General features: G+C 52.4%; 3 protein-coding genes across 5 annotated transcripts; all 3 read left to right on the top strand.

Moving 5' to 3' along the window:
- Nucleotides 1-13,025: 13,025 nt before the first annotated feature.
- KIAA1671 (KIAA1671 ortholog) lies at nt 13,026-212,726 on the top strand. 3 transcript variants are annotated; one of them, XM_042909520.1, is made up of 13 exons: nt 13,026-13,056; nt 67,607-67,758; nt 69,514-71,124; nt 73,112-73,199; nt 75,784-78,633; nt 85,500-85,634; nt 195,174-195,292; nt 199,067-199,322; nt 202,025-202,199; nt 204,317-204,441; nt 205,873-206,006; nt 209,593-209,675; nt 210,873-212,726. In XM_042909520.1, exons 3-12 carry the CDS (start codon nt 69,569-69,571, stop codon nt 209,669-209,671), a joined length of 5,517 nt encoding a protein of 1,838 aa, XP_042765454.1. In that variant the 5' UTR covers nt 13,026-13,056; nt 67,607-67,758; nt 69,514-69,568; the 3' UTR covers nt 209,672-209,675; nt 210,873-212,726. The 3 variants fall into 3 exon arrangements, with proteins under 3 accessions (XP_042765454.1, XP_042765455.1, XP_042765456.1); XM_042909521.1 differs by lacking the exon at nt 13,026-13,056 and having other exon boundaries at nt 67,365-67,758; XM_042909522.1 differs by lacking the exons at nt 13,026-13,056; nt 67,607-67,758; nt 69,514-71,124; ... (1 more) ...; nt 75,784-78,633; nt 85,500-85,634 and adding an exon at nt 107,617-107,880.
- A 6,973-nt stretch (nt 212,727-219,699) lies between these two features.
- On the top strand, nt 219,700-224,524 carry CRYBB3 (crystallin beta B3). Its single transcript, XM_042910836.1, has 5 exons — nt 219,700-219,774; nt 221,359-221,477; nt 222,009-222,141; nt 223,050-223,192; nt 224,307-224,524. The coding sequence occupies exons 1-5, from the start codon at nt 219,700-219,702 to the stop codon at nt 224,470-224,472; spliced, it is 636 nt and encodes a 211-aa protein (XP_042766770.1). The 3' UTR covers nt 224,473-224,524.
- Nucleotides 224,525-234,360: 9,836 nt separating this feature from the next.
- On the top strand, nt 234,361-241,814 carry CRYBB2 (crystallin beta B2). Its single transcript, XM_042911043.1, has 5 exons — nt 234,361-234,414; nt 237,345-237,463; nt 238,677-238,809; nt 239,973-240,115; nt 241,646-241,814. The coding sequence occupies exons 1-5, from the start codon at nt 234,361-234,363 to the stop codon at nt 241,812-241,814; spliced, it is 618 nt and encodes a 205-aa protein (XP_042766977.1).
- Nucleotides 241,815-252,840: the final 11,026 nt, after the last annotated feature.

The following is a 252,840-nucleotide window of genomic DNA, read 5'->3' as shown; positions in this document are numbered from 1 at the left end:
TCTTTTTGTTTGGAGGTATTTTTGCAAAATTGGTATCGCTCAGCATGTGTGTATTTTTCGCTTATGTAAATGACATTATTTTGTATGTTGCATTTTGTTTCCTACCTTGGGCACTAAGCATAACGTTTTTAGGGTTGATCCGTGTAACTGTGTATCCCTATTCCATTCAACTCGGTGTGAGTTTCCCAGGGGCAGATCCTGAAACAAGGGTTTGGGTGCAAGTAGTGTACTTTGGAGCCGGCCCCGTGGAGGAAGAAGTGGGATGAGAAGAGAACACAGCCAGTTAAGAGTGTGTTATGAAGCCGGCTGCCCCAGTGTGACTCCGGGAGATGGCAACCGGCACCCCAGAGTTACCCTTCCCGGGGGCTGAGGGAGGCGTGGTTTTTACACAACCAATTCTCGCCGGCCAAGGGTTGAGGGCTGCCCCCAGCAGTGGGTGGCGGCAACGTGCGGGTGACCAAATAGGCTGCAACGGACCGACACTGTACGGGCAATGAAATGCAGTACAGGTGGAAACCCACTGCCGTGCGGAGACCCCGCGATGCAGAGGGAGAGTGAGCCGAGCCCGGCCGGACCTGCCACCCCATCGCCTCCACCTGTGGCGTGGTATTATTCCCTTTGCATTTCACCAGCGCTAGCCCTCTGCCCCCGGCAGCTGTGCCGGGAACACCCGTGTGCACGGTCTTACGTGAGAATTTTGTGGGTGCACACTTTGGAACACCTCGCTGCCTGCGATGGCATGTCTCTGTTTCCTCTGAGTGAAAAATCCCACCTCCTTTCTACATTCTCTCCCTCTGTGCCGGAAGGTGCCCAGGGGCCCGCATGCCCAAACATTAGACTTTGTTCTGTCTCCTCCCACTTTACAGATGGGAAAGTAGAGGCCCAGAGAGGGTAACAGACTCCCCCAGACTGACCCAGGAAGTCAGTTTGGGTGACTGAGCTGGAGGAGTGTCTAATAATGACAGCCACTGCTGTCCACATACTCTCATGGGCCAGGCAATTCACACGCATCGCATAACTCATACGCTACGTGACGCCCCAGCCACAAGACTAGAGGGCCAGAGTGGGCTCATCTTTGTTGACTGGAGGAGAGTCCATTTGTGGCCCAGGGGTCTGCTGGGCTGCACAGCAGCAGAGGAGGGTGGGTGCTATGACCTCCTGTTTTATAAGGGAGGACCCTGAGGCTCAGAGAGGTGTGGGCGACTCAGCTCAAGGACACAGTTGGAAAGGGTGGCCGGGGATTCATACGCAGACCTGGTGACTTCAAGCTGTCCTTGAAAGCCCAGGGTAATGACCCTAACAGTCACCGTGCATTGTCCACCTGCTGTGGGCCAGGCACAGGTTCGGGTGGCTCCCTGGGGGAAGGGAAGGGACATGCCCAGGGTCTTACGGCTGAGATGTGGGACAGCAGGACTTGAACCTGGGTCTGTCTAATACTTGAACCAGTATTAAGTTGAATACTTAACCATGGCATTTCCCATCTCCTTGCTCGGCTTCATTCACCCCCCCCCCCCCCCCCACCTCTACTCTTCCTGCTATCTTCCTCTCCCCAGCTCTGAGCTTTCTTCTGAGGCAGGGCTGTGTATCTGTCCCTCTCTGCTCAGGGGCATCTGTTCCCCACACAAGGCCAGGAGAGCTCCTCTAGCCTGGTGATGGCATCTCCCTATATCTTATTCCAGAGAATTTCATTTCTCTTGCCCTGAGACGACTACCCCCGCTGTGTCTGTGAAAGTCCCAGGTACAAACTGACATTCCAACCATTGATAGCCCAAGCAAATGCTTTCTCTTTGGGGAGGCATACAGGCTTTGAGGCCCCAGAAGTTCAATTGTGGCTATCATATTTATTGTCTGTGTGACCTTGGGCAAGTCAGTTACCCCTTGTGAGCCTTAGTTCTTTTATCGGTAAAACAAGCCTTCTACTAGTACCTATCTCATGGGTTGTTGGGAGGACTAAATGAGAAAACGTACAGAAGGTGCTTTGTAGAGTGTCCTGCACCTGGTACATCTTCAATAAATGGTCATAATGATCATGATGGTGATGGTGATGGTGCTGATGGTGGAGGCGATGATGGTGATGGTGATGGTGGTGATGATGTTGACGGTGATGATGTTGATGGTGATGGTGGTGATGGTGGTGATGATGTGGTGGTGGAGGTGATGTTGGTACTGGTGGTGATGCTGATGGTGGTGATAATGATGGAGATGATGATAATGCTGATGGTGGTGATGATGGTGATGATGGTGATGATGGTGATGATGCTGATGGTGGTGATGATGGTGATGATGCTGATGGTGGTGATGATGGTGATGATGATGATGATGCTGATGGTGGTGATAATGATGGAGATGATGATGATGATGCTGATGGTGGTGATGATGGTGATGATGTGGTGGTGGTGATGCTGATGGTGGTGATGATGTATGATGGTGAGGATGTGGTGGGGGGGTGATGCTGCTGGTGGCGATGGTGGTAATGGTGGCGGCAGAGGTGGTGGTGATGGTGGTGATAATGAGAAGGAGGTGATGATGATGGTGGCAATGATGTGGTGGTGGTGACGATGGTGACAGTGGTGGCGGTGGTGACTGTTGCCAGTAGTATCGGTATTATTCACAGTTGTCTGATGGCTCATAACTAGGATTAGAAGCTACTTCAAACCGATGAAAACCAAATGGAGACCCAGATTGCTCATGCAACTTGCCCAAGATCCCCTGGCAAATCAGGGGAAAACTGGAATCTAAGCCAAGACTCCAGCTCCCAGACTGATAGGCAGAAACACCTTCTCCTCCCCTCAGAACATCCCTACAACTCCCGCTCCCCAATGCCTGTGCCCTTGGCTTGCTCTCAGAGAGGAAGGGGAACAGACGGGTGGGAAAGACAAGGAAGGAAGGGAAGGGTGCCAGCAGCGGAGGGAGAACCGGTAATTACCCCAGCAGATAGGGAGAGCGAGGTTGGTGGGGCGCAAACCACTCCAAAGGGAAGTCAAGACCCTGCTTCAACCACTGACCAGCAAACGCCCACCGCTACCCCCTTGGTGACCTCTCTACCCCTCCTGGAAGGGTTGGGCAAGACGCCCTTCCCTCCGTCTCCACCAACTCCTCCAACATATGCATCAGCACAAAGAGATTTTATGACCTAGCCTAGTGGTACAAGGGCCTCCCTAGAGTAACCACGCTGCAGTTTTCCAGAGGAATAATGCCAGGTGCTGTGGTGCCTCACATGGTCCCTGGAGACTATCTGGGGTGGCACCTGGACCCAGCCTTAAATGTCACGTAATCATGGAGTGCTGAAGTTAGTCAATTTTCCTTCAAACATCAAGCAGAAAGTCTCTGTTGGAGTAAAGCAGCTCTTTTAAAGCTTATTTATTTTGAGAGAGAGCAAGTGAGCATGAGCCAGGGAGGGGGGCAGAGAGGCGGGGGGGGAAGAGAGGGAATCTGAGCTAACAGCAAAGAGCCTGATGAGGGCCTCGAACCCACAAACTGGGAGATCATGACCCGAGCCGATGTCAGATGTGTAACCAACTGAGCCACCCAGGTGCCCCAAGTTAAAAAAAAAATTATTAAAAAAATGATGGGGAGCCTTGAACAGGCAACAGAGTCCAGTGAGAATTTAGGAATGTGGTTGGGGTTTCCTTGTATTGGCGGTTTTCTTCTATGTTTTGCTGTGATACTTGTTGTCCATTAGGAACTCACATGTATTTTAATGACCAACTGAATTAAAGTCCAGTCTTATTTAAGTAATAAGAGAGGCGGCTGGATGAGGAGGCTGAGGGGAGAAGGTGGTTTGCTAATAGGAACACTACTTAGACGACTGGAAGTGAGGCCCAGCAGGGCTGAGCCGGCTCAAGGGCACCATGGTCAAAGCAGAGCTGTCCACCAAGCCAAGGGCACCTACACAGACTCCCCAGGGCTGGTGCTTTTCAACCTTGGGTCTCACTTTGGGCTCTAAGCCCGGCCAGCACTTTAAATGCGGCACGACTCTTGGGCTTGGAGGCTGGCCAGCCACTCTATCACTTCCCAACTCTATGACCTGGGGTAAGTCACTCCATTGCTCCGGGCCTCAGTTTCTCCATCTATAAAAGCAGATTGGACATCCCAGAGGGTAGGTAGCATTGGGTTCAATCACCGAGCAGGGTGATGTTCTAGAAAGAAGCGGACAGACCATCTTCCCCTTCCCAACACTATGACCTTGGGGAGGCCATCCCACCTCTCTGGATAAGGGGGTAGGAGTTATCATGAAAGTTCAAGGGGATAAAATGCATGTGTGTGCCTTTCAGGGGAGGGAGAGAGAAGCTGGGGCAGGTAGGTCAGGGTCACAATGCATAGACTTTTTATTCCTAGGATTAGAAAAACCTCGTGGCCGTCCGCCAGCAAGTGAGATGCAGCCCCTTGAGTGAGGGAGAGTGGATTTTTTTAATCCTGCACCAAAATCAGCCTCTCCTGTGGGGTTGGCAGGATCCTGAGGGGTGTAATTCCAGCCAGGAAGCTGGGGAGCCCAGAACTGCCCAAGGCCCATGATTTTGCCTCTCTCTGGCTGCCCCAGTGGCTCTCTGGGCGTTTCTGACCTTGAAAAGCGTTTTGTTCTCCGGATAATGTGCTCAGTGTCACCTGGGAAAATCACGCCGACCGTCCAGGTGCCCAGAAACCTAAATGAGGCATTATAACCTGAAACCACATCCGGGCAGGCTCCAATTAGCTGGAATCCACCTAAGGGAAGCTTGAAAGGGGCTGAACATTTTCTCCTCCAGCTCAGCATCTAACTGTTGATGACGGTGGAGGATTCTCGAGCGCTCACTATCACAAAGCCCCATTTGAAACACTTTCGGTGCCTTAGGTCATTTAAGCCTCCCGGCCACTCTATGGCAGGTGCTGTTCCGGGAACTCGCGTTTTTACAGAAGACAAAACGAAGGCTCAGGAAGTAAGTGGCAAGCCCTGCACTCGGGCTCAGGCAATTGGACTTCTGACTCTGGGCCCTAAGCCCAAAGTGATGCTAAAAGGTTAGTTTAAAAGTCAGATACATACCCAGCAGCTTCCTGGGCTGTCCAGGGTTAGGGCTTGGTCAACCCTCCCACCTGATCTGGCCAGAGAGCATGCATGTTCCCAGAGGAGCCACAGCCAGCCATAGCAGGCGGGGCTCTGGGACTCGGGAGGTTAGAGGTGGCTGCTAGTTCCTTGGTATGTCCCCACCGCCAAGTCCCTTTCTTTTCCCTGGCTTTTGTGTCCTTATCTGTTAACCAAAGGGGTTGGTCATTTGTTCACTCAACCTATATGTGCCCAGCCCTGTCTGACCCTCATGGATAGAGCAGTGGACAGAACAGAGTGCCTGCCCTCTAGGAGCTTTGGGTTTTGTGGGCAAGACAGAGAAACAGGAAAGAACAATGTGGTCCAGCCATCCATCCATCCATCCATCCATCCATCTAACAAATATTTATTGGGTGTCTATTATGTTCCAGGAAGCATTTTAGGTGTTGTAGATTTAGTCATGAGGAAAATAGACAAATCTGCTGTCCTCACGGAGCTTACAGTCTAGAAGGAGAACAAGACAGTAAGGATATAAACAAGTCAGCATATAAGATGTCAGTTGTTAATAAATGCACAGAGAAAAGTGGAGCAGGGAAAGGAGATGCCATGTGATTGGAGAGGTCATGGAAAGCCATGAGAAGGTGACCTTTGGGCAAGAACTGAAGGGGGAAGCCAGGTGGGTTTGTGGGAGAGGAATATTCCATGCAGAGGAAGGTGCGGGTGCAAAGGCCCTGTGGTAAGCAGGTGCTTGGCAAGTTTCAGGAAGTCAAGAGGTGGAGGGATGGGGGAGAGTGGAGAGCTTTGTTGGCAATGAAGATCTTTGTCTTTTAATTTCTGAGTGAGATGCAGAGTCTGTGGATAGGCCTGAGCAGGAGGGTGAGGACCTATCTTGTGTTTTACAGAGATCACTGCAGCTGCTGGGGGGAGAACCAGGGCGTAGGGAGAAGAAGGGAGAAGCAGTGAGCACCTTTAGTCAGTCAAGTGAGAGACGATGGTGGATCGGATAGGCAGGCAGAGAGGGAGGGAAGGAGAAAGGAGTGGTGAGATGCTGGATCTATATTAAACGTCAAAGGTCAAGCCAACCGGATTTGCTTACAGATTTGACACAAAGTGTGACGATAACTCCAGGGCATCCTCGATACCTGGGGTGGGGAGCCACAGGAGGAGCAGGTTTGCTAGGGGAGGAAGAGGTATCTAAATGTGATGTAGCCTAGGTCAGGTTTGGGATGTGTATTTTATGAACCCATCAATCAACAGATGCATACAGACACGGCTTCAGACCAAGAGAAAGCCCAGGGCAATGCTGGGCTCAAGCACAGAGGAGGGGCGCCTGATCCAGCCTGGGGAGCGGAGAGGGGGGCAGGTGATGTCCAGGCTGAGATCTGATGCACCGGTTGGGACTGGGGAGGACCTCGACTCCCACTCCTGTCTCTTCCTCCCAGCTGCCCAGCCGGCTGAGCCAGATTTCTGCTTCTAGTCTAGGCTGCGTTCCAGGTTGGCTGTGTGAGCTTTGGAAAATCCTGCAGTGTAATGGCTCTAAGCCCCAGTTTCCCATTGCAATGGATTGAATGGGTGTGTGCCCTCAAAATTCTTCTGTGGAAATCCTGCCCCTCAGGGTCATTGGACTAGGAGGTGGGCCTTTGGGAGGTGATGAGGTCATGAAGGTAGAACTCTCGTGAATGGCATCAGTACCCTTATAAAAGAGGCCCCAGGGAACTCCCTCACCCCTTCGGCCACATGAGGACACAGAGAAAAGATGGCCTTCTACGTAGTAGGAAGTGGGCTCTCACCAGACGCCAAATGTGCCTGCATCTAGATCTTGGACTTCCCAGCCTCCAGCACTGAAAAATTTATTTATAAGCCTCTCAGTCTGTGACACTTTGTTCTAGCGACCTGAGAAGACCAAGATACCCACCCTCAGAAGGATGGCCATGTCCTAGACCAATGGGACTTACCTTTGGGAGGTGACAGAGTCCTTTGAAAATGTGATTTAAAACTATGGATGCAAGGGTGCCTGGGTGGCTGTGTCGGTTAAGCATCCGACTTCAGCTCAGGTCACGATCCCATGGTTCCTGGGTTTGAGCCCCACTTGGGCTCTCCACTCTTGGAACAGAGCCTGCTTTGGCTCCTCTGTCTCCCTCTCTCTCTGCCCAGCTCGTGCTCTCTCTCTCCCCAAAATAAACATTTAAAAAATATATTTAAAAATAATATAAAAAAACTATGGGATGCGTTCCCCGTGCAGCCTTGTGTACACACACACACACACACACACACACACACACACGTTATTTCAGGGGCTCATGGACCCCTGAAGCCCATTATGGCCTCTGGACAAGACTTTCCCCTCTCTCCCCTCCAGATTCTTCCCTCCAGACTCACCACACTTCAGGTCAAAACTCTCCAATGTGGCCTCTTCTGCTCAGGCTCCAGCTTTGAACAGAAGTCTATGACCCTGTAAAATGTTCCCTTTGAAGGAAACATTCAGGTTGGTGAATAAAGCCCAGGTGGGTGATAAGCTGGTGTGGGGTGTGTGTGTGTGTGTGTGTGCTCCTTAAATCAACAGGCTTTCACTCCGGGCTGCTGGAGGGGATGGACAAGGAGGGAAAAGCCAACCACAAATCGGAATGGGGTATGGGTATGGTGTTTCCTGGGTAGGAGAAGGCATGAATAGGGATTAACTGATCTACAATTAAACAGCAGTTGTTGAAATTCGTGGCACTGTGCTTTCCCTTCTGCTTTGGTAATTCTAGTCCATGGAACAGACTTACATATTTCCCTGGGACTTGAGGATCTTCACTATAGCCTGTGAACTTCCAGAAAGTGGGCACTGGATCTGAAAATCTTTATCTTCAGCATCTACCTTAAGATTTCGCACAGAGTAGGTGCTGGTCTTGTCTTTTGCTGTGAGAGAATCATAATTCAAACTGGCTCAAGTAGAAATGAGAAATGTATTGGCTTCCATAACTGACATTTTAATGTTACAGCTTTAGGCACAGCTGGATCCAGGTGAATAAGCAATATCTTCTGGACTTCTCTCTCCCCCATCTCTCAGCTCTGTTTTCTGCTGAGTTGGCTTCACTCACAGGCAGATTCTCTCTGGCTTCTGGCTTCTGGCTTCTGGCTTCTGGCTGGCCTTCTGAGGCCAAAGGAAAGCAATTCCAGAGAAAAGAAAGCTTCTCTTTATACAGAGTGGCAGCAAGTGTTGTGATGAACTCTTGTGGGGCAAGCTTAGGTTACATGCCCACCCATGAACCATTCATTGTGGCCAGGAAGGTGGGTTGTTCTGGTTGGCCAGACTTAAGTCCTGTGCCCTAGGATTGGGGGTAGGGGGTTGGGGACTGGTGATATGGTAGGCATGTCACAAGGTTCAACCCCCTGGGATGACATGGACTAAAGGTGGAGGATGGGGTGGTTTCTAGGAGGAAAACTAAGGTTAGCAGAGGATGTGGGATGGATGCTGGGCAGGTGAGAAAAAGAGATATCGCTCTAATGCTGTAAATGCTACCATGACAAACAGGGACACACTGGCTTGTGCTAGAGGAAGCATAAGGGTCCAGAAAATTAAGTGCAGAAAATGTGAGTGAGGCCTGAGGCCGAGGTTAAGTCCCAGCTCTGCCACCTGCACTTAGTGTGACATTGGTCAGGGCATCTCTGCCTCTCTTGACCTCAGTTTCTTTATCTGTAAGATGGGCACATCTGGAGTTGATTATTGCTAGGCATTTCCCACTCATTCACTCAGTTCTTCATTTGTTTCTTTCTCTTTTTTAATATTTATTTATTTTTGAGAGAGAGAGAGAGAGAGCGAGAGCGAGAGAGAGAGAGAGTACAAGCAAGGGAAAGACAGAGAGAGAAAGGGAGACACAGAATCCGAAGCAGGCTCCAGGCTCTGAGCTGTCAGCACAGAGCCTGACGTGGGGCTCGAACTCACAAACTGTGAGATCGTGACCTGAGCCAAAGTCAGACGCTCAAGCAACTAAGCCACCCAGGCGCCCCTTCATTTTTTTCTTTCAATCAATATTTGTTGAAAGGCTTTGGAGTTAGGGAAAACTGGATCTGAATCCCAGTTCTGATGCTTATTGGCTGTATCAGGCTTGACAGATACACCTTTTCAGGCGTGCTCAGCTGTGTCCTTCAGAGCCCCCCAGCCACACTAGCCGCAATCCGGCCTCTGCTCGCCTCTCCCTGCAAGCAGCCGGGGTCCCTTGCTGCAGCCACTTGACCAGCTCAGCCTGCAGTGCCTGCAGTGGCCTGAGGACTGGGCCAGCCTCCCCAAATCCCCAGCTGTCGTCCAAGCTGATGTGACCAGACCGTCGGCAGTGGGGGCTCGGGTGCCTCCCCTTGCAGACTCAGGTACAGCTCTGGGTGGGAAACTGGCTTCCCTCATGGCTGCCCAGAGGCACAGGTGACACAACCCAGAAGTGAGAAGCAACTGGACCCAACCATGACCGACAGCAGATAGGAGATGGGATGTGTCAGTGCGTGCATGTCTTGCCTTTGGTCCCTGCAGTAGTTCACGTGGCCTCTCTGGAGATGCCCTGAGTGCTGGAACTCCCGGCTGGCTGTGTTTTCATGAGAGGCTCTAGTCAACTTCTTGTATGCTGTATGTGCTCACGCTCTTTCGTCGCCTCAGAGTCCCTTTCCTTCACTTTCGTTGGGCTGGGATTACGCTCCCAGCTAAAGCATTAGCAAGAAACTTTTGTCTCGGGCTCTGTTTTCCAGGGAACCCAGACTGAGATACCATAGCTGGGTGACCTTGAGCAATTTACTTAACCTCTCTGAGCTTCAGATCCCCGAATCTATAAAAGAGAGGGAACAATAAAGCATCTCTCACAGGATTGTTGAGACAGCCGCAGGCAAAGTGCTCGGCTCAGGAAGTGACAGCTTCCATTTGTATCCTTGCTGGGAACCAGGCGCTGGGTCATGTCATGTGAAAACAGTTATTCAACATTCAACTCCGTGGATATTTCTTGTGTGTCAACTTTGTGCTAGTCTCTGTTCCCAAGGAGCTCACGGTCTAGAAAGGCAGGGATGTGATTGGGCAATTATACTACAGTGTTATTAGCGCTTTAGTGGTGGGTGGAAAACTGGGGGGCTGCAGTATGGTAGTCAGGGATGGTAATAAGAGGTGGCTCCTTGGAGGAGGTGATATTAAAGCTAAGATCTGAAGAATATTTAGTGGTTTCTGACGATGGGCAGGTGAAGGGCCAAGTGTTCCAGACAGAGGACATAGCATGGGCACAGGCCTGGCGTTAAGGGACAACATTTCAAGGAATATACTGGCTCCCACCCTCAAGAAGCAGGCAAACTACAAGGGAAACAAAATGGTTAAGTGTGAACCAATGAAAATGCATGAATATGGTCTTTGCCAAGGAATATGTGAGTCCTAGAACTATATGGTTCAATATGGTAGCCAGAGCCACATGTGGCTATTTAGATTAAAATTAAAATTAAATAAAATTTAAAATTCAGTTCCTCAGTCGCACTGGCCACATTTTGAGTGCTCATCACTGCAGAAAGTTCCATTGGACAGAGCCGCCAGAAAGTCTGAGAACAGAGCTGCCACATCAGGGCAGACTTCCCGGAGGAGGGGACAGAGGAGGAGTACCGGGAGAGTCGCTGGGTGGCACTGTCCTCTATCCCCAGGAACAGAAAAGCCGGGGGTAAAGCCAGCTAGGAGTTGGCTCTGGAAACAGTGCACAACCTGACACCTCTTTGGTCAGGGTATAATCTCTGGGTCTGTGCTGGCTGGCAGCCTCTCACCTGGATTGGAGGACCCAGGAATGCAGGGGGAATCAGCAGAGGAGGGGCTCAACCAGGAAGTCCTCCCGCTCTCAAGGCCAGGAGCATTCTGGGAGTTGTAGTTTGGCATCTCTGGGATGCCCTCAAAGCTTGACGGAGGCAGAAGCGCTGGTGCTGGACCTGGGCTGGGCATCTCTCGGGGGAAAGAGCTGGTCAGGCTGGGAATGGATAACCCCGGGTTGGGGGTTCCTGCAGGTGCTGGCAGGAGGAGGACTGTGTTCTCCCCGCTGGTGCTTACATTGTGGGATAGAGAGGTGATGCCAAGATGGAGCACTAAGCTGGCTGGGAGCCAAGAGACATTCAGTTTAATTTTTTTTTTAATGTTTATTTATTTTTGACAGAGAGAGGGAGAGAGAGCACGAGAGAGCATGAGCAGGGGAGGGGCAGAGAGCGAGGGAGACACAGAATCCCAAGCAGGCTCCAGGCTCCGAGCTGTCAACACAGAGCCCGACGCGGGGCTCGAACTCACGAGCTGTGACATCATGACCTGAGCCCAAGTCGGATGCTCACCTGACTGAGCCACCCAGGCGCCCCTGAGAGACATTCACCTTAAACAGAACCCTCAGTCCACACATTCTGGTTAATCAAGATTTGCCCGGGAGAGACAGGAAGTTCCTATAAGGTTGGAGAGGAGAGGTGGCATATGATATGCTATCAGCTGTTGGTCATTTGTGCGTTTAACCCAGTATTTACTGTGCTCAACATTTATTGAAAGCTTACTGTGTGCCAAGCCCTGCTCTAGGCACTGGGAATCAGGAGTGAACAAGAGACAAAAGTCTGTGCCTCCAGGAGGTTTCCAGAAGGGAGCAGACAATAAACAATGAATTGCCTTTGCTTCTAGAACATACACCTGTCCTGTAAAAGCCCTGGATTAAATGTGCATTTTGACAGATTTTAACTTTCAATTCAACCATCCTCCCGTCTCCTACCCCCAGGGGTGGCAGTCATATTTAAAAACCACTGACTTGGGGCCTAACGATGATGGTGTTCAAGACATCCAGATGATAGAGGAGAGTGTCTTAAGGTATTAGATCCTATGGGGCCTCTACCTCAGCATTTTGAGTCAATTAGAGAGTGTTAGGCTGCTCCTTGGTAAAATGGGGGGGGGGGGTGGTCCTAACCTCAAAAGGACTGTTGTGCAAATGGAAAGAGTTAACAGATACGGTGTGTGTCTCCTGCAACAGAGATGTATTTCCTTACACACACACACATATCAAGATGAGGCAAGTGAGCCTCCCGTCAGTTCTCCCAAAGCCACGCAGTGTGTGATGTCCTTTTTCTCTCTCCTCACCTTTATCGAGGTCTAACTCCTCTTCAATAAATGCACATGATTTTAGATCCTCCAGTTATTCATGCCGGTGCATTTCCTTAGGAGACCTTGTCACCAATGCAGTTCAATTTACTTGTGCAATGTCCCACAAGAGCCTGGAGCTTGCCAGCTGCTTAGCCACTGGGTGCCCAGCACCTAGCACGCTGTAGGTGCTTAATAAAGATGTATGGAATGGAAGATAGCGACACAGGCGTTTTCTTGTTTAGGGGCGGCTTCCTACGATTCTCTCAAGTTGTCCAAAAGTCTTCACGGGTCTGGCTTCCCACTGCAACACAATGGCAGCGGCCGTCGCACGCAGTAGGCACCCCCACCCCCCTAATGTGCTGAACGGCTTCCCACACGCCCGAAAAAGGGGTGCAGTTCCCCTGCCCGCCGCGAGGGGGCGCTGGCGCCTCGCGCAGATCCTTCTTGCTCTGGGGCTGGCACCAGCCGCCGGGATGATTCAAAGGGCGAGCCTTTACCCAGCGCCTCCAGAGTTCCCGGGCTGCCTTAGGCTCTCGGGAGGGCAGGCCCGCGGCGAGCCGGTACCCGTTGCGGGGGATCCCGGCCGGGATCTGGGGGTCGTCCCGAACGCGGGCCGGGACCCCGAGCACGTTCCAAGCTGCGCGCCGCGGGGTCGCACAGGCAGGCGCGGAGCGCTTCCGGGAGGAGTGTTGCCGCTGCACTCGCGACCTCTGACCCTAGCCTAGGGGCCTGCAGGCGCTCGCGGGTCTGGCCGGCCGCGCTCCGCCCCAGGCCCCTCCGCGCAGGCGCTGCCAGCCTCGGTTCCCATGGCGACGGGGGCGCTTCCCCGCGCGAGGCCCCGCCCCCAGCAGGCTAGGCTGCGCGGGGCCGCGGCGGCGCGGGCAGGTGCCGCGGGCTGCGGGCAGGTGGCGGCGCGGCGCGGGCAGGCGGCGGCGGCTGCAGGGTAGGTTGTGCGGCGGCCGCCGGCGGTGGGGGCGGGCTGTCTGCCCCCAGTCCCCCGCCCGCGGAGGGGCTGGGGAGGCGGCGGTGGGCGATGGCCGCCAAGTTTCTGCTCGGCTGAGGCCCCGGGAGAAAAGTTGGCAAAGTTGGCCCGGGAAGAGGTGGGGACCCGGTGGATCTCCCCTGGCTCCGGGTCTGCGTGGAGGGAGGATCCCGATTTGGGAGCGGGGGGATCCGTCTCCCGAGACTTGGGAGTGGATCCCGCGGGAAGATCCCGCACTGGGCAGCCAATGGATCCCGCGCCACCAGGCTGAAGACTTGGGAGTCGATCCCAGGAGTGGATCGGGCACCGGCGGCCTGGGGTCCCTCCCATTCGATCTCCAGCCTGAGGATGGCGGGGGTCAGTGATTGGAGACTGGGAGCTAGTTGATCCCTCTCCCTCTCCCTCTCCACGCTTGTCCGAGCCGTGGCAGTGGATCCTGAGAGGAAATCTTGTAGCCGGGACCTGGGGGATCGCCGGAGATCCGGGGCACCCAGTCTGGAGCGGCTAGGATCTGGACGTCCGTGCGGGTTGGAGGCCCGGAGGTGGGCACTGGGGAACGGGGGTGTCCGCGAGGCCGAGCCCGGGGCGAGAGGAGTCTGCGGGCAGCGGGGGCGTTGAAGACAGCCGTGCGCGGGGCCCCTCGGGCGCCGGGGCTCCGGACGCACCCTCCCCGCGGGGCCTGCGCTCCCCTCCGCGCGCCTTCCCAGGGCTGAGGCGCCCTGATGGGATTAAGGCTCAGCCCCCCTGCTCCTAGGCTGGCTCGGAAGGCCCTCATCTTGCTGGTGGCGCCGCCCGGAGCCACAGGCGGGGCTCTTGGGAAGGGAAGTAGCCCGTTGACCCCCACCCGAGCCCGACCTCTCCACACCCTTCTGGCACACACTCGCTTCGGAGCCGGGGCGCCGCGCCCTGAAACCCGCTCGCGTCCTGTAGCGGGGTGCGTGACCTCCGCGCTCCGCCTAGGTGGCCTGGGCTTCCTGCCGGCCGGCACTGAACTTTCTCTACCCAGGAGCAGCCATTACCTTTTGGAAGGGAAAGGGCTGTACCTGTTGCACAAAGGAAGAGCGTTTTCTTTGCAGCTTCTTTGTGACCTTGGGAAAAACACTTAACCTCTCTGAGCCCCGTCTCTCCTTGGAGCAAAATGGGGTAGGATTGGGAGGGAGATCAAAATCTTCTGAGTGGCTGGCGGGATTAATAGGTGTGATCGGTATGAAACAGGGACTCTGTGATTAATAAGTGGGCTCTTATTCTGTGGCCATTTCTTTTCCCTGCCCCATCCCCTGTACTTCCCATACAGTATCCCAGGGGAAGCTCCAGAAAGGCAGCTTGCTGTCTTTTTAAACTGCAGGATTAGAGAGATGGTTAACTTGGTCTTTGCTCCAAAGGGGTTTATTGCCCCTCTGATCCCCCTCGCAGAGAGAGAAGCTCTGGAGTTTGGCTAATCAGTAACCAGGGCATTTGGACGAGGCTTCTCCCTTAGCTCAGCTTTCCCCTTTCCCAATCCATGGAGGCTCCTGGACAAACACGCATTCACCTCTAGACACTGGCTTCTCATCCCTGGGACGGTTCCCAAGGGAGTTGTGTAGACACCAGTGCCCTCTTGGTGGTTCTAAGGGGAATCCTTTTTAAAGGATTTGCGTGCTTGACGAGGGCGCAGTTACCCAAGAGAAGTGCCAGGTTCCTGTGCTGGACACATGAGGCCGCTGATTCAGTCAACTAGTGTGTGTATTTGAGTACCTACTATGTGGCAGACACAGGGCAAATTAGGATCTGCCCTCCTGGCATTACATTCTAGCTGTGGCCCTGAGGCAGCCGTGCTGATCTGCCCTCCTGGCATTACATTCTAGCTGTGGCCCTGAGGCAGCCGTGCTGATTCTTGATGTTGGGGTTGCAACCACACCCCAGATTCTGAAGGTGGAGGACCCCCACCTTGGAGGTACCGGGAGGTACTCAAGGCTGACCTTGGCAGGAAAATGGAACAGGCCACTGTCTGATCCTGAACATATATTCCCTCGCACCATCTCCAGAATACATCTCTTGACCAATTCAGAAAAAGAACCCCAGAGGAGTATTTTAAATATACTTCATTCATTCATTCATTCGCACGTGCATGCATACATGCAATAAATATTTCAAGACATTGTGTCAAAGAGGAGGCTAGCAGTCATAACCTTGAGGGGTAAAGCCTGGTGAAAAGAGGCAGTTGTCTAGAGGGGAGAGCTCTGATAATAAGCAGAGGGGGTGATGCCTGCCTTCTGGCATGCAGCGGAACGGGGGTCGGGGGGGTTAGTTTCTTGGAGAACTTGCCAGCAGGACGAGGATGGTGTTATGGGCCAGAAAAAGGGAACAGAACGGCCTGAAAACACAGGAGGAAGCATGGGGTGTTGGCAGGAGATGCTGGCCGAGGCCAGGTTCACCATTCCCAGGGGTTTGGACTTTATTCCAGGGCTGCGGGGTGCTGTGGATGTTTCTCTGTAGGAGGGGCATGGAGTCAGATGTGTGTTTTGGGAAGCTTGCTCTGCTTTTCTGAGGAGGCTGAGAGACCAGTGAGAGTGCTAGAAAAATCCAGATGAGAGGTGGTCGTTGTCTGAACTTGCATAGAGACATTGGTCAGGATTCTATTTAGGGAGCCACTCGGTTGCAGACCCCTTCCTGGAGGCGTAGCAGCTGGGTAGGCTTTCTGAGTGCCCCTTGTCTGCCTGCCCAGGGATGGACATAAACATCCAGGTGCTTGGGACTTCACACTTGAACTCACCACCTTCCTGTGTGAGGGAACGGGGCTCGTTATTCCCATTTCATAGAGCGGGAATCAATAATGTGGCAAGGTCTTTGCCAGTCACTGTGGCAGAGTAGGGATTTGAACTTGCTTCCAAATTGCAACTTGTGGATGTTCGGAGTCTGTGAGGTTGAGTACAGAAGCCTCAGGGTGGTGAGGTTGAGTCAGGGTGCAGCAGGGGTAAACCCAGGGAGGCTTCCAGGAGGAGACAGGGATAGAAAGGAGGGAGGGGGGGGGTGCCTGGGTGGCTCAGTCGGTTGAGCGTCTGACTTCGGCTCAGGTCATGATCTCGCGGTCCGTGGGTTCAAGCCCCGCGTCCGGCTCTGTGCTGACAGCTCAGAGCCTGGAGCCTGTTTCAGATTCTGTGTCTCCCTCTTTCTCTGACCCTCCCCTGTTCATGCTCTCTCGCTGTCTCAAAAATAAATAAATAAATGTTAAAAAAAAAAATTAAAAAAAAAAATGAAAAAGAAAGGAGGGAGAAGGGAGGATTACTGGGGGCAAACCCTGGTCGCGCCTTTCCCGGCTGTGGTCTGGGACATCGTTCTTGTTTCGAGACCCAACTTCCTCATCTGTAAAATGGGCTCATGATAAGCTACTCCCCTCACTCCAAAGGGTTGTTCTGTGAGTTCAACGAGGCACTACATGGAAGTGCCAGGCACAGTGTCTGCACCAGTCCGTGCTCACTAAGTCATGGGTATGATTATTATCTTTATAGCTTGTCATCGGGATGTGTTTCAGGCAGGCAGCGCCTCTCCCAACCTGGTGGGGAGGGGGGGGGGAGGTGGGGGGCTGGGCAGCCACAGGTGACACTTGAGCTGAGTCTTGAAGGATGAGTAGGAGGCAAAGAGAGGACATTCCAAGCAGGAGGAGCAGCAGGCAAAGGCATAGCTTAAGCGGAGAATTGCATGCTAATTGCTATGCCCAGAACACAGGGTGTGCTGAATGAATGAATGAAAGACCATCAGCAACAAAAAATTCTCTTTACACCCCCGGCCACTCCCTAAGTATTCAAGCAGGAAGGCTTTGCCAGCTTTGGGATATAAAAGAGGGCAGGAAGATCACTGTCTAGGAGTTCAATATTCCTTGCCCCACTCACCTATCCGTATAGAAGTGTGACCCCAGACAAGCCACTTCCCTCTTAAAACCTCAGTTGTTCCTCTGTGAAATGGGATGATTGGAGAGAATGTAAGTAAAGCACAGAACACATCAGAATACTTGCTGTTCACTGAACCCTTCCTGTGTGCCAGGCTCTGGGCTAAACTCTTTGTTCTTTTATTTTTCACGACAAACCTGGGCGATGCCTGTTTTGGGGACCCTTGATTTTGCAGTTTTTGAAAGTGAGCCTTGGGGGAGTCCTATCCACTCCCGCTACTCAAACTCTTTTATTTATTTATTTACCAAAAATATTTTAATGTTTGTTTACTCTTGGGAGAGAGAGTGAGAGTGCGCGCGTGCAGGCTCATGCAAGTGGGGGAGGGGCAGAGAGAGGGAGACAGAATCCAAAGCAGGATCCAGGCTCTCAGCTGTCAGCACAGAGACTGACGTGGGGCTGGAACTCACGAACCACAAGATCAAGACCTGAGCCGCAGTCGGATGCTTAACCGACTGAGTCACCCAGGTGCCCCTCGAACTCTTATCATTTAAAAGGATGCTGATACACTGTTTCAATTGGGGACACACACACACACACACACACACACACACACACGCACATGCACACACATTTTTTTCCTTTGTGTGATGAATATTTTATTAAGCATTGTATGTGGCAGTTCAAAAGAACTTCTGCCCTCAGGAATCCACTCCTCAGGAATCTGGTCGATCACATGGGAGGAAAAGTGGCAGAGAGGCAAAGGGAGACAGGTATGCAGATGATTATGGATTGACTTCTACAGGGTAGTTATCACTGCTCCCTTTGTAAATTGCTCAGTTAATGGACCTTTGAAATGTACTGTAGCCTTGTCTCTATTATAAATATGTCCTCAAAGCGTGATCTTTGGATTTTTGCGTCACTGAGTCAGAAGTGATACACACATGTACATTTGCTGCATATATACATTTTTTTGTATTGTGAAAATAACATGTAACACACCAGAAACTTCAAAGATGGCCAAATGCTACTGTTTTAAGAGGCAAGAGAGTCCCCCCTGCCAGCCTTTATCACCCTCTGCTGATTATCTTGGGTTACTTTTATGTTCACTCTGGAGCCACATGGAAGGAATTGAATCTGAGTTCTGCCACATATCGGCTGGGTGACCCTGGGCAGGTGACTTAACCTTTCTGAGCCCCAATGTCCTCGGTAGTAACCAGGGGTAAATTGTGGGTGGTGAGGGTTGCTGAGCTGAGTAAATGAGAAGGGCCTGGCACATGGTCAGTGCTCCATATGTGTTGATTGCTACTCTTCCTTCTCTTGTTACTTGTTGTGGTAGAGGGGTGTTGCCCCCTCCCCCTAGACTTTATGCTCCAAAAAGGCAGGAACCCTGTCTTTGCTTGTTTCTTCAGCCCACAGTTGTGGAATAAACAAATGAATCAATATGTGTAGACATATTCTTTTAACAATAGCAATTATAAAACAAAATTTCATCCATAAATCAAAAATAGATTTGGATATGTTCCCATTTCAGAATGTTTGGACTTACCCTACTCTTAAAAAGCTGAACAACACCCCCAAAGCCTGAAGGTGCTATTAGTTGTTGAACAGATCCCCTGTGGATGGGCATTGAGTTGTTTGGGTTCTTGCTGTGGCACATAGTGGTGTAATCAACATCCCTGTTCCTGTGTCTTTGCACACTTTTTGCATTCCATTGCATTGCAGTCTTGCAGGACAGATTCCAGGATGTGGAACTGATGGAATAAAGGGTGTTTGGGATGTTGATTTGGCCTGCCCAGTTTTCCTCCTGAGCTGTTGATCTTTTCACATTCCTCCTAAGGCTGTGGGAGAGAGAACCTGTTGGCATATGTCGGAGGGAGGGAACAGTGGATGACTCTGATTGGTGGCCATGGGAATAACATCTGGCGTGACAGTAGGGAAGGTGATAGTCCCTGCAGGCAGCATACTTTGCAGCCCTTGGGTTTTCATCCAACCTGCGGGGCACCGTGTCCTGGAAGATACGTGCCTATTATACATAAAAGTCCACCTGCTTCTCTCTAGAAACATGTGATTTTGCATTGGTCAGGTTTTCCTATGGTAATACTGTGTAACAAGCGTTTCTCCCATTGCAGTGGCCTTTAACGGCACACCGTGTGTTCCATGTTCCCGGGTCAGTGGATGGCTGAACTGAACTTGACTGGGCTTGGGCGGCCAGGCCGGACATCAGGCTTTGAGTTGGGTGCGTGTCTGCCCTATGTGTCTTCATCTTGATGCCCAGGCTGACGGTGGCAGCCACTTTTTGGTGCTGGACAGTAGACACTCAGGAGCTCAGTGGACCCCAGCGGGCCCTCCGAAAGCCTCTGCTAGGAACCTGGGGGTGTCCCTTCTGTCCTCCTTCTTCTGTTGGTCAAAGCAAGTCACATGGCCAAGCCCAACGTCGGGCGGAGAGATGCATACTCCCCCAGTGGAGGCTGAGAGGGAGTGAGTATATATTTTCTGAGCAGTAATAACCTGTCACAGTCAGGTTTCTGACGGGGCAGGATGGAATCTGGGTGAAGGGTCTGTTCAGAAGCGGGGCGGTGAGAACCGTGGCACATGATTTGTGTGGGATGCATCAGAGCCTAAGGAAACCTGATTAGACTTAATAACCCAGAACAGGAAGTTCACCTCTCTGAGCCTCAGTTTGCTCATCTGGAAAGTGGGAATAATATGCCCTCTCCGGCAGAGCTGCTGTGAGGCTCACACGTGGTATTGGATAAGGAGATGTTTCGTGTCTGTGACATGAGGTGCAAACTTGGGGCATGACTGTCCCGAAGGTGAGTTTTGCTGTGGATTTGGTTTACCATTCCTCAAGCTGTGGTACTTACTGGTGAGGCCCGTGGAGTGGGGGAGCACACTGAGGCCAGGGGGAGCCTCGGAGGGGTCAGGTTCACATTCACATCCCAGCTCTGCCCCCTGTGGGCCATGTGACCTTCGGCCAGTCTCATTACCTCTCCGAGCCTCAGTCTTCCAGTCTGTCAAGTGGATGTGGGGTCCGTGCTTGTGACCGTTGGGATGAAGTAGAGGAGAAGCACCTGGTGCCTGTGAGCGTGTTGCTGAGGTGGTCCTGCCAGGGGCGGAATGAGGAATTCTGCAGAAATGGCTCTTCCCAATACCCCTTGGGACTATCGCAGGGGATCTGCATTCAGACTGCCTGGGTTCAAATCCCAGCGCCACCACTCTGCAGCTGAGCGAGCGGCTTTGGGCCAGGCAGTTGGCCCCTTTAGGTCTTAGTTTCCTCATGTGTGAAATGGGCATGACACGAGCTCCTGCCTCATTAAAGGGGCTGATACACAGCGCGCGCCATGAATGTACAGGCATCAGCTGTTACCGTCAGTATTATCTCGTATTATCGTTAGTCTGCAAAGGCCCAGGGAGGTTGCTTCTGGTCCTGGGGACCCCCAGGGCCTTGGGGGAAGGGAGTGAGGAGAGAGATACTTTTAGGACCTCTGCTTCTGAGCAGGTGCCCTGGCCCTTCTGCTTCAGCCAAAGGAGGGCTGTGAATGGGTCCCTGTTCACATGACTTTCTTTCCCCAGGGCAGGCATTACTTGGTGGGGAGGGGCAAGGTGCCTTGCCAACCATGCTGTGCTCCCAAACCTGGGGCAGCCGCAGTCCGGCCAGGAAAGAGGCCTGGAAACTCTTCGTTTAAGGGATATCCACACTGCTGGCGGTGGAGGCACTCGGCAGGCTTCAGGAGCCCATGGCTATGAGTATTCGTGGAGGCCACCCAAGCTAGGCGCAGGGTGACAGGTTACTCGCTCACTCTTTCAGTCATTCACGCGATAAACATTGGTCCTATGTGGATCGTGTGCAGGGTCCTGGCTGTGGGGAAACTGGGAGTCTGCTGGGTGTCAGGGGTTGGGTTTCTGCAGAAAACTGGGTGGGGGAGGTAGAGATTCTGGGGTGCCCCACACATGGGATTCTTGTGTGGCCCCGGGCAGGTCACTTCACCTCTCTGAGCGTTTCCTCATCCATGAGGTTAGTCTCAGACAGACCAGGATGTCACCGGAGGTGGGAAAGGACAGCTTTTGACCTGTGTGAGCCAAGTGGCTTCTGCCTGGGCCTCTGTGCCTTCAGAAATTTGGGGTTGATGACTGAGGCTGCCTTTCCTCTACTTGCTGAGACTTGGCCTTTGGGCACACTGATGCTAGTTGTAGTAAAATAAAACCAGTAAGTAGAGAGCATTCATTCCGCCCTAGGCACCGTGCTCATCAGTGTTTCATTTCATTCTCATGCCCCCATTTTACAGGAGAGACAACTGAGGCTCAGAGAGGGAGTCGCATGCCCAAGGGTCACTACTGGGAAGGGAGGATGCAGCTCTTGTGTCCTGACCCCCACCCGCTGCTGCCCACCTGGCGATACAGCAGGACAGAGCGGGGCAGTTTGAGAATTCTGTCGCCTCTCCATCATGTCATTGCTGCGTGACTTTGGGCAAATGACTTGGCCCGTCTGAGCCTCATCTGCAGGAAGAAGATGCTAAGATTTTCCGTGTGGGGGTCCTTGTGGGATTGGGTAAGATGACTGTATACGCAGCCTCCTGCATATAGTAGGCACTTGAAACACAGGAGCCCTTCCCCATACAAGATCAGCTTGGGGTTTTTAAAACAAAGGTGTGTGAGTTGCAAAGCCCAGGAATTGCTTTATAAATCACAACGTAAGTCTCTCTTGCTTGGAGTAGCAGCAGAAATAGCGATGGTAGCAATAATGGTAACAACAGCTTGGATGGACTCCTTGTATTCCAGGACACGTGGGACACGTGGGTTTGTACATCACTTTATCTGATCCTTTCCTGTATCCTCTCTTCAGCCTATGGAGAAAGGTGCTGGTGTTGGTCCCATTTTACAGATGAGGAAACTGAGAGGTGAAGCTCCTTGCCCACAGCTACCAGCTAGTGGCAGGCAGGGAGCACTGGAGCCCCTTTGCGCGTGAATGTCATTGGCGGTGTCCCTCCCCCCCCCCCCCCACCCCCCTACCACTGGGGACCCAGCTGTATTTTCAAAGGCTCCAGGTCAGGCCGCAGCACCCAGCCGACTCTGTTTATATTTATTTTCTTTGTGTGTTGCGGCCTCAGTGACAAAAGGCCTTTCTGGAGCTGGCCTGTTTACCTGTGGGGTGGTGCGGCACTCGCTGCTGGGGGAAGGAAACCCGGGGGGTGCGGGGCCTCCCAGCAGAAGGGGACGCCAGCGGGCATGTTGGGTACACCGAGGTCACCGTGTGAGCTCGCACCTGCTGACCTGCCCGGATGTGAAGCCTGGGCCTTGGTAGGCACTGTGCCCGTTGAGCCCTGCCCTGTGCCCGGGGCCGGGCCGGGGCGTGACTGGTCGGGGAACTCCCAGGGCCCTTTGGCCTGGAAAGCTGCCCAAGATCATTTTAGGCCCCAGCCCTAGAAACTCTTGTCTTTGTTTCTGGAACTGATTGCCTGCATGCTGGGGACTGTGCTTGGCACGTGAGGGCATCCTAGGTCATGGGAGAGAACACAGAGTGTAGGAGCATGGGTTCTGGGCTGGACATTGGGACTCGGCGTTCCGGGACCAGCTTCTCTGCTGTGTGTCCTCGAGGAGGCCCCTGTCCCTCTCTGGGCCTCTTTCACCAGGAGAGGGGGACCTGGGTGGGTATCTCTCAGAGCCCCTTGCTCACTCAGCGTAAGGTAAAAGTGGCAGAGTCTGGATTTGACTTCAGGCCTGCCTCCTGCAAACCCAGACTCCCCCTAATAACACTCAAGACAGCCAGTTGCCTTCTCCCCACCTCCGGCTGACCCCGTGGGAAATCGCCTCTCTCCCCTTGGAATGTCCAGCGCCATTCTTTCCTTCTCCTGGGATGGTCGATCGTTTCCATCTTTGCCCTTTGCTAAGTGCCCACTGTGCACCCGGACCCGTGCTGGGCCCTGGGTCTCAGGGCTGCCTGGGACGCGGCCCCTGCCCTCTCCAGGGAGAGAGAAGAGGAGGCAGAGGGTGGTGTGATGGTGCGTGCAGGCAGGGGCCCAAGGGGTGCTGGTCTCCTGGCACCCCCCTTCTGTCAGCTTTGAAGCCAGACTTTCCCGTGACGCACCCAGGAGTTGGATGCGAGAGGAAGTTTTGGGACCAGCAGACGCCACGTTCTTCTTGGAGAGGCGACAGGTGCCCGGTCGCAGTCGGCACTAACTCGGGAAAAGCAGTGACGGTGCCTCCTGGCATCGCCTTTGTCCAGATGCCTCAGTCACAGCCCCTCTGCTTTTCCTTCTTTCGGTTCATTCAAAAGGGGGTTTTGTTGGAAGTGGGGGGCAGTTTTGAAAAGCTTCGGAGGCATTTTTGGAGTGCCCAGAAGGCCAGCTGAGCCAGCGGAACAAGTGTGAGCCCTCTGTCCCGGCTTCCGTTGGGGTCAGCCGGACTCCCAGGGGGCTCTCCGGGTGTCCCCCAGTTCCTGTTCCGAGGCCTGAGTCATCCCCAAAGGTGGCTCTCCCGTGGACCTTAGCAGCCCCCTGAAGACACTGCCCAGGTTTGTCACCAGCCACAGGAGTGGCTTCCCTTCTCTGCCTCAGTGTCTACACCTGTGAAACGGGGATGCCGACACCTTCCTCGGTGTCGGCAGATGCCGACATCTGCCAGAGGTGCCTGGCAGAGAGCAAATGCGTAATTCCTCCCAGCTTGGCCGGGAGCTCTGAACGAGGTCACTCGTGTGAACGTGGGGTGAACGTGGGGTGGAAGGCGAGTCGGTGTCCATCCTGTTGGGTGAATGGTGATGTTAGGTAAAGCCCCCACTGTGTGCATGTGTCTCTCTGGAGTGCTTCTGGTTTATGGCTGGTGGGTCCCTCTGCCTTACAGGGCGCTCACCTCCACACCTGGCCTGTGGTGGCTTGAGATCACTGCTTGTCAAGTGGCTCTGGTTTCATTTTCCAGATGAATAATTTTTATTCTCTTTTTGTCCTCATTACAATACATTTACACTGTATACATTTACGTTATAATACGTTTTTCCATTGTTGAACGTGTATTTATTGTTAATGTTTATTTATTTATTTTTGAAGAGGGGGTGGGGAGGGACTAAGAGAGGGAAACAGAATCCCAAGCAGACTCCGGGCTGTCGGCGCGGAGCCCGATGCGGGGCTTGTACTCATGAACCGTGAGATCATCACCTTAGCTGAAATCAAGAGTTGGACGCGTAACCGACTGAGCCACCCCGGCGCCCCTCACTGTTGAACATTTAAAATACAGATAAACCAAAAGGAAGGTAGAACTCATGATCTGACTTCTAAGGTAGCCGGTGGTAATAGTTTGAGGAGTGATTAAAAAAAATTTTTTTTTATGTTTTATTTTATACTTGAGAGACGGAGAGAGAGAGAGCATGAGCAGGGGAGGGGCATAGAGAGGGAGACACAGAATCTCAAGCAGGCTCCAGGCTCCGAGCCGTCAGCACAGAGCCCGATGTGGGGCTCGAACCCACGAGCAGTGAGATCATGACCTGAGCCGAAGTCGGACGCCCAACCGACTGAGCCACCCAGCGGCCCCTGAGGAATGATTTTTAGATTTGTCAGACACACGATGCATATGTACATGTGATTGAAAGATGTCAGCACCGTAATCTGGGGGTTCAGAACGTTGGCTTTATCCTCAGGTGGATTGGTTCAAATCCGGGCTCTGCGATGTCCTAGCTGTGGGGCCTTAGGCAGGTCACATCCCCTCCCTGAGCCTCAGTTTCTCCTCTGTAAAGTACGGCTGTGTGAGGATTCAGTGAGTTAATGTATGTGAGGGGATTAGAGGTGCCTGGCAGAGAGCAAATGCGTAATTTCTACTAGCTATCATTTTATACGTATGCGTATTTTTTTTCTTGTGAGCGGTGAGCGCCTTTCCGGGAAGGTCGCAGTCTACAGTTGGTGGATTGGGACATCAGGCTGGGGGGACCCTCAGGCCACCTCCTCCGGGGAGTGCCCAGCGATGCTCAATTTCATTTCAGACGTGGGGGCTGCTCAGAACGGGGGTTGGGCCGGGTGTTTGGGCCCACACAAAGCGCCCTGGATGCTTTTCCGAGCCAGTCCTGATCTTTATCTTTATCTTTATCGCTCAGGGATGTTTCCTGTCCCCACCAGGGCCTGGGCGTTGTCCAAGTTAAAGCGGGCAGATGGTCCCAGTGGGCTGGAAGAGGCCCCTGTAAGATGAGCTCAGCAGGAACCCTTCCTCCTCCTCCTCTTCCTCCTCCTCCTCCTCCTCCTCCTCCTCCTCCTCCTCTTCTGGCTGCAGCTGTGGCTTCAGGATGGGCTCAGCCACACCTGGAACAAGAGGCAGGGTCAGGTGGATACCTCTAAGAAGGTCTGAAAACTAGGGAGTCACCTGGACACCAGTGGGACCCGGAGAGCCAGAGAGCGGGTTGATGGTATTCAGAGGTGAGTTTAGGGTTGGTGATACCCATGGAGGGAAGTGATGTCGCCCCTTACTTGCTCTGTGACCAAGGGGAAGTTAGACAACTGGATCTGCCCTCAGTTGCCTGGTCTGTAAAACGGGGCTAATAGGTCTCGCCTTATAAAGTTGTTGGGACACAGTGTGTAAAGTCCCCTGGCACAACCAGGCACACAGTTCGTGCTTCCTCCTCCGAATCGTCTTCATTTAGTTATGTTTATAACAAAAACGCTGACTGAGCACATCTGGTGCTGAGATCTTGCTGCGGTCATCACACTGAATCCTTGTAATTAATTGTAGTCGCGGGGCCCATGGGTGGCCCAGTCGGTTGAGCCTCCAACTTCGGCTCAGGTCAGGATCTCACGGTTCGTGGGTTCGAGCCCCGCGTCAGGCTCTGTGCTGACAGCTCGGAGCCTGGAGCCTGCTTCAGATCCTGTGTCCCCCTCTCTCTGTGCCCCTTCCCTGCTTGTGCTCTGTCTCTCTCTCAAAAATAAATAACCATTACAAGTTTCTTTAAAGAAATGACATAATACATTGTAGTCGCTATTGCCAATACTACTACTGTCTTGCTGTCTGATCCCGCGTTGCTTGGGACTACGTTTAACCAGAGCTCCACACCTTTATTGTGTGAGAAAACACTCAACACCCAGTACGTGATCAATAAAAATGGTGCCATAGTGGTGACTATTATTTTCGCCGGTGCTCTCGGGAGCTGTTTGTATGAGAAGCAGACAACTCACCCCAACCCAGCGTTTGTACTTTGAAGCACCTGCCTGGGTGGGTCTTCTTCTGGGGCTGATCCTAAAACCACCACTTGATGTCATTGTTGCCCCCCCCCCAGTAGTGGTCCCCCCAGGCCCTGTTCCCTCACCTCCACTGCTCTGAATGGCCCTTGAATCTTAGGAGTGCCCTTCGGATTCTCCAGATTGAATATTGTACCCATAAAATGCACATCCCAAATCTCTCCCAAATTTGGAAGACTGTCATCTGGCGGTTGTTGTAGGATGTGGTACTGAATTTGCACCCAGAAACTGTGTTTTGGAGGGGTGTACCACGGAGGAAGGAGGCTGGCTTGTAGACGGTGTTGGGAGGTCACCTGGCCTTGTGCGCTCCTGGCTTGGGCCATGGCCTGGGTGTCTCCTTGACCAGGCTGTCATCTTCACGTGCCACTGTTTCCAGAAAGGTTTCTTTGACAAGCTTCCAGGGGGAGAACGATCCTGGGGAATTTCGGCTTCTGGGGTGTCTAGTGTGAGGGGGCAGAGGAAGGGTAGGCGGCTGAACCAGGCCGGGATCCCAGCTGGTCCCTGGGTTTCCCTTCTACTGAAAGCCAAGGTGATGCTAGAGAGAGGTGCTAAGCTCTAAGTGTAACTCTGTGGGTGGAACTTATTACAAAAACAATATAGAATTTATTGTAGAGAGTGGTTCTTATTACAAAAAACAATACAGATTTGTGGTAGGACACAAGCAAAACATACGTGCGCAAAACACTCTACAAAAATCAGTCAAAATGTTAACCACCTAGACAGAGACTCCAGTGCTTATAACTAAAAGGGTAAGATTAATGTTTATTGAGCACTTGCTACGTGCTTTATGTGCTCTATCTCATTTCACCCATTCAGAAAACCATATTCATGAGGGATTTGGACTCAGGACGCTGTACTCGTGAACACATGGTCAGAACCACGCAAAGGATCTTGCCATCCATTGATTCTTCCACCTGCCCTCCATCTGCTTTTCCAACCCTTCTTCTATCCATCTTTATATCTACCCATCCATGTTATTCTGTCCACCCACCCATGTACCCACCCCCCCATTAATTTACCCATCCAATCTGCTATCAGTGCATACATAGAGCATCCAAATATCCACCCTTTCCATCCATATATCCACCCATCCCTGTATCTACCCATTCATCCTTTCTTCCACCCATCCATCCAATCATCCATCTATCCATCCATCCACCCACCCATTAATTTATCCACCCATCCATCAGTGCATATGTTGTGTATTCATTTATCCACCCATGTACACATTCTCCCTTTCTTCTGCCCATCCATCCATCCATCCATCCATCCATCCATCCATCCCATGCAATTATCGAGCACCCGTTTGCTTTAGACACCCCTTTACTGAAGACACAACAGGATTCCGTGCCTTTATGGGCCAGACATTCTAGTGGGGAGAAGGAGGTACATGGGCTCATTAAAAGGCAGTTTTAGTTAGTGGTTAAGAGCCATAGTGAAAATAGAAGGTGATGAGAAAAACCAGTATCTGGTTTAGATAGGAATAAGGGAATGGTTCTTTGAGGAGATTTACTCTGAGCTGAGACCTAAAGGTGACAAAGGGGCTATCTGAAGAGCCTAGAGGGAAGTGTTCTGGGCAGAGGGGCTGACAGGTGCAAAGGCCCTGAGGCAGGAGCAAGCTGGAAGTGCTGGAAGAACCAAAGGAGTAGAGGAAGCAAGCGGGGAGGTTCAGTGCAGGGCGATGTGGGGTTTGTGGTAAGTGTGGAAGCCCATCATGGTGGGATGTGGGTTTGGGTTTTAAAGAGATTCTTCAGGCTGCAGAGCAGAGGACTGACTTGGGGTTGAGGCAGAGTGGAAGCCTGGAGGACAGTGAGGAGGCTGCAGTCTTGCTGGTGGGAGAGGATGGTGGCAGGGGAGTAGAGGGCAGCCCTCCCCGACCCTCCCCTGTCCACTCTTGCCCCTCTCAGCACATAACCCAACTTGCAGTCTGAGGATTCTGTGTGCATTTCTCTAGTGTCTGTCTCCTCTCTGGGCCTATGGCCCTCTGGAGGGCAGGAACTTTGTCTCGTTCACCGTCATGTTCCCAGGACGCTCCCTGGCATACAGGAGGTGCGCTCAATAAATATTTGTCCAGTGAGTGACCGGCGTGTCTCAAAGAAAATCTGGGTGAAAATAACAATGAGTAGAGTGAATGATCGTGATGCCCAGATAATAATGGCAGCGAGCCTGTGTTGAATGCGCCATGCTGGGCTCCTGCCTGCCCCCTTGCTGGGCTGTACTGTGGGGAATTTTGGCAGCTCCGGGAGGCCCTGTCACCTGGCGGGCCCTCAGCAAATCCCTGACTGCTTCACTTTCGGGAAAAGACTTAACCAGCCTGGGTGGGGCAGGCTTGGGCGAGGCCTCTCGATTGGGTAGGAAGTAGGACTTGTGTGCCTTGAAGAGGGAGGTTCAGACTGTGAGCTCTGCTTTTCCCAGCCTGTGACCTTGGGCAGGCCCCACACTCTCCGTGAGCCTCAGTGGTGGTGACAGGTAACCATGCTGCCGTGTGTGGATCCCCTAGGAGACGCCAGACGCTGTGGTAACTCACTTCGTCCCCATGGTGGCTCCAGGAAGTAGTAATTCTAGTTGTTCCCATTTTCCAGATGAGAACACTGAGGTCCAGAGAAGCAAAGTCATTAATTAGCCCCTATGGCCACTCGGGAGGTGGCATTTGAATCCACATACAGCTGGTGCTTTGAAGCTCTAACGTTACCAATTCGGTGCTTCCCAAGTTCCAGTCACTCTTGTATCATCTCGAAAATTGTTCCTATCTGTGTACCAGCTGCACTGTCTCTCAGTCAACCCTCTTCTTGAACTTGACTCACCTTTTAAAATATCACTTTTATTGAGACATAATTCACATACGATACAATTCATCCATTTGGAGTATACAATTCAAATTACAATTAAAAATAGAAATACCTGGGGCGCCTGGGTGGCTCAGTCGGTTAAGCATCCGACTTCAGCCCGGGTCACGATCTCGCGGTCCGTGAGTTCGAGCCCTGCGTCGGGCTCTGGGCTGACGGCTCAGAGCCTGGAGCCTGTTTCGGATTCTGTGTCTCCCTCTCTCTGCCCCTCCCCCGTTCATGCTCTGTCTCTCTCTGTCTCAAAAATAAATAAACGTTAAAAAAAATTAAAAAAAAATAGAAATACCTTACAAACTTCCAGTTATAGAATACATAAATCATGGAGGTGAAAAGTACAGCCTAGGGAACATAGTCAATAATATTGTAATAATGGCATTTTGTGACAGGTGGTGACTATACTATGTTGATGAGCACTGAGTGATGTATAGAAGTGTCGAATCATTATGTTGTACACCTGAAGCTAAAAATACTGTGTGTTAATTATAAAAAAAAAAAAAAAAAAGAAATACCGTTTGACCCAGCAATTCCACTTCTGGGTATTTATCTGAGGAAAACAAAACCCTTAACTCAAAAAGATATCTGCACCCCATGTTCATTGCAGCATTGTTTGCAATAGGTAAGGTATGAAAGCCACTTACTCAGCCATAAAAGAGAAAGCCATTTGTGACATATTTTGATCTTGACGGCATTATGCTAAGTGAAATAAGTCAGAGAAAGACAAATACCATAGGATTTCACTTCCATGTGGAATCTGAAAAAATCTTCCACTTCTAAACAAACAAAAAAACACCCAAACTAAGTGCATGGATACAGAGAACAGATTGGTAGTGGCTAGAGGCAGAGGCTTGTCGGGGGTGGGGGGGTGGGGGGCAGTTAGTCACTAAGAGGGGTGCTTGGGTGGCTCAGTCGGTTAAGCATCTGACTCTTGATTTCAGCTCAGGTCATGACCTCCTGGTTCATGGGTTTGAGGCTCTGTGCTGATGGTGCAGAGCCTGCTTGGGATTCTCTCTGTCTCTTCTTCTTCTGTCTCTGCCCCTGCCCCACTCACATGCTTTGTCTCTCTCAAATAAACCTTTAAAAAGTTGCTAAGAGAATAGATCCTAAAATTTCTCATCACAAGAAAAAATTGTTTTGTAGCTATGTATGGTGATGGATGTTAACTAGAGTTCTCATGGTGATCATTTTGCAGTATATCGAATCATTATGTTGAACACCTGACTATGTTGAACACGCAATTATGATGTTATATGCCAGTTAGACTTCAGTAAAATAAAGTAAATGCAAAGAAAAAATTTTTTTACAAAGTGTACAATTCAGTGGTTTTTAGTGTATCACGGAGTTCTGCAGCCTTCACCGTGATCAATTTCAGAACAGTGTTCCAACCATAAAAAGAAATCCTGTACCTATTTTTTAAGATTTTATTTTATTTTATTTTTTTCATTTAAAAATTTTTTTTTAATGTTTGTTTATTTTTGAGAGAGAGACAGAGCATGAGCAGGGGAGAGGCAAAGAGAGAGGGAGACAGAATCCGAAGCAGGCTCCAGCTCTGAGCTGTCAGTACAGAGCCTGATGCAGGGCTTGAACCCACGAACCGTGAGATTATGACCTGAGCTGAAGTTGGACGCCTGACCGACTGAGCCACCCAGGAGCCCCTTCAGATTTTATTTTTAAGTAATCTCCACGTCGAACGTGGGGCTTGAACCCACAACCCCAAGACCAAGAGTCACATAGTCCCTTGACTGAGCCACCCCAGGTACCCCAAAATTCTGTACCTATTAGCCATCATTCCCTGCTTCCCTCCAATTACCCCAGCCCTGGGTAACCACTAATCTACTTTCTGTTTCTGAGGATTCGCCTGTTTTGGATATTTCACGTAAACGGGGTCATACAATGTGTCATCTTCGCGAGTGGCTTTTTTCACACAGCGTAAGGTTTTCAGGATTCATCCTTGTCATAATGTGTACTAGGACTTCATTTCTTTTTTATGGTTGAATAATATTCCCTTGTATGGACGTACCGCATTTTGACTTAAACAATTTTTTTTAATGTTTATTTATTTTTGAGAGACAGAGACGGGGCACGAACAGGGGAGGGGCAGAGAGAGAGGGAGACACAGAATGTGAAGCAGGCTCCAAGCTGTCAGCACAGAGCCCGACACGAGGCTTGAGCCCACAAACCCTGAGATCGTGACCTGAGCCGAAGTCAGATGCTTAACTGACTGAGCCACCCAGGTGCCCCTGACTCTTTTTTTTTTTTTTTAACTTAAATAAACATTGTAAAGATGTCTGATGGGCTAGTTATAGTTGATGTAATACATGTGGAAATAGATCATAAAAGAAAGCATATTTAGTAGCGTATCATGTCCCTGCTCCGGTGTACCTGGGACCATGCCTTCTAAACTGAGGTGAGCGGTGTGCTTGTGTCATTGTTGTATTTGGGAGTGGGTACAACGGGAAGTGGCACTTTTCCCATGAATGAGGAAAGCACGTTCCGTTGGGCTCAGTTGTGCCAGCATTGACTGCTCTCGGGCTGCACACCGTCCCCGTCCACATATTGGGTCGAAACACGAGAGGACTGGTTTTGCAGGTCAAACGGCGTTGCAGTATCGCAGTTTCATATGCTACGGCCTCCGGATGACCCCACCTGGTGGGCGATGTCGATCCCATTCTCCAGATGAGAAAACTGAGGCTCAGAGAGGAGGTGAGCCAAGAAACACAGCCGGGATGGAAAGAACTGGGACCCATAGTCTCTGCTCATTTCATTTGGCCTCTCTGGCCTCCCTTGGCACTCGGCAGCGACATTGCTGACTCACTGGCAGAGGAGGTGCACTTTGGTTTATTTACTCAGCAGTTGGGGATGGGTTCCCCTGCACCATCCACGCTCCCCTCGCTGCCGTGTGGCACCGGTGTGCCCAGCAGCCTGTACTGGTGAGGCAGCTGGCCGGGGACTGGACAGGTTTACCAGTCTGTGGTCCTGGGGTCCTCCGGCAGCCGGGCCCTCTCTCTCCCCGCCCTGAGCCAGGGGCTTGGCCCTGCCGCAGCCGGGAATGCTGAGCCGGTGCGTCCCCCAGGGGAGGGTTGGTCCCCATTTGGCAACGCCCCATTTGTGGGGCAAGACGGCAGAATCCCCAGGGGCGGGCATTGGATCCGGGCCCTAACAAGGCTGTCTGGATTTTCGTGCCTTTCCTTTGGAAGTTTTCCTTTCTAGGGGAAGGAACAAAAGGCTTGAGGTAGATGAGTGTTTCGCTCAAGGTCACACGGCCAGCTAGGAGCCCAGCCGAACAGAGACAAGACCTCAGGATTCCTGCTTCTTAATTCATACTTCTTGCCATGTGACACCCTCCCTGCGTCCCCTCGCCATCCCCCCTCCCCCCCACCGTTGTTGGAGAGACCTGTCCATGCTGCCCCCCTCTAGCAGGTGTGAGCTGGCTTGGGGGGCACAGTTTGCTAAAGCTCCCGAGGTGTCTGGGCGGAGGCCGAACGCCCACCTGCTGCCCGCAAGCCTCAGGCATCCCATGGGTGATGCGGAGAGCCCATCAGGCAGGTTGAAACATGAAGATGCTCTCAACACCCGGCACCGCTGTGGGTAGGGGAATGGCTTTGGGCCCCTTCCCCATCTGTTCCCCTCATGCCAGGATCCACCCCCACCCTGGTCCGTGGCCATCTGCCTCTGGGTGGGCCTGAGCCTTCTGGGTTGTGCAGGGAAAATGCCACTCACTGCCTTCCTGCCTGCCTTGCTCTGGGTGGACAAAGCCTTGGGGGGACCCTGCCAGTCAGAGGTGGGGTGACAGAAATGGGATGAGACCCACTGGAGTCACAGCCCAGTGAGGATGACCACCGCTCCACAGAGAGACCGAGTTCTGGTCTCGCCTCTGGACAAGTCACGTGTGATAGCGATGCCTCCTTCAAAGGGCCGTTGAGGGATCGAGCACATAGTATGGGAGCTCGATAAATGGCCGTGCCACTGGGGAAGAGGATAGAGTGGAGCAGGTGGGGTCTTGTAGCAGACAAGTCTGGGTTCAAGGTCTTGTCTTCACCGCTTGCTTCTTGTGTGACTCCGGGGAAGTTGAATCCTCAGCCTCAGTTTCCGTGTTCGTACAATGGGAACGATTGTAGACTCGCCTTGTGCCAGGCCGTTGTGAGGGCGAACGGACACACTGCCTGTGGAGTTGTTCTTACGCTGGCGCTGGGCATGTCTTTGGCAGCTGGTGTAAGGACTGTTATTAATGTAATGACAATAATAATGTTTCCACAGTATCAGCATCAAACATATCTGTGTGCATTTATTGGACGATCGTGCAATATTGGGGGTGTGTTTCAGCGGGGCTCCTCCTGCAGGGATTTGGGATGAGACGTTTGGTCTAAGGCCAGGGATTCTGTGTCGAGGCCAGTGGCCCGAGTGAGGCTGGTTGGTGGATGGTGGGGGGGGGCAGGGGGGGTTCCACCCCAACTCAATCCCAGAGAACGGTTCCCAGGTCTGGCCTTGGAGCCTGTGGGGCAGGAACAGAAAAGGCCTGAATGTTTCAGAGATACTCTAACCCTGTGGCTCCCTGGGGGCATCCGTCGTCCCTCACCCCACCTCCGGGGTTCCGGTGGGGCCCAGGGGTCTGATGCGCTGATTGTTGGGACCAAGGGCTTGGCTTCTCATCCTTAGATTCCCAGGAGGCTGGGGCTGGAGGAGCAGGGGTCGCTGAAGCCCAGAGAGGGCAGAGAGTTGGCCTGCGTCACCCAGCAAACCAAGGGCGGAGGGCTCTGGGCGGGGACGTCTTACTTTGCACCACGTTAACCTCTGTCCTCACCGAGTTTGATTTCCGCACTTCCCCGCATGCGGCACATAGTCTGTTCCTTACTCATAAGCAGCACCTGATACGAAACGAACCACAAGGCCAAAGATTGATGCCCCTGGACCCACATGGTCACGGGGGTGTTCTCCAAGACCTCAGAGCTCCAGCAGGGTACTGAGGGGAATGGTAACACCGCCAACCACTGCCGTAACGAGGCTGTTAACACATGGAGCACACGCTGTGAACTGGGCCGTCTGCTGAGCACTTTACATCGATTCACTTCATCATCCCGACGGCCCCGTGGGGCAGGTATGATTTTTATACCCGTTTTACAGATGAGGCAACTGAGGCACAGACGTTAACCCACGTTAGGCCCCCTAGCCAGCATGTGGTTGATCTGGGATGTGAACCCAGGTAGCTGCGTGCCAAGACCAGGTCCTGGCACCAGGTTTTTTTTAAAAGAATGTATTTATTTTTAAATTGTGGTGAGAAACATAGTGACAGGAATCTGCCATCTCCATTTTTTTGTGGCATTGAATACATTCACGTGGTCTGGCCACCATCCCACCCTGTGTCTCCAGAACTCTTCATCTTCCAAAATGGAAACGCGGTACCCTTTCAACCCTAACTCCCCATCCCCCCATCCCCCGCCCCTGGCTACCGCCATTCTGCCTGTGGTCTCCAGCGATCTGAGTACTTATTCTAGGTGCGTCTGAATCATATAGTATTTGGATTTTGTGGTGGACTTCTTTCACTTGGCATCTTGTCCTCAATGTTCAGCCATGTTGCGGCAGGTGTCAGACTCTGCCTGCTTTTTAAGGCCGAATGATATCCCCCCGTGGGCACTGACCACATTTCGTTCATCCATTCGTGCGTCCATAGACCCCGGAGTTGCTCCCACACTTGAGCGACTAGACGATGCCACAGTGACCATGGATATACACGTATCTCTCTGGGGCCCTGCTAGCAATTCCTTTGGGTGATGCTCACATGTGGGATTGCTGGATCCTGGGACGATTCTATTTTTAATTCTTGGGGGAACCGACATACCGTCCTCCACACAGCTGCGCCGTTTTGTGTTCCCAGCCAGGGGCAGGCAAAGGGTGCCAGGGTCTCCACAGCCACACCAGATCTTGTTCTTTTCTGCTTTGTTGTTGTTGTTGGTTTTTGTTTTTGTTTTTGTTTCTGGAAATATTTTGCACATACCCCCCCCCCCACCTGATTGTGACCTTTCGCGGGACATACCCAGGGCCCCACAAAGGGCTGACCTGGTGACCCAGGGCATGCTCCAGCATGTGTCATTTGAGGAAGAAGTGCATCAGGCCTGGGTCTTAATTCTTCCAGGATTCTCTCCAGGCACGACGGACCCAGCTCCTGGCTCACTGGGGAAGAAGTAGCCACTGAGTACCCAGGACGTGGCTGTTGGGAAGAAACCTTCCAGGGAGCTTTAAATAATATAGGTGCTGGCTCTCTGGTCTAGAGGCTCCACACTCTGGGTCTGGGTGGGGCCCGAGCATCTGTATTAAAATAGAAATCCATCCCCCCAGGTGATTCTCATAGGCACCTGGCCCAAGAGGCCCGGCCATGTAACATATTCCTTGACCGCCTAGAGCTCAGGGATTTATCACAGATGTGTGTGTGTCTACATCTTTGCTTGAGCGAGCGAGTGAATGAATGTATGAGTCAGTGAGTGAATGAATGAATGATGCCGAGGCCCTCAAGCTCTGTCATCCACACACCATCCTGATTTTTGCTGTGTGCCTCCCGTGTTATTATTTGCCTGATGTTTTAATAGCATAAAATATTAATACTTTGTGTCGTTATTGTATATCGGAAAAAGCAGCATCTCTGGACATCAGTAGAAGTTTACTTTGAGAATACAAAGGCGGGTGCCTGGGAGGCTCAGTTGGTTGAGGTCCGACTCTGGATTTCAGCTCAGGTTGATTCCAAGGTTGTGGGATCGAACCTCGCGTCGGGCTTCGTGATGAGTGTGGAGCCTGCTTGGGATTCTCTCTCTCTCTCTCTCTCTCTCTCTCTCTCTCTCTCTTTCACTCTCCCCCTCCCTCCCTCCACCCCTGTTTCCCGTTCATGCTGGCTTTCTCTCTCTAAAATAAAAAATAAATTAAAACATTAAAAAAAAAGAATACAGACAAAGGAAAGCAGACAGTGTCTTCAGGTTCCAACTACATAAATGCTGCCATCCCTTATGGATTTTGAGCTGGAAGCCTTGCTCTCTGTTAAAAAGGGCGATGAGCAAGTGTTGCAGAAGGTGTTAAGTACAGTGTAGACCCAGTAGAGACTTTCTCCTGGCTGGACCGATTTTTCTTCTGTGAGTCAGTGCTATTTAACGTCCAGCCCTGGGACTGCATGCCTGCCGTGCTTTGTAAATGCAGAGTCAGGCAGTGAGGGTGTGAGGTAGGGAGCCTGGTGGGTGACAGGGAGTGTGGGTCCTGGCGGGCAAGGCCACTTTCTTGCATGGTCATCGCTGGAACTTCCCCGTAGCCCAAGTCTGGGGCATCCCTCATCCCACAGTGGCCCCAGAAACTCAGAGGACCAAAGCATTTATCTACAGGTTCATTGAGCTGAGACAGGTCCCTGCCAAAGAGGTCAAGCTCTTGGTCAGGTGCAGAGCCCAGAGGGTATAGGCCTGGCCCTTGGGGGAGTCAGGGGAGGAGAGGGAGCCTCTTCTGCAGGGCCCAAGCCCTTGTGGGGTGGGGATCAGCATCCTGGCTCCTCGGATCTCCAGTGGGGAGGCCAGCAGTCTGCCTGCCAGTCCCTGCCTCTCCTTGGAGCATGACCTTGAGTGAGTCCCTTGACCTCTGAGCCTCCCTTGGTGCATCTGTCAAATGAATTCATTTGGAAAATACCACTGGATGGCTGCTGTGGGCCAGTTTCTGAGCTGTTTGCTGCAGGGAACCTGGCAGCCAAGATTCCTTCTCTCTGGGAGTTTATGAGCTGAAAGAGGGGTCAGAACCTTGCAAGGCAGGGTGGGGGTCGGGGAGAGGAGCAGGATACTTGGAAGAAAGTCTGGGGGATGTAGTTTCTCTGAGGGGTCATCTCAGGCTTTTCTGAGTATACAAATAATCACAATCTGGGTGACTTAAAACAGCAGAAATTTATTCTGTCCTGCTCTGGAGGCTGGCAGTCCAAAATCAAGGTTTCCAAGGGGCTGCACTCCCCCAAAGGTTCTAGGGGAGGACCCTTCCTTCTCGCAGCTTCTGGTGACATCTGGCAATCCTTGGTGTTTCTTGACTTGTATCTGTATATCTGCATCTTCTTTTCTTTCTTTAGTTTATTTGTTTTTGAGAGAGAGAGAGAATCTCAAGCAGGCTCCACACTGCCAGTGCAGAGCCCGAGGTGGGGCTTGAACCCACGAACTGTGAGATCATGACCTGAGCTGAAATCAAGAGTCAGTTGCTCGACGAGCTGAGACACCCAGGCGCCCCTGCATCTTCTTTTCTTTAAAAGATACCAGTCATTGGATTAGGACCCACCCGAATCCAGTGTGACCTCATTAAGACCTGTTTACATCTACAAAGACCAAATAAGGTCATATTCTAAGATTCCAGGTGAACATAAATTCGGGGGGGGGGGAGGGGACACTGTTCAACCCACCACATTGAGGAAGGGCCATTAATACTAAGACCTAAGGGGCGCCTGGGTGGCTCAGTCGGTTGGGCGTCTGACTTCGGCTCAGGTCATGATCTTGCAGTCTGTGAGTTCAAGCCCCACATCGGGCTCTGCGCTGACAGCTCAGAGCCTGGAGCCTGCTTCGGATTCTGTCTCTATCTCTCTCTGCCCCTCCCCTGCTCTCACTATGTGTCTCTCTCTCAAAAATAAAATAAAAACATAAAAAAAAAATTAAAATACTAAGACCTAAAGGCTGTGTGTTTGGCCAGGGGTGAGGGGGTGGGGAGAGAGTGTCCTTCCAGGCTGAGGGAACAGCATGTGCAAAGGCTTTCCCATTCAACTACAGCAGAGGCCACTGTGAATGGAGCAGAGTCGCAAGGGGGCAGTGAGGGCTGAGGGCAGAGAGACTAAGGGACCAGGCACAGAGCCATGGAAAGGGAATGGATTTAATTCTGAGCACCTGTGAAGATTCAGGCAGGGGCACGATGTGATCGGAATTCCTTTTACAAAAAGGCCATTAACTACAGCCTGGGAAGGTGCCTGGGGGTGACTGACAGTGTGCATGCTTTAAGGTTTACTCCTGAGCACATTCACCTCCTTTGAGCTTTTTAATCTTCAGACCCCTGGGAGGTAGCTAGGGCAGTACTAATATTCCCTGAGGAAATGGAGGCACAGAGAGGGCAAGCAGGTGTTCCAGGGTCACACAGCTGGGATGAAGAATGCCTGGGGTTCTGTCTTGTGAATGGTCAGTTGTGAGCATTGCTCCTTGTGAAGGTCCTTGGTCCTTGAAAGACAGCTGGGCTTCTGGGGTGGAGGAAATGCCCCAGAACAAGGAGCATTGATTTTACACATGTTCCCGCCTGTGCTGAGTTATCTGCCCAGCCAAGGGAAGGTTTAGCTACAGGATGGAGATAAGGTGGCCTCAGCAACTTGTGAGTGTGGAATTCATTCCCTCGGTATCTGTAAGCTGCTATGATCCTCCCCACTCAGAACTGACCTCCGGAGGAGAAAAAAGGAGGCAAAGAACAGTAAACACTGATGTGTCCACTAAAGAACATTTTGGAGGGTTGTGATAAAATCTGGGGCCAAGGCCTGAAGTGCCTTGGCAGGGTATAATTGAGACCATTCCAGAACCTTTCAGCCGATGTCTCTCTGACTTTGGGATGTATATTGGCATGGAAACGAAACTTTCTTTTTCTTGGGAAGTAAAAATATGTATCTGTTCAGATATAACATTCCAAAGAGTGAACATATCAATTTTCCCCCACTGGGATGTAAAACAAAGATCAGGTGCTGTCTCCCAGGCACTTGAGGATGCGTCCTAACAGACCAGTTTATTTGCTGGATCTGAGATTCCCAGTGTAGCAGCACAAGGCCCCTATTTCCTGCTTTAGTCTCTGGTTTTTTTTGTTTTTCTTTTTAGTTCCCCCTTTGTCTCTGTGCTGAGAGCGGGGAGGAAGAAGGAATTACTCTGGAGTACTCTCTTACGGTTGAGGATTTTTCTCCAACTGTGTTTTGAGAAACTGTGGTGTCCTTTTGGACTGTGGCGGGGGGTTGGGGGGAGGAGAAGCTGAGCCAGTCATTGCTGATACCCTCTGCCACCCTGGGTGCAAGATGGTCCCCTTCCCCAGCAAGGTGGAGAGATGCTGTGTGTGTGTGTGTGTGTGTGTGTGTGTGTGTGTGTGTGTGTGTTTGGGGGTGGGGGGTGTGGAGCAGAGAAGTTAAATTTGGTTCCGGATCTGAGGGCTGGTTTCCTTCCTCTCCTGGTGAAAGGCTCTGTGGAATGAATCACGTCCTCCCTTTAGAGTTCTGGGCCCACAGAATGTCAAGGCCAGGCTGGTGCTGTTGGAGGGACGCCCGCCCAGGGGATGTCAGATGCTGGTTTGCAACTCCATGGAGGGCTTTGGGCTACCCTAAGGGATGACGCCTGTGACTTCCCTTGAAGTGTAGATTTTCATTTCATTCATTCGTTCATTCGTTCATTCACCCACCCATTGCAATCCTAACTGATGCTCAACTCCCTCCTGGGGGCGGGGCCTTGTGTTAATCACCCGCTCCTTTATTCTTTGTGCCCCTTCATTCTTTGTGCACCTTCGTGTGCCTATAACCCTATTCAGGCCCCAGGGACCCATCCATGGGGATGACAGACAAAGGCCCACACCCTAGGGTAGTGGTGGACCAACTTCACCTGTAAAGGACCAGATAGGAAGTATTTTTGGCTTTTGGACCATAAGACAGAAGACCCCATCACTACTGCTGACTGCACTTTACTACCCTAAGCAGCCAGGGACGATACGTAACGGAGTGCGTCCTCCAATCATGTTTTATTTATGGACACTGAAATTTGATTTTCATATAATTTTTATGTGCTGTGAAGTATTCTTCTTTCCATTTTTTTTTTCAATGATTTAAAAATCACTGAGTTTTTAAGCAGAGAACTGAAGGTGGAGTAGGAGGCAACCCCTTGCTGCAGGCAGTGGGAACAGCAAGGGCAAAGGTCCTGAGGTAGGAAGTTTCCGGGGGGAGGCAGGCGGTGGCATGTACAACAAACAGGACAGTTCGTGTGGCTGAAGCATAATGAGTGAAGGGGAGAGTGGTGAGGCCATTTTATTTTTTATTTATTTTGTTATTTTATTTTTTTATTAAAAATTTTTTTAACAATTTATTGAGTTTTGCGAGACAGAGCATGAGCGGGGGAGGGGCAGAGAGGGGGGGTACCCAGAATCTGAAGCAGGCTCCAGGCTCTGAACTGACAGCACAGAGCCCAATGTGGGGCTCGAACTCACGGACTGTGAGATCATGACCTGAGCCGAAATTGGACATTCAACCAACTGAGCCACCCAGGAGCCCCTTTTATTTTATTTGTTTTTAAAGATTATTTCAAAGTTTATTTACTTACTTATTTAGGGAGAGGGAGCGTGAGCAGGGACGGGGCCGGAGAGCATCCCATGCAGGCTCTGCACGTCGGCACAGAGCCCGACGGAAGGCTCAAACCCCGGAAACGTGAGATCATGACCTGAGCCGAAATAGTCAGATGCTTAACGGACTGAGCCACCCAGGCGCTCCTATGGCCATTTTAGATTTTTGATGAAGATTCCCCCTCTCTGCGCCTCACTTTTCCCATGACGATAATGGCACCTTTGTTAATGAGAGGGAGGCGTAGTACACAAGAGGTGTTTAGGGGACGGTGGCAGCCCGTGACGGCCGCAGTGGTGTGGATGATCACGTTGGCATCTTTCTCTCGTGCCCTGGGCCTCGCCTCACGTTTTGCCTTCTATGTGGAATGCATCACCTGCTTGGGTGGGGGCTCCCCCACATCAGACCCAGACACGGGGATTCCAGTGCGGATCGTTTGTGTGGGAGGTGGTCGCAGGAGAGTCTGCTCAGGGCAAGCCGCACGGGGCAGGGCAAGAGGCCACTTGTGGGTGTGTTCGTCAACAGGTCACCTCAGTGGGCGACAGGGGCTCAGCCCCACTGGAGACCTCCAGGGGCTGTTCAGAACGTGCATCTCAGTTATCACCCCGGGGGTGGGGGAGTCTCCATCGCTGGCCGAAGGCTGCTTTGGGATGTTACCTCCTGGCCGCTTCTGGCCTGTCTTGCACCCAGGCCCCCAGGGTAGAGGAAAACCCTTGGGCAGAGTAGGGCTTTTGGAAACTGTTGGGAGTATACAGGGTTGCGAAGGATATGCATCACTGCCCTGGGATTTTGTGTCTCTTTCAAGATGTCTCCCCTGCAGACACTTGCCTCTGGCAGCTTCTGGTCCTCCCTCCTCTGGTCTCCTATATCCTCTAGCCCCCAGGTAGACCCCCTGGGGGTCTTAGTGCTTCAGGGCTCAATGCCGTCCTTCCTTCTTGGTGTGTGCCTTGTTCACTTCTGTACCCACAGGTCTCTGCGAGTAGCAGGTGCTGTGACAGTTGCCTGGTGATGATGAGTTAAGGGTGATAAGCGGGACCCCTGCCCTCACGTGCTTGCAGTCCTGCAGGGAGGCGCATGAGTGACAGGTGGCCACAGTTCAGGGAATGAGAGCACCGGGAGCCTGTGTATGAAGTGGCTGGGCATCGGAGCCTTCCAGCTCCCAGACTGGTGCTTCTCAACCCTGGATGAACCCTGACATCCCTCTGGGATTTCTTGAAAAAAAAAAAAAAAAATACCCGCGTCTGGGCTCCACCTGAAATTCTAATTCAGTCCAGCATTGCAACTGGCTATAAATATTGATCCAGTCCTTCTGGCTTGGGGTGGTGAAGGCCTCTGCATTCGTTTCCTGTGCCCGTTTCAACAAATTGCCACAGACCGCCTGGCTTAAAACAACTGAAGTTTATCCTGTCATAGTTCTGGAGGTCAGACGTTTCACCGTGCAGAAACTGGCTACTTCCAGAGGCTCTGGGGGGAGAATCCGGTTCCTTGCCCGCTCCAGTCTCAGAGCCAACAGCTCGAGCACCTTCAGATGGCTCTCTGTGGAAGCTGTCACGTGGCCTTTTCTGCAGGCAAGTCTCCTGTGCTTGCCTCTTACAAGGACACGTATGATTGCATTTAGGGCCCATCCGGATAATCCAGGCTGTTCCTCCCCTCTCAAGATCTTTAAGTCTGTCTGCGAAGGCGCTTTTCCCACATTGTAGTGGGGATCGTTCTTTGAGGGATTAGCACATGAATACTTTCTGCAGCCGTTCTTTTTTTTTTTTTTTTTTTTTTTAATGTTTGTTTATTTTTGAGAGAGAGGGAAAGACTGAGCGTGAGCAAGGGAGGGGTGGACAGAGAGGGAGACACAGAATCCGAAACAGGATCCAGGTTCTGAGCTGTCAGCACAGAGCCCGACGCGGGGCTTGAACTCACAGACCGCGAAATTATGACCTCAGCCGAAGTCGGACGCTCAACCGACTGAGCCACCCAGGCGCCCCTCTGCAGTCATTCTTTAGGTCCTGGGAACGGCTCTCCTGAGCCCCCAGCCTGTACAGGCATTCCCCAACAGGCTGTCGTCCCGACTCCTGCAGGGCTGGGCTCCTCTGTGCTGTACAAGTGGGGAAACTGAGGCACAGAGCAGGAGAGTGATTTTTTTTTTTTCTCTGAAGCTGAGCCTGGATCTGAGCCTGACCTCATGGCCTCTGAACCCCAAGTTGTGTTAGTCTTTGCTCCACTTGCCTGGGGCAGGAGAGGGATGTGTCGCAGCCAGACGTGGACAGCCAGCCCTGCTCTGCCCAGCTCAGCGTCATCTGCTGGTCCCAGGACGGGTCAAGACTCCCCCCACCAGCTCCAGCCCGGGATATGGGAGCACGTTTGTTATTTTTTTTTTTAATTTTTTTTAACGTTTATTTATTTTTGAGACAGAGAGAGACAGAGCATGAATGGGGGAGGGGCAGAGAGAGAGGGAGACACAGAATCGGAAGCAGGTTCCAGGCTCTGAGCCATCAGCCCAGAGCCCGATGTGGGGCTCAAACTCATGGACCGTGAGATTGTGACCTGAGCTGAAGTCGGATGCTTAACCGACTGAGCCACCCAGGCGCCCCACGTTTGTTATTTTTCGGGTGTCTCTGTTCCAAACGCTCTTGATGGGGAGGATTCCCATTTCTCCTTCATGTGATCCTTTGGGAAGAAAGTCACTGTTTATGGCAGTCATTTAAAACTGGTCTTCGGGGCAGTTTAACTCACCTGAGAATTGCGGGCAGGCATCGGACCCGAAGAGGAAAGGGAGCTGCTTTGCACTGGGCACCGTACTGAGGCTTTCCAGGTCTGGTTGGACTTGGCACCATTATCCCCATTTCACAGGCAAGAAACTGAGGCCTGGGGAGAGGGAGTGACTCATAAGACCATACAACTAGTAAGTGGTGGAGTCAGGATTTGAACCCAGATCTCTCTGACTCCCGGTGCTTTGGGCTGGTGTTGCATTAGCAGGCCCAGTACACTCACTGCTTCCACGCTGTGGGGGGTTTGAATTGGTGTTTTCCGGGGTCCCTTCGGTTCTGACTCCCCTTGGCTTCATGTCGTGGGGGGTGGTTTCATGCTCTTCCTCCCTTCTGTGTGGATGGTCCCAAGTCACATTGTCTCTCCTCTTTATCCCCCACCCACTGTCACCTACTGGGTCCAGGCCACCCCATCTCCCACCGGGACGTGGCAGCCGGCTCCTCTTTGGTTCCCGGCCGCCACTCTTGCCCTCCACAGTTTATTCTCCACGGGATGCCCCGCGTGAGCTTCCAGAAAGGTCACGAAAGCCCTCCAGTGACTTCCAGTCCCACGTAGGAGCCGACCCACACTCCTCGGGGGAGGCTCTCTGCCTGACACAGCCCCCGCCGCTTTTCAAAATGACTTTTCCTCGCATGGCCCTGCCTCCCAGGCTTTCTTTCTGGAACACTCTTTCTTTCCCTGGCTGTTTGCATGGCGGGCTCTTTTAGGTCTCAGCTCCGATGTCACCTCCTCAGAGAGTCCTCCTCGTTTGCCCTGCTGCCACCCCAACCCCTGATTCTTACCACATAGTCCTGTGGCCATCTCCCCGATGGTCCAAGCAGCACCCGGCACATAGTAGGTGCATAATTAATGCATATTTGTTATTGACTGGTGCTGGTGAGGAAGTCCAGGTTCAAGTGTGGACCGGCTTCCTTGGATGTCAACTCACATCCGCTCCCGGAGCTCAGTCTCCTTGCTGGTGTAACAAGGGATCTTGGGCTGTGTGGTCTTTAAAATGGAAGATTCTGGGCCTCCAGGCCCCAGGAATTCAGGGCTGGTGAGGACTCATGGGGGACACACTGGCCCCAGGCAAGAGTGTGGGAGGAAGGCTGACCCTGCGCCACAGGAAAGGGAGGGTCCCTGGGTGGAGAAGAAACTATTTGGGATGCGTTCCCGGGGCTTAGCAAGAGTTCCAGAGCCCCCCTCCCCGTGGGCCCCCGTGAAAACACTTGCTGTTGTCTTAGCTGCAGTATTGGTGCTGGGAGGGTGCATGGGGTGAACGTCCACCCGCCAGGGGCCTCTGCCAAACAGGCTTTTGTTTATTTGAGATTTGAACAAAAAAAGGGCTGTCCTCGGGAAAACGCAGCTCCAGAAACCTCTTTGGGGTTTTGGGATCTGGGCGGGAGATGGCAGTGAGCTTTCCTCACGCCTTGTTAAACATTAAAAAAAAATTTTTTTTTGATAGAACGTTGTAAATGTCAAAGAGCAGGAAGAAGTATCATCCAGGGGCCCATCCCCACTGGACAAGCCCTGTGAAATCGTGGCAAGGGGGATTTGTGTACTTTTGAAGGTACATTTGTTTTTCATACAAATGGACTATGCTGATCATAATTGCTGTTATTATTATTATTATTACTTTGCAAAACCCCAGATCTATACAGCTCGGCAGCTTCTTATTTTTCACTCAACATCATGCCATGAACTGGTTTCTTCCATCACCAGTGTCTGTAAATTTCCTCTGGAACAAGTGCAGAAAATTGCCGAAGGGTGGAATTCGTGGTCTGTTTAGCCAGTCCCCAGTGGCTGGTCATTTACATTGTTCCACATTTCTTCGGTTCATGTCTAGAGCCTCATGCACCTGGTACCCTCTGGCCCTGGGGTGTTGTGAACGTTCAGTTTCCCCCAAGGGCCTCCTGCCTCAGGACCTTTGCACAAGCTGTTCCTGCTGTCGTGCTGCTATTGCACCTTCCTGCTGTGCTCCCTTCCCTCTCATCAGTTTGTATTGACATCTGTCTTGGGTTTTTTCTCTTCGAGTTCTGCCCGTATCCCCCCACCCCTGACTGTGAGCCGCCTGAGGATAGGAGTGCTACCTGCCTACCATTCCTTGCTGTCTCTGGAGGGGCCAGTGGTGGGGGGTGGGGAGGACACTGTTAGTGTCATACTTCCCAGACGGTCATTCTTGAGTTGTACAGATGGCACCTTGGCTTCTTTTGTGTTTCATTTGGTTGAACTGGGGGTGAATAAATGTTATGACAGGGGTGGGAAATAAATTTGTATTTTGGCCCCCAGAGCATGAGGGAAAGGTGGAGGTGACCCCCCCCCACAGACACATGACACCCCATTCAGTCCTCCCTTGACGTGCTGCACAGAAATGGACCCACATAATCAGGGCGGTTGCTATGGAGATCCACAGATGTCATTGTCGCCACAGTCGTAATAAGGTGCTATTACAGATGAGGCACCTAGGCTCAGAGAAGTGCCATAATTTGCTCAGGATCACCCAGGATACAAAGCCAGGCAGGATGGTTCCAGAGTCCATGCTCTTTTTCCTTCTCTTCTTTTTTTTTTTTAAGTTTATTCATTTTGAGAGAGAGAGAGAGAGAGAGAGAGAGAGAGAGCAGGGCAGAGAGAAAGAGAGAGAGGGTCCCAAGCAGGCTCCGCACTGACAGTACAGGGCTCAAACTCACGAACCGTGAGATCATGACCTGAGCCCAAATCAACAGTCGGACGCTTAACCAACTGAGCCACCCAGGTCCCCCCCCCCACACACACACACTGCCAAAAGTCCATGCTCTTAACTACAGCCCTGTCCCACCACACGACCACACGCACACACACATACACACACACACACACGCACACACGCATCCACCTCTGGGCACACAGACGGCTGCTCAGATCCGCAACTGTGTACCCAGCTGGCAAGCCCCCACGACTGCCCGCCACCCTCCCATCCGCTCCCTGTCCCTCAGCTACACGGCCATCTCACTCCCTTCCCTCCTTCGCAACTGTCAGGACACACAGGTGCCGTCACCGGCAGGGCTGACCCGTGAACCTTCATGCTGCTTGCTGTCGAAACGGCCTTGCCCCCAGCCCACGTATACACCTGCGTCTTGTGCCCGCCCAGCCACCTGGACCCGTGCCCACCCATGCTTACACACGCCATGGCCCTGGGCGCTGGCGTTGGGCTGAGCCCAGCCCCAGGGTGACGGGCCACCTCTGGGTGTCGACAGGCACGGCTCAGCAGGCCCCGGCTTGCACCCTGGCCGTGCCCTTCCTTGAGGGGCGGAGCCACGGTGGCCCTGTGGTGGCCTGGCCTGGCAGCGGGCAGCTTCCAGTGTGCTGGCTTCAGACTTCTGTGGCAGCCTGGATGCCGGATTCCCTCCTCACCTGTGGGAAGGGCCCGGGGCTCCTTGGCTGTGCTGGACCCTTTTTTTTTTTTGGCCCCAAATGTTTATTTTTGAGAGAGAGAGGGAGGGGAGGGGCAGAGAGAGAGAGGGGGACGAGGATCTGAAGCAGGCTCTGCTCTGACAGCAGCGAGCCCGACGTGAGGCTCGAACTCATGAAACTGTGAGATCATGACCTGAGCCAAAGTCCGGCGCTCAGCCAGCTGAGCCACCCAGGTGCCCCTCTGCTGGGCCCTTTTCTGCCTAGGTGGGGAAACTGAGGCCCAGGACACACAGCCAAAGTCACAAGCCAGGACCACTCTGCCACAGCACCTTGCTGCGGGGCCAGCCCAGGCAGTGCCCGTCACTCTGGCTCGCTTTGGGGACCCATTCCTCTGTGTTTTCAGGATTGTCCCCCCTCTGTTCCTGCCAGTGATTCAGCCTCTTGGCCTCTCGTATGTGGCAGGATGAGTGACCTTGGACGAGGCAGTTAATCTCTGTAAGCCTCAGTGTCCCCCTTCCTCAAGTGGGAGAACTAACAGTAACCAGTGTCGCAGGGCAATGGTGACGAGGACCAGGAGGTACTTCTGTCGAAGGTTTGAGAGCGGCCGGCACATGCGCAGTAAGCCTGGTGGGTGGGGGTCATTCTTTCCACCAGCAGGGGGAGGTGCGGACCTCCCTGGGGTCCTGCCTCCTCTTGGCCCCTCCCCTGCTTGGCACAGCCGCGTCAGATCAGCGTTTTCAGACATGGGTCTGGTGGACCCTCCCCCTCCAGAGCCGGCAGGACGTGATTCATGCTCGCACTGGCAGACGCCACCCTTGGCACTGACCACACCCGCTGCTAACCTCCCGAGAGGGTGTCTTTGGGGATTAGGGATGTTGCCAGTGGGTTGGGGGTTAGGGGCGGGGCCTGGGACCCTGACGCCACTGAGCCTGGCCCCTAGGGAGCTGGACTCGTGAAGCATGCCCTTGCTCAGGTCTCTGCTGGCAGACAGGAGTCTTAGCTTGCAGGGTTCATGTTGTGACTGTAGGCTCTGGGCTTTCAGTGGGGCATAGGGCCTCAGATTGAGGGATGCCCCTACCGTGTGCTCAGAGAGCCTTGACTTTGGAATTACTGACTTGGGTCAGCATCGTGTGTCTCCCCTGCTGCACCCAAGCCGGCCTCATCTTGTTCACAGCCGCCTCCTGTCTCCATGTAAGGTGCCGGGTGCATAGTAGGTGATCAGAAAAGTGGAATCAGTACAGAAATGGTGCCGAGTGCTTTTATGTTCTTAGCCGATCTCTCAGCTGCTTTTGGAAGTTGATAGGATTATCAACCCATTTGACAGGCGAGGAAACCGAGGCTGAGGAAGACCAGAAACTTGGCCCCGGGTCACAAAGGCAGGGCTGGAATTTGAGTGTGTGTGTTGTGAACGGCTACCAGAAGGTTTCCCTCCAGCTCAGGTGCCCACTTGCCAGAAGCCAACCTCGAAGTAGCTCTCCCTGCCTCTCCCTGCCTCTCCCTGCCTCTCCCTGCCTTTCCCGTCCCTGCCCTGAAGCCAGCAGTTCTCACCTAGAGGCACAGGATGGAGGAGGTGACATGTGAGACACTCTCCCCCTGGGACTGGGGACCCAGCGAGGCTCCTGGCAGGCAGGAGGTAACTCCACCCTCTCCCATTTGGGAAGACAGATCAGAATCCAGCGGAGGCAGGGAGAGGAAGGTGATTCTCCGAGAGCCCCGAACGCACTCTTGTCGGCAGCCTCAGAGCCTTACAAGATGTGCCCACACCCCCTTCTCTCCAGACTCAGGCTGTGCAGCTTTCCTCTACTTCGCTCTAGCCCTGCTAGCAGAAATTTCTCTTCCTTCGATGCCCTGAACTCTTTTCTGACCCTGGCCCTCATGGTCTTCCCTTGGCTGGCTCCCTCTGATCGTTTAGGTCATGCAGCTGAAATGTCACCTCCTCCAGGAAGCCTTCCTTGATCCCCTAGCCTCTGGGGCCCAACTGCGACTGGCATCAGAGACCTCAATCCCGTCTCCTCCCTTGCCGCATGCCGCCATCTTTGTCCTGGCGTGTTGGCTTCTCCATTCCCTGTCTTTTTCACTCCCCAACTCTAAACTCTGTGTAAACAGTGACTCTGACTTTTGAGTTCTTTCCTGTGGCCCCATCACCAAGCACTGGGTCTGGCACACAGTGGGTCAGTACATTTTCTTTTGAATAAATTGGTAAAAGAGCAACTTTTAAAAAGCTGGCCCGTGCAAACAGTAGAACCTCACATGGTCTCGGCAGTCTCTCGGGGGTTGTGGACCCATTTCACAATGGGTATGCCTCACCGCCGTGTCAGACACCCTAGAGGAGAATGGGTGTTCTGAGCAGATCCTTCTCTGATGAGTCAGATTCTGGGAATGAGGGGTGCCTTAAGTCGGGCTCCCCCAGAAGCAGAGCCTGAGTCAAGGACGCAAGAACAAGTGGCTTATTTGGGTGGAGGTACACCATGAGAATATGCTAATGAGCAGGTTACCCCATGGGCAGCTGGGCTGAAGTGCCCTGGGAGCCTTGGGGAGACTGTAGAAAACGCGTCTGAATTGTAACACGACCAGTAGAAAGTTGTTCACCTCTGCCCAGCAGATTCGGATGAGGCTCCAACAGCATCTGCTGTGATGGGGCGGGCGCTTCCCTTGGTGGCTGACGTGCAAGACGTGGCCAGAGGGCGACTGTGGCTCAGGGGTAGTATAGCATGTGCTCAGAGGCTGGGACAAGTGAGAGGTTACTGGTTCCTGCTTCTGCCATGGGTCTGGGGCTGTTGCACAAAGTTGCCCAAAGTATCCTTTTGGACATCAAAGGATCTCTGACCCAGCGGGGTCTTTTTCTTGGGTTCACCTTCTGCTTTATAATAAACAGAGCTCCTGTATGCTGAGCGCCTGCTGTATATACGTTCCAGGTGTCTTTGCTTCCTTGTATTGTTTGAGACGCCGCACAAAGCCTCTCGCTGCTCCCTGCTGCTTTCCTGCACCTGTGCAGAAGTCCAGTGGTCCAACTCCGCACGACCCCCCCCATGCCAGTCTAAATGACGAATAATAATACTGTCGATGAGGACAGTATTATGGCGACGACTTTGCACGTGTGATCTCATTTAATCCTCACAAAAGCATGTGAAGTACATACTCTCAGCTGTACTGTACAGACGAGGAAGCCGAAGCTCAGAGAGGTGGAGTGACTACCCAAGGCCACACAGCTAGTAGAGGCTGACAGCCGATTGGACACCCAGCGGGTTGACTCCAGAAACCCACGCTCTGAATGGTCATACAGAGGGCCACAGACAGGGCAAGGAGACCGGCGGCTCTTGGCCACCAGTCCTGCATGCTATCCCCCAAACACGGTGTCCTCTGAGCTCTTAATAACCGGTGATTACGCTGGGCAAAGTAGGGTCTACCGACAGCAGGTGGTGTTTATCCAAATTTAGGAGATTGTATAGTGTTTTCTGTAACCTGGCCTGGTAAGCTGCCTTCAGGGGAGGGGCTCACGATGACTCATGGGGAACCGACCCCCGCCTGCCCCGGGGGCTGTTCTAAGAGCTGAAGTTTGAGCAGGATATCTTGGTGGAGGGCACTCTGTAGGCTCAGAGGGACATTTTAGAGCTTTGCTGCTGGTGGCTGGAAAGCAAGGATGTTCAGATGGGGTCCTTCTGAGTGTCTTCTAGAGATAAAGAATAAAGGACTTTGGGAGCAGAGGGGAGACCTGCCCCCCCCCCCCCAAAGTGTGTGGATGTGGCCTCTCCTTATGGCCGGGCTTCTGGCACGTCCGGAGGTCATGCACTGTAGACTTACATTCAGGAGGCAGTGCCTCTGCTGTCCGTATCCCAGGCAGGTAGTGCAAAGCCTTGGGTTCTGTCTCAGGTCAGGGTCCCAAGAAACAGAACTTGAGATGCACATTGAGGAGGAAATTGACTGGGGCTGTGCTCTCAGGAGGAGGGGGCGTGAAGGAAGCAGGAGGGGGCAGAGCGGGGCTGTGATCTCTATCAGGTTGAGCCTTAGCCAGATTCCCTGGGGACCTCTGCAGCCACAGAACAGATCCTGCCTGGGGACAGGGGGAAGCAGCCTTGTGTAGCCCCATAGAAGTCTGTCACTTGCAATGGATCTCCTTGGTTTTTGGGGGGCTTACAGGAAGGGGTGGGGGTCTAGGGCCTGCCAGTCGGAGGATAGCTCTCCTGGAAAAGGGTGTACCTGTGAACTGGTAGCAGACAGCCTTCCCAGTAGGTGAGGGAAGGGTGCAGCACCGTGAGGGAGAGGGGATCCCGTAGGAGGAGGGTGCAACCAGGTCCCCTGGAGGTTCTGTGCTGAATTTGTCCCTAATTGGCTGTGTGACTTTTTGCAAACCACTTACCCTCTCTGGGCCCTATGTACACTGAGGTGTACATAGAACCATTATTTACTCCATCCCATTCTTATCCTCCCTCAGATCACTCATTTCCTCGTTCAGACATACATTTGTTTCAGCGAATGTTTATTGTGTACCTATGAGTGCCATGCGCCTTGCTAGGCTCTGGGGAGAGAACAGGGAGTGCCCCAGAGGGGTCTCAGCCCACAGGGGGCAAGGCAGACAAATAAGCTCAAAGCAGAGAGGTCAGTGTCCTAAAGATGCAGCGAGTTGTGGGAATCCTAAGTGGGGCTGGGGTCTGGGAAGGCTTCCTGGAGGAAAGAGGCGTCTAATCAGGGAGCCGTTGGCATTAGCATACGTGGGTAGTGACGTCACTCAGGAAGAAGGGAAGGTGATTGGCCAGTCCCTGCAGGTCTCTTTGCCTTCTGAGGGTGGATTTCTTTCTAGATCCGGACACCCTCCGTGTCAAAGCAAACTGTTCCCAGGACGAGTAAGTTTGGACCCAAGAGAGAAAAAGGTGGGGAGGATTTGGCACGAGACGAGTCCTGGGAGTGTACGGGGGTAGATGACGATCACACAGAGCTGTGGTGAGGGGTGTGGCTTTATTTGGTGAGCACCTGGAGGCTTCTGGAAGTTTTAGGCTTTGTTTCCTTAGCTATAACTTATTTAGGTAAAGTATACAAACCTTAAGTACAGACTGGATGCATGTTTATGTGTGTACATTACATGTAACCGCCCCTCCTATCAAGATATAGAACATTTCTAGGCCCCCAGAATGCTCCCTTGTACCTGTTGCAGTCCACAAGCCTCAAAGATCATTGCTGTTTTGCCTTTAATCATCATGGGGTAGTTTTACCTGTTTCCTGAACTTCATGTAAGTGCACTTGTGCACACACGCCCTTTCTGGGGTGTGCTCTGGTGGCTCACCGTAAAGTCTGGGGCATGTCGCAGTAGTTTGTCTTTTTCATTGCTGTATGATATTCCATCATCTGACTATGTCAGAATTGATTTATCCCGTCTACCGTTGATGGACACTTGGGTGGTTTCCAGGTTTGGGCTATTATGAACGAAGCAGCTAGGAACATCCGTGTCTGTGCCTTTTGTGGAGCGAGCACTCGTTTCTGTTGGGTGCCCAGCCATGGGGTGGGTGTAGATCGGCCTTAGGGGCCTCTACCAAATGGTTTTACGAGGTTTAAAACCAGTCCCACCTTCTGCATCCTTGAAAGCACTTCCTGCTGCCTGTCTTTGTAATTTTGGCCATAATGGTAGATGTGGGGATAGTATTTCTTTTTTTTTTTTTTTTTTTTAATTTTTTTTTTAATGTTTATTTATTTTTGAGACAGAGAGAGACAGAGCATGAACGAGGGAGGGTCAGAGAGAGAGGGAGACACAGAATCGGAAGCAGGCTCCAGGCTCTGAGCCATCAGCCCAGAGCCCGACGCGGGGCTTGAACTCACGGAAGCGAGATCGTGACCTGAGCTGAAGTCGGACGCTTAACCGACTGAGCCACCCAGGCGCCCCGGGGATAGTATTTCATTGTGATTTTAATTTTGCTTTCCCGATGACCAGTGAAGATGAGCGTTTTTTCATGTACTTATTGGCCATTTGGAGACTCTTTTTCTGTGTGTGTGTGTGTGTGTGTGTGTGTGTGTGTGTGTGTGTATTTGTATTTGTGTATTTTTGAGGTGTTCTCTCAAGCCTTCTGTCCTTAAAAATGAGCGAACCAACCAACCTGATTCCAGGTCCAAGTGGATGGTTTCCAGATCATGTCTGTTGTGTGGTCCTGTGCGCAGTTTCCCCAGGCTTCCTGTAGCTGGGAGAACCTGCATTTATAGACTCCTTGGGCCAAAGCAATTTCTGTGTCATACAAATAAGTATATATTTGTATATTACATAGATATGTATTATATAAACTATTTAGTACATATAAATGCATATAATATGTATGGTAATATATACCACTCTATTATATATAACATATATAAGCAACACATAGTTTTATATAGTTATATATATAAGTTTTTTATAGCTCTATAAAAATTACATCATAAATCAGGAACCCCAGATTCTAGTCGGAATTCTGACTGGCTTGTGTCCAACCTCTGGGTAAGGAAAATCATTCTTCTCTCTGGCTCAGACGTACCTGGGATCACCTCTTTGCCATTTTCCTGTGTAAAATGGGGGGGGGGGGGATACTCCCTGCCTCAGGTTGCAGGGAGAAATGAGTGCTTGTCGGTGGGGTGTTTCCCACAGAAACCAGCTACACATTTAATCCACAGAAGGTGCTCTGTTGTTACTAGAAACTGTTAGGAGGTAAAAAGAAGATTAAAATCCCCTGTGGTCTCATCCTCTTGCATTTAGGAGTTAACCTCTGTGAACGTTTGTCATACATTCTAATACTTAATGTATTCGTATATTTGTATTTATAGACCCATCCATGTGCACCTATATAAAACAAGAGTGGGATCTGAACGGTCCATATTGTACCTAAACATTTCAAGTTGTAACTTTTGCTTATTTATTTGGACGGGTAATACACTTACAAGATGTTACCAAAGTGGAGATGGTGAGAAATCTCCCTCCTTCCTCGTTCGCTCCATGTTCCCCCCCTCCCCCTCCCCCTTCCCCTCCGCAACAGAATGGATTTCAAGCTGATTTTTAATTGTTTTTTTTTTTTCTCTGAAACTCTTTGTAACTGCCTCTAGCTGAGAAAGTGTGAGTTGATTGTACTCCTTATAACTCACTGTGTATGTCACTCAGTGACTCCCCAGAGAATTCCTTGCAAGTGGTAGGGGTTACCTTAGACATTGAACTGTGTTGGGGCGCCTGGGTGGCTTGGTCGGTTAAGCGTCCGACTTTGGCTCAGGTCATGATCTCACAGTTTGTGAGGTCGAGCCCCGCGTCGGGCTCTGTGCTGACAGCTCAGAGCCTGGAGCCTGTTTCAGATTCTGTTGTCTCCCTCTCTCTCTGCTCCTCCCCTGTTCATGCTCTGTCTCTCTCTGTCTCAAAAATAAATAAACGTTAAAAAAAAATTAAAAAAAAAAGAAATTGAACTGTGTTACCCTAACGTCTTCATCTGGTAATTCCGGCCCCCGTTGATAGAGACTTTCTTAGTGCCCTGTATGCCAGGAAATAGATGATGGATCTGGGCGGTCGCGGGGCCCACGGTTGATCCCTGGAACATCCTCAGTCTCAACCACAAACGCTTCATTCCCTGGAACCTCTGTTAAGGCAGAACCTTTTATTAACCGAGGCTTCTCCTCCACCCTCCTCGGGGCGCACCCTGCGTTTAAGGAAGAGGCTTAAGGAGGTCAAAATAAACTGTTGTCAGCCCTGCTAAGGTTCATGACTCCTTACAATGGGTGGGTCGTTTGGGGTTCAGCTAAAAAAGGTTGAGCCTGGGGTGGCCACGGTCAGCTCAGGGATAGTGCCACGGAAGCATTGAGTTCAAAATGGTATTTAATTTTAATTAACGGAAATGTAAATGTCGGTAGCCCCATGGCAAGTATAGTGCTAAGAACAATGGAGGCCTGAGCTTTGAGGTTATTCAGGCAGCTACTCAGCTGCTTGCTGCCTCCTCCAGGAAGCCCCCCTCCCTTCCTTCACTCCCTTTCTCCTCAGCCGCCTTAAGCTCTGTATGAGTTTCCTGTGACTGTTGTAACAAAGGACCACAGTTCAGTGGCTGCAGCAAGTTTGTTACCTTACAGTTCTGGAGGTGAGAAGTGCAATATGGGTTGTCAGAGGTACATTCCTTCTGAAGGCTCTTTCCTTGCTTCTGTCAGAAGCTGCTGCGTCCTTGGCTTGTGGACTTGCATCACCTTGATCTGTTCTCTTCATCACGTTTTCTCTCTTTGACTCTGACCCTCTTGCCTCCCTCTCAGAAGGACGCTTGTGACGACCCGGGGCCCATCCAGATAATCCAGGGTAATCCTCCCCATCTCAAGAGCCCTCATTCAGACTGCAAAGTCCCTTCTGCTGGTAAAGGTAACAGATTCAAAGGTTTGGGGGGTTAGCGCCCTGATGTCTTTGAGGGGCATTGTTTTGTCTGTTTTGTCTACTCTAAGCTCTTTTTCCCGTGGGCCTCAGTCTCACCTCAACGTCTGTGTCCACATCTGCCTCCCCCGCTAGCCTGTGCTTCAAGAACCAGTGCACCGTGCCCCCCAGACTTGCCAGACATCTGCTCTGAGCTGGGCCAACCCAGTGCCAGGCGGTGGGAGTGCACGCCCAAATGGCAGAGCCCCTGTACCCCGGGGACAGACAGCCTGAGTACGGTCCCAGGTCTGGTAACTTGCAAAGCAGTTGATCTCAGCAAATCACCTTGCCTTTGCAACCTCAGTTTCCTTACCTGGAGAATGGGGATAATAACAGTGTCTGCTCCAGGAGGTCATTGAAGGGACTGACAGAAATTATGCACAGAGAGCCCCTGGGAGAGTGCCCAGCACACGGATGGCACCGCATAACACAGCAGCTCTGGACATTGCAAAGATGAACAGGGTGGGGTGGGGAGTGAGGCCGCCTGAGTTCAAATCCCGGCTCCACTCCTTGGGCAAACCGTTAAGCCTCCCCAGGACTCCTGGTCTTCATCCATCAAGTGGGGACTCGTCGTGCAGCCCACCTCAGAGGGTGGATTTTAAGGGGGGAAATGCATTCCCTGTGCCATCTGGCACGGAATCAGAGCTCAGTTAGTGTTAGTGATCGGATGTTGGTCGTTATTCATACCAGGCTTTCCCAGGGCTCAGCTCTTAAGAGGTTGGAGGGGCACACAACTGAATGAACTTGGAACGGCTCACTGGGGGTGTCTTCTTGGTAGTTGGGCCAGGTACCGTCGTGCGGCTACGCGGAGGCCCAGCTTCTGTGCCAGCAGTGGGGCCTGTCTGTTGTGCCCCGAGGCCGTCAGCGCCAGGCCCTGACAGGTTTACGGGGGTGCTGGGAAGCTGGTCCAGGAGGAAGAGGAGTCAGCTGGTTGCCTCAAGGGCATGGGAGGCACAGTTATCCTCCTGGGAAAACCAGGAGGGGACATGTCAGCTGTCCCTGCAGGTTTACTGCCGGGGACGGGGACGGCTCTCCTATGACGTGGGCGGAATGGCTGGTGGGCGTGGGGTGCGGTGGGGCCTGGACACCATTGACATCCCCAGGACCTGGGTTTAGTCTTGACCATCCTCTCAGACCTTTCTCTGGCACCCTGGTTTCGGATGATGCTCTTGGGTATTTACATTGTTGTGGCACTTCCTCTGTGGTTAAATATGGATTGTGTGGGGTTTTTTAAAGGTTTTATTTATTTCAGTGATCTCCCCACACCCAACGTGGGGCTCGAACTCACAACCCTGAGATCAAGAGTCGCAGGCTCCACTGACTGAGCCAGCCAGGCGCACCCGCTCCTCTGTTGTTAATAAGGCTTGTGTAGACGACAGTCCCCTGTCGGATGTTAGGCCGGCTTTGCGAACGGTTGCCCATCCTTCCTCTCGCCCCAGGCGTGACAGTGGGTAAGGGTAGACTGCCCCGAATCACTGTCTGTCTCAAATTCCTTCAGTAGAGAGCTATTCCTTTAGGTCTTAAAGACTTTAGATTTCTTCGCTCACAAAACAACAACAACAACAACAACAACAACAACAACAACAAAACACCAAAAAACCCCAACCCACCAACCCACAAATACCTCCGTTAGGGCTTCAAGTTCTGTTTGCCTGTTTGCTCCTTCATTGATCATGCGTTAACAGAAACCTACTATGTGCCGAGTCTCCTGATAGGTGTGCTATTCCTTTGATCATCAGAATCCTTCGAAGGGGGTATCACTGAACTTTACTTAACCCGTGAAGGAACTGAGCTTTAAGAGGTGAAGTGGCTTGGGGCGCCTGGGGGCTCATTCGGTTAAGCCTCTGACTTTGGCTCAGGTCATGATCTCTCGGTTCGTGGGTTCAAGCCCCGCATCGAGCTCTGTGCCGACAGCTCCGAGCCTGGAGCCTGCTTCGGATTCTCTGTCTCCCTCTCTTTCTGCCCCTCCCCTGCTCACACTCTGTCTCTCTCGCTCTCAAAAATAAACATAAAAAAAACTAAAAACAAGGAAAGCTACCTGAGAGCTTGTATCTTCATGCTTTGACTTTGATTCTATATTCTTTCCTTTTTACTAGTGATTTCCAGCCTCATGGGCTTTTGCCATATCTACATAACCCCTGTTACTATTATTTTATTTGTAAACATTTTGCTTTTCCTAAAACTAAATAAATTGGTAAATTTATGGAAACCTGAAATTTGAACCTTTATGGAAATCTTTCTTTCTTTTCTGAAAAAGGAAATTTGAACCTTTTTGGAAGTCTTTCTTATAAATAGTAAACAAGTGTCCCTTGTCTCAAATAGAAAATAACAGCAAAATTAAATACTATCAAAATAAAATAATGTTTAAAAATCTACTGCTGCAGCTGATGGTCTGAGTTTTTGTTTTGTTTGGTTTTGTTTTATTAAACTGGGATATTACCAGATCATGGAAATGTAAGCCTTCAAGTCATGGTGACACCAGGCAGAGACCATCTCAGGGACTTTGTGAGAAGACTCCCGTGAGAATCAGATGGGAACAGCTTTCACACATTGTCGTTCACAGCGGCTTAATGCTGTGCCTGGACATCAAAGCATCCTAAGTGTTACCTAAGACCATCTTGGGTCCTACATGGGCTCTCTCCCACCTCTGGGGAACCCAGAACTCTCATTGTCCTTTCTCTACGCCAGGTATCAGCTAGGTTTGGGGAAGGAGAACTCAGAGTGGAAGAGTCTATGCCCTGGGTGGGGTAGGGTGGGGGTTCTAAATCTTGAAGGAGGAAGAACCTCAGCCTTATCTCTGATACAAAGCATTAGGATTAGGTAAATTGCCAAAGGTGGGTGGAAATCACTTTGGCCTGGGAAGGCAGCCTGGGCTTCATGGAAGAGGTGTCCCTTAAACTGCTCTAAAAAGATGGCTGGGATTTGGGCAAATGGCAGTTGTGCTCTTTGTAAAAAGCTGTCTATGGAGAAGGAATAAGGGAAAAAGACACTCAAGTCATGGGACCCATTTGGGAATCTGGGAGCATCAGCAGGGCCTGTGGTATAGACCCAACTTAGTTTTTTTTTTTTTTTTTAATGTTTATTTATTTATTTACTTTTGAGAGGGAGAGAGAGAGAGCAGGGGAGGGGCAGAGAGAGAGAGAGACAGAATCCCAGGCAGGCTCCACACTGTCAGCACAGAGCCCGATGCGGGGCTCGAACCCTCGAACTGTGAGATCATGAGCTGTGCCAAAACCAAGAGTCGGTGCTTAACTGACTGAGCCACCCAGGCCCTCCCACCCCCAACTTAGTTATTTTTTTTTTTTTTTAATGTTTACTTACTTTTGAGAGGGAGAGATAGAGAGCAGGGGAGGGGCAGAGAGAGAGAGAGAGAGAGAGAGAGAGAGAGAGAGAATCCCAAGCAGGCTCCATCTGCACTGTCAGCATAGAGCCCGATGCGGGGCTCGAACCCTCGAACTGTGAGATCATGACCTGAGCCAAAACCAAGAGTCCAGTGCTTAACCGACTGAGTCACCCAGGCCCTCCCACCCCCAACTGGGTTATTTTTGGCAGGCTTTTGAATACCTTGCCCAAGGCAATGGATGGTGAGAGCCATTTATTTTAGAGCTGCAGAGAGACAGGATCACACCTTCCCAGGGTTTGAGCTTTGCACATAAGGCAGCTCTTGGGCCAAAGTAAGCTAATTCCTCCAGAAATCTATTTGTACTTGGAGGGAAAAAATTTTTTTTTTCTTTTTCTGAAATGCAATATGCACTTCTCAGCCTCCCTAAAGAGAGACAGTGTGTTGTGTGCACGTCTTTGTGAGTCCAGCCGGCATTGTGCTGTGTATTGTGTTGAATTGAGCTTTGGGGTTGAGTTTCCTCTGCTGTGAACATCCGTTCCGGGGCTGGGTCTTCCTTCCTGCTCCCTCTTCCACTGCCAGGCTAGACACGGCCTCTGGGCTGGGCCCGGATTCCCCTCCCTATGTGAGCTGTTCTAATTGCCCTTGCAAACCTTATAGTCAAGTCTGTGATAATCTGGCCATAAACGAGAGCCTGTAAAGCTTCGAGTGAGGGCATGGCCAGCCAGGGGCCCTGGTTTATTGCTCATTAGACGTCTTTATTGGGTTTGCCCCAGGGGAGAGGTTGAGAACCCTGACCTCCTAAGCTTTGAATTAAGTCAGCATGGGATGTGTTTCCCTTAGGTGTGAAAGTCCATTCTGCATATATCAAAAGCTCTAAAAAAGGTGTACATCTTTGAACCTGTCAGCCCACTTCTAGGCAAAATTTATCTTGGGAAAATAGTTGCATGTGGGTGTTCATTGCAGTGTTGGTTTTAATGGTCAACGTTTGGCAACAGCCTAAAGATCCTCTACTGGGGGATGGATTATCTAATGATGAGATACCCATATAATGGAAGGCTCCAGAAGCACTGGCAAGAACTGTGTAGGCTGTACAGTTATCAATGTGAAAGATGCTTATGACATGTTTCAAAATTAAAAAAAAAAAAAAGAGGCAAGTTCCTAAATTGCACGTCTGATTCCATTTTAGTTTTGACAGAAAGTTCCCATTTACAGTGGAAATGCCGCCCAGGTTGATGTACATCAGAGTGCTAACAGGGGCTGGTGGGTGGTAGGATTTAGGATTATTAAAAATATTTTTGCTCATCTGTATTTGTGAAGTTTTCTGTCATTATGTGGAGCACCTGACGAGATGTAATGGAAAGGCGGGTCTCAGCCAGAATAGTGTGAGTTTTGACTTTTTCAAAGAAGGGAATGTCACATTCTTGGGGAAGGTCCAGTCTCAGGGGACTGAGTGCTCCACAATCTAGGGCAGGGGTCCATAACCTCTCTCTGTAAAGGGCTGCATAGTAAATATTTTAGGCTTTCTGGGCCAGATGGCCTCTGTGGCAACCACCCAGCTGTGTCTTCCTACCTTGGGAGAAGCTGTACATAACACAGAAATAAAGGATCATGGCTGTGTTACAATAAAACTTTATTTACAAAAACATCGTGGGCCGGATGTGGCCTGCAGACTGTAGCTTGCCCATCCCTGATGTAGAGAAAAACAGAAGAAGCAGCTTGATTAATAGCTTCAGTGAGTGCTGCAGCCAGTCCAGAAATAGCACAAATAGTAGGAAGGAACAGGCTAATGAGGATTGAAAAGGCGGATGTTTAAATAGAGGCGTAAAGATAAGCTGTACTATTCTTTCTCCAGATCCGCATTTGCACCTGGACGAGGGGTGTTGTTGGGCTGAAGAAGTTTGGGTTATGCTTCGGGGGTGGATGTGTCCTGCCCACATCTGGTGCTGCAGGGCAAGTTTGGGAAAAGCCTCCTCGAAATGTTCCTGGGATCCTGGAGTCTGGAATGTCAGGTGTGCTGACCTGGAAGCCCTTGGAACTTGAAATTGACAGAAGTGGAGCCTGTGCTAATTAAGGCAGTTCTTAAAGAGATAGTGCACACTCACTAGGAAGCTTTACTGTCACTACTTTCGTCAGTAGGGGAGTAAAAATTTTATTTAGCCCTTTCACAGCCGTTTACTGAGCACCACCTGTTAGTAAGGAACCATGGGGGCCCAGGAGGTTTAGAATATGCATCTCAGGTTCCAGAAAGCTGGGCTCCGTGGTGGATGCAGGACCAAGCGCGGAGAGAAGTGGACAGTGCAGCCCTGAAGAGTCGGAATGGCAGAACCTGTAAAATCCCAGGGGATTTAGTGACCCCTCGTTCAACCTCTTGTTTCACCAGTGGGGAAACTGAGGCTCAGAGGGAGGCAGGGACTTGCTCAAGCTCTCATTTCAAGTTAGCAGAGGAACTGAGATCAACTTTAGGGCGAGGGGCATACTGTTGTGATTTCCATTTTTTTTTTTCTTTTTTTGTGATTTCCATTTTTATGAAATACCCGTAAAGGGCAAATCCATGGAGGCGGAAAGCAAAAACCGTGGTTGCCAGAGGCTGGGGGGGAGGGGGAGTGGGGAATGACTGCTTAAGGGGTTCGGGGACTCCTTTAGGGGTGATGAAAATGTTCTGCAACTAGACAGAGGTGATGGCTGCCCAATGTGGTGAGTTTACCAGATGCCTCTGCACTGTATGCTTTGAAATGGGCAAGATGATGAATTTTAGATTATGTGATTTCTACCACAATTAACAACAAAAAAGTAGGATGATGGAATAATTTATCCTCCAAACCTGGGCGCTTTTTTGTTTGAGAGAGAGAGAGAGAGAGAGAGAGAGAGAGAGAACCCTCGCAAGTGGAGGAGAGGGGCAGAGAGGGGAGAGAGAGAATCTTAAGCCAGCTCCACACTCAGCATGGAGGCCAACGCGGGGTTTGATCCTGAGACCCTGGGATCATGATCTGAGCTGAAATCAAGAGTCAGATGCTCAACCCACTGGGCCACCCAGGCGCCCCCAAACCCAGGCACTTTTAAGGGATCTGTTCCAGAATGTGTGGTTACCTTGATGAAAACCCCCCAGTTCTGACTCCCAGACCAGTGGACTCTCCAGTGGGATTCTGACTCAAGAAGATGCAGGAGTTTTAGGAAGCTGTGCCTCCCAGACTTTCCAGCAAGATAGCCCCACATTGTCCCAAGGAGGACCATAAAATAGGCTCATGCTGTGACCATTTCTCCTGTACCTTTGGATCTGCGCACATGCCGTTTCCTCGGCTGGCCCTGACTTCTTCCTCTGCTCGGCGGACTCCTACCAGGCCCAGTTGAGATGTCACCTCTTCCAGGATGGCATCCCTGACTTACTCCTCCTTTGGGCTTCTATATCCTCACTTTCTGCCCCCATCAGGGCACCCTGCAAATTTTATGGTGTATCATTCCTCCCTCCTCCACTAGACTGCATCACCCATTGTGATCAGGAGCGGGGTCTCCTTTGCTTCCTGCTACATTGCCAGTGTGAGGGGGCATGGCCCAGTGTGGGCCAGGAGGGCCTTTAATGGAGATTTGCCTGAAGGACACAGGTCCCCATGAGCTGAGTCCTATGGTAATTAGAGCTGAAGCATTAGGTTTTACTTTACATTTGTTTTTAGCTTCTTGTTTTTGTTTCTAAAGATCTTTACTTTAAGAGAGAGAGTGTGCGTGAGCGGGGGAGGGGAAGAGAGAGAGAGAGAGAGAGAGAGAGAGAGAGAGAGAATCCCAAGCAGGCGGTGCATTGTCAACGAGGAGCCTGACACAGGGCTCGAACTCCCGACCCATGAGATCATGACCTGAGCCCAAATCAAGGTCTCCCCAACTGAAACTCTGTCCCCATTAGATACTAGCTCTCCATTCCTCCCCGTCCCCCCAACCCCAGGCACTCACAATTCTACCTTCTGTCTCAACGAATTTGACTATTGTAGGTGCCTCCTAGATGGGAGATCATACGGTATTTGTGTTTTTGTGACTGGCTTATTGCACTTTTTATAATGTCCTCAAGGCGCATCCGTGTTGTCACGCATTATCAGAATTTCCTTCCTTTTTAAAAGAATTTTTTTTTTTACTAAAAAAAAAATTTTTAAACATTGATTTATTTTTGAGAGAGAGGGAGAGAGAGAGACAGAGTATGAGGAGGGGAGGGGCAGAGAGACAGAGAGGGAGACACAGAATCTGAAACAGGCTCCAGGCTCCGTGCAGTCAGCACAGAGCGCAATGCGGGGCCCAAACCCACAAACCGTGAGATCGTGACCTGAACTGAGGTCAGACGCCCAACCGACTGGGCCACCCAGGTGCCCCAGAATTTCCTTCCTTTTTAAGGCCGAATGATACTCCATTGTGTAGAGACACCATATTTTGTTTATTTCTAGACATTTGGGTTTTTTCTACCTTTTGGCTATTGTGAATAATGTTCCTCTGAACATTGGCGTGCTTTCAGGGGTGGGATTGCTAGGTCATATAGCAATATAGTGTCTTTCAGGGGTGGGATTGCTAGGTTCTGTGTTCAGTTTTTGAGGATCTGCCCTGCTGTTTTCCACAGCCTCTGCGCCATTTTATATTCCCACAGTGGTGCACAAGGGTTCCAATTTTACCACATCTTCGCCAATACTGCTTGTGTTCTGTTTTTTGCATTTTTTTTTTATCATAGCCATCCAAATGGTTGTGAACCGTCCTTTACTTCTGAACATCATCAAAGCAGTTATTCTAAAGCCCATGTGGACTCTGGAAGAAATCTGACAATGAGGTGGGTGGGGTCAGCGAGACTCCAGCTGCCCCGCCCCCCCTCCCCCCGCCAGGCAGGATGCTTTCTGCTCCGGCTTTATCTTCCTCATCTGTAAGGTGGGGGTCTTAGCAGGATCCGCTTCTGTGGTGAGACAGGATTCTTGTGCTGCTTGCTCATGATGACCTGGGCCGGCTGGACCCTGGAGGTCTGGTTTGCCTGCTGACGTTGCAACTTTTTTGATCTTTCAAATGGCCTAGGAGTCCCAGGGTTTTTTTCAAACAAGGGTTATGACCCTGAATCAAGAGTGGTTGTTGCTGTGCTTTTGCATAGATAACACTACAGTGGATACCTTTGCAGGGATGGCTTTCTCTTCCCTTAGGTTCCTTCCATAGGATACGTTTTTAGAAGCAAGGTTACAGAATCAAAGATTAAGTGCAGGGCAGCTGGGTGGCCAACTTCAGCTCAGGTCATGATCTTACGGTTTGTGGGTTCGAGCCCTGCGTGGGGCTCTGTGCTGACGGCTCAGAGCCTGGAGCCTGCTTCAGATTCTGTGTCTCCCTCTCTCTCTGCCCCTCCCCTACTTGCTCGTGCACATGCGTGCACATACTCTCCGTCTCTCTCAAAAATAAATAAACGTTAAAAAAATAAATGCATGCTTTGGGGGGGGGTGATTATATTGGGGAAAAGCACTTGATTTGTATTCAGAAGATTTCAACCCTAGCTCTGCCCTTCCCTAGCATATGATCTGCCTCGTTGTCAGGACTGTGTTTTCCTCATCTCTAGAATGGCGGTAATAATTCGAGAAACAGAGGGTTACTGAGAGTATTAAATGGGAGAAGGCAGAAGGTGCACAGAGTCACGTAGCGTGGTGCCTGACTCTTGATGGAGTCTCAAAAAATATTAGTTGAGAGTGAATATTGCCAAATTGCTTCTATCCGTTTCCTTGGTCCTGGGAGCAGATAAGCATATCAGTTTTCCCACAGCCATGCCTACACTGGATGCTGTTACTTTCTTCTCTCAGGGATGGTCTCCCTTCAAATGCTTTTTCTGCCCACTGGCTTGATATCCCCTCTGGCATCAGGCCCAGGGATATAGCTGTGAACCGGACCCAGGACTCAGGTCCAGCAGTTGAGGGGAAGAAACAGAGGCAGTCACCACATGTGTGATCAAGTGCCAGGCAAGGTGGAAACACCGAGACTTTGATAGACTTTGAGCCCCTGAACCGCCCTAGGGCATCAGGGAAGGCTTCCTGGAAGAGGTGGCATTTTGGAGCTCAGGACTGAGGGATGAACAGGGAATGGCCAGGCAGTAGGAAATGGCAGTGTAGAGATGTGGAGGCGAGGAAAAGCATAGCGTGTCTTGTGACCTGTCCGAGGGCTCATCATGCTGAAGTAAGGATGTGAGTGCGTGTGAGAGACAGACGGATGGACGGGGAGGAGGTGAAGGGGATCCGGCTCCTGCTGGGTCGCGGGGAGGGAGTTTGACACGCGTGTGCTCTGAGCAAGGCGGGGTGGCGTGATGGCACTCGCCTGTCATAGCCTCGTGCCACGGCTGCTGGACTAGATGGGAGGAGGCTCCAGCAGCCACGGGCGTGTCGGCCAGGAGGCGGATTTCAAATGTCCCTTCTTTTTGAATTTTCCCTGGCCATTAACCTCTTTATTGTCACTTGTCTAACTTTCTATGCACCTTGCTTATTTCCCATCTTCCTGATTGCCAGGGCTGTGGGGACAGGGCTTTCTCCACGTCTTATTCACCGCTGTGTCCCTTGCACCTGGCCCAGAGCTCGGTACCTGGTAGGTGCTCAGTAGTGGTGTATTGGACGAAAGGAATGGATGAATGAATGAACGGATGAGCTGGGGCCGTTGCCATGGGGACGGAGAAGGGAAGATACATACACTCTGGTGACATTGGAAGTTCTGGGCGGATGCGGGCATGCCCTTGGTGCCTGGTGCAGGGCACCACGCAGGGCAGGTTTGCAGATTTGGGAGGCCAGGTCACATCCCGGAAGCCACTGGAAGGTGTGTGGACTGGCTCACACCCCTCACCAGACGGTGGCATTCCCGGGAAACGGCACCCAGAGACGGCTGAGTGAATGACGGGTGAGCTCCCAGATCGGATTCAAGGGTGCAATTACGAAAGCTCTGCAGCAGCTGTTAGAATGAATCCACGCCTCTGAAGCTGAGAGAAAAGCTGCCAAACTCTTTGGTTTTGAATGGAGGTGTTTCTCTTGCCTTCTCCCTGTGTGGTTCTCTCGGGAGGGGGCTGTGAGCGCCGTGGCTGTGCCCCCGGCACCGAGCCCAGTGCCTGGTCTGCAGAAGGAAGGTCAGAAGGATGGGTGCACAGATGCTCTGAGTGACTCCCGCCTCATTTCAGCAACTAATGGTCCTGGTGACTCAGTTCCCAGGAGAATGGGCTCCTTTGCGTAAATTTGCAGGAAGTGGGCATTTCAACCTTTGCAGATCCATTCAGGGAGATCAAGCCCGTACACTGGGCAGGTTCAACGGCACGGACTTACCCGTTGCTACCCGCCCCCCCGCCCCCCACCAATGCTTGAGGTCAGACGGACATGCTCTGGCCCCTGATCCGCGGTGGCCTCCTGACCTCCCAGATCAGCCTGGATTCACAGAGATGCCCCCAGAGGTGGCTCGCACTCTGTGCCCCTTCTGGTTTCAGGGAGCCCTTGTTCACTTGGCTTTGGCCATGATGCTAATAAGTTTCAAAAGAACGAGCGGGGCCACACAACACACAGCAGCTGGCCTCTATGTGAGAGAGCTTCTGAAGTATGTTGGAAGAGACCACAGTGTCTTAAATTAAGCATGACATATGTGATGCATTTAAAGCGAGGTTTCAAAGCGTACGTTTCAATCGGTTTCCTGGCATTTTGTACAACAGGTTAAGTGAAACCCTGAGAGTCACGTGTTTCTAGGTTTGGGAGAGACTTCAAAATGTTAGTTATTAAGCTGTCCTTGGCGGTGCTTAAAAGACGTCTCCCCCCCACCCCGCCTTTGCTCACTGAGGTAGTAATTAATTCGTCGAATCGGTGGTGCAGCCATATTTACATACCAGGTATTTGCCAGGCATTTTAAATGGAAACTCGAGAGGAAGCCCAAGATGGGGAGATTGCAGATAACAGAGACACTGTTCCGGTTAAGAGGGTTACGGACCAAGAGTCTTTCTTCCCTTGTCTTCCCTGCTGTGTGGCCCGCGAGTTAGGTTCCAGGATCCCAGAGTAGGGCCACACGCGTGCGTCGCCGTTGATCCTAATTTAGCAGCGGTGGCTGTTGGTGACTTCCTTCCCAGGAAAAGCTGTGCAGAGAAGCGTTCATCCCACGCTTGGGCAGATGAGCCGGTGACACGACCCGTGACCGCGTGGGGTGGATGTGGTCACAGCAGGTGTCTGACAGGCGCCTGTCCTAGGCAGTCGAGCTCCTCCCTGTGGTCCGGTGACACTCGCGGGGCTCTTGGGGAGGCAGGCAGCCTGAGCTTCCAGCTGGGCTCTTCACGGCTCTTCGGTTCCGTCACCCGGCAGCAACTGACGTGTGGTAGGGTCAGACCTATGGTAGGTCTTGCCAGCGCTTGCCAGAGCCGGAGTAACTCCTCCTATGTCCTAGATTGCTTAGTGCCATGAAGCTCATGGTACCTGTACTTATTCAGAATTTTAGAGGAGTGGGAAGCAGAAGAATATTCCTCATTCATCGACTTATTCATTCAGCCATTATTTTTGTACGTACTCAGCAGTTATGTATTCAGTGCTACTATATGCCAAGCTGCTGTGCTAGCTACTGGGGATTCAGGGTGCTCTCTGGGGGCTTGCCATTGAACGGGAAAGACTGATAGGACATGAAGGCTCATGCAGTATTCAACATGCCCGTGTTACTCTGACGAGTCCTGCCGAGCACCTCTGGCACTCCATGGACGTGTAAGAGGACTGTGCCAGGCTGGGGAGGTGGGGCAGAGAGGTCTGAGCTATGTTCTGAGGGGTGGTCCTGTGTCTGTATGTGAGTGAGAAGGGTATCCCAGGAAGCAGGTACGGCAGGTGCAAACGTCCCGAGGTGCATTTCAGGACCTCCAACAGATGCAGTGTTCAAGTACTTCTGAGGCAGGAGAAACAGCTCCCAAATTAGCCAGCACCTTGGGTTCTCGGAGTCATCTCCCAGCCTGGGGACTCTTCCGGGATCACCATTCCCATTTCCAAGCAGTTAGTACTCTTCCTGTGCTCCCACATCCCCCTGTATACACCATGGTGTTTATTACTCAGAGTTGTAAGTGCTTCTGTGTGTGTGTGTGCGTGTGTGTGTGCGTGTGCGTGTGTGTGTGTGTGTGTGTGTGTGTGTGTTTTACACAAGACTGTGAGTTCCCTGAATGCAGGGGATTTTTCTTGTTGCTCCTTGTGCACATGGTAGGTGGTCAGTAAACACGTTAGCAGAGGAACAGGGCAGGGGAGCAGATTTTTATTGAGCTCCCGCTGTGGACTCAGCCCTCTTTATGCTACAGTATCGGGAAGCCGAAAGGAGCGTGTGTTTGACAAGCTGGAGATGCCAGAAGATCCAGTTGGGGCTCTGGAGCTCTGTGCCGTCTGTGCACATATTGCCGGAACTCCGGAACCGAGGCTGTGGTCCTGTGTCTCCCCAGACCTGCTGAAACCCAGCCCTGCGGGAAAGAGCCTCCCTGCCCCCGTCCGCCTCTGCCATGGGAGTGTGCGGCCAGCCCCGTTCGCGATGAGACGTGACGCCGTTGACTTTCTCAGGCAGTCACACATCCCCAGCCGGCGCCTGCCAGCTCGGGTAAGTGGGGCCGGGGTGTCCGGGAGGTGGAGGGCGCCTGTGGGTTCTGCCGGGGAATTTTCTCTCCGTCCTTTGTGTTCTGTTACTGCCCCTTGTCTCATGTCCGGCTCACGTGTGTGTCCCAGGGCAGGGTTTCCAAGAGGTCACGTGGACTGGCCCTAAGGGAGACCAGTCCTGATTTTGGTCAGGACCCGACATGCCTTAGAACTCTGCCCCGGGGCCTTGGCAGACTCTGCCATTCTCTGATTCTCTGGTTCTCCCTATCTGTCCCTCTTCTGCTGCCTCTAACCCTGTCTAGACAGCGTTCTCCGGTTTGGGGAGAAGAAATCTGTTAGCACCATCGAGCGTGTAAGGAAGAGAAAATATCAAAATCTGTCTGCCTTTCTTTCCTGCAGGCTGCTGAGTGAGTCAGAGCCGGGGGCAGCAGAGTGGGGCCCCAGGAAGGGAAGCAGGAGGCTTGCGTTGAACTGAAATACCTTCTGCTTTTATTCCATCTAGATGGGGGCAAGCTGGGGGCAGTTTTGCAGGGAGACAGAACTCGGACATGAAAGTGGTGGGGGAGGGCAGGGGGCGGGGATGAAGAACAGTCACTTCAGAAACCAGAAAGGAGTGAGATATAATGTTCAAGGAGGCCGAGGTGAATGGGGTGAGGACTTGAGGTCAGGTTTCAGCTGTGTGATGTAAGCAAGTCAGGAGACCTCTCTGGTGCCTTACTTTTCATCCCCATAATGGAGATGGTTATAATCCCTGCTTCTCAGGGTTGTGCCAGGATTAGTGAGAGAGGAGGGCTCCTGCCTTGAGAGAACTGCAAAGGCAAACCAGGAACGACAGCAGGTTGCGTGAAGAATGAAGCGACTTTTTGTTTTAAGGCATCTGGAAGGCTGTGGGGGGGGGAGGGAGGTGGAGGTAAGGGACAGTCTAGAGGGGTTGGGGGGCTGAGCCTGGGACCTCAGGGGCCACGAACGAACTTATGTGACCTCAGGGACTCCAGCTTTTGGTAGCTGTGTGAGCTGGGGCTGGTCACCTACCCTCTCTGAGCTTGGTGCTCAGCACAGAGTTGTGAGGAGGGTCATCTGGGAGGTGGGAGAAGGGCTTGGGGGTAACAGGAGTGAGGGGATGTGAGGATGCTCTCAGTGGGGCTCTGGCTGGGAGTGTGCGGTGTGCGTTTGGGGTCTGACCCGAGTTCGAATCCTGACTTCGCCCCTTACTCTCCCAGTGATCTCTGAGCTGGTTTCCTTATCTGTGTAGCAGAGATAATGACTTTTTACATAAGAGCCGACCTTGAGATTAACCGAGGGGGGGAACCTCCTAGGGAATGTTGCCACCCTTTCCCCACCCTTCTTGGGCCTGGAACAAACTTTAGAAATGGCCCTTTAGTCCACTGACCTTGCCAAGAGTTCAGAGAGGTGGAAAGGCTGGCCTGGACTTGCCCGGTGAGGTCAGTGGAGAGTGGTTGTCCAGTACCCGGGGCGCTGGGTTCCTGGGCCCGTTCCCCCGGCCCCCTCTGCTTCGACACAGACACCGCCTGAGATTTATTTTATTTTATTTGTTTAATGTTTACTTATAATCCGAAGCAGGCTCCAGGCTCCGAGCTGTCAGCACAGAGCCCGACCCGGGGCTCAAACCCACGAATAGTGAGCTCATGTTCCGAGCCGAAGTTGGACGCCCAACCACCTTGAGCCACCCAGGCGCCCCGACTCGGACCGAGATTTAAATTTACTTTTTTCCCCCCCTCCTTTTCTTTTTTACTTTCAGTGCTTGCTTCTCTGGTTCGGATGTTCTTAATCCCCATGGGCCCACAACCGTAGCCATGGCGACGCGGGTTGAGGTCGGCTCCATAGCTTCCCTGACAGGAGTGCCAGGCCTCGGGGAGATCGCCCAGGAGGAGACCCTGAAGCGGACCTACTTCCGCCAGGCCGGTGACACCCCCGGGCCACCCTCCCCGCTGCTCTTGGAAGGAAAAAGCCCCCTCAGGAGCCCGGCCCGCTTACTCCCGCTGCCCAGACTTGCCCCCAAACCCTTCTGCAGGGAGAAGGTCCTGGACGTGAACCCCCCCGTCCCATCCTTGGGGCCCGGCCCAACCAGCCCGTCTCCCTGTGGGCGCGCCCAGGACGTGGTGGCAAAAGACCTGGGCGAGAGGATGCCTGGCTTGGTGGGGCAGGAGGCGGGGAACGGGGAAGGCCTGAGGAGAAGCTCGTCTTCGTTCAGCAAGGCTGCCTTCCCGCGGCCCCGACCCAGCACCATGATTCTCTTTGAAACCACCAAAGCCGGCCCCATTCTGGGGAAGGGGGCCAATGAGGGGGCTCGGGAGGCCACCACGGGTGTGTCTCAGGAGCCCGTGTGGGGCTCCCGGCCCGAGGTGGCCACCAAGCCCGCCCTGCCCGCCCGAAAGCCTGCGACCCTTCCCCGACCGGCCTCCTTGTCACAGGACACCAGGCCAGCTGCCCCCCAAGAAGAGAAAGGCCCAAACGAGCCTGTCTCAAAGGCCAGCGGTGTGGAGGACACGGGTGACCTCGCTCTGGAGCCCAGGCCTCTCCAGAGGAGAAGGCCTGTGTCGGCCATTTTCATCGAATGCATTCAGCCTCAGAAGCCAGGCCCAGGCGGGGCGGCCGCGGTGGGGAAAGCACCCCCCACCCCGCCTGAGAAGACGTGGGTGAGGAGGCCCAGGCCCCTGTCCGTGGACCTCACGGCCCGGTTTGAGAGCAGAGAGGCCTTGCTGAAGAAGGCGGCCGATGAGGCCACTGCGGGTTCCACTGCCCAGTGTCGGGGGCCCGAGAGGTCCGACCCGGAGCCCAAAGTGGATGGGGAGTGTTTGGTCAAAGCAAACCTTCGCCTTTGTGACCCAGACTCAGACTTCCCAGAGGTAGCCAAGAAGCCCCGAGAACAGAAGGAGAGGGTGCTTTTTAAGCAGGCGGAGACGGGCAGCCTCAGAAGTGCTGGGGGCTCAGCCAGGGGCACCCCCACGGTTGACCAGCACCCCGGGGAGGAGAAAGTGAAGCTGCTCAGGGAGCCGGAGAAGGTGCCTCCGCCCCTCTCGCCCAGGCCAGGAAAAGACCAAGAATTTGCTGAGGTCAAGAGCAGAGCCGCCGACGGGGAAAGCCGGCTGGAGGGTGGATGGACCCTCAGGGGCAGCATCAAGAAGGGCATCAGCCTGTTTGGGGAGGAGAGCACTTTGGCTTTGGCCGCAGAATCGGAACACCCACCGGCCACCCCTGAGCCCCCGTTGGCTGCCCCAGAGCGTGGGAAAGCGGTTGTGAGCGTCCAGGAACGGATCAAAGGCTGGGCCGCTGAGAGCTCAGAGGCAAAGCCAGAGATCAGGAGAAAGCCCTTCCAGGCACGGCCATTGTCGGCGGATCTGACCAAACCGTAAGTGGGAATGTTCCACGGGCTTCGCTCAGCCCCCAGCTGCCTCCGACAGCCTACCAGAGAGGCCCCTCAGGAAAGAGAACCAGGCACCAGGCTCCGTGCTAGGCACCTTGCAGCTCCCCCGCCCTTCTTTCTCGGTTTACCCACAGCCCCCCAGAGGAGGTGGCGTTGGGTTCCGTTTCTCAGATAAGGAGCTGAGGGGCAGAGAGGTAACACGGCTCCCCTCCGGGTTCACTGTGTGCCAGCAGCTCCATTTCTTTGTCCTTTCCCCGCTTTACACTTCGCAGTGGGGAGATACCGTGCCCATTTCACAGATGCGGATAGGAGAGGGGAAGTGCCTCGAGGAAGTCTGGAGCCCTGTGTAATTCCAGTGCAGCCTGGGTCCGTCGCTAAGCTTGCCTTTCCAGAAGCCTGAGGATGTTTACTGTATAGCCTAAGCCTCCATGAGTGGCCCCCGAATAAAATCAGATGGGTCAAGATAGCTTGAGCAAGTCCCCTTCCCTCTTGAGCCTCGGTTTGTCTCTAAAACCGAAACCTTCCTTGAAGGATTAAGGCAAAGACTAATAGATAATGCTGTGAATCGCTCTGCCCATGGGAGGCCATCACTACATTGTAGCTGCAAATGATATTATTAATCCTGTTAGTTAACGATGATTTTCTAAGCTCAGCCAGGCCTCTGATATCTCTTGCTCTTTTGTTTTCCCACAAGTGGCTCCCCGGCTACAACAGGCGCGTTAAAGACATGCATGCCACTGGCATACTTTTGTGGGGAAGGAACTTCCAAGGGCCACCTCTGGGCAGACTGCCCTCCCAGCCCTGGGAACCAGGACAGCCGGCTGGGCTTGGGTTCGATCAGTGGCTCTCAGCATTTAAAATCATCTGGAAAAAAAAAAAAAAAATACCGGTGCCTGGCACTCCCCTGCCCCCATCCAGAGATTCTGATTCGGTTGATCTGGGGAGGGGCTCATAGCCTGGTCGTTTTTCAAAGCTTCCCAAGTGATTCTCACGTGCAGCCAGGCCCGAGCTGAGATACCAGAGCAAGAGGCACCCATGCAAGGGACCTCACACACCTTTTCCTGCGTCCTCCCGGTGCCTTGGATTATTCTCATCTGACAGATGGGGAAACTGAGGCTCTGAGTTTGGAAACGACTCACCCGTGGCCTCATGCCTCCTGGGTGGCAGACCCTGGATTGCAGAGTGGGGCGAGTTTAAGTGGCTTGTTTCTCTCCCCTCCCTGGTCTCTGTAGCCCTCAGCCCTGAATTCATCTTTAGGCATCCACCCCAGGGAGCTCTTCAGAGACGGGAAAACGCTAACACCAGGACACCCTTTCGTTCTCTTCCCCTTGGCAAATGGAGAAACTGAGGCCCAGAGAGGGACAATGACTTGGCCAAGGTTACCCAGAGAGGCAGAGACCTGCCCATGCCCCCACACATTCCACGCGGCCCCCCCACCCCCAGGTCCCGTGGCAGGTCTGTGGTGGGGCTGCTGTTGTGCCTGGGGTTGCTAACAACAACCATTAATTATCCCTCCTGGGGCATCTTTACTCTTCCTTAAACGCCCTCACATAGCTATTAGGGCCTTGGGTAGCCTCTTATCTGCCCTACAAAAGACGATGGGGAGGTGTTAATTATCCCCGTTTCATAGATGAAGAGACAGAGGCTCAGGTGAGGCCACAAGCACAACCCAAGCTCCTGCAGTGCGGAGGCAGTAGAGCTGGGACAGCACCTAGGTCTCTTCTTCCAAGCCTGGGGCTCCTGCTACCCCAGTGATGCTGTGTTTAAGGTAAACTCTCCCCACCGGGCCCTACTCGGTTTGGCGGCTAGAGCGGCCACAGACACATCTTTTCTCAAAGCAAACCAGGTCGTGTTGCCTTGTTGATCTCCGTGCCGATTTCACCCCTGGGTTCCTGAGCTAGTTACGGGGCGTGGGCTGGAGGGAGTCCCAGCTCCTGGCCCCGTGCAAATAACTTGGATCTTCTGGTGCCAGGTTTTCAAGCCCAGCTTCAAGCAACGAAGTCCGATATGAGAAGTGTTCTGAGCTAAGTGGCGAGCTTCCTCAGGAACCCGGAGAAAAGGTGAGAAGCCTCTGTGTTTGGCACGTCTTGTTTTCTAGTGGGTGGCTTTACTTACTGGAAAAAGAGGTTTCAGGATCCACAAGACCCAGGAAACAATCAGAAGCCTCTCGTGAAGAAGAAAACGTTTTTTTTTTTTTTCTTTCTTGAATGCTGGGACTTTTTAGGTCCCTTTTGGGTTTGTGATTCTGCCCTCCTTAGTGTTAAATATTGTTTACAAATGTAATTGCCAGGTTTTATTTCGTTTCCTGTGCAAAGAGGAAGCGGAGCCTGGCTTTCTTATGTACGAATGCTTGCTTTTTTAAGAATTTAAAATTTAGATTAAACACTGTTAATTGGAACTCCCTCAGTTTCCCTCATTATGTCCCTATTCCCTACCTCAGCTTGTCATCTAACAATAGCAGAAGGAGGGAAGCTAAATTGCGTAAAACTATTTTTATTTATTCTGTTTAATAACAAAAAGCTTATGAAATAACTACTAGGTTTAACTGTTTTGTGGCTGATGCATCGTGCAGAGTTTTCATCGTTTTTTAAATGCTTACTTATTTTTGAGAGAGAGAGAGAGACAGAGCATGGGCGGGGGAGGGGCAGAGAGAGAGAGAGAGAGAGAGACAGAATCTGAGGCGGGCTCCAGGCTCCGAGCTGTCAGTACAGAGCCCGATGTGGGGCTCAAACTCACAAGCTGTGAGATCCTGACCTGAGCCAAAGTTGGATGCTTAACCAGCTGAGCCACCCAGAAGCCCCTAGTCCAGAATTTTTTATTTTTATTTTTACTTTTATTTTTATTTAAGTCATCTCTACACCCAGCGTGGGGTTTGAACTCATGACCCCAAGATCGAGTTGCACGCTCCCCAGCCAGGGGCCCTCAGAATTTTCATCACTCCAAATGGAAACTCTTAGCCAGTCAGTCACTTCCCATCTCCCACCTGTGGCCTCTGGCAACCATGAATCTACTTTCTGTCCCTATAGACACTTGCCTATTCTGGACATTCCCTACAGATGGAATCACAAAACACATATCCTTTTGTCTGGCTTCTTTCATTTAGCATAACGTTTTCAAGGTTCCTCTGTGTTGGGGTGTGAATCAGTACCCTGTCCCTTTTTAATGGCTGAATAATACCCCGTTGTACAAGCGGACCCCAATTTGTTTATCCATTCTTCTTCTGGTGGACATTTCGGTGATTTCCACCTTCTGTGAATAGTGCTGCTATGGATATAGGTGTACAAGTTTTTATTGGAACATCTGTTTTCCCTTCTTTTGGGGATCTACCCAGGAATGGGATTGGCTAGTTTGATGGTTAAGTCGTTGTTTAACTTGTTTAAGTAGACTTATTTCTTATTTCTTATTTCATTTCATTTCATTTCATTTCATTTCATTTCATTTCATTGTATTTTAGAGAGACATAAAGTGCAAGCGAGGATAGGGGCAGAGGGAGAGAGAGAGAGAGAGAGAGAGAGAGAGAGAATCTTAAGCAGGCTCCATGCTTAGTGTGGAGCCCGACAAAGGGCTCCATCCCATGACCCTGAGATCATGACCTGAGCCAAAATCAAGAGTCAGACGCTCATCCGACTGAGCCACCCAGGAGCCCTGAAGTAGACTTACTTCTCACAACAAAAAAAGGTTAAGAAATGGCTAATTCACACACGCCTGTTATAAAATCGAACAGAACTGAGGTGTGTAAGAGGAAAAAACGATGTTCTCCTCATTCCTTTCTCCTGCTCTGATGCCCTTACTCACTGATGAACTTTCTTCTCCCTTGTTTATCTACCTGTATATACACATACACATGCAGTTGTTTAAAAAATGGAATCGTTTTAGAAATACACTGTCTGCAGTCTGCTTTTCTCCTGCCCACACAACAGTGTTTTGTGTGTTGTTAGAGATGACATCGGGACCCACCCCCTTCTGTGGAGTCAAGTGCCCTGTGGCATTTCATTGTCTGCATTAGGTCAAAGCTCGTGCCCTACAGATGGGTACCTAGGTTGTTTCTGTGTTGGTTTTGTTTCCTCAAGTGGTGCTCCCTGAGCCTTCTCATTGACGCCGACTTGGGCACCCGAGCCAAGAAAGAGTCTTGGCAGGAAATTGGCCAGATTAAAGGAAACGCGCATTTGAACATTTTTATGTTCTTGCCAACAGTTTCCAAGAGTGTCCATTTTCCCACATCCTCACCCTCACTGGGTGTGTTCAGTCTTTAACATTTTATGGCATCTCACTGTTGTGATTTTATGTATTTTTATTTTTTAAATAGTATTTTTTGTGTTTTTTTTTTTTTAAGCATTTATTTATCTTTGAGACAGAGACAGAAAGAGCACCAGTGGGGGAGGGGCAGAGAGAGAGAGGGAGACACAGAACCCGAGGCAGGCTCCAGGCTGCAAGCTGACAGGACAGAGCCCGACGTGGGGCTCGAACCTATGAACTATGAGATCATGACCTGAGCCGAAGTCGGACGCTTAACCTACTGAGCCACCCAGGTGCCCCTGTTGTGATTTTAAAAGCAGCTGTGTTAATCACCCACCTCTTCCTTTCCCTTTCAAAGTCCCTTAACGTCAGTTGCATTGTTTCTTTTATTTTCTTTTTTTTTTTCAGCAAAAGGAAGGGCATGTTGTGGATAGAGCATCTGTCCTGAGAAGCTCCTGGAAGCCTGGAACGCTCCGAGAGAAGTCGAGGCAGACAGAGTGGAAGGACAGTCCTAACCAAGTCCCTGGCAACCATCGGGGTGAGAGCTCGGTGGGGGCTCTGAGCCCTTCTGACAGCACTCCAGAAGATGATGGAAGCTTCCAGACCGTGTGGGCCACGGTGTTTGAGCATCACGTGGAGAGACACACAGTGGCTGACCAGTCAGGACACTGTCCCTCGGCCATGGCCCCCAGAGATGTGGCTGATGCCAGTGTCTCAGAGTTCAGACCCAGGCGCGAGAGAAGCTCATGGCTGGGGAAGGACCTGCCTGAAAAGACAGCCCTCAAGAAACAGAGCTCCAGAGGGTTCGAAAATCCTGATGCAGAGAAATGGGGACAGACTGTCGTTTCAAATGGTGAACCCAGACAGTGTCACGTGCCCTTCCCGGAAGAATACCCTTTGGACGAAAAACACAATAAGAACCCCTTCCTCCAACGTGCTGAAAACCCTCCCTCATCCCAGAGGGTCGAGCCCAAGTATGACATGATGCACACAGTGGGCAAGTGTGCGCACAGTGAGGCCGTCTCCGTGGCGTTGGAGGAAAGAGCCATGACCCTGAGAAGTGGCAGGTCTCGGCTGTCACCAAAGGGGAGGCAGCAGTCCCGTGAGGTCACCCCTGCAGAGCCAGAGTGCAGGCTGGAAGGTCAGGCGGGGTCCATCCACAGGGCCAGTTTGATTTGGGAAGCTCAAGGGACTCATGAGGTCAGTGAGCCAAGGCCTGACTTCCGGGAGCCAAAGGACACGTTTGGGGGCAATTGCCTGTCACCCAAATGGACAGGGGGGACGACCTTGAACTGGCATAAAGCTACCGTGGTGGCCAGTGAAGAGAAAGGCTCGGAACTGAGCCCCGGGGCCAACAGCGAGCGCTCAGCCAGGTCATGCGGCTCCGAAGTCCCCTCTGGGAGGGCCATCCAGGTGGCCGTCTGGGAGGCCCCGCACGAGGGGCCCGCTGGGCCCAGAAACAAGTCAGGAGGCTGCAGCTCAGCGGGAGAAAGGGGTCCTCCCCGGGGGTGCCCTCTGGATCCTCTCTGTCTGGCTAAGGACGAGCCCTCCAACTTCCGAGCCCGACCACATCCAGAAGCGCTTGTGCAGAGAGGGCCCCTCACTGTGGCTTCCGGTGAGGGTGAACCCAGGCCAGCCCAGGCACCAGAGCCTGAAGTCAAGATGCGGAAGGCAGGTCCCGCGGACCAGAGATTCGAGAGGTGGCGACGGCGGACGTTACCGCACGACGTGAAGTTTGAGGAGTTCAGCTTCCTGGCCCCAGAAAACACCTCGAAGATGGAGCAGAGGCGAACAGACCGTTTGAGCCCCACCGTCAGTGCCTTAAGAAAACCCCAGCTCTCCCACAACAGGGTGGAGGTCCAGGAGGAGAACCCAAGTGCTTCACAGGACCAGACTCGCCCAGCGGTGAAGCAACGGTCCTCTCTGGAACCCAAGGCGACATTTTTTGCAGTGACATATCAGATTCCTGATACTCAAAAAGCAAAAAGTACTGTTAAGTCAGGGCCCGAAAACTTGACGGAACATTCTAGAAAACCAGCACCGCCTCCATCTCCTCATCCTCGAACACCTACCTTGGCTTCTCTTCACCATGAAGGGCCACTGGAGAGCAAGGGCAGTAAAAACTGGACTAAGGGCAGAGAGCACGACCACACAAGCTTTTCAAAGCCTCTGAAGCCAACAGACCGTCTGTCACCTCTTGGAGACAGGATTCTGGATCCTTCTGGTGAAAGAATCACGGATGCCGACGCCTCATGGAGTCATCGGGGACCAGAAGATGGCACCGGTTTTCAGAACAGTTGGAAGGATTGTGGGACCAAGACGTCCCCCAGCGGCACTCCCAAAACGCCCCCGGCTTCCAAAAGTCACCCAGAAGCCAACGATCTCCTCGCCAGAAGGGGCACTGAGGTGGTCAGTGCAAGGGTCCCGGGTAAAATCAGAGATGGCTACAGATCCAGTGTTCTTGACATTGACGCCCTGATGGCAGAGTACAAGAAGCAGGAGGTGGAGGAACCCCTGGAGGGGGCACCCTCGGTGCCCAGTGGCTCGACTCAGGAGAGGCCAGGCCATCTAGGCAGGGTGGAACCAAGAAGGAGGAGCTGGAAGGAGAGGCCCGAAGCCGAGGGTCTCCAGAGACAAGCAGGTTTCACCGAAGCAAACCACAGTTCCGCTCCTGACCCTGGCAAGCCGCGGGCAGAGACCCTGGGGGCAACCACAAACACCAAATCCAGCTCTCCTCTGTGGGCTCTGCCAGTCTCAGCTCCTTCTGAAAAATATCCAGGGGTTTCTTCAGGCCCCACTGGTCCCAGGAGAAAAGTCTCAGGAATCCCCGAGGATGACAGAAGGGCCTTTGCTAGTAAACATCAAGGTGCAAAGTATTCAAATTACCCAGCCGAGTCAAAGCTCCCGACCTGGGAGGATCTGGGCAGTGGGGCCAGCGTGTTGCCCAAGTCGTCCCCTGCTCACCAGAAGAAAGGGACCCTGAGGAAATCCATCAGGACGGAAGAGGAGGCCAGTGTGTTCCAGTGGGGTGATCACCCTTACGACCGTGACAGGTCACAGCTGGATGTCAAGAGAGCCTATTCGGAGAAGGGTCCGCCTGCCAAAATCCGAGAGGGCCTGTCTGCCATGCAGGAAGCCAGAGAGAGGAGACGAGAGCGGCCCCAGGGGAGGTCCAGCCTCCCCGGAGACAGTTCTGAGGTCAAGGAGACCAAAATGGGGCTCTGTCGGCGAGAGTCGGGGACTCGAGACCCTCAGAAGGTGAGTGGTCAGTTTTGTAAGGCGTTGATTAAACACACAGGCCAGGGGGGGCTCAAAATCCCATGCGACATGGGCCAGGTGGGTATGTACATGAGTGGCGGGGATTGTGGCAAATAGAGAGCCCAGTTCCGGCCAGTTCTTGACACGCGATGCCTCCATTTAGTCCACGGGGCCACCAGTTTGAAACCTCTGGCCTAGAATGATGGTGACGATCGGTATCATTTATTGAGCACCCTCTGTCCGTTCCTGTGTGTTGTCATCAAGTTCATTGTCGTGTCCTGCATATTCAGCATCATGCATGACATTTTGTGAGCATTCAGGGAATACTGGCTGTTTCAATGTTTAATTATTTATTTTGAGAGAGAGAGGGTGAGCAGAGTGGGGGACGGGCAGAAAGAGAGGGAGAGAGAATCCCAAGCGGGCTCCCAGTCATCAGCACAGTGCCCTACACAGGGCTCGATCTCACAAACCTTGGGATCGTGGCCTGAGGCGAAATCCAGAGTCAGATGCCTCACCGACTGAGCCACCCAGGCGCCCCGAGTGAGTGAGCGATCTTAGGTGAGTCTCATGACAATCCCTCTTTTGTGGGACAGTTGGAGTTTCCACAGAGGCAGGCCTTTGCAAGTAGCTGTTTGAGGAGGTGATTCCCCGCTGGGATCCCCAGTGGAGAAGTGAGGCAGGTGTTAAAAGTGCCCCTGTGGGCATCTGAGGCTCATTCTCGTTGGAGCAGTAGCATAGATCACCCCTGAGTTGTCCTGTCCAAGAAGCAAGGAACCTGGCATATATATTTTCCATTTCCCTTCTGTCCTCACTGGGGGCTGTTTCTGGGACTCTCAGCATTCAGACTCTTCCATTCTGTCTGGTGCCATGCTCAGTGGGGGAGAGAAAACTCCCCACGCGGCAGGACCCCATTGCCATCGGCAGGTCCTTAAGCGCAGGGCTGGGCGCCCACAACGTCTGCTGCGGGTGCAATCGTCTTGTACCCTTGAAAAAGCCCAGGCTCAGAGAAGTTAAGTAACGTGTCTCAGGTCACACAGCACCAAGTGGCAAAGCTAGTATTTGAACCCAGGTCTGGCTCGATACCCAAGCTTTCACGTAGGCTACTCGGTGGTAAATGAGGAATCTTGAAGGTGGGGAAGAAATCTGAGGCATGGAGCCTGCCTTCGGGAAGCTTATGATCTCTGCGGGGAGATGGGACACGGTGACCCACGGCCAGGAAATGATCAGGCGCGGAGGTGAGGTGCTGGAGAAGAGGCCCGGGAAGGCATCCTGGAGGAGCTGTTGGCCGGAGCCCACGCTGGGGGGTGGTTATGAGTTTGGATGGGCTGGTTCGGGGGGTGAGCATTCGCGGCAGAAGCACAGCACGCGCAAAGGTTTGGAGGTGGGGACCAGACATGGCAAGCTCTGGGAGCAGTGCGGAACCTTGGTCCCTGCACTGCCACTCATATGCTGTGGCGTCAGCCAACTGGCACCCAAGTCCCACATCTGCCACCCGGACCGAGTGACGAAGGGCAAACCCTTTCCCTGAGGCGCCCGAGCCTCAGTTTCCTCATCTGTAGAAAAGAAAGCAGAGGGTCCCGCCTGGGAAGGGATGTTGTAGACACGAAAAGAGTGGGATAGTGTCACCATCCCCCCGACACACGGGGTCGGCCGGGGTTTTCCAGTTACCACGTTCAGACTCCTCTGTGCCGCTCACCAGCTGTGTGTAAAGCACACTCCTCCGCGGAGGTGACCGAAGTTTCTGCCCAGCAGCCCTGTTGGTAGAAATGGAGAGACCGCGCGGGCCGGGCCCCCGGTGGGCGTGGGCACAGGACCGGCCCGTGGGTTGTGCGGATGCGCTGCCCGAGGAGGGTTTCACGAGGCTGTTATTGTGGGAACAGCGGGAGAGGGGAGGGGGCAAAGAAAGGTGACACCTGGTCCTTTTGCCAGCACCTTGCTCGGAGCCTGGCGGCAGCGGGAGAGGCGGGGCGTTGTGGGGAGGGGGGCCCCGGCCCGGCCTTGGACGCCCGCCCGGGGTGCGCAGGCCCCACGAGTGCTCGTTGTCAGGGGATCTGTTTTCTCACTGAGGGATTGGGAGGCCTTGGACCAGCTCCCTGTTTCCCTTCCCTCCTGCCCGACCATCGCTGGTTCTTGATCTTGAAAAAATAAACGGAAGCAATACAGAAGGACAAGGTGTTGGTTGTTGAAAATTCAGACCTTACCTGAGCGAATAAAAAAGCATACCCCTTGAGCCCCCTTCCTGTCCCCGCCCCCCCCACGCCAAGATGCAACCACGGTCACCATGTTTGATATGTTGTGGCTTTTCCTAAACACCACAGAGCTGCTTGTCCATGGTATGTATCTTTATTTGTAGCTGTTGTATTTTTCCTTATTGCAAAAGGAGTGAACGCTTGTGTGAAACTGAACCGTGTGGTGGAAACATACAGTTCAGAAGGAAAAGCTCCCCTAGATGATGGGTCTGGGGCACAGCCTTCCAGACCTGTCAGTGGTTCTCAGCTACAGGCAGTTTTGCCCTTATGGCACGTTTGGCAAAGTGTAGGACATTTTCTTCCTTCCTTCCTTCCTTCCTTCCTTCCTTCCTTCCTCCCTCCCTCCCTTTCTAAACGTTTATTTATTTATTTTTGAGAGTGAGAGAGAGAGCAAGAGGAGGGCAAAGAGAGAGGGAGAGAGAATCCCAAGCAGGCTTTGCCCTGTCAGTGCAGAGCCTGATGTGGGGCTCGAGCCCGTAAACCATGAGATCACAAACTGAGCCAAAGTCAAGAGTCTAGGATGCTCAACTGACTGAACCACCCAGGCACCCCAAGTGTAAGACATTTTCTTTGTCACAACCAGGGAAGAGTTTTCTCCTGGCTTCAGTGCAGATTGTCCCCTGCCCGCACCCGAGGCTCATCCAGCCCCTTAGTGTGCGTCACTCCGTGGGTAAGGAAGCCCCCGTCAGATACAGACACAGGTATAGCATACTCTTTTACAGAAACATGGTAATATTCTACAGGAAATCTTACAACTTGCTTTTTTTTTTTAAGGAAAAAAAAAAAAAAAAAAAAAAGAAGCCTGATGCAGGGTTCAAACCCACAAACCGTGAGATCATGACCTGAGCTGAAATCAAGAGTCAGACGCTTAGCAGACTGAGCCACCCAGGCTCCTCAAGACTAAGCTTTTTTTTTTTTTTTTAATACACATACTTTTTTTTTTTTTAATTTTTTAAAATGTTTATTTATTTTTGAGAGACAGAGCATGAGTGGGGGAGGGCAGAGAGAGAGGGAGACACAGAATCCGAAGCAGGCTCCAGGCTCTGAGCTGTCAGCACAGAGCCCGATGGGGGGCTTGAACCCACCAACCCTGAGATCGTGACCTGAGCCAAAGTCAGATGCTTAAAAGACTGACCCACTCAGGCACCCCAATGTTTAATTTTTTTGAGAGGGAGAGACAGAGACAGAGGGAGAACAGGGGAGGGGCAGAGAGAGAGGGAGACACAGAATCGGAAACAGGCTCCAGGCCCTGAGCTGTCAGCACAGAGCCCGATGTAGGGCTCGAACTCGCCAGCTGTGAGATCCTGACCTGAGCTGAAATCGGACGCTTAACTGACTGAGCCACCCAGGCCCCCCTATCCACATACATAACTTTGTCCCAGGCCCGATTGCAGTGTTCCATTTAATTAAATGATTTATTTTCATTTCAAAAGAGAGAACCTTTTCCAGAGGCTCCAAAAATACTTGAAGGCATGGAGTATAAATCCTCTGCATTCCTCCCATCCCTTGACCACTTAGATTCTTTTTTGGTCCGAATTCATACAGCGTCTCTTTCTGAAAATACAAGCAAACATGAACACATATTCCTAATTTTGCCTCTGGTTTTTTTCTCCGTCAAAGAGCGCATTCTCTCCAGGTGGTTGGAACTTTGGGTGCACATGGGAGTAACCCAGGCAGCCCTAAAAGAGAGCGATGCAGGGGCCTCACCCCGGACCAGACTGGTTGGAATCTCTGTGGTGGGGCCCACCCTTGTTAGATTTGACTCTTCCTTTTTTGTTCCCCCTGTGTGAGTGTCCTTGGGAGCGTTTGGATTCAGCCCATAGAGGGTGTCCTCATTCTTTTCGATTGCCATATGGTAGACAGGGCGATATTTCTGATCTTTGGCTATTTACAAACCACGGGCAGACGTCACTTTTGCACACGTGCAGGTTTGCCCGTGGGTTGAGAATGGCGATAGTCTGAAGGTGAATGCAGTTGTAATCTTGCGGGATTGCGCCAAAGTGCCCTGTGTCGTCCGGGGCTATGCCCTTTTACAGATAGCCTCGCCAGCAGGGGCAGGGCCCCACGTCCCCTCAGCCTGACCAGCCGGGTGTGTTACCAGACTTCTGGATCTCCTGCCCCTGATGAGCGCCCCACCTGTTGTCACATGGATGAGGCTCCTTGTATTTCCTTCCTGTGACCTGCTTGCTCAAGTCCCGCCCACTTTTCTTTTGGAACATGGCCCTTTTCTCATCGAGTTATTGGAGTTCTCTATTAGCGAGGTGAACCATTTGTACGTCTATGATTTGATTTCCCCCTGGAGGCGGCCCTGGACTGCCTCTCGGGCAGACTCGAGATCAGGCCCTAGCGTCGTTATTTATTAGCTGTGTGACTCTGGGCATCTCGCCAGACCTCTCTGAGCCTAAATTTCCTCACCTGTGGAATGCGAATCCTGCCTGCTTCGTGGTTTGTTGGAGATTTATCATGAAATAATGTGTGGTCAAGACCGCAGCCCGGGGCCTGATGTGAAGGAGGGTTGACGGAATCTGGAAGAAGCGCCTCCAGACCTCCGCTCATTTACTACATTTAATAAATGCACTAGCCCTGAGCCAGGCCGTGATCTAGGCCCCACGGCTGCTGGAGGGACCAGCCCACTGTATCAGGCTGTGTCACACAATAAGGCAGCCACCAGTCACATGTGGCCATTTAAATGTAAATCAGTTTAAATAACTTTAAAAATTCAGCTTCTCAGTCCCACTTGAGCCATGTTCAAGTGCTCAAAAGCCACAGGTGGCTCAGGGCGACTGTTATCGTACAGCCCGAATAGAGAACATCTCCATAATCGCAGAATGTGCCCATGGATGGCTCAGGTCTGGGGGGCAAGCAGACCTCAAGTGAGTGAGAGTGCTAAGTCCTGGGGAGATAGAAAAAGAGGCGATGGGGAGGTGACTCTAAGAGGGTGGCCAGGAGAAGATCCCCAGGGAAGGGGACCTGAGTGATGGCCATCATGTGGATGAGCCGGTCCCGTGGATGCTGGAAGGGTGCCAGTGGGCACAGGGGGCAGGAGCCAGAGCATAAGGGAGCCACTGATTCCCAAGGTCATCTCACCATTGCACATTGTGTCAGCAGTGCATGAAGGCTGGTTTCTCTACATCCTCGCCAACACTTACCTATCTCTTTGGTTCAGCCATCCTACCGGGTATAAAGGTATCATCGTGGTTTGGATTTGCATTTTCAATGGCACATCGTTTCATGTGCCTGTTTGACCATGTGTATCCCTTCTTTGTCCATTTTTTAAGTTGGGTTATTGTTCTCTTTTATTATTGATTTGTAATTGCTCTTTATATATCCTGGACCCAACTGCCTTCACAGACCTGTGATTTGCAGAAATTTTTCTCCCATTGTGTGGGTTTTATTTTATTTTTCACTTTCTTGATGGTGCCTTTTGAAGCACAAAAGTTTTTCATTTTGGTGAGCTCCAATCTATTTTTCCTTGGTACACTTGTGCTTTTGATGCCATATCTGAGAAACCATTGCCTCATCTGAGGCCGTGAACATTTACGCCCCTATTTTCTTCTGAGAGTTTTCTAGGTTTTGCTCTGGCCTTGAGGTCTTTGATCTATTTTGAGTTGATTTTGGTTTATGATGTGCGGTTTGAAGCGTGTTTCGAAGGCAGAGTCTCTGCTTCGTTGATGAGGTGGACAGAAGCAAGAGACTGGAGGGCGACCTGAGGGTCTTAGCTGGCACGGCTGGGTGATGGACAGGGCAGGGGAGGAGCAGTTTTGGAGGGAAGGAAAGGGGAGGATCTGTTTGGGGCATGTGGAGTCAGAGATGAGTGTGACCGGTGCAGGGAGATGTTGTGGGGTCCCAACGTGGACAGACAAAATCTGGAGTTGTCTGTGCACGCTTGGGATTTATTTAAAGCCAGGGGGTGTTATGAGAGATCCCCGAGGGAATAATGAAACAGGGAAAGAGAAAGCTCTGGGGCTGGCCCTAGGTGAGTGGACATCCCTCTGAGATGCGGGGAGCCTGAGAAGGATCAGGAAGGGAGGTAGGAGGAAACACAGAGGGTTTCAAAAAGAGGCTGTGAGGCAAGGGATCCAAAATCCAGCCTTGTTCTTCACTCATGTTGTGTGTTCTTAAGCAGATGTCTTCCCTCTCTGCGCCTTCCTATCCTTGTCTGTGCAGAGAGAGTGTAGGGCTGGCTGACATTTATGGAGGGCTCCCCACTTGCCGGGCATGGGGGGAGATGAGCCTGAAGCCAGCCAGGTGCCCAGGACTCGTCGGGCACACTGCCGCCTGGTGGCAGCACTGTGTCACTGACTTTGCGTGCGCTGCTCTCACTTGGTTCTCCCCTGAGCCTAGAAGCCGAACACTCTTATTATGGGTCTTACCCCACATGGTCAAGGCTCAGAGAGGTGAAGGCACTGACCTGAGGTCACACAGTTATTAAGTGGCCGAGACTGGGCTGAACCCAGACCCCGTAGATTACCTCCCATCATCAAGGCAGACCGTTGTGGGGTGGGCTTTAGTTTTCGTTTTGCTCTTTTAGGTACAGAATGGAGTTTCTCACCATGACAGATTTGTTCTGTAAATGCGAAAGCCCCAGGAAAATCCTTTGCCTGTGTTCTGTCTCAGGTGCTGCCACAAGACCCAGAGAGGGAGGATGCCCCGCAGGACAGTGAGCAGCTACTCTGGCAGGTGTCCCCTGCAGCCTCGGGACCCCGGAGAAGTCACAGTTTCTGCAAAGACAGGAGGAGCGGGCCTTTTGTGGTGAGTGACGCTGGTGCGGCCAGACTGGAACTCGTGAGGGGGTGGGACACCGCTGGGACTGTGGTTGTATGGACAGTCATGGCTGGCCTGGGGGCCTGAGGGGGTCGCGGAGGGGCAGGTGGCTGTCCCGGAATCTGGTGTTGGCCACGGTTCTCGACGTGGAGGGTGTTTGGTGCCTCTGCCAGGAAGCCTTTGCTTGTCTTGGGTTTCCAGCCCAATGCAGAGAGGTATCTTGTGCCTGGCATGGAGCAGATAAGAGAACAGGCCACGGGGCCTTGAGGTTCTGGGTTCGAGTCCCAACACCGCCCCTCTCAGTCTCTTTCAGCAATTGGCTTCTTTCCCTGGAAAACAAGATCATGATTTCTGTTTCTTTTGCGCCGTTAATTTAACCAGGCTGGTCCTGGAGCCAGGTCACCAGGGCTCAAATCCTAGCTCTGCGTGCAGACGGGTGTTTGGCCTCAGTTTCTTCATCTGTGAAATGGGGATAATAACAGCATCTACTGCACAGGGCTGCCATGGGGGCTCAGAGAAGATGGTGCAGGGAGCGTTTGGCATGGTCATGGGGACACAGTCACACTTTAATGAGTGTTATGGTTACCATCGTTATTATTACTCTGGTTTTCGAGTCTCTCTTTGCCTGTCACTGAGTCTGTTTCTTTGGGCCAGCACTCGCCCTCTCTCTTAGCCTGTTTCCTCACTTGTTAAGATAGGTATTTCTTTTTTTTTTTTTTTTTAACGTTTTATTTATTTTTGAAACAGGGAGAGACAGAGCATGAACAGGGAAGGGTCAGAGAGAGGGAGACACAGAATCGGAAACAGGCTCTAGGCTCCGAGCTGTCAGCACAGAGCCCGACGCAGGGCTCGAACTCACGGACCGCGAGATCATGACCTGAGCCGAAGTCGGCCGCTCAACCGACTGAGCCACCCAGGCGCCCCAAGATAGGTATTTCTTTAATGAGGCAACCCCAGTTCTGCTCACGAGGTCATTTGGATCACAAGCTCTGTGTATTTCAAGGACACTTGTGCCTGGTCTCGGGTCTTGGAGATATGGGAAGCTCCAGGATTTAAATCCCAGGTTCCATCCCTTCTGGCTTTATGGTCATGGGCAAGAAGTCACTCTTCCCTGAACTTCGGGTTCGTCCTCTGCAGCTCGTGGTGAAGAAGGATGCCCCCCGCAGGGTTCTTGATGGGAGAATGTCTATACCAGAGTCAGGGGGGCTGACTATATGTCAGAGCGGGAGCTCACGCTCAGACCTCGGCTAACGTCTGCTGAGCAGCCCCAGAAAGCTTGGGTGTTCAGATCCCAGCCACAGACCTGTGTACATTTGAAACTGCCTGGTGTTTTTGTTAAATGTTCCCTTCCAATGATTTCTTCCTTACCCTTTTCTCATTGCCTCTCCGGTGGCACCGACTCAGCTTATCTGATTGTACTTGAACTTTCGTGTGTGTAAGCCAAACAGAGGTTATGGAGAGAAAAGCATTTAAGGCCTATCTTTTTATAGTCTCTGCTTGCTGGCATCTTCCCTGGTGGCCTGGCTTCCCCTCTTCCACTCTCTGTCATTGAGGAGCCTTTGTCCTTGGAGTCCTCAGGTGGCTTGCCTTGGCTCTCTCCTTGTGGCTCCCCGAGGCCTCTGCCCCGTTGCAGCCTGCTTGATTTCCTCTCCTCAGAGGCGGGTGGGCAGGGTGGGGGCCTCAGACCTCATGTCTCTGCTTTGAGGACTCACACCTGCAATTCCAGGGAGTGGCCACCAGGGGGTGGTGGTGTTCAGCTCACTTTCTGATGGCTCCAAAAGCCTCACTCCGAGGACCTCAGCATTGGGCACTGGAGGCTGAGAAGTGGGCTCCACTTCCGGCTCTGTCACTGTGTGACCTTGGGCAAGTGATCTGACGGACCTCAGTGTGCCTCAGTTTTTTCTTCTGTAAAACGAGGATGGTCCTATCTGACCTCAGGAGCATTTTTGTGAGCTGTAATGAGATCGCTCAGCACTCAGAGGAATTGATCCTCGATGAATACCAGGGCTGCAGTGACAGCTTTTCCTTCATTCTCCCCTTCCCCTCCCCTCCCCCCTTTTTTCAGCTCTCTCATTGTAAGAGGGGAAACTGAGGCCCAGAGAGCAGGCCGGACTTAGTCAGGGTGACCCTCCAGGTGAGGACTGGGGTCCTGAGCCCTCGGCCCTGCTGGCCGCCCTTACTTCTCTGCAAGTTGTCAGACCTGCATGTTGTATTTCCTGAGGTGCCTGAGGGGGTCCCCCCGTAAACGTTGTCTACAGTTCTGGTCACTCTTGATTACTGACGCCGGGCTGCGGGTTTCCAGTTTGGGTTCTCCATGTTTTGAGCCTGGTCTCGGGCCTTGTCCATCCCAATTCTACCCCCCATGGTGGGGAGTATGAATCCCATTTAGCAGAGGAGGGAGCTGAGGCCCAGAGAGGTCAAGTCGCTTGCCCAAGGCCACACAGTTAACATATGAGGGAGCCGGGATGGAGACTAGGCCTCTTCTGCTTCCAGCCTCTGACCTGGGCCCTGTCTGCCCCGGGACGGTGTCTTTGGCCTGCTACCAACCCCTGCCAGCCCCTCTCTGGGCCTGCAACACTTGGTGCCTTCACTCACAAGGGAGCAAAGACAACCTTGGCCCTGGGGGTGAGAATGTGATACTTGTTCAGCCCGGGGTTGGCCGCCAGCTGTTCTGCCGCGGCCGCCCTCTGGAGGGTGCCTGGAACTTGCCCGGCCTGATGCCCCGCTAATCTGCACAGCCCCGCCCCCACCTGGCTGACACACAGCCCTGAGCACTGATAGACCAGTGTGGCCCTGGCTCTTGATCGAGGCAGTGGGCAAGTGAGTTTACCACTCGGGGCCTCTCTTTTGGGAATCATGGTAATAATAATGCCTAATAAGTTACGGTGCTTAATGCGTGGTATAGTTACTAGTATTATCCCCATTTGACAGATGGGAAAACTGAGGCCCGGAGCCATTAAGTACGTCTCCCAGGTTGGAGCTGTGATGCCAAGATGTTCAAAAAGCACTGAGCACAGTGCCGGGTGGAGAGGAACTGCCTGATAAATGTCACCTGCTGTTACTCTATCGTTAATTATTATTTGCCGTCAGTTTCTTTTTCCTCTACCTTCTCTTGAAGGGCTACTCGATGGAACAGGAAGGCGTCCCCAATCTAGAAGTTTCTCTGCTGTTGAGGAAACTGAGGCCCAGCAAGGGGAGGTGTCTTGTTCAGGGAGGGCCCTGCTGCAGCCAGGACAGAGCTGGGACTATAGACCCTGTTTCTGGACTCCCTGGCCAGTGCTCCCCTGTTGCTTCCAGGGCTATACTTAGTAGGACGTTGGGTCCTTGTGGCAAACCGAGCCCTGTGCCGGGCCTCGTCCCTCACCCTTCCGTGGATGGTCATGCCCTCCTTTCCCCAGAAAGTGAGCCTTTGGTCTGCACTCAGGCAGGTGTCCTAAAGCACAGTGACTCGGTTGTGGACCATGGCCTTGGGTCACAGTTTGCCCCAGAGGCCTCTCCCGTGACTGAAGGTACACATCCACCAGCTGTGGGGGTTCCCTGTAATGGGGCAGGTGGCGGGCCTCTGTTGACCTTGAGAATGTTCTCCCAAATCTCCAAACCCTGGGCCAGCATTTGCGGGCTCCTTCTCTCACGGGCCCACTGTGTGCCAGGCCCTGGAGATTCTCCCAGCTTCCTGGGGCTACACTTCAGTGGGACCTGCAGGTAGCCTAGGAGGGTCTAGTTAGTTGGAGGAGGAGGAGAGGAAGGACACTAAGGAAGGAGGAATTGCATATGGAGGTACGGAGGTGGGGTGATGTAGGAGGCATGTTTGGGAAAGAGTGAATAGACCAGTTTGGCCGAGGCGGAATGTTGGGGGGTGGTCTCAGTCTTCCTTCTGACAATTTTGTAAAAAATTCTATTTACTTGTTTTGAGAGAGACAGAGACAGCACAAGTGGGGGAGGGGCAGAGAGAGAGGGAGACAGAATCGCAAGCAGGCTCCCCAGCGCAGAGCCCGATCGTGGGGCTCAAAGCCACAAAGTCGCGCGATCATGACCTGAGCCGACATTGAGAGTCGGACGCTCAACCGACTGAGCTCCCTGGGTGCCCCTTGACAAATATTTATCTACATGTCCTTGGTGCTGTGCTGGGCATTGGGCTACAGTTACAAACGAGACACAGATAAATAAGAAGGTAGATAAACACTTGCAGTGGGTTCTAAACGCTCCTGTTCATTGAGCACTTACTATGTGCCCGGCACCGTGCCATGGGCCTTCCCGGCATTCCTCCCTTTAATTTGTTCAAGGTTCAAAGGAGGGACACTTGTTTGAGGTCTTGAAAGATGAACAGGTGTTTGCCAGATGGGTGTGATCCGGGAAGAGGTGGTTTACCCGCCCCCCTCCCCCCCACCCCGTGGAGGGAACAGCTGGGGCAAAGGTTCAGGGGTGTGAAGCTGTTCTATGCACTGAATGTGATCTAGAGTCCAGGAGACGGTATGGAGGCTTTTACACTTTGATGCTTCATTCCCGGACACCCCCAGCGTGTTGCTTTAATGCCAAGTTCAGACTTTTTCCTGCATCTCTTGCTGAGCAAACTGTGGTGCTTGCTTCTGAGGGGTGGCGCCACCTCCTGGCAGCTTGGCCTCCATGCTGCCCTCTTTGAACCAGACCTGCCAGAACAACACTGAAAGCTTTGAAAGCACTTGAGTCTGATAACTTCATTAACATGACTGGAGAATGGAGGGAAAAACCATTTGGGATTCTAATGCAGAGAGTTGTGAAGGCCGTCAACTCGAGGTGAGGTAAGCGGAGATTTGTGAAGTGGCCCCTGGTGGGTACATTGTTGGTTTGGGCTGGGTATTCTCTTTGAATTTTAGTTGGTTGACTAGGCATTCGAGTGGGAAGGGAAAAAAAAAAATCAAAATGAAAGAGTATATGTGAACTGCTAGAAATAACTCATCAAAGATTGTGCTTGAAAAACAAGCTTTGAGTAAAGATTTTCTGTGTGCGTGTGTGTGTGTGTGTGTGTGTGTGTGTGTGTGTGTGTGTGTGTTGTTTCTCTTTTTAATCCAGGATGTGGATTCTTCTCCCAGTAACGTGTTGCTTGGCATTTCCATGTTTGATGTTGGGCCTGTGTTGATGCCATTCGAATGGAAAGCCTTAGGATTGTGGCTCACTGGCCTGATTGAAAGGGCTAATTTGTCATACACAACAAGATGTTCAGAGGTGGGCAGCTGTTGGCTTGGCTCAGCATCTCTGAGAGTCTCTTGGGGTTTCCCTCATGCTTTGAGCCTCATGGTCCCAAGATGGTGGCTGCCACTTTTCCAAGCATTAAGTTCACTCTCTGGTAGGAGGAAGTGGGAAGCCAAAAGGGCCATGCTGGCTGAGTCTGAAAGAAAGCAAAGGCTTTTCCCAAAGCAGCCTCCAGAAGATTTTAACTTACACGTCACAGGTCACATGGCCCCTGCTAGCAGCAAGAGAGTCTGGGACAGTCAGTGCTCAAGACTTCTGGCCTCCATCATGGAAGGTGGCCAAGTGGAATAGGGCTATTGGTTATTCGAGAAATAGCATTGTTTAATACACAGCCTGAAGGAAAAAAAATGGGGATTTTCAGGTCCTCGTCAAGGAAGCTTTGGTCTCCAAGTCAGGATTTGGGACAAGAGAGAAAATCTGCCCAGGGTCTGTACGTTGTGACGTGAGATGTGTGCTAGGCACTGGGCCTCTGGGATGGGAAGGCACAGTTCTGCCCTCCAAGGCCCCCATTCTGCTGGGGAGCAGGGCTCAGAGAAGGGAAGGAAGGCTGAGGTGGAAGAGACAGCTTGGGTGGTAACTGGTCCAGGGGCCAGAGTGCCGCTCCCTGCCCGGGTGAGTTCAGGGTCACATGCCAGCTTTAGGAGTGTGAGTGTGGAGCTGAGCGGTGAGAAACTCGTTGACGCCCTCTGCCCCTAGGGGGTTCAGGAATCCTGACTTGTGGCTAATTCCATTTGTTAATTGTTTCTTGTCTGTCACTGCTGGGTTGAAAGGACTGGAGAAGGCTGAGTAATTTATGTCTCAGCTGGTTAAAGTTCCTTTTCTGGATTAAAACCAGCCAGGCCAGAAGGCTTTTTTTTTTTTTTTTTTTAATTTTAATTTTTTATTTTCTTATTCCTAGGTCTTAAATGCAAATGACCATTTGTGCCTAAGATTTTGTATTGGGTATATTTTGTATTCATACACTTATCTAGCTTCCACCCACCCATTCATCTGCTTATCCATCCATCCATCCATCCATCCATCCTCTACCCAGTTATTTATATATACAAATCTCTAAGGATATAAAAATGAGTAAGTTAATTTCTGTCCTCAGATTGCTCACATTCATAGACTATAAACAAGTGATTATATAATCCAGGATGATAAATACTAGTCATTCATTTATTCACCCATTCATTCATTCAAGAGATATTTATTGAGCACCTACTACTATGTGTCATACACCGTTCTTCGTTCTTCAGGTAGAGCAGTGAACAAGACATAGGTGGCTCCTGCCCTCCCAGAGCCCATACTTTAATTCCTTTTTAAGTTTATTCGTTTTTGAGAGAGAGAAAGACAGAGCATGAGCAGGGGAGGGGCATAGAGAGGGAGACACAGAATCCAAGGCAGGCTTCAGGCTCTTAGCTGTCAGCATAGAGCCCGACGCGGGGCTCGAACTCATGAACTGTGAGATCATGACCTGAGCCGAAGTCAGACACTTAACCGACGAGCCACCCAGGCACCGCCCCCCCCCCCCCCCCCCCCGCCCGCCACACTCCCCCTGGAGCTCATACTTTAGTGTGAGAAGACAGACATTAAACAAGGAGCCAGACTCAAAAGAGAAAGACCAAGTACCAAGTGCTATGAAGAAAATAAAATAGGGTGTTGGGAGTCAAGACTGGTTGGGGGATTATTTCCTAATGGGGGTTAGGGAGGGCTTCTCTGAGGAGGTGACATGAGCTGAGACTTGAAGGGGGAGCACCTAGCCATGTGGAAGAATCAGGGCAAGTGTCAGGCAGAGGAAAGGGCAAGTGCAAAGATCCTGGGGCTTATCATGTTTAATAATACTAATCCTACTACTACTAATATTAACTAATAATACTAATTCTAATGATAATAATGATGCTGATGGCATTGGTACTGGAGCGGACAGTGAGGAATGAGGGAGCTGGCAGGAGTCAGGTCACACCACCTTGATGGCCACTGTAAAGAGACTGGTTTTGGGTGAGCACGGGCTGCTTTGGTGAGTGCAGAGGAGGGAGGTATCATACCGTCTGGAGGAATTCAGAAGAAAGTCCGAGCCAGACTCCATGGAGGAGGGAATTAGCTAAGAAGAAGGGAATCAGGTGAGGGGAATGGCACGTGCGTACATCAAGAGGCATAGGAGAACAGGGGGTTTTCCAGGAGCTGCGAGGGGGGGCGGTTACCTGGAGAGTGGTGGAGAGGAGGAAGAAGAAGGCTGCTGGAGACCCAGAGGAGTGGAAAGAGAGCGCCCCCTAGTGGACGTTTCAAAAGGGGTTGGAGAGGGTGAGCTGGAAGCTGGGATACCAGGTAGGAACCTGTTGCAACAATCCGGACAAGACCATTGAGAACAAAGCAAAACAAAACAAAAAACATTAACTTATTGTGGTTAAATGTATGGAAATAACATAAAGCTTACCCTTTTAGCCATTTTAAATGTATTACTCAGTTTCATTAAATACATTCACAGTGTCGTGCAGCCATAACCATTGTCTGTTTCCAGAATTTTTTCATCATCTCACCCAGAAACAATGTCCCCGGTGAACACTGACCCCCTGTTCCTCCTCCCGCAGCCCCTGCACCCTCTGTTCTACCTCCTGTCTCTGTGAATTTGCCTGTTCTAGATAAGGCAGATAAAGGGAGCCATGCAATACTTACCCTTTTGTGTCTGGCTTATTTCACTTAGCGTAATGTCTTCAAGCTTCATCCCTGTTGTAGCAGGCATCCTGATTTCCTTCCTTTTGAAGGCGGGATGATATTCCATTATATGTATAGAGCACATTTTGGGTATCCATTGGTCTGTTGGTGGACCCCTGAGTTGTTTCCACCTCTAGGCTGTTGTGAGTAGTGCTGTGAACGTGGGTGTGCAAATATCTGCTTGAGTCCTAGCTTTCAGTCCTTTTGGGTGTGTGTACCCAGGAGTGGGATTGCTAGGTCATAAAGCAAGTCTGTTTAGCTCTTTGAGGAAATGCCAAAACCGTTTTCCAGAGCGCTGCACCATTTCACGTTCCCACCAGCAAGGTACAAGGGTTCTAATTTCTCCCCACCCTCACCAACACTAGTTGTTTTCCATTCTGTGTTTTTGATAAAAGCCATCCTCGTGGATATGGAGTGGAATCTCATCGTGGTTTTGATTTGCTTTTCTGTAACAGCTAGTGATGTTGAGCATTTTTTCATGTGCGTGTATCTTCTTCTGCCCATTTTGGAGTTGGGTTGTTCATTTTTTGTTGCTGTTGAGTTTGTTGTAGGGGCTCTTTCTATATTCTAGATACCAGTCCCTTATCAGTGATATTGTTTACAAGTATTTTCTCCCATCTGTGAGCTGTTTTTTTTTTTTTTTCACTTTCTCGATAGTGTTCGTTGATGCACAAGGGCTTTTAATTTTGATGAAGACCAGTTTATCTAATTTGTTCGTTGGGGCCTGGAAAATAATTTTTAAAAGTGATGTATAATATGCATACAGAAAAGAGCACGTATCATAAGCCAGATGGCCTGGGTTTGAATCCCAACTCTGCAGTCTCCCAGCTATGTGACTGAGTGGGTTAACACCTCTGCCTCAGTTTTCCCATATGTAAAACAGGGGTAATAATGGAGCCTATTTATTAGAAATGCAGTGAGGTTAGATGAATTAATGTATTAATGTATGAATTAATGAATTAAGGCCCTCTGATCGATAATGGGTGTCACTTGTTAAGTTATCACTTTGCTGTTATTACTGTGACTATAGTTCATATATTGAGTATCTGCATGATAGACACTATGCTAAGATTATTCACTGTAGAAACATTAATCCATGGTCCCATTTACTCCCCACAAACCCCAAGAGATGGGTGTATTTATTCATTGTCCCATATTGTAGATGAGGAAACAAGCTCGAGCCCTTCTGAGGTTTGCCGAGTGCCATTTCCTGGCACTTTTTTCTAAAGTGACCTCACTATATCCTGAGGTGCTAGGAAGATGCCCATCTTAGAGATGCTAAATGCTTAACGAGGTGAGTGGACCAGGCACACACAGCAAGGAAACCACAACACCTAGATTGATCCCTGGCCTGTGGACTCCTCCCTTGCAAGTGAGGAGGGGGTAGGTCTCTCCATGTGGAAGAAGGGGCCACTAGGGCTCCCAGGGACTGAGACCTCAGAGGGACCCCAGCCAGGTGTCCACAGGAGGCTGATGAATGATGAAACACCTGTTCCCCTTGCAAAACCTGTCTGCCAGGGCCAGGGGGGTAACGTGGTGAACGCGCCCCCTGGTGGAACTGCGCGGGATTGCAGGCGCTGCGCCCCGCCCCCCAGTGGGATAAGCCAGAGCTTAACCATTTTTCTGTGTGTTAACCCATTGAGTGTCACTGCAGCCATCTCGTGGGTGAGGAAACGGAGGCCCAGGAGGGTGGGTGATGACGATCTTTCTAGTCCTTTTGTTTCTCCTCCTTGAGAAAGCGTGCCGACGTGTGACAAGAATGCTAATTCGTGGTGAGCTGATGCTGACTTGACCCTTAGTGTGTTTGAGAAAGTGAGTAACAAACGTATATGCACTTTCCCCTCCCACCCGGCTGAGACGCACCGCTCGCTGGCGAAGTTGCCGGGGTCCACACCTGTTTCCACCTCCCAGGGTACGCACACGTATACCAACACACTCGCACGGAGCAGGAACAAACCCCACGGGACCCAGATTCTCATCCGGGCTCTGTCCCCTGCCACTCGGTGGCTTTGCACAACTCCCTGAGGCTCGCTCTCCTCGTCTGTGAAATGGATGAGAGAAGCCAGCTCTGTGCCCCACGCAGGCTGTCACGAGTGGGTTAAGGCAGACGTCAGAAAGCTGTCTGTTGCCAAGGAGGAGTTAGTAGCCAAGGTCTTAGGCAGACTTTATAATTCATTCCAGCAACGTTTGCTGAGCACCTGCTGTATGCCAGAGCAAAGTCAAATTCGCACCTCTTCCCGGAGGATGAAATGCCATCTGCACTCAGGATCCAGTCCAGTGTCCATATGATGGCCCACAAGACAGGGTGTTTCTGTCCTAGCGCAGGTCCTGTGCTCACTCCACTCAAGCCACATCGGCCTTCAGAACGGTCCCTCATCACGTCAGGTGTGTTTCTGCCCCAGGGCCTTGGGACATACTGTTTGCTCTCCTCCAGATTCCCTCTTCATTTCCCTTGCTCTCTACTTACCTCTTCTCAGGTCATCTCTCAACTCAATGACACCCCTCGGCGGGGCCTTCCCTGGTGCCATGTCTATAGAAGGACCCCTGGCCCCCAGTCTCTCCCAGTGCGCCCCTAGTCATACGCAGTGTCTTCTCATTGCCCAGAGTAGAGTCTCTGAGAGGCAGAGAACACCAAGCACATTGTAGGCGCACAACACATATGTGTGGAATGAATGAATGAAGTATCACCCCCATGTTTTACAGATTTTATTTACTTAAAGCAGCTTCAGGGTCACCGCAAAATTAAGAGGAAAGTGCAGAGATTTCCCGTATACCCCCTGCCCCGACACACGCATAGCCTCCTCCATCATCAACGATCTCCACCAGAGTGGGACGTTGGACACAACGGATGAACCTACAGGGACACGTCGTCATCACCCAAGGTTCGTGATTTACGTGAGGGCTCACTCTTGGTGTGGTATGGCCTGTGGGTTTGGACAAATGCGTAATGATACATATCCATCATTATGGTACCCTACAGAGTAGTTCCGCTGCCTTGAAAATCCTCTGTGCTCTGCCTGTTCATCCCTCTCCCCCCACCAAACCCCTGGCAGCCTCTGCTCTTTTTTCTGTCTCCATAGCTTTGCCTTTTCCGGAATGTCCTAGAGTTGGAAGATGCGGTCAGCGTCCGTGGACAGGTTTTTGTGCGGCCCCAAGTTTTTAGCTCCTTTGGGGAAACAAATGCCAAGGCGCACAGTTGCTGGATAATATGCTAAGACTGTGTATCATTTAAAAAAAAATTTATTAAAAATTTTTTAATGTTTTTATTTAGCTTTGAGGGACAGAGAGAGACAGAGCATGAACAGGGGAGGGTCAGAGAGAGGGAGACACAGAATCTGAAACAGGCTCCAGGCTCTGAGCTGTCACCACAGAGCCCGACGTGGGCCTCGATCCCACGAACTGTGAGATCACGACCTGAGCTGAAGTCGGAGCTTAAACAACTGAGCCACCCAGGCGCCCCATCATTTTTTTAAGTGTACAATTTAGTGACTTTTCATATACTCCCAAAGTCATGCATCCACCAGTCAGTTGGAGAAGATTTTCATTACCCCCCCACCCCCCACCCCCCACCCCCCCGCAAAGAAACCAAGCTCCCGTGAGGAATCAATCCCCAGCCCCATCCTTGGCAATTCTGCCATTTATCGACCCCCTCGGCTGTGCCAGCCTCCGTGCTCAGTTCATTTTCAGGGTGACTCCACAGGTGGGCACGATTCTTGTTCCCATCTACTGGATGACAAAGCTGAGGCCCAGAGAGGTGAAGTCACTTGCCTGTATCACTCAGCTAGGAGGGGTGGTGCTGGGATTTGAACCCACAAGGAGCCTGTGCTTGGCCTCAATGAGATGTTTCCCAAACTCTGGTCATTCTGTCACCTTGAGTACTTGTCATATTTGTGAACCACCTGGACTAATATTTAGTTCATATTTTACTTGAGCTTGCTTTGCTTTTTTTTTTTTTTTTCATGTTTATTTATTTTTGAGAGAGCTAGAGAGAGACAGAGTGTGAGAGGGGGAGGGGCAGAGAGAGAGAGACACACACAGAATCTGAAACAGGCTCCAGACTCTGAGCTGGCAGCACAGAGCCCAACACGGGGCTCGAACTCACAAACCGTGAGATCGTGACCTGAGCGGAAGTCGGACACTCAACCGACTGAGCCGCCCAGGTGCCCCTTGATTTGCTTTTTTTAAACATAGCACCTTTATTGAAATATAATTCGCACGTCATGCAATTCGTTCTTTGAAAATGTACAAGTCAGTGGGTTTTCGTACATTCACGGGTTTGTGAGACCATCAGCACAGTCCCTTGAGAACATTGTCCTCGCTCTCAAAAGGAAGCTGCACCCATTCGCTGCCCCCCCTCCCCACCTCCCTCATCTCCCCTCCTCCCAGCCCTAGGCAAATGCCGTTCCGTTTTCTGTCTATGAATTTACCTGTTCTCGGAACCTCAGATAAATGGGACCATCCAGAATTTGTGCTTTTGTGTCTGGCTTCTTTCACCTGCAGCATGTTTTCCAGTCATTGCCCCCCTCAAAGAAACCAAGCTCCCTTAGGAATCAATCCCCAGCCACGCCGGAGCATGGGTCGGATTTCCATTCCTTTTTATGGCTGAATCAGGCCGCACTGTCTGGACAGACCACATTTCGGTGATCCGTGTGGCGGTTGGTGGCCGCTTGGTTTCTTTCCACTTCTTTTGGCTGCTGTGAACCCTCCCCGCCACTTGCGGCTTTGATGTCCTCAAAATTCTAACCTGTCTCTGCACTTTCTGACGAATTGCAGGATCGCAGAGCTGTTGATTCGTTTGTTCACTTCCGCGTTGACCGTGCAAACCTGATGCTCAGTTTGCTGAAGGAGTGAGTGGGTGGGTGGGAGAGTCAAGAGAGAGACCTACCCGGGGAGGAGTCCCCTGGCCTGGTTGTGAGAGAGGGCTCAAGGTATAAGCAAAACTGGGTCTCGAAGGGGAGAAGTCGGCCCGGTGGGGAGAGGCGGGAGGGGCCACCAGGCAGAGGGCCCAGGCTGAGCTGGGCTTGATGGCCTGTGTTGCAGCCCTGATTTGTTATGCTCGCCACATACTGTGGGGGGGGGGTACCCCCGTGCTCTCAGGGAGGACCCTCCATCACTGAGCAGAGAGAAGGGCTTAGAGGAAAAATGGAGAACTGAATAACGGGGCGGGGAGGAGGCAGGGGCCAGAGTTCCCCGGACCGAGTCCCTCTCCCCCCGCCTCAGAGGTCTGGTGATTGCTAAATGCCCAGCTCAGGGGCCACCTCAGGGCTTCTGAGTCCAGGTTTACAGGCGCTCTTGTCTACATTCTGCCTCAGGAGCTGCAGGCAGCAGGCAGGGACGGAGATTTAGTGACAAACGGGGAGATAGGAGTATGCACGGCTGCCTATTCCAGCCTGTCCCTGCCCTCTGTCCAGTGTTTCAGGCACAATGCGTGATCTTAATCTTCATGTGACATCTCACCATTGTTTTAGAAATCGAAACTTGTTTTTATTTCATTTTGTTTTCTTAAATGTTTGTTTATTTTTGAGAGAGAGAGAGAGAGAGCACGTGCACACGCATCGGGGAGGGGCAGAGAGAGGGGGGACAGAGGATCCAAAGCAGGCTGCACACTGTCAGCACAGAGCCCGATGCGGGGCCCGAACTCACGACCCATGAGATCATGATCTCAGCCAAAGTCGGACGCTCAACCAATTGAGCCACCCAGGCGTCCCTTATTTTATTTTTTTAAGATTTTATTTTTAAGTAATCCCCACACCCAGGGTGGGGCTCGAACTCACAACCCTGAGATCAAGAGTTGCATGCTCTGCCTACCATGCCAGCCAGGTGCCCAAAATCTCACCATTTTTATGTGTTGGAGCAGGAAAAAAAAAAAAAGAATCAACATTTTTTTCTTTTTTAATTTTGATAGAGGTACTGGTGAAGGTGGGTGGGTGGGTCAGGCCACACTCAGCTGCCTTCAGTTAACCCGCTGGGAATTGGCAATTTTGTTTCACACACATCACCTCAGTGAAGCTTAGGGAAGTGAGGTGGCTTGGCTCAGGCTCATACGGTGGGCGGGGTGACAGGTGGGACTCAGTCCAGGGCTGTTGGACTCTTCTGGAAACCTCCACATTCGGGGGGCATCAGAAGTGACCCGAGTGTCCTCCAGAGGGTTTTCCAGTGCAATTTCTCAGTTCCAGCCTCCTCCTCGCATCCCTGGCCCTGTCCCTTGTTCCTGGTCCCCCACCACTCCCCATCCTCCTAACATTAAAAAAGGCACCATTTAAGGCCAAACAACAACAACAAAACAACAACAACAACATAAAAAACAAAAAGTCACGGGGCGCCTGGGTGGCTCAGTCGGTTGAGCGGCCGACTTCAGCTGGCGTCATGATCTCACGGTCCGTGTGTTCGAGCCCCGCGTCGGGCTCTGTGCTGACAGCTCAGAGCCTGGAGACTGTTTCAGATTCTGTGTCTCCCTCTCTCTGTCCCTCCCCTGTTCATGCTCTGTCTCTCTCTGTCTCAAAAATAAATAAAAAAAAAATTTTTTAAACAAAACAAAAAGTCACCATTTTCTTTGTGCAGTACTCAAAGGCTACCACCAGAGGGCGAGACGGAGGTGATCTAGTTCCAACATTGTTTTATTATTCATTTTTACCCCGCCTTTTGCATTAGGGCCTTTGCTCTGAAGAAGCCAAGTCTTCTGTGACCATTTGGATTTTCTTTTCAACACATGCCACTGATTTTGGTACACGTGTCACTCAGCTCCTTTCCCCATTAGGTCCCCTTACAGTTTCTATTTTACAAGCCTTGTATGGAGTTCCTGGGCTGAGGTGGGGACATTCTCCTTCAGCCTGCACAGCCCCAGCTGCGCCGTTTGTCTTTACTTATGATGTTTCTCTTCTGAAGGAATTACTTGGTGGGGAAAAAATTCTGTTTTTATTTTATTTCTAAAAGGAGTGTGGCAAATGTGTGTGTCTGGGGGATGGGCAGCCCGTGATGACAGCCCTGTGAATATAGAAATGGCATTTCTGACTTGAGCAGACGTATTTCCAGAGATGCTAAATCTTCTAATTGAACACAGGGTCCCTTGAGAAGAGGAACATTTGGTCATATTTCAATTGACTTTGGTTCCATGCCACCTCTCCTGAGAAGCCCTCCTGGGTTGCATCCTTTGCGGTGAATTCCCGGCCCTCTAGCCCCCCCAGTGCTGTAGTGGTTTTCTCCCATAGACCATGCGCTCCCTGAAGGCAAGGATCCCGTTTCACTCAGGCTGACTCGGTGTCCCCTCTGCTCTACAATGAATCCTCAAGGCATCCAGTGGCTGCGCCCTTGCGGTCTGACACCACCTGGTCTCATCCTCACAAGAGCCCCACGAGGGAAGAAATTATTATCAGCCTCGCTTTACAGCTGAAGAAACTGAGGTGCCGAGAGGAGACACAGGTTGTCCAGGATGATGCTGCGGGCAGGATCGGGCTTAGGGTTGGCACGCAGGCTTGTCTGAGTTCAAGTCGCTGCTCGACACAGCTTCTTGACCCTTCTCCCTGCAGGTGCTCAAGCAAGGCTCCATGAATTAGCGGGGAGGGGGCTCTTCAGCTGGGGTCTAGGGGCCTCTGGGCTCACATGTGCCCACCTTGGGGATTTTTCTCTGGCTGTGACTTCTGTGTTTTATTTATTTATTTATTTATTTATTTATTTATTTATTTATTTAAGTTTATTTTACTTATTTTGAGAGACAGAGAGAGCACAGGAGGGGCCGAGAGAGGAGCAGAAGGAGAGAATCCCAAGCAGGCTCTGCACTGTCAGCAGTGAGCCCGATGCGGGGCTCGAACTCACAAACCGTGAGATCATGACCTGAGCCGAAATCAAGAGGCAGTCGCTTAACCGACTGAGCCAGCCGGGCGCCCTCTCTGCCTGTAACTTCTTCCCTCAGTCCTTTGTTGTTCTCCCTCCTCCTCCTCTCCATCCTCCCTCACCTCTTTTTTCTTATTTTTTCTCCTCCTTTTCCAAAAGCTTATTGGAATATAATTTGCATACCATGAAATTCACTCATTTTAACTCTGTAATTTAATAATTTTTAGCAAGTTTACAAAGGTGTACAGCCAGTGCCACGAATTCCAGAACCTTTTCATCACCCAGAAAGAAACCTCCTACCCATTAGCAGTCATCCTCCACTCTCCGCCCACCACCCCCCCTCACCAACCACTGACCTACCCTGTGTCTCTACAGTTTTGCCTTTTCTGGACATTTCCTATCAGTGGAATCGTGCACAGCGCGTGGTCTTTGCATCTGGTCTCTTTCCCTGGGCAACGCGTTCTTAGCCATCTTAGAACATGTATCAGTGCTTTTTTTTTTTTTTTTTAATGTTCATTTTTGAGAGAGAGAGAGAGAGAACGAGCAGGGGAGGGAGACACAGAATCTGAAGCAGGCTCCAGGCTCTGAGCTGTCAGCACAGAGCCTGACACGGGGCTCAAATTCATGGGACTGTGAGATCATGACCTGAGCCCAAGTCAGACGCTTAACCGACTGAGCCACCCAGACGCCCCAGCATGCATCAGTGCTTTGGTCCTTTGTGTTGGGCCGGCTCCTTCCCATCCATGGGTGTCTCCCCTGCCTTTCCCAACCCTGTGTGCCCCTCCATGTGGTGGACGGAACCCACTGGGGCATGAGGGGCCGTTGCCGGGTCAGGCTGGGTGGGAAGGGATGAAAACTTGTTCTGCCTTCTACCTCCTGCTCCCCAAGTGTGTGCTTTAAATGTTTTCGAAAGTCCTGCAGTTGATAATGGCCTGTGGGTTGGCTCTGCTCTGGCCAGAGGTTCTCTGAGGTGCTTTTTGTGGGGAGGGGGGAGATAAGCCCATAACCTGATGAGCCAACCCCAGCTTGGGCTCCTGCTGGCTTCCTGCCAGCCAGGGTGACTGAACCTAATATGCCGCTAGCCAATCGCAGCCAAGGTGCTTTGAGCCCCTGCTGAGAGCCCCTGAGCACTTTACACATAGTACCTCATTTCCTCCTCCCAGTGATGCTCAGGGGCAGCCACCGTCATCACCCCTATTTTATACTTGGGAGCCGGGGCTCGGCGAGATTAAATAACCAGCTCAGTATCACATAGCTAGCTACTACTGGGATGAGGATTTGAACACAGGCTTGTCTGCCTGCAGCACCTACGCCCTTCACTGGCACCCTGGGCTGCCTCTGTGAGACCTGCTACCTCCTTCCTGGCTCTCAGTTTCCCCCTTGGATAGCCTTCCGCCCTGTCTGTGCCCCGCTGCTTTCAGAGGTTGTCAACTTCAGGAGCACAGGGGCATGTGTATGGCTTCTGTGAGTCCCTTTTTTTTTTTTTTTTTAAGTTTATTTGTTTTGAGAGAGAGCGTGCGCGTGCATGCAGACGCATGAGCGGGGGAGGGGCAGAGAGAGGGAGAGAGCGAATCCCAGCAACACAGGGCTTGAAACCACAAACCGTGAGATCACGATCGGAGCCGGAACCAAGAGTCAGACACTTAACCCACTGAGCCCCCAGGCGCCTGTCTGTGGGTCCCTTTTTTGGTGGCTGACAGGGTGCCGGGCACGCAGTAGGTCCGCCCTCGGTGTGTTATGGGCACAGAGGCACGTGTGATTTCTTCGTCAGCAGGTCTAGTGCTGGGAGCAGTGGAAATTCCCAGCCCTTCGGGAAATGGTTACAGAGCACCTACTAAGCGCTGGGCTGTGGGCCAAGGCCCTGCCTGTGGGGAGCCCAGAGCCCTGTGGGGGAGATAGGCTCCCATCCCACCGAGCACCCTGACACACTCAGAGAGGGGACTCAGTGACTCCTGCTTGCTCGGAGGGCTTCCTGGAAACACGCTGTTTGCATTGGGCTCGACAGATGGTTGCACTTCCAAGGCTGGCATGGGCATTCCTGGCCGAGGACGCTGTCTGAGCAAAGGCCGGGAGGCTGAGGGTCCACACGTGCTTGAGGAACGGGTTTGGCTGGGGCAGTACGTGGAGGCCGTATGGGTAAGGGCATCGAAGGCCAAGCCCGTGGACCTGAGGGACGACAGGCTTGTGGGGCAAGCAGGCCCTTCTAGTGTCTCGGGTGGTGGCCACGTCGGCTTCGTCCGTGTCCGGCCCAGGGCCTGGACACCACAGGCGCACGGGGAGCGTGCGATGGGTGACTGGGCTGCCTGGGCTCCTACGGGATCACAGATCCGGATGCCTGTGAGGGCCGGGGCCTGGTCCAGGCCTGGGTTGCGGGGAGCAGGAGGCACGTGGCCGCTCTGGTCCCCGGGCAGCACCACGTGGTTCTGCCCCGTCCGCACAGGAATGCCGGCCCGGTGGGCCAGGCAGTCCCGTGTTCCTAGACAAGCCGCAGCTCAGCATGGCTGCACGTGGCTCCTCAGATGCACGGACGCTGGCAACTCGTCCAAGTAAGAGAGCGCGGAGCCCCTGCCTTCCCTCCCCCGCCAGAAACCCCAACACCCAGACCGTGCCCAGGGGGCTGCCACTTTTCAGTCCCTTCCTTCCCGAATGCCTACGGCAAGTTTAAGCCCCCGCCCCTTGTGGGTGATTTCTGCCAAGCGCCGATCTCTCCGGAGGTCTTACATGGTTGTGGTACCATCCGTCTGTTCTTGGATGAACGAACGACGTTAGTAAAAGTTGCCCTGGGACCTGCTTTGGCCGGATGTTGCTCCTGGACGGGGGGAGACAGGCTGTCCAGGGGTGGGCTCCCGGGGACGAGGGATTGGAGGAGGGATGGCAGAGAAGCAGAAAGTTCTGCCAGAAGAGGCACTCTGGGACGCTGTGTCTGGGGGCCCGCCTTTTGCCCGGGCTGGGGGCTACCGGGAGGGGCAGGACGGTTCCATCTGAAGCTTCGGGGTCAACGTGAGCGGGAGGGAACCAGGTGACAGGGGAGGGGGGAGTATACTCATTCTCCAGGACCCCCAACGAACCACCACATACTCAGTGGCTCAAAAACAATAGAAACTTGCTCCCTCGCAGCTCTGGAGGCCAGAAGTCTGAAATCCAGGCATCAGCAGGGCCAGGCTCCCTCCGGGAAGATTCTAAGGGAGGCTCCTTCCTAAGGGAGGCTCCTTCCTGGTCTCTTCCAGCAGTTGGTGGCTCCAGTCTGTGACTCTGTTCTTACATCACGACCTTCCCCGAGGCTGCAACTTCTGTTCCTCTCTTTTAGGGATACGTGTTAGATTTAGGGCCTTGCCCGGGTCATCCAGCATGGTCTCATCTGCAGACCTTTAACCTGATTACGTCTGCAAAGTCCTTTTTCTAAACAAGGTCACATTTATGGGTTCTGGGCGGGCATATCTTTTTTGCAGGGGCCACCTTCAACCCTCTGCGGGGAGAAAGATTGCTTCTGATTCAGGAATAGCACAAGCAAAGGCCCTGTGGGCACATGACTCACCAGGTGGGGGAGGGGCTGGTGTAGGGTCGAGTGGTGAAAGGCAGGCAGGGGCCTGGAGCTGGGGGGATGGGAGCCATGGATAGGAAGGCATTCAAGGTATGTGTGCATGTGTATGTGTGGGGGGGTGCCTTTGTCACATGTATGCAGGTGGCTTCCCTGCCAGGTGGAGATCAGTCCCATACTAGGGACTGACGCAGACTAGGTGGAGGTCACTTCCAGCCTGGAGAGGGGGCGCTGCTCCAGGGGGCATGCCCTGGTGACTGTGACCATCTCTGGGTTGGGGCTTTGTGGTGTTCCAACTTTGGTGGCCATCCACCCCCCACCAGCCTGGTCCTGGGTCAGCCCTGACTCCCATCTTGGACTTGCTGGTCTGGCTTTTTCACTTTTTTTTTTTTTTTTAAGTTTGTTTATTTATTTTGAGAGAGAGAGAGAGAAAGAGAGAGCAGGGGAAGGGCAGAGAGAGGGAGGGAGAGAGAGACAATCATAAGCAGGCTCCGTGCTGTCAGTGCAGAGTCCAACGCAGGGCTCGAACCCATGAACCGTGAGATCATGACCTGACCTAAAGCCCAGAGCCCGGTCCCTTAACCGACTGAGCCAGCCACCCAGGCACCCCTGGCTTTTTCACTTTTTATTCCTCCCACCCCTGCCCCTGTCTTCGTTGTCTCTGTCCCCGCTCTCTCCCCAGCTGTGCTCTGTTGTCTCGTCCCTGACGGTCTCCTTGCCCCTCTCGGGCCATCGGTCTCCTCGCTTCCTCCCTCTTTCTTTGCGCTCCTCTCCTCTCCTCTCCCGCCATGCCCCTTCTTCACCAGATAGGCTTTGCTCTCAGGAACCGTGCTTCCCCCGTCACCGCCCCATCCCTGTCTCTGTCATCCCCTCTGCCCCGTCCCACCCTCTTCCCTCTGGGTCCTCATCCTTGTCGGGCCAGTTGGAGACTGCATAGGAATAGCCTCCCCTCGCGGGGCTGGTGGGTAGTCAGTCAGCGTGTCACTAGGCAAGGGCCACCTGTCCCCCTGTTCTGTTAGCCCCTCAGTTAGGCTTGACTGTCGTTCAGTCCCTCAGTACGCCACACACACCCTAGCTGTACAGCCAGCGGGGATCCGGTCTCCAACTGGGCCGTTAGCCAGCGAGCGGGGCCCTGTCCCCTGGTTGTGCTGTCAGGATGCGGCTCTGTGCCTGTACCATCAGCCAGTCGGTCAGCGAGCGGGGACACGGGCCCTACCTTCCCCTGCACCCTCCGGGAAGGAGGGACCGGCCCTTGACTGACTGTCAGGCGGGCAGTGAGCGCTGCCTGCCGGATGTGGGATGTCAAGAACTTGTGAAGCCACGGGCTTGCCTTTGAAGAGCTTTGAAGTTCACCCCATGTTCTCCTCAGCTGCTGAGCTCAGCTCTCCCCTGTGGCGTTCAGATGAGCTTCCTGTCAGCCGCTCGGCCCAGCACTGGGTTGTGGGGCTGGTGTGGGTGCAGATGGGCCCAGGGGTCTGGGGGGTGGGAGCCTGGCTCTGAGCCAACGCCTCTGCCCAGCACTACGCCCCCACCCTCCAAGGAGAGGCCTCAGGCCTGGCTCCTGTGTGGAGGGCTCACTGTGTGTGCCCGTCTCTGGTCCGGGCCTAGGCCGGCAGGTGGTCTGGAGCAGGGGGCTCTGGGTCTGCCTCACGGCTTGGTTGCCCCACTCACCTGGGGCAACTGCCTTTTGCCTTTGGGAGCCTCGGTTTCCTCATCTGGTGGCGGAGATGATAACGCCTCTCCCGTGGAAATGCTGTGGGAATGAGACGCGAGGTTTTGGTATCATTGTACCTCACTGAATTTGCAGAACTCTGGAAGGTGGGGATCGTCCATCCCATTTTACAGAAGGGGTAACCGAGGCTCAGGGAGGTGGAGAGACTTGCCACCATCAGCCTCTTTGAGAGGAAACATCCAAGAAGGGTCCCCCGGGAGGGCCTTAGAGGTGCTATAATTTGCATTTTTAATCTCTGCAAATGGATGCTTCTCCCACACCCCCACGTCACGCAGCTGGCAGATGGCGACTCTGGGAGCTGGTCTTTCCTTCCCTCAGCAGTCCTGACTGCCCACAAAAAGGACAGAACCCAGAACTCATGTTCGGGAAGCCCAGGTTCCAGGTTTGGCTCGGTTTCCAACTCGTGTAGCCTTGACCAAGTCTCTAGCCTTCTCTGGGCCTCAGTTTTCCCCTCCCGTAAAATGGGGACAACCAGGCCCTCCTTCCACTGCGAGAAGCTTTGTTGAGTCAGAAGGAACTTGATCGGAGCCAGGAGGGGCTGTGGATGTCAACTGATGGGATCCATCTGAGCTGATTTATTTCCTTTCCATGTGAGGAGCTGGGTGGGGGAGCTCCCCCTCACTGTGTGGTCTGCCGGGGAGGAACCACACACGCTTGTACTCGCACATTCACTCACTCAGACGCTCACGCACGCGCACACACACAAGCACAAACACGCCCTTTCGTAAAACACACTCAGACACACACAATGACACTCACACACGGAGAGGTGCACGCACACAGGCACACCCTGTCTCTTCCTGCCTCACGGCTGAGCACCCGGAGAGCGGGGAGGGCGCCGGGGTCCTCCCCCTCCCCCCCTCGACCCTGCAGCTGGGTTTGGGAGGAGTCGCCCCTGGGCCCGCCCCCCTGGACGAGCCACCGGAGATGTTCCAGGCGGGGCTCACGGGACTGAGCAGTGACATCCCCACCCCAGAGGTGGCTGTGGCCATTAGCGGGGCCGTCTGGCCGGTGTCCTGGCTGTCAGCCGGCCTCTGAATGATTCATGCCGCCTTGAACTTGACTCCGGCGTGACCAGCCGAGCGGGAAGAGCCGCCCCCTCCGGAGAAAAACTGGAAGCGCACACAGTGCCGGCAGCATAACCCCGGGCGTCTGAAATGGAGTATTATTACTGTCCCAGCCTCCTGAAACTCTTGCAGTACCTCTGGGTGAGTGTGGCCGCCCGGACTCAGACTTTTCTTTTTCTCTCCCGCCTCAGACCAAGTTGGTCTTGGGCTCTGTCTGCCCAGCAGTGTCTCTGTTGTCTTAAGAAATGGTGGCTGTTTTCACGGAGGAGGGAGCGTTGGGGAAAGGGATGGGGGTTTGAAGAGCACTGAGTCCAGAGTCTCGTGATCACTGGTTCCCCAGGGCCGGGCACCAGTGGCCTCCCCTCTGGTCCTCAGGGAAACCAGAAAAACAGGGACAGCACTAGTGAGGTTTTCAGAAAGTGACATTTCTTTGATTTAAAGGACTATTCTTTTTTCTGAAATTATATCCCTCTTGCCTCTGTGGGTGAAAACATCCTGTCTTTTATGATGAAAAGAACAGATTTCGGTCTCCTTTCAAGGAACTTTGTAAGCAAGGGTAAAAAGTTAGAATCCTTTCATTGCGTTCTCTCCTCTGTATAACAAAGGGGGAAGAAAAAAACCCACAACTTTTTTTTCTGGTGAAATACCAAAGTCGGGGAACCCCGCGGAAGTGCTTTGTGGGGTACCAAGTGCTTTTTCGGATCTTCTGACACTGAAACTGACCAGGCTGTGTGTGCCCAGGAACGTTGCTTCCCTCTCTGGGCCTCTGTTTCCTCATCTGTGCAACTAAGGGGTGGGTGGTAGGCGATGGCGGGTTGAGTGACATTCACCAGGCCTCTGTGAACAGAGGGGCTTAGCAGGGAATTGTCATGAGTGGGTCTTGGAGTTTTCCAGAACGCTTGCCACCAGGTTGAAAACGCCCAGGAGGGAAAGACTTGGGAAATATTATTTTTCCCCCTGCTGAATGTTTGCAAATACTTCAGATGCCTTCTCACCCAGGGAATTTTCCGGAGCTCCTAAAAATACAACTTTAGGAAACATTGTTCTTCACCCGTCTCTCCCCCAGCGTCTGTATTCCTCCTCAGACTCCTGGAGCAGATGAAAAACAGGAGACCCTCCTGGTCCGTACCCTTTATTGTCATATTTTTTAATGTTTATGTTTCTTTGAGAGACAGAGAGACAGAGCAGGAGCAGAGGAGGGACAGAGAGAGACACATGCACACAGAATCCGAAATAGGCTCCAGGCTCTGAGCTGTCAGCACAAAGCCTGACGTGGGGCTCGAACTCGTGAACCATGAGATCATGACCTGAGCTGAAGTCGGATGCTTAACCGACTGAGCCACCCAGGTGCCCCTGAATATTGTCATATTTTAAATGTAAGGCAATATTTATTGATTTATTTTTGTCTTTTTAATTATAAAAATAATATATGGAGGTGGTAGAAAACTTTTGAAAAGTCCTAAAGGACATAAATGAAGGAAGAAAATAAGTCACCCATAGTCATGTATATTTTTGAAATCTGTCGTCCACAGTGACCCAATGACCTTGATGTGCCCAAGTGTGTGTCAGGCTCTGGGCTTGCTGTTAGGGAGGCTGTGATATTGTGATTTTTTTTTTTTTTCAGAAAAACATTTTTTTAAAAATTTTTGAGAGAGAGAGACAGCGAGAGCAGGGGAGGGGCAGAGAGAGAGGGAGGCACAGAATCCGAAGCAGGCTCCAGGTTCTGAGCTGTCAGCGCAGAGCCTGATGCGGGGCTCGAGCCCACAAACCCCAAGATCATGACCTGAGCCAAAGTCGGATGCTCAACCGACTGAGCCACCCAGGCGCCCCTGTGATACTGTGATTTAAGTAAGAAATACGTATTTGGCCTTCCTTCCTGTTTCTGGCACAGAGTTCCTAAAACCCTGGAATTTCCTAAGTGATAAGGGGGCAATAAAGGTGTCCTGAGATTATGTTAATGATGTGAGTTTTGGACCCCACCTAAGGATGGGGACTGGTTGCCAGGGGAACCAACTATGGGATTAGAAAGTTAGAAATCTCAGTCCCACACCTGACCTCCAGGGAGGGGAGAGGGGCTGGAGATCACAATAATCCCCAGCGGCCACAGATTTAATCAGCCATGCCTATGTAATGAAGTCTCCATATAAAACCTAAAAGGACAGGGGGTGCTTCTGGGTTGGTGGGCACACGTGGAGATTTGTAGACAGGTGTATAGGCTAGCTCAGAGAACACGGGAGCATCGCACCCTTTCCCCAGACCCTGCCGTGTGCACCTCTCCCATCTGGCTGCTCTCTGGTTCCATCCTTTCATAATAAGCTGGTGATCTCGTAAGTAAAATGTTTCCCTGAGATCTGTGAGCCACTCTTGCAAATCAATTGGACGCAAGGAGGAGGTCATGGGAACCCCGGGTCCACAGCCAGTCTGTCAGAAGCCCAGGTGGCAACCGAACCGGGACTCGTGATCGGCGTCTGAAGTGGGGTGGGAGGCCATCGTGCAGGACCGAGCCCTTAGCCCAACCCGTGGGATCTGATGCTGTCTCCAGGCGGATAGTGTCAGAACTAAGTTGAAATGGTAGGACACCCAGCTAGTGTCAGAGAATTGCTTGGTGGTGTTGGAAAAAAAAAAAAATACGCGTTGGAATTGGTGTCAGAATCAGAAACGCAGGGCTGATAGCTCTGTGTGGACTCTGGGCACATCAGCATACGTTCACTTGACACACGCCGAGTGCGGTTTGGAGCTATAGACAGGGCCCCTGAACCTTGCGGGGTCACGGGCCCTGCACAAGGAATTGGGACAGACAGCACAGGTGTGTTAGGAGGGGGTGGTTCACAGAGCTGTGGGGGACACGGTCTCGTCGGGGGTCGGGGGGTCCAGGAGAGTCTCCCGGGGAAGCTGAACACTAAAGAATATGTAGGAGCTGGCAGGTGGATGCTAGGGTAGGGCAGGGGGAAGCGTGTGCCAGGGAGAAGGAACAGCATGTGCGAAGGGCTGGGGTGGGTGATTGAAAGGCATGCTTGAGACTGGTCCCAGAAACCAGCACAAACTCAGCCTGGCCGGTGGGAGGTGAGGGGGACGTCGAGGAGGACGCTGTCAGCCTCGCAAGGGCAGCTGTGGGGGACAGGTGGACAGAGATGCGGCTCCTTACTTGGCTTTGCCCCCAACTCCCGGTGTGGCCTGGGGCAAGTCTGGTTCTCTGGGCCTCAGTCTCCCCATCGGAACCATAACGAGGTGGTTTAGAGGGTCTTGCCAGGCGTGAATCCCAGAGATCTGGTCTTCACTGCCTCCTGTGGGTGACCAGGTCCTGGAGCATTGAGGCGCCGTGTGTCCTCACTGCTGGCTTTGCGGCTCACCCACATCTCCCTCCCTCCGCCCCACCAAAGACAGCCTGGCGCACGGATAACAGGATTAGCCCTGTGTCTGGAACGCGAAGCTGGAAACCCTTGCTTGTTGAGCTTCTGAGAAAGCTGGGGGACGTGGAAACCCCTCAGGCTTCAGATCTGGATCGTGTCAGAGCCGCCTGGCGTCGGGCAGGCCAGTTGACCTCACTGGACCTCAACTTCCTCATCTGCGAAGTGGGGACACGTCACCTTCCTCATTTGCTTGTTGGGACCATCCCTGGGAACCCTCTTAGCTTGAAGGTCTAGAAGTCGCTGCTCAGCAAATGCGAGCTCTTCCTCTCTCCCAGGAACCTACCATCAGATTGAGAGTGACCACCTGGCCGCTGACTATCGCACGTGTCTCTGGGTGGTGGGGGGGTGGGAGAGGGTGCCTCTCCCCATCCCCGCCATAGAGGCGAATCCACCTTCCCTCCGCCCATTCATTGTCCCATGACCCTGGTGTTTTAAAGTTACTTTTTAATTTTAGAATACTTTTAGATTTATAGAAATGTCGCACACATAGTAGGGGAGTTCCTGAACCCTTCCCCCCATCTCCTCCCATGTTCGCGTCTTGCCATAACCACCATACATTTACCCCAAAGAAGCAATTGGTTCAGTACTATTAACTAAATGATCAATTTTACTCCACCGGTTCCCATCCGCGGGCAGTTTTGACCTTCAGGGGACACTTGGCAAGAGCTGATGACCTCCTTTGACTGTCACAACTGAGGGAAGAGGGTTGGTACTGGCATCTGGTGGGTACAGGCCAGGGATGCTGAACAGGATGGCCGCCCACCCCCCAAGCTCCCTCCACAGAGAGTGATCTGGCCTGAGACGTCCACTAACCCCAAGGCTGAGAGAAACGTGCCTGATTCAGGTTTCACCCGATTTTCCACCAACATCCTTTTTCTGTTCCAGGACCCAAGCCGGGATCCCACCTTGTATTTTGCCTGTGAGTTTCACCCATAACAGGGGCCTGCTGACTGCAGGCTGCGCGGATGAGTGCTTAGATATCCACATCGTTGTGTGTGCCCACTGATAACGAGAACGTTTGCCCACACCACTGAAAAACACTCTGTAAACGTGCTGTTTGATGACTGCTTAGAATTCGCACGTGTCACCAGCCTTGGCTATTTGCCATCTTCCTGGGGCTTTCACCATACGTACAACTTAGTGATGGTTGTTCTCAGCCTTCAATGTTTTTTTAAGTTTTTATTTAAATTCCAGTCGGTTAACATACAGTGTGATATTCGCTTCAGGTGCACAATGTAGTGATTCAGCACCTCCACACATCACCCGGTGCTCATCCCCAGCGCCCTCCAGCCTTAAATGTGTATTTACCTTTCAGGTTATTTCGAAAGTCAGCTTCTTAGGGGCCAGGCGTCGGCTGCAGCAGGTTCCTGCAAAGTTGTCATTTGTTGATGGGATGTCAGTGGCTTCCTGTTGGTGTCTCGAGTCCATCACATAGCTACAGGTCTTTCTGGGGGCGGGGGGAGAAACCGCCGGCCCCCACCATCCCGCCCTGTCACCAGCCTAGCGTCAGCTGGGACGCGGGGGAGGGAAACTGTTTCTGTTTCAAATCATTAGTAACTGTAGCTGATGACTGAGCCGCCATGGCTGTTTTGAGTTACTTAATCTCCTTTGTTGCCGGGATAGCTTAGCCAGACAGTCCCAAGGCTGGTGGCCTTTTTGGGGCACTGACATCAAGCTGGTGTGGCTCGAGGTTGTCAATTGCAACAGTAGTAGCATTGATGGTAGTAATAATTAATAATAATAATTAATAACGGCCAGCACCATTCCTGCTGAGCATTTACAACATCCTGGCTTAGTGCCTTTCGTGGATGTCTCATCCTATCCTCACCAGAACCCCATGGGTAGATTTCATGATCGCCTTTGTTTTGCGTTTAGGGAAACGGGCCCAGAGAGGTTAAGCAGCTCATCTAAGGTTCCCCAGCTGGGAGTTGTCAGAGCCCAGATCTGAGCTTAGGTCTCCAGTGTGTCGCTTTAACTACTTCACTGAGCCTGTTATTCTGGTTTCTCTGGTGGGGAAACTGAGGCCCATGGGATTGAGGCAGCTTGCCAGCCTACCGGTTTTTATTCACAGCAAGCTTTGCAAGGTGGAAGATGATAGAAGGGTGTTGCACTGGGCCAAGCAGGTCTGGAGAGAGAGAGAGAGAGAGAGCCCTGGCTCAGAATCCCGACTTCACCAAAAAGCAAGTCCCATTACTGCTCCGGGCCTCAGTTTCCCTATCTGTAAGTGGAAGTCATCGGCCCCACCTAGCCGGGCTCCACTGAGGATTCACTGTGATAAGGGCATTAGTATTCTTGGTGCAGGGCTGGACTCAGAATGGGTGCTCTGTTTCGAAATGTTCTTTTTTGGGGGGATGGGGATGGCTCTGCTATAATGGCAGAGACGCCCTGCACCCCCCACCCCCCAACACACACAGACTTTCCCAGGCTCAGAGAGGCTGGAGGCTGCCTCGTGGCTGGCCGCCTTCCTCTAGTCTGTGTCACCCACAGCTAAGGGGCTTATCGGAATGGCACTTCCGGCAGCTTCTCCTGGAAGCTGCCACGTGACATGGAGTCCGAGATCCAGGACGGTCCCCTGTGCTGTTGGTTGTGGGTCCCTCCCCTGCCCCTTCCGGGGTTGGTGGTTCAGTGGCTCGGTCTCTGTGGAATGAGAGAGGGAAACCACTTTGTTTCCCCTTGTGGTTGGTAAGATTCATCTCCCCTCGCTTGACTCCATGACCGGATTTTTTTTTTTTTTTTTTAATTGGGAAAATGTCCAAATGTCTAAATGTGGTTAAATTGGCTGTTCTTTCCCTCGGGCTTCCTTGCTGCTTGTTTGCTGAGCTACATCCCTCGCTCAGCTTGTCACCACGTCCAGGAGATAAGGGTACCCACGAACCGTGTTTTCCCCCAGGCCCACCACCCACGGGCGGCATCATGATAATCCTTAGAACAACCCCACGAGGTCGGTGTTGTCGCCTTTCACATTTGAGAAAACAGAAATTCCAAGAGGTTGAGTACCCACCCGATGTTAAAAGGCCCGTAAGGGCGGGGCCGGGCTTTGAACTCGGGAAGCCTGACGTCGAAGCCGATGTGCTTGGTCACTGCACACGGCTTCCCTCGGCCTGTCCTGCTCACCGTTGAGTCCCCAGCCGCTGGCACCGTGTCTGGCACCTACTGGTTGGGCACTGGACGTGGGCCGATGGACCACGCGACCGGCCCAGTGTGTCACAGGTGTCGTGGGACGAGCTGCCCGTGAGCTCCGACGTGGTGCCCGGCGCTCAGCACAAGCCCGTCAACGGTCGCTGCTGCTACTGTCGTTATTTTCATGACCAGCTCCTGCGTCTCAGATCTTGGCGCCCTCCGTGTGTGCTGAGGCCTGGTTTGTCTTCGCAGTGTTTGTGGCCAGAATAGAAGAACTGGCTATTTTTGTGCTGTTTGGCTTGGGCCTGGGGTTTGGGCCACGGGACGCCTTGCGTCACGAGAGGTTTGCATCTGACTCAAGCCGTGATCAGGAAGCCAAGTTGCAGAGCTGAGAACGGGGTCTTGGAGCCAGGCTCTCCCGGCTTCCAGCCCCCACGGAGCCGCTTCCTAGTGGAGTGTGGGGCTTTGAGCAAACCCCTTCACCTCGCAGAAAGTCAGCTTTGCCATCCGTAGAGTGGGGATGATGACAGCATCTCCTGGCGGGGGGGGCGTCCTGAGGACTCAGTGAAGTAATGCAAACAAAGCTGGCCCGTAGTAGGTCTTGAATAAGTGCTGATGACTGATGTCAGCACAGACACCTAATGGGCCCTCAGTTCGGTTCAGGTAAACACATGTGCCAGGCCCTGAGCGAAGGGCTTGGGATACATCGGTGAACAATGTGGTCAAAGATCCCTGTCTCAGGGATTAACATTCCAGTGGGTTCAGGCAGTGAACAATGGGCATGATACATAAGAACATGTATAATGTGTCAGGGGGTGGAGTGTGCTGTGGAAAGAAGGAAGTAAGCAAGTAAGAAGGCTCAGGAGGACTTGGATGGGTGGGACCGGGGGGCCTACCTAAGAAGGTGACATTTGGACAGAGACTTTGGAAGAGGGGAGGGAATAGGCCAGGGAAGCTTGGGGGAAGAGGCAGCAGCCGGTGCCAAGGTCCTGTGGTCCGAGTGTGCACAGGTGCTTTCGTGAATCTGGAGGGAGGCCAGGGTGGCTGCCGAAGAGTGAGTGAGGGGAGCAGAGTTGACAGCAAGGTCGTGGAGGTCACGTGAAGGACTTTGCCTGGTGCTGTGAGGGTGACGGAGCCGTGGAGGGGTGACACCTCGAGTGACACAACCTGACGTGGTTTTGAATGGAGCCCCCCCGGTTGCCACACACGGAGCAGACTGAAGCGGGACCAAGGCAGGACGAGGAAGCGCAGTGAGGGACCCCTGCGGGTGTCCAGGGGGGAGACGGTGGTGGCTCAGACCAGGGGCAGCGGAGGAGGTGGGGAGAAGGGGGCAGGTTCCGGATCTGTTTTGAAAGTTGAGCCACAGGATTTGCTGGTGGATTGGATGTGGGGTGGGAGGGAAGGAGAAGAGTCCTGAAGACACTGAGGGTTTGGGGCCTGGCCGTTGGAAGGGTAGAGGTGCCGTTGACTTTCTTCAGGAAAACTGTAGGTGGGTGGGTTTGCGACTGAGGCAGATCAGGACTCGGCTTTGGACTTGGGGGGTGGAAAGAATGTCTGTCAGACACCCCATGTTGTCACGGTTCCCCATCCTCTCCCCAGCCTCGCTTTCCCTGTCTGTACAACAGGAACGGTAACTTCTGCCCTGCCCATGTCTAATGGTCGTTGAGATGCTCGGGTGGGAACCTTTATTTTATTTTATTTTTAAAGTGTATGCATTTATCTTGAGAGAGTGAGAGCAGAGGAGGGTCAGAGAGAGAGGGAGAGAGAGAATCCCAAGCAGGTTCTGTGCTGTCAGTGTGGATCCCGATTCGGGGCTTGAACTCACAGATCCATGAGATCATGACCTGAGCTGAAATCAAGAGTCAGGTGCTTAACTGAGCCACCCAGACGCCCCTGAGTGGGAATGTTAAAGGGCCTCCCAGGAGGGTCAAAATACCAAGTCCGCGTGGTGAGATTTTTTTGGCCCCTTAGATAATTCCTGGCATTTCTGAGCCCCCACTAGGAGGCCCTCAGAGCCTTTAGACACAAGCAGGCCCTGCTAACCCCCATTGTAGGGTTCACAAGAATCCACCGGGCACATCCATCATGGTGACAGTTCCCGACTCTTCCCAGTTAGGGCCCCTCCTGGCAGGACCACCATCCCATCCCCCCTGTTAGTCTGCAGGATCCTCAACATAAAAGGAAAAGAGAACCTTGTGATGTGCGTGGCTCCCCCCGGCTCGTCGGGCCCTTCCTGGGTCCTCGGTGGGCCTCAGCCACACTCCCATGCCTTTGGGAGTTTCGTGCTGACCGGATGAGATGAACCCTGCTCTTGAATGGAGGGCTTGCAGGCTGGCAGCCCTTGCCATCCCAAAGGAACCGTTGCTGAGTTTCAGACATTCCAGGGCTTCAAGCATTTGGAAGGGGCGTGCCAATTCTGTGACGGCCAAAAGGAATGATAAATGCAGGGTAGAAACTCTGGAGGGGTGGGCCTGTGAGCAAAACACTTCTGGGAGCCAGGAGTCCCAAGTGTGATTGCTGTGTGACCCCAAGGCAATTGCTTGCCCTCTCTGGGCCTCAGTTTCTCTATTGGTATAATGAAGTATTGGACTGGGTTCTCCTTAAGTATTGGACTGGGTTTGTTTGTTTTTTTTGTTTTTTGTTTTTTTTTACTGTGCACAGTCTCCCAATTCTATGAATCTAGTAAAGAACGGAGCTTTGGGGTCAGACAGGCCTGAGTTTAAATCCAGCCTTCCCTGCTGTGTGACCTTGAGTGAGGGGCTTCATGTCTCTGAGCCTCAGTTTTCTCTCTGGGGATGAGAAATCCCCCTTTCTCAATGGGGATTATGTAAGCATCTCATTGCAGAGACCAGCAGGGAGAGCACCTGGCACGCGGTAGTAGTCACTGTATAGATGGAAACATTCCTTCCCGCAAATATTCTATGAACCACGTAGTATATAGGATGCTAACTGGCTGCCTGACTGGCGGAATGATTTCCAGGTTGAGACGCTAGAGGGCGCTCCTGTTCTAACAAATCACCTAGCTCTGAGGTGGGCTTTTAATTTTTATTTTACTTTATTTTATTTTATTTTATTTTATTTTATTTTATTTTATTTTATTTTATTTTATTTTATTTTATTTTATTTTATTTTATCTTGTTTTGTTTTGTTTTTGTTTTGTTTTGTTTTGTTTTATTTTTTTGTTAGTAATCATGGTTTTCTTTTTTCTTTTTTTTTTAATATAATTTATTGTCAAATTGGTTTCCATACCACACCCAGTGCTCATCCCAACAGGTGCCCTCCTCCCTGCCCATCACCCACTTTCCCCTCTCCCCCACCCCCCCATCAACCCTCAGTTTGTTCCCAGTATTTAAGAGTCTCTTGTGGTTTGCCTTCCTCCCTCTCTGTAACTTTTCTTTTCCCCCTGCCCCTCCCCCCTGGTCTTCTGTTAAGTTTCTCAGGATCCGCATGTGAGTGAAAACATATGGTATCTTTCTCTGCCTGACTTATTTCACTTAGCATAATACCCTCCAGTTCCATCCACGTTGCTACAAATGGCCAGATTTCATTCTTTCTCATTGCCAAGTAGTATTCCATTTATATATAAATCCGTTTGTCAGTTATGGACATTTAGGCTCTTTCCTTAAAGCAGCCACATACCTGAGTGTGTGTAACCCTCTCCAGAGAGGCAGGTGCTTGAATTATCCCCATGTTGCGCATCGGGTCGTTGAGGGAAACCTGACTTGTCCAAGGTCACATGGAGAGAAGGCATCAGAACCTGGTTTCTGGGGCAGGGCTTTTTCACCTGGAGCCCACGGTCCCTCTTTGCACCCCGAGGTCTCCCGCAGCCTGAGTTCTGGTGCCCAGGAAGTAGGAGTCAGGCCACTCGGATCAGTCTTGGTGGGATAAGCTGGGCCAGCCCCTGGGCCCTGGTCCTTTCAGCCCAATATCGAGAAGGGGGTATAGTGTAGGATGTAAATGATGGAGGGGGGTGGGGTGGGTACATTTTGCTGAATCCTAGGATGCTGGTCCCTGGAGAGAAGCTGTACCTTTTTTGTTTGTGTGTTTTGGTGGTAAGTCTGGCTTCAGGCCATCAGTAATGGATGAGTAAACAACTAATTGCGGGTCAGTGCCTGTCCTGCTGCCCACTTTTGTCACTGGTGGGCAAAGGACTTTTCCAGAGCTGAAAAGGGACTTGGATTTGGGACTTGCAAGCTGAACAAATATAGGGTTTCCATGTTTGAGGCAGAACGGATACGTGGGAGGCAGCCTGGGAGCCAGGATACTGGGGTCTGGTCCCACTCTGGGCCCAGCGACTTCGTCTTTGAAAGGCACTCACTGGCTTGTCTCAGGGTCGGCTTGCTGTGCACGTGTACTGAGCGCCTGCTCGGGGCTGGGCCCTGAGCTGGGTCTTAAAGCCTGAGCAGGACCAGCGGGGAATGGACATTCTGGAGGCAGGACCAGCTGGTGCAAAGGCCTGGCAGTTCTGGAAGAGGTGGGAGATGAGAGGGTATCTTTATTTGGAGCCTGAAGGACATAATATCAGTATTTCCTCAAAGGGGAAGTGATGGTATGCGTGAGAAGGTTGTCAAGAAATTTGGTTCCAATTATTCATTTGAGAAAACCCCTTGCTTTCTTTTTAAGGAAACCTCTCTTTATTTTTTATGGAGAAATCCTGAGGTAGGGAGGGAAAAATGTTTGTAGATCTATTCTGTTCAATGTTATATTAATATTTTGTATTAGCCGTGCATTCATAAAACGTAAGCGCGTTCATGTGGTTAACATAATATCATTTTATAGTCACAATGTAAATGCAATAACACGGTAATAGGAGGTGTTTTTTACCTTCTCTTCTGGGGCCAGGGTATGTCTTCACCAGGACGGCCAGATTAAATTACCGTAGCCCAAGTGGCCTACACGACAGAAATTTATTTTTTCACGGTTCTGGAGGTTAGGAGTCCAAGATCAAGGTGCTGGTAAGTTTGGTTTCTCCTGAGGCCTTTCTTCTTGGCTTGCCGACGGCTACCTTCTCGCTGTGTCCTCACACGGCCTTGCCTCTCTGCTCATGCACTCTGGCGCCTGTGTGTATCCATATGTCCTCTTCCTATGGGGACACCAGTCAGATGGGATTAGGGCCCACCCTGAGGGCTTCATTTTAACCTAATCACCTCTCGAAAGGCCCTGTGTCCAAATACAGTCACATTCTGAGGTCCCAGGACCAGGGCTTCCGCATTCAAATTTTGGGAAAACACAGTTCAGTCCACAGCAGCCAGGCACCACGCAGAGTGCTTCGTGTGGCTTTATTTTACCCTTGCGACAGTCCTGCGAGGGAGAGGCTGTTACCACCCCCGTCTCACAGATGATGACACTGAGGCTCAGAGACAGGTAAAGTCGCTTGCAGAAGACCACACAGCGGCTCAGCCGTGGATCTGGGATTCGATCCCATACGGTGTTGCCTCAGAGCCTGCACTGTGTTAGTTCACGTTTTTAAATTGACTTTAATCCTGAGGATGCCTCTTTTAATCTTTCACAATTCTGTCGAATTTACCGGACGTTTCCTGATTGCCAGTCTGTACTCTGCCCTGTCCTTGTTTAGGTGCAGTTGGAGGAGACCCAGACGGGGAGGGAAGGCCCCCCCACCGGACCCTGGTCCTGTCCCAGCTTGTTGGCCTGTTGGCCACCTTCCCAGGGGGGCGTGCCGGGGGCCGCCCGCTCCCTGCTCTGCTCCTGACTGCCCGTGTTTGCCGAGAGCAGCCTGGGCCCATGAAAGCAGCCTTTGTCCTCCTGGAGGGATGACCTAAGTCCCGTCTGGGGAACAAAGCGTCGACCTGCCACATGAGTTCAGGTCAGCCCCAGTAGCCTGCAGAGTCTCTCAGGCTGCCTGGGGAGGGGGCAGCCTTGGTCACAGGGCGGCTGATTAGGTAGGCTTAGGAAAGCCGCAGAGCCCTCCGGCGTCCTGAGCGCCGAAGCCAGGGGCTGCTGTGTGCACAGAACTTTACAGCTTCTAAAGTCCCCCGCTTTCTGGTTTAGTGCATCCTTTCAGATGGTGCAAGGTCTACAGGTCAGGGACTCAGATAGGCAGGTACCAGGTGTTTTGGGGAACCACTTCCAAAACATGGGGGTATAAACCAGCCACTATTTAATATGCTCATAGTATTTGGTAGGTCAGGAAAATCGGACAGGGCTCGGTGGGGACAGCCGCTCTGTGATCGTTGGGGGTCAGCTGGGAGCCCTGAATGGCTGTGGGCTGGAATCATCCGGAGGCTTCTTCTCACCTCCCTGCTCGGTGCCTGCGATGAGCTGGGAGCCGGGCTTCTGTGGGACTGTTGACCGGACACCTAAATGCGGCCACTGCAGCCTGGGCTTCCCCAGCCACAAGCCCACGAGGCAGGTGTCATCCTTTATGATGGACACAGCCCCCGGGAGTCACTTCCACCGCTCCCTGTGGATTGAAGCAGTCTCAAGCCTCCTTCCCCCTGGATTCGAGTGGAGGGGACACGGACCCACCTTCCAGTGGGAGAAGTGCCAATTTGCAGTCACGTTGCAAAGCCACCCTGGCTAGAAGTAAAAGAAAACGTGACTAGGTATCATTTATTGAACACTTACTGTGTACCACGGCTTCATGCGGATTAAACCTATAGGATCCTCCCCACAGCCCCCAGGAGGGGGTGGATTCAAAGCCTGCTGTTTTCCTGGCACATTTGGCCCGAGAGGGTGGGGGAACCGAGGGAAATCAACATCGGTGTTGAACTTGCCACAGTCGGAAGTTGTGGGCTGACTTTTCCCCCCTTCCTTTTCCAAACTTAGAATATCCCTCAAGTTCTTGAAAATTCTCACTTAAGTGTCTGATTCATCTCGTCCCCACTCACCCATCCTTGCTTCTGGTGCTCAGTTTCTCTCTCCGGGTGCTGAGTGTCCCCCCCCCCCCCCCCCGCACCGCCGCACCCCTAACCCCTTCTCCACTCTGTAGCCCTGCGGGGAGGGCGCACTGCACACCCCCATCCCCCCTCCCCATCTGGCTGCCTCTCTCAGAGCTTTTGAGGAACCATCGAGTGGGGCCCTGTGGTCCTGATGGAGGAACCAAGCTGTTACTCACCCCTGTGCGAGTGCCACGTTCTCTGTTCCTCCAGGGCCAGCCTTGGGGCTCATTTATCCGCCTTCCAGGGTCTGACATTCGATAGGTGCCCAGTATTTGTTTGGTGAACTGAACCCATCAGTGGTGAAGCAGGGAAGGATGGCTGGCTGGTCAAGGGCAGAGGTTCTCTCTTATCTGTGTCCCTGGCACACAGAGGGTACTCAGTAAGTGCTCATTGTACCAGACGAATGAAGCTGTGAAGGGGTGGATGGGGCTGAGAGTGGTGACTGTGCCAGGTATTCGTACCCTTGTCACACCGCACAGTGCTTGCCACCCGTTCACTCTGTTCATGAACGTTAAGCAGAATTGAATGAGTGAAGGAAAAGCGAAACTTCTTGAGAGTAGGGACGCGTCTTGATTATTTGTTTCCCCAGTTCTTAGAACAGGGCTTGGCATACAGTGGGTGCTCAATAAATGCATGCTGAACTGAATACATGACTGAATGAATGAATGGGCGAATGAGTGAATAAACGAAACTTTGGGAGGTGGTAGGGCCCGTGTCTTGTTCATGTCTTTCCTCAGGTCCTAATGCAGGGCCAGGCAGACAGCAGGTGCTTATTACCACATGCTCCCTGTGTTGCCCTGACCTTTGTAGGGGCGTCTGTCCCTGAGGATTGAGAGGGGAAGGCTGGCTGGGTGGACCTTGCCTGTCTTGATTTGCCCCCTGCCCCGCCCACCGGGCCCCACTGCAGACTTTTCCTGTTGTTCCAGTGTGCACAGGTGGACAGGAAGTCCCCGAAGGCCTGCCTGGGAGCTGCTTCCCCTATTTTCTTCATGCCAGGCTGGCCTTGAGTGGGACCAAGGCACCAGTCCGAGCCCCAGCGCCGTCGTCTGGCTGTGGAACAGTCTCCCACCCCTCACCCCCCCGTCCCCCCAGGAGTTTTCTTCCTGACCATGTTAGCGATTCTATTTTAGAGCTGGCTGGCCAGCTTACGCCCGGCAGGGGAAGCCTGGGAGAATGTTCTGCACAGAAGCCAGCCCCTAAAATCGCCTTGTTCTGATGCCGGCCGGGCAAGTTAACCCCCCAACAGCTGAGCCTCTGGCACAGAACAGAGTCAAGGCTTCGGGGGTCTGAGAGAGCAGGATTCAAATCTACCTCTGTGACTTTAAGTAAATGGGTGTAGTAAACCTTTTATTATATTTGTTTCAGGATCCTGTTTCCCAATCCAGGGCTATGCATGTCTGTTGTTTTTTTCAACTCCTTGTGCTGAGGCCACGCACTCCCAGAGATATGGTTTCAGTGGATTCCCAGCAACTGTGTTTAAAGAACTGTCCGCCCCAGTTGAGATCGAGAGACAGTGTCTCAGGCTGTGTCCTCGAGAAGCAGAGCCTGAGACAGGGATTCACGCGTACGGGATTTAGCGATGGAGAGGTCGAGCCTGGGAGGAGTCGGGGAGGGTAAACAGCACCACCAGATAAGACCCGCCTTGAAGCAGGCGGGCAGCTCTTCCTTTATCAGCCAAGGTCCCCAGAACCTGGGGGACAGGTGCCTCAGCCAGTCCAGGAGACTTGGGTGAGTGGCACGGACAGCATTTACGACAGCCAGCCAGATTTGAGGGTTACTGACTCGATTCAGCAGGACACTGGGTGTAAATTGGCTGGCATAGGGTAGTCAAAGCTTCATCAACAGTAGCTTGGTAAACACGAAAATCTGTTAAGGAAATGAAGGTGGATAAATCAGAGTTGACGATGTTTATTCTTCAAAAGCCCATAAGGAGCCAGGTTCAAAGAGTGGGTGCAGAGGTGAGGCCCCCACATCCTCTGCCTCCGAGGAGGGTGGACACACTCATAAATATTTATTTATTTTTGAGAGAAGACAGAGAGACGGAGCACAAGTGGGGGAGGAACAGAGAGAGAGGAAGACACAGAATCTGAAGCCGGCTCCAGGCTCTGAGCTGTCAGCACAGAGCCTGACGCGGGGCTCAAACCCACAAACCGTGAGATCGTGACCTGAGCCGAAGCTGGACACTTAACCGACTGAGCCACCCAGGTGCCCCCGGACACACTCCTAAATGGATACATGTGCGGTCGTGCCGTACCTTGAATGTCTCCACGCACTGAGGCGAGATTCGGTAGAAGGAGGAAAGTTTTAACACAAGCGTCCAAACATCAAAGAACGAGTTTTTTGTTTTTTTTTAATTGGAAAAGCGATCCATACACACACACGGTCAACATTTCCAAGAGAGCAAAATTGTATTCTAAGGAAAAATCGGGCTCCCTGCCACCACTTCCAACCTCAGTCCCTTCCCAAAACCTGGTGACCATTTCCATAAGTCTCCTTTTAGAAATGTTCTCTGCACACGAAAGACTGTGTCTGTGCATGTACCTGTATCCTCCTGTATACACACACACGCACACACACACACACACATTTTAAAATAAATCAGACCTTGCTGTGCTATATGCAGCGTCCTAGGCCTTGATTTTTCTTCTTCTCAGACCTGACGTCTTTCCCTACGAGGACAATAGGTCTACTCTATCTGATGGCTTTATGTTTTTTCCTTGCACTGTACTTTATTGATCCGGTCTCCTCTGGGTGGACACGCGGGTTGTTTCCAATTCTACCTACCATAAACCGAGGCTGCGGTGAACACGCTTGTGCAGACCTCTTTGCGCCCTTGACGTGTTGCGTCTGCGGGAGAAGTGCCTAACCGTGGACTTGCTGGGGCGTTCGGAGGTTGAATAGAGGTCTTCCAGGTGGGCCGGGAGAGAGGGGGATGGGGAGGTGTTCAGGCAGAAAGAACGTGTGTGTGGATACAGGAGCTGGAAGCTGAGAACAGGGCGGCCTCTGCCCTCGAGCACAAGTGTGGTCTGAGCCCCCATGCCTGGGGCTCTGGCCTGATGCTCTAATGCCCCATCATGGGCCAGGGTTTTACGTCAGCTGTAGGGATCCAGGGCGTGCAGGTGACGGTTATGAGGGTTCTGGCCCAGTGGCCTCTTAAGACCCGCTCGTGGGCGTCAGGGTTTGCCTCTGGGCACCGTGCACTCTGGAGCCCTCCGCTCCAATGCTGTCTCAGTTGAGAGATCTCAGCGTTTCTCTTTAAGTCTCCAGGGCCCTGGCCTCCCCGAGCGCATGGGTAGTTTGGTGAGAAGCCCACTGTGGCAGGTTCTCTTGGAATTCCTCTGCTCCCAGTTCCTGGTTCAGCCTGGCTCCCCACCTAAAACGTTCCCAGGCCTGTAGCCCCCAGCTGGGCACCCGGGTGGCTCTGGGACTAAGTCAGCTAATGGCTAACCCCTGTTTCTTCTCTCCCTATCCTTGTTCCCCACGTGTGCTCTGGGAGTTGATATCTCTCTCAGATGTCTGCTGGAGTCTCTCGGTCCCTTAGAGCATGAACATTCCTTTGGGAAAATCTCACACCCAGAGAACCTTTCTGAGGCCCCTGTGGACAGACAGCCAGAGGCTGGCTCCCTCTTCCTCTATAAGGCAAAAGAGGTTACTAGTTACTGAGTGCTTGCTGTATCCAGGCGCCACACAAGGCCTTTCCTGTCGTCTCATTGGGTTCGCGTAGCACTCCCAACCCAACAGTATTGTCACTGCCATTTTATCACAGGCTCAGAGAGGTGCGGTGACTTGCCCAGGGTCACACAGCCATCGAATGAGGGATGTACATTGGTCCCACAGTTAGGTCCTTTCTCCTCTACCATGTTGCTCCCTGCTGTTTCTTGCTGGAAAATCCTTGCTGGGAATGCTGTTTCGCTGGATGTCTGTCCCATTGGGCCATAGGCCCCACCAGAGAAGGGGTCTTCATCTGCCTCATCCACCTGGCTGTGTCCCCAGAGTGCAGCTACAGGGCCTGGCACATGGTAGGCACTTAGTGAATATCTGTTGAATGACTAAGCGAACTCAGGAAGGTTAAGGCCTTGGTCTGTGTGCTGACAAACAAAACTTTCATCCACTTCTAGTAGTATTTACGATGATAGCTTGGTCCCTAAGTTCAGAGTGAGACTCGCATTGTTAAAAACGAAAGCCCTCCCTCTGCCTCTGCACACCAGTTTGCCTCGTAGGAAGCTGGCGTTTTGCAATTTGTCCTCCGGGAGCCAAGCGAGGATTGTCTCTTCTGTAGAATGTCACCAGAGAAAGGAATCTGAACATTTCCTTTAGAAATTTCTGCGTAAGACGTGAAAGCGCGCGGGAGACGCGTACTTGAAGGTTTCGGTTGCCATGGCTACCGGGCAATACAGGGATTGCGTCCTCACCCACAGTCTCCGCCAGACCTTCAACCGCTGTGTCTCCGTTACAGGGTTTTGGCTTTGAAGTGCGTTTTCTGCAGCGAGGGGCTGGGAGGGATTCCTGCTGCTGAGTCTCTGCCGGCTGACTTGCTTTCGCCAGCAAGTATTGGTGTCCTGTGCCCGTGTCCATCAGGCTCCGTCTTCTGCGCACCAGACGCTGGTCTTGGCACTGAGCTTTAGGAAAAGCGCAGCCCCTGCCCCAGCCGAGTGCGTGTTCTAGTGGGAGATACAGCTAGGGCATATGGACAGTGTGGCAGAGATTGGAAGGAGATGTGGCCGCAAAGGGCTCTAAGAGGGCATGGCATTTGAGCAGAGGTCTGAAAGAAGGAGGCTTTGTGCGGATGTCTGGGGGAGGGGTGTTTCAGGCAGGGGAAACAGCACATGCAAAGGCCCTGAGGTGGCAGCCAGCTTGGAGGGGTTGAGGCCAACAGGGATGCCGACACGGCCAGCCTACTAACGAGCAAGTGGGGGGAACGGGTGGGGGTCTTGAGGGCCGGGGCAGAGCTTTTGGAGTTTATTCTGCTCGTAGTGGGGAGCTGAGGGAGCGCTGTCAGTGGGGGTTAACATGATGGCATGGAAAATTAGAAAACTCATCCAGGCTATTGTGTATAGGCAGGTGCCCTAGAGGGGCAGGAGGAGGAGTGGAGAGGCCAGAGGTGATGGGGGCTTGGCTCTGGTGCTGAGGCAGGATGGGGGAGTAGGGAAGAAGCAATCTAATTCAGGCTGTAGTTTCGAGGAGGGGTTAGTGAGGAGAGAAAAGAAACTAAGGAAGGTTCCAGGCTTCTGGCTGGGACAGTGGGGTGGGTGGTGGCACTATTTGCTGTGACCAGAGAGAGGAGAGAGCTGATTTCAGTCTGGGCATCAATGATGCCATTAGATTTTGGAACAGAGAGGGGGTTGGGATTGAAGGAGGTTTCATCTGGCTTTTTAAAAAGATGGGTGATGTTGAAGCTTTCCCGGAGGGGCTGGCCCGGCAGGAGGGGAACACGGGGGCTGCAGGGAATGAGAGACAGTTGGATGCCGGGCTGATCTCCTGGAGTTGGTGGGAGGAGGTGCCTTAGGGCACAAGAGGAGGACACAAGCTGGCCCGGGCTGCAAGGAAGCCCCTTCTTTCGTGGCAGTGGAAGGGGAGGTAGGCTGGCCTCCTGGATGCAGGGGGCAAGAGAGGCTGGGGTCTTTCTCCTTCGACTGCTTGGATTTTTTTGCAATGAAGGGAGAGGTGAGCTCACTGGCTGAGTGTGCAGGGGGAAAGGAAGGGAGACTTGGAGATGAGCAGAAGGAGTGAATTGACTAAGGTTGGAAGCGGGCAGGCGCCTGGGTTCAAATCCAGCCCTCCAACCACTGGCAAGTTACTAAGTGCCAGCATTCATGCAGTGCTCTCTACGCGCTGAGCAATGCCCAGGCAGCCCTCCAAAGCGCTTTACAGACCAGGAGACTGAGACTCAGAGAGGTACAACTCCTTGCCCAGGGTCACACAGCTTATCGGTGGACAGGCCAGATTTTGAGCCCAGGCACTGTGGAATGTGCTTTCCAGGCTGGAAACCAAATCTGAGGTCCACATGTCTCCTCTTTCAAGAGGAGACGGGACCTCGGGGAGGTTTTGGTGGACACCGCGTGGCCCACGGTAGGCGCGTGAGTGATGGCCGCACCACCTCCGCTGACCTGTTTCTGTTCACTTGGTTTTCCACCAAGTGACCCTTGCTGCTGGCATCTCATCACTGCACACATTTTCAGTTGCTCAGAGAGGGCCTTCCTCTGAAGGGTCTCATTCAGTCCGTTTTGAAATGAGAGACTTGGCAGGGGGGACGGAAGGTGGCTACGGTGGTTATCGTCACAAGTTGAAAATGACTTGTTTGGGTAAGAACCGGGTGGCACGGGGATCTTCCCCGACACCCTGGCCCCCGCCCCCTCTCCCCATTCATTTCTGCTTCTGCTTCTGACCTCGTCTGCTTCTGACCTCGTCAGCCCCTGCCTCGCCCCTAGCAGGACCCCACTGGGGAGGCAACTGCCTTGTCATATGCAAACCGTCAACTCAGACCCTCCTGACAAAGGACTGGATTCATCAGAACGAATAGGACTTTTCATGGTGGGATGAAGGATGGGGCTGGTTTAACTACCCTGTTTGATTGATTGATTGATTGATTGACTTGTTTGCTTCAAGTTTTTATTTAAGTTCCGCTCAGCTAACATACAGTGTAATATTCCTATAAGTTTCAGGAGTAGAACCGTCCTGTTTGAACAGAGGGTGGGGGCGATTCCGCCCACAGCTCTGAGCTTTCTGGAGGGGCCCAGCGCTGGCACATGTGGACCCTCAGGGTGGTTCTGTGGAGTAAATGAGTGGGTTGGACCAGAAGGGCTCTTACGGATTGTCAGTGGCAGCCCCAGAGATAGGAGAGCAGAGGACTCCCCGAGGCCACATGGCAGTCCCGGCCTCCCACCTTCAGCCCAGAGGCGGGGAGTGACGGGTGAACACGAGCAGGACGCAGCTCAGCGGTGCACCAAGAAGGGGGACCTGGGTCATCTCAGTGATGGCTGATGAACACAGTCCCCTCCACCTTCCCCCAGTGGCCTCTCCAGGCGTCCTTCCGTTACTGGAAGGACACAGGGGTTGGTTTAAAGCTCAGGGCGGCGTTGTTAGAAAATACGTCCTGTGGGGGCGCCTGGGTGGCTCAGTCGGTTGGGTGTCTGACTCTTGGTTTCTGCTCCGGTGTGGTCTCTTAGTTCATGGGTTCAAGCCCCCGTGTTGGGCTCCGTGCGGGCAGAGCAGAACCTGTTTGGGATTCTCTCTCTCTCCCTCTCTCTGCCCCTCCCCTGCTCTCTCGCTCTGTCTCTCTCTCTCAAAAAATAAATAAACATTGAGGCTCCTTGCTGGCTCTGTCGGTTAAGCGTCCCGCTTCGACTCAGGCTGTGATCTCACAGTTTCTGGGTTCGAGCCCCGCATCGGATTCTGTGCTGATTCTTTGTCTCCCTCTCTCTCTGCCCCGCTTGTGTTCTCTCTCTCTCTCTCTCTCTCAAAAAGAAATAAACATTAAAAAAAATTTTTTTAAACATAAAAAGACTTTAGAAAATATGTCATGTGTTTTGAGACAGTTGTGAAAATGGACACTCTAAAAAGATGCCTTGATCAGGGATGTGTCCTGCATTTGAAATACGACTTTGTGTTTCAATGACCCCAGTCTTGTAGCCTGGGTGGGTCTGGGAATACTGGGCTTCCAGCCCTCCCTTCTTTCCCTTCCCGCCTCCTTCACATCCTTGCTGAGCCCTGACCCTGTAACTGGCCCTTTGCTGGTTCCACTCATTCATTCCACAGCTACTTGTGGAGGGTCTTAGGGGCTGGGAATCCTGCGGTAAACGGGACAGCTGTGAGTGTGCCATATCTCGCGTGGGGTTGTTGAGACTTTGATTAAAGGCTCACTCCAGAACGTGTATACGAAAGGACATCAGCCTGCAAACCAGACAGACCCAGGTTCCAGGCCCAACTTTGCCGCTTCCTAGCTAAGTGACCACAGGTACCACACTGAACGCCTCTGAGCCTCAGTTTCCCCGTCTGTAACAGAGGCACTGCCAGCTCAGAGTGTGGTTTTGGAGATTCTGGGGAGAAACGGTACGTGTGGGTTTTACAAAAGATGGGGGCTCCATGTGGTCCAGTCTCTGCACTGAATCGCATTCCAGCATCCAGGAGTAAAACATTAAGACTGAAATACTGTCATGTTTGTGTGTGTCTGTAAAAGAACATTAAAGCACATGTAAATAATAAGCCCCAGTAATGCTGATGAGTTGTGCATCTCCCCTGACCCATCCCTGCATGTCCGGTCTATACATATGTGTTTCCTCTCCTTTTCGGGCTCTGTCTCTGCCCTGACCCTTTATGGTTTAGCTTGACTAAAGTCTGGTTAGCCTTTAGGTGTGCTTTCTCTGGCCGGGACAGAAATTTCCTCTGGAGGTGCTGTCCCTGGGGGAGGAAGGTCCAGTTTGCTGCCAGACCCGCTGGTGGCGATCCAGCCGTCCCCGGGATCAGAAGGGGAACTCAGAGAAGCACACCAGACTTGTTCCCTGCCTGCTGCAGATGGCATTCGGAGAACGAAAGCTGTCGTTCCCGTCGTTCTGTCTGTGCATAGTCTGATCAGACGGGAAGCGCCCTGGTGAGTGAGCCCAGCACCCGCACACCTGCTCCCTCGCCTGAGAGTCCCAGGAAGAACTTGTGGGGTGCTTGGCACAGCCACATGGGTCCTTGAGGCCGGAGTGGTGGGTGAGGCTGCCTGTCCACAGGCCACCTCCAAGAGCTGCCTCTGGGGCCCTGGTGACCGAATTCAGAACGTGCAGCGGCTTCGTTTCGCTTGTTCTCAGCCACTTTATGGAGCTGGCACGGCTGGTCTTAGCTTTCACCCAAGACACACGAGGTCTCCTGGAGCCTCTGGCTTCCCAGGCCTCCCTCCCCACCTGCTTCTCTGCTGGTCCCACTTGGCCAAAACTTACCCACCCCCGGTCCCTCACCCTCAGAGTTGTGCTCATTCTAAGAGCCACCACTGTTATATTTTTTTTTTTTAATTTTTTTTTCAACGTTTTTTATTTATTTTTGGGACAGAGAGAGACAGAGCATGAACGGGGGAGGGGCAGAGAGAGAGGGAGACACAGAATCGGAAACAGGCTCCAGGCTCCGAGCCGTCAGCCCAGAGCCTGACGCGGGGCTCGAACTCACGGACCGCGAGATCGTGACCTGGCTGAAGTCGGATGCTTAACCGACTGCGCCACCCAGGTGCCCACTGTTATATTTTTTGAATAGCTTTATTGAGCGACAGTTGATACACGACACATATTTAAACTGTGCAGTTCAATGAGTTTTGGCAGGTGTGTTCCTGAGGAACCACCACCCCAATTAATATCACAAACATATTCATCACGCCCAAGAGCTTCTTCCCGCCCCTCTCCTCCCCCTTCCCCCCTCCCTGCCCCCCAGCACCCACTGATCTGCCCTCTGTCATATAGATTAGTTTGCGTTTGCTAGGATATTATACCAATGGAATCATATACCGGGTGCTCCCCTTCATCTGGGTTTCTTTCACTTCACATAATTATTTTGAGATTCATCCCTGTTGTGGATGTTAGTGGCTCATCCCTTCTCATTGCTGACGACTGTTCCGCTGCGTGGATGTCCCCATCTGGATATCCATTCACCTGTTGGTAGATGTTTGGGCAGATTCCAGTGTTCTTATGAACAGAGCTATTGTGAACCCAGGGCACCTGGGTGGCCCAGTAGGTTGAGCATCTGAGTCTTGATTTCAGCTCAGGTCATGATCTCACAGTTTGTGAGGTCGAGCCCTGTGTCGGGCTCTGTGCCGACAGTGCAGACCCTGCTTGAGATCCCCTCTCCTTCTCTCTCTGCTCCTCTCTAGCTTTTGTGTGCACGCACTCTCTCTCAAAATAAATAAGCTTAAAAAGAAAAGGTGTCTGGTTTAAAAAAAAAAAGCTACTGTGAACCTTTGTGCTCAAATCTCTGTGTGGATGCACTCTCATTTCTCTTGGGTAAATACCTAGGCCTGGAATGGCTGGGTCCCATGGCATGTGCATGTCACAATTTTTAAGAAACTGCCCACTGTTTCTGGCACAAAAACAGACACTCAGGTCAATGGAGCAGAATAGAGAACCCAGAAATGGACCCACAAACATATGGCCAACTAATCTTTGACAAAGCAGGAAAGAATATCCAATGGAATAAAGACAGTCTCTCCAGCAAGCGGTGCTGGGAAAACTGGACAGCGACATGCAGAAGAATGAACCTGGACCACTTGCTTATGCCATACACAAAAATAAACTCAAAATGGATGGAAGACCTCAATGCAAGACAGGAAGCCATCAAAATCCTCGAGTTGAAAGCAGGCAAAAACCTCTTTGCTCTTGGCCACAGCAACTTCTCACTCAACACGTCTCCGGAGGCAAGGGAAACAAAAGCAAAAATGAACTACTTGGACCTCATCAAAATAAAAAGCTTCTGCACAGCGAAGGAAACAATCAGCAAAACGAAAAGGCAACTGACGGAATGGGAGAAGATATCTGCAAATGACATATCAGATAAAGGGTTAGTATCCAAAATCTATAAAGAACTTACCAAACTCAACAGCCAAAAAACAATCCAGTGAAGAAATGGGTAAAAGACATGAATAGACACTTCGCCAAAGAAGGCATCCAGATGGCCAACCGACACATGAAAAAAATGCTCAACTTCACTCATCATCAGAGAAATACAAATTCAAAACCACAATGAGATACCACCTTACACCTGTCAGAATGGCTAACGTTAACAACTCAGGCAACAACAGATGCAGAGAAAGAGGATCTCTTTTGCATTGTTGGTGGGAATGCAAGCTGGTGCAGCCACTCTGGAAAACGGTATGAAGGTTCCTCAAAAAAGTAAAAATAGAACTAGCTTATTACCCAGCAATTTCACTACTAGGCATTTATCCAAGGGATACAGGTTATGCTGTTTCGAAGGGACACATGCACCCCCATGTTTATAGCGGCACTATCAACAATCGCCCAAGTATGGGAAGAGCCCAAATGTCCATCAATGGATGAATGGATAAAGAAGATGTGGTATATATATATACAACGGAGTATTACTCAGCAATGAAAAAGAATGAAATCTTGCCATTTGCAACTACATGGATGGAACTGGAGGGTATTATGCTACGTGAAATTAGTCAGAGAAAGACAAACATCATATGACTTCACTCACATGTGGAATTTAAGATACAAAACAGATGAACATAAGGGAAGGGAAGCAAAACTAATATAAAAACAGGGAGGGGCACCTGGGTGGCTCAGTCGGTTAAGTGTCCGACTTCAGCTCAGGTCACGATCTCGCAGTCTGTGAGTTCGAGCCCCGCGTCGGGCTCTGGGCTGATGGCTCAGAGCCTGGAGCCTGCTTCCGATTCTGTGTCTCCCTCTCTCTCTGCCCCTCCCCCGTACATGCTCTGTCTCTCTCTGTCTCAAAAATAAATAAAACGTTAAAAAAAAAAAAACAGGGAGGGGGACAAAACATAAGAGACTCTTAAATATAGAGAACAAACAGAGGGTTGCTGGAGGGGTTGTGGGGGGGGGGGATGGGCTAAAGGGGGTAAGGGACATTGAGGAATCTGCCCCTGAAATCATTGTTGCACTATATGCTAACTAACTTGGATGTAAATTAAAAAAACAAACAAACAAACAAAACACTTCTAGGGAAGAGAAAAAAAAAAGAAAACTGCCCACTGTTTTCCAGAGTGGTCACACCATTTGGCTTCACACCCCCTGAGAGTTTCGGTCGCTCCCCATCCTCACCAACAGTTGGTACGTCACCGTCATTTGATGGGCAAGGATGCTGAAAGAAACAAAAAGCCCCATAAAGATGGGTCAAACAATGTGGACATGTATCACTTGACATAATTCACATAGTGGTTGGGGGGATGCAGTGCAAGGTTCAGCAAATTAGAGCCTGTGAGCTAAGAATGACTTTCGCATTTTTAAAAGGTTGTAAAAAACAACTGTAAGAAATGTTTCCCCCCTGCCCCTGCCCCAGGCCTTTCCTGGGAGGCCCAGGGTGGAGGACAGTGTGGCATCGTGGCCACACAGGGTCCTTGCTGTGTGATCGTGGCCAAGTAGCTTGGCTTCTCTGAGCCTTACTTTCCTTATCTATAAAATGTGTACAAGATGGTCCCCCCCGCCCTCACCTTACAAGGCAATGCTGAGGAGTCCATAAATTATCTGATTCAAAGGGCCCTGCCTGGGCTTGCTGTGTGGTTGGGGGTCTAGAAGTTTTAGCTGAGCCGTTTACTCTGTGCCTGGCCTCAGGATGGGCCCTGGAGATAAAGAATGGAATCGACACAGCCATGACCTTCAAAGTGTTCACAGCTGGTGGAAATTGGCCCTTATACTATGGCATCTAGAGGACACAGTGATGGGGAAGCCTGGGGGTTGGGGAGCCCAGAGGAGGCACTGAACTGAGTAGAGAAGGTGGCAGGGAAGGCTTCCTGGAAGCAGGGACATCATCGTGAGGTCTTTAAAGATGAGTAGGAATTGGGGCACCTGGGTGGCTGAGTCAGTTAAACGTCCGACTTCGGCTCAGGTTGCGATCTCATGGGTTCGTGGGTTCGAGCCCCGCGTCGGGCTCTGTGCTGACAGCTCAGAGCCCGGAGCCTGCTTCGGATTCCGTGTCTCCCTCTCTCTCTGCCCCTTACCCTCTATTCTGTCTCTGTCTCTCTCAAAAATAAATAAACATTAAAAAAAATTTTTTTTAAAGATGGGTAGGAGTTGGCCAAGGAAGGAGGAGAAGAAGGGATGGGATTGCAGTAGAAATACAATAGTACTTCTTCCCTCCCCTCCCCTCCCCCTCTTCACTTCATTCATTTAGTCATTCATTCAACAAACACTTACTGAGAGCCTCCAGTGTGCTAGGCACAGGGCAATAGCAGAGAGAATAAGACATCCGGGTTCTGCTCCCAAGAGCCTTCCTTAGAGAGATGGTAATAAATGGTCAGGAAAATGCCAGGGGATGGTAGGCGTTACCATGTAAAGGAAGGGTTACAGTGGTAGAGAGGGCCTGCTTTGGGCAGCTCCTTTGTGTTGGGAGGTCAAAGGGAGAGTCTACAAGGAGCGAAGACTCAGAAACTAGAAGCACCCCGGTAAGAGGGTCTGCAGTGAGGTAACCTTAGCAGTGGGAAACAGTGGGGAGGGGGCAGCTGGGGGTCTCCCCTTGATTGCCCCTGCAAGCGCGGGTGATGCGAGCCTTTGAGTCCAGCCTTTGAGTCCACCCCACAGGGGTGAACACACCTTCGTCGGAGGTGGACCAGCTGAGGCAGACCAGCTGCCCCTCTCCCTGCTCTCCCTGCCCTCCCTGCCCGGCACACGGTGGCTCCAGAAACAGCATGGGCAGAACAGCGTGCATGTAGAGATGAGTGGCCCTGGAGAATGGACCTCCAGCTGGGTCGGGAGACGGCCGCTCCTCTGTGGAGGCAAGCAGGGATGTTACGGCAGCTTTGACAAGAGAAGAGGGCTGAGGGCTGGCAAGCTGGGTGACAAGAGTAACAGGGGCCAACACGGGAGGGCTCTCTCCGACTCGGTCTCCTCCTCTGTACAGCGGGGGCATTTGTTGTGCTCTCATGAGTTGGGCAGACACACGTCATGTAACTTTCAGCACCACCTGGGAAACAGGGGACCATTTTCATCCTGTTTTAAAGACAAGGGAGGACAGGGCCAGAGAAGGCCAGCCACTTAGCCAGGGTCACACAGCGAGCAGCCTGTCTCGGGAGCCCCACCCTTGACTGTGTCTGTGGGGATGACACGAGATGGCGTAGGGCCTGGCAGACCGTCAGTGCTTAGGAAACACCAACCGTGTCCTTGCAGCGTTCGAGTAGATGTGGGCTTGCCCTTCGGAAAGGCCATTTCTCTTCAAAAGTTTATGTGAGCGGTCTAGCCATGGGCACCCCCCATCGGAATCTGACACCATCTCCCCCCCCACCTTTGCTGGGGGCCTACTTTGTGCACACCATTGGCACTTTCCCTGCGAGGCAGATGTCAGGATCTCCATCTGTGAGATGAGGCGGCTCGGGCAAGAGAAGACCACGTGGTATTTGAACTCGGGTCTGCTGGGCTCTCAAGGCCAGGTCGGGTCGCCTTTGAGAGGGGATGACTGGGGTTTTGAGCCAGACTTCCCCGTAATCTTCTAGTACAGTCTCCTTGGGGGGGTCAAGAGCCATAGGGGAGGGGGCACTGCCTGAGGACCCCGAGCAACAGAGGGCAGAGCCTAGGCAGGCCTCAAGCCTGGGTCTGCCGGCCCCGGGTGTGCCCACTCCCCCTCCGTTCCACCAGAGCAGGTGGATGCACGGTGCCCTCTGAGGCTGCCGGGTGGATACAGCAGAGCCCTTGTTGGAAATGAGGGCAGGAAGGGGGGGGGGGGGTCTCTGAGGCCATCTTGGGGAACCACGTGCTCATCACGATCAGGCTTTCCTTGGGGTTCTGGCCGACCCAAGCCCGAGGAAGCGACGTGGAAAGCAGGAAGGAGGAACACAGAGTAAGGTGTTTGTCCCCGCGACCATGTCTTCAGCACCCCACATGCCTGCCTCAAGCTGGCATAACCGGAAGTGCTCACCAGGGCAGGGTTGCCTGGGTGGGGGAGGGTAGGAGCGCAGGCGGTGGGCTCAGCCAGACCTGGGTCCGAGTCATGGCTGCGCACGCAGCCGCTGTGTGACGTGGGCTAGGCACTTTGTCACTTGGAGTCTCTGCCGCCTGGTCTGTCCAGTGGCCGTCACGACCTTCCCGGGCGGCTGGGGTCAAGGCAGTGACAGGGGGCACCGTAGGCCCTTGGCAAATGGCAACTCCCGTGATTTGTCATTGCACTTGCTGTGGACTCCAAATCACACTGTTCCGGGAGCCCCGGGGTCGTCTCCCCAGCCTGGCGTGCCGCAGGTGCTCAAGCAGATGCTTGTTGAAGTCACAAGGGAGGGAGGCAGACAGCAAGGAAAGAAAGGCCTTTTACCCATGCTCCTAACCTTTTATTAGCCTCATGCCAATGCTTAAAATCTTGGGGTACTGCTGAGGGGCAAGTTCAGCCAAGGCTAGCGAGCTCCCTGCTCAGGGGTACATTTCCTAGGGGTCGTCACGTATCCCTCGTCCCTGTTCTGATTTGTCGCTCCCCAAGAACATCTTGGTTCTCTTTTGCTAACTGATCCCAAGATGGAGAAATTCAGCTGCTGTGCTGGAAAGAAACGTGCTGTCCAGCCCCAGGCAAGGCAGCCAGAAAGAGTACAGAGGGGAACCCCCTTCTTCCCAGGGAGCCCGAGGAGTGGAGGGTGGCTGTGTGACAGGGGCCTCGTGGGCAGCCCAGCCCGGTGACTCAGACCCTGGTTTACATTTTAGAGGAGGCCGGGGCCTGCAGCTTCATCAGATGCCCACTGTCTCGGAAGAGGGGCTCTAATTACAGACTGGCAGGCGGGGCCACACAGCCGGCCCTTCGCAGCGTGGAGAAGGCTGTTCTTCCCTTGAGCTCAGGGCAGGGCCTGATGAAGGAGGGTCATGAGACCCTGGCTGTTTCTAGAAAGATTTCCTTTCCGGATGATTTTTTTCCCCCTCCCCTTCCAAGGTTAATTAAGGGCATCTTAGGTCATTAAAACGGCTTTTTGAGTAACAATGTGATGGATGGACACAAGGAAATAGTCTTGGGCTTGGTGTATAAATAACCTGGGGTTGACTTGTGAGATCAAGCCATTTCTGGGTGGTTGTTTGTTTTTTTTTTTTTTTTCCATATCAGACTTTTCCCTGTTGCCTTGGAAACAAGCCTAGTGAGAGGGCTGTTGGGAGTTGTAGGACTCAGGTTCAAGCCACGGTGGTTCCTTCATTTCGCACTAGGCATGTCTCCTGCCTGCTGAGTGCTGCAGGCTGTGAATCAGGGTGAATGGGACCCACCCCGTGGTGACATGATATCGAGTAGAATAGAATAAGTACTTCCCCTGTGGCTGTCATTTACTGTCTTGTACGTGCTGGGCAAGAACCATCTCAATTGGTTCTTTGCCACAACTTTTCGAATGGGCAGGTTGTCTGATCTTCAGTAAGGAAACCAGGGCTCTGAGCCGAAGGGCGTCAGCCCTGGAGGGAGCCCCCGAGCCATCTGCTGACTTTCAGAAAGCATCGCTTATCTGAGGGGGAGAGAAAACAGGTTTAAACTGTGTCCACAAGCCACGTGGTCCCAGGAATTATTCTCCAAGCCTGGTGGGGAGAAAGGAAACCGGTTGATTTGCAAGCAGACCAGTCTTTCTGCGTGCGTTTCTTGCCCGTGCGATGCTTGACTGCAGGAGGTCTGGGGACAACCCAGAGAAGTGTGTGGAAAAGTCACCATCCTCATGCCACGGGGCTTGGGGCAGAATTGGCCACTTTCAAGGGTCTTAGAGGTATGGGTAGAGTCTGGCTTCTGCGCTAGGGGGGGCTTTGGAATCAGACACCCGTGGGTTCAAGTCCCAGAGCCCCCCTTACCAGTTCAGTGACCTTGGACAAGTCCCTTTGGCTCTTTAAACCTCACAGTCTTCCTTTGCAAAACGGGGATAAGTGACATCAGAACTGACCCTGCAGGGCTGTTGTGAGAGCTGAATGAGACGAGATGTGTGAGTAACTAGTTCCTGGCACATAGTAAATCCTCAGTTAATGGTTGTCGTGATTTTCACCGCCATCACCTTCCCCGGCCACGTGATGTTAGCGTACTTCTAGGCCCCGGAGGCACAGTTTGGGTATGTGCAATGTTTGGGGAAGCAGGATGTGAAGAGGGTCACTTTCTGGGGCTGGTATGGAAAAGGCCGAAGCTGCTGAAGGTGGTCTTGGGGTGAGGGAAGGTTCAGTAGAGGCGGGAGACTAGGGGAAGGCAGCTTCAGACAGGGATGCAGCAAAGCACAAAAGCCCAGAGGCGAGACTGAATATGGTCACGCCGCTGGCCTTTGCATAGGGTTGGTCTTTATCTCTCCCTTCCTGGTATACTCCTATTCATCCTTCAAAACCCCACGCAGGTACCCCTCCTCCAGCTGCAGATCCTTAGTAAACGGTCGTCTTCCCTTTGCTCTTGTTTTCTCAACAGCCCACTTTCTTGGGTTGGTTTGGGATCCCTCTTACGTTCCCACAGCGTATTATCCACTTGACACTCGTGTTACGATTGTTCTTTTTTTTTTTTTTTTTCTGGCTTTTTCTTCTGCCTGAGGAACTCTCTACAGGGTGCCTTTGGGATCAGATTCTTGGGAGAAAATGTAGCTTCCCTTTTGAGGCGGTCCGCTGGAACGCCCTCCCGCCCCCTTCGTGACTGAGAATCAGAAAGCTACCCTGAGCTGTTCAGGGACCGTCGGTCCCCGTCCGGGCCCCCACACAGCTTGCGCACAAAGTAACCGCACAAGGAATGTTTGCTGAATGAAGGAGTGACCGACATTCTCATTCCGGTGACCGCACACGCTTGTCTGGAAATGGTGATCTCTGGGTCCCACCTCACGCCGTGGATAAGATTCCCATTCATTTCCTGGATGTCAGCAGTTTCTGCAGCATTTTGGGGATTAATTATGTAAGGGGATGGCTTCCTTTCCTTTTTCATGCCCAGCAATGTCCCAGGAGTTTCCTGGAGAGAATAGAAGAGTTTGCAGAAAGAGCCCTCTGGGGGGAAAGTGCTTGTGCTGTGTCCCAGTTTTCAGGGAGCGACGCTTTTTATAGTCACACATTCAGACCACACTGTACCTAAAGGGAGCCAGGAGGGAGCAGGCAGGCAATCTGGCTTTTCAGCTCATTTCCATACCACTCTCCCCTTCTGGAAGGAGGTGGAGCTGTGTAGTCCTGCCTCCTCTGCTTGTCTGGATGCTTATCTCCTATCCAGACTGATTTGGTGGGGCCAGGAAGGACATCCTCTACCTTGTCCAAGGTGGGAGGCCAGGGTTAGCAAACGCCACCGCTTAATAGCCGTTTGCCCGTGGGCTGGTCGCTGAGCTTCCCCACGCCTCGGTTTTTCCATCTGTACAAGGGGGCTAATAATCATAGCAGAAACCTCATTTCGTTGCTGGAAGGAGCAGATGATATAACAATGATATAAGGAATGATGTAACACAATGCCTGGCACCCAGGAAGTGGTACCGACCGTGTCAATAGCGATGATGAGTTTGATGATTTCATCTCTGAAAATCAGAGAGGTCGAGCAGCTTCCTCGGCGTCACACAGCTAATAAAAGCTAGAGGCAGGTCTCCACATCCTTCACTGTGATACTGTATTGATTTAGCAAACCCAGGGCTGGACTAGGGTGAGGGGACCGAGGCACACACCTACGGTACAAAATTTAGGGAGGCACACAAAAACACCAGTGCTCAAGATAAATAATGTTTTGATGTGGTATTTTAAAATTTTTATTTATTTTAGAGAGAGCACTATGTGAGTGGGGGGAGAGGGGCGGGGGGGGGGGGGCGGGGAGAGAAAGCGAGAGAGAGAATATCTCAAGCATCTCAACGTGGGGCTTGCTCCCATGACCCTGGGATCATGACCTGAGCCGAAATCAAGAGTCGGACGCTTAGCTGACTGATCGCCCAGGCGCCCCTCAATGTGGCATTTTTTTTTTAAAAATAAAAGTTAATGTAAAAAATCCATGAACAAACCATTAACCTCATAAATAAAGACAGGATCAGCATTACCGACTTTTTTTTCCCTCCTTTTGGCCCTGACATCAGTATGGCTGAACACAGCACTCAACAAGTCCCTTTTTGTTTCACAGTTAGGCTCTTACTAATTTTTCACAAATATAAAACTCCTATCTGACCATAATAAACATCCTTGTAGCAAAAGGTTTGTGTGCCTTCTTTGGCAGTGAGAAGGTTTCTCGGTGTGAAACTGGATGGTGAACCACAGGGTGAAAAGGCAGGCACATCCTCCTACCGCAGTCGTAATTTTCAAACATACAGAAAAGTTATATTGGGGACAGGGGGACTCACATACACTCACCAGCTAGATAATATAACTGCTAACATTTTGCTAAATTTGTTTTATAAAAATGTAGCCATCCATCCATTTCTTAGTACATCTTTTTTTGTTTTTCCCCTGCATATCAAAGTAAGTATAGACATCAGTATGCTTTTGCATATAGGTCACTAGCTGGCAGCTATTGTTTTTTGGGTTTTTTGTTTTTTAGTGTTTATTTACTTTTGAGAGAGAGGGAGAGAGAGAGGGAGACAGGGTGTGAGCGGGGGAGGGGCAGAGAGAAAGGGAGACGCAGAGTCCGAAACGGGCTCCAGGCTCTTAGCTGTCAGCACACAGCCTGACGTGGGGCTCGAACTCTTGAACCGTGAGATCCTGACCTGAGCCGAAGTTGGAGGCTCAGCCGACTGAGCCACGCAGGCACCCCAGGCCATTGTTTTTAACACTTTTGATCTTGGATGTTAAATTCCCTTTGGAATTATATACTGATTTCCTTTTCTATCTGCTGTGGGTAAGAGTGTCTCTTTCCTCACAGCCTGGCCAACACTGGGTATTATCATTTTAAGGTGATTTATGTACTGCTTTGATTGAACTTTTTTCCCTCCCAAAGGTTCCCAGATTTCCCAGCTCTGTGTCCAGATGGTCTGTTAAAAAGCTGTGTCCTTTCTCAGTGCTTTAGGTATTTCTGGTGTCGCTTTGCAGGACCCAGGTGGGAAGGACTCAGCTGTTCCCTATGTCTGCCCCCTCCCTGGCAGTTCCTAGCTTGCTGAATGAGGGAGCAGGGCTGTGAAGTGGTCTGCCCGCTGCAGGAGGCTGACCATGGTCACTCCATGTGAGGAAACAGGCAAACTTTGAGACCAGAAGCCCTGGGACCCTGGAGGATGGAGGGGGTGGTGGGCAGGGCTTACACACACGTATGGAGGTGGAATCGGTGCCCCATGCACGTTTCCTCATCAACCAGGATGGGGTAATGCTTCCTAACATACGGGACCTGCAAGCTCCTCCAAGAACCCCTCATCAGCCCTTCTTTTTCCCCCTCATTCTGCGTCAGCCCTTGGTTTCCCGATGAGCCAGACGCTGTCCTGCCTCTCGTGTGATTTCTGTGGGTCAGGAATGTGGGAGCAGTTGGGCTGGGGTCTCTGGCTCAGGGACTCTCATGAGGTTGAAGTCAAGGGCAGCGGTCATCTGAGGGTTTGACTGGGGATGCGGAATCTACTTCCGAAGTGGTTCTCTCGTGTGGCTGGCAAGTTGGTGCTGGCTGTAGACTGGGGGCCTCAGATTCCCTCCACAGGGGTCTCCCCGTAGGCCTGCTTGGGCAGCCTCACAACATGGTAGCTGGCTTCCCCCAGCACCATCTAAGAGAGGAAACTGCTACTGTTTCTGCCCTGGCTTTGGAAGTCACGCCCTGTCATTCCTGCCTTATGTTCTTGGGCTCGGAGACCAACTCTGATTCATTGTGGGAGGGGACCACGCCAGGGTGTGAATGACAGGGGCCAGGAGCATTGGGGGCCATCTCTGAGCTCCTACCACACTGAACAACCTTAGCAGATGAACTTCGCCTTTCTGGGCCTCAGTCTCCTCCTCTGTCAAATGGGTGCATGAGTTAATTCCTGTGAACACTTAGAATGGCATTGGGAACCCAGTTTTGCTCTCGGTAAATATTAGCCACCGTCATCGTTGCCTGCTTAGTCCTCAGTGGCAGGGGCCGTACTTAGTCTCTGTACCCAGTGCCTGGCCCTGAGCAAGTACTCTCTGAATGTTGGAGTGAATAAGCGACTGAATGAATGCACGAATGAATGAACAAATGAACAGCCATAAGGACTGGGAATCCAGGGTAGAAAGAGATCTGTGTCAGCTGTATCATCAGAAACGCTTTCATAAAAAAACCTTCTCAAGTGAGACCCTTTCATCAGCATCTAGCAAATATTTATTCAAAACTGAGGTAACGTGGGTGGGGGAAGGCGTTTGGGAGGCAGTCAGACCTATCAAGGTATCAGTCTTGGACTCGGCGTTCGAACAATAAATATTTATTGAACTCCAACTCTGGGCTAGGTGCCCCGTCACACCCAGCAAAAACAGGGGGGTCGGAACAGCCTCCGTCCGTGCCCTGGTGGTATCTTTGCTGTGTGACTTTGGGCAGGTGAATCTACGTCCCTGAGCCTGCATCTGCTCACCTGCAGAATGGGGGCATGGGTCCCCTCCGGAGGGAGAAAGCTCCTTCAACAAGTGTGCCTCCCCTCTGTCATCCATCCTTTCCTGACAAACACCCCCTCCGGTCTCCGTCTTGTCTGCATCCCCCACTGACTACTCCAGCTCCGCAAGGGTTAAAACCCAGGCGCTCATGTGACCCAGTGTAAACCATGAATCATTCCCATTGCTCCCGGTGCAGAACCTCCCGCCCAGGATGGGGCAGATGCTGTACCCCGGGGTTGCCATGGCAACCCCGCCTGCACTGAAATACAGCCCAGCCCAGTTCCTTCCTTGGGGGACCTTGGGGCTGTTTCACCTGGCTGGGTGTTGCTTTCCAGGGACAGAGGGAGGAAGGGAGGGAGGGAGCGAGAGAAGGCTGGAGAGGAGAGAGAGAGAGACACACAGAGCCCAGCTTGGGGACAAACAAGTGGAACTTGAGACGCGGGGAGGGAGCAGAAGAACCTGACCGAGAAACAGGCCACCAGAGGGAGACAGACTGACAGCCGAGAGCTGAGGAGGTCCCGAGATGCTGCCTGTCACCTCAGAGGCAGTTTCCCAACTGTCCCAACCTTCCCGGGGCTGCCAGATCTCCAACAGCCACGCGCCCGGATGCACACACGTGCAGCCCGCAGTGAGGGCACAGGGCGGGTAGGCTGTTGGCACGTGAAGTCACCGTCAGCCCCGAGGGACGGTGAGCGAGTTGGGACTTGGGGGAGAAAAAAAATGGGGGCGGACGTCAGCTCCCTGGGCGGCCGCCTCCCCGAGGCCCCTCCTGCATTCCTGGGCAGCGAAGCCCCTCGCTAAGACGGGGACTGATGTCATCCTGGGCTGCCGAGCCAGGAGAGAGCCAGGGGACCCGGGGGCCCTGGAGGCTGGCTCCAGAAGTGAGCTAGCTGCCTGCCGGCCGGCAGGTTTGGAGTCAGTCTCTGGCCAGAGGACGAAACAACCTGAATGGTATGGGTCAGGTGAGCAGGGTCCAGCTGGGGGCAGTGGCAGGTGGCCTGCCCACCTGGTCCTTCCAGTGTGCGCTCGGGAGGGGCCGCCTCCCTGAGGGACAGTGAGCACTGGGGGGTGCCCAGGGCCACCGCCTCTTCCTCCCCCACCTCGCGGGGACCGTCACACCCTGGAGTGAGTGCTGCTAGATTTCCCCAAGCTCCCGTGAGTGCCGCCGGGGCTGAAGCTGGGACCGCCCAGCGTGTTGACTTTACAACTGGGGTGGGTGGACTCCCAGCCTGACCCTGACCTGCCTCCGAATTCTCAGCGAGACGATGGTTATTTACTCCTGGTTTGGCTGAGGAGAGCTGCCAGCTTTTCTGTCCAAGCGAGCCCAGAACTTGCAGGAGCAGAAAGTAGAAAGAGGGAGAGGACCCTGGCACTGCCATTGCTTTCTCCCTCGCTCACCTCCTTCCTCCCCTCCTCCGGCCCCATGGATTACCTGGGAGACAAACTTACGGTGGCCCAAACCCACATGACCCAGTGGATGGGCACGGTGAGGAGGTCCTTCCAGGAAGCCCTCAACTTAGTGACCACCACGGTGGGCCACGAGCGGGCGAGTGGAGAGCCCGCCAGCCGGACCCCCTTCAAGCGCACCTCCTCCTTCCGACACCTGGCCTCCCGGAGTCGGGAATCTTTCCGGCGTCTCTCCGCCCGCAGCCAACAGAGATTTTCTTCCCTGAGGAAAAGGCAGACGGACTCCGAGCCACCAGACCTTGTAAGCTTATTACGTTGTTTTTTGTTTTTTGGGTTTTTTTTTGTAAAATATTAAAGCAACAGTAAAAACTCCTCCCCTCCCGTGCTCCCCCGTAGTAGGGGAGGGGGGTCCCCCTAGATCCAACCAGGGAAGTTGCCTCTTCCAGAATCATTGTCAATCAAGCCCGGCCGCTTCCTGTTCCCCCTGCCTGGGAGAGAGACATCGGTGGTGCTGATTCTCCTGACGGTGGAGTCACTCTGTCTCCCGAAGCGGTCAGGAAATGTGTCCCCATCCGGGGAAAAATGAGGACGGGGCTGGCACGTGAGTCGGACCCACTGTGCCAGTTGATTTATCTGTAAGTGCCGACACTCTGGCCCCAGACACGAATGCTGGAGCCCCCCTACTTTTAGGGGGGATTAGTTAGCACCTGCTTCAACTCCTCTGAGCCTCCCGGCATGGCCAAGTGTCCGTGTCACGTGCAGGTTGGGTTTGTGGCTTTGGTTATGTTGCCATCCAAGCAGAATCGTGAAGTTGTCTCTGACTGTCCAGGGAGACCCGAGGTGGTGGGCAAGTGCACCTGCTGGCCCGTGAGCCTGGGGCGCGCTGTGGGTCCTGGGGCTCTGTCGTCTCTCTCACTCAGGCAAGCTCGGTGGGATTTAGGAGACCAGGGTGGAATGACTTCCAATGATTACATTAGAGGTAATGCTAGAGGATGGTGCCGAATCAATCGATCTCAGGGAACTCACTGATGATCGAGAGAGGCGGGACCGGGGCCCAGAGAGGGAAAGGCACTCTCCCAGGGTAGCACAGTGAGTGAGCGGCGAAGCCAGGGCCAGGATCTCGGGCTCCGATGCCACCCCCTCCACTCCAGGCTCTCTCTAGCTAAGCCCCTCCTTTTTTTCTCCAGGCCTTCCTGATCACTTCAGGGACGCCCACCTGACTGGCTGAACTCAAAGGGAGGGCTTTGTGTTTTCACGAGGGAGCCTTCTGCCACCTGACCGTGTCAGCTCAGCTCAGAGGGGCCTGAGGGCGGGTGAAGGGCTGGGCCGGCTGCTTCTCTGGGCTCGGCATGGTACACGCAGATGGCACGTTGCCCCAGCATTGGGGGATGGTGCCACGGGGGGCACACCAGGTTCTGGGCTGGCCCTCTGCACACTCGAGGTCACTGGAAGCTCACAGCTGTCCTGACAGGTGCAGGGACTCAGCATCCCCCAGAGAGGTGTGGTGACTTTCCCAGGGTCACACAGCTACCGGAGCAGTCAGATGGAAACACACGGGTCCCGTTAATATGACATGTTCTCTTGTGGGTCTGTGCTGCTTTGTAGCCCTGGGATCAGTGGGGCCTGAATTTGGGACATTTCCTCCCAGCCACCCACTGGAAGGGGTTCCTTGGGCCAGGGGGGGAAGGCCTCTTATTCATTCTTTCCGTCTCTCTGTCTCTGTCTCTGTCTCTCTCTCTGTCTCTGTATGTGCATATCTCTGGCCTCTCTCCGTCTCTCTCTGCCTGTCTCTGTCTCTCTCTTGTTCCCCTCTGTGGCAATGCAGTTAAGGGCACGGGTTTTGGTCATACATTCAGCTCTCCCGCCCTGGGAGTCGTATGACCCTGGGGGTTGAATCCCCCAGGCCTGGGTAACGAACGTGTCAGCACCACTCTGTGGGCTCCCCACCCCCCAGCCTGCTGAAGGAATGAATGAAGTCAGGCTCTGCCTCCTCTGCTCACTGTTGCGTCACAGTGCCTGCAAGGGTGTAAATGCGTGCTAAATAACTCCGGGCTCTGGGTTCCTGCCCATTTAGCATCTGGCGTCTACAGAGTGGTGAGCACCAGCCGCACCAGGGTTGAGAGCTTGAATCGGACTCGGCCACGTCCTGGTTGAGGGATTTTGATCCTTTACCAGGCCTCAGTTTCCTCCCCTGTCAAATGGGGTGAACCACGGCATTGTGTGGAGGTTCATACGAGCGCCCGGCACCGTGCTGGGAGCAGAGGGTGTCCACGCGCTTGTAAATTGCCTTCTCCCCGTCGGATGCAGTGATCTCAGGGTGTTCTGACTCGGCAGGGTGAGGGCAGAGCTGAGATGGGGGCCCAGGTGGTCACAGAGGGGGGGATTTGAGTCCCAGCTCTGCCACTTCCCAGCTGGACTCTTCCCTTCTCTGTGCCTCAGCTTTCTCGTCTGTGAAATGGGGATTATCATCACTTCATGTTTCCATTCCCCATTATTACCGTTTGCGGGCGTGGACGTGCCTATAAATGTGGGACGCGTGCGGCCATGCCTGGCGTGTGGCGTGTGTGCCTTCAGATTCCGCTGTCGCCGTTGCGACAACCAGACCTTTTCTCTCCGGCCATCCCTTCAAAGATTCCCGGTGAACTGGAAAATCCACACACGCCCCTTTTACTCCGGGACCTCACTTAAATATTTGTTTTATAGGAGGAAACTTTTTAAAGCCACACAGACGATGACTTAAGAGTTTGGGGACGAGGGCCGTATCCGTGCTGGGGTGGGGAGGGGAGTGGGATTTTGGTCTTCGCCACTTGAACTTGTACGTGACTTATCTAAAAAGTCTATTCAGTTCCAAGTCCTGCCTCGGGCTCGAATTTACTCAGAGCACTCTGGAAGAATCTATCACAGGCCTAAAGTAACCCTCAAAGGCGTGCCCCGAAATGTTTTCTAAAGCCAGCCTTGAAATAATTTGCTAATGGCTTGCCTCTGTGTCCAAGGAATAAAAGGGGGAAAGAGGGAAAAACAAACGCATTGTCTCCGAGCGACAAAGGCAGGAAGAGGCACGTTTGTGCTGCAGCCCAGTGTGAGCCTGAGAACGAAGCCCAGCAGACGAGATGGACTCCAAGTAGAGGCCAGACAGAAAGTTCCAGAACCCAGGAACAATGGCAGTGCCACAGAGGCTGAAGCTGAAAGAAAAGCGGGAAGCAGGGGGTCTCCAAGGTCATAGGATACTACACAGAGGGCTTTGGAACGGGACAGACTTGAGATCGAGTCTCAGGTCTTGCACGAGCTGGCCCAGTGATCTTGGGCAAGTTAAATCACCTCCTTTAGCCTCAGCATCCTCATCTGTAAAATGGGGATTCGCCTGGGACTCATCTGGTAGGTGGCCCAGCAGGAGACAGTTAAGTAAGAACCAGCACGACCCTGGTGTCTGTTAAGCGCCTGGGATACGTGAAATGCCTAACAAGTGTGCATCTCATGTCACTCTGGGGGCTCAGGGGTGGTGTTCAGACTCTGTGGGGGTAAGTCCCACCCGCCCAGATGGCCAGACTGGTTGCTTTAGGAAACAATAAGAATCTGGCTGGCGTTCCACAGGCATTTGCCGTGTGCCAGGCTCTGCACTCAGCATGAGGTATATATCATGTGTGTATCTTCATTCATTCACTCACGTGTTCAGTCCACCTGTGGTTTACTGGGCACACCCCAGGGTGCGGGCACCGGGGAGGTGGCTGAGAACAGACACACACAACTGCTGCCTCCCTAAAGGTGCTTTCCAAGGGGGCAGAGGATATCAAAGACCTGTGTCTAACTTCAAACTGCTGCTGTATATCAGAGCTTCTCCATCTCACCACCATTGATGTCTTGGGCCAGGTAATTCTTCGCTTGCGGGGAGGGAGCTGTCCCGTGAATTGTAGGATCATCCCTGGCCTCCCCGCCATGAGATGTCACTAGCACCCTCCCAGTCGCGACAACCAAAAATGTCTCCAGACATTGCCAAGTGTCCCCTGTGGGCAAAATGGCACCTTCTTCCCTGGTTGAGAACCTGGCTGTATATAATTTGGTTTGGGGGGACTGTCAGTGCAGCCTGAGTGTTTCCCCAGTCACCAGAGTCGGGGGGAAAAAGGACAGGGATCTGACATCCATCGAGCACCTGCTACTTGCCAGAAACGGGGGGTCGTTGAATCTGCACAACCACCCCCAGGGAAACTGGGGGAGGAGGGAATAGTCCCATATTTCATGGATGGGAAATCTGAAGCACAGAGAGGTCAGGTCGCAGGCAGGCCTGGGGTCACAGAGCTGGAATGGGTGGGTGAGGCTGGGAGTCCAGCACTCCCGGCATGGGTCTGCCTCACGGGGCCCACGGCCCTGCCCTGGGGATCCACTGTTTGAGCACTGGTGCTGTGTGTTGAGCCCTCCAGCTGGAGGCTGAGTGGGAGTATTTAGTTCTGCATCAATTATGGAGTGAAATGGATGCTTAAAATATTCAGCAGAGCCCAGCGTCTCCCCACTCCACACACACACACACACACACACACACACACACACACACACACACTTTTTTAGCAAGTGGCAGGGATTTTGAAAGGAAAGGGCTGTTGGTGGCTGTCATCTTCAGAAGCCCCAATTTCATACATGCCTCGTTCATATTAGTTTCTTAAGGCTGTTGTAATAAATGGCCACACACCTGGTGGCTGAAAACAAGGGAGATTTTCTCTTGAAGTCCCAGAGGCCAGAAGTCCCCAGTCCAGCGGTGGGCAGGCCACACCTCCCGCCTAGGCTCAGAGGAGGACCCCTCGTCTCTCTTGCAGCTTCTCTAGGTCTTCCTTGGCCTCTGAGGCTGCCTCTGTTTTCATGGGGCCTTGTCCTTTGTCTCTTATAAGGACACTTATCACTGGATTTAAGGCCCACCAGATAATCTAGCGTGATCTCGAGATCCTTAATTACACCTTCAAGGACCGTTTTTCCAAGCAAAGTCACATTCACAGGTGCCAGGGCTGGGATGTGGACGTATCCTTTCGGGGGCCATTATTCAACCTACTACCCCCTCCACATTCCGGCCTTTTCCTCTCCAGTCCATTTTCCATCCAGCAACCCCACATTCCGGCCTTTTCCTCTCCAGTCCATTTTCCATCCAGCAACCCACGGGGTCAGATCATCCCCCGCCTCGCCCTGGGCTTAGAAAGCCCCAGCTTCTTACCATGGGGGGCGCCTGGGCGGGGGGAGGGGTGTCCGACTCTTGATTTCGGTTCCGATCATGATCTCGTGGCTGTGAGATTGAGCCCTGCATCTGGCTCTGCACTGACAGCACAGAGCCCGCCTGGGATTCTCTCTCTTTCTCCCTCTCTACCCCTCCCCCACTCATGCTATCTCTCTGTCTCGAAATAAGTGAATAAACATTAAAAAAAAAAAAAAAAAAAGAAGGTAAAGCCTGTGAGGCCCGGGGTCTTCAGCTGGCCTGGTTCGCCTTGGTGTAGGAGCTTATGCTGAGTCTGCCTTCCCAAAATCCCCTCTCCTTCATTTTTGTGTTCCCTTTGTGGCACCATCTCCCTTTGTGTGATCTCCGTATCACATATGGCTAAACTGAGGCCTGCTACACACCTTCTAGAAGTGGACACCAGGAGTCCAGCCCAGGGAGGTCTGGGGTTCTTCCCAGGACCCAGGGCCTGTGCCCTCATGGCTCCCCCTGCCTGGAGTACTCTTCCGCTCTCCACCTCTAGCCACCATTTATTGAGCACCTACTGTGTGCCAGGTACAGGTTTTGGGGGGGTTTTGTTTGTTTGTTTTTGTTTTTTATTTAAGAGAGAGAGTGCAAGCGGGGGAGGGACAGAGGCGGGGGGGTACAGAAGATGATCCAAAGCCGGCTCTGTGCTGACCGCAGCAAGCCCAACGCCGGGCTCAAACCCACCAACGGTGAGATCGTGGCCTGAGCCGAAGTCGGGCACTCAACCGACTGAGCCACCCAGGTGCCCCAGGCTTCCAGGGTTTTGTGCTTCTCCTGAGACTGGCATATAGGGGAGTAGGGTCCAGCTGCCATGACCCCTTGGTCCATCTCATGAGGCCAGTGCCAGTGCTGCCTGCCAGGGCACGTCCAGTGCCCCATCAGGTGCCCTGCTCTCAGGCTGCCCCTTAGGGCGTGGGGCTGGTGTGTTAGACTTAACTGCAGCCCCAGAAGCCAGCGTGAAGTGGCTGGCCGCACCCTCTCAGGGCTCCTTTTCACCCTCCAGGCAACGGAATGATGTCACCCTGAGAACAATGGCCCCTTCACGGATCCAGCCGGGCCAAAGGCTGGGGCCAAAACCGGGGCCTTTGGGAGAGACCTGGAGAGACACGCAGGGCAGGATAAAGGGCTTGGCGGCTCCACAGGGCTCTGCTTGTGTGAAATAATGTTGATCCCTGCTCCCCTCCCCCCAACTAAGAAAGTGAGGTGTGCTGGTCTCATATTTGGAAAGTCTAGAAAAACTGAACAGAAACAAAATCCACCCATGATTCTAACATCAACGAGAACCGCTCTTGGCATTCAGATGCCTTTCCTTCCTGTCTTTTTTCTTCCCTCTCTCAAACCGAACTGCCAATCCTCTGTGTCTTTCTAACCTTTCAAGAATGCAGCAGGGTTTTTGTTTTTTTTGTAATGTTTATTTATATATTTTGAGAGACAGAGAGAGAGAGCACGTGCATGCATGAGAGGGGGAGGGGCAGAGAGAGGGAGAGAGAGAATCCCAAGCAGGCTCCGCACCGTCACCACAGAGCCTGATGCAGGGCTCGATCCTACGAACTGGGAGATCATGATCTGAGCCAAAATCAAGAGTTGGACGCTCAGCCAACTGAACCACTCAGGTGCTCCAAAAATGTAGCAGTTGTATGTATCTTTAGGGAAGAAAAAAAAAAAAAAAAAAAAACGTTGTCCATGGCCATGCAGCATGCTGCATGATTTATTAAGTGCCCTGGCTGGACATGTGGGTCATTTCCCATTCTTGGCTATCAGGAGTGACTGCAGATGTGGATCGGTTTTGCCCTCTGTTGTCGTGACTTCAAGCCATCCCTGAGGTTTAAACACACCCACCCACTCCCTTTCTATCTCTGTGACCCGAGGGCCCCTCTGTTACTCTTACTTTTTCTCTCTTAGCGTTTTTGAATCTCACGTGTTTTGTTCAGACAAGTGCCTCTAGCTTCCTCATCAGGAAGTCAAACATTTCAGGAAGGAACTCTGGATTGATACGTGTCACAGGGAGTGTTATATTTGGGGGTTTCATGAAGAATGGGGTCTTCAGCAAGGAGTCATCAAGATAGTTCCCTATGAGAGGAAATGACGTACTGAGCGAGTTACAGTGGTTTACTGGTAGATGCCTTACAGCTGGGTCTTTGGGGGGTGGGGAGGGGAAGCCTGGATTTGTAGCATCTGCCTATTCCGGTGGTGGAAATACTCCCACCAGGGCCAAGCACAAGCTACGGGCTCTCCGTCCCTGCACACGGAACCGGGAAAAGAAACTCGGTGCATCCTCGTTACGTACGACTTACACCGTGAAGAGTCAGTATGCGGCAGTGACCCCAGGACCGTACTTAATAGTAAAAGGTGGGAAGTAGTGGGCCATTGATAAGACCTAACCATTTGTTACCCGTGCTTTTGACGCGGTTGGTTTCATGGCGTGTTCCTTCAGCTTAGTGGCCGCGTTGAACCAGTGGCTCGCAACTGACTCCTGACAATTTCGCGGTTGTCTCTGGGCAGCAGGGCAGGCCAGCTCTAGCACACCGCTGTCGGTGACGAGAGCGAGCTGTGGGGTCCCAGGGCTGTGGGTTGGAGTCCCGGTTCTGCCTGTCCGTCGCGACGTGACTTTGGGGAGGCTACTTAGCCTCTTTATGCCTCCTCTTCTGTAAAATGGGACGATGGTGCTACCTCACCCCATGGCTGTGGCGGAGATCGTATGGAGGTAACACACACGGATCGCCGCACAGCGCCCGCCGGGCACACGGGGGGAGCTCGGGAGACGGCTGCTGTGAACGTCGCCGTTGTAATTTGATTAGTGCTAATCACTTGCCTTGCAGGCAGGGCACAAACACACATGGGCGGCCCTTCTGACGTTCACCATTGTGAGGTCGCCTCCCCCGCAGGACCAGGTCGGTGCGCGTGACCGGTAGAATACCGCCAAAGTGACAGCGTCACTAAGTTACAAAGACGCTGCAGCTCCCCTCTTGGTTACTCTTTCCCTTTTTGGAACATTCGCTCTGGGGGAAGCCAGCTGCCAAGCCTGGAGGGTGCTGGGGCAGCCCCGCGGAGAGGCCCGCGTGGCCAAGGACAGAAGCCTCCGGTCAGCTGCCAGCAAGGAGGTGAAACGTGCCATCAGCCACGTGGGCGAGCTTGGAAGTGGAGCCTTCAGCCTGCGGGTGAGGCTGTGCCTCTGGTCAACAGCTCGAGTGCAGCCTCACAAGACACCCTGAACCGGAACTATTCAGCTAAGCCCCTCCTAGATCCCTGACGTCCAGAAACTGTAAGAGATACCACGTGTTTGTTGATCCGGGCCAGTACGTCTTGGGGCTATTTGTTTCGTAGCAGTAAGTAGATAACGAATACCGGCTTCTTCTCTTTTATACCCACCACAACCGACGGTCTGAGAATGGCCAGGGAGTATTACTTAATCCTTCTTCGCACAGAGGAGTAAATTGGAGTGGGCCGAACTCAAGTGACCTGCCCAAGGCCTGTAATTTGGTAGCTTTCTGTGTTCCCAGTGGATGCTTTTCTCGCCTCGTAGGCTCTTGCTCGTAAAGGAGGCTGCTCAGCCAGGCTGGGTTGAGGGTCCCAGGGGCTCGTGAGCAGCACACCCTTTTAGGAGTTGGCGCGAATCTCCTGGCGGGGGACGGAATCCATTTCTTGGATGCTAAGTGGTCCTCACCCACATTTAACTCATCAAACATTCATCATAAAGGCTGAGCCATGCACAGCAGCGAGCTCTGTGCTCCGATTTGGGAGCGTAGTATGCAAGACTGGCTTTTTTCCAGCGTCAGTGTCTAGGCCAGGGAGCACTCCAGACTGCCCTGCTCCATGAACGGGAGGGTCCTAAAACATCTATTATTACTAGGAGTTAAACATTTCAAAGTCTGTGAACAAGTTGTTCAGTTTTTTTAGAAAGTTTATTTATTTATTTTGAAAAAGAGAGTGTTGTACAAGTTGGGGAGGGGCAGAGAGAGAGAGAGAGAGAGAGAGAGAGAGAGAGAGAGAGAGAGAGAGAGAGGATCCCAAGCATGCTCCACACTGTCAACACAGAGCCAAACATGAGGCTCGAACCCACACACCGTGAGATCATGACCTGAGCTGAAACAAAGAGTCAGATGCTTAACTGACTGAGCCACCCAGGTGCCCCTATTTTGGTTTTTAAACATAAATCTGCTTATCCTTGCTGCCTTTTCCTGATTAAGGAAAAAAAAAAAAAAAACGGATGCAGGTAGAATTAGGTCAATCCAGTTAAGAGCTTTGCTCTCCTTTCAGGCATATCTGAGTTTGAATCCCGGCTTTGCCACTAACTAGCTATGGGACCTCAGACAGGTGACTTGACTTCTGTGAGCCTCAGTTTCCTTGCGAGGCACTTAGCACAGCACCTGGAAGCTAGGCGGTGTGTAATAACTATCAGCTGCTTTGTACTCCTGAGCTTGGTGTATTTGTCAGGGCAGGTAGGGCATGTTATGCTGCGGTAACAGACCGCCAACTCTCAGCGGCCTTCACCCAAAATGCTTGTTTCTCGTGCGCACAAAGTCCACTGCTGGCCCAGCAGCTCTCTCCAGCTGCCACTTCTCCAGGCCATTTGTGTCTTAGAGCGAGGCCATCTGGGAAAACGTGACGTCGGTGTAACCGCGTCGGAGGGAAAAAGCTTGAGTGTCACTCCAAGGCATAGACTGTTGTTCCATTTCACAGGTGGGGAAATTAAGGCTTAAGGAGTAACACCTCTCGAGCACTTCCCACGTACCAGCCCCTGAACAAAGCACACTGTCTTATACTCTCGTGGCATGTGCCTCCCCTCCCCCGCTGTGAGGAAGGTGTTATTTTTTGTTATCCCTGTTCTACAGATGATAAAAACTGAGGCTTAGGGAGAAGGTGGGACGTACTTGCCCCGAGTCCCCAAGTTTACAACCTGGACTCCAGCCCAGGTCTGCTGATGCCTCATTTCTTGTCCCTCCCAATCAAGACAAGGGATTGAAGGACGTGTTGTGCCTTTTGTGAGAGGTGCCATGATGTAGACCAGGGTTTCACATCACAGCGACCTCGACTCTTGGGGCTGGATCATTCTCTGTGGTGGGGGCTGTCTTGCGAATCGTGGGATGTTGGGCAGCACCCCTGGCCTGTATATAGTGTTTCCAGATTAAAAAAAAATTTTTTTTAATGTTTATTTATTTCTGAGAGAGGGAGAGAGAGTGCACTGAGCAGGGGAGGGGCAGAGAGAGAGGGAGCCGGCTCCAGGCTCTGAGCTGTCAGCACGGAGCCCGACACGGGGCTCGAACCCACGAACCACGAGATCACGACCTGAGCTGAAGTCAGACGCTTAACCGACTGAGCCACTCGGGCGCCCCTCATGTTTCCAGATTTTACCAAATGTCCCTTAGGGACAAAATCACCCACAGTTCAGCACCACTGATATATGAATGGTAAGAGCCCAACGTGGGAGCCAAGAGATGTGACTTGAGGTCCCTGCCAGGCCCCGGATAACCATGTGGCCTTAGCTGACAGACTCTGGGAGAAGCCAAGACGTTAGTAGGGCCTTGGAATTTCCTAACTTTTAGGTGAGATAACCTTTGACTCCTGGTGTAATTTTGGGCAGGTCTTTCTACTCTGATAAAGCATTTTTCCCCCCTTTGGCTACGAAATGGAGCAGGTGGCATATACCAACAGAGGTGTTATGACACAACATGCTTGTCCGGTGCCCTGCATGGCACTCGGCACACAGTCAGTGCCTTGTTGTCATTCTAGCTGTGACCTGTCACACGAGAGGAGGGCAGGGTCACAGTCCCAGCATTTGAAGATATTTTCGTGGTCTGTTGAATTCCTGGTCCTGTGTCATCAGGCTCCACGTCCAAATATTTGCTTTCTGCCAAAGCCAGAAATTACCTGCCAGCCCACATTCCCGTCACTCACCAGCTTGATTTCTAGAAACGGCCCTTCCCTAGGCACACCTATAATTTGACATCTGTAATACCTCAGTTAGTGGCCAGAAGTCTGTTCTTTCTTCTTGGTAATTGCCTTCTGCTCCAGGGAAGGGGAGGGATAGATGTGGGGCTGTGTTGAGGCAGCTGCCCCCCCCCCCCCCCCCGTGCCATCTGGGCAGGAAGCACCCGGAAGGCTCTAGAACCTCTGGTGCTCAGTTCAAAGAGTATACCGAGGCAGCTGCCCTGGTAGATGATGGGTAAACAGAGTTTCGTTATCCATAAAAGTTTTTATATGAGCCCTGGAAGCAAGTGTAAACAGATCACTGAGGGACGGGACTTTGGCATCGATTTCCTCTTCCAAGAGCTGCTCCTGAGCTTTGGTTGTCACGACATCTAGATCATTCCATCCCACCCTTTTCGTGTTGGGGGAGCCAAAAAGCCCAGAGAGGGAAAGAGACCTATAGAAAGTCACACAGCAAGTCAGTGACAATCCAGACTGGAACTTGAGGTTCCGAATTCAAAGTTGGGGTATTTAGGGGCTATGCGGTTCTGAACCTTGATGTCCTTCAGAGCTGAGTGACAGACATTTACAGAGCTCCTATTGTCTGCAAAACTCTGTGTGAGGCATTAAAGGTCATGAGACGGTTCCTGCCTTTGGGGAGTTTTCCGAAAAGCGATTAAGGGGAGTATCCAAACCGTGCAGCCTTGAGCCCACCTCTTCTCCATGGCATCTGCTGTGGGCCTCAGTTTCCCTGTCTGTAGATGGAGGCTCCGGTGTGGCCTTTTAGGGCCTTCCCAGGGGCAGCGGCCTGGATTCAAATACCCACTCCCCCATCTGCTAGCTGTGTGACTTTGCCTAAACCTCAGTTTCCCAGTCTGTAAACAGGGAATCGTAGTACTTAGGACAGCGAGAATTCCTTTGTAACAAGCGTAAAACGCCCAGCAGAGCACTTGGTGTGTGGTGAGTGCCTGATCGGTCACAGCTGGTAATCACATGTGCTTCACTGTCCCCGGCCTCCCTTTCCACCCACCTCCTCCTGGCCTTTGCACAAGCCAGTCCCCTGCCTGGGATGCCAAGATGGTGGCACGGGCTCCCTCGGAATTTTGAGGAGAGCTGGTGGGCCTGGCTCCCTGCCTCCCTCCCAGATTCCTTTGCTTGCACTTGGCTTCCCCACCCACCTCGCGGGACTCACCCCTTTGAGCCCCCCCCCCCCCCGCCCTCCCTGAGTTGCTACTTGATGAGGGGAGCATATTTGGTGGTTGGGTGGGGCTGGGGGTCATCCACAGCCACCGCCAATTAGGGAGAAAGTGGCTGCAAAGGGTTAATCAGAGGCATTCTGCTCTATAACCGAGGGAACAACAGTTGGAGGTTTTTCATATCCTACGCTGGATTTTTTTTTCTTTCCTCATGCATAAATACGAGGCCTTTTGGGGGAGGGATGAAAAAAGGAACAGGCTGTCAGAGCCCTGCTTAATGAGTTTCCTAAGCTTTTCATATAATGCAGAGCCCCGTGGATTTTCAACAACTCTGTGCCATCAGTGGAAAAATGTAATCCCTCCAGGTTTCTGAGCCGAATCGTGGGGAAGAGTCGGTGCTGCTTCAGCGGCATCTGATGGCCGAGGCAGGTGGGGAGGTGGAGGAAACGCAGGGGTGGGACACTCAGGAAGGCTGGGTTCGAATCCTGGTGCTGCTCCTTCCTGTGTCTGGGGCCTTGACCACTTTGAGCGGTGGTTTCTGCCCTTGCAAAAGGGGGCTAACAGTGAGGACCAATGTCAGACTTTGACCAGCGCCTTGAGCTGGTTCAGTGAGAAGAGTCTCGGGTAGGGATCTTACGGGTCTGATGTAGGCCCCAGAATCTGCCTGCATAGCAGGAGGCCCGGGTGGAGACAGTCATGTGGGTGCCACCCTCGAACGAACAGTTCCTTAAAGTGGGTCACTCAGTGGGAATGCAAGCTGGTGCAGCCACTCTGGAAAAAAGTATGGAGGGTCCTCAAAAGACTAAAAATAGAACTACCCTACGACCCAGTGATTGCACCACTAGGCATTTATCCAGGGGATACAGGTGTGCTGTTTCGAAGGGACACATGCACCCCATGTCTATAGCAGCACTATCAACAATAGCCAAAGTATGCAAAGGAGCCCAAATGTCCATCGATGGATGAATGGACAAAGAAGATGTGGTATCTAGATACAATGGAGAATTACTCGGCAATCAAAAAGAATGAAATCTTGCCATTTGCAACTACGTGGATGGAACTGGAGGGTATTATGCTAAGTGAAATTCGTCAGTCAGAGAAAGACAAAAATCATATGACTTCACTCGTATGAGGACTTTAAGAGACACAACAGATGAACATAAGGGAAGGGAAGCAAAACTAATATAAAAACGGGGAGGGAGACAAAACATAAGAGACTCTTAAATATGGAGAACAAACTGAGGGTTGCTGGAGGGCTTGTGGGAGGGGGGATGGGCTAATTGGGTAAGGGGCATTAAGGAATCTACTGAAATCATTGTTGCACTATATGCTGACTAACTTGGATGGGAATTAAAAAAATAAAAGAAAAAAGTGGGTTACTCAGCAAACGTGCCGGCTACCTACTGTGTGCCAGGCACAGTTGGAGGCCCTGGGATACATCAGGGAACAAGACAGAGACAGTCCCTGCTCTCAAGGACAGTATGTGGTCACAGAAGGGCATGCTGTCTAACATCTTGTACTTAAATGAATGAATGAACAAATGCATGGGTTGTTAACACCCCTGTTCTTTTTTTTTAAGTTTATTTATTTTCAGAGAGAGAAAGAGAGTGCGCGCGCGTGCGCACACACACACACACACACACACACACACACACACGAGGACACGAGGGTGGGGGAGGGGCAGAGAGAGAGGGAGACCCAGGATCCCCATGCTGTCATCACAGACCCCGATGTGGGGGCTGGATTTCACGAGTTGTGAGATTGTGACCTGACCTGAGCTGAAACCAAGAGTCAGATGCTTAACCCACTGAGCCACCCAAGCATCCCGTTAACACTCCTGATCTGATCTTGAAGGTGTTTCTGCACTTTCCTCCAAATTCTTCCCGGTGATTCTTACTAGACCGTAAAGCAACACTGAGAAGTATTTGCCCTTTCACATCCCCAGAGCCCAGCACTCACCTGGAGCATTCTTGCTGCTCGTAAATACCTGACAGACGGATGAATGAGTGAATGCAGACATAGACCCATGAATGGACTCTAAGCCCCTGAGTGGCCGCCAGCCAAATTCGTTGAGTGGACCACTTACAGGGCTCAGTAGGGCTGGGCTTTCTTGCCAGGAACAGTTTGGGAGGCTCAGGATGGCAAATCAGAGTTCTCTGGACAGCAAGCAGTGTCTTCCTCTTGGGGTCATGCCTGAGTCTGTGGACCACAGACTCGGGGGCCTATGCCTGTCGAGTCTCAGGAACTTGAGAGTCAGACCTTGTCTTGAGCAGCCAGAGAAAGTCCAGCTTTATTTTCGCTCAGCTCCCCTAGCTGGTACCCTCCAGGCCACTTGGGTTTTCTGTGGGTGCCCCTGCCCCATCTCTGGGTCCCATCCCCCATAAGCCATCTCTCTGGACCCCAAGATTCTCACAGTTACTCTGGGCTCACGGTCTTTGTTTATGTGGCCATGTGGGGTTGGAGTCAGACAGCCTTCCCCAGAGCTAATCTGGAATCCTTTCTGAACTAACAGGAGGTATGGCCAGAGAAAGGTTTCTTATTAGCTGGTTTGGAGCCCACCTTCTGCTCATTTATTCAGCTAACCTGTTTTAAGAACGTGCTATGGGGGGCGCGTGGGTGGCTCAGTTGGTTGAGTGCCTGACTTCGGCTCAGTTCATGATCTTGCAGTTCATGAGTTGAGCCCTGCATCAGGCTCGCTGCTGTCAGCACAGAGCCTGCTTCGGATCCTCTGTCCCCTTCTCTCTCTGCCCCTCCCCTGCCCTCTCTCTCTCTCTCAAAAATAAATAAACGTTAAAAAAAAGAAAAGAACGTGCTGTGTTCCAGGCATGAGGCTGGCGTGCATTCACTCTCTCCCTCTCTCTCTCAAAAATAAATAAACATTCAAAAAAAAAAAAGAACATGCTGTGTTCCAGGCATGGGGCTGGCGTGCATTCATGTGCGTGACGTCACTTTCCTCCCACGATCACCCTGACGAGTCTCTAAGGGAGGCACACACTTAGTGGCCGGGTCCCTGGCACGCTAAAGCTCGGGCTTCTCCCTGCTGCTTTCTCCGCACCTCTGCTCCTGGAGCTGAGATGCTGAGGTGCTTTGCTGTGGCTCTCCCCGAAGAACATAAGTGCTGTGAGGACAGCGGCCTCCCTTTGTTTCGTTGAGAGTCAGACGAGGCGAGTTAGATAAAGCACAGACTCTGGAGCCTGATGCGTCTGTTCAAATCCCAGCTTTGCAACCCTGTTCGCTGTGTGACAGATGCAACTTACTTCACAGCTCTGTGCCTCAGTGTGCTAATCTCAGAGGACGATCATATCAGTCCTTCATAGAGTTGTCGGGAAGGATACATCGGCTGACACGTATCAAAGCACCCAGGGCCGTGCCTGGCACATAGCTGCTCTAACCGTACTTAGTACTGATACTAATATCATTCTATTCACTGTTGCAGGAATGTCATAAATTCATAAAATATTATAAATATTTTGGAGGTATGATTTACGTGCAGCAAAGGGCATATATCTTAAGTGTACAGTTTGATGAGTTTTGACAAATGCATATGCCAGTGTAAGGACCCCACACCTCTATCAAGATCTAGAACATTCTCACCAGCCCCCAGAAAATTATTTCAAGCGCCTTCCAATCATTCTGCCTTACCTGGCACTTAATAAAACTTCTTGAATGAATGAATGAGTAAATGAATGAATGAACGAAATCCATTTTTTTGATCCCAAACCTCTCTTTTATTTTTTAATGTTTATTTATTTATTTTGAGAGAGAGAGCACGAGCAGGGGAGGGGCAGAGAGAGAGGGAGGGAGAATTCCAAGCAGGCTCCACACTGTCAGGGCAGAGCTAGATGTGGGGCTCGGTCCCAGGAACCCATGAGATCATGACCCGAGCCGAGGCTCAACTGACTGAACCACCCAGGCGCCCGGATCCCAAACCTCTTTATGCCATTTGTGCTTGTAATGATTGTTGCTTAACTTGATTAGTTGTTATGTAAATGTATGAAATAGGAGTGCAAAAAGAAAGCCATCATGCTATGAAGGCTTCAGCATGCTGAAAAGATCTCATAAAGGGAAATTGCTAAAAAAAAAAAAAATCCCGTGCTATTTGGGTGGAGAAATCTCAACCTTCTGGATGGGTTCTCCACTCAGGATCCCTGTGTGTCCGGGCCTCCACCGAGAACTCGAGACACTGCCTGTGCCCTCCCTGACCCCTGCAGCAGCAGGGGGACCCCATCCTCTGGGCTGAGAGCCCTTTCTCCACTGCCCTTCCAACCTGTCCTGTCCTAGGGAAGCAGAACTTAGTGTCCCAGACCTGCGGAATAGGGGAGGTGAAGAAGCTTGCACAGCACGTTCTCCTGGTGGTTTTCGCGGGGATGAGGGTACCGGGAGGTCCCCGCATGGCTCTGGCCCCCACACCTTAGCCACCACACCCCAAATCCCAGTTACTCCTTGATCTTTGTAATAGATCGGACTAATGTGACATTGCTTTAAGAGATTTTCTAAAGCTAAAAGAAGGAAAAGGAAAGTGGAAATTGGGCACTGTGGTGCCCTCCACTGCCCACCCTCAAGAGACGAGGAGACGTGCAAACAGGGCCAGCCTTGCAAGTGCTACACGGCGCTACAGGGGCAGGTGATGTTCTGAGTCTGGGCTGCTAATCCCGAGTTCTGAGTCTTCCACCCTGGTCCCTCTCTGGAGAGCTGAGACTAGGGGGCCTGCCCGTGGCCCAGCCCACATGATGCTCATTTAGGGATCGTGATGCACAGGAGCGCAGCCTGCACCTGCTACCTGGTTAGCCCGCAGGTCGTGCCTGATCCCCTGGGTCTCAGCCGGGTCCAGCTGCTTTGCTTCTAAGGAGGGCTTTGGTCTGGCCTTTCTCTGCCTGGCAGGCAGCCCAGGGCTGCTCATTCCCTCTGGAGAGGTGGTGATGAAGTCACCCTCCACGCCCCTGCGCTGTGTGGCTGGTCAGGTGAAGGGGCCATTTGTACCCGCTCAGGCTGATGTCATTCCAGGAAACCATTCAGCTCTGGGGGCCACCTTCAGCCCTGGCTGCCTGCCCGCCTGTCGCCTGGGTCCTGTTTTGTTGTTATGTGGGGCGGGCTCAGGGAGGGCCCTGTGGTTGGTGAAGACACCTTCTTCACTCTGCTGTCTGAGAACAGGGTGACGCAATCCCTTCTGTCACAGAGACCCTTAGGGGTGTGCGGCAGACTGGTTCCAGGTTCAGACCCCAAGTATGCCACCTCCCAGCGGGATCTCTGAAAGGGGGTGATGGGGGCATCACCTCCCAGGGTTGTTTGGTGATAAGTCCGAGGTGATGCATCCAAAGCTGCTTGGTGCAGTGCCTGGGCCCTCAGGAGCACCTGTCGTTGGCCACTGTTGTGATCATGGTGGTGGTGGTGGCTGTCACTTTTATTGTAAGGGAGATGGTTATGAATGACATTTGTATTATTCCCAGAATTAAGTCCAGCTTGTCAACCAACGCAAAAACAAACGAGACATACTTGCTCCCTCCTGGATCCCCATTTGCTTTAAATCAGTGCAGTTTAACCAGACCCATCGTCAGTAAACGTGATGTGGGTCACTCCCCACACCTTCGCTTGGGTAAGGCTCTCAGCCTCCCAATTTGCAAAACCCCGTTAGAGAACTGAGGTTCCCCAAAAATGCAGGGTCCCTGGTCTCTGGACAGTCTGACATAATTGGTCTGGGATGCTGTCCTGGAAGTTAGAGTCCTCAAAGCTCCCCAGGTGATCCTGCCAGGGCCTGCGAACCCCTGGGTCAGGCAGGGTAACCTAAAGAACCCAGGCTCCTGAGTAAGACAGACACAAGATCAAATCCTAGGTCTGCCACTTGGCTTGTGGGCAACCGGGCACAAATTCCTACGCCTGTCAGAGCCTTGGTTTTCTTACCTGTAAAATGTTTCGAGAAGCTGTTGGGAGGGCCACAAGACCAATGTCAGAGTGGACATTTCACAGATGTGTTCCTTGGATATCAGGGTGGGGCAGGGAAGGCACCAGCCATTCCCACCTTGTCCCTCTTGCGGATTTCTGTTCCTGCTTTCTCCCCTCACTTTTCCGTTCTGAGAGGTTCCCAGAATTCCATTTTGCTACACTTAACACGTTGATAGGTGCTCCATGCATAAAGAATGCCAAGAGATGATACCTTTAAGAGTCACGTGGTTAAACAATGTTTTTAACGCAGGACTTTTCTGAGCCTTTTATTTATGCAAATATACATTAGTTTCCTCCAGAGACTGTCCCTGGCATCTTGTTTGTCTGGGATCTCAATCAAGAGAAGTGCCTTAGGTTTGCTTGCTGACCTGATGGGGAAGTCTCATGGCAGTGAATCGACACGCCAGTTGTGAGACATCCACTTTCCGAAACGCCAAATCTGGGGGGGTGGGGGAATCTGCCTCCAAATGGAGGAATTCAGTAGTATGCGTTGGCTGTGGAATTTACAAAGTGCTCCGTCTGGATCGATATCTTCATTTCCCCGTCTAGAATTGTATACATTGGTTTCCAATAAGGGACCGTTCTCCAACCTGCCTTTTTGAAGTGGACAATAGTACATTCTTTCCTCTATTTTTTTGGGGGGGGGTGGAGAGGAAGGTACATGTACAGATGTGTGAATCACTCCTGTCCAGGCATTGATGAGACAGGCCTAAGAGGGCCCCGAAATTCCACAAGGGGGGACTCTCCATCTGGGCTGGCGCCTCCCTCTTTGTTCGGAGAAGGGGCTGAGCCCGGAGATGGACATGATTTGGCTCAGGTCCTCCAGCCCCTTAGGGGCAGGCCTGGCATCCAGAATCTCAGCCCTGGACCTGGGATTTTTTTGCTCTTCTCCACCTGGCTGAGTAGCTTGCATGCTGTTTTTACAGCCTGAGCCCGGTTGGCCTCCGATCATTATTGAAATGAGTGGAGGTTTCCGGGAACAGAGCAAATCCATAGAGTTTAATTAATGAATGTGCCAGAGGGCCTTGGCAGCTGGATTCCTGTGTTTACCACAGGCTTGGCTGGCATGCAGTTCAGGAACTGCAAGGAGGGTGGGGTCCATCTCCCCATCAGTCCCTACCTTCCCGGTGGTGGCGGTGTGTGTGTGCGAGAGAGAGAGAGAGAGAGAGAGAGAGAGAAAGAGAGAGAACCTGAAATCTGCCTCCCCCACCCCCTTTAGAGCCCCGTGAGACTGCATAAGGTTTTCTTTATCGCTTTGAAAAGCACTGGCATTTCGTTGTTAGCAGAGCATTCTTTATCAATTTGTCTAAACAGAGTCGGCCCTCAGAGACCCTGGAAATAGAAGTGGCTCTCACGTCAGCAGACTCAGCAGCGATTTTGTTAGTTCTGTTGTCCAGCACATTAAGCCAGGTCGGGCTCCTCTGGTGAGCAGTAAAGCTCAGATAACCTTGTTGTGCCAAACGGGGATGAGGGAGGCATCTGCGAATCACAGCTGAGCCTTGCCGAGTGCTTTGTGGCTCTGCGAGGCAGGACCTCAGCATGGCTGCAGGGCTCCGAGTCGTGCAGACCCGAGTTTGAATCCAAGATCTGCTCTGTATCTGGGATGGGCATGCTCCTTAATGTCTCTGGATCGCAATTTCTTCTTCTTCTTCTCTTTTTAATGTTTATTTAACTTTGAGAGAGAGAGAGAGAGACACACACACACACACACACACACACACACACACACAGAGTGCGAGTGGGGGAGGGGCAGAGAGAGAGAGGGAGAGAGAGAGAGAGAGAGAGAGAGAGAGAGAGAGAGAGAGAGAATCCCAAGCAGGCTCTGAGCTGTCAGCACAGAGCCCAACTGAGGGCTTGATCCCACGAACGCCGAGATCTTGACCTGAGCTGAAACCAAGAGTTGGACGCGTAACCGACTGAGCCACCCCAGGGTGGGACAGGTGCCCCAATGTCCTCCATCGCATGGATTTTGTGTGTTTCCTCTAGTAGCCGTGGCTGCTTGTTTTTCCCTCTGCATTCACACTTCTGAAATTTCCTTCCCACTCTTGAAGTCTAAAGAATCAAAGCCAGACGTGTGACTAATTAACACCTCTTAAGTGGGGGAAAGATGACCTTTTAGATGTCATTAAAATGACAGCCGCCAAAAGAAGGTGACTCTGCCCCTCTGGTGGGTGTCAGCTCCGGAAATGGACCACGCAAGTTTTCTCTTCTAGTCCGCCCTTGCATTCTGCACCTTCCGGTTCCCTGGGTGGAACTAGACAATAGAGCAATGCTAATGGCAGATGACATTTATTGAGTGCTGACTCTGTCCATGCACCATTCCAGCTTCTTCACGGTGCTTAGATGCTTTTCATCCTTACAGGCATCCTGTGAGAGAGGTGTTATTATCCCACATTATGCTGGTGGGGACTGGGGCTCGGGCAGGTGGCATGACTGGTTCAAGGTCATGTAGCTGGGAGGTTACAGAATCTACATTTGACCAAGAGCTTTGGACTTGAGCCCATGAGCATAACCATGGTGCTATCCCCGAACTATAAACCCTGCAGTAACGTGAGTTCTGAGTTGGAAACTGCCCTTATCCTGTTCAGAGGAGGAAGAGGGGAGGGAGCTGATATTCTTATGTAGCTACTCTGGGCTTTGTGTACCAGATGGTATGAGCCCCTTACATGTGTCTACCATTCCCTTCTCTTTTTATATACCCCTTTCTGCCTCCCTCCCCCCTCCCTTTCTCTTGCGTGCATGTGCATGCGTGCATGTACAAACTCTCCCTCTCTCTCTCTCTCTCTCTCTCTCTCTCCCTCTCTCTCCCTCTCTCTCTCTCTCTCTCTCTGTTTGGATGACGAAATCAAAGCTCAGACACATAAGGGGCAGATTGCACAGCCTATAAACGCCAGAGTTGGAACCCAGATCTGGTGATTCTGAGCCCATTCTTTTTCCCCACACTGAGCCAGATTGTGGCATCTCTGATCCTGTCCCCACAGAGGAGAAGGGATAATGTGAATCCAGAGCTTGGCATCATCAAAACAGCCCTAGACCAGGAGTCAGGAAGCCTGGTACTTAGTCTTACACTGACAGGACACCACTGTGGGGCCAGAGAAAATCCCTGCTTTGGTCTCATTGCCCCATTTGTACCACAAGGGGTTGGTCTCCCCAGTTTCTGAGACTTTTTTACATGCATGTGTATTCTGATTACAGCAGAAGATGCCTCAGTGTTTACCCTGGAGAAAATGAAGGTCAGGGCCGACCTGCAGACCTCTGAGAGATGGTCCCTGTGGTAGGGGAATGAGGCACCTCTGTCCTGTGTGTCTTTCAACACAAAACTTAGACGAATAATGGGGTTTTACTTAACAAACAAGAAACTCTTCCTTGGCAGCAAAATAGACAGGTCCCGTCACTGGGGTACATTTTTGAGGCTGTTGACATTCAAGCTTATACAACCAATGGCAGGCATTAGGCATTGTAAAATGGTGAGTCTCCTGTCTCCGGAGGAAAGCAAGCTGAGGCTGGGTGTTCTAGACACAAGGCAGAATGGCCTCTCAGATACCTTCCAGCTCTGTAATCCCAGATTCTGATAAAGGATTCTGAGAAAGGATAACCTGCTGGTGAGCCTATGGCAGGGTACCAACTAGGCTTCCGCCCACCTGCTAACTCTAAGTGACTGTCAAAGGCTGCCGGGCTGCACTGTTGCAGATTCTCAGGGCTCCTGGGGCCTCAGTTCTGTAATTGATTATTGATGTCTGCCACACGCGTTGTGGCAAGCCAGGAGGTGTTGTTACCACTTTCTACTTTTATCTTTGCCGTTTTTCTAAGGAGTAGCAGTTTGTGTTTCCAATATGAGATTATTACTATGTATTTTAAAATCCAGGGACAGGAGGGCATGGATGTCAACAGCCATAATAGCAGCAGCAGCCATAATAGCAGCAACCCCCCAGCTCCTGCACCCAGAATTCTCCATCCCACTACTTTATCAGGTCTATGGGGTCTCTCTGTGGTCAGAGGCTTTGGGAAAGTGTCAGGGAATCTTGGAGTGCTCGTTACTCAACTGATTTCCCTCAGTTGGGAGAAGTTGGCAGTAGCTGGTATTTGAGCCTAGCAGAAACAGGTGTAAACAAGGATGTTTGAGGCTCACCCCTTCTGTGTCTTGAGGGGACCCTGCTATATGCCTGCCTAAGTTTCCAAGCCCATCACCCAACGATAGGTGAATTGCACATGTGCTGGAGAATCAAGATGGGCAAAGTTGACTACTAGCTTCTAGAAGTCTCTTTTCCTCTTCCTGCTCGATTACTATTATGATTAGCCATCATACCCTCCTCAAGTCATTTCCTTTCAAAGCAAAATAAAAGTTGCAGAACCTTTGTTGGGAGAGTTTGTCCTCCTTCCAGGACCTGTGTATAGCCGGGGAAGTTTCCAGCAGATAAACGATTTCAGTGGGGAAGACTGAGACCCAGAGAGGTTAAGACACCGGTGCCCATTGTCTTAGCTTAAAAGCAGCAGAGCTGAATCTGCCTGCCCCGCAAAGCTCCTGCTCTTAAATATGTCAGGTGAATGGCTGTGTCATAGTAGGTATTCAATACACCACGGCTCAGTTTCCTCCTATTTGTCTCAAAAACGGTTTGCCTCTGTATGTCAGGATAAGCCAGGTTATGCCGCAGTAACAGACAACCCCCAGAACTTCAGTGGCTTAAGACAGAAAAACATATTTTTTTTTTCTTGACTGCTCTGCACGTCTGGTGACATTAGCTATGTCTAGGTTTCATGTCATTGTCACTCTAGGGCCCAGGTTGGTGGAGCAGCTTGCCCTGGGACCCAGCCTTCCACATGGCCAGCCATACACTGGCTCTTAAAGTTTCTGCCTGGAAACAAGTGACACCACTTCTGCTCACATTTCATTGGCTAGGGCAAGTCACGTGACCGCACCTGCACTCCAAAGTGGTATATAATGTTTATACAGAGAGAGTTAGAAAATATGTACGCCTTATAATATACTATGCCTGCCACCATCTCAGTGTGACCTTTATGGATTCGTTTGTAGAACTGATCTGACACAGGCCCATTTTTTCCCCCCTTCTTGAAAGTGTAAGCCAGCCTTCTGAATGAATTCTGTCCTTGTTTCTTGGATTTATCAAGGAACCCTGAGTCAAATGTGTCCCCATTCTCAAGCCCAGTGCAATTTCTTTTTTTCAAAAACATGTATTTATTTTCAAGAGACAGACACAGTGCGAGTGGGGAGGCGCAGAGAGAGAGGGGGACAGAATCTGAAGCAGGCTCCAGGCTCCAAGCTGTCAGCACAGAACCCGATGCGGGGCTCGAACCCACCAACAGTGAGATCATGACCTGAGCTGAAGTTGGTCCCAACTGGGAGACGCCAGCGCAGGAGACCCCCAGCGCAATTTCTAATTCTGACATTCCATTCACTTATTCATCTGTTGGTTCATCCCAGACGACGGCCAACCTGTAGCAGAAAAAAAAAAAAAAAACAACTTTGAAATACCAGAGTTCTTTAACGACCTTCGGGCCTGTATTTCTCCGGCCCACTGAAGGGTTGCTGACTTCACCCTTGGGTCCTGCATCACCGCAGGTAGATTGTGTCCCAGACGCTTCTGTGCCAGGATCAGACCAGTCTGTGGTGACATGGCTGCCTCGGGAGGGTGTCAGCTTGCTCAGGGAGATGTTACATCTTTGGGGGCTTGGGAATTCTGTCTCCTGCCTGCTTCTCCCTTTGAGGGCAAGGGTACGCCGGCTTCAGTGCTCAAGCAGAGAGAAGCCCCAGCCAGCCGTACCGCGCATGTCCCGGGCCCTGACTGCAAAGCCTTGGAGAAACTATGAATATGGAGGCTAGGCGTCATCTTAAGGGGCCCCCTGAGCATTTATGCCCATTCGTCTCGGCTGGGGATTCTGGGGATGCTGCTCAGACAATATTTATAAAAGGAACATTTATTTCCTGGCGGTACTCGGGGAGGCGATTACACAGTAAGGAGGGGGAGTCGAGGCCCCCTTGATGTGGCTCACTTGGGAGGACTTTCCCTAGCCTCCAGGCATGCTCCCAAGGGGAAGATCCTGATCAGAAGCAGCCCTCCCTGGTTACGGGGTGGAGGTGGGGGGGTGCTCCTAGAAGATGGGTGGGGAGGCTGTACGGTATGTCGATGGGGGTTTGACAGGCTTGGGCTTGGATCCTGAGCCTGCTACCTGCTTACTGTGTGACCTCAAGTAAGCCATGCTGCCTCTCTGAGCCTTAGTCTTTTCTTCTCTTTAAAAAATAACTTAGCATTGTTCAGTTGTCAAAGGTGTTATCAGGCTTCTTTTTTTAAGTGTATTTATTTATTAGAGAGAGAGAGAGAGAGAGAGAGAGCAGGCCAGTGGGGGAGGGAGAGAGATTGGGGGGTGGAGAGAGAATACCCCAAGCTGGCTCTGTGCTGTCAGTGCAGAGCCTGACACATGGCTTGAACTCACAAACCGTGAGATCATGACCTGAGCCCAAGTCAAGAGTTGGACGCTCAGCTGACTGAGCCACCCAGGTGCCACAGTGTTACAAGGCTTTAGGGAGACCATTCATCTCTTCAGCAAACACATCTTGTGGAACTACTGTGTGCTGGGGATATATCAGAGGACAAGACAGACATCGCCTCTACCCTCATGTAATTTACTCTCTTACTGGGTTGGGGAAGGGACACAATAAAGAATAATAACAAAAGAGATTCATCAAGTGGTTGTTAAGTGCTGTGCAGAAAAATGAAGCAAAGTCAGGGGATAGAGAGGCACAGGGAGCATGTGTCCTTTACATAGATGGTCAGGGAAGCCCTCTTCCCGGAAAGGGGCATATAAGCAGAGACCCGAATGAAGGTGGAGCCATGCAGGTGCAGGGTCGGGGGGAGAGCATTCCAGAACTGCAAACAGCAGGTGTAAAGTTCCTAAGTGGGGGGGGGGGGGGTGCAGTGCTTGGCTTGTTTCAGAAACCCCATGGAGGTCTGTGGCGGGGGCCAGTGAGTGAGGGGGCAGGTGGAGGCTGAGGAGTGGAGCAAGGGCGCTGTATTAGGGACTACTCTTTATAACAAACTGCCACAGACCTAGTGGCTTCAAGCAATACAAATTTGTTTTCTACAGTTTTTATAAATCAAGAATCCAGGCACAGCTTAGTTGGGCTCTCTTCTTATGATGTCACAAGACTGTAATCATAGTGCGGGCATGGGATGCATTCTCATCTGGAGGCTCAACTGGGGAAGAATCCCCTTCCATGCCTATGGCTCTTGTTGGTAGAATTCAGTTTCTTGCAGTGAAGGACTGAGACTCCTGGCTGTTGATTCCAGGCCACCCACAGTCCCTTGCCAGATGGCTTTTCTCAACATGGCCCCTTACTGCCTCAAGCCAGCAGGGAGAATCTCTAGAACAAATCAGCTAGCAAGATAGAGTCTTATATACTGTAATCATAGGAGTAAGATCCCTTCCCCTTGGCTGTATTCCATTGGTCACAAGTAAGTCACAGGTCCCGTCCACACTGAAGGGGAGGGGGTCACACAAAGTGGGGATTGTCAGGGGGGCACCTTAGAGTCTGTCTGCCACCAGAAGTAGATGAGGGGGGTTTGATACTGGAGACATGGGAAGTGAGAGGCAGTGAGGAGGGCCGACTAGGACACAGGGAGGACTTTGGGATTTGTTCTACACATGATGGGCAGCCTTGGAGGGGGGCTCTTGAGCAGGGAATTGGCATGAGAAATTGCACTTGCTTCAAGGTACACATTCCATAAATGGTCATTGTTCTTATTAACATTGTGGCTCCTGGTCAGGACATTGGTCAAATATATATGGAAGGGAGAGAGTGAAGGAGAATTGGAAAAATAGAGCTCTCCTTCAGGCTTCCTGAAATGTGCTGTGTGGCTTTGTACAAGACCATCACCTCTCTGAGCTTCTGCCCCTCATGAGACTATAAAACAGGACACAGGGCTTGGCACCTAGGAGTCCCTCAGCTTGGTGGGGGAGAATCAAACGTTATGCAAATCATCACACTGGCAAATCACCCCTGGATTCTGATGCCAGCTTTGTGAAATAATGACCTGAAAACTGACAGGGAGTAAATTTACCCACATTTTAAAATAACAGTGATTCCTATGGATGACAGGATAGTAGGTGGTTTTTATTTTCTTCTTTATAACTTCCTATTGTTAGTATGTATCTTTGTATCTAGATCTATATTTATATTTCACAGTGAAAATGTGTAACTTCTATAATCAGAAAAAAACCCTGACTGCCGGGACTTTTTGGGTGACATATCTCTTTTCTCACTGCCCTCCCCACAATGCTCGGCATGGCTGATTGGGGGTGGGGGGTGCTGCACATCTCTCCGCATTTATCTTATTTAAAGAGATGGTTCATCAAAGTAGGTTTCCATTTTCCAACCTTCTGGACCGTCATTCCAAATGAATCTGTTTAGACCATGAGTTCAGGGGTCTGTCCAGCATCTTCCAAGGTCTGTAGTGCAGTAGATATGAATTTGAACCCTGGCTCCATCATGTACTGGCTCCGTGACTTTGGCAAGCCCCTTTCTCCCTCCAAGCCTCAGCACCCCAGCTTTAAATGGGGTAATGACAGTCCTTGCTTTGTAGGGACAGACAAGGGGGAAAAGGCAGTGGGCTGGGTCTCGAGGAAGCACCTCATGAACTATGAAACACCAGGAAAGTGGTGGTGATTTGTTCAAGATTAAGAATTAATGAGCTGCAGACCTTTAACATCTGTAGCACCTGGAACACTCCACCCTCCAGTACCGGCGGGGGCGGGGCAGGGGGGTGCTGGGCAGGGGGCGGGGTGTGTGCCCTGGCAGCAGCCTCCGGTCACCTAGCAACAGGGAACCGAGAGTGGTGGGTAATTCTAACTTGTCAGAACGCTGTACCCGCTGAGGTGGCACCGATATCCAGTTACGTGGGAAGGGGAAAATGAGCAGTGTGTACAAACCTATCCACAAGTTGCAGAATCCGATCCCTTCCCAGAGCCTTCTCAAGCCAGGAGCAAGAGTTTGGAGGCCACAGAGAGGCCAGGAAACTGGTTCGTTCACTGCAGGGAGCGCATGATCCCCACGGATATTCCAGCGGTAGCCCGCGAGCCAGCCCCAGCTGCCCTCTTGGCTTGTGGGTTTTGGGGCTGAGACGAGCAGGATATTGTCTGCCACTCTCAGTGCATATGGGCTCCCTTTAGACCAGGTGGATGGAAACCCAAGCTGTTCTCATGCCTTTTCCTGGAAACTGACCAGGGAATGCCCCTCTCCACCCCTACCACCTTTAGAAGCGTAGTTACTGGCATCTCTGGTTCTCTGGGAACCTTCCAGTGGGAGGTATCCTTATTGGTGTCGTCTGGACATGTGGGGGCTGGAGGGGTCTGCCTGGGTCTTTTCCCTGCCCTCCTGCCTTCCTTCCATATCCACTCACAGATGACCCTTGGACAACGTGGGGGTTAGGTACGGTGACTCCCCAAGCATTCAAAAATCCACGTTTAAGGGCGCCTGGCTGGTTCAGTCGATAGAGCATGCAACTCTTGACCTCAGGGTCGTGAGTTTGAGCCCCACATTGGGTGTAGAGATTGCTTAAATAAATAAATTTTTAAAAATCCACTTATAACTTTTTAGTCCCCCCAAACTTAATTACTGATAGCCTACTGTTGACCAGAAGCCTTGCCGATAACATCAATAGTTGATTATCACATATTTTATATGTTATATGTATCATATGCTGTATTCTTGTATTCGCTTCAGCAGCACGTATATATACACTGTTTTCTTACAATAAAGTGAGCTAGAGAAAAGATTGCAATTAAGAAAATCACAAGTCAGAGAAAATACATTTACAGCACTCTGTTTTAAAAAAAAAATCTGCATGTAAGTGGACCCGCACAGTTTAAACCTGTGTTGTTCAAGGGCTAACTCTATTAACAAGTATTTTTGAAGCTTCTCCCCTGTCCCAGGCACTGGGCAGGATGCTGGGGAGACGGTGGTGTTTGGGATGAACCCCTCCCTCATGGAGTTTCCAATGGGCCACAGGAAGACAACAGCCTAAGCCCATGTGCACCTGCGACCGGTGAGGAAGAAACAAGAGCTAACTCCGTTCATTCAGAAAGGACTGCCTTTTATTTGGAAGTGGCGTTTGTCATTATTTGAGGGTGTTACAATAATCCCCAAACCCATTTTGGATTTTTTTTTTTAATGTTTGTTTTTCAGAGAGACAGAGACAGAGAGTGTGAAAGGGGGAGGGGCAGAGAGAGAGGGAGACACAGAATCCGAAGCGGGCTCCAGGCTCCGAGCTGTCGGCACAGAGCCTGACGTGGGGCTCGAACTCACGAACCGTGAGATCATGACCTGAGCCGAAGTCGGACCCTTGGCCAACTGAGCCACTCAGGAGCCGCTCCCCCACCCCCCAACCCATTTTAAAATGAACTCTTTTTGGGGGTAGGTGGGTCCTGACTTAGCAGATTAAAGCGTTGGCAGTGTAGTAAAGCCCCTCCCGTTGGCCTTTCCTTCCTTCTCTCCCTCCCTCCCTTCCTTTCTGTGAATTATCATGGCCATGAAACGCTGTTCTCCACTCATCTGGCGCCAACTTCTCATATCCTGGTGTCCCCGAGTCTAGGCATGGCCAAACCTCAGCCTGTGTCTCACACCTGAGTTGTCAGCCCCTTTTACTCCGCGCTTCAGCCAAAGCAGATATGCCCCCAACCCTGGCAAAGCCCTGACAACACAGGACAGCTTGGTGGTCTGGCACCTTGGGTTTGGGATTAGACTCGACCAAGTTCGTCCTGTTTCTGCCATTAATGTGTGGCGCGACCTTGGGCAAGCGAATTAACCTCTCTGAACCTCGGTTTCTGTGTTTGTAAGATCAGAGTAATAATAATAGTACCTACATCGTAGACTTTTTGAGGGGATTCATTGTGAGAGCGTCTTCCTTTCTCTCTCCCCCTCTTTTTTGGTACGAGTAGCTAGGCTTTTAAATGCTTCGAGTTTTTCCATTTTCCAGACCTTCACCACTTGGCTGAATGATCCCTTCTCCCTGGAAAGCTCTTGCCCCTGCCCCTCATCTTTACTTCTTGCCAGCGTCCCCATCCTCGAAGGCCCAGTTCACATGCCTCCTCTTCCAGGTAGTGTTCCCTGCTTCATCTCCCACCAAACTAATCTACCCTCACCACGTGTATTTGCCCACCCATCTGGCCCCCCTGACACTCCTTTGATGGGACTAGCATCCTGTTCGGTAAATGTTGTATCGACTCCTGGCCCCTGGCTCTCTGTTGGGCCCAGTTCAACAAATGATACTCCCCCACCCCCGGGGCCCCTCGGCAAGCTCCTAAAGCAGTTCTAGAATTTGGCAAAATAAGAGTAGTGACTTCGAGCTGGGATGCTTTTGCGGAGTCCCGTGCCTTCCGTGTGAGGAGCATCAAACTCGCTGAAGCAAAGTGAGGGTGATTGTTATCTCCAATGTACAGTTGAGGAAACTGAGGCTCAGGGAGGCCCAAGGAACTTGCCCAAGGCTCCCACTGCTAGACACCTGGGGCAAAGCGGGGCTCAGAATCCAGGCCTGTGTCCCCACTCTGAACCTCCTTCCTCCCTGAGAAGCCCTGTGCAGGCCTCACTCGCTGTTGATTAGCCCCACCCTTACCAAGGTCCCCCTGTGGCTAAAAATATCTGGTGATAGTTCTGAGCAAGAATAGAGAAGGAGTGGGGCGCCTGGGGGGCTCAGTCGGTTAAGTGTCTGACTTCGGCTCAGGGCATCATCTCAGTTTGTGGGTTGGAGCCCCACATCCCGTGTCAGACTCTGTGCCTGGAGCTCAGAGGCTGGAGCCTGCTTCGGATTCTGTGTCTCCCTCTCTCTCTGCCCCTCCCCCACTCGTGCTCTCTTTCCCTCTCAAAAATGAATACACATTAAAAACAAAAAAAGAATAGAGAAGGAGCAAGGGTGTGTCCCCCTTGGGAGGTCTGTGACCTCTGTATTCAGGGGGAAATGCCCTTTTACACTCACAGTGCTTGACTAACCTGCCTTTTAATCCCCCTGGACCCTGGCCACCTTGGTCCAGGTGCAGCTAGGAATCCCTTCCCTGTAGGGACAGCGAGTGGGTCCCTGAAGGTCTCCAGAGCCACCTGACAGCCACAAGGCCCACCTGAGGCCTGGAGCCTAGTGTGGGTTCCCTAATTATTGCTGGAAACCATCCCTCGCCTGTCAACACGCTATAAATAGGGAGCCGGAGGAAGAATAAAAAAATGCCGCTGGCTCTTTTCCTCAGTGGGGGTGGGTTGAGTTAAAAAAAAACATCGGACCTGCCGCTTGTTGGTGTTGGAAAGCCTGAGGGGGTGGAGGGCAGCTGCAGTGGCCGCAGCCCCAGGCCCGGCTACATTTCCCATTGGCAGCAGGGGCTGCAGAGCTGGGTTTTAAAGAGGAAAATCCTCCAGCCACCTGCCCCTGGGCGGCGACCCTGACCGTGATTTCTCTAAGGCTCCTTGTGGCCCCCGCCTGACCGTGTCCCTGCTGACATGTTGCAGGGACTTGGCGTAGGAACATTTTGGATTAGGAGGGACCAGTGCTGGTGACGCCCTAAACAGACGCCGGTGTCCTCTTTGAACACTGCTACCGCCAGCTGTGTCACCTGCCCAGCCCACTTCCCCTGTCTGGGCTTCTGATCCCTTGTCCCTAAACTGAGGGTCCCAGGAAGCTCCAGTGCACTCAGTGGAGAACTCAGGCTGGGGAGCCGAGCCATCCTCTGCCAGTGCTGTGCGTGAGAGTGTGCACCCGTGTGCGTGCGATTCTCTTTACAAACCGTGTTAAAAAAAAGGGGAGGGGGGGGCGCTTGGGTGGCTCAGTCGGTTGGGCGGCCGACTTCGGCTCAGGTCACGATCTCACTGTCCGTGAGTTCGAGCCCCGCGTCGTGCTCTGTGCTGACTGCTCAGAGCCTGGAGCCTGTTTCAGATTCTGTGTCTCCCTCTCTCTCTAACCCTCCCCCGTTCATGCTCTGTCTCTCCCTGTCTCAAAAATAAATAAATGTTAAAAAAAATTAAAAAAAAAAAAAAAAAAAAAAAAAAAGGGGAGGGGGACGCCTGGGTGGCTCAGTCGGTTGAGCGTCCGACTTCGGCTCAGGTCATGACTTCGGCTCAAGTCACGATCTCACAGTCCGTGAGTTTGAGCCCTGAGTCGGGCTCTGGGCTGATGGCTCAGAGCCTGGAGCCTGCTTCCGATTCTGTGTCTCCCTCTCTCTCTGCCCCTCCCCCATTCATGCTCTGTCTCTCTCTGTCTCAAAAATAAATAAATGTTAAAAAAAAAAGGGAGGGGGCGCCTGGGTGGCTCAGTCAGTTGAGCGTCTGACTTCGGCTCAGGTCATGATCTCACAGTTTGTGAGTTTGAGCCCCGCGTCGGACTCTGTGCCAACAGCTCAGAGCCTGGAGCCTGCTTTGGATCTGTGTCTCCCTCTCTCTCTGCCCCTCCCCTGCTTGCACTCTGTCTCACTCTGTCTCTCAAAAATAAATAAATGTAATAAAAAAATTAAAAAAAAAACATCCCAGTGAACACAGTCAGAAGGCTACCTCTGAGAAAAGTCAGCGTCTCATGGGATGGAAGGTCCTTGGTGGGGTAGAACGTAATAATAGTGTCAACAATAATGATAACAGGTGTAGTCCTCAAAACCAGGCACGCGATCAGAGAGGTGAAGCAAGTTGCGCAAGGCCGCACAGCAGGTGCGTGGCAGAGGCAGGACATAGCCCGGATGTGTCTGACCTCAGATCTACCACGAGCCTTGGACTTCCACATCACGTAGCTTTTCCAAGGTGTGCTGCTCAAACACATCCTTTGCCTGCACTTCTTTCTTTAAAGAATCACTCCGCCTTTCCCAGCCTTGCCCCAGACCTCACCAACAGATCACTGAAATGTTATTTATGATGAAAACTTCTGAGGACAATAGCAGTTCCCAGGGCCAAGGCTGCCACTGTTGCAGCGTTGCTTAAAATAAGTGGAGGGAGGTGCCTGGGTGACTCAGTCAGTTAAGCATCCGACTTTGGCTCAGGTCATGATCTCACAGTTCGTGGGTCCGAGCCCCGCGTCGGGCTCTGTGCTGACAGCCCAGAGCCTGGAGCCTGCTTTGGATTCTGTGTCTCCCTCTCTCTCTGCCCCTCCCCCTCTTGGCGCTCTGTCTCTCTGTCAAAAATAAACACACATTAAAAAAGAATGTTTTTTAATGAGTGGAGGCTAGGAAGCTAACCTAGGAGACAGGATTGAATCTCAGCCACCCTGGTATGATTCCCATGTGTCCCTGTGCACATCAACCTCCCTTTGAACCCGTTTCCCCATGTGGAAAAGAGGATACGGACGGTGGAGACTGTGCTCCCCTCCCCCAGTGGGAGCAGAATATCGGAGGCTCCCAAATTTGGTTTTCACATTTGAATTTTTTTTTTAATTTTCTTAAAAATTTATTTATTTTTGAGAGACAGAGAGAGCATGAGTTGGAGAGGAGTGGAGAGAGAGGAAGACACAGAATCCGAAGCAGGCTCCAGGTTCTGAGCTGTCGGCACAGAGCCCGACGTGGGGCTCGAACCCACAAACCGTGAGATCATGACCTGGGTGGAAGTCGGATGCTTAACCGACTGAGCCACCCAGGTGCCCCTGGCTTTCACACTTGGAGATGACATTTCCGAATGCACCCGGCAAAGGGTCTTGCATGTAGACAGTTGGTGCCCAATCAGTGTTTGCAAGTCAGAGAGAACCCCGTGCAGCGGTTTGGCAACCGAGAAACTGGATGAGCCCGGCAGACCTCAGCCCCCCGAAGGTCCTGGGTGCGTTGTGTCCCGCCCTTCAGGGATAAAGTAAGCACCTAAGGCTTGTGCACTCGTTTCGTGTTTTTATATGGGGAGCTGCAGATTTGAGAGTGGGCAGTGGGGATTCTAGACTTAGAATGTGATTTGGAGCTGGGGTGCCTGGGCGGCTCCATCGGTTAAGCGTCCGACTCTTGATTTTAGCTCAGGTCATGATCTCATGGTTCCTGAGGACAGGCCCCATGTTGGACTCCGTGCTGATAGCCCAGAGCCTGCTTGGGATTCTCTCTCTCTCTCTCTCTCTCTCTCTCTCTCTCTCTCTGCCCCTCCCCTGCTTGTGCTGTCTCTCAACATAAATAAATAAACTTAAAAAAAAAAAAAAAAGAATGTGCTCTGGGGAAATGGGTGCTTCAGCCTCGACTCCTAAATCAGCACACCAAATGTTAAAAACGCCGTCTGTAGCAAAAGCAGCATTTAGAGCGAAGCAAAAGCAGCATTTAGAGCGATAGTCTGCCTCCAGCCCATTGCACCGGCCTGTCCGTCCTCCTGGGTATCCTCCTGGCTGTCACCCCCACCCCCTTCAGATCTCTCCCCTCAAATGTCTCAGAAGAGAGATGTCCCCTGACCCTGACAGCCCTGTTTAAAATTGCCCCCCCCCCCACCAACTCCTCCTCCTCTCTGGCCAGTTTTATTTTCTCCCTGGCACCTATCACACATTGCGGTATAATCTGTATTCTGTGCTGTGGTTTGTCTGTCTCCCGTGCTAGAATGTCAGCTCCCCCCAGGGCAAGCACCCGCCTTCCTCATTCCCAGTGCTGCGCACAGTAGGTGCTCAGACAAATGCACACACGGAGGAAAGGCTTCCTGTGTGCCAGGCAGGGCATTTGTACTGATTATTGCATTTAATCTTTAACAGCCTGGAGAGGTGGGTTCTCCTGTCTCTATTTTCATAGATGAGGACATTGGAACGCGGTACCTTATTAGTGCTTTAGTACCTGGGTACCTTCTTTGTATTATCTACAGCCTAGGGCTTGATTCTTCTCTCCTTCCTTCTTCCCTCCCTCCTTCCCTTACCCCTTCCCTTCCTTCCCTCCTCCCTCCTTCTTCAAACATTCACTGAACACCTACATTGTGCTGGGCCCAGGGTTTGGCCCTAGGAAGACAGAGGTGAGCCCGATACAATCCCAGCCTCAGAGGCGCTCAGTCTTGGGGTGGGGGCAGTCAGAGCTGATACAAATCCCCTCCGCCCTGGTCCTGAGCACTCTAAGGAGAGCTGTGAGTAAGGATGCATGCTCCCCTGTGCTGTGGATAGCTGGGTTTTGAAGGTAGGGTAAGAGTTTGCCCGCAAAAGAGGCAGGGACAGGCATTCCAGGTGGAAGGTCGTACCAGCTGAAGCAGGATATGTACGAGGAGGAGGGAGGAAGCGCCGTGAGCAGCAGGCATGGGAAGTGTCCTGGGGCTTCAAGTGCCCGAGCAAGGAGTTTGGACTTTCTCCAGCCAGCTTCAGCCCCAGGAGGGATGTCTGCCCAGGAGCTTCCAGCTCTCCTGGGGTTTTTGCCCCCGGACCCTGGCGAAGGCTTGCCGCGGTGGGGAGGCTCAGCTGAGGTTTCTGCCCTGCCCAGGATTCCCCGCAGTGTCTTGTGTCTCGATTGCCTCTCCCACCCGTAATCGCTTGGGTTTACCCTCCGGAGAGGGTAAGTTAGAGTTAAGGCCTTATTTTCTGGAAGCTTAAGGGTAGTCTTTGCCGTAAGAATCAGACAATTCCTATAACTTCTGCCAGCTCCTCTGGGTGGGGTGGCGGGGCGGGGGTGGGGGGAGGTTTGGGGTGCTGCGGTGATCTATACCATGGAGTCTGAAAACACCTAATTACTAAGAGCTCCTTGTATCATCCTCTTTGGCTCTGTGTCTCTTGCTGGTTTCTGAGCCAGAGAGAGATGATTCGGCCTTACGAGCATCATAATCATTGCATTCATTTCCTGACTACCTACCATTTGCCAAGCACAGCGCCCAGCCCTTTGCATAGGTCATTAGCCCATGCGACGCTGGCATCGCTGCTGGGCACAGGAGTGATTCCCTGCTATCACTGAGGCTCAGAGAAGTGGAGTGACTTACTCAAGGCCACACAGCTTCTAAGGGCCAGGGAGCCGGGATGGGAGTCCGGGTCTGTTGCGGCCCCGAGACACCTGCCAACCTGGCGTCTCTTCCCTGAATCGCTGGGACCTTCATGGTCTGCAGCTAACATCCCAGCCCCTCCAAGGCTCAGAGGCCTGGGGCACCAACCCTTCACTTCTCTGTAGGAATTCACTGAAGGCGCAGACAGGCAGCAGGGAGGAGGCGAGCTGCATATTGATTTCTTGGGACGCCGGTCGCCATCTCTGCCTTAAACCCTGTCGCCTCCCCTTTCCTGGAATTTCCCTTCCTGCCTCTCCCCCATCTCTTCCCCAGCATCTTGCCTCCTCCCCAGCGCCCTTCATCCTCACCTCTCCCCGAGGTGGGACGGTGGGGACCCTTCGCACATTCTCTGGCCAAGCTGCTGGTGGCAGAGGTCCACACCATTGCTGAGTCTGGAAGTCAGGGCTCCTCCCAGTTGCCTCCCTCAGCTGCCAGGTCCTGCTGGCTTCAGCTCCTTCCTTTTTTCCTAAAGCCTTGTGCTTCTCAGTCCCTTTGGTGTGCCCTGGGTCAGGCCTCCGGGGTCTCGCGCCTGGATGGTGGCATAAGTGTCCTCTCCACTGCCTCCCCCCCACCCGGCTTCCTCCCTTGCCCCCTGCAGTCCATCCTGCACACAGCCACTGGGGTGTTCTCTTCCGCTTGCAATGATGCTTCTGATGTATACATTGTCCCTCCCCAACTTAAAGCCCTCCAGCGGCTCTCCATATCACTCCCAAGATAAACATTCCCTCAAGGCCCCACCTGGCCTCGCCCCTGCCTCACTCCCCTCACTTCTGACTTGATGCCCAAGGAACAAATACTGTGTGTATTAAATAAATAACCGCCTCCCTCCTTCCCCTGGCTAACTCCTACTCCTCAGGAAAAGCTCAAGAGTCACCGCCTCCAGGAAGCCTTCCTGACCTCCCCCATGCAGTTCCTCTGTTCTGCATCCATTTCAGTCCATGACCCTTCTGCACACACCCTGTTGACATGACTTGCTTATGTGTCCACATCCCCGCTCGATTTGAAGCTTCCCCCCCCCCACCCAAGGGCAGGTGTCTGAGGCACCCATGGCATCCTTAGCAGAGTGCTGGCATACAGTAGGTGCTGAATAAGTGCTTGTTGTCCTGGGCAAACTCCAGGCAACTTCTGAGCCCCCCTTCTGTTAGGAAGTCCCAGAGCCCACGGCTTGTGCAGCGGACATATTTTTTTCCCTCCACCTTTCCCCTCATCGGGCAGTGGTTGTGTAGAGAACGGGGCCCAGCAAGCCCGAGCAAGCTCTGGATGATATCCTGACCCAGTGGCACAACCCCAGTGATGACCCCCATTTTACAGAGGGGGAAAATTGAGGCCCCGAGAAAGTGACCCACTTCAGGGCGCACAGCTCATAAGAGGCCCAGCCAAGGACTCGAGGTCTGTCTGAGCTCTGATGGCCCCTTCTCTGTGCTGACCCAAGGAGGCGGGTCAGGGTGCAGTCCCCGCAGAACCAGGGGGTGGAAATTCTCTGGGTAGCACTGCCCGTGCTATGCCCGGGCTGTTCCCCCACCCACCCCCACCCCCACTCCCTTCTCTGAGGCCTAATCTGCCTGCTGCCCTCCTGGGTGTTCGCCTCTTGGCTGTCTGGCCCTGTCTCATATAACACCAAGCCTGGGAGACAGAACCTGGCTGGCAGCAGTTAAATACCTGGGCTTGGGGTCTGGGGCCCGCAGAGCCGTGACATTAGATAGAACCCACTTCACAAGTCGGTGGGAGAACCTTCGGGGGGCTGATGCAGCCAAGCACGTTGCGGGGCGCCTGACCACAGCGTGCTCACCCAGGATGAACCCAAATGCTGAGTGCCTGGGTGTGGCCCCCACACTGAGGTGGGCCTTCCCTAGGCTGCACATCCTGAACACATGTCAGCAGCCTCGTGGTCACCAAGTCTGACTTCCTAAGCCCTGCCAAGTGAACTCTGACCCCGAGGACGTTCTGGGCTTCTCCAGTGTCCCCAAAAGCCTGCATGGGCCCCGGCTCCTTCCAGTGAGTCTGTTGTTTTGTTTGTGGGCTTGACCGAGGTGTGGTGTCTGCCCGAACTGCTCTCTGGGCTCTGCTGGTGGGCTCGTCTCTTTCAGGCAGCTGATAAGCTGGCTTTGAGTGCTGCGTGGGGCCTGACCCTTGCATCCTGGACCCCCAGCTGAAGCCGTGAGCACTGTCACCAACTGGAGACCCAGTGAGTCATGTGCTGAGCAGACAAGAATACCACAGAAGGCAGATCCCCGACTTGGGGCATTTTCCAGGGCCTCTGGCTTACCGAGGGCAGGATCAGGAAGCAGGGGGTGGGTTTAGCTTTCAGTTAGAACAACCAGCACCCTGGGCCCTGGACAGGGTCTTTGAACAAAGCCACAGGCTGGGCTGGGCACCAGAAGGAAACAGAGCTCTTGGCTCTGTCCAGAGCGATGGAATGTCAGCCCAGCCAAACTGGTTTTCTTCCTCCACCAGGCCTGGGTGTTTAACAAAGGAGCCACCGTGCCCATTGGATGACAGTGAACTTCCCGGCTAGGCCCCTACCCCTGCCTGGGCTCCAGCCCAAGGAAGAGGCGCTCCATTCAGGTCCCGTGCTCCGAGCTCTCCCCTTCTCTGCACACCAGACCCTTGTCGGCAAGGGGGATGCTGGGCCTCCCGTGCAGCACCGCTGTGAGGGCTGGATGGGACGGACAGGGCTGTCCTGTGCCTGTCCTGTGCCTGGTGCCACAAGAGAACAGGCTCTTAGTAAAGATGACATTCCGCTTCCTCCCGCCTCACATTTCTCCAGGCTGTTCCCTCGCCTCTGCTGCCTTTTCATCCCCTACTGGCCACATCTGACCCACTTTTCAGGGTCATGTCGCACACCCTCCGTGAAGCCCTGTGTCACCCACTACCCCGGACCCTATGTGCCCACTCCCCCTCCTCCTCTGTCTCAGGCCCTAAGGTATCCGGGATAGGACACCTTTATTAATCATAGGGCCCAAGATGACCAAGGGGGCGATTTAAGGCAGACTTTTCTGCTCCTTGCTCTTTTTAACCTTATCCACCAGGGCTTTGACACCTTTCCATATCAGCATTTAAAATTTGACTTCCATTTTTAAAAAAAAAAATTTTTTAATGTTTATTTTTGAGAGAGAGAGAGCATGTGTGCGCACATGAGTTGGGGAGGGGCAGAGAGAGAGGGAGACACAATCCGAAGCAGGCTCCAGGCTCCGAGCTGTCAGCACAGAGCCCGATGCGGGGCTCGAACTCACGAACCGCGAGGTCATGACCTGAGCCGAGGTTGGACGTTTAACACACCGAGACACCCAGGTGCCCCTCGACTTCGGTGATTTTAATGGCAACACAGTATTGCCTTGGAGGGATAACCCCTGGTTTACGCCCTTATGCAAAGGCAGCTGGGTTTTTGCTGTCACCAAAAACAGCGCTACTGTGAACATCCGTGGGTGTGTGTGTGTGTGTGTGTGTGTACGTTTGTGTACAGTTGTGTATTTCCGCGCGTGTTTTTGCACAAGTGTTTCGCGTCGTATGTGTTCTTTGCGTGTGTGTACTGTCCGTGTATTTCGTGTATATTCATGTGTGTTTTGCGTGCGTGCATCTGTGTGTGTATGTTTGTGCGCATATGTTTTGTGTTCTTGCATTCATGTGTCTGTTTTGCAGACACATGTTTGTGTATATGTATTTGTGTGTATTTGCTCGTGCGTGTCCTTTGGTGTACGTGTGCACGTTGGTGTGCTTGTGTGCGTAGCTCGTGGACAAGCCACCGGGAGCAGGAGTGGCAGAGCTGCTGGCGCGTCCTGCGGGGGGAGCGATGCCGGGAGCCCCGGGGACAAGGCGTGGGGACCCGAGGCAGTGGACAGGCACACCCAGCCTCCTGCCTGTTTGTCAGGTCCACACCTATGTGTCGGGGCTACAGCTCCGTCACCTGACAAGTCGAGCTCTGGCCTGAAATAAACATGACAGGGACGTTTGGACGTGTGATGTTTCAACAAAAAAAGAACTCAAATTTGGCTTAGACTGTTTTAAAAAGGAGCCAAGTCAGGATGGGCGGGAAGCCAGTTCCATGAGGAAGAAACGCAAGGAAGCCTAAGACAACTATCTATTTATACGGAATTGTACATGGTGAACGTCTATTTTTTTTTATTACTAACCATAAATGTGACGAAATTCAAAAAGAGGTAGAATAGGGGCGCCTGGGTGGCTCAGTCAGTTAAGCAGCCGACTTCGGCTCAGGTCATCATCTCGCGGTCCGTGAGTTCGAGCCCCGCGTCGGGCTCTGTGCTGACAGCTCAGAGCCTGGAGCCTGTTTTGGATTCTGTGTCTCCCTCTCTCTGACCCTCCCCTGCTCATGCTCTGTCTCTCCCTGTCTGAAAAATAAATAAAACGTTAAAAAAAAACCCAAAAACCAAAAAGAGGTAGAATAAAAAATAGGTCTCCCCGCCCCCCACCGCCCCTTCCAGAGACCAGTGTTATAGTTTTCCTGTGTCCTTCTCCAGGATTCTGTGCCTTTTCAAATATCCACATATATTTGTGTTTTTACATATAGAAGAATATGCTTTTTTCCTCACAGACAAATGGCAGCCCCCTTCCACCTGCTGCTGTGTGCCTTGCTTCATTCACGTGCTAATAAGGGCAAGGGGGGCGTTTCAGATCAGTGCATTTATATCTGCCTTATCTCTTTTAACACCTACTTTTAACAATTAAGTAGTATAGTATTCTGGGTCATGGCTGTTCTGTCACTTGGGTTAAACACATTTAAAAAAAATTTTTTTAATGTTTATTCATTGAGAGAGAGAGATAGACAGACAGAAGGCGAGTGGGGGGAGGGCAGAGAGAGAGAGTGAGACACAGAATCTGAAGCAGGCTCCAGGCTCTGGGCTGTCAGCACAGAGCCTGAGGCGGGGCTCAAACTCATGAACCGCGAGATCATCACCTGAGCTTAACCGACTGAGCCACCCAGGTGCCCCTAAACACATTTTTTAAAACCCTAAATTCTCTTTTCCCTGGGTGCATCTTAACCTTAGAACTATACACCTTTTATTGACAGAAGCTTAGACTTAAAAGGGAAACTGAGGGGCACCTGGATGGCTCAGTCGGTTAAGTGTCCGACAGCCCAGGTCACGATCTCACGGTTTGTGAGTTCGAGCCCCGTGTCGGGCTCTGTGGTGACAGCTCGGATTCTGCTTCCGATTCTGTGTCTCCCCCTCTCTCTGTCCCTCCTCCACTCATGCTGTCTCTCTCTGTCACTCAAAAAATAAATAAACGTTCAAAAGTGAAAAAAAAAAAAAGGGGAAACTGAATTTGTCTGTTTCCATGCAAAGGGCATCTCAGTACTTCTAGAATGTTCTATGCTGCTCTTCTCTCCTGCCCCCTGCAGGAAGGTTCCTTGTTTTTTGAGGATTGTCTTCCTTCCCTGGATTAATCTCTCCTATTTTGTACCTTAAAAAAATCCACTTTCACAGTTTGTCTGCACCCTGAACATGGTGTTTGAGTTTGTCTTTAAAAGTAATAAAAATTAAAATGTAAGGGCATATATAAAAACAGATGGTCTGAAGATGCATCAAGAGTCTGAGTAAACAGTAATATCATTCATGGGCATTAGAAAGGGAGCAGGGGATCATTTATGAATTCACTCATTCATTCATTCATCCGTCTATCCATCGTCAGTTGCTTCCTGAACACTGTGGCCATCTCAACTTGGCGCTGGGGTTTGAGGGTGAATGGATGCCCCAGTGCCTGCCCTCAGGGAGCTCACAGTTTGGTGGAGACAGTCAGACAAACAGTAAGCACAGCACAGCCTGTTAAGGTCTGTGATGGGCTGAGCATGGCGGGGGGTGGAGCATGGGTCCCAAGGAGAGACTGAGCCCAGGTGCAGATGGAAGCAGTCAGGAGAGGCTTCCTGGAGGAGGTGATGCCTGAGCTGTGTTTGAAGGACACATTGTGGCCAGCGGCTGACAGACTGTACCAAGAAGTCTTCCAGAGGGTCATCTCTTGGGTGGCATTTCAGTAGGAGTTGGCAGAGTGGGGGTCACAGGTCCTAGACTCGGAGCCTGACCACCTGGGTTCGAATTGGGCTTCTCCACTCCCTCATGGGACCCTAGGCAAGTTTTCTTTCTCTGTGCCTCATCTTCTACCTGCTTCTTACGGTGGTTGAGTGGACAAAATATGGCCGCTGGGCAGGCAGGCAGGGCCATATACGTGTCTGTTGGTGGTGTTACTGTTCACCTATGAGATGGGCCATTGATAGTGTCTACTCTAGGCATTGAACTAGATGACCCACGTAAGGAATTGACTTGTTCCCAGACACACGGTTGGTGCCCCTTAAGTGTTCGCAGTTATTACATTTGTTTCTACCTCTTAACCACCTCTGACATCCAGAGCAGGGCCCTAGGGTGTCATGGACTTCTGGAGTTTGGGGGAACCCCACCTCTGCAGCTCACGAGTCCTGGGCCCCCCGACCCCACCCCAGCCCAGCTGTCATTTCTATGTATAGCCTCAGAGGCCGTCGGGAGAGCCAGGAAGCCCTCGCTCTGGAGTCTTGCGGGCATTCCCAGCCGAAACCAAACACGCCTCTCCCAAGCACCAGCTGCAAACGTGTGTTCCTGTCACTTTGGGTGACGCACTTGTCCCGTGGAGACGGCGTATCTCTGCCAGACCCGTCACCTTGCAGCCGGCACACCCTGGTGGGGGGCTCGGCCCCGAAGGGCAGTAGGTCTGCTGGGCCGAGCTGGGGTCCAGCTCATTGCGTTTCGTGGTAGAGAGGAGCGGCCGACTCGTGGCCAGGTCAAGGGAAACACTCTGGGGTCTGGCTGAGGCAGCTCCTTCCAGCCCCCAGCTGAGCGATGGGACTCTTTGGCCTCATGAAGGCCAGATAGCACATTATTAACAGTGTTTATTAAAATGATATGTTTTGGGGGGAGCCAAACAGTGGACATCACCGCCATCATCAGGCCAGGTACAAGCTCTCGCCAGACATTTCCCAGAATCCTCCCAACATCCCGGCATCCTCCCCATCCCCTCTGCACAGATGGGAAAGTCGAGGTTTGGAGACATTCGAATCACAGCCAGCAAAAGGCTGGGCTGGCTTTGCCTCTTTTCTGCCGAGTCTTAGGACCTGTCCTGCCTCCAACTTGACAGAGGTTAGTGGAGTAGGTCAGTTTCACACCCGCAGCCTACAAGTTTGTGGCTTAGGGTTGCTAACCACCAGGGGGCTGTTAGGTTATCCAAAGAGTGTTTATAACCACTGGGTCTAATCTAGCCCCAAAGGAAACTGAGCCTCAGAGAAGGGAGGGGCTTGACCACGTAGGGTCAAGAGAGGGGGAGCCATGGCTGAGACTAGTATCTGTGCCCACGACCCCAGGTCAGGGGATGGAGTCCAGATCAGTGTGTCCCTGTGGGCGAGACCTCAGAGCCACAGTCCAGGTGGGTCCCTCAGGTCCGGGCATACATCCTCCTCTGCTTCTCGGTCACTCTTGCCCGTGTGTCGCTCTCTGGTTATGTGTGTCCCCGTGGTTTCTCTTGCTCTCTTGCTGCTACTCTGTCTGCTTCCGTTTGCCCGTCTGTCTCTGTCCTTCGCTCGCTCTGGCCTCCCTTCTCCACCCCAAGCTTGCCACCAACCTTAGAGATGACCTCAAGATCTTCCTGCCCCACTGACTGATGCCTGTGGCGGGTCCCGAGTGGACTGTGGCCAGGTGGCCAGCCCACACCCTGAGCCATGCCCCCATCCAGCCCCATCCACACCTGGCCTCACCTGACTATACCTGCACCGTTGTTCTCGGAGCCCATTGGGAGGGCTCAGCAGCTGGTATCCTACCGACTTTCCCTGGGAAGTGCCACCCCCACGCTACTGGGCAGGGCAGGGGCAAGCCTGGCTTGTGCTGTAGCCCTAGGTGGCATTGTGGACATCCCCTGCGGGGAGTCCACAGGGAGGGGACACTGTGTGAGTATGTGCTGGCAGCACCGGGCATGTTCTAAGGGCTCTGCCCGGCCCCACTCCCCATCGAGTTCCTCCTGTCTTTCCCTCTCCTTTCCTGTCCTTCCCTCCTTCCCTCCCTCCTCCCTTCCTGCCTTCCTTCCAATGTATTGAGCAGTTACGAAGTGCCAGGTCCTGTAAATAAGCACTGTGAATCCAAAGGTGAGAAGAAAATGCAACTCCCACCCGCCCCCCTCCCCATCTTGGAGATTCTTTTTTATCTCTGGAGGGACAAGCATCCAACAACTCCCACAAGTGATGAGAACCGCCAGCCGAGATCGGGGCTCAAGGAGAAAACTCCGGCCAGGACTCAGACTTGGGCTAGGACAGGCACCCCCCCGGAGCTGACGGGACCTGGCTGGGCAGAGTGAACAGCATGGGCGAAGGCCCGTGGTGGGAAGGTGCATGGTGGGTTTGGGTGTCATTGTGGCCGTGGGGGTGGGGGCCGGGGGGACGGGTGAGGATAAGCAGATGTGGCGAGGAGAGCGGACTCTGGACCTTGGGGTTCAGAGCAGACTGAATTAAGACGGACAGTGCTCTTAGGAAGAGAGCCTGGGGGCGCCTGGGTGGCTCAGTTGTTTAACTGTCCGACTCTGGATTTTGGCCCAGGCCGTGATCTCACAGTTCGTAAGGTCGAACCCCGCATCGGGCTCTGCGCTGACAGCACAGAGCCTGCTTGGGATTTTCTCTCTCCCTTTCTCTTTGCCCCTCCCCTGCTTGCGCTCTCTCAAAATAAATAAACTTAAACATTTTTTTTAAAAAGAGCCTGGACCGGGGCGGGCACAGTGTGGATGTGACAACTCCAGCTCATCCTTGACCTGCCACCCCACCCCCCCGCCCTCCTTCTCCCCTTCCTGGGCCTGCGACCCCATGACAGAGGCTGCTAGAGATGGACTGTAGTGACAGGCACAGGCCAGGGAGTCGTGAACCCTGGAGGCCAGGCCTGGCGGGCATCCCTCCCCGTCTCCGGCCCTTGGTTTTCTCATCTGTGAAATGATCACAGAGGACCCCAACAAGCTCTTGTGTCAGACCAGGGCCAGGAAATGCAGCACAGGCTGTGGGGAGCACCGGCTTGGGCGCCAAGCAAACCCACGTTCAAATGCCAGCTCCCCACCACATAACTCCGTGACCTCGGGCATGGCAGGTCGCCTCTCTGGGCCTCAGTCTCCTCCCCTGTAAAATGGATCCATGACATTCCTACCACATAGGGTTGTCTGGGAACACAGATGGCAGAACGGAAGAGTACATCGCCAGCCCTCAGCCCTCAGGAGTGTTCGCCCTCGACATTGATGTTGCTCTGATTTCTCGGTTGTGTAAGGCTGACCTGAGCGCGAGAGAGGAAGGCGCTGCGGGCCCTCAAGGGCAGAGACAGAGCAGGTGTCACCAGCCAGCCGCCCTGCGCAGCTGACAGTGTAGAGTTGCAGACGGGGGAGGGGTTGCACATCTTGAATTCCTCCGAACTGCCCTGTCAGCTGAGCCGCTGAGCGCCGTCCTGACTCAGGGTTCTTTTCCTAGGTGGACGTGTCAGACACCCCAGAATACACGCAGGCGTGGTAGTTTCTCTTCTCCCCGCCTCCTCCCTAACGCCGTTGCTTTTCTGGTTAAGTTCGCACGTACCCACTGCAAAGAAAAGTTATCTTTGGAAACACCTTCCTCCAACAAATATTTATTCAACAACTACCATAGACCGGGTATCGTTCTAAGTGCTGGGGGTGGGGGGGCAGCACTGGACGGGACAGTCCCCATTTTCACCCAGCTGGCTGTCCAAAGCGCATCATAGGTTAGGGATCAGCCAGGTGCCTGTGGGGCCCAATCTCGCCAGCCACCTGTTTTGTAAGTAAAGTTTTATTGGAACACAGCCACACACGCTGACATACTGCCTGTAGCCCAGTAGTTGGGACACAGACTGAATGGCCCCCAGGGCCCCAAAGACTGACTATCTGACCCTGCATAGAAAAAGTTTGCCCGGTTCTGATACGGATTAACACATAAAGATTTCTGATTTGTTCTTCACTCACGGTGCGTGTGCAATACGATCGTATTGGAGGCGTGACTGAATGGGTTTTATTTCATTTTATTAATTTGATTGTCTGATTGTACCGGGATATAAAACTACAAGTTTGGATATTAAATAAAATCATCATGAGTAATAAACACCCTGTTTATCACTCCTGTCTGTTACTCCCCACAGACAGTTCCACTGTTAGTGGTTTGCCATGGGACCTTCCTCGTACGTTTATGTGTTTGTTTTTACGAAAGTGGTGTCATAAGACACATACACACGTGCTGTTGTTACCTTTTTTTTTAAAATGTTTGCAAGTATAAGACAGGTATCTTTCTCTGACAGTAAACATTTCTTTCTGAGCATCATTTTCCCTGGCTGTCTTTATTCCATTGTGTGGATATGCCACATTGCATTCCACTGATCCCCATCTTACCAGACATCTAGGTCATTTCCAAGATTTTGCAGTGGTGCCTCCAGTATTTTGCAACGATATTTCCAATATTTTGCGATATTTGCTCTCCTGCAGGGAGCATTCATGTTCATAGATCTTGGCAAGTGTGTCTAATGATTTTCTTGAGATAAATTTCTGGAACCAGAATTGCTGACTCGAGGGATATACAGGTTTTTAAATTTCAGGATGTGTGTTATGGCATGTTTAAACACGGCCCTTAAAGGCGTGTGTTAGCCTGGCCTCCCCAGCATGGCTATTACGAAGTTATCCATTATGGGCTCTGGGCTAAGACAGTCATCTTTGCTTGTAAGACAAGGGCCCAGGGTCTTCATGCGCCTGAGGCTTGGGGCTGGGTGAGCTCCTAGTCCGAGCAAGTGTTTTGGTTTTTTTGTTTGTTTGTTTTCATGTTTATTTATTTTTGAGAGAGTGAGCAGGGAAGGGGCAGAGAGAGAGCGGGACGGAGGATCCAAAGCAGGCTCGTGCTGACAGGACAGAACCCGATGCGGGGCTCAAACTCACAAACCGTGAGATCGTGACCTGAGCCAAAGTTTGACACTCAGCTGAGTCGGCCACCCAGGCAAGTGGTTTTTATTTTTATTTATTTTTTTATTTTTTTAAATTTTTTTTTAATTTTTTTTAACGTTTATTTATTTTTGAGACAGAGAGAGACAGAGCATGAACGGGGGAGGGGCAGAGAGAGAGGGAGACACAGAATCAGAAGCAGGCTCCAGGCTCTGAGCCATCAGCCCAGAGCCCGACGCGGGGCTCGAACTCACGGACCGTGAGATCGTGACCTGAGCTGAAGTCGGACGCTTAACCGACTAAGCCACCCAGGCGCCCCCAAGCAAGTGGTTTTTAAACCTGCCAAGTTCTTGAAATTTTTGAGAGCATTTTCACGCACATTTCCCCATTTTTGCATACACTTCCTCATCGGAGCCTCTTGAAGCATCCTGGGAAAGTTGGGGGCAGGTGGATGTTGGGGGCTGGAAGGAGCCTGGGATAGGAACCCTGCATCCCAGAGGTGCCCGCACTGCCTCTCACTCACTGTGAAAACTAAAAGCCAGACAGCAATTCCTGTCTCTGTGCCTCGGTTTCTCATCTGAGAAAGGTCAACCGAATTGACTCAAGAGTCCTTCTGACTTTAAATGATAAGATTTGGTCATCCTCATGTGACAAATGACAACTGAAATGCGGCTGTGGGCATCGGGTGGCTGTCCATCGGGGACGCACGTCAGAAAAGACTGGCACGTGTTCCAGACGGGGGACTCACTGGGACACATGCGTGTCATTCATTAGTTTGTCATCTGTATTGTCGGCGTCTACTTGCCTGTGGACGGTGAGGGTTTTTGTAGCAGCCTGTGAGGCAGGCCTGAATTGGAAGAATATCCTGTCTTAAAGCTAATTAAAAGTCTGACTTTGGGAAAGTTTTTATTAGAGTTTTGGGGCCTTTTGGTGGTTGATCTCGAAGCCTCGCAACCCGGGGAGCAAAGCTCAGGCCTCACTTGATCTGAGTGAGGGTCTGCCAGAGGGAGGAGCCATGAATAATTTGCAGTGCATGCAAGGTTTCCAGGATACTCGTTGGAGAAAGTGCTGATAAACAGCTCGCTTTCTTAAGCCTCATTTACAAGATGAATCCCCCTAGATAATCCTACCCCCGAGTTACTCCAAACTTGGGGGTCTGTGTTGAAGAGTAGTGACTGTGATGGCATTCCGCCAAATATGTAACGTTTGCTTTTTGGTCCAGACAGCGAGGCACAGAGAGGTTAAGTAGCGTGCCCAAGATCACACAGCTACTGTGTAATGAATCCAGACACTCTGGCTCCAGAAGCAGGACACGTCCAAGGGAGACTGAAAAGAGGTCAATTCTAATTATTACACTGTGGGAAGTTCTACAGCAGTGCCGTCCACTAGAACTTTCTGCAGTGATGGAAATGTTCTGTATCCGTGCTGTTCAACATGGCAGCCACATGTGGCTATGGAGCCCTTGAAATGTGGCTGGTGCCACCGAGGAACTGAATCCTTTGTATTTTTTAATTTTAACAAATTTACGTTAAATTTAAATAGCCAATTTAAGTGTGGCTAGCAGCTATGTATTGCCCAGCACAGATATAGAGACTTGAGATCTAGGGCATGGTGAGAGCCGTGGGGCTCCTGAGCCAGCCTTGGTAGGGGTGAGTTCAGGGAAGGCTTCCTGGAGGAAGAGCCCTCAAAGTTGAAATCTGAAGGTTAGCTGGGAGGCGGTGGCTGCTCCAGTGGGTCTGGAGGTGAGAGAGAGTGTAGCTGGGGGCACATGAGGGGGGAGCGGCCAGTGGGAGGGCCCAGGATGGGCAGGAGATGGTGGGGAAGGAGCCCAAGTAATGATGATCCCACAAGCCACTTTGAGGAGTTTGAACTTGAGCCTGACGGACGTGGGCGATGAAAGGGCTTTGGCAGGAACCTTGCGGGCCCAGATTATGGTTTTGTAAGTATAATGGGAAGAGCCAGAGGTGAGGGAGGCAGGGAGACCCTGGAGCTGGCCAAGGCCGGACAGAATGTTCTGGAAGGAGACTTTGAAGGACCGGGTGTTGATTTGATGGTGGGAGTGAGGGAGAGAGGAGTCAGGGGTGCTGCCCTGGGGAATCTCGAGTCTGGCATTAGGCGGCGCAGGGAGAAAACGTGTATTCCTGCCTGTGGTGATTCCACATCCCTGAGTGTAAATCCTAAATCCCTTCGGGGGGGCCCACAGACCGGGATGGATGGAGACCTACGTGTCGTTGCTGAACGCCATTGACATCCAGCCCCCGTCTCCTGCCCTGATTCCACCCTCGGCATCCTACCCACCCGGCCGTTCTGATTTCCAAAGGCCCCACCTCCACCTCCCTTCTCCATCCCTGAGCAATGAAAGACCCCCGTCCTTCCGGGGGAGGGCCATGAAAATGGTTCTGAACACCTGCAGCTCCTGTCCCCTCAGCTTGGTGATTTCCGGAGATTATGTCCTTGAAGCCACAAAACAACCCCCGTTTTTCTAATGGGGAAACTGAGGCTTGAAAGGGTGGCGTCACGTGGCCAGGCCACACAGCTGAGACAGAGCGGAGACAGCAGCACCCCCCTTCTGCCTGAGCTGTGACACAGAGCCGTCACCCCTCTGCCTCCCACCACGCTTGGCACACGCCGCCCCGTATCCAGCGTGCAGCTGTCTGCAAAGTGCTCAGGACAGCGACGCCGAGCCCACCGGCAGCAACCCCCTAAGGCCCCAGCCTCTGGCTTCAGAATCTGACCCGTGTAAGGGATTAAGTTAGGGAATGCCTGATTCTGTGACATCTTTGAAAAACAGTGAGCAGCTGGGGATGTGCTCAGATGGCGACTTCCATTCCTGGGCCCCAGGGAGAATTGTGTTCAGGGTGCAGGGCATCTGAGAATGTCAGGTGATCTTTCAAGGCAAACACGTCCCCAGTTTCCCCGAGCGGGGGCTGACTTCATCCCTAAAGCGTGCGGACAGCCACCCCCACATGCTGCCCATGGGCCTGGAGATTGGGCAGACTGTCCCAAGACTGGCTCGCTCATCAGAAGCCAAAGCCTTAAAAATATGCCACCCCTTGACCTGGTGATTCTATACTTAGGAATCTCTTCTGTGGGAATAATCACAGACATGTGTCACTGTAGCCTCGAGGACGTTCGTCATGTTGTTGATTATAACAGGGAGAAATATGCAGCAACCTAAATGCCCAACACTTGGGGATTGGTTAAATGAACGAACGGTGCTGAGTGCATCCAGTGGGATCTTCAGCCATTAAAGATGAGGCGTGGATGGGCGCCTGGGTGGCTCAGGTGGTTAAGCGTCCGACTCTTGAATTTGCCTCCATCATGGTCTTGCAGTTCGTGAGATCGAGCCCCGCCCCCCCCTGTTGGGCTCTGTGCTGACAGTGCAGAGCCTGCTTGGGATTCTCTCTCTCTCTCTTTCTGCCCCTCCCATACATGCTCTCTCTCTCTCTCTCTCTCTCTCTCTCAATAAACAAATAAACGTAAAAAAAAAAAAAAAAGAAAAAAGATAAGGATGTCGATGAATTGGCCCAGGGAAAGTTCTGGATGGGACTATGCCAGAATGTTGTCAGTGGATGAGGGGTGTTACTCTTTGCGCTTTTCTATCATTTCTAAACGTTTTACAACAAACACGTGTTATTTTGTTACCTCGTCAAAGAAAAGCATTCTGCAGGCAGTGGTGTTGGGGGTGTTCGGACATTAGCTGTTGTTAGGGTCTTCGAGTGTGGCCGTCTGTGAGGTGACAGAGGGCTTTCTTCTGAATTCCCGTTCTTGCATATATCCCCGCACAGCATCCCCTTGAGCACTGTGGGGCACACAAGTGTCCCCAAAAGCTGAGAGGAAGAGAATGGGGAAGGGGGTAGGCATAGGAGCCGTCACATGGGTCCCGTCCTTGGCATCCGTGCCCTTAGCGTGGCGACCGTGTCCTCACTGGACCCTTGTAGCTTCTCTGGGCCCCAAGTGAAATCCCTGAGGTCATACAGCTAATAAGCATTTCCCTGGGCCTGTGTTCGTTCTCCTGGACCCTATAAGCTTGTTCAGCCAAGGACGGTTCCGCAGAAGCCGTGGAAAAGCGTAGAGTAAACTAAGATGATGGAGCATCTTGACCTTGAAGAGCGCATCGGCTGGGTCACAGAATCTCAGGGGTTGTGTCTGCTGTGCTGCGATCCCCCACCCCCGGTTCCCTGGTGCCTGGCACATAGTAGGCGCTCAGTAAATACCTCTTGAGGAAATACCTTCTATGTCAAACTTTACCTGGTACCACAGTGAGTCCAGCATGGGCAGGAAGGGTTCAGCAGGAGGAGAGATCGCCGTGGTTTGCAATGGCTTTGGCTGAGGAGGATGGTAGGAAGAAGGAGGGGTGCAAGCAAAACCACAGAGACTGGGATGTGGGAGGCTTGTGTGGGACTCAGTGCGGAGGTCAGGGAGGGTGGGAGGAAGGGTTTGTTTGGGGTAGGAGATGGCACACTGGAGAGGAAATTTGGGGCTCCGTTACAAGGCGTGTTGGATTTCAGCTGGAGGGCACTAGGGAGCCACTGAAGGTTGTTGAGCAGGGAAGGGGCTTTTAACTTGCCAAAGTGAATAAGGTGGGGGAAGCCAGCAGTTCAGCCACTTAGGGGAGGTCTACAGACTGCCCACCATGTGCCAGCACTCCTTCCAAGCGCCCCGGCTGAGGGCAGAGATAGCAACTGAGTAGGTAGTGAATACCCAGCGATCCAGGCTGCCTGGGATGCAGTGGTTATCCGTTTGGTTGTCGGGTCCCAGCCTCCTGCCCGGGTTTGGGTTCCACTTCACCGTGCACAGGCTGTTTGATTTGGGGCCTGTCACTCGACCGGCCTGAGCCTCAGTGTTCCCATCTGCAAAACAGGGATTGTAATAAAGATTGCCATGGAATTGCTGTTCAGCGAGACAAAGTGCACGCAGCTTGATTGCCGCTGGGCACAGTTAAATGCTCCATGAATGCCATATTGGATGATGCAGATGGGAAGCCAATGGCGGTGGGAACCTGGGGCGGGGGACGGGTGAGGGAGCATCCCTACCAGGTGGACAAGTCCTGGGAGACAGGAGATGGAGAGAAGTTCATCCCGCCTGCAATGCCAGGCGGAGAGGGGCCCTGAGGACGGGGCAGCGTGCTGGGGAGGGTGACACCTTCATCTCAGCACTGCTTGCTTGCCTTCAGCACTGACGCTCCTGCATCCTGTGATGCCTTGGGCACATTGGCGCAGCTGGTCGCCCTAATGCCCACCCCAGACATTTGGACCCGTCGCTGAGCACAGTCGGGAGCTGGGGTGGGTTTGAGTCAGGGGCAATGCCATGTGATCTGTGTCAGCTGGGGACCAGGTTCTGAGCATTTTCCCCTGATAGAAATCTTCCCTCTGGCTTGTCCCCACAGGACCAACTGAAGCAGTGTTTCTCCAGGCGGCCCCCCGAAGCCAAGGACACCGACACCCTCGTGCAGGAAGCCGACAGCCAGTATGGGACGTGGACAGACCAGCGCCAGAGCGGGGAGAGGTAGGGCATCCCAGGGCTTCTGGCTTCGAGGTGGGGCCCCTGGATGGCAGTGTGGCCCACCTGCCCCCTCATTTCTATATAACTAGAACCTGTTTTGTGCGTAAGTACAAGAGTAATGCATTCTTGTTGTAAAAAAGAAAATTTAGAAAGTACAAATTATTTTATTTCATTTGTTTTTTAAAATTTTTATTTTTGAGAAAGAGAGAGACAGAGCGTGAGCAGGGGAGGGGCAGAGACAGAGGGAGACACAGGATCCCAAGCAGGCTCCAGGCTCTGAGCGGTCAGCTCAGAGCCCGACTCGGGGCTCGAACTCACGGTGAGATCATGACCTGAGCCGAAGTCAGACGCTCAACCGACTGAGCCACCCAGGCGCCCCAGAACATACAAATCATCTTAAAATAATGTATGAAATGTCCAGATTAGGTAAGTCCATAGAGATGGAAAGTAGGTTAGTTGCCAGGGGCTGGGGGTAGGTAGGTAGGTAGGGGCTGACATTAACAAGTACCAGGCTTCCTTTTGGGGGAACGAAGAAGTTCTCGAATTACATTGCGGTGATGGTTGCACAGTGTGCTAAATGTCACTGATGGAAAATTTTATGTTATGTGTGTTTTACCACAGTGAAAGAAATTACGAAGAAAATGAAAAATACCTATCATCCCAGCCCACAGATCATTAATGAGGGCATCAGTGTTTTTTGTTAGATGTCTGTCTAGACTTTTTTCACCATATCTGGATATGTTTACAGATCTAGGAATGTACTATACCTGTTGCCTTATTAGCTATGTCTGCATTTAATATCACCCCAGTAAACTTTTTTTTAGCTTATTTATTTTTTGAGAGAGAGAGAGAGAGAGAGCAGGGGAGGGGCAGAGAGAGAGGAAGAGAGAATCCCAAGCAGTGCAGAGCCTGATGCAGGGCTCAAACTCATGAACCATGAGATCATGAGCTGAGCCGAAATCAAGAGTCAGGACGCTTACCTGACTGAGCCACCCATGCACCCCCTTTTTATACAAAAAATTTTTTTAGTATATTTATTTTTTGAGAGAGAGAATATCGCCCCAGTTAATGGCTTGGAGGGCCCTCAGAGGTCTGCCTGGTTTTGACTGTGGCAGAAGGCTTCAGGTTATCAAGAACAGCCTGGATACAAGAGGCAGGCACCTCTGAGTTCTAGCTCAGCCCTCGCTGGCTGTGGGACTCTGGCTAAATTAGCTACGTTTTCCCGGTTTTCCGGTCCTCCTCCTCTATGGGAAGGGAACGACGCTTATAAAAACAGCCAGGGTTTATTGAGCCAAGCACTGTTGTAAGCACATGAAGGTGTTAACATCTAATCCTGTTGCCCTGTCTTGCGGAGGCCAAGGCTGAGGCAACCCATCACAAGGGGTGGCTGGGAGGGGAATCTGTACGGCAATCAGCAGATTTCCTGGCACATAGTAGGAGTACCTGTTCACTGCACCTGTTTGTGGTTTTAAAGATACGATATTTCTTCTCTGCCTTGGGTGGGACATCTGGGGTGGACAAGGTCGTGTTCTCAGCTCATGTCTTCCCTAGCCGGGGGCCCCAGGATCACGTGGTCATGTGACCACAGTGAGGGCCGCGTGGTCTTTTAAAGTCACAGAGACCTGGGTTGACTGCGGCACGGCCCCTTGCCAGCTGTGTCACGACTCAGTTTTCTCGCCTGTGGGTGGCATGCCCGGGGCTGGGGTGGACTGAGCCCCAGGTCTCCCACCTGCTTCCCCCGCCTTCTCAGCTGGGGGGTGGTCACAACCCTCTACTGGGTAACGTCCCACAGCCCTCGATATAAAAGTTGGGTGGAGGTGGATGGAAGTAAAAATGGGTATATGGCGGCGGGGTGGGGGGGGGGGCGCCTGGTGGCTCAGTCCGTTAAGCAGCCAACTTCAGTTCAAGTCGTGATCTCACGGTTTGTGAGTTTGAGCCCCGCGTCGGGCTCTGTGCTGACAGCTCAGAACCTGCTTGGGATTCTCTCTCCCTCTCTCTCTGCCCCTCCCCCATGCTCTCTTTCTCACAAAATAAATAAATAAACATTTTTAAAAAAATGGGTACAAAGACGAAAATGGGAAGCAAAGGTTTCTTAAAGCTCCTGTGAAAGTCTTTTCTCCCCTAACCCTTGAAATGTGTTTTATTAATGAGCCTACTTACCTGTCACTAGACTTAACTTAAATTTCCTGCAAGAACCCTCGGGACGCAGAAGGCTGCATCTCCGTCTTGCGTCTCTCACGCTCCCTAGGCCTCTGTTACCCCCAGAACCTAAGGCCAGGTGAGTCCCTGCCTGGGGGACCTGGGACCTCTCCTGTGGGTGGACGCCCCCTTCTGTTCCCCAGAGGCACTGCAGCGCCCTCTCCCTGGCCGGACCAGCAGCCGCTGTGCCCCCAGCCCTGGGCAATGGCGCCATCTGCTGCCTCCTTGGTGGTATTTCCCTCATGGTTCGGGGACTTGCTTCAGTCCCACCCATAACCCAACATCCTGCCCCTTCCGAGGAGTAACATCATCCCAGGGCTGACAGAGCATGGCTGTGCCCCCCGGGGTGAACCACCAGTACACCTGGGTCAGAGGTTCTGCTCAGGGGTGTAGCTCGGGCAGCTTCTAGGGCTGCAGACCCCTTCTATCAGCGATGGTGGCTGGGTGCCCGACTGCCCTTCCTCCCGGATAGCTCTCCCATGCTCTTGACTTTGGTGTCTTTTTAATGGGAGGGGGGAGACTTTTTAATTTAATGGCTTAATTTTTTTGGCTTAAGTGATTTACAAATTCCTATCTTATGTGGTCCCAGTTATCCAAGCCATACTTAAATACATTAGCACGGGCAGACGTTCCGGAAGTCGGAGAAGGGTCAAGGGCATGGATTCCAGAGTCCGTTCTGGCCCTTTGGGCAAGCTACTTCACATCTCTGTGCCTCGGTTTCCTCATCTTTAGTGGGATCAATATTTAATTTCCTGAGGTGAATCCCACCTGATGGCCTTGTGGTGGCTTCAAGATCAGAGGGTGACCCTCACAGGATTGGAAAGAGGATTCAGGGACTCAGTTTTTAGCATAGAGCCTGGCACAGAGTAAGTGCTCAGTAAATCTTGATCGCATGCATGCCTGAGTGAATGAACAAATGAATAGAGCCACGTGGAAGATTCCCCCACCTCCCACTCTTCCTCAAGTGACTGCTGGCGATTTTTTTTTTTTATTGACATCAGCGCTTGTCCAACAGAAATACAGCTCGAGCTGCAAAGGTGAGGTGTGGGTAACTTAAGATATTCTCGTAGCCACGTCAAAAGAGTAAAAAAGAAACCAGGTGGAAATTAATCTTGACAACTCAACTTAAATAACACTGTTTTATTGAATCCAGATCTGAGATGTTATCATTTCAACGTGTAATCAGTATTTTACATTCTCTCTCTCTCTCTCTCTTTTTAATCCAAAGTGTTGGGAATCCCGCGTGTACTTTATACTCTGGGCTCACACGTGCCACATGGGGATGGCCCAGTAGCCGCGTGTGACCAGTGGCTCCCTCACTCCTGCCCAGTACAGGGTCGGAGGGTCTTGAGCGGGGCGAGACTGACCCCTTCCATTCCACACCTGTGGAATGTTCTGGAGGCATCATGGGCAGCACCTGGCTGTGCCCAGAAAGGTTATCCCACAGGGATGTCCTGGGTCTTGTTTCCTGGCATATAAAACACACCCCAAACCTGCTTTCTGCCGCTTCCTTTGCTCGCACTTCAGTTCTCTGAAACCACCTGCACAATCATATCTCCCTTCCCTCCTTTCTCGTAGTCTGGCTCCTGAGTCCCCGTCCCCAGACAGCAGTGCCGTGTCGGTGCGGCAACAGTTGCCCGGCAGCCGCCTGTCCTCCCTGTCCTCCCAGACGGAGGCCACCTCGGCCGGGGACCAGCACAGTGGCTCCAGGGACCAGCGGAGCACCAGCGTGGACCAATCCAGCACTGACCTGGAATCCACCGATGGGACGGAGGGGCTGCCCCCGCCGGACGCTTGCCCTGCGAAGAGCGTGGACGACTTCTCCTTCATTGATGTGAGTCAGGAAGTGGGAACGTGCATCGGGAAGAGTCGTTCCTTCTGAAAGGGCTGCTCCGTTGCCCCTCCCGGGGGTAGAATCTGTGTGCCCGCGACCCCCGTGGCAGGTGCAGAGGGCACAGTCTTCGAGATGGGACCGATGTCTGCCTGTAGCTGGGACCTACCGTATGCCCGCAAATGTCTTCACCTCTCGGAGCCTTGGCTTCCTCATCCGCTGATAACCAGCACGATGGGCTCCATGACCTCAAATGTGATCGCGTGTGTTCACGTTAAAACCGATCGTAGACCCGTACCTGCTAGGTCAGCGGGACGTCTGACGGGGGTCTGCCTGAGTTCGCCATTCCCGGCATGCCAAGTCTGGAGTTTGCTCAGACCCATTCTGCTGGGTGTCCACACCGAGGTCTGGCTTGGTGCGATGTGTCTCTGGTCCCGGGGGATCCCAGTCTCTCTAGAAATGCATAATAGCAGTTCCGGGAAGCAGTCCCCCCCACTCCGCCCCCGGCACAGACAGCCCTTATGTGGGTCCCCAGCCTCCTGGATGCCAGCCACCCAGGCCCAGAAGCATCCTGCTCCAGCCCCTTCCAGACCAGCGTCTGTCCTCTTTCCTCCCGCAGGAGCTGCCCCCCTGCAGGGGTCACGGACATTTTCCTTTTCAAACATTGAAGTCTTACTGTTGTCCTTCTCTGACATTAGGCCTATCCCCCGCCCGCCATCCTGTGGATGCATCATCTAAATGATGCAAAATGTAAAAGCAAGCCGCTGTCTTGGCCTATACTCTTAGGGATGGCGGCCTGGATTCTCCCCAGAGAAGGAACACTGCTGCTTGAGGAGAAAGGTCTCCCTCTGGGTCCTCAGAGGGAGCGCCCCCTCCTAAGTATGGTCCGGGTCTCTCGATGGCACCTCTGGGTAAGGAAGGGCAGAGACGGGAAAGACACAAGTTCAGTCTCCATTGGGCCACCCCCTATATAAACATGGACTAAGGATTGAGTTAGGTGATATATTCAGTTATTCATTCAACAAACACTTAACTGAGCTCAAGCTATGCGCCAAGCATTGCTGTAGCTTCCGTGCTCGTATGATGTCACCGTGACATAATCCTCTGGACTTAACCTTCTAGAACCCTAAGCAATTCTTTCTCAGTGGCCGTTATAAATATCAACAGCAATGTCAGCGGCCACTGGTCCCTGAGCGTCAGTCCCTGGACTGCTTACATGTCAGTAACCCCAAGAGGCAAAAATTCCTGCCCCATTTTGCAGCTTAGGGAACCAAAGTGGCCACTGAGTGGCTCAGGTGCAGGTGTCCCCGAGCACGGGTCCAGCAGCTGGCTGAATGCACACTGAGGTCTCCATGCACTGCCCACCACAATTCGGGTCTCCCGTGGGGGCTGTTTGGAGGTTGAAAGGGAAGGTGCGGCACTAAGGTATCCAGACCCACAGCCCCAGCCTGTGGCTGCAAGAGCAGCCCTGGGAAATCACAACCAGCCACCCCTCTCGGTAGTTCCCCCGCCCCCACTGTCTCTGAGTCTGAAACACTGGCTCTGTGACTTGTGTGTCTCCCCTTCTTGCCCCAGCCCCATCAGGTCCCACCGCTGGACGCCATTGTGACCAATTTGAGAGGCAGGTGCACAAACATTAGCTCCCTCCTCCTGTCCCCGGTGTGGTGTGTGCCACTTCCCAACTGTGGGAAACGATTCACTGAAATTAGCCCGTCATCGCTCGTCTAGCAAGGCCTTGGGTGATGGAATTTCTCCAAGGTAGACCTGAGAGGAAGAGACCAACATTGCAGGCAAGGACGCAAGCTGGCCGGTAACAGCTCTTGCCTGTGGGAGCCTTTCAGACCCTGTGTGAAAGCAGGGCTTTCCATACCTGGGCTCACCAAATTCTCCCAGCTTCCCATAGGAAGCGGATATGATTGGGGTCCCCTTTTTACAAAGAGGGACACCCAGGCTCAGAGAGGTGAAGTCCGCCGCTCGAGGTCCCACAGCTAAGCTTTGAACCGAGTGGGACTTGAGCACAGACTCACCTGAGTCTGAGTGCCTCACCACCATCCCCCCCAGGCGATCCCCAAATGAGTGACTGCCCGTCCTCTATGCTGGGCCTACCTGGGTGGTCTGCATCCCCGGCCCTCGCACCGTGGGAGGTGATGAGCTCGGAAAGCATCACTGACCGTCTGCCTGCCTCCATTCGGAGCGTGAAGCTTGCAGACGAGTGCTTGGTGCAGGCGCGTTGCCCTGCCCACCCCTACCTGCGCCCTGAATTATCATGAGCAAAGGGGGAACCACGCAGAGAGTGCCTCAGCTCATGGGCCCTGCGCGGACAAGGTTCCTACAAGGATTCGGTGAGATGATGTATTCGGCTATTCGTTCAACCAGCAAACAAACACGTATCAGGGTCCTGCTGTATACGAAGCGCTGCTCTAGCTTACCTGCTCCCATGGTGTCACGAGGACGGGAAGGGCACTTTCATTCCTGTCCACCAGGTGGCTGGCTCCGTGCTAGGGCGTTCCGCCTTCATTGGATTCTTGTGACCAGCCTACATGGTATGTTTCGCAGAGAAATTCAGGCTCCCGGGCTCAGGTGGCCCACGTACCACCTAAACAGCATCTCGGGCATCAGGGAAGCTACGCACGCCTCCCGCGGGTGGTACCCTCAGTTAATGGTCCCCGTGCTTTTCTCCTTCCCCCTCCCTGCTGCTCCCAAAGCAAACCTCAGTCCTCGACTCAAGTGCCCTCAAGACCCGGGTGCAGCTCAGCAAGAGAAGCCGCCGCCGGGCTCCCATCTCCCACGCCCTCCGGCGCAGCCGAGTCAGCGAGTCGGAGAGCAGGTCTCCTTTGGAGGACGAGGCTGACAATGCGTGGATGTTCAAGGACTCAACGGGTATGCCATGCACCCCTTTCTGCCCAGATACCACGTTGAACAGCAGGATGGATTTGGGTTAGACACTGAGCAGAACTTCCTGCCCTTATCAGTTGTAGGACATTAGAACACAGTTACAGAGGAAACTGTGCTCTCTTACTCTACAGACCTTATTAGAAACCAGGTGAAAAAGGCTTTTGTCAGGATGACCTATGAATTTGGGGTTGCACAGGTTGCAAAGGACAGAGGCACAACTTAATAGGATTTTATGTTTCTGCCTTTACCGTTATTAAATTTACTCAGACTTCTTTCCATTTGTTTGCTGGTCTGAGCCCAGATTCCCGAGTTGGAACATCAGTTCTATTTATCATCTGCCATTTTTGTTTCTAATAAATTATTATTACTATTTTTAATGTTTATTATTTATTTTGAAAGAGAGAGACAGAGTGTGAGCAGGGGAGAGGCAGAGAGAGAAGGAGACACAGAATCCAAAGCAGGCTCCAGGCTCTGAGCTGCCAGCACAGAGCCCAACGCAGGGCTCGAACCCACGAATCGTGAGATCATGACCTGAGCCGAAGTCAGACGCTTAACTGACTGAGCCACCCAGGCACCCCTGTAGCAAGTTATTTAAGGCTACACATTTTCCTCTGAGGACTTCTTTGGTTGAATCCTGTGAATTGAATCTTAAGGAGCCAACAGGAATTAGCCAGGGAAGGGTATTCCAGACAAAACTATCAATGGGATCAAAGGGGCAGGTGTGTAGAAAGAACATCTGTGTGTGTGTCACGGGCCTAAGTGGTTTGGGGCTGCTCAAGCCGGGAATAGCGGGGATCGTGCCAGAGAGGTGGGCAGAGGCCAGCTCATGGACAGTCGTGATTCCTTGCTAAGGAGTTCGACTTTGTGGCTGGGGAGCCATGGAGGCGCATGAAGAAGCAAAATCTCTTCTTATAATGGAAACCATAGCAGGTGACACCCCACCCCCCTACTCTACACATACACAGCAGTTCGTCCCACACACGCCATTGCAGGGCCTTCGTCCTCTTGGGGTTCACCCATGGCCAACAGTGGGCTGTAAGACTTCTCTCTGCACACTTTCCTGGGTTTTCTGAGCCAAACTCCACCGAGCTGCCTGGAGCAAATAAAAACCAATGTGGGAGGGGCACCTGGGGGACTCAGTCCATTAAGCATCCGACTCTTGAGTTCAGCTCAGATCCTGATCTCACGGTTCAGTCCGTGAGATCAAGCCCTGCATCAGGCTCTGTGCTGATGGTGCAGAACAAGCTTGGGATTCTCTCTTTCCCTCTCTCTCTCTGCCCCTCCCCGACTCATGTACACACACACACACTCTCTCTCTCTCTCTCTCAAAATAAATTAACATTAACAAAAAAACCCAACAACAGTGTGGGGACAGAAGCACACCAGTACCCCCAGCTGGAACATGGCAGCATCCTTCTGGTTCCCAGCAGCCTTGAGGAGCCAGCCTGGGGCTGGGGAGGCCTGGGGGTATGCCTTCTGAGCCCACCCCAGCTCCCTGCATGGCCTGGGGGGTCCAGAGCAGCAGACCTTGCCTGGTTCTCCCCCAGCCCCTCCCCGCACTCCTCACTGCTTCCAAGCCCGTGCCAGGGCCCCCCTGGGAGGCTAAAGCCCCTCGCTCCTGACTCCTGGAGGAGTGGGGACAAACAGTCCACACCCCCCAAAGTGTCTCCTACGAGGCTGGAGCATGGCCATGCAGTTAAGTCCCTGAAAAGGGGGCTTGGGCTAAAGGAAGCAGCTTCCTGGTCCAGCTCTGAGCGGGCCTCCCACAAGACACACGAAGCCCCCAACCCCGTCTTTTAAGAGCGCGGGCCGCACGCATTGCTGGCTGAAAGCATTTCTGTGTCCTTTTCTCCACCAAAGACTTCCTTCTCTCTCCCTGACTTGGAAGGAGCTGGGAGCCTGGAGGTGGGTCTGACTGTCCCTTCTCCCAGGAGAGCACCCATCATACTGTATTGCCACTGATAAGGCACCTGAGTTTGTCCTCGTCTGTAAACTGGGCCAGCGATCCATTCCGTACAGGGCCGGTATGAGGACCGCGTGAGGGACAGTGTGCGGGGGGCCTGCTGGCCGCCAGTGACCTCGTGCTCTTTTCTTTGCAACAGAAGAGAAATCTCCCAGGAGGGAAGAGTCCGATGAGGAGGAGAAGCCACACAGGGCCGAGAGGACCCCCACCGGCCATCCCCAGAGGATGCCCGTGTTTCCAGGCATGGACCCGGCCGTGCTAAAGGTACCACGCTTCACACCCGGAACGACCCTCAACCATGGCAGTGCAGAGAACGGGTCCCGTGTCTCTTTCCCTCCCTCCCTCCTTCTCTGCCTTTCTTCCCTCCCTCCCTTCCTTCCTTCCTCCCTCTCCATTTTCCAAACCGTTTGACTCACAAGAAGTCGCGAAAATAGTACAGGGCGTTGCCCTGCGTGCCTCGCCCGGCTTCCCCCGGTGATGCCTCACGTGACCACAGTCCGAGTCATTTGTCGCAAGAACAAGAAGCCAGTAGACGGCAGATGCATGCTGGTGCCTGTGGTTGATTTTATAGGCCTTCAACATGGCAATGTCTTAGTTTTTTGGCTTTATTGTCCAGCATTGGAGCAAATGCTATCTTACAGGGCAGCGTAACATAGCAGGTGGTGAAAGGCTCCGGGCTCCCAGGTGGACGCGTGCGTTAACTCCCGAGGCCAGTCCTTGGGTCCCTGGACACAGCTCAGATCCACTGCGCCCTGTGAAAACGAGGCCCTTGCAGTCCATTTGCTTTGGTTAGCATGAGTTCCTTGAGCCCGGTGGCAGCCACACCTGCTGGGGTCACTCCTGGCCACAGGCGACGCTTGGTCGTCAGTTACCATCAAGGGAGGCCAGCAGGCTCATTCTGGAAGGAGCCCTGGAGTTGGGGGTGGGGGTGGGCAGACCCGGGTGAATGCCAGCTCTTGAAAACTGTGACTCTGGGCGAACTGCTCGAGCTCTGACCTTTTGGCAACTCCTCTGTGAAATGGGGAAGTGGGCTACTGTGTGTCACGTCAGGCCTGGTGGAGCCCAAACGGGGGGCGTCCTGTGCACAGAGCCGTGAGGCGGACGGTAGTGAGGGGGGCCGTCCCAGAGCTGCCTCAGAGACAGCTGTCACCTGCCACTGTCCCAGCCCCGGTACCCCCGAGGTTCGGAACTCTGTGCCCACCGTACTGTCGCCCCGTCCCCAGCCAGGCCCTCCAAAAATGGGTGAAAATGCACCCTGCTTTTTTCCTGCGGGAATCCGATGGTGAAAAACCTCATTTTATTCATGTGGACACAGGACCAAGGAGCTTGGCAGAGCTGAACGTCTGCCTCAGAGGATGAGGCCATTACCTCCATGGCCTCCATGGTTCTCGGGAAGTTAAAGGAGACAGAACGTCCTGACCTGAGAACATGCAAATGGTGACTTTTCCATCAAAGACAACATGATTGTGTGGGGTTTTGATGGTGGTCCTTTGATCCTAGTGGTCAAGGGTGGCTGCATGGACCACAGGCCTGGCCTCCAGTTTCTCTTAGCCTCCGAGGTCAGGCTGTGTTTCCTGCCTGGGTCCAGTTCAGGTGCTGGGGGGCCCTGTTGTCACCATGCAGCGATGATGCCATCAGATGGGACCCTTTCCCAGACCAGAGGCAGTTACAGACTCGGCTCTCTTCTCTCCCCAGGCTCAGCTGCACAAGAGGCCAGAGGCAGACAGTCCCGGCGAGACCCCAGGCTGGACCCCCCAGCCCAAGACCCCCAAGTCCCCCTTCCAACTGGGCAGTCGTGTGTTGCCCTCCAGCATGGAGAAGGACGACAGGTGAGGGGTCCTGCAGATGAGGCCCCCCCCAGCCCCAGACTCAGGATGCACTTCTGGGGGGTGCTTAAAGCAGAACACAAAGAGAGTTTCAACTGTTTTCTCCCTTTAGAAGCAGAACTTTGATCACTGGAACTCTCAGCAGCCTGATGTCTAAAAACACACTGAGGTGGGGCACCTGGGTGGCTCGGTCGGTTAAGCGTCCAACTCTTGGTTTCAGCTCAGGTCATGATCTCACGGTTCGTGGGTTTGAGCCCCACGTCGGGCTCTGCGCTGACCGCTCAGAGCCTGCTGTGCATTCTCTCTCTCCCTCTCTCTCTGCCCCTCCTCCACTCGCTGTCTCTCTCTCGCTCTCTCAAAAGTAAATAAATAAAAATAAAAACACACGGAGGTGGGGGTAGAGGACCAGGAATCAAGGCAGCTGGCCTCACTCTTTTCCTCCTCTCTCCACGTCCCCCATGGAGGTCCAAGGCTCTGTTGTGGAAAGACTACTGAGCTAGTCCAGCCTTCTCCAGACCGATGGGGAAACGGAGGCATCCTCCCTCCTCTTACCCTCCAAGGAAGGGCCTTCGTCTCAGGAGAATCAGGGAGACCCTGGAAGATGGATGGTAGGGCACAGCCAGGCTGAGCAAGACAGCTTAATTCAGCTGCCCTGCATCGAGTCACTGCCCCCATCCCAGGCTGGGCCAGCACGACACAAAGACGAGCCCAGCACGGCACCTGCCCCCTCCCCCACCCAGGGGGCTCCCAGACCAGGCGCTTCAGCAGCTGGGGGTGGAGGTTACAGAGCACGCTCTAAGGGCACTCAGGTCACACACATCACACAACCGGGCTTCATCCCAGAGGTGCGGCTTGAGAGCTGCGTGGCCTGGGAGAGTCCCTGGGCCTCTCTGAACCTCAGTCTCCTCATCTGCAAAATGGGTTGACTCAACCCCCCTGACCTTCCAGGGCGGTCATGAGGATGAACTGGGGAAGTGTGTGCGGAGCCCTTCTGCACTGGCTCAGGAAAGGATAGTGGGATTCTCGTCACGAGTTAGCACATAAAAGTTAGGGGTTGTTCCCGCTAGGACTGTAATGTCGTAAGTGCTGTGAGAGAGCAGGGGTTGGCAAGCTGTAGTCCACGGGCCGAATTCCGCCCACGGTCTCTTTTTGCAAATAAAGCTTTATTGGCACACAGCCACACCTATTCCTCTGTGTATTGTCCACAGCTGCTCTCCTGTTACAGGCTGCAGGGCTGACTAGTCATAACACACACCTCCTGACCCACAAAGTCAAAACGACTTAACTCTCTGGCTCTCTATCGGACCCCCGTGCTAGAGGAAGGACTCATAACCCAGACTTGGAGAAGGAAAGTGCAGGAAAAGGCTTCCAAGAGAAGAGGTAGCCTGAGCCGAGTCACGATGGACAAAGAGATGGCAGCGTGAGGGGGGCCCCAGGCTGAAGGCACAGCACGTGCAAAGGCCTCGAGGCACGATATTACGGGGAGCTGCGGGCAATGCCTATTATTAGAGCACAGGGTGGGCTGTGGGAAGCAAAAGACAAGAGGTTGAGAGAGAAACAGGCCACAGCTGAGAGGGTGCCTCTCATGCCCTGGGGACACGAGAATCGCTCTGGAGTCAGCAGAAGGTTCTGGCATTTCTCTGGGGCTGGAGGAGCCCCCAGACCAGACCAGGGTCTCAGAGGCAGCTCTGGAGGCCGGGTCTTGTGCCTCCGCCATCAGGCAAGGCTTGCCTGGGGTAGCCCAGAGCCCTGTCTGCCCAGGGGACCTCTCCTTCCTCGTAGACCCCCCATCCCTCTTTCTGGGTCACCCAGTTCCCCGAGCCCTCTGGGGCCATGGGGTCAGGGACTCTCCCTGAGAACAGCGTAGATCAGGTCTTGTGAGTACTTGTGTTTGAATTATAAAAGTAGTGTATATGCCCACCATAGAAATTTTGGAAAATATAAAAAGAATATAACACAGAAAACAAAATCACCCATGATTCGCGCCTCCCCCGCAAGACCACCAATGTGATGCTGGGGTCTCTCTCCTTCCATTTGAATGTAATTTTAAATGTAACTGAGATTACGTGTGTGTACGTAGCTCATTTTCCCGTTAACGTGTTTCATGTGACCGTTTTCCCAAGGCCATTAGACAATCTTCATAAAAACGATCTTTTTCTTGAATAAAATTTCAAACAATGATGACTTTATTGTTTTGTTAAAATGGTACGTTCTCATTACAAGCAGTTCGGAGAACACAGCAAAGTCCGTGAAGAAAGTAAAAAATAAAATACTCTGAAGTGTCACCATTGAGACGGTAGCTGCTCAAATGTATTCACTTAGATGTTTCAACCTGTGCACTTGTGGTTTGAGTACTTTTCTGGGTGTGTGTTCTTAAAAAAAATTAAAACAAATCTTGACCTCTTCCAAACAATCATTTGTTACCATTTGGTAAACATAAGGCATCTATCTGTGTCATACGGGCGACATATTAATCAGTGTCTTCCAAAGAAATAGAACCAGTTGGATGTATATATACACATGCACACACAGAGTAGGAAGAGACAGGGGGAGAGAGGGAGAGGAAGAGGGCGGGGGATGGGAAAGGGAGACAGCAAGGGAGAGAGAGGGGGAAAGAGAAGGAGGGAAAGGGAGAGGGAGAGAGATTGATACTTATTTTAAGGAACTGGCTCACACGATTGTGGATGCTGGCAACTTCCAAATCCATAGGGCAGGCCAGTAGGCTAGAGACTCAGGGAAGAACCAGTGTTGTAGTTTGAGTCCCCAAAGCAGTCTGTTATCAGAATTGTGGGGAGCTCAGTCTTTGTCTATTAAGGTCTTCAACTGATTGGATGAGGCCCACCCATAACATGGAGAGTAATCTGCTTTACTCAAGGTCTACTGATTTTTTTTTAATACTAATTTCTTTTTTTTTTAATTTTTTTTTTACATTTATTTATTTTTGAGAAACAGAGGGACACAAAATGTGAGCGGGGGAGGGGCAGAGAGAGGAGACACAGAATCCAAAGCAGGCTCCAGGCTCTGAGCAAGCGGTCAGCACGGAGCCCGATGTGGAGCTCGAACCCACGAACTGTGAGATAGATCATGACCTGAGTCGAAGTCAGACGCTCAACCGACTGAGCCACCCAGGCATCCATCCCAATACTAATTTCTTTTTAGAAAATACCTTCACAGAACCATCTAGAATAATGTTTAATCAAATACCTAGGTACTGTGGCCTAGCCAAGTTGGCACATACAAATAACCATCATGGGCATTTCCATGGGTGGAGAGATAGAAGGATGGAGGCACGCCTGGGTGACAAATGGATTGATGGATGGAAATAATTCTGTGTCAAATGACTTCACAGCTGCAGATTATTTCATAGAATGGGCATACCACGATTTATTTAATGTTCCTCGTTGTTGGGCACTTTGATTCCCGTTTCTTGCTCATCAGTCACGTTAACACGGGCACCTTTCCTACCTGCGAATGCCCAGCTCAGCGGCGCCTCGGCACAGAGGGTTCGGAGTCTGGTACCGCATAGCCCTGCCTGCAGGGAGTCCTCAGTCTGGCTCACGCTTGACTCTCACTGGCTTTGTGGTTTCAGGTCGGAAGAGCCCTCTCCCCAGTGGTTAAAGGAGCTGAAATCAAAGAAGAGGCAAAGCCTGTATGAGAACCAAGCTTGAGCAGGTATGAAGGGGCACAGTGGGGGAACGTGGACAGAGCCTGCAGTCTGCAGAGTCAGGAACCTAGGCCAGAAGGCAAAGGGTTGGAGACTTTTGGACCCTAGGAGAGAAAAGGGGAAATGGGTGCGGGTGTGCCAGGCTCGTATAAAGAGGGCTGTGGTGACCTGTTTCCTCTTAGGGGAAAAAACCCAGGTGGACAGCCTAGGGGAAGAGCCAGATAAACCTGGGCTCTGGGCTCATGCACTTGGCTAGCTCTTCTCACTGCATCTCAAAATGCTTTCATAAAGTGGAATGGTGAGACATCAGAGATTAGCTTAATCCAAAATGTCCCCAGTTTTTGCATTCATATACAGCCTGCATAATTAAAAATTAATTTGGAAAAAAAAAGATTAAAAAAGTCAGATGATTCGATATGCCCCAGTGCAGGTCCCAAATGACTTCAGATCTCAAACTTCAGTTTCCCCATCTGTAAAATGGGCTAATCGCGTCCATGTTGCCAAGTGGTCCCCAGGGCTCAGTAAAGATGCACTAAAGTGCCGGTGGTTAGTCCTAGGGGTAGGAGCGTGTGGTTCATGCTCCCTAAAAGTCTGCTCTGACATGAGTAGCACAGGAGACCCGCCAGCCCCTTACCCACCAACCTCAAATCCAGAAGACACCGACAACGAAGCGTTTTCATGACCTACTTAGAGGCAAACCTGACCTGCATGGATGTCTTTACATTACACTGCAGGTGTGATAGGGGCTTTGCATAATATATATGTATGTTACATAATACATATATGCATGTATATACGTTTGTATAATAAACGTCCCCCCCGCAATTCTAAATTCCCATCTAAATCTGTGCTCAGTTTTAGATAAGGAATCAGAGCCCGTGTTTATTTTGTGTTTAGGGCTATACATGTGACATCTCAGTTAAACTCATAGAAATCCATATGAGGAAACTGAGGCTGGAACCCTGACCTGACCCTAAATTTCACATTTGTTCCACTGCATCTGACCACCGGCCACCTTTCTCACCCCACTCCTCCAAAAAACAAAACGAAACAAAACAAAACTCCAAACTCATCTTTCCTAACCTATGGCTTGTGGGGATGGCCGTCTTGGAGAATACCCAGAAAAGGTTTTAAGGCTTAATGGCAGAGACACATAGGGTCACATGTTCCCCTTGCTGACGTCAGGACTGTCTCTTCCTCTCCAGACAGGGGACACTGCCACGTCTAATGAACAGAAGCCTTAACTGTCAGAACCCGAAGACGAGGCCACGCTGCTGCCATTCGTTCCTGCACATGGTTACCTGCCTGGGCCCTTGCAGTTGGGTGGAGAACACCGGCTGGGGCCTCCTGGCCCTCCGCAGGCTCCCCCCGGATCAGGGCGGCAAGACCCACCCTCCTCAAGCAGTTGCACGTCTCCCCCAGACAGCACTTCAGACTGAGAACGAAGCCAGGCTGCCCAGAATTGTCCATGTTGGTGGTTTTGTGTTTTCCATAAAAACGTGCATTTCTACCCACTTTTAGACACCACTCCAGGAACATGGGTTTGAGGCTGGACCATCTCCCTGGGTTCTGGAAAAACACCTGTATTGTGAAAGCACTTCGTCCTCCAACCCCAGGGCAGGTCTCTTTCAAGAGCATATTTCCAAGGAAGAAGAAACCATCCGTTTCCTGCTGTAACTGTGGTCCACGGCAGTGTTACAGGGTTGGGGTTTTGATTGCTTTTTTGGCAAGTTCTGTCTCCCTCCCTCTCAAAGAATCAGCAGTTCCAATTTTTTAAACACACACGTCTTTGCAGTGTATTAATCCTTTCAGCGGGGCTGTGTGCACAGTTGACCTGTCTCATTATACGTCTTTTTTGTTTGCTTTAGAAGGCGTTAAAGCAATAATTCAGCCAATTTTCTTTGAAATTAGATATGTACATATGTTTTTTTATGTTAAAGAGCAGACGGAAAGATATGTGAAGAGTTTGCTTGACATATTCGATCATCTCAGGTTATCTCATCCCTACCCGATGCTTTTAAAACAAATTCTAATTGTCACCCTTGTATACCAATCTTCTTGGTTCCTTTCCATCTGAGCTCTGATTTCTATGGAGTGACCTTTGTCCCTTGGCCTCAAATGTTCATAAATTGCAGCCCAAATGGCAGTGCCTTTTCACTCAAAGATCAGACCTGCCCTGAGAATCTTTATCTCCAGTCGTTTTTGAACATCACCCGCAGTGCCGGCATGGAAGAACCTTTCCAAATAGATAGGTCTTTGAACAAATGCATGAATGGGGGGTTCTTTTTTTTTTCTCTTCACCTCTTCCTTCTACCACTCCTCCGTCCCCCACCAACTCCACCTGACCAAGTGCTTATTTTAGGTCCAAACGCAGGAAGTGAGGGTCTTGCTGAAACTCTTCTCTGGACGAAAGTGCTGGATGCTAGGTGACAAAGTATAAGGTTCACCTTGCCTCTTTTTTTTTTTTTTTTTTTTTTTTTCTTGATAACACTAAGCTCACTCCCAGGAATCTCCAGGACCTCTGGGGATCGTCTTTCTTTTTGGAGATTCTCAACACCAGCCTCCTCCACCTCTGAAACCCAAGGCTCCCGCAAACATCCCAGATATGCTTGACTGGCCACCTGCCATGCCTGCAGTCGCCATAAACTTTGTGCCAACCTTGCCTGGGCTGTTCACAGGGCACCCTGTGACCGCTGAGGGGTGCCAGAGCTGAGTTTCCTAAGGCTATATATGGAAGGCTATATATGGGGATTGAGCACATGTACGCCCACCCCCTGACTTCCCAAGATGTGAAAATCTTTCTTGATAAATCCATTATTTGCAAAGGGTGTCAAAACATACCATACCATCCTTCCCCCTGGCCATGTCTCCAGGGGTCTCCATTTGTCTCCCCATCTCTTCTTCCTCCCTCACCCTTTACCATCTCTTCCTTCTCTTGGGGGGTGGTTGTGGGGGGTGAAGAGCAATCCTGTTTCTTCAGGTTAAGCCAAACATCTGGGCCCCGGAGGGCAGTTGTGGTTCAGCACCACGGACAGGGGCCGAAGCCCCACCCCCCCCCCCCCCCCCCCCCCCCCACCCCGCCAGTCCTTTTGGCTGAACTTTGGCTACTGATGGGCAGTTGTTGAACCATGTTACCCACCCAACCTTTTGCATCTGGACGCCTCATTGCATCTGTGTCTAGAGGTTTGGCCCTGCTTGGTAATAACTTGAATTCCTTTCATTCCCCAAGTTAGTGGTCAATCAGTTCTCTGGGGCATTGGGTGGGATGCATCTAGGAACTGCTGCTTTGTGTGATTTTCCTTTTTCCTTTCCCCTTTCACTTTCCCTTTCCTTTCCTTTTTTTAAAAAAATTTTTTTAGATCCACTTAATGTTTTAGAACAGTTTTGATGCAATGGCTTTCCAGGTCAATAGATCCCCTTTAAAGACACTCCGCATGTTCTGACCCTGACTCTTCCTGGCTCCTGCCTTTCTTTCCTTCAGGCGGGAAGGGTCCCTTGATGCTTTGGACAGTAGGAATTTACCTGCTCAGTTCAATGAGAATATTGATACCATGAAGAACTTTCCAAGGTTCGGTTCTGTTTTAGCGCAGTATATCCAACAGGAAAGAAGAACACTTGAATGTGAGATTAATCTGGAGATCTTTTGCCTATCCTCCCACACCTTGATTGGAAATAAGAATCCATTTAATTCCTTCGTGATTAGGATGTACAAAGTCCGCCCCCCTTGAAAGTGACTAGAGCAGCCTCACCTCTCCACTGTACAAACGACCATCACAGGGGGTCAGGAGCCACCGTCTCTCTGCAGGCTCCCCATGAGCTCTGGATCCCACTATGACCAGCCCAATGATGTTAGAAGTGACTGATGCTTTGGAACTTTTGCAAATAGCTGGGCACGTGTGTCATTGGTTTTCTCCTCTTTCTAAACTGAGTGAGCTCTGGCATTAAGTGGACAGCTGTATGCTAGTTTCTTGAGTTTGCCTGGGCCACCTTTGGATATCTGTGTCTTCTAAAACTAACTTAATATGCCTTAACCATTTGTATGCAATCAAGTCACCTGCCCTCATCCAACCGCCTTCCTGGGGGCCTTTGGCTCTCCTTAAATGAGAGCCTTATACTGAACACAAAACCCTATGTACGCACAGTCTCTCCCTCTGTCTACACACACACACACACACACACACACACCCTTTGCATGTCAGCATTTTGATGGCTGGTCTTTTGATCGAGTCTGTGTGTTTCTCCCCTCCAGTGGGTCCCCTTCTTCATGGTCTTTTGCCTAATGAAACAGAGGCCTTTGGCTTGTGAAATCCCATGGTGAGACCTCAAAAATCAGTGTTGTGGGGAATTCCTTGGTGCCATCAGACAAATTCTCGTGAACTCAAAGGCTTGCGTTGTTTCGATGTTGGGGGTTTTGAATGACACTGACCTGACAGCCTCAGGTTGTCCAGGATTCAGGAAAAGGACAATGAGATGGGGAGTTTTTCCAGGGGGACAAGCCATCTGTTGTGAGACAAATGTGTTTCCCTTTATGTGTCCTGGGAAGTGAGGCCAACTCTAGGCATTGCTAAGGAGCGAGAATAGAAACAGGCACAGGTCTGAGGTCCCAGAGTTTAGGGGCTGCGCAAGGTATTGGGGGGAAACCCTTGATGTGCTTTCCCCACAGGAGAGCTCAGCTGCTCCCACCCGGTGCTGTGAACTGCCTCATCCATTTATGCTTGTACATGTCTTTGTCACAACACCCCCAGATTGCCCCAGGAGCTAGGCATAATCACAAAGCTGAAAACCCACAGGCACATGGCCAGATCGCCTCCCAAACTAAACACTTTCTCACAGGTGACTCGGGCCTGCACAGAAGACAGTGTCCCTCCCAAGGAGAATGCTGGCAGGCCTGCCTCTCCCTCATCAGTTTCTGTTTCTTCCCCCTCAATCCTTGTGTTTCCCCCTGCCCCATAATCCTGTCCCTTAACACAGGAAGCTAGGTTCCTGTCCCTAGAATTTCAGGGTGAGCCCGAGGGGAGAAGTAGAGGCAGGAGAAGATCTCTGTCCATTGGGGGATACCCTCCCCCCCTTAATTCACGCCGTGGCAAAGTCACCACCGTAATGGAGAAACCTACAGCCTCAATTGTGCCTTTCTTCCACCACCATGTATTAAACATGGAAGCAAAACTCCCATGGCACCATGGTTCCGTGGGGTGGGAGGGACGGCACTGACCTGGAGGGAGCCACCTGGAAGAGGTAGGACCCACTCCACATGTGGAAGGGAGTCCACCTTGGGTTACACCCACCTAGGAAGCCATGGTTCCGGGCTCTGCTGTGCTATGAGTCAACCCCACTGGGATTCTGGGCAAGCTGAGGTTCTGGAAATGTAGGGCCACATAGAAAGCCAGTCAGTATGCGAGTGTGACAGGTGTTCGCCAGCCTCTGTCCTTTGGTTCCCACCATCCCACCCGTCTAGAATTTGCTTTCTTATGTTTGGATTGATTCCTGTGGGGAGGGGTGCAGAAATCTGGGTTCTGCAGACTCAGCCTCAGGTTCCTGGAGAGCTAACCCTTAAAATCAATCGGCTTCTCCCCGAATCTTCTTAAATAGTCACTGTCCAACCTGGTGCCGGACCATCTCCCTCTATGAATCCAACTGGCCCCTTTTTTTGACAATCTCCAGTGGTGTCACGCCTACAAAAAAAAAATTGCTGTTGTCTAAAGAACAATTTGAGCTTTTTACTGGTCTCATTTCACATAGCCTTATACATCCTGTAAATAGGGGGCTCAAAAATAATATATTGTGTTATGGAAGATAATTTTGTACTGTGCTGTTTCCTAAATCATACTAATATCCTAGAAACGATGTACTTCCCCGATGGATCTGATCCTCAAAACACTTTGTAAGATGGAGGGAGTGGAAATATATATAAATCCGCTATATATTTTCCTAGCCTTTCTTCTGGGTCCCTTCCTGAGATATTTGAGTCACGGTAGGAAAGAAACTCCAGTCCTGTGTATAGGTAAGTTAAACCTGCCTGCTGGTGTTCTTGCAATTGCCTTATGAATTCACAAGCTCTAGGGGTTCTGAACAGAAGGTGGACGACAGGTACTTTATCCAATCCCAAAAAGAGTCTCTAATCGCGTGACTGAGAATTCATCTAGAAAAACCTATATTTTTAACGTTAAAACAAATGGGGGCTTCCTGGACCTCACAGAGTATTGGATATCTACAAGTGCTTTTATATTTTGTAACTGTAAAGAGGTTTCATACGCACAGAAGAGCAGTTGGGAATCTGGCCAACTGCCATTAAATAGGATGACCTTTGCATGTACAAAGATGTTGCATTCAGACTATGAAAATAGCAAATAAAGCTTCGATGCAAGTTGCACTGGAGAGCTCCGTGTGTCAGTGTGCAGATGAATGGACTCTCCCATGCATGCACCAGCTGAGTCGGTCTGTTGTCTGTGCTGAGCTGGGGGCCACCGGCAGGAAGGGGGGGAGCTGAGGTCCCGGGAAAGGGGACCCGTGGAGACAAAGCAGGATTTCCATTCAACGTGGGGTTGAATCCTCGTTCTGCCTCCTCCCGGCTGTGGGAGTGCTGATAGTGGCATTAGCGGGCAAGAGTTTAAGCCAGTGGTCCTCAACTGGGTGGACAGCGGCCCCCAGATGACACCTGGCAAAGACAGGGGACATTCTTGGTTATTACAAAGAGGGACGGGAGGTGCTTCTAGCATCTAATGGGTAGAGGCCAGGGGTGCGGATCAATATCTCACAGGGCACAGGACGGCTCCCCCCACCACCAAGAATTAACTGGCCTCCGATGGCAATAGTCCCGATACTGAGAAACTTTAGGCTGAGGAAACGTGGCATGTGAAAGTGTTGGGCCACACAGCAGGTCCTTTTAGGATCCAGAGATCCTAAAGGATCGGATGGGAGGAAGTCACACCAGATCCCCCTTAGACCTTCCCCCCTAGATCCCTAGCAGGTGGTGACTGCATCCCAAGTTAAGGGGGCAAAACCAGCTCTGGGTCCCACGATGGCCAGCAGGAAGTAGTCCCTTGGTTTGAACTGCCCAGAAGGATCCTCCACGGACAGAAGCAGGAAAGCCCCAGTCTGAGTGTCTTGCTTCATGATCTCTCCGTGGCTGTCCATTTGCAGATGTGGCTCTGACCTCCAGCAGCGCCCCCGAGGTCACCTGCTTCCAGAGGCCAGCTGCAGCTGCCACCGAGCATTCCATCAGCATCTCCAGAGACGCGGGGTCACTGGGCTCTAGGCTAACTTGAGGATTTTAGCCAAAAATAACAAAACCAACCCCTGTTTCCTAACAATTCACTCCTTGGCCCTCTCCTCATTTTAGTCTCCCAACCATCATTAATCATACTTTAAAAATGTGTGGGCCTAGGGTTTTGGTTTGGGTTTGTTTTTGGCTTCTGTTTTTCTCTTTGGGTTTTGTTTCATTTTTTTGTTTGTTTGTTTTGGGGGGGCTTTTTTGGGGGTCATAAATAAGGTAACAATCATGACTGCCTTTATTTCTATTGAGGCTAAGATCTGGGCCCTGGGTCAAGCCAGCCTCTCCACCTCTCTGCTGTGTGCTTCTGGGTAAGTGACTTCACCTCTCTGAACTTAGTTTCTGAATCATCTATAAAATGGGGATCATAATTCCTTCCCTAAAGAGGTTTGGGTGGGGGGTGCACCTGGGGGGCTCAGTTGGTTAAGCATCTGACTCTTGATTTCGGCTCAGGTCATGATCCCAGGGCTGTGGGATCAAGCCCCATATCGGGCTCTGTGTCAAGCAGGGAACCTGCTTAAGATTCTCTCTCTCCCTCTGCCCCCTCCTCTACCCCTCTCTCAAAGAAGGAAGGAAGGAAGGAAAGAAGGAAGGAAGGAAAGAAGGAAGGAAGGAAGGAAGGGAGGAAGGAAAGAAGGAAGGAAGGGAGGAAGGAAGGAAGAAAAGAAGGAGGGAAGGGAGGGAGGAAGGAAAGAAGGAAGGAAGGAAGGAAGGAAGGAAGAAAGCAGGCAGGCTGGGTGAAGATTAAACATAATGTTCATGAAGTTGGCACATAGCCTTGCACATAGTAGATCTTCAATAAATGGTAGCTGTTAGCCATACATGCCTCTATATGGAGAAAATAAATCTTTGTTGGGTCTGTTACAGCATCCCGTGGACACCCAATTTGGGGGTTATGTTTAGGATAACCTGACTTAAAATTTAGGCCGTAATGACACATGGGAAAATTGATTCCGGGGCCCCTTGCTTTAAGAACTGGTATCATTCCAAAAATGTCACTTAGCGGATTAGGAAGGTGGTGGCTCCAGGAAGCCAAAGAAAGGGAGTTGGGGGGCACTGAAGAGCTTTACACCCCGATGCCCGCCCGTTGGCGCTGTCAGGCTTCCAACAAAGCTGATGAGGTCCGTCTGCCCCCAGGAAGCCATCAGGGGCCATGGCGGAGGACACAGGCACTGGGGCCTCCCTGGGCCCACTATTGGAGTGAAATGGCCCGAACGGAATCGGGTGGACGGGGCGCTGCCTCAGCAGGCTGGGATGTGCTGGGCTGTCGAAAAGCGCCCATAAATAGGACGCTCCGAGCAAAGGCAGACTGAGTCTGCAGACGGTGCTGGCCCCTCTGTTCTTCCTGAGGCTACAGCAGCAGGTTCATTCTGGGATGGGCAGGGGAGGGGAGGCGAGAGCTGCCCCGGCAGGCCCAGACCTTTGGGGATCTCCCTGGGGCATGCACGGCTGGCCCCTGCACAAACCGGGGATTCACTTAAAGGCTGGAGCCAAGAGGGAGGAGCCGATCCAGCCACCAAGCCCAACTGATATCAGAGGGAGGTGGCCAGGGAAGAGTCCCCGGGCATGTGCTTAGGCTTCCTCCTAAGCGCAGCTGAGGAAGGGGGGTGAACAAATTGGGGGCTGCCAAGGACCCTGAGGGTCCTCCCTGAGCTGGGCCAGGCCCTGTGACCTGCTGAGGCCAGGCATAGACAGGACAAGCATCCTGTAGGATATGCATCCCTGGGCCTGTGTCCAGAGCATATGGGCCCTGCAGCTGCACCCGCCAGCAGTGGGGGCGCTGGGGCCATGGTGGGGGGCACTCAGGTGCGGGGTGTAGATGTGTGTGCCTTGTGGACCACTACGGACGTCTGAGATGGGCACGGTGTGTGTATGTGTGTGTGTGTGTGTGTGTGTGTGAGAGAGAGAGAGGTGGGGGGGGGCCGTCGTGTACAGTGAGTGTCATGTGACTGTGTACAAGGACCACGGGAGCTTATGTGTGTGCAAGTTGCGTGCATGTGTGTGTGCTGATAAACTGGAGAACAGTCCCCTGTGTGTGTCGCGGGACAATCATGAGAATCCTCCCACGTGACTACTGTGGGGCCTGTGTGTTGTGTCACGGTCCCCACAGGGATGCAGGGAACAGTCTGTCTGTGTCTGTGTCTTTAAGTGGCTGGTACACAGTAAGTGCTCCATAAATGCATATGGAATAAATCACCAAACGTCTGGAAACTGGGCCAGAGCAGGTGTCCCGGGATCTGGTCCTGCATCGTGCATTCTCTGGATATCGCTCTGTCTGCCCGTCTCCCACCAGTCTGTAGTCTGCCGTTCATCCGGGTTACCCAGCCCCAGGCCAGGCACCGAGCAGGTGCTCCTGGAATCTTTGGTGAACAGAGTAACGAATGAACAGAAGACCGTAGCCCAGAGCATGGAGGTGGGAGAGATCCCTGTAGAGAAACCCCGCGGAAGCCCACCCTCTGGCCAGGGTCCGGAGGTGGTGTGCCTACACAGAGCTTGAAGAACCCTGTTTTGGGGAGTAGTTGGGGAGGGGGAAGGGGGACGCGCTTCGGGGCCAGGCCCAGTCCTGTGACCCATGACAGGTGCTCAGTGAATGTTTGTCGAATGACTGAATGACCCAGTGCAGTGAGTCACGACCACGTCCTCCAAAGCAGCAAAAGGTTCTGTAGCTCATCTTCGACCTCAATCTCATCCGTACCTCGTTCGTCCCGGTGCACCCCGTGACTCACTTTCCTTTGCTTGGAGCCAGACGCGTTCCTGGCGAGATGGCGGAACAGCATGGCGCACCCGAGCAAGCTGCAGCGGGCAAGAGCCACGGCGGCCTTGGGGGCAGCTACAAGGTACGGGGCGGGAAGGGGTCCCAGCGGCTCCGGGCCTGGGGCTGCTCTTGGGCCTCAGGGTCAGCTTCCCCAGCAGGCAGCCGGCCTCCAGAAAGAGAAACCCCTGCCAGCCATCGGGGGCCAGAAAGACACTCCCTTCACGCCTTTACTGCACCCTCTCTCCTGTGTCCTCATCTGGAGAACGGAACTGGACACACGCAGCCTGTCTCAGTGGGGCACAGAGGCCCAGGGGTTTCAGGAGACATGGCTCGGACTCTCCTGCCTGACCTCAGTCCAGTTCTCTGGCTCCTCTGGGCCTCAACAGCCCCATCTGGAAAATGGAACAATGCTCGCTGTCTCGGCCCCCTGAGCCGGCGCTAGAGCTAAATGTAAAAGCCATTGCCCTGGCCAGCTAAGGAGAATTCCGACGGCTGGAATTTGTTGGCTCTCCCCTCTCTGAGCCTCCCTGGGGGCTTTAACCTGAGATGGGGTTGGAGGATAGGTTGACTAAAGGGATAACTGTGGGTGGGGGCAGTTCTGAGGATGTGCTGGTGGCTTTCATTTTTTTTTTTTTTTTAATGTTCATTCATTTTTGAGAGAGACAGAGCATGAACGGGGGAGGGTCAGAGAGAGAGGAAGACACAGAATCCGAAGCAGGCTTCCAGGCTCCGAGCTGTCAGCACGGAGTCCGATGCGGGACTCGAACTCACGAACCGTGAGATCATGACCCGAGCCGAAGCCGGACGCTTAACCCACTGAGCCACCCAAGTGCCCTGTGCTGGTGGCTTTAAAGAGAGTGGAAGAGAAGAAAAGAGGCCTTCCTCCTCTTGGGATTGGGGGGACCACAGGGTTGGTCTAGGGACTTCTAAAGGCCTTTGCAAAGCCGCAGAGGCAGTGCCCGCCTGGAAGGCAGATGCCACCACAGGCCCTTCCTGGCTCCGTGGGCCTCGTCCATAGCAGCGTGCAGGAGAAAAGAGCCAACCGACTTACCGAATCCTGGTTCCTCTGCCTAACTTGCTGTGCAGCCCAGGACAAGTGATGTACCCTTTCTGAGCCTTCTATAAAATGACCAGAACAGATGTAACTCAGGGGCCTTCTGCAAAGACAGCTTGTGCTTCTAGGTGGATAAGAGAGGCAAAACCTTCCTCTTCCTTTGCAGTCTCTTCCTCTCTGGGCGTGGGACAGGTGAAGGTCAACTCAGACGTTGCGAGCTGCTGTTTCCTTCGTTGGCACAGGGAAATTTCACGTTAAGGAAAATACAGATTTCTGGCCTCTCTTGAAAAGTTTAAAACGGGGCCCACATTCCCTCCTAACCATAAGCGGCTTCATTTCCTTCCCCTGGGTCATTTCACCCTGTTAGTTTGGGGTCAGATAGTAGCTGCAATCCTGGTTTGAGATTCCTGGAGACATTCCCGTGTGTGGCCACGAGGGGGCAGTGCAAGCCTGCAGTCGATGCTGGATCCCAGCGCGTCCAAGGCAGAGCAGATGGAACGGAGGGATGGTCCTCCTGGCCCTGCCCCAAGGAGGACCCTGCAGAGGGAGGGGATAAAGGGGTGGCCCTGGGAGCTCCACGCCCCTGGGATGCTCAGGATGCTGCCCTTTCAGGTGATCGTATACGAAATGGAGAACTTCCAGGGCAAGCGGTGCGAGCTCTCGGCTGAGTGCCCCAACCTGACGGAGAGCCTGCTGGAGAAGGTGGGCTCCATCCAAGTGGAGTCTGGGCCGTGAGTACCTGGGCCCCCAGCCCCCTCCTCACAGCCCCGAGCCTTCCGGGGGTCAGGAGGTCCGGGTTCCAGGTCTAGGTCTGCTGTGGGGTCTTAGGCGACTCCCTTCCCATCTCTGGCCTCAGTTTTCCCATCTGTCAAATGGGGATAACACTGGCACGTGCTTCAGAGAGAGTGTCTGTGAAAATGAATGGAAACGTGCATATAAATAACAATATAATAACAATAATAATGAGGAAGAGGTGGAGAAAGGAGAGGAATTATCTTTGGATTACCTACTAGGTGCCAGGCATTGTGCTAAGAAGTTTCCTGAGCACCTACACAAAGGCTGCACATAAAACAGATTCTTTACACTATTTCCCAGGATGGTTTTCTGGCTCAGTCTCAGCGGCCAGTATGTTCCGGGAGCTCCTTTCATACCTGGACCAGGGATCAGTGGTAGGGCTGGAGGGAGGGCTCAAGGTCGAAGGTCAGCAGCTTTGGGGGCCCTTCCCTCAGGAGACGCGGGTCCAGGCCGGTTTCCTCCTACAGGTGGCTGGCGTTCGAACGCAGGGCCTTCCGTGGCGAGCAGTTTGTCCTGGAGAAGGGGGATTACCCTCGCTGGGACGCCTGGTCCAACAGCCACCACAGCGACAGCCTCCTGTCCCTCCGGCCCCTGCAAATCGTGAGTACAGCTCCTGCCCATTTGGGGGAGCTCCTAGAAGCAGGACCGGCTGGGAGCTGGGTCAGGCAGGCTCACTGTGCAAGCTTAGCTGGGGGCCAGGCTGGTACGGACCTGGCTGGGGAAGGGCCGTCTTCATTTCTGACCTAAAAGGTTGTGCGGGCTGAGAAGCAGCTGGCTACGGTCCAGTGGCCACTGGCCTGGGGACTGGGACACCAGGATTCACATCTTGACTTCGCCAGCACAGCACTGACACTTCCCTCTGTAACCCTGTTAAAATCAGGAGCCACACGGTCCAGTCCCAGACCAGCATTGTCCTTAAAGCAACGCATCCCGGAAAGTAACTTCAGAAAGTAATTGCAAAGCAGCTCGGGTTCTCCACCTGCCTTCCTCAGACACCTGGAAGGGACTCGATCCACAGCGACACTCTTAAATGTTGCTCTGCCCCCCCCCCCCCCCCCCGCTCCACCCACCCTCCGTGGCTGCTCCAGCCCTTTCTTCTTGTCACAGTCACTGATGCTACAGTGGGAAGAAAGCTAAGAAGACCACAGTCAGAACGTGGTTTAGTCAAGAGGGAATCCTCCTGCGTTACTGATTTTTATCTCCTTCCGGCCTTTCTGTGCCTCGGTTTCCCTAGCTGCTAAATGATGGGAGTTTTAATAGGAGCCCCAAGGCCCACTCTCGGCTTCATGGCTCCCTGGCTCTAAGATTCCCAAGGAGGCTGGCTCTGGAGGAACCTCCCTAGCCTCCCGTCCCTCCTGCAGGCATCTCCTGAATCGCCTCCCTCCCTCGGGCAGGGGGCGCTCGGGAGTAGGCGTTATTCTGTTGTGACTGGATTCTTTCCCATGTCTCAGAAGCCCTGTTCTGAGCGTGGGAGGGGCCGCCGGCTCACCACGTGATCTCGCCCCCAGGATGGCCCGGATCACAAGCTGCACCTGTTTGAGAACCCAGCTTTCAGCGGCCGCAAGATGGAGATAGTGGATGACGACGTGCCCAGCCTCTGGGCGCATGGCTTCCAGGACCGCGTGGCGAGCATCCGGGCCATCAACGGGACGTAAGGGACCCAACCCCCCACTCCTGCCCTGCCCCGCCCTCTGGCTTTAAATAGAATCTCTGTTCACTGTGTTTCCTGACGCTCCCTGCCTCTCCAGGCATGGCGGGGGGTGGGGGGGCCCCATGATGGGAATGGCTAATTGTTCACCCTCCATAACCATTAGATATCCAGGAAGCTTTGACTTGTAGGAAGTTTTATCTTTATTTTTTAATCAAGTGAAATCTGTTGCTCTTACCTGTCCCTATCTAGGTCTTCACTCCTTTGCCAAACCTCCCCAGGCCCTTGAACTGATCCTCAGGGGCATTTTTGTTTGTTTGTTTCCTTTCACAGTCCTTGCCCTTCTTACCCGGGTGAGAAGTGACATAGTGGTTCTCTAGATATGACCTGAATAGTATACAGGAGAGTGCGTAGTACATCACCTCCCTCCTTCTAGGCTTAATATCTCTGTTAATGCAATCTTAGAATCATTTTCCCTTTGTCAGTGACTACATCTCTTTGGGCTTGGGATCTGGGGTTGAGCCTTAAAAGGTGCCACTACTCCCTGATAGTAATTTATTCAACAACTTTGTGCTGAGCATTTCTATGTGTAGAATATGGGGGCAACAAGAATTACACAGCCTCTGCCCTCAAGAATTTTAGTCTGCTGGGGAGACAGACAAGGAGACAGGTATTCACAATTTATTGTGACCAGGATTGCGATGGGAGACTCACAGGGGCTCTCTGATTCAGCCTGGGGACGTCAGCAAGGGCTTTCCTGGAGGAGGAGACATAGAAATCGAGACGTAAAGATGAATGAAAGGGGAGAGGGATATGGATGAGGCAAGGAAGAGTGTTCCAGGCGTAAGGAAAAGCATGTGTAAAGGTTCAGAGACACTCCGTTTCAAGGAAAGTAGTATGAGAGAGGTTGGAGTATGGGGTGTGGAGAAGGCATGTTGAGATGTTTGGTGAAGGACCTGTGAGCAGGGTAGGGAGTTTGAATTCATCCGGAGGGCACTGGGGAGCCTGGGAGGAATTTAGGCAGGCAGAGAGCGTGGTCAGATGCCGGCTTTCAAAGCCTCGGTCTGGCTGGAGGCAGGAGGCTGACTGTCCTTACCGCAACCTTGGTACCCGGCAGGTGGGTTGGCTACGAGTTCCCCGGCTACCGTGGGCGCCAATATGTGTTCGAGCGGGGTGAGTACCGCCACTGGAACGAGTGGGACGCCAACCAGCCGCAGCTGCAGTCTGTGCGCCGCATCCGGGACCAGAAGTGGCACAAGCGGGGCTGCTTCCTCAGCAGCTGAAGGGCACCCAGGCCCCAGTGGCCCAGGCCCGCCCTGGGGGGCAGCAGAGGCAAGAAGAGGAGGCTCCAGGGCCAGGGTGATGGTCTGCCTGTCCCCCCTTCCCCGGAATCTACTCAATAAAGCCTGGGGCCGGTCCCCCACCTGCCATGTTCCTCTGCGTCACTTCTTGAGGGGGCTGGGGCTTTAGGGTTCTGAGAGTCCCCAAGGTCGGCTGTGAGCTGGGCTCACCCCCAGGCTCTAGTCCTTTTAGACAAAGTCACATGCACAACTTGCACTGATCTTGTGTCTGTTTTCCTGTCTGTGTTTCCATCTGTCAGTCCGTCTGTCCATCCGTCCATCCATCCATCCATCCATCCATCCTATTCATCCATCCTTCCTTCAATCTACCCCTCTTTCTATCCATCTTTCCATCCATTCATCCATCAGTTCTTTTCATCCATTCTCCCACTGATCCATCATCTTACCTCTCTCCCATCCATCCATCCATCCATCCACTCATCATCCATCTACTTACCCATTTATTTATCTGTCCCATTTATTTATGGATCTGTAGATCCATCCATCCATCCATCCATCCATCCATCCATCCATTTATCCATCCATCTGTCCATCCATCCATCCATCCATCCATCCATTTATCTATCCATCCATCCATCCATCCATCCATCCATCCATCTATTCATCCATCCATCCATCCATCCATCCATCCATCCATTTATCCATCCATCTGTCCATCCATCCGTCCATCCATCTGTCCATCCATCCATCCATCCATCCATCCATTTATCTATCCATCCATCCGTCCATCCATTCATCTATTCATCCATCCATCCATCCATTTATCCATCCATCTGTCCATCCGTCCATCCATCCATCCATCCATCCATTTATCCATCCATCCATCCATCCATCCATCCATCCAACTATCCATCCATCCATCCATCCATCCATCCATCCATCCTATTCATCCATCCTTCCTCCAATCTACCCCTCTTTCTATCCGTCTTTCCATCCATTCATCCATCAGTTCTTTCCATCCATTCTCCCATTGATCTATCCATCCTACCTCTCTCCCATCCATCCATCCATCCATCATCCATCCATCCATCCATCCTTGCATCCACCCTTCCTTTATCCCATCCATCCATTTATCCATCATGTCCCCCTTCATCTCTCTATCTGCCATGTCTGTTTTCATTAATTTATTCAGCAAATGCCAGCCCTGTCCAAGGCCTGAGGACACAGCAGGGAACAAAACAAAGTCCCTCCCTCATGGGGTTCACTTTCGAGGAGAGAGACAGTGGGCCTCTTATTTATTTACATAAATAAACAAGTAGATTTCAAATATAATGTTAGGAGTTAGCAAATGCTATAGACAAGGAAGTGCAATATTATGATAGGAGGTAATGAGTGGGGTCAGAGAACTCTGCTCTGAGGAGGTGACACTGGAGTTGAGACTTGAATAAACCATGAGAACATTCTAGGCAGAGAAATAATGGGTGTGAAGGTCCCAAGCAGGAGTGTGACTGGGTGATAGAGACATGGCAAAGACATGGCCAGTAGGTCTGAAAAGGAGTAAGCAGTAGAGAGGGGGAGTGGTCAGAGAGGGTGTGGGGCCAGGGCAGTTAGGGCTGCACAGACTCTTCTCTGAGGGAGGTGGGAGCCATGGAGAGTCTGAGCGAGGCAAGACACGATTTAACAGGATCACTCTGGCTGTGGCACAGAGTGTAGACCATGGGGCCAAGGGGGGACCCAGGGACACCAGCCGGGACACCCCTGGCTGAGCTCTGGTGGTGTGGCCTCCCTGACTCTGTCTTTTCCCTGCATCGGCAGCCCTGTGAACCTCCCAGAGGTCTCCTGAGAACCTATCCCACCTCCTACCTGTCACTGCTTGGAGCCTCAGTGCCTTCATCTGGCCAGAGGGGGGTGCTGTGGCAGTGCCGGGGATCCATGGGCGTCTCTGGCCCCAGTGAGAAGAGAAGGGAGTGTCCCCTCTGCCAGTCAGGTGACAGCTGGCTTCCTGCAGTCCCGGGGACCCGCCCTGGACCTTCCCACCTCCATGAGCCAGCCCTGCATGTCTCCCTGACTTTGTTCCCCTGTTGTGCCCAGAGCCCCTCCCAGCCACCTGCGGCCTGCCCATGGCTGATGCAGCTGGTATGTGGGAGGACTGAGGGGGCCTCAGGGAAGGCGCTGAAAAGAATACAGCAATTGTCACTTACCTCTGCTTGCATGTTTAAAAAACATATATGCACAGCCGAGAAATCACCTTGAATTATTTTTTACTTTGGTGTGCAGGGGAGAGCTGGGTGGGGCGCCAGGCTCCGGGTGGAGGGTGAGGGGCACCCAGCAACCAGGCAGACAAAAGGCGGGGTTGACTCCCGCTACGTGAGGATGGCAGCACCCCCCCTTGTCCCCCATATGCCCCCCAAGACCCGCCCCCTCGTCCCTCTCGCGGACAGAGGCCTTGTTTTGCTTTATAAATGAGTCCTCGCTGAATGCCAGACGTCATCTGAATCACTGAGCCCTAAGAATGACCTTGACAGGCCAGCCCAGTTCTTCACCCCATTTCACAGATGAGGCAACCGAGGCTTAGAGAAGCAGCGTCACCTTCCTGGGGTCGCACATACCAGAAGTGTCAGAGCTGAGGTCTGTTCTCTGTGTGCTGACTCTGGGACATCCTCCCCTGAGCCCCATACACTGCGACCTGTCCGTCAGGGGCAGGGACACACAGCAGAGGAAAAAAAAACCAGCGGCAACAACAGTAATAAAAGCCACCAGCCTCTTGTCTCCAACACCACGGGCTGAGCACATCACCAAGGGCTTTATGTTATCATCTCTAACCTACTGATAGGAGACACCCATCCCTGTGGGCAGAGAGAGAAACTGAGGCCCAGAGCGCTGAAGCAAATTGCCCCGGGGTGCCAGAACTTCAGAGTGGTGGAATTAGGACTCAAGTTCACGTCTGCCTCCAAAGCTGTCGACTGTCCGTGCTGTGGCTGGCCAAACTGAAGCCCTTCCTGCTGCTGTAGCTGCTGGCTGGGGAGGTGGCTGCCATTTATTGAGCACCTACTGTGTTCTAGGCGTTGGGCCAGTCTGTGACTGGTCTCAGCTAACACCGAGAAGGCCCGTACGTAACCAGCTCCCAGGTGAAGGGGTCAGAGGAGGGCTCGCAAGGGGGCTAACTCAGTGCTGGCTCAGTGGGTCCCTCCCTCCCTCAGCCTGGGCTCGACCCCAGGGTCTGTAGCAGGGGCTGACTCTAGAGGTGGGGTGCCGCCAGACCCCAGTCCAAGGGGAACCCAGGAGGTCACTGACTTCCAAGTGACTGTCCAGTGCTTCGGTCCCCCACTAATTGTGCCAAGGAGGACTTGCTTTTCCACCAAGTACGCCAGGGCATCTTTCCTCTAAGGCATTCAATCCTCCTAAACGGCCTGGGAAGCTCAGAGAGGGAGAGCCGGCTGCCGGGGTCGCACAGCCAGGGAGGGACAGAGCCGAGATTTGACCTCAGGCTTGTCTAACTCCAAAAGGCTCAGACTCAAATCCTAGCTTGTGCAGGGACAGGACCTGAGAGGGACAGTGAAGTAAGAGTATCTCTCGGTGACAAGAGAGTGAGCCTGAGGGTCAAGAAATCACTTTATCTGTTTAATGGAGAGGTAGGTGTAGTCAAATAACTCAGTAATGGGGTTCATCCTAAGGATGCCAGGGCAAACAAGGAAATAAGGCAACCGGGCTGCGTGGTGAGAATCCGAGCTGCAAAAAGGGCTTCATGCGAAAAAGGGGAGCTGGGGGTGAGCGGGGCTCATGGAGGCAGGACTGGAACCCAAGAACTCTTGGGAGCTGGGCCGCAGGCTCTGTGGGCATTCTCCTAGGGCCCCAGCACTGGCGAGCCTCAGAGAACCCATCACCCCCCAACTCCCCACTCCCTGGGGTCACCTGCTCCTCTCTGCAGCCCTCAGTCTGGACGTCTTTCATCTGCCCCGGATGGTAGCAGGTGCCGTGCGTGTCCCCAGAGCCCTTAGAACTCACAATGTTGGGGCGCCGGGGTGGCTCAGTCAGTTAAACATCCGACTTAGGCTTGGGTCATGATCTCGCGGTTCGAGAGTTCGAGCCCCGCATTGGGCTCTGTGCTGATGGCTCGGAGCCTGGAGCCTGCTTCGGATTCTGTGTCTCCCTCTCTCTCTGTCCCTCCCCTATTCATGCTCTCTCTCTCTCTCTCTCTCTCTCTCTCTCTCAAAAACAAATAAAACACTAAAAAACATTAAAAAAAAAAAAAAAAAAGAACTCACAATGTTGGTGTGCCCGGGGCAGCTGGGATTCTGGGGGAATTCACGCCAACTAGGTGTTATGACCTGTGCAATGACTCATCCAGGGGTCAACAGGAATCCGTGTACAGGTCCCCCAGGTCCCCGTCCTCAGGCGGGAACTTTGCCAAGCCGTCTTCCCCATTTTGTAAAGTCATGGGGCCCGTGGCAATATTGCCTGTGGATTGGGCATCATTGATCAATCACCTCTGGGCCAATCTGTGTGCGTGGCTGTATGATGTTCAAGATAATTCCTTGTAGGCTTGTGAACATGTCAAACGCACGTTCAGTCCAATATTATCTTCCTACCCAAACTTGCCTTTTGAAATGTTTATGTATTTATTTTGTGAGACAGATAGAGAGCAAGTGAGGGAGGGGCAGGGAGACAGAGGGAGACAGAGAATCCCAAGCAGGCTCCCTGCTGTAATGCAGAGCCTGATGTGGGGCTCAACCTCACAAACCACAAGATCATGACCTGAGCCGAAATCAAGAGTCAGACACATAACCAACTGAGCCCCCCAGGCACCCACCCCCCCCGACTTGTCATTTGTAAGTAGCACAAACACTTCAGACTCCTTTTGTACATCATCTGGTATAGCTGTGTCCAAACCTTTCATGTTGAAATACATATTATTACACATTTCATTTATTATTCCTTTATAATATAGTTAGGGCATTTTATTAGGCACTTATTCAGAAAGCATGTATGTAAGTGGGTTACAGTTTCAGTTTTATTCCAAGAAAGCGAAGGGGCTGTCACAAAATGACTGTCATGGGAAGCAAGTGTTGGTTTTGCTAGAGTTGAGAGCCTTTCAACTTGATGATCTCGGAGGTTCTTCTTCTAGCTCAGGGTCCTAAGTGTCTAAGGGTTAAATTGTATTTGGGGACACCAAGGCATATCCTATTTGTAGCACGGTGAGGCATGTATCAGTCAGGCTATGCTGGGTAACAAACAGCCCCCAAGTCTTGGTGGTTTCACCATAATGGTTTATTCCTCATCCATGCCACATGTCTAATGCTTGTCTAATACAGGTCATTCACGGACCCTGCCTGACGGAGGCTCCACCCTCTTGCAACAATGTCATTTCAGGGCAGTGGAAGAGAAAGTGCTGGAAAGCCTGACAGCAGCACTAAAATGACCAGACACGTGAGACATCTCAGAATCCACTGGACAGAATGAATCACATTGGCTCCCACCTAATTTCAAGAAGACACCGTGGTGGCCTGCTCCCTGATACACCCCATCGGCTGCCTTCCCTTCCCTGCTGATACTCCCTGGGATGAGTCCTCAAACAAACTACCTACACTTGGACTCTTGTCTTAGGGTCTGTTTCTGGTAAAGCCCAAACGAAGACACCTTCACCCTTCTCTTTATCTCTTACTCGTTAATGAATTCGACTGGCCAACAAATATCTTCTGAGCGCCTACTATGTGCTGGGTCTAGGCAGGCACTGGGGACATATGGACATGACTGAACCCAGCTCTGATTGGGCTCATTGTCCAGGACAGCAGATGGCTCAGAACACACCCAAAGCCAAGTGCGCCGAGATGTCCCCTCTAGAGTTGTCAGAGAGAGCACAGCCCTGCTTGATTTCCGATTTCTGGCCTCCAGAACTCTGAGATGATACACTTCTGGGGGATGGGCTTTTTGGACACGATTTTTAGCGTGGTAAAATATACATAAAACTTACTGTTTTAATCACTTTGAGTGTGCAGTTCACAGTGTTGTGCAACCATCACCCTCCTTTTCCAGAACTTTTTCATCTTTCCAAACTGAAACTCTGTGCCCATTGCACACTAACTCCCCGTCTCCCCGTCCCCCTGCCCCTGGCCCCGCTGTTCCACTTTCTGTCTCTATAAAGTTTGCTACCCCAGGAGTCTCAAGTAAGTGGAATCATGTGGTATTTGTCATTTTGTGACTTATGTCACTTAGCATCATGTCCTTACGGTTCATCCATGCTGTAGCACGGGTCAGAATTTCCTTTTTTTTTTTTTTAAGCGTATTTTTTTATTTTGAGAGGTGGGAGGGGGAGGGGCAGAGAGAGAGGGAGAGAGAGAATCTCAAGCAGGTTCTGTGCTCCCAGCATAGAGCCGGACCCGGGGCTCAGACTCACGAACTGCGAGATCATGACCTGAGCCAAAACCAAGAGGTAGGCACTAAACCGACTGAGCCACTCGGGTGCCCCAGAATCTTCTTCCTTTATGAGGCTGATTTATATTCCATTTTATGGATGTTTTATCTATTCATTGATCGATGAACATTTGCGTTATTTCCCCCTTTGGGAAACTGTGAATAATGCTGCTATAAACACGGGTGTGCAAGTGTCTGTTCAAGGCCCTGCTTACAATCCTTTGGACTAAGTATCCATAAGTGGAATTGCTGAGTAGAAATGTAGAAATTTTACTGGTAATTTTTTTTAGCTTTTATTTTATTTATTTATAAGAGAGAGAGAGAGAGAGCAGGGGAGGGGCAGAGAGAGGGAGAGAGAGAATCCCAAGCAGGCTCTGAGCTGTCAGCACGGAGCCCGATGTGGGGCTCAGTCCCTCAAACCCTGAGATCATGACCTGAGCCGAAATCAAGAGTCGATGTTTAACGGACCGAGCCACCCAGGCGCCCCCTTAGTGGTAAGTTTCTGAGGACCCGCCATACTGTTTCCATAGAGGCTGTGCTATTTTACACCCCAGATTCCTGTCGTCTTAAGCTGCCTTAGCAAAGCTTCCTAGGCCCGTGTCAGGCCGTGGACTGGGTGGGAACCACGCAGACAATGGCTCTGCCCTCATGATGCCTACCTTCTGATTGGAAAGATGGCAAATAAACGAGTCACGCAATCGTCAGGCGGTGAGAAGTGCAACAGACAGAAACAGCATGGCCGAGTGTGAGTGTGTGTGTGTGTGTGTGTGTGCGTGCACGTGTGTGTTGGGGCCGTGGAAGGTGGGGGACGGCAAGTCTTGCTCCAGCCTGGTTTCCGAGCCCCAGTGCTGTTCCCGGTCTCCTGCCTGATCTGGGATTCGGTCGAGACGCAGGCTGGCTGCAAGGGAGCCATGCACACTGGAGGCACGTGAATAAAGGCCAGGTGCCCGGGGGCAGTGGTGGAGGCCACAGCAGGGATCTGAGCGGTTTCTCCAAACCTCTGGGGCCTAGGGTCCTAAGAGCACCCGCTGAAGAACAGCAGGTGTTGGGACAGCGCAGGGTATTCAGGGTGAAGTTCACTCTCCCCGGCCTGCAGGATCAGGCCCCCTGCCCCCCTGGAGCTATCTCAACCGGCCTCCGAGTCTTTTAATGGCACGCCAGCTCCTGCACATGGCCCCTTTCTGTTTGGAACTCCCTTCCCCGTCTGGTTTCCCAGGCTAACTTACCCTCGTCCCCGAGGACTCTGTCTCTTCCGGGAGCTCTCCTGGATGGCCCAGACTGGGGTCGGTCCCCTCCCTGACGCTACTCACCTCGCCCGAAACGGAGCTTGGCACTATGTGCCAGATAAATATTTGTTGAATGAATGAGTGGATGGATGGGTGGACGGACGGATGCTGGACCCTGGCAAATCGCCGTCCCCCTTCCCTTGTTTTCTTCCCAAGGCCACTGAGATTTGCCTCTGTCTGCCTTTCCCCAGGGCTCGACTGACCACACCGGTGAACCCGGCGTGCCCCCGGTCCTGGCAGCCGGACGGCTGATGCATGCAAAGTGGACATCCCCTTGCCCAGCCGCCTGACCACCCTGGCGCGGCCGAATCCAAAAGCTAATGACATTATTGTGCAGAGACACAATGTCTGTGGGCATTTGCTGACCCGGGCTTTGGTGTGGGCTTAACCCAGCATTCTCGTCCTGCTTTCTGTGGGGACGCAGCGATCACCCGTCTCGGCACCGGCACTCCTGGGGAAGGTATAAATGCCACCTCCCGCCGGCTAGACTTCACGGGAGCTCTCGGAGGCTGGCGTCACTGGTAAGAATGCCTCTCTCGCTTGCCTTGCCTTTTTCTCTCATCCTTATCCCCTGTTGGAAAGTGTGGGAGACCTGGGTTCCAATCCAGGTGCCACCCCCTTTCTGACAAGGGGACCTTGGGCAAAGACTTCACTGCTGTAAGCCTCAGCCTTCTCTTCTGTTAAATGGGGAGAGGGGTCATCAAACCTCCTTTGTCAGAGGTGACACAGGCGCGTGGTCCGGCACGGTGCCTGGCACACAGGCTCCTCTATTAATGTCAACCAGTCTATCAGCGTCCTTGCGTTGCTAGTGACTGGGGGGGAGAATCCGAGGGTTTGTTAGTGCAAGGAATCAAACCAGCGAAGGCCCAGCATCGTTTCGAAGGCGGTGAGACAGTGCTCCCCAAATCCGCAGACATTCCCGGGCACCTGCTACGTGTCCAGTCTTGGGGAACGCTTAGTGGCCAGGAAGCAGCTGGGGATCTCTGAGAGCTTCCAGCGACAGGTGATTCCAAAGCCACTAAAGCTTGGTGGAAATGACCCTCATGATGCCATAACTGCTGCCATTTACAGAACGCCGGCTGTATCCCGGACCCGCTGCCCAGGGGTCAAGTCGTCACAACCTGTTCACAGATATCGTCGGGCGCCATGACTGTCCCCACTTTGCAGAACAGGAAATTGAGGCCCACATTGGCGACACCCGAGTTGACCTGATTGAGCTTAACCTTTAGTGTGAGGCGGTCAACGACTGGGGGCTGCATGGCGGGGCCTCTGGCCGTGTGACAGGTGCACAGGGCTGGTTATTTAGGAGAACAGAGCGGGCTTGGCCCCCAAGCTGCTTATTTGCAGTTCTTTGTGGGGGATGTCCTGGCCTGGGCTCGAGTGTGGAAGGGGCTTCTGGAAGGCTGGGCGTCTTCTCTGGAGAAGGATTTCAGGTGTCTCCTGTTCACTGGAAATACGCAGGCTGGGGTCACTGCTCCTCCTGCGGGAAAGGGGAAGAAGAGTGCCAACTTCCCAGCCGTTCTGGAAAACGTTTTCTGACGTTCTCACCAGGGAAGAAATCTTCCCTGCTGCTGCCTATCACAGTGCCTGAGTTTCTACCATTATGCTCACTTCTTCGCCTTCTCGTAGCATGAGTCCATCACAGATATGGGCGCTCATGGGGAGTGGGGGAAGGTCAGCAGCAGAGGAGCATTCTGGGTAGTGGGTGCCCGGGGAGAGGGGGTCTTGAGGACGAAGTCGGGGTGAGGGCCTGGGGTTACAGGAGACTGTGAGTGGGGTTTGTGGCCCGCACTTTGCTTTTGATCGGGAACTTTCTGCACGATATGGATGGGGCTGCATCATTCTGCGTGGCTCCCTTTGTCCAGAGCTGAATGACGGGGACCCACCTGGGACTCTGCTTGAAGCCCCAGTTTATCACCGCTTTCTTAGCAGACCTCGATTTCCCCTCCGGAGCAGTCCTGGGCACCAAGAAATGAAGCTAAGGATGGGAAGTCAGACAGCCATTTGTGGACCCTGCTGCTCTGGGACATCCTGAGACAGGGATACCAGAAGTCTCGAGGGCCGGAGTGGAGGGGCCCCGAGGCACCCAGGGGAGAAAGCAGAGGGCCCAGAGAGGTCCTCACTGCCGCTTCCCACGTATCTTCCAGGTCTTTCCTGCACAGGACCACCCACCATGGCCTCAGACCACCAGACCCAAGCGGGCAAGCCACAGCCCCTCAACCCCAAGGTGGGTACGATGCGGGGGAGGGTGGGGGGCACACAGAACTCCTCCTCCAGACTCAGTTTCCCTTCTGTAAAGTCCAAGTGGGTGTCTTCCTTCCTGAAGCTCCCGCTCTCTGCCCCTGCCCCTCTCTGGGCTCCAGTCTCCCCCACTTGTACAAGGGGGCAGTGATTCCGCCCCCCTCCGCCCCCGCCCCGGCCCCTGCACCAGCCCACGACTGGCCAGGATTCCTGACACCAGCTTCCAGCTCTGGAGACTTACGTTTCTCTGCCTCACCCCATACCCCGTACCCCATTGCCCACAGGGGCTCCCCAGAGCTGGGGCGGACCCACAGTCCCGTGCGAGAGGGGGCTTGTGAACCGAAGGTGAGGTGGGATTCCTGACCTGCTGTGTGACTCGGGCCAGTCACTTGACCTCTCTGAGCCTCAGTTCCCACCTTTGTAAATTGGGGAGAATAGGAATCACGGTGCAAGGTGGGTGTGAAGAGGCAAAGGACACCAGCTCGGCCTGGCCTGCGGTGTCCAGCTAAGACCAGCTATCACTGCCTGCTTTGCCCCCTCATCCTTCTCGCCCTCCTAGGGTCCAGTGAGGGGGGACTCATCATACCCAGTCTGCACCCAAACCTCTACCAGCCACCATTCCCCTGACTGCCTCGGCCAGGCTCCCTCCCATGGTCCCCTGCTTCAGGGACCCTGGGCAAGGGGTCCACCCGGGCACTGCCCTTTTGTCTGACATGTGGCCTCTCCGGCCAGGGAAGCTTGAGTTCAGAGAGTCGGGATGAATGAGGAAAGGAGGTGTTAGCTGAGGCGGTCAGGGAGGCCTCTCTGAGGAGGAGACACGGGAGGGGAGGCCCGGGTCACTGGCCACGTGAGTCGGGGTGGGGGTCAGGGGGAACATTCCAGGCAGAGGACACAGCGAGCGCAAAGGCCCAGAGGTGAGACCGAGCTGCATGAGTCTGAGGAGGAGCACGAAGGCCTGTGCAAGGTGTTTAGAGCTGCACTGGCCCACAGGCGTAGAAATCGAGCCCCCATGCCATTTAGCATTTCCTGTAGCCACGGTAAGAAGGTACAAAGGAGCCAAAGAAATTAGTTTGCGTATTCTATTTTATTAAACGCAATAGGCCCTAACGTATAATCAATAGAAAAATTATGAGAAAGCCCTTTGGCACTCTTTCTTGACTATCCTAAACCTTCAAAATCTGATGTGTCACCTTCTGTGACAGTGCGTCTTCATTGGGACGGCCTGAGTGCGTCCCTCAGACTTAGGTGGCCAATGAATGGCTGCAGCACTAGCCTGCACTTATTTATTTATTTATAATGTTTATTTTTGAGCGAGAGAGTGTGTGAGCAGGGGAGGGGCAGGAAGAGAGAGAGACAGAGACAGAGAGACAGAGACAGAGACAGGATCCCCGACGCAGGGCTCGAACTCATGATCCGCGAGATCATGACGTGAGCCGAAGTCGAACGTTTCACTGACTGAGCTACCCCGGCGCCCCCGGACAGCGCGCATTTAAAGGATTAGATATCGCGTAAAATGTCAGCATCCGTGTGTGGATACATAGCAAGAACAGTCACGGTGACAATACTGAGCTTCCGGGCCGTCTGGGGACGTTTGAATATACGGAGAGGCTGACCTCCCTGGTCCTCCTCCTTGTCTCCCAGGCCAGGGTGATGATACGTTGGCTCCTAATGTCCCTGCTCCTGCTTCTTCTCGGTAACCCTGTAGAGTGCTCAGCCTCTCCCATTTTACAGACGGGCCAGCTGAGGCGCGAAGCAACCCGGTTGCTTGCTGAGGTTGCCCAGCTGGAGACGCAACAGGGGTGACATCAGAGCCCGTGTCTCCTGACCCTTCCGTGGTCGAGTCAGTGACCATAAAGGCCGAACTGAGCCCATGGAATTTGTCTCTGAGCCCCGCCGGGCCTCCCTGCCCTGCCTTTATCTAGCTAATCCCTGGCCTGGGAGAGAGGGACGTGTTTACACAGCCAGTGCTGACCATGTAGATTGTGCAGCTGCCCTTCCCAGGAGCCCGCTGCCCTGAGCCCGCCTCTCCACCCAGGGCGGGGTGGGGGGTGCTCCCTGGGGACGTGTGGCTGCAAACGCGCTCTGAAATTGTGCAAGGTGGCGGCTGCGAGGCCGTGGCGGGGTGGGGTGGGGGGTGCCTTCATCTTGCAGAGATTGTGCCTCCCTCATGGGGAGCCTGCTGGCCCCCTGCCCCGGGCTGATGAGAGCCCCCTTAAGGAGGGAAGGCCCCTTAAGAAGTGTCCCGGGGGAGGAGACCTGCAGAGCCCGTGGGGGCTTAAAGAAAAGGCACAGGTATGCGGGGTCTTAGGGGCCAAACGGGGTCACGTGTGTTGGTGGTGCCGGCCCGGCTGTAGCAGGAGCAGGAGACAGCCCTACCTCTCCTGGGAGCTCGTTAGGGATGCAGAATCTGGGGCCTCACCCCCAAGACGTGCTGCCCGGAAACCGCATTTTGTCAAGGTCCCGGGTGCCTTGTGTGCACGTTGGCTCGCAAAGCGCCGCCCTTAACGGAAACGGCACCAGACAAACTTGGACTCCAGTTTCCACTCTGCCACTTGCCTGCCTGGGATCCGCAGGTTGTCCCTTCGTTCTCAGGGTTCTGCCTCCCCCCACACAGAGCAGATACTGCGTGCTCACCGTTGTGCTTCTCTGAGCCCTTCCAGCAACCCCGAGAGGTAGGCGCTGTCACTTCCCATCTTACAGATGGCGCAGCCGAGGCTCAGCGAGGTGAAATACGGGCTCAGGAAGGTCTCACAGCTGGCAGGTGCCAGGACTGTCTGGCTTTCGCGTTGGGTCTGTGACTCCCGAAAGTGGAGCCCGTCAGGATCCCTCGAGGCTCCCTGAGCCCCCTCCCCGCCCCCAATGCCCTGCTTCCGTCCTCCGCATCGTGACGGGTCCCACCCTCTCCTCCTGTCACAGATCATCATCTTTGAGCAAGAGAACTTCCAGGGCCACTCGCACGAGCTCAGCGGGCCCTGCCCCAACCTGAAGGAGACTGGCGTGGAGAAGGCAGGCTCCGTCCTGGTGCAGGCTGGACCGTACGTACCTGGGTGGGGTGCGGGAGGGGGGCTCGCCCGGTGGGAGCTGCCAGGGTGAGGCATGTGGAGCTGGGGGGACCTGCCCTCCCCCACTGTGCTCTTAGACCCTGAAATTTGGGGCAGCCTATGGAGAGAGTTTGTGCTTTGGGGTCACAGAGAACTGGATTCAAATCCCAGCTCGATCACTTTTAGGCTGTGTGACCTTGGACCAAGAACTTCCCTCTCTGAGCCTTGGCTTCCTCCTCCGTAGGATAAGAGGAACCACGCTGAGGGGGAAGGAAAAGAACTCATAGGCAAATCCTGACACGGAGGCCAGGCACCTCCTCGAGGTGGGGAGATAAACACAGTCTCTCTCATGGGCACAGCTGCCCGTCTGTGGCTCCCAGAGCATCTGCACTCTCCTGGGCGGTTTAAAGCTAGACGTCCCAGCTCTGCTTTCACCGTGCCCTTCCCAAATTCTGGCCACGCTGGATGTCAGCAGATTCACCGGCACACTTGGGGGCCGGCAGCCTTGGGTCCCTGACCCCGGAGAGGAGGGCTGGTAGGATCTGATTCTGCCCTGCTCAGGTCATAGAGCTAAACACAGCCTGCAGGGGACTCTCTCTGTGGGTGTTGACCACCCCTTCTCTGCAAAAGCCTCAGGAATCGGGGGTGGCCACTGGTGACCCAAGAGGTCAGTGATTCTGGAGGGGTTGGGGGTCCTACGTGACCCACATCCCAACTCAGGGTTCTCAGGGGATTCTGCAGAGTTCAACAAATGCTACTCAAGTCAGGATCTGCGAGAAGAATGGCCCTGCCCGGTCGCCCTTATCCAACACGCTCTGGGCGTCTGTGCGCCCCAGGAGCGCGTCTTCCTGGACGAGGGAGGTTTTGACCATTTAAGCACTGCATCTGATTCTCAGTTGCCCCCCCCCGCCCTTATTTTTTTTCACATTTGGATGGAAGAATTTCTCAAACAGACTTTACACTCCCCTGCTGTCTTTTTCAAAATCTAACTTTTGGTACTTTTATTAATGACCGTTGACTGTTCAAAATTAAGTTCTGGATCACGGAGGTGACTCTGCTCTTGGACTGGCGGTGTCTGCATTTTGATGGGTGAGCTGAGCAACTGTGAGCCACCCCCCCGCCCCAGGGGGCTCGAGAGACTAAGCCAGGGTCCTGCCCAAGGAAGCCTGGGGTGGCTCGACCTCCCCTCTCTCTGTCTCCACTGCAGCTGGGTGGGCTACGAACAAGCCAACTGCAAGGGTGAGCAGTTTGTGTTCGAGAAGGGCGAGTACCCCCGCTGGGACTCATGGACCAGCAGTCGGAGGACGGACTCCCTCAGCTCCCTGAGGCCCATCAAAGTGGTGAGCCTCCTGTCACTTCCTGCTTCTTCTCTTTGCTGCTTGTGGCCAGGGCTTTAGGGACCAGGAGGGAGCCTTCGCCTCCAGCATCGTGACCCTTCTAATGCACAGGGTGCGCTTCCTGGCTGTGTGACCTGCTAGAAGCCGTTCGCCTCCCTGGGCCTCAGTTTTCCCATCTGTAAAATGGGGATATTTGGCTCTGCGGCCCTGAGATTCCCACATGCCCAGCCTGAGAGTTGCCACATTGCACAACCCCAGGGGGCTCCATTCACAAGACCTCAAAATGCTCTGGCAGGGGTGCCGCTCACATTCTATTCTGTACAGACGGTGCTTTCCGGGGTTGGGAACGCATCACAGGGCAATTGCGCAATAAACAGTAGCCATCATAAACATGAAAAGAAATCCTGGGATTGGTGTGGAGGAAAAGGTAGTTCAGCTCCTGTTTGTAACTCGTGCTGGTGGGGCCTTCTGGTGCATCTCTGAACCTGATTCTTTACAAGAATGTGAGCTCTTAGGGAGGACAGCGGGCCCAGCAATGCTCAGTTACACTCCCAAGTCTCCCCAGCACAGTCTAGTTCCCCCCAGAGCTTGATGGAAGGTAGGAGAACATTGCATCCCATGGACCCGGGTTCCTACCTTGGCTCTGGTGCTCCCAGCTGTGTGACCTTGGGCAAGCTGCTTTACCTCTCTGAGCCCCGGGTTTTCTCATCTGCCAGAGAGCATAAGAGTATTTAAAGGATTAAAGGGGATGACTAAGGAAAATGTCACAGGAACAGGAAGATGGGAAGAGATGTGGCGACGAAGGAAAGCCAAAACATCTCAAGTGCCTTTTCGGGGCACCACCAGCCTGTGTCCCTGTATGTGTCGATTGTGGCTGCCTTTTTTTTTTTTTTAAGCAGGCTGAGGCTATGGGGGGGAACATGACCTATCAGAATTGAATGTGCCTTAAAGTGTCGACTCCAGAGTGTCGCGTGCAAATAGCCTGTGGGACCTCAACAAACGGCCGCTGTTTACCTGCAGTTACAATTGCACTCGGGTGGCAGGGGTACTGGGCAGAGGGCTGTAGATGGAGTGTGCTAATCCCAACACCGCAGCACGCGGATGGGGCCGGAAGGCCCTCCCTCGCTCCCCCTCCCGCGTTCACTCTCCCTACTCCCTGTCAACAGGACAGCCAAGAGCACAAGATCATCCTCTATGAAAACCCCAACTTCACGGGGAAGAAGATGGAAATCATAGACGATGATGTGCCCAGCTTCCACGCCCACGGCTACCAGGAGAAGGTGTCGTCGGTGCGCGTGCAGAGTGGCACGTGAGTGCAGACCCAGCCTTGCTCACCCCGCCCGGGACCCCAGACCCCGGGGTCCTGAGTCTCGCTCTGCCCCGAACCCTGCTGATCTTGCACACTTGCGACCTCAGTCTTCCTGCTGGAAAATGGGCGTGGAGATCGCGAGCTTGCGTGTGGCTTTCAGCCCTTGCCGTCCCCTCCAGATCTGCCTCTTGGGCAATACCCTACCTGGGGGCGGAGAGAAAGCTTGGCCTTAACCTCAGTCCCCAGGAGCAGGACCGTAAATGGTGGTGGGGGTATAGGAAAGGTGGGGATGAGTTGCGTGGTCTTAACAGGGCTACGGGGGGAGAAAGCCCAGCCCGTGCCGGCAAAGTTAAACCCTCTGGGGGTTCACAGAGGGGCTACAGGCAGTGGGGTGCTGCAGGTGGTTGACTCCAGCTTGCAAGAGCCGACTCTGAAGGTTTCAGAATATCTGTGAGCTGGTTGCTGAATCATCGGTGGCTCGAAACCAGCCGGGGTGGGGGTATTGACACCACAGACATTGGAAAGTGAGACACGCCAAGACCTTTTTCTACCCCGCCCCCCCTCAAGAGAGCTGGTTTGACCCAACACCGACTGGCTTTTCTGGGGTTCGTCAACCTCCGAAAATGGTGTGCACGGCTCTGTGTTCATAGTCCTTGTCGTTTGTGTGTTTACTCGTTACTCAAGTGCTGGAGTCCTGCCACGTGCCAGGCGTCGCGTTAAGGGCTGCGTGTGTCAGAGCAGCTTCAAGAGACCTGGCCTTTTCTTTGTGTAGCTAACAGTCTAGTTGGGGTCAATGGTTCACAATTTAAGAATCCACACAGATCTGGGCTCCTTCCTTGAGGAAGGGACGTTGAGCTCAGATCCCAAGAAAGAGTAGGAAGTGCGGTGTGAAGAGAGGAAGGACATTCCAGATAGAGAAGGGCATGTGCAAAGGCCCTGGGGTTGGAGGAGCCTGGTGAGTTGGAGGGACTCTCCAAAGGTTAAAGTGATGGGTGCGCAGAGATATAGTGCACAAGACCACGAGGGAGAGCTGCAGGTATACGCAAGGGTTGGCCTGGCAGGTCCTTGTAGGCCAGGGCTTTGTGACATTTTGTGTGTGGGGGAGTGGGGGGGAGAAAATGTAACTTTCATTAGGTGCTCAAAAGAGTGGAGGATCCCCCCTAAACGGTGCTGACTTCAAATGATGAAGGGATAATGGAGGGGCCCTGGGACCTAGCCTCCTCTCTCGTTTGGCCTTGCAGCCAGGCATGGGGTTGGGATGAGGGTGGACAGAGGCAGTTAAGAGACCTGCGTTCTTGTAGGCTTAAGTGGGCTTGAGGTCACCTTTCCCTAGTAGCAGGCCTTCAGCCAAAAGTTGCTTTAGGAGATAGTGATCTCCCCACCAAGAGAAGGAAGCAAGCAGAGGCCGGAAGGGTGGCGTTCCTGCTCGACAATCAGGAAGTGTGAAATGAACGGGAAACCCACCCTTCCTCACGGCCTAAGGCTGCTCTCCTTCTCTCTCTCTTCGTCTGCTTCCCCTCCGCCCCGCAGGTGGGTCGGCTACCAGTACCCCGGCTACCGCGGGCTGCAGTACCTGCTGGAGAAGGGAGACTACAAGGACAGCGGTGACTTTGGGGCTCCCCACCCCCAGGTGCAGTCCGTGCGCCGCATCCGCGACATGCAGTGGCACCAACGGGGCGCCTTCCACCCCTCCAACTAGTGCCCCCCTGTTCCTCCTTCCCAGGGGCTGGTCTGCTGCCCAGAATCCCCCCGCGCCCCCTGGCGAGTGAATAAAGCGTGACTTGCAGTTTGTGCGTTGCATTGCCTTTCGTCTCCAGCGGGAGCTGGGTGCTGCGGGCGGGCGGGCGTGCCTGTGTGCGCGAGAGAGAGAGCGGGCGGGAGCTGGGTGCTGCGGGCGGGCGGGCGGGCGTGCCTGTGTGCGCGAGAGAGAGAGCGGGCGAGAGACCCCGAGACCGAGAGAACCAGAAAACGTCTGGGCTGCGGCACGACAGCAGAGCCTTCGCCGAGACTCACAACTCTGCAGCTACTTCGCTGTGTGGTCTTGGGCGTGTTGTCCAAACCCTCTGAACCTCTGCTTCTTCGCCTGGTTCGCCACCACCTTTGCCGCGTGAGCGGCTGGCTCGGCTGACCTCCTGGCTCCCTCCTGCGTGGCTGCTGAGTTCCCTCAAGGTCGGGGTGCAGGTGAAGGAGGCTCCAGGCCTTAAAGGTGCATCCACTGCCGGCCATCCCCCCATTAGCATGTTATCCCCCTTGAGCCTGGCCCTTTTCTTCCATCCGAGGGACCCACAACCCAGCAATCCCTCCCGGTCCTGGAGAGAGGTCGTAATTACCTGTTTGTGCGTATGTGTGCTCATGTGTCCCTCTGTTCGCTATTTGGATGGTTCGGTCTGGATTCTAACGGCTGTTCTGGAGCCCCGGCCAGTGACGGGGGCTCAGACACATCACTCTACCTCTCAGCCCGTCCATGGGTCTACCTGGAAAGAATGGGGGAAGAAACAGGGCCTCTCTCACTGGGTCCCGTGAGGATGAAATGAGCTAACCCAGGCCCTCTCTGTAGAAACGGGGATCATTTGCTGGCTGCCTGCAGTGCAAATGTCTGTTCCCAGGGCACAGATTCTCTTCACTTTGTATTTGGTCTCTTTTGTTTTAGTGTTTATATTTTTGAGAGAGAGAGAGACAGACAGAGCACAAGCAGGGGAGGGGCAGAGAGAGGGAGACACAGAATCTGAAACAGGCTTCAGGCTCTGACTGTGAGCACAGAGCCCGACACGGGGCTCGAACTCACAGACCGCGAGATCATGACCTGAGCCGAAGTCGGAAACTTAACCTACTGAGCCCCAGGCGCCCCTATCTGGTCTCTTTCGACGTAAGTGGTTTTAAATTTTGATGTAGCACAACATCTGTCTGTTCCTTTACGGTTTGTACCTTCTACGTTTTCTTTAAGAAATTCTTTCTCACCCCAGGTCACAAATATATTTCCCAAGATATTTTTTTTCCCTAAAAGTGTTCAAGTTGTGCTTTTCACATGGAAGTTCTCGATCCTTCCGGAGCCGATTTTTGTGTATGGCGTGTGGTAGGGATCTCATTTCTTTCTGGATCTCCCTTTTGTCCTGGAATCATTTTTGTTAAGAAGTCCATTTCCCCCCACGGTGGAGCAAATACTACCTTGTCACATATTTGATTGGCATGTGTGTATGGAGTCTATTGATGGGACCTCCCCTGTCTTTCTTTCTTTCTTTCTTTCTTCCTTTTCTTCCTTTTCCTTGTTTTCTTTCTTTCTTTCTTTCTTTCTCTCTCCCTTCCTTCCTTTTCCTTCTTTTCTTTCTTTCTCTCTCTTTCTTCCTTCCTTTCTTTCTTTCCCTTCTTTTCTTTCTTCCTTTTCCTTCTTTTCTTTCTTTCTTTCTCTTTCTTTCTTCCTTCCTTCCTTCCTTTTCCTTGTTTTCTTTCTTTCTCTTTCTTCCTTCTTCCTTTCTTTCCCTTCTTTTCTTTCTTTCCTTCTTTCTCCCTTTCTTTCTTTTCCTTGTTTTCTTTCTTTCTTTCCTTCTTTCTTTTCCTTGTTTTCTTTCTTTCCTTCTTTCTTTCCCTTGTTTTCTTTCTTTCTTTCTTTTCCTTGTTTTCTTTCTTTCTTTCTTTTTCTTTCTTCCTTCCTTTTCCTTTTCTTTCTTTCTTTTCCTTGTTTTCTTTCTTTCTTTTTCTTTCTTTCTTCCTTCCTTTTCCTTTTCTTTCTTTCTTTTCCTTGTTTTCTCTTTCTTTCTTTCTTTCTTTCTTTGAGAAGGTGTGGAGGGAGGGAGGGAGGGAAGGAGGGAGAGAGACAGAGAGAGAGGAGAGAGAGAATCTCAAGCAGGTTCTGTGCTGACTCAGGGCTTGATCCCACGAACAATGAGATCATGACCTGAGCCCAAATCAAGAGTTGGACACTCAACCAACTGAACCACCCAAGTGCCCCAATGGGGTCTCTTTTCTCTTCCTTTAGTCAATTTGTGTGTTCCTGTAGTTTGACCACATTGTGTCAGTAACTGCTGCTTTGTAGTCATACATCTCTGACCATTCTTCTTATTCAGAAATATTAAAAATTTTTAATGTTTATTTATTTTTGAGAGAGAGAGAGAGAGCGCGCATGTGAGCAGGGGAGGGGCATAGAGAGGGAGACACAGAATCCCAAGCAGGCTGCAGGCTCCGAGCCGTCAGCACAGAGCCTGATGTGGGGCTCGAACCCACGAGCCATGAGATCATGACCTGCCCGAAGTTGGATGCTCAACCGAGCCACCCAGGCGCCTGTTTCAGAAATATGTTAGATATTCTTGCCCTTGTATGCCTCCATGTAAAATCATCCCCTAAAGTCTGGAAACATAGAAAACCTTGTTGAATGAGCTAAATTGGATAAAATAATTGCCATGGAGGTGGGGACTAATCAGTGTTCAGCTGATGTTACTGGTTTCCATTTGCTCATTCATTCTTCAATCAACCCATTTTCTTGAGTGTCTATTTTCTTCCTGGAACTGGGCAGCGTAGGGGATACAAGATAAGTAGGACAGAACCCTTGCTCTCAGGAAGCTCCCACTCTGGAGAGATTGTAATAGTCAGGCAATAAAACCACAGGGATTAAGATGGGTTGAATTGCCCCCCCCCCAAAAATTCACGTGTGATGTCCTAACCCCTCAGGATCTCAGGATGTGACCTTATTTGGAAATATGGCCATTACAGATGTGAGTAGTTAGATTTAGATGAGGTCATGGTTTATATACACAATGGAGTACTATGTGGCAATGAGAAAGAATGAAATCTGGCCTTTTGTAGCAACATGGATAGAACTGGAGAGTGTGATGCTAAGTGAAATAAGCCATACAGAGAAAGACAGATACCATATGGTTTCACTCTTATGTGGATCCTGAGAAACCTAACAGAAACCCATGAGGGAGGGGAAAGAGGAAAAAAAAAAAAAGAGAGGTTAGAGTGGGAGAGAGCCAAAGCATAAGAGACTCTTAAAATATGAGAACAAACTGAGGGCTGATGGGGGGTGGGAGGGAGGGGAGGGTGGGTGATGGGTATTGAGGAGGGCATCTTTTGGGATGAGCACTGGGTGTTGTATGGAAACCAATTTGACAATAAATTTCATATATTTAAAAAAAAAGATTTAGATGAGGTCATTTAAATGAGGTCATAGTGGATAGGGCAGATCCTTAATCCAATACAACGGATGTCCTTATGAAAAGGGGGAGATTCGACGCCAGAAACACACACGTGCATACATGGAGAACACCGTGTGGAGATGCAGGCAGAAATTGGGGTGATGCTGCAGAAGCCAAGCCACATCCAGGCCACCTGGAAACCACCAGAATCTGAGAGAGAAGCATGGAACAGAGCCTCCCTCCCATGCCTCCAGGGGGAGCCAACGCTGCTGACACTTGACCTTGGACTGCCAGCATAAAGAGAATAAATTTCTGTTGTTTAAACCACTCTGTTTGGGGTACTTTGTGATGACATCCCTAGGACACTTATACGGTGATGGCAAGAAGAAAGGGCCAAGGACACCAAGAGAAGGCAGGGGCGCTTCCTGGGGCATTAGACCTCCCAAAGAAGTGGGGAGGTTGAAAGAAGAGTTAGCATTTTGCAGGTGAATCTTGGGGAGAACAATTGTGGCAGAGGGAACAGAGTAGGTGAAGTCAGGGATGCAAGAAACAGCATGGTATGTTCCAGTGTTCTGGGTACAGTGGGCGCTTCAGGGTGTGGGAACATTGAAGGTTGGCTAAGCAGAAAGTCCTGAAAGATTGGATGATGTTGGTGATGGTGATGATGATAATGTGCATGGTAGGTGGCACCAAAAGGGTTTCCATTCGTCTGTTCCTACATGCCAACCGACCTAAACTTAGCGGTAAAACTCCCACAATCATTTGTTTTGTGCACATGTGTAATTTGGGCAGGACCCAGTGGGAACAGCTCATCTCTGCTCCAAATGGAGTCATCTCGGATGGCTCAAAGGGTGGGGGTGAGTCCCACGGCTGGGCACTGGTGCTGACTGTTGTCTGGGCCTCAACTATGACTCTCAAGGCAGACACCTCCCATACGTGGACACTCCATACAGCTGCCTTGTTTCCCACCCCCACCCCCCCCAGCAGGTAGCTGGATTCTGGAGCAAGTATTCCGAGAGAAAGCTGGAAGCTTCATGGCATTTGTACAACTTAGCCTCAGAAGTCACACGGCATCACTTCCTCCGTACTCTATTGGAAAGCGGGGGGGTCTCATACGTGGACCCAGGTTGAAGGGAGAAGACAAAGGCCCCACCCGTCAACGAGAGGAAGGTAAATGCATGGAATGAGATCTATTACGGTGGCCATATTTACAAAACATGCTCCACCAAGGGAAAGAAGACACTAAGAATGGGCTTTGGCAAGGCTGAGCAGGTAGCTGGGATCCACATGACCATGCGTGAGACACTTCTCAGCCCATGATCATCCTCCCCAGTGAAAGAACAAGGCTGGGCAAGATGGCCGGTGCGGTCACTCTTCCCCCACATTGCTGCGATTGTGTCTCTATTTTTTGTTTTATTTTTCTTTGTGTTCTCTTGCCTCTCTATCTCTTTCTACCTCCTTCTGTCTCTTTCAGGACTCATCTTTATCTTTGCTGGTATCTCTGCCTCCTTCTTGATCTCTCTCCGTCTCTCTGTTTCTCTCTGTTTATTTCTATCTCCTTCCTTTCCTATCCCTCCCCTTCATCTGCCTCCCTCCTTCTGTCTTTGTCAACTGAGGACTGTGCTCTGTGGGTCCCTCTCCCTGCCCCCCAACGCCTCCATGCATAGCTAGACCCACCTTCACGCAGATCTCCGCAGGGAGGCCCTCTAGGCGCACTCCCGCAACCAGCCACCAGGCGTCAGCAGAGCGTCATCCTCAGGGCTCCTCGCCCGGTGGTTCGCTGTTCGGGCCCTGATTGGAGCCAAGCCCCGTCAGTCACACCGGCTGCCAGAGGTAGGCGGGGCCTCAGAGACTGTCCCGGGACAGAGGGGAAACCAAGGCTCCAGAGAGCGAGGTCTTGATAGAGCAGCGGCAGGCCTTACTGCCCTGTTTCCTTCTAAAGCTTGCTGGAAGGGGAAACAAACTCAGCACCGATTCTTTGCGTGAGAAGGTGCTTCCAAATCACTGTCTCACCCACTGTCACTGGAAGCGACTAGCGAAACTTCGTCCTGCCGCTCAGACATAAGGCTTAGAATAGCCTTGGAGTATGTCTCGGCCTCAGTTTCCCCTGAGATGGGGGAAATACTAGCGCCCGCTCATAGGGCTGCAGTGAGGATTCAATGAGATGCCATGTGTGAAGTATTTGGGGGCAGTTCCAGCCACACACCAGGGACTCAGTAAATGAACACGTGTGACAAGGGCTAAGAGGAGGCTGTGCTATCGTGAGGTGGGGTCAGGGAGGACTCCTGGGAGAAGGTTTTTAACCTGGGCTTTGTGGGACGGGTAGGAGTTCGCCAGGTGCGCAAGGATGGAAGTGTCTCCGCCACATTCACGCACCAATTCGCTCATTCACCTGCATCTTCTTCCTCCTGCCTTCCTGTTCTTAACCCACCCCCCCCCCCCACACACCCCTCCCCGCCTCACTCTTCCTCTCCCTCTGCCGCCTCCTTCCCTCTCCTTCCTCTCCCTTTTTCTTCCTTTCCTCCTATTGCTCTGAGTTCCCTTTGCCCCACTTTTTCTTCATTCCCCACCTCCCTCTTGCCTTTGCTTCTCCATTCTTTCCTCTTCTCCTCCTCACTCTCCTGCCCCAGGTTCTCAGCCAGGTCCCAGCCCCACCATCCCCCTCCCTGCAGCCTGATGGGGGGAGGGGAAGGGTGGCTGGAGCAGGCGGACTCCCTAGATGTCCCGTGTTCCTTGCATTATTTACAATATAGCAAACGCGTGCAAATAACCTACAATCCCACTGACAGATGAATGAATAAAGAAAACGTGGTAGGTGTGAAATGTTACTCAGCCTTAAGAAGGAAATCTTGCCATTTGTTGCAGGACGGATAAACTCGGAAGACGATTTGCCAAATGAAATAAACTTGTATTCTTTTCTGAGAACGTGGAGACTCCGTTTAAACAGGCCTCCCTATTAGTAAATCCCCAAGGTATGTCTGGTTGCCCTGCGGGGATGGTTCTCAACATGTGCTCCCCAGAACAGAGCAGCAACATCACCAGGGAACTTGTTAGAAATGCATATTCTCAGACACCGTGGCCCAGGGATTTGTGTTTCACTGATGCATCTGGTGTCTGAGAACCGCTGCTTTAAGGTTTTGTGTTTCTGCAAGAGTCTACCTCTCTGCATTGTTTTAAAAATAGGCAGCTGATGTTCATGAACACTTTATGGTTAACCCTGTTACTGCATGAAATTCTTCTTCTTTTTCCATTAAAGAAGACAAACCTGAGTGGATTGCAATCCCCTTTCGCTACATTAATCCAGGAAAGAGGAAAGGCCAGCCAGGTGGGCCACATTGCCATTTCCAAGGCAGAAGTTTCGGTCCCAAATATTGATCTAAATATTGGTCAAATCCTTTTTTTTCCCCTCAGACACTGAGTAGGTGCTTTATTTTATTTCATTTTATTTAAGTTTGTTATTATTATTATTTCAGTAATCTCTGCATCCGACGTGGGGCTCGAACTCACGACTCCAAGGTCAAGAGTCACATGCCCTTCCAACTGAGCCAGCCACCTGCCCCAAGTAGTGGCTTTATATTCATGAGGATCACTAACTCGTTCCGTCCTCATACGGTGTGTCTGCTCCTCGGGCCCCCCCACGGACCCCTCACCTGCTTTGCAGATGTAACTGTCGCTACTCACCGTTTGGCCCCACTCTTCCAACTGGACTGGAAACTTCATAAGGACAGGGAGGGGGTCCGCTCACATCCCCACGCTGCACCCACGAGTGCATCCGCACGGTCCTTGTTACAGAGCAGGGCGCGCTAGCTGGGCGCGTGTGTGGAGCCCCTTCTCCATCCCTCGGAGGAGCCATCTCTGATCCACTCCTCCTCCAGGTAAGTTCTCAAATACGCAACCCGTGCAATAGGAAGGAAACGTTGAAGGGGGCGCCTGGGTGGCTCAGTTGGTGAAGCGTCCGACTTCAGCTCAGGTCATGATCTCGAGGTTCCTGAGTTCAAGCCCTGCGTCGGGGTCTGTGCTGATGGCTCGGAGCCTGGAACCTGCTTGGGATTCTGGGTCTCCCTCTCTCTCTGCCCACCCAGCTCATGCTCTGTCTCTCTCTCTCAAAAATAAATACACATTAAAAAAATGTTTGTTTGTTTTTTTTTTTAAAGGAAGGAAACATTGACCTGTTGAAACTGCTCTATGTACTTGATCTCCACGCAGGTGGGTGGGACCAGGGTTGCCTTGATTCAGGTTTCCCCTGAGCCAGGTGCATAATAGCCCCACTATAAATGAATGTACGGATATATGGGCAAATGCAGGGTTCTCAAGTTCCGTATTTCTTCTTCTTAGTTCCTGTCCTCCCCCCAAGTACACCCACAAATGCCCACCTCACAGTTAGGACGATGGTAGCTGGATGGTTAGATGCGGAGCTGGGTAATTACTTACTTAATGTTAGTGTCCCGTTAGCCCTGAGACACGTCTCAGTTGCTGTTGTATCACACCATTTGGTACCATGGCAGGCTCACTGTGGGCATTTGGGGCTGGCTGGCTGATTTATTCACTCTCTGACCCGTTGACAACCTGTGGGTTGTTCCCATTTTGCAGATGAAACACGGAGGCTCGGAGAGGGGGCAGTGACATGCCCGAGCCCACACTGGTAAGAAGTAGGAAAGCTGGGGCTTAAAACCAGGGCTCTGTCTGGTGCCCCATGATCAGCCTCTCTGGAAAGTCAGGGGAGGCCCTTTGAAGCTTTTAGTACGAGAGATGCCGATGGGAGGGGCACCCCGACCCCAGCTTTAAAAATAGTCTTTCCGGTGCCTTCTCCTCCCTGGGGGTCTTTGTTGCTGGCTGGCTGGCGGGGTTGCTGGGTCCCAGTGTCCTGCGGCTGCTGAGACAGGCTCTGTGGGGCGTGCAGGCTGGAAGCCAGGCCACGGTGGGCACAGCAGCATCTTCCTAAAAAGCAAAGGTTTGCCCCCGTCACGAGGAGGTAGTTCACTGGTGATGGCCTTGGCATCAGGAAGCTTCGGCCAGACCGCCCCGAAGGAGCCGCGTGCAAGGGGAAGGGTGTGTGATTTCACTGTGTTGGTCTTCAGACTCTCTGTCACCCTGTTGACCTGAATTTCTGTTAAATCCCCTAGTCCTCGGCCATCTCTGGACCCAGGGCCATATCCTCTCTTCTTCACACAGTTCCAATAGCCTTCTCAGAAGGATCCTCTCCAAATGCAAATCCGATCATGACACCCTCCTGCTTAAGCCTGCTGTGGCTCCCCATCGCCCTCGGGATAAAGACCCTAATCTCTGACTCACAACACCTTCAAGGACTAATCAACCCCTGCCTCACGTCTCCAGCCTTCTGCATACACACACTCGTTCTTTCCATCCTTTGGACTCATCATGAACCCTCCAGCCACAGGGCCTCCCCAGTCAGCCTCACGTCAGCGTCTCCCCTGGCTTCACTGGCCAGGCCATTCCTCAGATGACCCACACTTTTCTGCTCTCCTCACCTCTCTCCGAAAGACCTGATCACATGTGTTGTTTACCATTTCTTTGTCTGGTTCCTTGATTCATTTCCATTCCCTCCTTGACCCAGGTCTCCATGAGGGCAAGAGCCAGGTCTAATTTTGTGTTCCATATACCCAAGAGCCTGCTACATACGTGTGGAGGCCTGATAGATACTTACAAAATGAATGAATGAATGAATGAATAGTCACACCCGAGATCAGGGACCTACCAAGAGGACAATCTCCTTAGAATCAGTCATGTCCAAGCAAAAGGCCATGGAAAATTCGGTCAGTCTAATGACGGTCAGGCGCCAGGATGAAAAACTTGTCTTGCTCTGTTGACTTGTGCCCATCCCACCCCACCCCCCTCCTTCGGAAATGCTTTCTCCTCCTTGAAATGGTGCCCCTCCCCCAGTAGTCCCTTCTGGAGCACAGACCCCGGGATCTGTTACACGGTGAGATGTGACTCCTGACTCTTCATGGCTGTGTGCCTGACGCAACTGAGCCTCAGTGTTCTCATCTGAAAACAGGGCGTATGAGGCTTATTCAGCAGGAGATGTGGCCTCAGAAGCGCGGGGCCCAGAGCCGGGTGCCTCGCTGCTACAAAACAAACCTCACTCCTCTCTTTTAAACTTTCAGTGCTCCTCCTGTCTCGGTGCCACCAGGACGTTTCAGTCGGCTCCGTCGAGAGACTATAAAGAACAGTGTCTAATAAATGCCTTCACTCTAGGGCAAGGCTGCTGAGGTTTGGGGCTCCCCATCAGCCCCGGGGTCTGTCCTGTGCATCCCGCGACGTTCAGCAGCGTCTCTGAACTCTATCCGCTAGATGTCAGCAGCAGGTCAAGTTGTGACAACCAGCAGGGGCTCCAGCCTTTGCCAAATATTTCCTGGGGGCATAATCGCCCCAGGCTGCTCTAGGGGATGTGGGATAGCCTCCTGGGGGTACACATTCTCAAAGAGGGAGGCAAGTGGGCTCACAAACGGTGGGACTTCAGGCGGGGTTGCAGACAGGGAGGGGAGCAGTTAAGACAGACTGTACAAGGTAGGCCTTGGCCTCTGCCTCCTGCATGAGATGACTCAAGATAAACTGCTAGGGTGGGAGGGGGCGCCAGGCCTCTCATCTCACAGACAGGAAAACTGAGGCCCGGAGGCAAAGGCTTTGGTACTGGGCAAACAGCAAAACTTGGGTACCTGACACACATAAATATACATGCATTTAATATGCGCCAGTATATTAGAGATACTTTTTACGTGGTTGATATATAGCAACTCCATTAAAAGAGGCTATGGAGTCACAAGTAGGAGAGCTCTTTTCCATTTTTTTTCCCCCTGTGCACCTGTGCGTGTGCACACACACTTCTTGCTTCCTTCCCTTAGTTCTGGAAAGAGGAAATGGAATGGAACTGGGGGTACATTTGCTGCCTGTGGTCTTTGGGCTTGAAGCCTTGGAGAGAGGGGATCAGGGAGGGCTTGGCAGGGCGGACAGCATACATGGAACAGGTACCCCTGTGCCCAGCCAGAGGGACATCTGTGGGCTAAAGGAGAGGACAGTGTCATTTTGTCCTTTTGTCTTGTTCCACTGTTGGGGGGGGGAGGGGCTGCATTTGGTTTTGAATGAAAAGAGCTGAATTTTACCCTCAATTTTCTATGCAAGTTGTTAACCAGCAAACAGACTGCAGGAAGTCAGGCAGGGGGCGTAGGGAAGGGCCCATCCTCCAACTTTTGGGCACAGGACTTCAGACTCTCCCCAGGCAGCTTTGCGCCCCTGGGTGAGGCCTCTGGTTTGGCATCAGATGAACAAGGCTGGCGGCCGGCGGAACGCTTTCCAGAACAAAGGGGTCACAAAAGCAAAATTATCCAGGTGAGAAAAACTGTGTTAGCAGAAGGGTAACCGTAGGTGGTTCTGCAGGCTGAACTGGGGCTTCTGCACGAGGAAGAGCAGCGAGAGGCAAGGCTGGCCAGGTACCGGCACTGGGAACATGGAGGTACATGGTGACCACAGAAAGATGTGGGGGCTTGATCCGCAGGGCACTGGGGAGCCATGGGATGGTTCGGAGCAAGGGAGTCATGCCATCTGATTAGCGCTGGAGAACACTCCCTCTGGCTAGTG

The sequence above is a fragment of the Panthera leo genome, chromosome D3 (assembly GCF_018350215.1).
Source record: "Panthera leo isolate Ple1 chromosome D3, P.leo_Ple1_pat1.1, whole genome shotgun sequence".
In the NCBI taxonomy this organism is placed as follows: Eukaryota; Metazoa; Chordata; class Mammalia; order Carnivora; family Felidae; genus Panthera; species Panthera leo.
The sequence above is the reverse complement of the archived record's forward strand: the minus strand, read 5'-3'. Positions and strand labels throughout refer to the sequence as shown.

Excerpts from the sequence above, each read along its gene's own strand:
- KIAA1671 (XM_042909520.1), top strand. The coding sequence starts at position 69,569 with ATGGCGACGCGGGTTGAGGTCGGCTCCATAGCTTCCCTGACAGGAGTG. Across the intron at positions 73,200-75,783 it reads CTCAGGAACCCGGAGAAAAG|CAAAAGGAAGGGCATGTTGT; the intron begins GTGAGAAGCCTC and ends TTTTTTTTTCAG. Across the intron at positions 78,634-85,499 it reads GGACTCGAGACCCTCAGAAG|GTGCTGCCACAAGACCCAGA; the intron begins GTGAGTGGTCAG and ends GTTCTGTCTCAG.
- CRYBB3 (XM_042910836.1), top strand. The coding sequence starts at position 219,700 with ATGGCGGAACAGCATGGCGCACCCGAGCAAGCTGCAGCGGGCAAGAGC. Across the intron at positions 221,478-222,008 it reads ATCCAAGTGGAGTCTGGGCC|GTGGCTGGCGTTCGAACGCA; the intron begins GTGAGTACCTGG and ends TTCCTCCTACAG. Across the intron at positions 222,142-223,049 it reads CCCTCCGGCCCCTGCAAATC|GATGGCCCGGATCACAAGCT; the intron begins GTGAGTACAGCT and ends TCTCGCCCCCAG.
- CRYBB2 (XM_042911043.1), top strand. The coding sequence starts at position 234,361 with ATGGCCTCAGACCACCAGACCCAAGCGGGCAAGCCACAGCCCCTCAAC. Across the intron at positions 234,415-237,344 it reads CACAGCCCCTCAACCCCAAG|ATCATCATCTTTGAGCAAGA; the intron begins GTGGGTACGATG and ends CTCCTGTCACAG. Across the intron at positions 237,464-238,676 it reads GTCCTGGTGCAGGCTGGACC|CTGGGTGGGCTACGAACAAG; the intron begins GTACGTACCTGG and ends TCTCCACTGCAG.